Source organism: Miniopterus natalensis, chromosome 15 (genome assembly GCF_054644295.1).
Source record: "Miniopterus natalensis isolate mMinNat1 chromosome 15, mMinNat1.hap1, whole genome shotgun sequence".
NCBI classification, from domain to species: Eukaryota; Metazoa; Chordata; class Mammalia; order Chiroptera; family Miniopteridae; genus Miniopterus; species Miniopterus natalensis.
Genome location: NC_142095.1, coordinates 1,825,692 through 2,107,652, shown reverse-complemented (window position 1 = coordinate 2,107,652; position 281,961 = coordinate 1,825,692). Strand labels below are relative to the sequence as shown.

Here is a 281,961-nt window from a genome sequence, read left to right as displayed (position 1 = left end):
ATTACCACGGTCAAGACCCGATTTCCAAATAAGGTTGCATTTGGAGGTACTGGGCTGTTAGGACTTCAGTGTCTTTTTGTTGGGGGGCGGGGGGCACCGTTCAATCAGAACAAACATCATTCTCACCCCTTCCCCACCCCAACCAGGTAACTGTTCCTGGTCCATCCCATCAGGCCAGCTGACCCTGAACACCCCAGACCACACCCAGCCCTGCCGTCGCCCTAGAGGCTCTGCCTTCACGCTTGCTGTGGGTTCCACGTGTGTGATTATCTGGTGAGCACCCGTGCCCCCCAAGACTGCCTGCATCATGACAGGTGTGTGCACCGCCTTGGTCTCTGCACCTGAGCGAATGAATGAGTGATGCAGACTCAGCTAATCACACAGAGGTGAGTTATACGCAGGAGCCCCTGAGGCTAAGAGGCCGGACTTTCTTCCGGAGAGAAGGAATGTGCCCCAGGGTCCCCCCCAGGGCCACCCCTCCCTCCCCAGCCCTTGACTAATGAATGACCTCTCCCTCCCCCTCACCCATGGCACTGGGAGAATCCGAGTCAGCCCCGCTGTGCAGCCAAGGCCCTGCCAACCTCAGGACAGCGGAGGGGAGTCGGAGGGATGGTAAAGTGAACAGCTCTGAAACCGGACCCCTGGCATCGAGCTGGGGGAGGGGGGTGGGCAGGTTCACCGAAGGTAGCAGCGCCCCAGGGAGCATCGTCTTTCAGGGACGCACTCTGGTTGGTAGGGGGCCAAGTGTGCCCCAAGCTCCAGGCCCCAGGGTGCTGAGCCAGCAGGGCCTGCGAGAGGTCACAGGTGTGCCCGCTGGAGACAGCTCCCCGCCCCGCCCCGCCCCACGGTGGCTGTCCTGGGCCTGCTCGCGGAGAAGATGCAGATTTAAGCTTTGGGGCAGGAAAAGGTTGGGGAGGCCACGTGGACACGTCCGGGGATCTTCTACTTTTTTTCATTCTCACCTGATGATATTTTTTTCCGTTGCCTTTTCAGAGAAAGTGGAAGGGGGAGAGAGAGAGAGAGACATCGATTGGTTGCCTCCTGCACGCACCCCAACCAGCTCCGGGGATTGAGCTTGGAGGTCCACGCCCTTGTCTGGAATCTAACCCAGGACCCTTCAGTCCCAGGGCCAACACTCTAAGCACTGAGCCAAACTGGCCTGGGCCCTTTCCTGACTCAACTGGAGCAACGCAGCCTGCCCCCTCAGGACCCCAGCCCCCATGCTTCCCAGGGTCCCCCGGGAACTCCTCATGGGCAGCGAACCTCAAAGGGCAAAATAAGGGCCGCCCAGCACCCGGCCCGGGGCGAGGGCCAAGCTGGAAAAAGTGACTTGCAGGCCAGTCACCGCGTTTTTTCCCCAGTGAAAGGCTGACTCATCGCAGCAGGCCTGGGCCGGCTGGGACGCGAGCCGGTGGCTTGGAACATGCCTGGACAGTGAGCGCCTTGTCTGAGAGGCTGGTCCCCGAGAAGCCCGGTCAGGGGGCAGAGCCCTGCCGGGGAACCACCCGCGCACAGCCGGGGGAGCCCTGCAGGGAGTGTGGATGTGCTGTGGTGGGGCCCTGTCCTCTGTCCCCTCGGGGCCGGGCACAGCAGGGCTGGGGAAGGTCCAGGCAGGCCTGAGCTAGGTGGGGGGCAAGGGGGAACCAAGCCTGATGACCCGAGGCATGACTGCTCTGGTCTCCAGCCCCCTAGGAAATGCAAAGACACTGAACTTAACATAAATGTGAAGAAACCCAATAAGGCCTTAATCTTCATGAGATGGTCTGAGCGCTTTTCTTTGAACCAAAGTGGAAATTAGTTTCCACTTTGAGGGGGATGGAGGGGAGCAGGGTCTGCTTTCCCAGTGCCCTGGGCACAGTCGGTCTGCCCACTGGGCAATTCAGCACGGGGCACAGAGTGTGGCATTAGTCTCCGAGGGACCCTCTTCCCTCCTTGTGCCATTGTCCTACTTCAAGGACTTTAAGTCACACGTCAGTTTAAGTCCTGGCTGTGCCATCTGCTTGCTGTGTGACCTCAGAAAAGTCCCTGATCTCACGAGTCTCAATGTTTGGACGTGTGAAACGGAGATGACACAAGATAATGCCTGCAGAGTACCTAGGACAGCACGCAGCGGAGTCTGCTACACGTACTAGGTCTCTTCCAGCCTCTTCCTTTATCTGCTACGAAGCCTCGTTTGGGAAAGAATGCAAACCAGTCATTTATACTCTAGTGCAAATCAGCTCCTGTGTCACTCCTTTTCATTCATTTATTCAACAGATGTTTGTGTACCTGCCATCTACCTGATGTGGGCTGGGTGCTACAGACTCTCTACGCAGAGTTTTCTTTTCATACTCAATGACAGTTTCTATAAGATCACTAAATACCCTGTTTGCTGTAAGAGGAAACTGAAACTCTGAGAAGTGAAAGAATGTTGCCAGAGCCTAGATTCACTGGTTCGTTCAGGAAACATTGACTGAATCGCTACTCTGTCTCAGGTCGGGTACTAGGGGCATGGCCGTGGTCGAGTTGGAGCCCCCCCCATCTTCAGACCCTCACGGGCCACCCAACGTCGTTGCACATTTTTGCCGTCACTCTACTTGCTAAAGCCCCTGCTAAAAGCCCGTGCATATGGGCAGGGGGAGGGTCTCCTGGGCCTTCCCCTTGCCTGACGCAGGGAGTTGCCTCCTCCTGGTGGGTAGGGCCGGCCCTGCCCGGGCTCAGCTGGCAAGTCCAAGGAGCCCGCCGCCCTTCCTTCCCACATCTCCCGGGCTCTGCCGGGGATGGAATTCCCTTCTTGTCCTGGTCTTGGCCCTTCTTGATGGAACACGTATCGCAGAAGCAACACATGTTCACTGTGAAAAGAAAAAACACGGAAAAGCAAAGATTCTCAAAGTAACAGTAACTCTAAGTCCTGCTAACATGGGTAAAATCCTGTTGCATTGTCTGTTGGCCAGACCCGTTTCTTATGCAAATATGATTAATAATAAATGATAATAACAATAATACTAATAACGGCAACACAATTCTAGCTCATTCCGCCCCTTCTTCTGTACCAGACACTGGTCTAAGCATCTTGGGCATTTTAACTCATTTAATCCCCGAGACAACTCAATGAGCTGATATTATTGTCCTCATTTCATGGGCGTGGTGGCGACTGAGGCAGAGGACATGTTATTCTTTATTTAAAAATAGAATCATTCCGAACATACTGTTTTGTGACCTACCTTTTCCCCCTTAACAATAAATAAATGATGAATACGTTTCCCCAGCATAACTGGGACTGTTTGGCATTCCGACATTTCCACGTACCATAAATTACTCCACCAGTCTCTTCTAGGCCATTTTTCTGATTTTCAATTTATTTATTATTATTATTATTATTTTTACTAAGAGATGACCATCCCCGTAGCGTAATCTTTGCAAACCCGACCAGTAACCCCCTTAGGATGACTCCTTTGCTCGGAGGTGCACGTGCTCCGAGAAGCCTGACATCTCTCGCAGACGCCTCCAGGCCGGGCAGCTCTCCTGGGCTGCTGAGGGGCTCGGAGCCATCGAGCCCGGGTGGACCACGGTCTGGTGATGGCCGTGGGAGTGACCGGTGTCCGCGCTGCGGGCCCAGCAGCCCCACCTCCGGGCCTCTCCCAGGCCTGGCGCTCGGAGGCCCACGCGCGTGGGGCACACACGGACGCTTTGCTTCTTTGTAGCCTGTCGTCCGTCTAGGCCACACTTCGCGTCCTGGTCACCCACTTGGGCTGTTTTCACCCGTGACCACGGCGCTGTGAGGAGCACGCCTGTCCCCGTGCTTGCCGGAGCCCCCCCACCCCTCCATTCTCAGTCCTTTTGGGCGGGTACCTGGGTCACACGGTGACGCTGCTTAACTTTTCGAGGCAGCTCCAAACTGCTCTCCACGGCGACGGAGCCCCGTCCATTCTGACCAGCGGGTCTGAGGTCCCAGGTCCCAGGGACCCCCGACAGCTTCTTTCACGGTTTGTGTATTTTCTTTACTGCAGCCACCGAGTGGGTGTGAAGTGTCACCTCGCTGCGGTTTTCGTTTGCGTTTCCCCGATGACTAATGAGGCTGAGCGTCTTTTCATGGGCGTCTTGGCCTTTTGTGTGTCTTCTTGAGAGAAATGTTTATTCGAACCCTCTGTCCGTGTTTAAGTTAGGCTGATTTCCTTTTGTTTCTGTCTGCTTTTATACTTTCTAGTTTTGTAGTAAAAAAAGACACAAAAAATTAGATATTTTAATAAAAACTTTACAAAATGCAGGGGTTTGTGTTTTTTTTTTTCTGGAAAGGGAATGCTTTTCCTCCATTTTCCCCACTTGAGTTCCCCGGGACCCTTGCATAGCTTCTGCCCCCATGTACCATCCATAGCGAGGTTTCAAAAAATTCGTTCATTCTTCCAGCAAATAAATAAGCACAAGTTCCTTCCCTTCCCCCCTCTCAAAGGTGGACGGAGGGTGGGGAGCGGGCCAGGGACTTGGGTGTCGCAGAGGCCGGGGGACCCCATCACTGGCCATGCGCGGCCTCAGGTTGACCCCTGCACCCAGCAGCCTGGCGACTCCTCCCCGATGCCCCACCTTGGTGTCTTCGCTGCGAATCCTCCAGGAAGGGAGGGGCCGGTCTATAGTGGAAGGAACCCCTGGGCCCAAATCCAGTCCCATCACAAGACTGGATGGCCGGTGTCAGTGGCTTCCCCAGCCAATGGGAGAGGCTTCACCCAGCTCATGTTCCGCCGCGGCGGTCGGGCCAAACAGATGGCTTGGGATAAACAGGGGGGTGGGGGTGGCTTCGAGTGGCCTCAGCCTCCCCCGGGGCCCTGGAGACAGAGGCCGCGAAGGGGACGGCCGTGCCTGAGGAAGGGGTAGCCGTTTGGTGCCTCCCAAACAGGCCTGTGTCGGTTTTTAGCAGTGGACCTCTTGTCCAAACAAACGCTTATGATGCACAGGACAGAGGGGGGGGCTGCTCCAGCTCAGTGGGTGAGAAGCCCAGGGCCTCCCCCCAACCCCATACCACGTGGCCCCTCGGGGGCCTCTGGGTCTCAGGAGAACACACCGATCCTGTTAACACATAGTGTTTATATGAAACCACTCGGGAACTCAACACACCCGGCCTCTGAGAGCCTCGGTGGGAGCCAGAGGCCCGAGGGGAACTCTGGCCCCGCGTCAAGCTCCGACCTGAGATACTGGCCCCCTCCGCCCCGCCAGGCGGCCTCTGCTTACCCCTCACCAGCCAGGGCTGGGGACGTGGCCAGAGCCGGAGGCTGAGGGAGCCCGGGAGCCACCGGAGCTGCAGGGGCCTGGTCTCCCAGCTTCCAGCAGGACGGCCTGACATTCAGTCTCAGTCCCCCCCCCGCCCCCCTTCCTGCCCGCTCCCCACTCCATCGGAGCTGCCTGGCCCACGGTCCCCGTGTAGCTGCTGTCCCAGGACCCCCTCCGGGCTCCTCCCCTCACCTTAAGAGAGAGACGTGAGAAATGCAGGGCCCCACCCCCACCCCAGACACTGTGATATGGAATTTCCTCACCCCAGATTCTGGTTCCCGGCGCAGTAAACCTATAGCCCCCACCCCCTTCTGCCTGGGATAGGCTTGCGGGGTTCGTTCTTTAGCCAGAGAAAGGGCTCATCTTCGACCCCCGGAGGGTATGTGGGGCCATTTGTAAGGAAGCAAATAAAGAATTGGGCAAAGAATTTCACTGGGAGCGTTAGGGGCCCCTGCTCGCACCGCAGGCCTATTCTGAGGGTGAAATGAGACGGTGCGTGTTAGAGCCGAGCATCGCCACAGCTCACTTCAGAAGCAAGGGCGCGGCCGGCCCTTCACGTGTGTCACCTTGGGCGAGGCCTCTCCCTCTCCCGCCTCCGGCTCCCTCATCCCGGGAACGAGCACATTCGTCTTCACCCTCCGCGGTGGCTATAGGAGGTGGAGGGAGTCGCACAAGGTGCTTAGTGGTGCCCGGTGTAGGGGGAGTATTCGAAACACGCTAGTATCAGCCGCAATTATTACTACTTTTACTATTCTTAGTATTACTATGACTATTATTTAATGAGAAAGGCAGTGTGGTTTTATAGTTAAGCATGTAGACTCTGGAGCCAAATTATCTAGGTTTAAATTCCATTCCATTGCTGGGACTGTGTGACCTTATGCAAGTTACTTAGCCTCTCCGTGCCTACATTTTGTGAACCATGTAAGGGGGATATGAATTCTATCTGCCTCATGGATTTGCTGTGAAAATTAAGTTCCTGTACACGGAATGCTTTGAAGGGTGCTTGGCAAACACTAAGTGCTACCACCGTGTTTGCTGTTAGTAGTATTGGCCGCATCAGTATTATTATTAGTATATTATTATTAGCAACCAGACTCTGAAAGCCTTTGCCTTGAAGGAGAGCTACAGTCCAACACACTCACCATCCCGCCAATGGTTCAGTGAATCAAAACCTGTGTGACCTTGGGTAAACCACCTCCCCTCTCTGAGCCTGCCCGTATTTATCTACAAAATGTGAGTTATAACAGTAAGTGCCCATAATGGTACTTCTAGGTTGTTAGGCTTCGGTAATGAGCGGTGACCGTGGGAAGCTTCTAGCTTCTGGTTAATTAGGCCCCTGTCCCAGGCCCTGCCTCAGTCCAGCGCCCCGCCCCGCCCCCGCGGCCGGGCCAGCGCCCGGGTTCCCTCCGGCTGGGCGCGAGCGGGCGCTGCCAGGCCCTATTCTGGGGGCCCCGCGATCCTGCAGCCGTGCCCAGCTTCCCCAGGGATCAGGTTTCTGCTGACGCGATGCCAGGCACGTCTGCTTCCAGGAACCGGCAGCCGCATTTAGCCGCGGGCCGCACATGAAAGGGCTGCAGTCGGAAACGTGACGTTGTGTCAACAGGCGAGGCGGGTCAGCGCCGGGTGAGACCATCCCGGCAGGCCCGCGGCTCACGCCCTGTCTGAGCGGCCAGGTCCCCGGCCCGCTCCCCGGCCTCCTGCCGCCCCTCCCGGGCCGCAGCAGAGCTTCACCCCCTCGCAGGCACACACCCCTTTTTAGACAGAGGTCCTCTTTGTCCCCGGCTCCCTCCGAGCCACTTGGAACCTGCTGCCACTCGGCCAGAGCGAGGTCAAGGGCGAACCAGAAGCAGCGAGGAGGCAGAGGGACAGCCGCCGCCGCAGGGGTGTCGGACGGGGCAGGCGCCCGGTGGGGGATTCTCGGCTGACTATGTGTTGAACCCTCAAAACTTTTTTAAATACAGGTCGCTCCAACCACTTCCTTCTGTCCCCAGAGCTAGTCCTGAGTCACGGCCCAGGGGAGCAGGGCATGCAAAACCAGTTTGGTCTTGGTTTCCACCCTGAGCTGCATCCCCAGGAGAAACTTGACTTGTTCGGGTTTTTAACCTAAAAAAAGTTCTAGTGACTCACGGAGGAATTCACGGGCCTATCAGACAGGAGACCTGCAAGCCCAGGCCCCCGGGTGCCTGCTGTCCCACACTTGAGAGAGCTCAGGACCCTTACTTCACCCAGTGCAGGAGCAGGATGTCGCCAGGGGAAGTGACAGACACCGGCGGGCGGATGAGCCCACCGGTCCAGGGCTCCTTCAAGGACACCCTGCTGCCTGGGGACCGTTGTGCCTTTCAGACCCTGCCCTCTGCACCTCACAGGAGCCAGGCAATGTTCACTGTCACCTGCTGCCTCACAGGAGACGGGGGAGGTGACATTTGAAGCCAGCAGTCCCGACAGGCAGGTGGTGGTGTCTCTGCCTGGCCCACTGGTGCCCAGGGGCCCGGGGCGGGTTCCCTGCCAGGGATCCAGGAGAACGCCAGCCGGGCAGTGGCATCGGGAAGCACTGGGACGCCCCTGGGAGACTGGTGAGGCGCCCACATTCGGCCGGGCCGCCCCGCCTCTCTTCCCATGGAATTTTTCTCTCTCCTAAGAGCGCCGGGCTGAGGAACACCGACATCCATTCACGCACAAACACACCCATGGAGAGGAAGTCCAGGAAGGAAGCAGAAAATAATTATGGGATGTTGCCTTCAGCAGCGGTGAGACAGGATATGGCAAATCCATCAGCCGCGCTGGGCTCGAAAAAATGTGGGCTGCCCTGGCAGAAAGCTGCTGCGGGCGTCGGTTATCGTCGCATCCAAACCCGCCTCGGGCGCCCGCCTCCGCACGCTCCCCAGGCCCCCCGGCTCCCGGCTTCATTCTTCGATTTGCTGTCAAGTTCTAAGGAAGGAGGGCGGGCGGGCGGGGCGGGGTGAAATGTTCTTTTCGCTGAACTATGGAAGGAGGTATACGGTGACTGTAAACCTCTAGCAAGGGTTTTAAAAAAAAAAAACTTAAGCAAATTATTTACCTACTGCATTGACTGAGCTCATCCTGTCTGACTGAAGACGAGGCCCGGAGAGGCTGAATGACCGGCCCCGGGATGAGCTAGTCACTATCTCCAGCCACGAGGGAAGACCGGACAGGAGACGGGGGACAGCCGGGGGAGGCTCACGGCTGAGTTATTCTAAGAAAAGCAGGAGACCATCTTCCACAGGAAAAGAATAATTTTATTAAGTGCTTTTAAAACAACTACTCAACATTGACGCATAGATAAAAATATTTACAATCTCACACCTCCAGGAAGGCTCCAAAATATAAACACTGTACCTCTCCCGAGAGGAAAAAAGTACTCTTCTCGTCAAAATACAGGAATACATTCAGTTTTCTCACTTTGAAGATCAAGTCGTTATACAAATAAACATCTGGAACAGTTCCCTCTTTAATATACTTATATATTTATAACAGCTTTACAAATAAAGGCAACGACTTAATACCAAAATGAGAATGGGGGGGGGACACGGTGGGCCGTCAAGCGCGGTGCATTCGGGAGAGCCGGTGCGGGGCTGGCTGGACAGGTCGGGGGCGAGGCCTCCGGGCTAAAAATTAAACGTCTCAGGGGGAGACAGAATCCTTTTCAGCAATAAGGACACTCCATCGGCCGCCGGGCGAGAATTAGCCTGCGGCGAGGGTCTTGTTCAAGGGTCGGGTAGGCCTTGAGGAAGCGAAGCCTGGTGAGGAGGAGCTGGAGGAGCGTCTAGCTTTGCTGGTCGAGGGCAGCGATTTGTTACTCAGCTCGATGCACTTTGGGGTGCTGGCAAGTGAGGCGTCCACATCTTTCAGACCCCGGCCTGGTTCCCTGGACAGCAAGGTGTCCGAGGGCCCGGGGGGGGGGAGCTCCGCATCCCCTGGCGGCTGGGCTCCGACGGGGTGGGGGTGGGGGGCGGGCCTTTTCAGTTCCTCAGCAAGCTCCTTACTCCGAAAGCCCGAGGAGGGAAGTACATTCTCTCCGTTCACGGAGGCAGGGGTGGGGGGCAGACCTGCGGGAACCTCCCCAAACCACTGACGTGCGAGGCGGGCGGGCGAGGGCTACCTCGAGGCGTGCAGGAGCCCCGGCCGGCCGCCCTCTCCCCCCGCGGTGAGTCACGGCAGGCAGGGTGCGAGGAAGGGAGGCGTCAGCAGGCCCGGCTGGGAGCTGCACTCTGGAAAGCCCTCTTCTGAAAGTACCTTTTTCTCAAAGCCACAGACCCGGATCCCAGAGCCAAGGCTGACTCACAGGCCAAGACTCTGAAGCTTCTGAAAATCCAGCTGATCTGCCTCTGAGGGGTTATCCTCTGGGTGGGGAAAAGCCCAGAGCTCGGCTGCAATCCCCCGAAGTCTCCTGATGGCGGCCCATCCTTCACGTACATACTCCCTGGGCCAAGAGGAGCTTTATCCTCCTAAACCGACACACGACCCGCACGCACACGCACAACCCCCGGCCCTTTCTCCGGGCCTCAGGGGACCCCGGCGCCCCCAGATCAATCTCGCTGCACTCACTCACTCACACACTTTTTTTTTTTTGGGGGGGGGGGAGAAGGGACAATGGGAAACGAAGCAACAGGATCCCCGAAAGAGTTTAGTCTTTGGTTTCTAGGTTTAAAGGGGGGATCTGCTTCAGGGCCTGGAGGAGGGCGGAGGAGTCGAGGGCCGGGTGGGGCGGCAAGGGGGACGGGAGTCTCTGGGGCATGAGCAGGGGGCCCGAGAGCTTGTCTGGGTTCATGAAGCTGGAGAGGGCGGCCGCGGAGGCGTTGAGGCCGGGGTACAGCAGGGGGACGGAGGTGGGGTACCAGCACTTCTCCAGCATGGGCAGGTAGGCAGTCGCTGAGGGCGGGATCAGATAGAAGGGCAGGCAGAAGGGGGGCTGGTGTGGGTGTGGGCCCAGGAACGGGGAGCTGATCAGGTCGCCGCCGGGGAAGCGGCCGTCGTCGTCTGATGGCTGCACCCTGCTCTTCTTGGCGGGGGGCTCTTCGGATTCCTGCTTGATGGCCCCGACGCGCTGCTCCGCGGCAGCGAGCCTGCACCTCTGGTCGCCTTTGAGGTACAGGTGCTCGCCACGCGGGTCGCCCTTCTCCGACTCCCCCCCGTAGCCGCTGTCTGTGTCGGTGTCGCTGCCGCTCTGCTCCCCGCTCGAGTGAGCGAAAGTCCGCTGGATGACAGGCACGCAGTTCTTCCCGGGGCCCTCGGAGCCTTTGGCCAGGGAGCTGGGCCTCTCCTTGAAGTCCGTGGCTTTGGGAGGCGGGTCCGACGCCTTCCGGGGGGCGCCGCCCTGCAGCAGCTCCGAGACCACGCGGTGCAGGTGGCTCACGAGCTGCGAAGACCTCAGGTCCCGCGCGTTCTCGTGCTTGGCCAGGTATTGCAGCACCTCCCGGGCGCACGTCTGGAAACCTGAGCAGAACATCTCCTGACCGGCCTCCGCGTTTCTCCCCGACAGCTCACCTGGATCAACACGGATGCGAAGGAAGGCGTGTCAGGAGGCCCCCCGAGGCTCACCCGGGCCTCCAAGGCCAGGGGCGCCCCTTTCCGGTTAACAGGTGAGCTCATCTGTGTTCCTAACTCCAAAAGCGATAGAACCAGAGAAAAACGGGGACTGCACTGAAAAGTGTGAGGAATAAAGCAAGAGTCTCCCACGATCCTACCATCCAGAGGAAAAAATGAGTGTAACGGCTGCTTAATATCCCATCAGGCAAACAGGCCGTAATTAACGCAGACCGACTGTTTCCCCTCTTGTTGAATTTGCAGGCTGCTCCTGAGTTTCCATAGTAAGCGACACAGCAGAGGACACCCCAGTATGTCTCTAAGCCAGGGAGTCAACGTCCAGAAAGCACCCATCTCACGGTGGCAACAAGGCCAGAGGCCGGGTGGTAATAAAGCGGGAGAAAGACTGAGGCGACAATGTCACCCAAAGTCATCTGATTGCCAGTGACTTCTACCCAGGACAGTCCTGTTATCATCTTTAAACAGAGAGGCTATTTCTAAGCCTCTCCCCTGTATTCCACCCAGGACCCCCAAGACATTAGGGCCGATCATGTCTCTGTTCTGGGTGCGGAACCTGCCTGGCAGAAGCACGCGCCCGGCTTTTGCGGTTCGCCCCCCGCCGGCCTTGGCGGGAGGGCAGGGAAGGGCGGCCTGAGGGAGTGGGCCGAGCGGTCCTCCCAGCCTCAGGGGCTTATCTGAAGCCCAGAGGAGGTCTGGAGGGGAGTGTGATTCTCTGGAAGTGAGCGGAGAGGGATGATGAAACTCCAGCGGTTTCGTTAGGTTGCGCAACCCACCGAGATACCTAGTGGCTATTCAGGGAACCACATGAAATGCAGGAAAAACTCCTGCTTGTCACCCTGCCAGGATCGTACCACACACCGAGCCGTGAGGAGGCAGAGACTCAGGAAAACACTGGGGCACACCCGTGCTTTCTTTCCCAGTGAAAGAGGGCCACGGGGAGCAACTGTAAAACTCCCACGGTGCCACTTATAGCTGCCTTAGCACTTTAAAAGGGAGGGGGGAGAACTCCCAGAACCAGAAACTCTGAAGCCAGAATGCCACAGAAATCACTGATCACCTGACTGCCAGGTGTGCCTGCCAGGTGGCACCCAGCGGCACTCCGAGGGAAAAGTCCGACCTCGTGGGCACGTTAACGCTCATCCCCCCCGTGAGCGAGCACAAGCCGCCGGCTGTGGGAATGTTCCCAGCAGCAGATGCCGAGCCCACGGGCCCTGTGTTTGTGCTGGAGCTCGCCGGGGACGCGCCAGGCGCAGGCACTCACCGGCTTGCAGGCCGCTCTGCAGGGCCAGGATTTTCTGCTGCTGCTGCTCAATTAGGCTGGTCAGGGCTTTCACGTGCTTCAAGGTGAGCTCAAGAACCACCGCTTTCTCCAGGTGACCCAAAGTCTGGAATCAAAAAAAGCTCCGTCAGCAGCGAGCTCAGACAGGTCCCACCCCTGGGACACTTCTGAGCAATGAGAAATATCTCTAAAGGGGAAAAATATATACGGGATAGCCTTTCCTGGTTGGCTGGGTTTAATTTTAAATGTGTAGATGTAAGAAAATATATACTTGTGATTCAAGAATAAAAAAAAAAAAAGAGTGCCACCTGTCTTTGGAGGCCTTTTGGAAGCAGCCGCGACCTCAGGAAAGAGCTCTGGCAGCTCCATTTCCCCGGCAGCCTCTGCTGACCTTCCTCAGGGGAGCCCGAGGTAACATTTCTCTGCAGTGGTGTCAACCCGAGGAGGGACTTCTGCTGTGTCTGGCAGCCAAGAGGCTTTCCCTGTTTCTTTCCTGACGCCCTTTCCCAACTCCCAGCTCATCCAGGCTTTTTGCTTCCTCACAAAATACCGCCCCCCCCTTTTCCCCAACCAAAGGCTGCCAAGCTAGTAAGGTGTCGGCTATTGCCAAGAAGGGACAGGATTTAAAAATCACATACCAAAACAAGTCCTCTTATTTAGAAAAAGAAAAAAAAAAGAGAGGGAGAGACAAGGGGATAAATAAAATCTGAGTGTGGGTTGGTTTACTTAAGTCAGGAAAACTCGAGAACCCTGAAAATCACCAGAAGGGAAAGTCTAGAACTGGTGAGAAGGGAGGCCAGCTGGCGTCGGAGCCAATTTGGAGAAGCCCAAGCGGTTCTCACCTCGTTTGCATGAGGCTGCCAGAAAATCCCAGCCCTGGGGAAGGGTACCCCCAGACTGAGCCACCCGGCTGGGACCCAGCCCTCTGCTCTGCAGTTCCCGGCGGGGCCTGCAGGCGGCGAGTGACCCCCGGCGCCCTCCCGGCAGGGGAGCCGGCTTGGAGCGCGGCCAGCTTCTCACTTACTGTAAGTTTTAGGTGCTCGGGGAGGAGATCCTTCAGCTGGGCGATGCACTCGTTAATCCGGTCACGTCTCTTTTTCTCGATGAGCCGGTGCGGCAGTTTGTAGGTCTCCTGCAAGGCGCAAGGGGAGGCGGTGGGCGCCGGGGGAAAGGGGGGCGAGGAGCCCCCTCTCCTCCCCACCCCAAGCGGGAGAAAGAGTCGGGGCCGCGCCGCAGGAGTCGCACCCAGAACCACCGACTCCTGCCCCTTCTTTTCCAAGCCCCTGGGCAGAGGCGCCGGGTCCGCACCTTGCATACCCCCGTTCCAGCCACTGAGCGAGAAAACTTTTCTTGGGAACTCAGCGCGTGCTAGGGGCTGGGGTTCCCCGGGGCGCGCGGGGCTCTTACCTTGCTGTCTTCGCTCCGTTTGATTCCGCGCCTCGACTTGTACACTTGGTACATCTGGGCAAAATCCATCCTGCAGGGAGAGGGGCCAGGAAGGGTCGTGAGTGTGCGTGCGCCCCGGCTGCTGAGCCCGGCGGGCAAGAACCCCCCGATGCGCCCGCAGCTGCTCCAAGTCCAGAGCGGCGAGGGACGCAGGGCTGGAGCGGAGGCTCGAGGGGCCAGGTGTGTCCACTTACCCTGGAAGGTCTCCGGGCTCCAGCCCTGGCGCCTTGGGCAGGCAGGAGGGGGGCGGCTGCGCGCTGGGGATCCGCTCCATGGCACGGCGAGCCGGGGCCACTGTGCGCTCCCGTCTGCAGGAGGGCGTCGGGGGAGGACAGTCCTGGAGGGGCCTCGGCGCTCCCTCCGCGGGGCTTCCTCTAAGGCCGAGCTCCCTGAAATCCGCTGGGCTGCCCGGAGCTGCGGGTTCGAGGTGCTGCGGCCGGTGCCTCAGTGGGGGGCGTGCATGGGGTCTGCGCGGCCTCGGCTCCGGCTCCGCGCGCGGCCGGCGGTGTGTGCTCCCAGTGCCTTCTGCGCCGCGCGAGCCAAGTGAATGAGAAGTGGGGCGGGCGGGGAGGCGGGAGGGAGCGCGGGGGGGCGCGAGGGCGGGGGCGGGGGGTGGCGAGCCGCGGAGTAATGGAGAGGCTGCGGGCCGGGTTAAATGGGAGCGAGTGGGTGGGTTGGAGCTACGTGTTCCACCCTGTGACTCCAGGCACGTCTGGCCGCTGCCGGGGAGGGAAGGAGCGACCTGCCCGCCCTCCCCCGGGCTCATCACATGAGCCTCACGTGTCGGACACGCTCTCGCCGCCGCGAGGGGCCCCCGCCCGCCCCGCCCCCGGCGCGGGCCCCCAGGTGTCTGCGGTGCGGCTGCCTTTCCCCGAAGAGGGGGTGGCAGCGCAGCCTGGGTCCTGCCCAGCCCGGTGGGGGGGAGGCGGGGGGGCGCAGAGCCTGGCAGGGGAGCCAGGGGGTGGGTGGCACCGTGGGCGAACCTGCCCCAGGGAAATGAAGTAAGTTCCCGTCTCCTGGGAGGGGACGGGGGAGGACAGATCCGCCGGCGTCTGACTCAAGCCGGGAGAGGAATATCCCCTCGCCCGCGGGCCCAGCCCTCTTCCTCCCCCGCCCGCCGCCCGCCGCCCGCGGGAGCCCGCGCGCAGCCAGGGAGTCGCCGGCCCCCTGCCTTCCCCAGAGGCTGGGGTTTCTTCCCGGCCCGGCTCCCCTGCCCCCACCCGGCCGCCGGGCGTCCAGGAATCGCCGCGCGGGGCGGGGCCGAGGGGCGGGGCGGATGTCACCCCATGGGAGCGGGCGCGCGGCCAGCGCCGGGGCAGCCGAGGCCGCGGGCGAGCACGCCGGGCGCACCTGACCGCGGGCTGTGCGCGCCGCCCGCTCCCCGGGCGCCGCCTGCGGGCCGGGGCGCCCACGTGCGCACCCCGCCCCCATCCCGCTAGTCCAGCGCGCGGGGACGCCGGGCCCCGCGCCCCCTCCCGAGCGGGGCGCCCCGGGCGCCTCCCCTCCCGCGGCCGCGTTACACAACCGCGCGGCGACGCGGCCGGGACCCCTCGGCCGTCCCCGCGAGCTCGGCGGCGCTGGGTGCGGTCTGCGCGCGGAGCCCAGGGCGAGGGGGCCGTGGGGAGCCCGCGCCCGGCGCCGCGCCCCGCAGCTTTCGCTCGGTCCACGCGCGCCCCGGAGCCCCCCTGCCCCGGACCCGGGGTAGCGACCTTGGGGACCTAAGACACAGACGGTGCCCCAAATTTACAGGAGCCTCTGGGAGGAGGGGAGATTGAGCAACGCGGGGAAGGCAGCCTGGGAAAATGATATCGGGCCCTTGGCTGGCAGAGGGGAAAAAAAAATACAAGTTTGTGTGTGTGTGTGTGTGTGTGTGTGTGTGTGTGTGGTTTTGCGGTTTTGTTTTTTCATTTTATTTCCTACGAACCTGGGTAGGAGGTGCCTGGGTAGAGAGGGAGGGGGAGAAGCGCGGGGCAGAAAGGGCCTCGCTCGCCCCGGGGCGCAGCCGGCCCCGCGCCGCCCCCGGAAAAGCCGGGCCGGTGACCTTCCCGCTCCGCCGGGCGCAAGGAAGCGGCGGGAGGCCGCGGATGCGGCCGGAGGAGGGAGCCGGTGGAAATTCGTGACTAAAACGAGGCCCGGCGGGGATTTCACTGACCTCGGCGCTGCCCCGGGGAGTCCAGGGATGACTGTGCGCCTTTCCCAGCCCAGGCTCGGCCACCGCGCCGCCGGCCACCCGCGTGGGAAGGGCTGGAAAAGGGGGCGCTGCCTGGCTGGGTGCAGACGGACCTCGGGGGGGGGGGTGGCTGGGTGGGTGGGGTCACCACAGTCGGCAGTGACCTTGGCCACCTGGAGGCCCGGGCGGCGCGCACCGACCGCGCGGGGAGTGGATTTCCTGCGGGGCGCCCTGGAGAGCTCCCGCTTCCTGTTTGTGTTTCACGCGCAACAAGCTCATTAGCAAGTGTGAGAAATGCCTGCTTTGCTAACTGCTGACTGGCATGACCTCACCGGGGGCGCAGCCGTCCCCCCTTCCTCCCGGAATAGACCTCGGGCTCCGCGCCCCTGCGGGGACCGTCTGCGCCGCGCTTCCTGCCGCGCGGGGGGCTGCGCCCGGATCTAGGGGGCCTGCCCCCCTGGGCGACTCTCACAAGGGTGACGCACGAGCTGTCGCGGCTGTGCCAGGACCACAGTTCCACCGGGAAACAAGCACACGTCCCCTCCCCCAGCTGTCCGCCTGTCGTGGCCGTGTCCCCCCCGCCCCACGCCCAGGCGCGAACCCGGACTTCGCCGCGCCGTGGCTCAGGGCTCAGGCCGAGGTCACCCTTAGAGCTCGTTGACGTTCTCAATGCTTCTTGCCCTTACCCGCCTGCAACTGGACATAACAAAATATAACTGATTTCCTATTTTTCATTCGTGCCCAATGTACTCTCAAGCTTCAAGAATGATCCCCACGCGACCCAAGGTCTAGCGTATCCAGATTGTATTATTTTTATGTTTTCCTTGTCTCAGTAGCTTATGGTTATTTTTTATTATTATTCATTTAAGCAAAATAATTTCTCACCAGCACGCACCTTTCCATCCTGGAGATCCTAATGTTTCATCTTCCCATCGTTCGTAGCTGTGCGCTGGCTGGGAGCCGGCGTGTCAGAACTTTGCACGTGTTCATTCCTTTACTCCTCACGACCACCTCGTCAGGCTCATTTTTACATTTATTTCACACACATTGACTGAGAACCGCTACGTGCCAGGCACTGAGCTACGTCCTAGGGGTATAGACGTGTGTCTGGAGGGGCAGTGGAGGCCCGGGGAGGTGGGCCTGCCCTGGGTGACACACCCTGGCATTAGAATTGCAAAGGGACCCCGGGTTCATTGATCACTCTGCCTACACAGGGCCTGCACCGCCCAACTCCAGGGGGCGCCATTCACACTGCCCATGGTGATCACACCCTCTAGAGTTGTGCGATGTAGCCCTGAGCAGCTGTGCCCGGCCGTCCTGACGTTTCATAGCCCTCCCTCTGTCCGGTCTCTTCTAAGTGTGGAGGGGACATGCTTTGTACCAGGGAAGGACAGTGTTTCCTGTCCTCGCGGGGCTCCGGGCCTGGCGGGGGACCCTGAGTGTGCGGGAAGCCAGGCCTCTCTTGCTCAGAGATCATGGTCATGCAAGCTGCAATTTTTTTTAACCCCTTAATTTCCTAAGGGTTTTGTTAAGGGACTCGGAGGATGCAGCTCCTCCTGTACACCCCGACCTAACATTGCCCTGATAGTTTTTGTAGACACTGTATTCCTCTGCTTAGAGTTTGCTGAAATGGCTTATACTGGTGAAATGAGCAAGAGCCAAGGAAGGTTTACTGATTATAAAACTGGGTTCTTTAGAGGAGTTTGAAGCATTGCAAAATATTTTGGATTTTAAGCTATTGTTAGTAGTGCTCTGGTGTACTTAAAATTTATTTATTTTTATTAAAAAGTAACACTTTGTATTCTCATGCATTAATCCCAGCTATTAGAATTCATGGGTGTGCTTTCTATGTAAGGTTCTGAAATATTTTATGTTGATACAGCTTTAGAGAATTTGATTTCAAAGTCAAGATGAAAGTTCATTTAAAATCCAGCCGGGCCGGCTTTGCTCAGCGGTTGAGCCTCAACCTAGGATCCAGGAGGTCTCGGTTTGATTCAGGGTCAGGGCACGAGCCCGGGTTGCAGCTGGACCCCCAGCAGGGGGCGTGCAGGAGGCAGCCGATCTGAGCCGACTCTCTCATCATTGATGTTTCTGTCCCTCCCTCTCAAATCAATAAAAACATATTTTTAAAAAAAAGTATTAAAAAAAAAATCTTATCTATAGAACAGTTGAATTGGGAAAATCATTTCCCTTTAAAATATGCCTCCAGAAAAGACACATGAATAAACGGAAGTTAATATCGTTAAATATATGATAAAGCCCTCTGAAATCAAATATGAATTTACATTTGTAGGCTGCATCTCCATCCCTAGTAAAATGAAAGAGAGCCTCAAAATTTTTTATCGCAGCTCACAGTGAGAAATACATGTTACTCCTGACCACACACACACACACACAAGGCGTGGTTGAGCCACAGCAGTGAGCGACCCCTGCCCTCTCTTCTGTACTCCCGAGGCACCACCGGCCACTTAAAAAAAGGTGAGGCCACCTCGGAAGAGGCAAACCCACTGCAGTCCCGACAAAAATTTCACCAAACAGTACCTCCCCTTGGAATATGCGTTCTGATGTTTCCTAGTCTAGTCAAATCCATTTTATTTAAAAAACCACAACATTCTGGTCTCGACTTACTAAGTGGATGTCGCCCCCACCAATAAGTCCTGACTGCGATCTGAAGACATGCTGTACCCTAGGGAGCATGTTGTAATTTTGGCTTGACCCCACCAGAGAGACGCCCGTAGCGCCTGCACACGTGAAGGTCTCCCGAGCCACTCACAGAATGACTGCGGGTCCTGGTGGGATTCCGTGGTACAGATGCCTCCCTCAGGGGACAGTGCTCCGTGGTGGGGGCGAATGTTCAGAGTTTCGTCAACACGTACGACGCTCTGTGTTGGTGACGTATCTCCTTCACCCAGTTGAGGACATTTTCTTCCGTGGCTGGTTTGCTGAGATAGTCTATGACCAGGGGGTGTTGAATTTTTCAGGCGCTCTTTCTGCATCCGTGGAGACAACCGTGTGGTTTTCCCCTTCCCTTCTGTTGATAACCATGAATTACAAATTTGAGAGTCAAACCAGCCTTGAATTCCTGAGACAAGCCTGTCTCGATTGTAATGCATTGTCCGTATTTTCACTGCTAGATTTGATTTGCTAATATTTGTTGAGGATTTTTCGGGCCTGTGACTGTGAAAGGTAGACATTGGTATTATTTTTTTTTTCTTGTAATCTTTGTCAGGCTTTAGTATCAGAGTAGTGCTCATAAAACAGCTTGGGAAATATTTCTTCTCCCCCCTTTTTTTTTTTAAATCCTCACTGGAGGATATTTTTTCCATTGCTTTTCAGAGAGAGAGGAAGGGAGAGGGAGAGAGAGACAGACAGACAGTCGATGTGAGAGAGAGACATTGCTTGGTTGCCTCCCCCATGCACCCTGACTGGGGCCCGGGATGGAGCCTGCAACCGAGGCCCACGCGCTTGGCCGGAATCAAACCCTGGACCCTTCAGTCCGCCGGCCGACACTCTAACCGCTAAGACAAACTGGCCAGGGCCTCCTCTTTTTTAGAGGATTTTATGTAGGGTTTGAACTGTTTCTTTCTCAAATGGTAGGAGAACCGACTCAGGCCTGGAGTGTTCTTTGGGGGAGGTTTTGTTTTTGATTTTTTATTTACTATGAATACATTTCCTTTAATAGATATCAAGCTATTTAAATTTTTTATTCTTTTGTGAGTTTTGGTAATTTTTGTTTTTCAAGAAATTTGTCTGTTTCCTTTAGATTTGTCAGTATATTGGTTATAAAGTTTTATCATTTTGGTCTCTCTCTAATCCAGAGTGATGACCCCTTTTTTCACTCTTTTTAACATTTTTGGTTAATTTGTGTTTTGTTTCTTTTCTTGGTCACCTTGCTAAGGGGCTTATCAATTTTATTAATGTTTATAAAGATCCAAATTTTGATTTTGCTGATTTTTCTCTCGTTTGTTCGCCTTACATTTTATCAGTGTTTTCTCTTATTTTTCTTATTTCCTTCCTTCTAGTCATTTTGGATTTAACTTGCTCTACTTTTTCTAGCCTCTTGGGATGCAAGGTAATATTGCTGATTTTAAACATTTCTCCTATTGTAAGTCTTGAGAGCTAACATTTTTTCTCAAAGTACTGCTTTCACAGTATTCCACAATATTTGGTTTTTGTATTTTCCTTAGTATTATTTAGGTCAAAATATATTCTAATAACCTTTGTGATTTTTCTTTGGTTTGATGGTTTTTAAAAGCATGTTATTTAATTCCCAAATATTTGTGCATTTTCCTTAACTTTTTTCTTTTTAAAAAATTATAGAGTCACAGAAAGTTACAAAAATAATACAGAGAGGTTCCGTGTGTCCTTCACCCTGTTTTCCTCCACGGTGACACCGTACGGAGCTAACACACAGTGTTAAAACAGGGCACCGACCGAGGTACCATTCACAGACAGCTTTCAGATTTCACTAGTTTTACAGGAACTCATTTGTGTGTATTGCACAATTCGATGCCATTTTATGACGTGTGTAGATTAATGTAACCACCACAATCAAGATGCAAAACTGTCCTTTCACTGCAAAGTCCCTTCATGCCACCCCTTCACAGTCACACCCACTCCCCTCTCACCCCCGATGCCTGCCAGCCACGCATCTGTTCTCCATTTCTATAATATTATCATTTTAAGAATGTTATATAAGTGGAATCTTAAAGTATGTAACCTTTGAGACTGACTTTTTCCCCCGCTCAGCATAATCTCTTGAGATCCATCCAGGTGGTTGGGCCTTGATAGTAAGTTTCCTTCTTATTATGAGTAATATTCCATGATAGAGACGTGTTACAGTTTCTTTAGCCAATTACCCACCGAAGGACATTGGAGCTGTTCCAATCTTTTGCTAGAAATAACCCTACTATGAATATACGAGTACATTTTTGTGTGTGTGTGGGCATAAGTTTTCTTCTCCAGGATAAATGTCTAGGAGTATAATGCCTGGGTTCTATAATAATGCATGTTTAATTTTTTTAAAAAAAGTGATCAATTATTTGCCAGAGCAGCTGCACCATTTTGTGCTCCCAGTTGCAACATGTGAGAGGCCTAGTTTCTCTGTATCCCTACCAGCCTTTGGTATTGTCACTGTTTTTTATTTTAGCTGTCCAAATAGGTGTGTTGTGCTAGGTATCTTTTTATTATTGATTCCTAATTACTACTATTGGCTCAGAAGATGCACTCTACTTTGTCTGATATTAACATAGCTACGTTTGCTTTTTTATAGTGTTTACATACTAATTTTTTTGCTACTCTTGGGCTTTCGGCCTGTGTCTTTACCATTGGATTGTATATTTGTAAAAAGCATATTGTTGGACCTTGCTTTTTAGGTCACTCTGACAATCTCTGACTTTTTATTGGCAGGTTTAATATATTTATATTTGAGGTGATTATTAATATGACTGGGTTTAAAGCTCTTATCTTGGTATTTATTTTTGACTTATTCCATTTATTCCTTATTTCTGCTCCTACTTTCCTGCCTTCTTTTGGGTATATTGCAATTTTTCATCATTTCACTTTATCTCTTGTTTCAAGCTCTGCTTCTTTGTGGTGTACTCAGGGGTTGGTTCTAGGTCAGTGGCTCTTCAACTTAACATGCATTAAAAACAGCTGGAGGTTCTATTAAAACAGATTTCTGGGCCATCCCCCCGGAGTTTCTAATTCTGTAGGTTTGTGAAAGAAATAAAAAATTGGCATCTCAGATGCTGCTGCTGCTGTGTGTTTGGGGATCACACTTTGGGAATCTCTGCTCTAGAGATTACACTGTGCATCTTTAGGTTATCCCAGCCTACCTTCAGATAGCATCTAAAAAATTCTATGATACAGCTTTACAGACGTGATGGAAACTCACAACAATATAATTCTATTTATTCCCCCCTCAATCTTTGTGCTCTTATCTTACATTTTATTTCTCCATATATATAATATGTGGGGGTGCTTTAAACAGTCAATTGTCTTTTAAAATATTACCCACAAAGAGATATAGATATGGATATATCACTCTGAAAGGTCTTTGACACTGCTACAGCTGCTGTGATCTGCACGTCTTCTGCAGATCTGAGTTTCCTTCTGGGGTCCTTTCTGCTCAGCCTGAAACACTTTCGTTAGCTTTCCTTATAGTGCTGGTCTGCTGGAGGTGAAGCTCCCCAGCTTTTGTCTGCCTGAAAATGTCTTTATTTCATCTTCATTTTGGAAGTATTTTCAGTGGGGATGGAATTCTGGTTGGACAGTGCTTTTGTTGTATCACTTTGAAGAGGTTCTATTGTCTTCTGACCCCCAGTGATTCCAGTGAAAAGTCACCTGTCATTTGTATCATTACTCCCTTATATTTATGTCTCCCGCCCCCCCCCCCCCCCCCCGACTACTTTTCAGATTTAGCTCTCACCCGCTGCCTCTCAGCATTTTGGCTTTGATTTGTTTAGGTGTGGTTTCTTTGTATTTCCTCTGCTTGGGGTGTGCTGAGTTTCTTGGTCCTGTGAGTTGATATTTTTCATCAGTTCTGCTAAGTCTTAGCTGGTAAAGCTGTAACAACTTCTGACGTGTTGTCCCCCTTCTCTTATTTCTGGGACACCATTTACATGTATGTTGGTTTGTTTAAAATTAGCCCAAACCCTGTCAGATGCTCAGTTTCCTCTGCTGTTGAGTCATCTAATGAATTTGTTCTTGATACTGTGTTTTTCCATTTCTAGCATTTCCAAATGGTTCTTTTTTTCTAGTTTCAATTACTCTGTTGAAATCCCCCATCTCTTCATGCCTTTTGCCTTGCTTTCCATGAGACCTTTTAACATGTTTATATCATAAGTATTTTGTATCTCACTCTGACAATTTCAACTTCTACCCTACCTCTGGATCTCCTTCTGCTTTGTTTCTGTATTAACAATGAGACACATTTTCTTGCTTTTCCATAGGTCTTGAATTCTTTTATTGAATGCTGAATATTATGTAGGAAAGAAAAATAGGATACAAGGTAAAAAATGTTTACCTCCCAAAAGAGCAAGCCCCTTCCCCAGTGAGAGGCTGAGTCAGTGGGATTTGTAATTGACCTGACTTTGGGCTCTGCTGGAGCGTTAGTCTCTGATTCCGTTCTCTACGGCTCTCCAATGTTTTGGGGTGCAGTTAGGACTTTCCCTTCAGCAGAGCCTGGGGTCTGAGCATTGCTGAGACTCTTGAGATCTAACTGGACTTCAAAACCCAGCTAACAGGTTGGAGAACTATGGGAAGTCTCTCCCTGCTTTCCACCCAGCTGGTGGCTTTTTCTCATCTCTCTGCCCTCTGATCCAGCTTTCTGCATCCCTGGAGATCTCCTCCAGCCACTTTGCCCCTTGTGGGCCTTAGCAGCTCCCTAGACCCTGTGAAAGCCCAGAATGCCTCGAGGAGTTCTCAGTAGCCCTTCTCCCTGTCTCACCTTTGGTGAACTCTCCCAGCCCCCTGTGAAGACTCCTGGGCAAGTTTGTGTGATACGTGAAGATGCACCGGAAGACCTACATGTGGTGGTGTCTCCTTAGCCCGCAGGCAGCTGTCACAGGTCTGTTCGCGTTTCATCCGAGGTCTCCTGTCCCTACTGACCCTCAATTCTTCCTCCTTCTGCCATTCCCGGAGGTGAAGATGGCTGGGGGGTCTCTTTTCTCCTGTGTAGAGCTGGCCTCTTTCTTGAGTTCGGTCTATTTAGGCTTCTTTAGGCCTCTGATGGGTCTTAGACCTTGGTGATTATTTGGGGCTGAGCCTGGCTTGTTTTGGTTGCTCAGGTGAAAACGACAGTCTCTTGTTACCCTGTGCATCTGACCCATGAGCAGAAACCCCCTAGACGACTGCTTCTTACTAGGGACAAAAAGGTGTGCAGGGATCAGAGCGAACAGCCAGTTGGTGGGAACTGAAAATTTGACAGGTGAAGCCAGTGCAGGGAGCTGACAAAATAGAGGAAGGTCAAAGTTTGCACTGTCGTCTATCAAACAGGGGGAGGGGGAGGGAGGGAAGGGAGATGCTTTGGGCGCCCAGCTAGTGACATCTATTCTCAGAGAAAGGATAGTGCATTGCCTGCTCTGCTTTTTAATTCTCTCATGGACTGGACTGTATTGAATATCATCAATTGCTTGTATTAGTGTCTAATTAGATTAATAACCGAACAAGTGAAGCCTTGTTAATTCTGAATATCTCAGCACACCATCTGAATGGGCATGGCTCCCCTGCCAGTGTGGTATTTAACAGCCATATATTTTACTGCCCTCATCTGGATTGGGTTTGCCCAGAAATTTTTTTACTTAAAAAAAAAAAGGCATAAGCGTTGTTGGAGTGACACTGAACTCAAGAGCTCATTAAGTGCATCCGAGTTTGTGTCACTGTGAACCTTCAAAACGACCGGTTTCATGGATTAAACCAGGGGTGGGGAACAGCCAGCAAAACCCTTTGGCCCAGCCCTGCCAAGGCCTCAGCAAAGAGAAGCAGTTCCGGCCATCACATGAGGGGCGAGTTAATGAAATGTTTGACCAAATAGGGCAGGCTAATTTTTAAGTTGATAATTTTGTATGGCCCAAGAATGACGTTATAAATATCCAAATGGCCCTGGGCAGAAAAAAGGTTCCCCAGCCCTGGATTAAAGGAACAGGAAGGGAGACATGGGGGAGGGGAAGAAGGTGAGTTTGTAGAATGGGCAGGTTTCCTTGGCAAACCAAACCCTTCGTTCTCAGGCTTGGTGCCCCACCCAGACTTAGTCATGAGCTCTGAGATCAAACAGGGCTTGACGTTGGGAGGGACGTTAATGAGGAGACGGTGCACATGGAAACCGGCAAAGGCCCAAGCAGGGCACCTGGCAAAGAGGGGAGACGCGCAAGCGGAGTCGGGCCTCTACCTGAGTCCTCTCTGTTAAGTCTGTCCTTTCCCCGGCTCTCTCCCATTCCCTCCCTCCCATTCCCTCCCTCCCTCCCTCATTCAGTTGATGGAGTGCCAGCCATTGTCCTGGTCGGGAGGAAATCCTTCCCCAGCCTCTGCCGTTTCCAAGGCTGAGAGAAAGGAGCAACCAGTGGCTTCCGGCCTGTGTGACAGACGGGACCATTGGGACGCCCTCTCCCGGCCGGCGCCCAGGGCGGCCTGACCCTGCTCAGAGCCAGGGGCCACACCTCCATGGACGGCTCTGCCTCCAGGGCAGGCCCAGGAAAGGACTGCACAGCGCTCAAGCCGAGGCAGAACCGCTAGAAAACGTGGCCAAGGAGGGCCAGAAATTTTGCTCTCATCTTCAAACAAGGAGCCTCGAGGACTACCGCAAACACTGCCCTGGTCACATCCACGGCAGACGCATCTCATGGCCTGGGGCTGGCGCGGGGCGGGCGGGGCCCTGGGATGCACCCTTGAAGGAGGCGCTTCTGCTCAGCGCTGTGAGGGGGCACGGAGTCACTTTTAAAAAAGAATTGAGTTTAGAGAGAGAGGAAGGGAGAGAGAAAGAAAGAGAGAAACATTAATCAGCTGCCTCCTGCACGACCCCTGCTGGGGATCGGGGATGGAGCCAGCAACTGGGCCACGTGCCCTGAGCAGGAATTGAACCCGTGGCCTCTTGGTTCATGGGCTGCTGCTTAACCACTGAGCCATGCCGGCCGGGCACAGGCATTGTCCCCCCCCCCCCCCCCGCGTCCCCAGGTGTGCAGCAGTTTATCCCCGACTCTGAGAATTCCCGAAGTCACGAAATCCTACAACCTTGTTTCATCCTGCACTCCTGATTCCCCAGACGCATTTCACTGTGGGATTCTTTTTTTTTTAAGAGAAACTTATGAATGTCTCACGGGCCATTCAGGGGAGTTGGTTAGGAACCAACCCAGACGGTTGCGAAAGAACATGCGCATTGGAAACCTGTCTTTGCTGAGTAACACCCTCCGATCCGAGGGCGGGCCCTGCGTTTATCACACCTCCCAGATCCCAGGTGACCAGCCCATTCATTCAGCCAACGCCGGCCAGGCACCCGCCGTGTGCTAGAAACACGGAGGCGAGCGATGGAGTCCCTGCCCCCCCCCACCCGGGCCGAGGAGGAGCCGAGGACCGCACAGAATGTCCAAGTACAAATTGGTGTCGCGGTGAAAGAGCAGGAGTAGGGGGCGCCCACGAAAGCCCTCTTAGGATTCCGCCCCCCAGCCAACCCGCTGCCCTCGGGGGAGGGGGGATCTGGTATTTTCAGTCTTTCCCGTGACACCTGGCAGGACTGCGCACATAAGAGTGGATGATCATGGAGGAAAACCTTGCAGCTAAATTAATGCACGTTAGGTTATAATATCGATGAAGGATGGCCGGCAGACATACTTCCAAAATAAACTCGGACTGAGTGTTGTATTAGCTCCCCCAGGTTTCTGCTTCCCCACCTGCAAGGTAAGGGCAACCGTGCTAATCTGATGGGGTCCTGAGAGGGTTCAGGGAGAAGGTATGAAGGGCGGGGGCTCTGTCCCTGGCTGGTAGCAAGGGGCCGAGAACCTACAGTTATTACGACGACAATACACTGAGCTTTTCATCCCCAGTGTGACCATAAATGGAGCTCTGGCTGGATAAGGTCACTTCGAGCTTTATATGGCTCCCCCAGCATTCTCTCCTTGCTGGGAGCAGAGCTTTGAAAGGTTGGGCTGAACGCACGCAGGCCAAGCCCTGGGTCAGGCTCCACGCGCACACACGCGTCCCACAACACACCTACCAAACATACAACACACCTACCAAACATACCACATACACAACACACCCACACACTACAACACACCTGCCATACACACAACACACATACACACATACACACACAGATACCCCCCAGCGCACCCCCCAACACACCAATCACCGTGCCTGCACCCCAGCTGGGCCTGGACTGAGGCTGCTGGCCCCCGGGGCTCAGGCTAACGCCACCCTGTCCGGGAGCCCAGAGGGGGCGAGCGCCTCTCGCAGCGTCTGCGATGAGTCAGGCCGGGAGCCCGGCTGGCCCAGCTCAGGCCCAGTCCCTCCCCGAGCTCGTCTCTGCGGCCACGAGGCCGGGGCGCGCTGTCCGCCAGTCCTGTGTTACTTGCTCAGCCTTTGGCCAGGGGACAGGTCCCATGACTGGCAACCCCCACGGGAGCAGGTGGAGCGGGAGTTGGTCCCTCCAAGGAACGGCGGCTGCTGCGGGGACTGGAAGAGTTGGCTGCGCAGATGTACCCCTGCGCCCTTGGCCACGACCTTGACCTGCTCTAAGGAACCGCGGCAGCCAGCCAGCCCCAGAGGGACCCATCCTACCCCCGCAAGGCTCCTTAAAGCTCCCCCTTAGAGGACCTTTCACCTCGAAGAAACCGTTAAGACGCCGACTTTTTATTTCCTGGGGCCCAGGGTCATAGTTCAAAGCAGGCCTAGTCGGTCTAAACGTTTTGGGAATCTACTGTTTCACATGGAAAACATTTTGTGAATTTGACGGTATCCATTTGATGTAAAAATAGTGATTTTTTTTCCCTCCCAAACTTTTATTTTGAACCTACAGAAAAGTTGAAGAAATAGTACAATCAACACCCATCTGCCTCCAGAATCAACACGAACATGTGGCCGCGTCCGCGCTGTTCCTCCCTCTCCCCACACATCCCTGTGGCAAGGCAGACGCTCACAGACGTAACTATTTCCTTTTCCCCTAAATCGCTTACGAGTGCGTTTGCTGCCATGATGACACTTTAGTCCTAAATACTTAAGCTCATGTCTCCAGATCTCCAAAGGGCACAGGCGTCCCCAGCATAACCACGGCTCGGTTACTATACTCCAGAAATCTGAGCGAGGCAATACCATTACCTAACACGAGGCCGCATTCAAACCTCCCCACGTGTCCCAGGAATGTCCTTTACCGTGTCTCTCCCCGCCCTGGGGTCCACTCAAGGGCGACACGTGACATCTCGTTGTCTTATTTCTTTAGTTTCCTCTTTTTGTTTTTCAGGCTCTTGATATTTTTGGAGCCCAAGCTCCAGCTGCCAAATGTCCCTTTACTTTGGGACCATGCGGTTCTTCCCTCGTGATGACAAGACTTTTCTGGACGGAGACCGTGTCCTGCGGGGCCTCCGCTCAGGGGCATTTTGATCGCCCGGTTAATATGGCGCCTGCCGAGATCGCCATGTAATTACTTATTGATGACACAGCACACTTCCCCTGTGCCATTAATAAGTAATTCCCACGAGATCGTGTGACTGTCCTGTTTTCCAACAACCTCCCACACTCGTGGAGATTTGTCTGAATCAGTTATAACTACGGCGATCGCAGGGTGGTGATTTTTCTATTTTTTTCCTTTCTTCTGTATTAATTAGACAGCATTTCTATTTTTTTAAAAAGCCTTTCCTCTACCCAACATTAATTTTTTATCTTTAGCAACAGTATGGACTTGCAGATTTAAAAAAGAACCCAGTATGTAATAATCCATTCGTGTTTTATTTTGATGCTGTTATTGTCTGAATTTTGGGCAGCAAAAGTCCCTTCATTTGTCCTTTTGAGATAGTTACGTCCTTTTTTTTATAAAAAATATGTTTTTATTGATTTCAGAGAGAGGACATGTGAGAGGGAGAGAGAGAAACATCGAGAGCAAGCCATTGATCGGCCGCCTCCCGCACGCCCCGGGCCGGGGACGTGGCCTGACTGGGTCGAGCCCCGACCTCCTGCGGATGGGCCGGCGCGACGTCAGATTTTGAAAGTGTCCTGACCGTCTGGTAGAAGTTGTCCCAGACTGACCTGTACTTTCTGGGCCTCAGCCCTGGAATCGGCCTTTTGTCTGAGGAGCCCCAACTCTTTCTGGGGGGACGATATTTAGAAGCCAAGGTACAGTCTCCCCATGTATCTGGTTTCATGTATTTATGCTTTTTCCTTCGTTGTTATCAGGTGAGCTAGTGTCCCCGTCACCCCCAAGGAACCGCCATTTCCATTATGAACAGGTTCTCTTACTATCCTGATCCCCCCTAATTTCCGAGTTAACCTGCCACTTCTTTCCTGCTGTCTTCTGGGTGGACTTCGCTTCTGCCTAACGAGGCTGCGGGTCCCCAGGCCTCAGCCTTGGATTTCACGCGACGTCCGGCTAACGCACACTGAACCCGCTGCATGCCCGGCTCTGCTCCAGGCGCACAGGTGCCTTAGCAGAACGAACAGAAATCCCTGCCTCGGAGAAAATTTTAAATGCACACCCATCAAAATGAATTATTACAGAAGCTAGAAGTTAGTGCTTTAGAAAAAAAAAAAAAAAGCAGCGTGGCAGGTCGGGAGGGTAACGTGGGGGGAGACGGGAAATTAAACAATAAAGAACTTAAGAAATTCATCAGAATGGGCCTGTTTGAGACGACGTTTGAGCAAAGCCTTCAGACAAGGTAAAGGGCCTGACACGTGGGTACCTACACGGTTCAGGCACAGGGAGTGGCCGTGCAAAGGCCCTGAGGCAGGGAGCGCCCGGGCCGGCGTGGACGGGAGGCGAGGAGGGGAGGCTGGAAAAAGAACGGGCTCCGGGTCCTGTAGGGCCTTGGGGGCCATTGTCCGGACTTTGTCTTTTCTCTCTGGGGTGGGGGTGGGGTCTTTGGGGGGTTCTGAGGAGAGGAGTGAAGTCATCAAAAGGAGCGTTTTAGCTGTGAATTGAGAAGAGACTGGGGGTGGCAGGGAGAGAGGCAGACGACGGAGGAGCCAGTGGAAACCAACAGGAGTGACCGTCTCTTCTTGCCCCACCCACTTTTCCTGGACACCCCGAGGTGCTCGTGCGGCCAGGGTTCCAATGACCCCACGTCTCTTTTTTCTGCTCAAATCTCTCCCCCGATTTCCAGGCTCACACGTGCGAAGACCTGCAGGTCGCCCGGCTGTGTTCCCTGGCCCCTCGGTCCCTCTGAAGCCAGGGACCAGCCATGTCCCGAAGGCAATCCCTTTATGAGGCCGCCGCCGACACAGGAGTCCCCGGACAGCCCCTGCCGGCCCACAAACGCTTCGGGCTTCCTTAGCATGTCGTTATGGTTTAGTCGATCAGATTTGCTGCCTGTGACGCTGGCTGGAAGGACCGGACGTGGGACGGTGGGATGGGAGGGTCAGCGGGACAGGTGGGTGGAACGGGGCCTGCACAGACCGTCCAGGGCCTGCCCGTGGGGCTCTGAACACCCCGAGGACAGGGCGGGAGTTTCAGTGCAGTGCTTACATTTTGCAGCTTTCACAGTGGGTAACAAGGAGACGCATAGCTCTGAAATTATCACATTTGTTAGACATAGCAAAGTGATCATGGGGCCAGGATGTAAGAGTTAAGGCTCCATCTACATTGCAGAATTTTAATATGTGAATTCCGTTTTCTTCCATCTCTCTCAGGAAGTTTTTTGTCCACTCCCAGTATAATTTTAGAATTTAGCATTCATTCTTTTGACTTTTAGCAAAGGAACTAGTTTCGCTCTGGAAAATATTTAGTCAGAAGGGTGTGTGATTCCTTTTTCCGTGATCTTTGTTGTTTTTTTTATAATTTGTGTGTCGAGAAGCTTAAGAACTATCTTAACCTTCTGGGTCTAACGCGTATAAGTGGTTTTTAAAAACAATAATTGATACAAGGGAAACAAGTCTCCCTAGATTATATATTTTCCCATATCATACTTCTATGTGGGAAAGAGTCTTGTAAAAATCATTAATGTGAAACTAACCTGGCCAATGAGAGCTATTATTTTTTTTTATTAGAAAACCAACTTCAAAATGAACGTTTAAACTCAAGCTTAACGTAGTTAAAAACGCAATTAAGTCTCATTCCTTGACACTTGAAAGCCCCTTTAATTTATTTATCGTATTTAATAAATGTTTATCAAAGGCTCGCTCTGTGCTGGGCAGGCTGCTTGCACCAGGGAGGAAATACAAACAAGCGGAGATGGAGCTCGCCGCCGTGAGGCTCGACCCGGGGCGAGGCAGACGCCGAGCGGCGAGAGATGTCGCTGCGTGTAGAACGTCCCAGAAGGAAATGCACAGAGCGGACGGGGTGGGCGAGGGACGTGGGGGGCTGCTTAAGGGACGGTCTCTCTGTGAAGGTCAAGTTGAGGTGAGACCTGAAGAGCAGTCCTCCAGGAGAAGCTGGAACCACCTCCCGGACGGGGGACCAGCAGGAGCAAAGGCTCAGTGTTCAAGAAACAGGGAGCCGAGCGGCCGCTGAGAAGTGACCGAGCGTGACAGGGGCACAGACAGGCGGGGGCCAGGCGGTGAGGGACTTTGTGGCCTTGCTCAGAGATTGGGGTTCTACTCTGAGCGGGTGGGAAGGAGGGCTCATGCGAAGGAATGATGGGCCCCGGTGCTGTTCTCTGCTTCAGGTAAATCGTGGTAAAAGACACATAAAATGTACCATTTTAAGCATTTTTGAGTGTACAATTCAGCGCCGCGAAGTGTATCTACGATGTTGCGTAACCATCGCCACTGCCCATTTCCATGCCCATGACGCAGTCGCCACAGGCGCCTTCCTTGGGAGTCATGTTCTGTTCCTTTAAGTTTTGTACCATTTTGGCTTTTCTTAGAAAGTCTCCCTGGATGGCTGTCTTCCCACCCGGGACTCCTGTGCTCCTGTCCCCAGGCCTTCTCCTTCCACCCGTAATCCAGGCTGGAGCCCACGGACGTGCAGGCTGGGGGAGCGTAGGAAGGACGGGTGGGTCCCGAGCCCATGATCTTCCGCATCTCAAACACGAGCCGCATCACTTTGGAAGGGAGTCTGGCAATTTCTCAGAAAGTTACACACAAAACTACCGGATGACCAGCAATTCTGCTCCCAGGCATCCGCCCGAGAGAAATGAGACCGTGTCCGCACAAAGACTGGCGCGCACATGCTCAGAGAAGCCTTATTCCTAGTAGCCCCGAGCTGGAAATCACCGAAACAAATCGATACAATGTGGGGTGTCACCCAACAGAATCCTTTCATCGCTGGAAAAGGAACAAAATGCTGCTACAATGTAGCTGAACCTCAGGAACATGAGAAAAGGAACAAAATGCTGCTACAATGTAGCTGAACCTCAGGAACATGAGAAAAGGAACAAAATGCTGCTACAATGTAGCTGAACCTCAGGAATACGACGCTAAGCGAGAGAAGCTGCGCACTAGGGAGCGCGGTGCCGCTATGTGACAAATCCAGAAAAGGCACATTTAATGGCAGGCGCTGGATTCGTGGCTGCTTGAGGGGAGGGTTGGGGACACAGGTCAGCCTTCCATGGGCAGGAGGGATCTTAATAGGGGAGATGGAATGATCTTAAACTGATTTATGATGATGTTGCTGCACTTGATAAAGTTACAGAGAATCGTTGAATCGTACACGGGACCTGGTGAACTTTACACTATGCAAAATACACCTCGCCAGTGGCCTGGATAAAGTCCGACTCATTGGGCTCCCTGGAAGATAAAAGGCAAACATCTGCTGGACCAACCTGAGACCTTTTTGTTGCTGTTGTTAATCTTCCCCTGAGGATATTTTTTCCCATTGATTTTTAGAGAGAGTGGAAGGGAGGGAGGGAGAGGGGGGAGAGAGAGATCAATGTGAGAGAGACACATCGATTAGTTGCCTCTTTACTGGGGCTGGAGATTGAACCTGAACCCCAGGTACCCTGCCCTTGACAGGGAACCGAACCTGCAACCTTCGGTCCCAGGGCTGACACTAACCACTGAGCCACACCGGCCAGGGCAACATTGAGGCCTTTTAACAGAGGGGAATGGGAGGGAAAACCCGTCCCAACACTGCTAATGGGTCCAGCTTTATCTGTGACAGTTATATTTTGAAAGGGAATGAAAGTATCTAAAGCTATTTTAAAAAGCCCTAATTATTTAAGTTTTTCACAATAACTGCAATTCTTATCTTGTTCAGTTTTTCCAAGTGGGATTTAGGGTCTGAAGTTATTTCTGTGCCCTGAACTGTTATGTCTGTCCCCATGTACAGGGGTGTCCCCCCAAGAGCATGCTGTTCTAGAGTGTGGAGGAACAGGGCGTGGTTATCTTCTTACTCCATGTGACCCTAACTCATGTCACTGCTCTGGGCCCCAGTTTCTTCATCCATGACTGGAGAGGGTCCTTAGAGGCCTCTAACTCTGATAGTCCACGATCCTGCGGTTTCGCTCCATCGCACTCAGTGGACAATATTGGATCACAGTGTGGGAGCTTTTGTTTCTCTCAAAAACCGAAGCACGTGGGGATTCTGGCCCACCCTGTGGTTAGGGGACGCCTGCTCCATGTCGGTGCTCGGCAAGCGTTCTTGTGAACGTGATACTTGTTTTCGATGAGTGGACGTCTATTTTGTTTTTATTATGTTTTATTTTATTTTTGTTTCCTTTTATTTTCCATCACCCAATAAAATTGTTTGGGTACCTAGGTTCCTTTTTTTTCAGTCCTATCCCTCCACAAAATTCACATGTCCAAGTCCTAAGTAGCAGCACCTTGGAATGCGAACGTATTTGGAAATGGGATCATTGCGGATATAATTAATCAAGTTAAACTGAGCTAATCTGGGTGGGTCTGGATTCAATATGACCGGTGTCCTCATAAAAAGGGGGGAATTTGGACACAGAGGCAACCGCACAGGGACAACACCATGTGACGACGAAGGCGGAGATGGGAGGGGTACCTCTAAGCCAAGGAGAGTCAAAGATTGCGGCCAGAAAGCACCAGAAGCCGGGAGAGAGACAGCAGATCCCCCTCCCTCCCAGCCTCAGGAGGGGCCACCCAGGTCCTCGCCTCGCCCTTGGGGTTCTCGCCTCCAGAGCTGGGAGGCGGTTCCCTCCTGTGCTGCACCCCCAGACTGCGGCACCTCGCCCGGCAGCCCTAAGGAGCGGATGCACTGCGTGTCCCTGAGCTGGTCCCTGATTCCTTGAGGAACCTAATAGCCTCTCGGGAAGGTAAAGAGACTGCAGGCTCTCCCTCGCGTTTACGTCAGAACCCTGATCAGATCGGAAAGATCCATTTTTCATTTTTTTGCAAATTCTGCCTGAGGGCCAGCCACGTTTTCAGAGCCATTCCCGGGGCACTTTGCTGCCCTGTGTCTCTAGCAGGCCTGTGCCTGTGGCGTTTTCACCTTTGCAGATGAGCGGAAGTTCACACTTCCCCGAGTGGCTACAGCCAACGCCCCACGAGAACGCGAGCAACACGCCCTACCTGCCGAAAAGAAGCTCATCTGGCGAAAGTAACGATTTACAACAATTCTGTTTTGCAGAAGGTAAAATGAGGAACTCGTGTTCAGGGTCAGATTACGTGGCCAGTCTGGACATCTCGGGGCCACAGCCACTCTCACACCCGTGGTTGCAGTGAGAGGCTTCGCTTGGGCACGGTGTGGAGTGAAAAGCGTCACCCCGGCGTCTGCACAAGGACGCCACGGGGCGGGAAGGGCAGGGGCCGGACTCGCCTCCCAGGGTGCAGAGGCGACCAAAACAGAAATGAGCTCCCGCAAGCCCAAAGGACTTATGCCGAAACCATCAGCCTAAGACAGTGCCCTCGCCTGGCCACACAGACGGTCTCACACCCCGGAGGCGGCATCATCGGGGGAACGTTCATCCCGCAACAGTCGTCTTTCCTTTAGGGACACACGCTCCCGGAGCCATTAGCACTCACCCCACAGACGGTTCTGAAAATGACCCTGCAGTTCACAATTTAAAAGCTCAACTCCAGAAGTTTTTAAAACCCAAAGAAAGACGAGCAGGGCTGTGACTTATGTCACCAACGCAATAATAGCGGGTGACCCAGCGGAATCCCAAGGGCCCCTGTCCACCGCCCCTCAGCGCGGGGCCTGCGGTGAACTTGGCGCGCGTGCTCAGGGAGGTCCGCGTAAGGGCTGAGCCGAGCGTCCAAGGCCGCGGCTCTGACTCCCTGACTCCCTGCCACCCTGCCCGGGTCAGCCGGTTGGAAGAGGGGTGCTCCTCACCCGCACAGGGCTTCCCATTCCTGTCACCCACATATTACAGTCACCTCCGGCCACGCCCCCGGTTCCCTGGGCACCCTCCGGCGGGAAGGGCTGCCTGAGGGGTTGCAACCCCTGGAGGGGGCGGAAGAAACCCAGGCACTCCCAGCGTGGTGAGCCCCGGAGCTGTTGAAAAAAAAATCAAAATCAAAGCCTGTCCAGCCCTCCTACAGCCCTCTCCTTCCTGAGTCCGTCCAAAACTCACTCTGTAGTGGCAGAGGGCTCCATAATCAGTCAGGTCCGGTGCTACGTATCTATCTAATATTTTATAAGTAGTAAAGTACATATAGAGGAATCAAAACCATCGAAATAAAAAAAAAAGTTGGCTCTGCTTTGAGGAAAACAAATCCTTCTGCTGTAGTACATTTAACATTAAAAAAAAGAGAGAGAGAAACCGATTCCCAGAGTCCTGCCAGCAACACTCCAAATGTAAGCGCTAGATTCGCAAGCAGGCTTATATTCCAATTTAGAGAACATGCATATTCAGAGACTTATTATTCGGAAAATATTTGGTTTCATCAGACAAAGTAAAGCTATGGCTAAAAATAAGAGGGGTAGGATACAAACAGTGGGGAAAGTTAGGGAACACGAGCCACCACCACTGCGAGAACGGAAGGGGGGGGCAAGGAGGACCGCGGCCGCCTCTGGGGGGGCCATGTCTTCACCGCTCCCCGGGATTCACTTCGGTTTAACGAAGGTGAACGGGTGCTGGATTCAGAGGGCGGAACGCGGGGTCGCCACCCCCTTAGGAGCTAGTGGACCAATACGATGGGCTCCTGCCCGGCTGGGGTGGCTCAGTGGTTCAGCGTCGACCCTTGAACCGAGAGGTCACCCGTCAAATTCCCGGTCGGGGCACGTGCTGGGGTCACCGGCTCGATCGCCAGTCAGGGGGTGCAGGAGGCAGCCGATCAATGACTCTCATCATTGATATTTCTCTCTCTCTCCCCCTCTCCCTTCCTCTCTCTGAAGTCAATAAAAAATATATTTAAAAAAATGAAATATCAACCTCATACAATACTTAAAAAAAAAGATCGACTCCCCAGCATCCTCTCCTGCAGGGTAGGAAGCCACCTACCGTGTAGTTTGGGGTGTGGGCTTCCAGGGGTGGCCTAAGCGTCTTGGTGGCCCCCCCACCCCACACCCATGCTTGGCTCAGGCGCACCCCGGCCTAAGCCTGAGACTGCGCCCCAGGCCTCAGGGGCTGGTTCAGGAATGAGTGGCTGCCCCAGTTTAGGCCAGTGAGGCACAAACGAGAGTTTTCTGAGGGTTCCAGAGAGAGCTCGCTCCCTGGCTCCTCCAGCGGAGTGGGACACTCCTCCCCCAGGCCCAGCGCCGCGGGTAAAAGCTGTGAACAGAGGTGGGCCGTGTGGACAAAAATCACAGAAATGGAAGGAGAACCTGACAGGCCTCACCTGGAAGGGCTCTGTGACTTAATTCTAGTCCTTACGAGCTGGCAGGTCTTTTTCATTGTTTAAGGTGATGCAAGTTGGCTTTTCTCTTTCTAACTGATACAGGCGATAAGACACTGATAGGCAGACGCTCGTTAGAATGGGATCAATTGTGTTAAGTTTACACGAAGAACAAAGTGGGATTGGTTATCGTAAAGGGCAGCGATAAGACTCTTGCCAGTGAGAAACGAAGCCAGGCTTAGAAGAATAACCCCCCTCCCCCAGGACAAATAGCAAACAGTAAGAGAAACCCAGGCTAGAAATGAATCATAGGATTCGAGAGTCAGACAAGATCGCAAGTTGCAGGTAGGAAACCCCCTAGGTTTCCTGCGCAGAAATGGGCCTGGGAGGGTGAGTGACTCGCTCGAGTTGCTGAGCTGAGCTGAGCTGAGCTGAGCTGAGCAGGGTGGGGACCCAGTTCTCGCGAACCCCAAACCGGGCCCTTTCTGTTGCAGGACAAAATCTCCTCTCTAAAGACCGGAATGAAATGGGAAAACGGTACCGTACTTTAAAATGTCAGCACAGGAAGAGGGAGGAAAACAGTGTTTCCAACTAGCGGGGATTTAGGAAGCTCACAATAGAAATGTTGGGTGTTTTGTTTTTAAAGAAGACCGTGGCCTTTACGAAAAGGTTGAGCATACGCCGCAGTGTCCAACCCCCTGGGCAGCCCTGCTGCTAAGCGCCCACCGAAAGCAAGCCGGGCCCGGCCCAGGCCATTCCCACCCCGCCGGACCCCCAGGGCCGCCCATCGGCCTCTCTGGCCGGACTTAGATGATATATATATATATATATATTTAAAATATATCTTTATTGATTTCAGAGAAAGGAAAGGAGAGGAAGAGAGAGAGAAACATTAATGATGAGAGGCATTGATGGAGCCTGCAACCCGGGCCTGTGCCCTGACCGGGAATCGAACCCCAATCCCCTGGATCCTAGGTCGACGCTCAACCGCTGAGCCACGCCCGGCCGGGCAATGATGATACATGTTTTTTACAAGCTCAAAAATTGGTCCCAAAGGGGTCAGACCGATAGTGTGTTCAGCCCAGTGTCGCCCCAACATTGGCACTGAGGGGTGCTGTTCTCTCTAGCCTTCCACATCCAGGGAGGCAGGAGATGTCTGTAGAAACCCATCAGCTAAAATTTCCATAAGAGGGACTCTGGAGCCAGAGCTGTGTCCCGGTCCCAGGTGTTCTAACTTCATGGCTCTAAGATCCCAAACACAGGCTTCACCCCGAGCCTCGGTTCCTCACCTGTTCAACCGCCCCGCAGGCCTTTTTGGGGTGCTGCGGGGGGCAAAAGAGCGGTTGCCTGTGAAAGCCGAGGGTGCATTAATCCTACGGCCCCATCGTCATGAGCTACGTCTCGCCCCTGGGTTTCAAGACCGGGGGCCAGGAGCAGCTGAGCGATTTCCTCGGGCCTGTCAGGGGCCGGCGGCCAGGTAGCCCGACCCTTCCCGAGAGTCGGCCTCCAGCAGGGAGATTCAGGATCACATTGAAAACAGCCGCCTCATGAAGCTGTGGACGAACGTGGCCGCCTACCGCCCTCCTAAAAACGACGCCCCGAATGGGACGAAACCGTCTAGGAAACGCCAAGGGAGGCCGGTAGGAACAATCTAGCCAAAGGAAGCCGTTTTTAAGAAGCAGTTTCCAGGGGCTGCTTTTTCGCTAAAGAAAAGAAAAATGCTCTAAGAACGACTGCGAAGTTCGAGGAAGGAAAGGGAAGTCACGCCCCGTGGACTTGCGGCCACGGTGTAGCCACCCACGGGCCGCGCCCGGCGCAGAGCGTCCCCGGTCCTCCCTCCCGTGGCTGGAGAGCCCGCGGCCCCAGCGCCAGGCGTTTACTCGGCGTCTCCAGGGTAAACAGCCTGGCCGGTGGCGTCTGCCTCAGCCAAAGGGACTCTGACACCGGGTGACCTCCTGTCTCGAATTCTGTCCACACGTCTGCGCCCGTCCGTCTGCCGCATTCCGCAGAGGGAGCTGAGGCAGTTTCTGCAGACAGGAGCTCTGTCCAAGAAGAAAAGCAAACGTGCAGCGAGTTTGGGGAAAGAAAAAAAAATACATGGCTAAGGAAGGATCATAAACTGCCGGAAAGAGATGCCCAGTAGCCGTCCTTAGTTGCCAGAAGCGAGGGGGAAAAAAAGAAAGAAAAATAAAAAGCCTCCTGGACGCCAGAGCAAAGTCCACCCTGCTCCCCGGTGACTGACTCCTGGCTCGGACCCAGCAGCCGGGGGCCGGGCCGGAGGGCGGGTGGAGCCATCGAGTTGAAAGTGTGAAATCGCACCCTGGACTCTGAATATTCGCTTTTCAAGACACCCGTCTGTCTCCCCACCCGCTGAGCCCCAGGAGCGGCCGCTTAGCTTCCCGGCGAGTCCCAGATCTGCAGTCACCTACCCCAGTGAAGCACGGACACCCCAATTCACGGCCACTGGCCTCCCGGGCCGCTGCTCCCCCGGCTCCCGCTCACTGGTCTGAGTTAACTGGTCTGAGTTAATGCAGCCCATCCCCAGCGCTCGCTCGTTAGCGAGCCCGTCTTCTCATTAATCAACTGCGTTCTTTTGTAAACCAGCTAATCTGGAGGAAGGTGAGTTAGCTGACTTGGCAAAAACGAGCGTTTAAACCATCGCAGTCGAAGGTTCCCATGGAACGCGCTCCTCTGCGTCAGAGTCGAGTTGCACGTGGGATTGACGCAGGCGGTTGGGGCGTTTTAGGAAGGGGCCTCGATCTCCACGTCCCCCCCGGGAGCTTCCCCTCTCGTCAGGTGCCCTTTTGGACAGCTGGGCTCTATAAACCACCTGCTCGCTGTTGATAGACAGACTTGTGAAACAGGCGGACAATAGGCCTGCGTGGGCGTGAGATTAGGACGCGCACAGGATGGGCACGACCGGCCGGACAGCTCGAGTGCGCTCTGTCTGTAAACGCTGCTCTGTGACCCTTTTTCACTTGTCATCTGCCTTAATAATGTTTTTAAAACCGGGACCTTCCTGCAACCCCTACAGATTGTTTTTCAACGATTTGTTCTAACAACTGGTGAGAAATTACCGGGGCCTTTCAAAGAACATTCTTTAATTCACTTACCCAGACTGGAAATCACACGAACATATCATCACTTTTATTTTCGTCACAGTTTTCTTCTCTCGTTTTGATCTGCTGTTTGACTCTTTGCCTCGCCAGCCCAGATCCAACCGTCTTCAAAGCTGTCTTCACGATCGCTCGGAAAATCAACTCTTTTCTCCCCGGGGAGTGTTGCAACCTGGAGAACTGAGACGACGTCGTCTCGCGGTGCTGCTGACTCGCGGGAAGCCTCCAGGAAAGTCGATGATTTTCCCGCGGCCGGTTGGTTCTGCGACCGGGTTCCCAGGGACGCGGGTCTGCGGAGAGCAGCAGTCATTCCGTCGGCTTTTTCTCTCCTGGTCTTTGAAAGGTTGGATGTGGAGGGTGTGCGGGGCCATAAACGACTAAAATCCTATATACCTTTCGAATGAATCTCCTACTCAAAGTGTTTCTGTTATTTTTGTTGAACAACACAGTTTAGGAAAATAAACTGTAAGTCTGTAGAACGGAGCTGTCGGAATGTTTTCTAGGGGACGTTCTGGGCAAAAACTGCCTGATTTCCATGGCCCGCCTCTTACCCGTGACATGTGCCCCGTGGCCAAGCAAAGCCAGGCCAGGACTGCAGCTCATGTTGCTGTCAGGGCCACCCATGGCCACTTGCGTCCCCTGTTCTGCGTTGTTTTTACTAAAAAATGCAACAATCGGATTCGGCTCAGCATCGGCAAGTCCCCCAAATCCGGAATAAGATGATGGACATCGTGACCTGAGAGGTGCAGACGGATGACTGGAGAGAAGTGGTCCGTGAGCTGATTGCAGGCAGCCTTGGGAAGGACGCAGAAAAGCCTTGCCAGTCCGCGATGCGCTCCAGGGCGCCTCTGGTAGAAAGTCCTGTGCTGAGGACGCCCGGGCGTGCGCTGGGAAAACTCCCCGGGCTCCCCGGAAAAGCTCTGGAAAAGCTACAGGGGATGAGACAGGTGCTGAAGGCGGACCAGCGGATGCCTATGAGCCCCGGGTCTAAGGATCTGTTTAAAATTCATATTTTAATGGTGACAAATATAAAAAAAATCCTACGTGTGATATTAAAAAGAGAGAGCAGTTACTGTGAGCAGAGGGAGAGGCGACCGTCTGCGGCTCCCAAGAGGCTGCGCTGCTCTGCACTCGGCTTCGCGGGAGCGCGTCCGAGACCACGGCCATCTCGGCGTCCCTGGGGCAGGTGGTTTCACGTCACATTACAGATAAAGATGCACCTGAGAGCTTAAGTCCGGGTCGCGCGGCTGTGCCTCAAAATAAGATTTTAAAGTTCACATAAACTCGAGGATCGGGGGCGTGGTCACGACTGGCCCACGTCCACGGAGGGCCCCAGGTTTCAACCCCAAGGTGACGCTCCTTTGACATAAGGGTGCCCGGGTCGGCCGGCTACGCTTTTGTCTCCCTCTGGCCTTCCCTCCACGTAACCAAACGCAGCGTGGGCTCAAAATCAAGGTTTCCACTGTCTCGCTCTCCCCAAGTTTTCACCTGTAAAATGAGATTATAATTCTCGCACTCGCTTCAGAGCCGTTTCGAGGAGGAACTGAAGCCCTTAGGATGGACACTGGCGCTTAGTGGGTGTCTCGGCCCGCCCCCGGCCTGGGGTGGGCCGCGAGGATGCTCGTCGTAGGGCGTTGGCTCTGAAAAAGAGACTTTCTACCGATTCTTCCCCAACGCTCGCTGCGGGGATCAAAACTCCCTCCCGGGGACGCGCCGTGCTGGAGCCGGAAATGCTATCACGTGTTATTCATTACCTGTCATTTATTCTTTTTTGTTTTTTTTTTAATCTTCACCTGAGGATATTTTTCCCATTGATTTTTGAGAGAGAGTGGAAGGGAGGGAGGAGGGGGAGAGAGAATCGTCGGCGTGGGAGACACGCAGCAGCTGGACGCCTCCCGCAGCGCCCCGACCGGGGCCGGGACTGAACCCACAACCGAGGTACGTGCCCTTGACCGGGAGTCGAACCCGGGACCCTCCAGTCCACGGGGCCGACTCTCTAACTAGACGCTCTAATTACCGAGCCAAACCGGCCAGGGCCTATTATTTATTTTTATTATCTGTCTGCTTTACGTGATTCATAAACCTATTGCCCTCCCTTACCCAGCTCTGTGGGTTGTGTGTTATCTGCTATGCGCCTATTTCGCAAGAATAAGCTTTCACCCTGTCACTGTCCCATTTAGCCACGGCCAAAAGTCCAGGACAGTATCACGGGGGTGACAAAGGAGGGACAACAGAGTGGGAGCCAGCAGCCCCTTATCTGAAATGGCCCATGTGGGATGGTTTTTGCCTCAACTAAGTGGCGATTCCTTATGATTCCACCCGATAGAACGCGGACGCGTCCAGCGTAAGAACACGAAGCCAAAGCAGACAATAGGTGGGTGTCCCCCCACAACGCGCACACGCTCCGAGTGATGATAGAGGTGGTTTCTGAAAGCCCGCCGCACTTTCAAAGCTGAGCGATCCGCTGCTGCGGCCTGCGTACGGTTTTTGAGACACCCTGTATTTTCTACTGTTTCCTCTCACCCACTTTCAAGACGTAAAACAAACACACGTCACTGTTTGTTCAAACCCAGTTTCAACACCAGGGCTGTTCAGAGTTTAGAGGGAACGAGCACCTCGGTGCAGTTTCAATCTGCTGCATTTTCCGTCTTCGAAAGCCGACCTGGGTATAGGACACGGCGCTTTCTGAATATAAAATCTAAGTAGATGTCAAGCCATGTTTTTAATATTGTGGCTATTTCTAGCACGGAAGCCCCCTGCATTTTTTTCTCAGAATTATTATTTTTTAAAAAGCCCACTGTCTTTTAATGAGACAGACATTTAAAAAGTTTCCTGTAGATCAGATTAGTTATTTTTCCTCGAATTCTCTCCTGAGACCATATATATTCTTATTGTGTATTAAGCAGCTCGAATTCTGCAGAGTGTCCTTGCAGGAAAATTTTACAACTTCCTCCTTGCTGCCTTCTGCCTCCTTGAACGGTCACCTCACTGAATAGGACTTTCTATTGGGAACATGAGGCCTTCCCCGCCCGGAGGGAGGAGCGGACAGGCTGGCACGACCGCTGCCTCGAGGCCCGGGTGGTCACACCCTGCCCGCCGGCCTTTCCTACCAGGGGAGCCCCCGTGCGGCCTGCAGGCCTCTCCCAAGACAGCCGAGCCTCAGCCTGCTGACGGGACCGTGGCCTGCCCCTCGACGCCCGGTTAAATTTCACTGGCGTTCAGAGGTTTCCAGAGGTGACATCGCTAAGATGATTTCATCTGCAGAAGTTTCCTAAACCGGCCCTGGCAAAGCACCAGCAGCCCCGGCCACAGCTCCTCTTGGCCGGATCCTCCGGGAAACAGGCTGGTACTAGCGCGAGGTTTTCTGCAGGGCCCCCCGTGGCTCGTTGCTGAACAGATATCAACCCAAACAGCTGCTGGTGTGGAAACGGGGCGTCTGGAGGGGAGCTCGGTCAGCTGTGCTAACGGGAGGCCGGCGACCCGAGGAAGTGACTAAACACTCGCGTCTATCGCTCCGCATCCCCCGGGCCCGGGGGCGGCCAGCTCAGCCTCGTGTGGGCGCTGGCCGGGCGGCGACCTGGGCCAGGGAGGCCCGAGAGGGCCCGTGGCTGTGTCTTTCTTTCTTTCTTGAGTTTCAGGCATAATAAATATTAACCTGTCCAAGATCCTGCTTCGGAACAAATGAAAGATCTTGCAACACCTTGAGAAAACAATCCTATCAGCGCCGCAGGGCGAGTTTTATGACCCACTTCCTAACGCGCCACGCAGGAGGCGGGCGGGTCCTCCAGGGATGGAATTCGGCCCCCCGTGACGCAGAGGGACACACGCCGGGGCTTTGCAGGTTCCGTCTTTCACGGGTGTCATGCCGGGTTCACCCGCCTCCTAACCGTTTGGATTTTTTTAAATCCTCACGAGAGGATATTTTTTCTGTTGCCTTTTTGAGAGAGAGACATCGATCGATGTGAGAGAGACGCCTCGGTTGGTTGCCTCCCGCCCCAGACCGGGGCCGGGGCTGGAACCTTCAACCCAGGAACGTGCCACCTTGGCCAGAGCTGAACCCTGGAGCCTTCAGTCCCAGGGCCGACGCTCTAACCACTGAGCCAAACTGGCCAGGGCTGTCTGGATTTTTAAAACAAAATAGAAAAAAATAGTGGTTTCCAACACAATTCAAGACCATGGGCGACAATCCAAGAGCTATCCCCTTAGCCCGGGGTCAGGCAGACAGGGGTCTGGGGACCAAATCGAGCCCTCAGCTGACCTGGGAACTAAGGATGGCTCTTTATATTTTTAAAGGGTCAAAAACCAAAGAAATCGAGTAAGAGCCCACGGGGACTGTTCCTGGGTGGCACCTCCAACGCTTACTAGACCGGCCTTTGCACAAAAACTTTGCCCACCCTGCATCTTTCCGCTCGGATCCTGGAAACACGACTAATAGCCTCCCTGCCCGCACGTAGCTGATCCTCTACATGGAGGGGCATCGGCTAGTCAGCTAGACCCGCGGAGGATGGTGTGAGACGAGCCTCGGAGGAAGGGAGCCAGAGAGGTGGGGAAACGGGGGGGGGGGGAGGGCTCATTAGGGGGGCGATTCTCCAGGAACCTCAAAGATAACCAGTGGAGATTGTGAGGGCCAGGGGTGGGTGGAGATTGTGAGGGCCGGGGGTGGGCGGAGGGAACGGGGGTCAGGGAAGGTGCAGGGGTGTGCTCTGGACCCGGTGGGCAGTTCAGTGGCAGATGCCCCCCAGTGGCTGGAGGGGGGCCCCCTGGGTGGACAGAGGTGAGCGCTGTGGGGGGGGGGGGAGGCCAAGGTAGGGAGTTTGTACCCCGGGAGAGGTTCTTCCCTCTTCGAGGCCAAAAAACAACTCCCGCTTTTACCCTGGCGCCTGGTGGGACCGGCCTCTCACAGGTTACAAGGAAGCGTCCGATTATGATCAGTGAAGAATCAAGGAAACAGCTCCTGCCGCTGAGCAACTGGGAGCGACGGCTCCTGGCTGCGAGTCAATGAGTAACGCGAGCGTGTGCCGTCACCAGGTCACCTTTAGCCGGTGAAGCCCTGCAGGGTTTCAGTGTTTTCATGGCAGTTGGGCGAGGGGCGGGGCCGCGGGCCGGCGGCGGGAACAGGGAGTTCTGGCCCTGACCCCGCGGCCGCCCGCCTCCGGGCCGCCCTTCCGCGGGCACTCGACGCCCTGTCCCCCCTCCATCTATCACGGTTTTCCCCTAAGATGTTTTTATTGATTTCTAGAGAGAGGGGAAGGGGGAGGGAGAGAGACATCGATGAGAAACATCAATGTCGATTGGCTGCCTCCTGTGTGCCCCCTGCTGGGGATCGAGCCGTGACCTCCTGGTTCAGGGTTCGGCACTGAACCACTGAGCCACACCAGCCAGGCACTGTCTATCCCTTTCCATCGCTTTTTTCTCAGGGTAAGGAACATGTCCCAGAAAATGCCCCTCTGTGACTCGGCTGGGCACCAAGACCACGCGAGCCCTCCCTACGTTTTAAAGGAAGCGCCAATTTGAATTCAGCTGCTTAAACAATCAGTCTCCAGACAAACAGCTGGGGGCTTCCTGGGAGTAACAGAGTAGGCTCTGGAGAGGAACCCAGCCTGTTGGTAATCGTTGTGATTTTTCAGGTAATTAGTTACTCATCTGGCTCTGTGTGGTCTTTCGAGGATGATATTCTCCTAAATTAATCTCAATGTTCAAGTGAAATGGGAACAAGACCAAATTTCTGTTCAGTGAAGCAATGTACTTTCTGACATCGAATCACTTCCAGACGCATAGTAAAAATCAGGGGTGAATGGGCATCCTTCTGGTTTGGCGGATTTATCTTTAAAACCCACCTCCATGAAAACACAGGTGACATGGAAGGCCTGCAAGGTCTTGAGCTATTTGCAGTAGCAGGATTGTCCAAATACCACACAAAACACTATTTACAGAAAAGCAACCAAAGTGGCAATGGTTTTTACTTATTTTAGAATTTGTGTATTTCTTTTTGGACTAAGTGATACGTATACTCACTGGGTCAAACTCCCAAAGGAAAGGGGATGCGAAGATCTCTCTCCCAGCTGCATCTTTTCTGGCAATCACCCGTGACGGCAGTTTCTTGTTTAACTTTTACTTTGCAACAGATCATGGGAATCATTTCACATCAGTCTGTCAAGAGCATCCTCACCCTTTTTAACAGCTGCATAATATTCCACCATCCAGGGGTAGCACATTTTATTTAACAGATTTCACATTGAGAAGCATTTAGATTGCCGTTTCAGAATATTGTATTAAATAGCTCATTACCCCCGTATTTCGCGCATGTGCTCAGGCACACTTGCAGGATAAACCCTGCGAGTGAAACTGAGGCATCAAAATACACGTCCGCGTATAGCTTGGATGTGTGTTGCAAACAGCTCACGATGGTGGCGGATCGATTTAAGCTTTCTGCGGTAAACCGGAGCGCCTGCTTGGCCATGCTTTCTCCAACAGCGAATCTTATTTGCTATTTCCCAAGCAGATGGGCAAAAATGATATCTTATTATGAGTGAAATGGGGCTTTTCCCCCTTTATTTCTTTTTCTGCAAAAAAGTGGTGTCTGTCTTTCAACTTTGTCAAATTTTACTGTGGCTACTGTTAGTGTTTTGCCATAACAGAAACGTTCAGTTTTCTGTATCAATCAATTTCTTATGGATTCTGGCTCTTATTTTATACTCCCAGGGGCCTACCATGCACCAAGATTATATAAGAATCAGCCAACCATTTATCCTGGCATGCTCAGGGTGTTCAATGGAAGTCTCTTCTTTCTCTAATTCTAAAAATGTTAGTCCACCTGGAACGCATCATGGTGAAAGGTATAAGGTTTGGATCCAACTTGAATTCGCCCCCACCTCCTCCCAGAGGGCACCGTAGCTGCTCGAACACCATTCATTGAGGAGGCATTTCTCTCCACTGAGAAGACACCGTTTGCTCTTGTACTTTCTAATTATTGTAGTTTTATATCTTAACATCTAATACAGCCAGGCAACCCTGGTTTTTCTTTTTCAGGATTTTCCTGCATATTCTTGTTTATTTTTCCATATTAATGTTAGAATCAGCATAAATCATTTTTGAAAACCTGGTTTTATCCATTGAGGTGTGTTTACATTTATAGCTAATTTAGGGAGAATTGACATTTTTATAAAGTTTTTTAAAATCTAAAAACATGGCTATCCTTTAATTTGTTCTTTTTGACCCTCAGCAGCTTGAGAACAGGTTCTCCACCGTCTGCAGTTTACTCCTAGGAATTTCATCTTTTTTGTTGCTAATACGAATGGGGTCCTTTCTTTCATTGTATCTCCTAACTTACTGTTGTCTCAAGGACTTTTAAAAGCCAAAGGGGAAAAAAAAATTATCTCAATGAATAGACTTTTCTAAATTGTAATAAGTAACCATAGCACTGGCAATTTCATTCTGTTCAAAACAGTTCAAAAGAAAAAAATCCCCAAATTCACAAAAGAAAAAGTGTATTAGGAATAAATTGTCTTTTAAAAAATTGTTTCCTGATTGACATTTAACCTTAAAATAGAACTCATGTAATTTCCTTGTTACCACAGATCACACGGCGCTTGCATGTCCCTGGTGGGCACAGGCTTTGTCTCCACGCAGCCGCCCGGGAGGCCCACCTGCGGCTCCCCCCGGGGGCTGGGGGCTCCCCGGCTCTCACCCCATCTCTGCCGGCCGGCGCCGGGAGCGGGAGTCGCGCTCGGACAGAGGAGGTGGCTGTGCCTCCGGCCTCCACCTGCCGGTTCCCCTCCACTCGGCCCCGGAAAGGGACGTGTATCTAGAAAGTTGCAGCTCTCCCAGGACTGGACGGCCCAAGGTCATGTGCAAGGTCGGCTGGAAAGAAGCAAGGGCCAAGTCCTCGTGGAGCACTTGCAGATTTGTAACTAGGGTTCGGGCTGGAGGAGCGGCCCCGGGAGGGGACCCCAGAGCTGAGCCGAGGGTGGGGTTTCCTTCAGTGAGTGGCCGCAGCCGTCTTGGGCCTGGGGGACGGTGGTTGGCTGGCTCGCTGGCCCCCGAAGAACCGCTGGCTGGGCCAGGAGAGGAAAGGGCAGGGCGAGGGACCCCAGGCCTTAGACTCTTCCTGACTCCCGGACAGCCTGGTCCCAGGCGACCCCCACAGGGCACAGCATGGGGTGACGGCGGCCTCTGTGTATGGAAAGGCAGGCGGAGGCCTTCGCGTTGCTACACGCCCAGGAGTGAGGCCGGCCCTGCCCGGCCCTGCCCGGCACTGCCCTCCACGCAGGTTCCCTAGTTCACCCTCTACGGCCCCGCACATTCACTTAGCATCATTCCCAGCTCACAGCTGAGGGCAGCCAGGCCAGGAAAGTGGGCTCACGGCCAAGGGCCTGAGTTGGACCAGCCTGCCCTTGGCCACTGAGCTTGGCTTTTACGAAAATAACAGCAAAAGTTTCAATATTCTGAAATAGGCACGAGCAAGGAGGTTCCTGTTGCTTCTCTGTATTAAATACGTCTCCCTGTAATTTTACACATTGACACACCCATCCTGAAAACGCGGCTTTTGCTTGTATCGACAGGGCCCGTCTGTGAGGGGTGCGGCCAAGTCCCTTCACGGGCATAGTTTGCCTGTAGGTGACAGAGACACAGGCCCTGACGGGCGCAGCTAACGGGCCGCCCGGCGTGTTGGTTCCCCAGCGCTCCGAGGACTGTTCCGCTGTGACTGTCATTCTGTGCTCACAGTTTATAACATTCTTTCTGCGATGTCAGATGTGTGTGCGTGTGCAGGCCGTGTTTATGAATAACACGCTCTCCCCGTGGGTGTGAATGCCATCCTCTCTGATTCCTGTGCCCCAACCATATTGCTAGGCAACACCAAGCAACGCGCCTCCCACGTTCTCCTAATTCCGTTCGTTGTTTCACGAATGGACCCTACTTTTGTATGCAAGCAGCTAACACCAGTGGGCTTGGGATTTGGGCTGCTTAAGTGGGAATCCACGCAGATCGAAGCCAAATGGCCGTAAGTGTCGGAAATGGGCAGGAAAGAGGAAGAGCTGGCATGGGCCAGACGCGCACGTATCTTGAAGACTCTGGCTGAGAATTCATTAGTGAAATCGAAGGTGCTTCCTGCCCTCCTGACTTGGCAAGTGACACTGAGGGGGGAGAGGGTGCTGGCTTCCCCCCAGGGTGGTCCTAGGACTCAGAGTATACGGAATACTCTCCCTGGTACGGATGAGGTCGCACATATACAATCTGCCAGGTGAAAATCGGACGCAGCTTCTATTCCCCGTGGGCAAAGAAACCAGTCTTTTCAGGCCAGAGTTTAGCAGAGCGCCGTGAATGGACCCCGAGCCACAAATGGAAGCCACTTCCAGTCCTCCGGCCCCGTTTCTAGGGAGAGGTCAGGGGAGGTGCCGGTGGGCAAGGAGAATGCCCGAGTGGGGCCCTCAGTGGACCGACGCGTAGCCCTCCATCCCTATAAAAAGACCCCTTGATTTTCCCACCCACTCGAGCTGAACCTCAGGGAACCACAGGCAGCAAGACTTTCAAGTCCTGACACGCTGACGGGCATTAAGCAGCCCCGCCCAGGTGAGAAGGTCCTGAGATGCGCCCTCCACGGACCCTCCTGGGACAGCAAACTGGGCTGGCTCAGCTGCAGGCTTAGGAAGAACTGCAACACTGTTGCCATCGGGAGATCAAAACGTAACGATACGAACTACACTTGCGGGCAATAAGACGGGATTAGTTACCCACAGCTGTGTCACAAGTTCTCCCCAAACTAGCAATTTAAATAAACACTTATTACTTCACACAGTTTCAGGGGCTTAGGAATTGCGTGGCTTAGCGCCTGGGCCCTGTCTCGTGACCTGTTATTCATTCGCCGTTAAGGTGACAATGGAGGCTGGCTGCAGGCAGGATTTAATGACCCCCCACGTGGCTACTCGAGTGGGCAGTCGGAGAGAAAGCGAGGCGAGCCGCAGTCTTTCGTATCTAGTGCTGGAAAACTCGCCTGTTTCCACAACAGCCTATTGTCTGTAAGGTCGTCCCTGTGCAGCGTGGGAGGGGACGGCATGGGGTGTGACCACAGGCGGTGGGAGTCCCTGGGGACCTGGGAGGCTGTCACCACGACGATGGAGACATTCTGTGCACAAAGATAGAGGAGACATTTGCATGTTGGTTGCACCAGGTCAGTGGTCTCAGGGCCAGCTGCCAGCCAGCCTGCCTGAGAACCGCCTGCCGCTCTGAGCGACTCTGGTTTCCCAGGGCCCGCCCCGGATATTATTAAATCCGGGATGAGGCCCAGGCTTGGGAACGACGCGATTCCACGGTCTCTAAGGCCGAGCCCAACCTCAACCCTGCTCCCAGCACGTTCCCGGTCACAGGTGCTACCCGGGGAGTTGGTGAAAAAGACAGCTTTCCAGGCCCCGCCTGCAGCTTCATGAGTCAGACACGCCAGGGAGGGGCCCAAAAACCTGTATTTCTGCTTAATTTTTAAAATTTTTGAGCAGGTCATACATTCAACATGACTGGAAACTCCAAAGGGTTTAAAAGAAAGTCTCTTTCCCGACCTTGTCCTCCCGACGTCCCAACTCACTTTCCTGGGAGAGGGGATGGGTTCCCGGGCTTTCCCTGTGTGGTGTTTGCCCAGGAGCATCGGAATATAAAACATGCAAGTAAACGTATTTATTTTACATACGTATGTGCGTACACACACACACACACATGTATATTTTAAAGCAAATCAAAACCCAAACAAACAGAACAGAAGCAGGCTCAGCCCGGGCCTCAGGACGCGTCCTTTTCCGATTCCACTCCGGTTTCTCGCCCGTTGCAGCTGACCGGCAGTGTTAGCTCAGCCTCAGGGTACAACACAGTGCGCAGACAGACAGGCTTACAGCGACCCCCCGAAACGCCCAGCGCCCACCTGACACTGGTGTGTCTTTCAGAGACGGGACTGTCATTTTAACTAGCGACTCGGGTCATTCTTACCACGTGGTGTGCGTGGGGCCCGCGCCTGTCCTAACAGACTGGGGGCCTGGAGAGCCCCGGGCGCACGAGCCGCAGGAGGGGCAGCGGCCTGGGCCCCCCGGGAACCATGCTTAGGGCCGCTCACCCAGGCGCCTGCCGAGCGAGGACGGGGTGACCGGGACCGCTCCCGCCCCCCGGGAACCATGCTTAGGGCCGCTCACCCAGGCGCCTGCCGAGCGAGGACGGGGTGACCGGAACCGCTCCCGCAGCCCAGGGAGCCTGTGGGAGGAACCGCCCCCAGCCCGGGGGGGGGGGGGGGGGGGCCTGGCACCGCAGGCGAGGGGGCTGGGGGAGGAAGGGGTTTCCACACTGAGGCGCGGGTGCTGACGCGGCAAAGGGAAGGGGAAGGAGAGCGCGCCTGGCAGAGAAAAGGGCAAGCGGGGCCGGGTTTGCAGCAGCCAGCGGCTGCCAGGCACCTGAGCGGCAGGCACTGGTGCTGGGGAGAGGGCCGCGGTGCCACAGGAGGTAAACTGCGGTCAAAATGAGGCGGGGAGAATAGGATGGCCCTGAAAGTCAGGTGTTACGTTTGGCCATGATATAATCAGTGGAAAAATTGGATTTTGCTGTAAAAGAAAGGATTGGAAGGGGGTCACGGTGGAGGAAGGGAGGTCACTTAGGAGGCTGTTGGCAAAACCCAGGGAAGAGACAGGAGCGGCCTGAATTTGACGGCCGGCACAGGGAAAATGGGGAACATTCTGAAGTCATTTAAAAAACAGGTTGTCAGGACTTTGTGATTACTTGAGAGGGGATGTTGCTGGGACCTCCCTCCCGAATTAGTGGCACAGGCGGCCAGGTGCTTTTCACTGCGAGGGGAACGCAGGTGGGGAGGCACTTTGGGAAAAGGCACCTGGGAGAGTGAAGGTCGGGTTTGACGTTCCGAGTTGGAGCAGCTACATTCAAGTGTGGAGTCCCACGGAGAAATCAGGCAGCGGGTGGGGGCCCAGGGAGAAATCAGGCAGCGGGTGGGGGCCCAGGGAGAAATCAGGCAGCGGGTGGGGGCCCAGGGAGAAATCAGGCAGCGGGTGGGGGCCCAGGGAGAAATCAGGCAGCGGGTGGGGGCCCAGGGAGAAATCAGGCAGCGGGTGGGGGCCCACGGAGAAATCAGGCAGTGGGTGGGGTCCATGGAGAAATCAGGCAGCGGGTGGGGGCCCAGGGAGAAATCAGGCAGCGGGTGGGGGCCCAGGGAGAAATCAGGCAGCGGGTGGGGTCCACGGAGAAATCAGGCAGCGGGTGGGGTCCATGGAGAAATCAGGCAGCGGGTGGGGGCCCAGGGAGAAATCAGGCAGCAGGTGGGGGCCCAGGGAGAAATCAGGCAGCGGGTGGGGGCCCAGGGAGAAATCGGGCAGCGGGTGGGGGCCCAGGGAGAAATCGGGCAGCGGGTGGGGGCCCAGGGAGAAATCGGGCAGCGGGTGGGGGTCCGTGGCAGCTCAGGCGGCGCCTAACCTCTCCTTACCCTTGACTGGCTGGCACGTCCGTCCGTCTCCACCCTGCCCTTCCTGCCCACAGCCTCGGCCTCTCCCCGTTGAGTGGAAGGGGCGGCAATGGCCCTGCCCTGGAAGCTGCCGCATTTACAAAACTCAGCTGCTGCCCGCAGTGTGTTAGGTCCTGTAAAGAGGGAATAGTCTTCAGGCGGGAAAGACGATTACCTAACGGGTCCAGGGCACCAGAACAGGGTACGAGACACACGCTACGCTATTTTAGTTTTTAATTTATTCTGGGTACCCGTGAAACCCCTTTAGTACGCCCTGGCCACCAGCTGCACCGGGGACATGTTTGCAATAAGCCCGCGGGCGCGGTTTCCCTTGCCCGTCGGAGTTACTCGCTCCTTTCGCCGGGATTAACCGAGTTCTCAGGGTAGACATCTGAAAACGCTCACCTTGGTTCTGTGCTGTGACCAGCCAAGCAGGGGGAGTTTAAACGGCGAGGTGACCGCGAAAATGCCCCCTTTGCTACTGTGCGGAGAACGCCGAAGCATTTCAGCCATTCCCCGGCTCTTCCTCAGTGGCTCGCTGTGTGCTCTCTGTGGGGCCTAGGACAGATTTCCCCCCGAGCTGCACAGCACGGGGGGAAGAGAGTAACTTGCCTCTCGTTTTCGCTGGAGTCGGTGCCAGTCCATTTATATGGCTGTTCACAGGAGAGCTGACAAGTGTTGAGAGGTTTTTTTCCCCTTTGATAAGCATTTTTTTAAGTAGAAAAAAATTCATAAAAATAGGGACTTGTTAGTCTCCCTGGTTAGTCTTAAGACCGTAACCGAGTCTGTTTCTTACAGAGTTCCACCCCAACAGACTGGCTACCTTCCGTTTTCCAGGCTGTTTGATAGTCACGGTGAAGCTGTACGCTACGCGGCCAGTTTCTAATGACAGGAACGCAGAATCGCATCATTTTCCTGTGGAGCTCGTAAAAGCCGTTCCTTCTAAAACGGGGCCGCTTATGCTAATTGGTTACAACGAGTGAGTTGCAGGCGGCGCTGCACATCTCCTCCCGTTGGCAGCGCTAGGATGCCCTGCCATCCCGCAGCCCGAGAACCGCCTGGTGGTTAGGAAAATCCGGACGCACCAAAGGTACATCTTGTGCGAAACATAAAATAAATACACGGTTACACTGGAAAAAAATCCGTTCTCTTACCAGATTAAGGAAATTGTCTTCCTAACAACCCAAGGAAAATTAAACCATTTTGAACAGAAAATAGACCTTCCATTTGTACCCACTGTCATATTTTTAAAAATGTTTTTATTGACTTTTTAGGGAGAGAAAGGGAGAGGGAGAGGGAGAGAGAGAGAGAAACGTCAATGAGAGAATCATAGATCGGCTGCCTCCCGCACGCCCCCTCCTGGGGGTCGAGCCCATAACCCCCGCATGTGCCCTGACCCGGAACCGGACTCTGACCTCCAGGTTCATGGGTCGACGCTCAGCCCCTGAGCCACGCCGGCCAGCCTGCAGTATTTTTAATATCCGGCGCTGACTTGGTTTTGCTGGTCCTTCTGAAAGCACCGCCCGCAGGGGGGGCACTGTATTCCGCCTCAAACCCGCCTTGAGGGTGCGTAGCACCTCACGGCTCCGGTTGATCTTAGTAAAAAGTGTAAAGACACTGTCAGCATTATTGGTGCAAAACGTATTAGTAAAAGCCAAGGCAGCCAAAGCCCGTTGCTTCGAGGGCGCGCAGTTGCTGGACTTGTGTCAGGGTTGCGGCCGCTCCGTCGGGGCGCGTGACCGTGCGGCCTGGGTGGTGCCCCGCGCCCTTCCTCCCCCGCTCCCCTGCCGCTGGGAGCTTGCCTGTCGCAGGCGGAAAGATGTGGGGAGAAAACGAAGGCAACTCACTCCTTTTATCCCACAAATTATCTGCTGAGAATCTACCGCGCAGGGCGCTTCGTTCCAGTCTCCTGGGGCCTGGGGAGTCGTAGAGTTTTGGTGAAACAACAAATTATACAAAGAATTAATAATTATGAAAAGTGTTTCCAAAGAAACCCACGGGCCGGGTTCAGGGCAGACGGAGTGGGCGGAGGAGCACGCTGTCCTCCGGGGGAGGTTCTTGACGTTTAAGTCGTGTTTGCAATGAGCCGGGATAAAGTCTTCATCGTGCGAAGGTTAAGTAGAAGGGGTCTTGCATTTATTTTATTTTAAATATATCTTTATTGATTTCAGAGAGAGAGAGAAACATCAATGATGAGAGAGTCATTGATCGAGCCCGCAACCCGGGCATGTGCCCTGACCGGGAATCAAACCCCGATCGCCTGGATCCCAGGTCGACGCTCAACCCCTGAGCCACGCCCGGCCAGGCAGAAAAGGCCTTGCATTTAAAGGTCAAGAGCCAGCAGGCCTCCGAGAGAACTGGCGTCGTTAGGTGGGAGTCTCCCAGAGGCAGGAGAGCACCCGCACGGCCGAGGGGGCCATTCTCCACCTCGGAGCCCATTTCTCTGTGGGCGCGAGGGGCGGCTACCTTCCCCAGCCAACCCTCACGCGTGACGCGGCTGCAGGCGAATCAAAGCTGGGGTAAGGAACTTCGGCGATTTAAATGCTGCCCAGAGAAATGTTTTTCTCTGCTCTAAACACAGCGCTTCAGGCCCTGGCCCCGCACCTCAGTTGCTCGGAGCATCCGTCCGCATAACCCAAATGTGTGGGTCCCGTCCCCTGTCAGGGTACAAGACTCCACCAACGGCTGCACAAATAAGTGGAACAAATCGATGTTTCTCCCTCCCTCCCTCCCTTCTCCAAAATCAATAAATTAAAAAACTTTAAAATAGCACTCTGCTGGGAGTGTTACCTTCAGGAGGTAACGTGTGATGATACATAGTAACCACACGGCTGACAGGAAACAAGTGGCTACTTTACTTGCTGTTGCCCGCGAGCAAGGTGCCGGGAGAAGCGGCGATTACTGGTGGCGAAGCCCGAAGCACGGCCTGCGGCCAGTCCCTCTGCACCTCCGCGCCCGCGTGGCTCCGCCCGCGCAGCACAGATCTCCCTGTTCGAGTCCTTTCCAGTGGTTCTTCATTAAAACCACATGTGAGAAGTGAAAATAGGAAAGGCTTTTTTTAAATTAAAAAAAAAAAAAAAGGCTAGTATATCCCAAAGGGCTGCAGAGGCCTCCAGGGAGCCTGCGGAGGTTCCAGGGATGGAAGAGCCTCCGTGACGTCACCGGTACCTGCCCCCGGCTCCAGTCCTATCGGAGGCACCTCTGGTCTCTCCTGAGCTGTGTACCCCCCCTCCCCCCTCTCCCCCCCCCCCCCCCCCCCCCGCTCCCTGCCGCTAATGTCAGCATCACCCAGAGGAGCTGCCACTCTCAACGTGCCCCAAGACGGGAGAGCGGTTTTCCCATGATTAGGTGCAAAGTTCTTGATTCCCGAAAAGGTCCACCCTTTGTTCTTTCCTAAGTGTGAACCTCTGGTTCCGGCCAGTTACAGGCAGCACGTGGTGGCAGAGAAGAGAAGGGACGGTCACCTCTCTCGGGGAACCTGGCCCGGGCCGGCAGTTCTCCTCTTTCTGAGATTTATCTCCTGGACCATCGTAGACGCTTAGACTTAGTCCATGAAAGGCTGTAAACTGTCCCTCAGAGGCAATGTGCTCGAGGGATGGGGCCAAGGCTTACCCTTAAGCCTAGAACGGGCTTCATCACCCCTTAAGAAACACAAACCCTGTCCGGAAAGTCTGAGACATCAGGAAAGGTTTTAAACTTTTAAAAATGATACACGGAGATTCTCACACACACACACAATGCGATTTTAGACAAAAGGCCCACAGCCGGGAAGTTTCAATAATGGTGATATTTCACCTATCATTCTACCGTTTCCTGGCCTGTGTATGGCAGGTGGAGAGCTCAGGGGTAGGGGCCAGGCAGTGCGAGTCCGGCCTCGCTGGGCCGGCAAGGCGTGGACCCGCCCCCCCTCCTCCCCAATTCCCCGGCCTGTTTTTACGGGGATTTGGTGGAATGACGCACGCAGTGAGCTGTGAATCTAGAACCTTCCGTCGCATCCCTTATTTTCTGACGCCCCACCCCCCATACATGTGAAAAAGTAGAGCACGTGGGATTATCTTTTAACCACAAAGAAAATCACGCTCGGAGAGATTAGGGGAGGTGACAAGTGATGCTTTAGTTTTGAAACCCAGCTGCAACTGCAGCCTTAACACCAGGACTGGACAGGGCTATGGGGTGGGGTCACGGGGACCTCTTTCCAGGGTGGAGCTCACACCTGGGAACCTGGACCACCTGCTGAGCCGCCTCCTGGGGCCGAGAAGCCCTGAGCACCTGACCCTGTGGGATATTCTGCGGTCACCGGGCTGATGGCCCCAAGTTCAACATCCACAAGGCAGGCCCAGATCGTCACTCTGGGGCTGGGGGAGGGGAGGGAGATGCGGCACATACATTATATGAATTTCAGTAACTTTCTCACTTCTATATAAAGAGGACTTTTCTGAGAATTTCTGTGAGTGTGTAGTTACTTTCAGAACCCCGCTTCCTGGGTGAATGTGGCTTTGCAAAGGGGAACAGGGGCTGGGGACCACGGGCTGCTGGCTGGCCCTGGCCTTATTTGGCCAGATGTGTCGATCCGGCGGCTTCCTATGACAGGGCATTTCTTTTAAACTACCAGGAAAGTCATGCACCTCGCGGGCATGTGACTAAGATGCTCCCCGAATGCCTCCTTAGCTATTACGTTTCTTTAACTAGGTTAGAGTGACCTCCTCGCAGCACACTTCCCCTGTGCTTTGGCAGGTCACCCGATTTTCCTTTCCCGAGCCAACACTTTTTAAAACAAGTTTATTTTGTTTTACAACTTTTAAATATGTTTTTATTGATTTCGAGAGAGGAAGGAAGGAGGGGGAGAGAGAGAAACGTCAATGATGAGAATCATCGATGGGCTGCCTCCCGCACGCCCCTCCCTGGGGATCGGGCCCACAACCCGGGCCTGTGCCCTGACCGGGGAGTGAACCCTCCACCTCTTGGCGCACCGGACAATGCTCACTCACTGAGCCACACTGGCCAGGCCAAATTTATTTTGTTTTAAAATGCACTGAAATGGTAAAACGTTTTGGCCACGAACAACTTCCTTTCTCATTCCCTCGCTGTGCTTCTTGCAAAAGCCTCCTTGGACTGCTGAGCTTTGACTATAGAAATGAAAAATTCCCCACTGAAGGGTGATGACCCACATGTCAGAACATTCTGTTCACAGGTAGATTCTGTTAGAGAGACACCCAAGTTACAGGGTGAAGTGACAGAGTTAGTTGACCAGCAAAACCTGAAATCAATTAAACATGCAAACATTCGACCCATCCCACTGTTTCTGGTAGTGCAGCTGTGGGGTCGACTTCAAAGCAGAATCTAGAAAGATCGTCTGGGAAGCCGACGTGAAATCTTTATCAAATCATATCTTTGGATCATGCTGAAAGCACAGTTTAGGAAGGTAAGCTGGAAAAACTAGATTTAGAGTCAGACCACGGCTAGTGAAGTATTTAACATAGGCACGAAAAATCTGCAAGGGTTACATGGCTAATTTTTACTGGATGTTTCTTTTTACTTGCAACAGTTTCAAAACAGCGACAGAGCGCCTGGGATGCATCGCGGCGCCTCTAATTGGCACGTGTCCTGGGGCACGTTTCTGCAATCAGCGTTGTTAGCTTTGCCCTTCACACGTGGACTTCAACTTGAATAATTAAGTCTTAGGCACAGTATGATTCCGATCAGAATCAGGGTGAGATTCCGCACTTTCCCTCCTGTCCCGAGCTTTCCAGTGTTGCTAGGCAACAGTTAAGAAGGCACCGTGTACCTTTGGCGTGGCCTTGCCAGGTTTAAAAAAAAAAAAAAAGATGCCACGTAAGCTGGGCTAGGGAGCTGGAAACCCCTGGGAGCGAAGGCCACCGCAGGAGCGCGGCGGGCGGGCGCATTCGGAAGCGTGGGGCGGCAGCAGTCACGCAGAACTTGTCGCAGAGCACACAAAACGCGTCTCCTTTAGGGCGCGTGCTCCCCGGCCAGATCCAATTCAGACCGTCTCCGCCCTGCTATGAATACCCTGCTTGTTTCAACTGTAAGCAGCGAATCTATTTTTCTAAGAGGCGGGGAGGTTTACAAAACAGCAGTAACAGTGGACTATTCATACCCCCTCCCCCCAGTTCACATCCAAACCCCTGGGGGTGGGAGACGAACGATCGCCCCCGAGTCAAGTCATCTGTAAGGGAAAGGGACTTGCGTAGTACTTTGTTTTTTGATATCAAAAACTCCTGGAATTAGTTTCTCAAGATTTTATCCCTAGCGTGAACCTCAGATGCCGAGTTTGGACCCTGGGTGGGGCGTCACCCCAATGTGCCAAGGTTGTGGGTTCAATCCCTGGTCAGGGCCCATACAAGAATCGACCAATGATGCATAAATCAGTGGAACGGCAAACACGTTTCTCTTCCTTCCTCTCTCTCAAATCATTTTTAAAAAGTTTAAAAAGGCTTCTAAAACCTACCCATAGTCTTCTGTCCTTTATTGTGACGGTCAAGTTCATACTAACAGTGAGCAGAGGCGGCAGCGGTCCTCCGGCCGTCGCTTCCCACGGTCCTCTGGGTCGGGGTGTGGGGCACAGCTCGGCCAGGTAGCTCCGCTCCACGTGACGTGACGGGTCAGCTGGGCGCCTGGAAAGCCCGGGGCACCTCTCACGTGTCTGCTGCTCCTCCCCGCGCGTCCCGCGCACTCCGTGGTCTGTCCCAGGCTTCCTTAGAGGGGGGGCTGGCTTCTTCCCAGAGCGCGACCTCTAAAGGACTGAGCTCAGAGCTCCCAAGGTCACTTCCACTGCCTCCCGCTGACCAAAGGAAGTCACACACCAAGTCCAGGGGAGGGAAAGGAGCCTCCGCCTGGTGAGGGTGGCAGGTCGTGTGCACAGAGCGGGAGGAGGCCGGTGTCACTTTGGAGACACATCGGGGAGTAACTGGCCCTACAGAGGGAGAGAGCGGGTCTAGTCCTGGCTGTGTCCCTAACTAGCTGTGTCCTGCTGGCCACGTCACCTGGTGATGCTTAACTGTTTGCTCACATGCAGGTGAGAAGAATGAGCCCGAGCTCCAAGGCCCTGCCCGGTTCCCTGAATCGGCCTCTAATCAAGGCAGAACCCAGTGGGGAGGGGGAATGTAGACAGGAGCGCGATGAATGAATGGCCCGTCTGTGCCCTTGGGGGACGCTGTTGGCTTGGGCTTAACGATTAGCTGTGGCCGGCTGACGCTCTCCCTAATCGGTCATCACAGGAGCTCAGCTCCGGAGGCACATTCTGTCTTCAGGACTTTGGTCTTTCACACTCACTCCTTCGCTACCGTCTTTAACTTCGACGTGGGGTGGGGCGGAGACAGGGAGACAGCGTGCAGGAGACCTACTGGGTCCCCGGTTACCTCCATGGCACGGAACTACCAGCCCCTGCCTGGGTCGTTCCTACGTTATCGCTGGATTTCTCAGGACTCCTCAAGGAGGAAACGGTCGTGTTTTTCGGTCACAATGAGCAACATGCCAAGTCCTCATGCTCAAGATGTAACGTGCCTTTGACTGAACGTCAGCACAGTCCCTGGACCCGCCAGCGCTCTGTTTCACTCCCTCTAAACTCTCGCCCTGATCTCCCCAACGGGCACCTCCTCCCTTTCCTCTCCCGACACCGTCTCCCCCACACCCTACTCCCAGGGCTTCCATTCTGACAAGGTTCCAGCTTAGGACACACGAACCACACGCAGGAACCTGCCGGGCAGACAGCGGCGGGCGGGCACGCCCGCTTCACTGCGCCTGGCTGACTGCTCTCGCAGGTGTTGTGCTTTTCACCAACTGAAGGCACGACCCTCGGCCAGCAATACGATCAGGACGCGCTTTATGGCTATGACCTGGCCCCGAACCAGCAGTGACTCGGGTCCGGCTGTAAACATCTCATCTGTTCCATTCTCAATGCTCCTTAACGTTCGTCTATCGTTCTTCAACCTTCTGACAAGAATCTTCAGTAAAACCGTCCACACCCTCTCCCCCCCATGAGAAGATAGAAGAAAAAACACGTGTAGCAACAATTCTATAGTAACAATTAAATTTGGGGATAGAGTAGCCCTGGGGCCATTTCCCCGTGGTATTTGCACCCAGGTATCAACCTAAAAAACTGTCCACAGCAGCTCAGGACGGAGCACAGCTCCCTGCTGCCCAGTGACGCGAACGCGGGGCACAGGCTCAGCCAGGTCCCGCATCGGGGCGCCCCGTCCACACCTTCCAGGGGATGCTGTGGGCAATGGCAACCAGCTTCCTCCTTGGCACAGACACGCGGCTCCACGGGGGGCTCATGGCACCGGGATATGCACAGCCAGGGCGCAGGTGCGGGGTCTGGGGGAGCAACGGAGCTGGACACGAGGGCGCGGACAAGCGTCCCTGCCGTAGGGTCCCTGGCACGGCCGGGTCGCCGGCCTTTCCAGCTGCCCCGGCCAGGCGCGTGCCCTCAGGTGAGACGGGCCGTGAGCCTGGCACCCCCGCAGGGAGCGGGAGGCCGCCCGCCGCGCAGAGCCGCGGCCACCACCGCACCGCGCAGCCGACCCCACGCTGCCCGCGGGGGCTCAGCTGATGCGCATTTAGCCGTGAAATGGGAAAACCTGGAGCACCTCTTCCTCCCTCCCTCCGACGCCCGGGGAGGGCGGGCCGTGCAGCCCGAGGAACCCGCCCTCCCGCGCGTCTCCACCGCCCTCGCGCGGGAGCCTCGAGCGCGCGTCCATCCCGGCGGGACCCCCACCGCGCGCATGCGCACCCAGCACGCGGCCCGCCCGCCCGGCGCGGGGGCGCATGCGCGAGGCGAAGGTCCTGCGGCCCCTCGAGAGGGCGGGGGCCCGAGGGGGCGTGGCCAGCGCGAGGCCCCGCCCACCCATGCGGAGGCCCACAGGAGCAGCCGGCCCCCGGGCTCCCGGGCCGGGGCGCGCAGGCGCACGGGGGGCCGGGCGAGGGCGGAGGCGGCCGCGGGGCGAGGCGGGGGAGGGAGCGCCTGGGAACGGGCGGCGGAGGCCTGGCCCGGAGCCCTGCAGCTGGCGGCGGGCGGGGCCCCGGGCGGGCCGCCGGGTTCCCCCCGCGACAGGGCCGCTGCCGGGAAAACCTCCCGGGAGGGGCGCGTCCCCGCCCCGGCCCCCTCCCGGGAGGGCTGCGGGCCCGGGGGCCGGGCCAGCCGGGCGGGGGCGCCGCTAGGAGCAGCCCGCCTCCGCCGGCTCTGAGCGCGGGCCTCAGTTTCCCCGCCGTTAGAGGGGCCAGGAGAGTCAGGTCCCAGTCCCTGCGCGCGAGTGGGCACGCAGAGCGCCTCGGCCACGCCCTTGCCTCCAGGGGGCCTGGTGCCCGCGGGGGGGGCACCAAGCGGGACCCCAATCCCACCTTGGTTTGGCCCAGGGCCCCGGCGGCCCCCCTGGAGGGCGAGCCCTCTGCCCGTGCAGCTCGGGCCTCAGTTTACTCCCCGGGGCCGCGCCCCACCTGGCGCGCAGGGGGCCCACCGCGCGGGCCGGGGGCGTCAGGCAGCGCCCCGGGCTCGCAGGTGCAGCCGAGGGCCCCAGGTGGGCGGGGCGGCGCCGCCGGGGCTCAGAGGCCCGTGTCCACCTGCGCCCCGGCCAAGGGCGGGACGGGCGGGGGCCGCCCACGCTGCGCGCTCGCCTCCTGCCAGGGCTGCCAGGGGCCTCCCCGCGCTGACCTTAAGGACACGTCTCACTGCCGTTTCCAAATTCATTCTGACCATCGAGACCTGCATTTGGGGCAGTGAATAGTTTTCTGGAATCCCTGGGGATAAAGTTGTGCCTAAGAGGCGAGCTGACAAAACCAGATGTTCTTCCGCGGTTCCCGTGGCCCCGTGTTGAAAGCTTGACAAATATTCGAGTTCCGTGCTGTGCACCCTTGTGTGTGGGTTTTTTTGGTTTTCTGTCGTTGGTCTCAGCAATGCCCCCACTTCCTCTGTTGCTATGGTGGTCCCTGAAAGGCGCTATTTACTTTTGCAGACATGGGTTTTGACCTTAGTCTCACCTTTTCCTACCAGTAACCACTTTAAGATCCTGTTGCTACAAGAGTTCAGGGAAAATCCATTTGTAACCTTTAGAGGACGACCACGCCCTGGCTTCTGCGGAGTGCTGACTGAATCGCACTACTGTTCATCCTGGCGAAACCCTGCAGCTGGAACCAGGATTAGGGATAAACCCAGCTGGATTTTGCCCGGAGCAGCGGTGATCGTTTCTGTTTATAGTCTGTTTATCGTAGACGCGCTTTGCCAGGATGTGACTGGCTTTCTGTAAACCTACCATGACCACACAGTTGGCATGCCTCGCGTCTCAGACGCGGGCAAACAGCTGGTTGCCACCCGCCCCCCCATGACTGGCAGGTGTTTGTTCCAGTGGTGGGTCCACATGTAGCTCCCTGTGGCCATTGGATTGATGCTTCCTATGAATAATTATTAAAAGGCATGTCGTTGAAAGTGTGAGAGCACTTCCATGGCTTGACTTCCGTTTATTTTCAATTTTTTCACTTCAGTATTTAAAAAAATTGTACAGTGTACCTGCTAATGCTTCAGTTTCTTGATACAGGTATTGCTTAACTGATCTAAGAAATGAAAGGATTTCAGAGGTGAAGGGAGTGCCCCAGGTCTTCTGAGTTCAGTGCCCACACGATAAAAAAAGAGGTGGGCACTGTCTTATTGACCAAGCTCACGGCCAGTGCTGTCCATATGCCTAAATTACACTCCCTCCTCTGCCGCTGGCTCCCTTTTCTCACTTGTACCCGTTTCGGCCACGAAAGCGAGGCCCTGTGAATTCGCAGCAGGCCACGTGGTGAACCAGACGGGAGCCGCCCCGCCGGCCCGGGCCTTGCGGTGCAGAGGGAGAGGCGCAGACGGAAAGGATGTGACGTGCTAAAGGGATGAGGAGCCCATAACCCAGGTCAGGGTGTCTCAGAGCTTCCCAGAGAGAGGGCACCTTCACTGAGACCCGGAGAATGGGCCGACGTCCAGCGAGGCAGGAAGACCGAAGCCAGAGGCCCAAGTGAGTGGAGAGATGCGCCGCGTGCGCGGGTGGGAAGGCGCCGTAGCGTCAGAGTGTCGTCTCTTACCAGGTCAGCGCAGAGGTTCAGTGAAATCAACTTCACAACCTCAGGGGTCTCCTTTGTGGAAACCTACGGGGTAATTCCAAAATTTATATAGAGAAGCAAAGAACTGAGAAAGGCCAAAACAACTTTGAGAAACAAAAACAAACTTGGACGATTCGCACGGCCCGATTTCGAGACTTACTAGGAAGTTCCAGTAATCAAGACAGTGATGTTTAAAAACTACCGTAAAAATACACATAGCCCCTTCATAAACGTGAAGTGTACAGTGCAGTGTGGTTAACTCCTAAGTGCAATTTGTACACCAGACCTCTGGACCTTTTGATGTTACGTGGCTGGAACTTCACACCCACTGAATAACAGCTCCCAGCCCCCGCCCCAGCCCCTGGCAACCGCCATTCCACTTTCTGCTTTGATGACTCCGACCTCTTTAGAGGCCTCATAGGAGTGGAATCGTGCAATATTTAACCTTTGGTGACTGGCAGGTTTCACTTAGCATAATGCCTTCAAGCTTCATCCGTTTTGTATCATAGGACAGGATTCCTTTACTTTTCGTGGCCGAGTAATATTCCGCTGCAGGCACATACCACCTCCGACCACCCACCCACCCATCCTAGACGCGGAGGTTGTGTGGCTTGGCTGCGGTGACTACGCTGTGGTGAACACGGGCGTGCGGCTATCTCACTGAGATCCTGACTTCAGTTCTTTTGGATAAATACCCAGCAATGGGGTCGCTGGGTCACAGGTAGTTTTATTTTTTGAGGAACTTCCATACTCTTCGCTATAGTGGCCGTACCACTTTATATAAGAGTCACCTGGGGAGTAGGTTCAAAATGCAAAATCTTGGGCCTGGCCTTTCTCACTCTCACCAGGTGTGTTTTTTTAATTTTTTATTTTAAGCTAAGTTTACTGAAGGATAATTTACGTCCAGTAAAATTTTCCTTTTGTACGTTACAGTTCCATGAATTTTGAGAACCTGCTATAGTCACGTAACCACCGAAGGTATTTTGGTCACGGATATTTCCCCCGTGTCCCTTCGTGATAAATCCGCTTTCCAGACTCCTTGTCTCTGGCAGCCACCGATCGGGTCTCCGGCCCTAAGGTTCTGCCTTGTCCAGAACGTTATATCCACGGGGTGACGCGTTGTGCAGCCTTTTGGGTCCGACTTCGGTTACGTACGAACATCACGCTTTTGCGAATCGCTCTCGCTTTACCTATGTTCCTACGCGGGGAAGCCATGGTTCTTGACTATCCCAACGGCCGCACTCTCCTTACATTGCCTAAGTCGTGCTCTCGCTCCAGGTTGGGGCTGAGAATGGCCGGGTCCCCCGTGAGCTGGGGAGGGGAGCCCTTCAGCGGGGTAGACGAGGGGTGGGGTGGAGACGGTGTAGGGGCCGAGGCCCCAGCGCCTCACCGGCAGGATGGCACCTGGCGCCGTGACGCGATGGCCCGTGGGAGAAGGGGACCTGTGGTCACGTGGCCTGGCCGCCTTCGCAGCCCAGGTCTGACGTCTGGCTGGGCCACCCCGTGGCCTTTCTAAGCTGAGGCTGTCCTCTGACGGGCAGGGACTGTCAGGAAGAAGGCTAAGCTGCTGGAAAAGCTGGCTGCCCTTGGGGTTGGAAGCTAAGGATGCTGAATTAGTCGTTTGTTTTTTTGTTTGGTCAAGGGAGGGGCTAATCTAGGTGGGAGGGGGTGGGACCCGGGGGGCGGAAATTGCTCTGTAACGAAGACACAGAATTGTTAGTGTTTGCTTGAAGCTGGATGGAAATGTGCTTTGTTTTGCTTTGTCTGGGCGGGTGGGGAGGGGGCCCTGGCGCGGGCTGGAGGGGAGGAGCTGCTGCCCCCGTGCCCAGGAGGGCCGGGCGCTGACCTCCACGTCACACCCGCCTGTGGTGTCGGAATCCTCCCGTGCAGACCTCCCCGCAGCGCCCGTCATGACGCTGACGCGCTTTGGGGACCGGGTAGAGGGCCGTGCCCGCACCCAGGGGAAGGCGGGCGGAGAGGACGGGAGTCAGGATCAGAGGGGCCGAGCCGGCAGCCGCGGGCACCCCCGGGCCCCTGGGGCGGCTGAGGGGCCACAGTTTAGGACCAGCGGCCGCGGCGGGACCGGGCGGGAGGTTTGAACGAGGGCACGCCCGTGACGAAGGAAACTCGTCACCGGCCTAAGAGAAAGCACCTTCCCACGAACGCCTTTAAAGTCACACGTGAATGCAAGCCGGGTCGCAGGTGAGCAGAGTTCCCGGAGCCGCGCTCGGTTTCCTCCGCCGTGGACTCGGTTCAGGTGGACACGCGTGACCCGGCCCCGGCCAACTCGGCTCACCGGGCAGAGCGCCAGCCGGCAGCCGGCAGGGCCCGGGCTCTGCCCCAGTCAGGGGCGCGCCTCGGGCAGGTTTGGCCCCGGCCCCTGTGCAGGAGGCACCCGACCGGTGATGTTTCTCTCTCCCCCGCCCCCTCTCCCTTCCACTCTCTGAAGATCAATGGAAAAAAGTATCCTCAGGTAAGGATTAACCCCCCCCCCCATGATTTGGACGTTAGAGATAGTTTTTAAAAATGCCCCAAACGTGCCATCCTGACACGGGCAGCTAGAATCCCACGGAACCGACACCCGGCCCAGTGGCGGGAGCAGAAAGCAGGGCCGGCCGGGGTGCTCGGCAGACTGGACAGGTGTGAGACAAGGGACAGGGCCGCGGGGCAAGGAACGGGAGGCGGCCTGTGGGGGGGACACCGGGCACGGGACACAGGTCATCCTTCCTCACCATCATTACTACCCAGAGTGAGGGTGGCGTGTGCGCTCTTTGGGGGGTGACAGTTGTGACAGTTGCAGGGGTCATGGCCCTGGTGTGGCAGAGCTGGTGTGACCGACCCATGTCAAGCTGCAGGTTCTGCCCCGGCCGGTGTGGCTCAGCGGTTGAGCGTTGCCCCCGTGCACCGAGGGGTCGCCGGTTCGATTCCGGGTCAGGGCCCAGGCCCGGGTTGCGGGCTCGATCCCCGGGGGGGCCTGCAGGAGGCAGCCAGCGCATGTCTTGCTCTCACTGATGTTTGTCTCCCTTTCCCTTCCTCTAAAAATCAATAAAAACATTTAGGAAAGAAATCAGTCAGGTTCTGCCCATCCTCCGAGCCGCCGCGTGGACCCGCGAGGAAACGGACACTTCGCGCCCGAGCCTCGTTCCAGTCTCGTGAAAGCGTCGTGTTTTCCCCGGGGAGCTTTGCAGAAAGCTCCCCACAGGGCTTCAGGAGGCGCCGAAGGTGCCCGGTGTGCGCGGAAGGGTTGAATTACGGGCTCATGGCCCGGAGCGAGCGGGTTCAATTCCTGGATGGTCGAAAGCATCCTTCTCTGCAGGGGACCCGCTGCCGTCTGTGGGGCGACCTCAGAAACGCTGGCCCCGTGTTTCCGCGCGCGGGGCCCGCACTTGGTGCTGTGGGGCTGTCGTTCAGGGCCCACGCTAGGGGTTTTCTCAGGCCCCCGCGTTCTGACTCTCTAGTGGTTTCCAGCTTGCTTGCTTCTTTCCAGGTGGGGCGGCTGGTGCAGTTTCCCCTCGAGGTGTTAGGATTCGCTCTCACCCCGGCCGCCGTGACCTTAAAGCATTTTCGTTACTGCAGTTTTTCCTTTGGTCATGTTTGTCTCTCTCTTTTTATGTAATACCCAGTAAGCTGGAGATTTGTTTTACCAAATGAGTTTAAAGGGGGAGCAGCTGGTGTCCAGAGTCCGCAGCTTTGTGGGGGTGGACAGAAGGTAAGAGCCCCCCCCCGGGCCTGCCTCTGACGTCCTTCCCTTCGGCAGGCCTGGGCGCAGACCTGGGGGCTGGCCGCGCTCCCCAGGACCCCGCAGGCCACAGGGTTGCTGCGTGTGGCTCGCAGCACCCGGATGGAAAATGTTTGCTAGGACACTTGTAACTGTCTCAACTCGTCACTGTCATCCTAGTGGCCCCTGCAGACAACCCGGGGGCCTGATGGTCCTTCTGAGCGGCAGCCACCCACAAAAACCACACGCAGCATTTTTACTCAACACTTTAACAAGTACTTTGTGATGCAAAAGTGGTGGAATTTTGGGTACTTTCTGTAAAATCGAAATCGCTGTGGGGGTTTCCAGCATCCTAGCCTGTTGTTAACAGATGATCAGCAGAAGGAAGAGCAGAACAGTGGCTCATAAACATCCCGGGGGGCTGTTCGCCCGGAGAAAGCCCCTCCACGGCGAGGGCAGGCTCTCCTCAGAAAAACGCGAAACACAGTTAAATGAGGGGTTTGCACGGGGTTTGTAAAAGAGATTTTAGGAGCTCCTCTGGACAGAGCATCACAGCCAATACTTTCTAACGTGAGTCTGTCTCGCTTGCCTGACTGTGGAAAAGCTCCGAGCGGATGCTGCACCGACGGGGAAAGTCTTCACTTGTTTTTCTAAGTTATCAAATTTATAAAGTCAAAGCATTGGTTAAGAAACCGGTCGCTGAACTGGAATTTCATTTTGACCTAGTTCCCAGTGTAGGGTGGCAATTATTTACCAAAGCCTGGGGAGACCGGGGTGAGAAGAGCCACCCTGGCGAGCGTGGCCTTGAGTGGGAGCAGGTCTCACTACCTTTGATGGAGCGTTAGCTTTGTGACACCTCCCTATACCTTGTGGAAGGACCCTGGTCACCAGTCATGCACAAAAACCACCCCAAGTTCAAGCTCCTGCCGTGGAGGCCCCAGGCCTCACTATGCTGTTGGGTGCCCGAGACGCCTGGTGGCAGTCGCACGTCTGAAGAAGGAAGGACACTGCCCTGAATGCGCCCGGGGATCGTTCACGTGCGCCAGAGTCTGCACTAACCAGGTGAGCGTCTCTGAAGTCACCTGGTCACCAAACCAGCTGTATCGGTAACTGGAGTAGCTGCTGATGCACTGAGCCACCCGCCCGAACAGAAGCCACCAGCCGGCCACTCTGTAGGTTCTGCATCGTTTATTAAATATTTATCCTTACATACGCATTTACAAACTTCACTCGCTTGGAATGCTGCTCTCAACACATTTTTTAGCTTTTTTTTTTTTTTTTTTTTTTTGCAGAGAGATTCTCTTGTAAAATGAGATCCGGGTACAAAACTGAGCAACAGATACAAGTTTCCTTTCACACTCTTCATCCATCAACAGAAGAAATCATGTGACAAAGAAATAAAACCAAAACGTGGCTCTTTCACAAGAATAACATGTCAGTGTTCAACTCTGAGCTCTAATGGGGATCGGTCCCGTTTCGTCTTTTTATGGATTATACTATGCTAATACCTCGTAGCTACCATAGCATGTTGGTTCAGATGAAGAGAAAAAGAATCTACTGTTTGGACTAGATAATCTAGAGACCATCAATTATTTATTCTTTACAGCGTGACACCAAAATTCACCTAGGAGATGACACTGATTGGCCAGCAGTCTGCATTCACCCAGATGCTGCCTAAAAAGTTCCCTTTAAAAAAAACCCATTAACTTCTCAAGCTAAAGTCTGAGCCTCTAATCTAGCTCTTGCTCAAAGACATAGTTTAAACAATCAATTCAGAAGCTTAAAAGTATCTCTGGAGCTAAAGTTGCTTTTCTTAAAATGAATGTGGACTTGCTACTTTGTAGCCTTGGCCTTGGAGCAGACGCCACTAGCAGCGGGAAACAGTATCAGCACAGAGAATCACGGTATAAAGTGCCCAAGGGCCTGAAACTCACTAGTAACATGATTTTGGCAGCAGCATCATTTGATATTTATAACATAGTATTGACACACCAGCTCCAAAGATGTGCGCTCCCTCTAGGACACCCGGGAGTTACAAATCCGTTGTGATCGCATAATCCGTATTGCACAGTTTTATAAAAAACATAAATACTGGCTAGGCTAGTTTTAAATACAAAATACATGTCATATAGTTTTAAATCTATACTCTGGTTCAAGTGCAAATCAGGTGCTTTCTTTAGTCCTTCCAAAAAAGGCATTTTTAATATTTTCTGGCACAAATAGAAATTCCATCATGCCAACAGTCTAATTACAATACATATATCCAGACCTTGAGAGTAGCGATCATATACATACAGTATAAAACTGGGTATTTACAGATGTGCTCAGCGCAACCAGCGCCCCCGGGGGCATCAGAGCCAAGGAGCCACGCCCACTGGTGATCTTAGAGGTAAACCCCACGCCCGGCTCCTCGCTCACGCGGGCTGCTGGGGGTTGACGTTCATGTGCGGAGGATGTCCTAGAAGGCCGATTCTCTGCTTCTGCTTCCTTTGTTCTGTCATCTGGAAAGTTAAAAAGTTTCATCATTAGCCCCAGACGCTTCCTGCACGTCAGATCGCACACCGACCCGTAGGTTTACCTCTGTGGTTATGGTTTGTACTGAAACCCACTTTCTACAAACAGTGCACCGGCCCCGGATCAGCCGCTGCCGCGAGGGCGTCCTGTGCAGCGGGCGGGGAATTCTGCGGCCTGCTCAGCGGCGCCACACTCAGAAGTACCGCCTGCTGGTGTTTCACAGAGAGCGTGACGACGCAAACGCACAGGAGTCTTGGCGGTTTCCCAAATCCATTTCCAAATGAGGGCAGGATTCACTGGGATAATAGTGGGTCTTGCCACCCCGAGCTCCCTAGGATAGTAACAGTGCCGCGAACTAGCACAGCGGAGCAGTGTGCACAGCCCGGGCCCCGGGACGGGCGAGCCCCCATCTGCGGGGTCCTGGGTGCTCGCTGCAGGGCTCTTGGGAAGTTCGGTTCGAGGGAAAACTACTAAGCATACTCGGGAAGGTGATGGGTGTCCTCACTTGTCACTGAGAATCCAGTGATAAGTCACATCACAGCCTGGCCACCACAGACGCCGAGGACGGCTGGGACTGGGACAGAACGCTGCCCGACAGGCCCAGGGAGCGCGCCGTCCGTCGCAGGACGGGAGGCTGGCCCTACTGGTTGCCTGAAGACAGCACCACTCTTGTGTGGATGGGTGTCTAGGTCTGTCCTGGGTGTCTGGGGCACACTCACTTCTCTGCACTAACATCATCTTAATCCAGCTGGTCCCAGCCCTGGATTTCACGCTGGCCATTTAAGACAGTTAAGATGAAAAGGCTATGAAATATACAGCAATAAAAGTGCTGTTTTGGTTTCCTAAAATGAGAGGAATCGGGGGGGGGCAGTAAAAAGAACGTGGGCTTCAGAATCGGGCAGACCCGTTTCCTGATGGTCTGATGTTAACTTTCCAAAGCCTGTCCTCACAGGTGACAAGGAGAGGGTGTGTGTCAGCTTCTTAGGACAGTGTCTGTCTGTCACATGGTCCATGCTTAGGCCTTCGCTTTAGCTTGGACTAATTTTTAGTACAAAATATCCTGAGAAAACATAAAACAAGACTAACTCACCTACATTCAACTTCAAAGTGGGCATTTTTCTCATAGAAAACAGCAGTTTTCCTTTCAAATCAAAATACAATTTTTAGGCTCCTGCGAAATGCCTTTGGTTATATTTTAGGAGAGGTTCCCCCAAGGAGCCAGTGTTTCCAAGAGGCAGCTGTTTATAATGCTTTTTATGAAGAACTGAGTCGGGACGCCCCAGCTGGGCTCCAGTTCCCTCGGCTGAGTGACGGGTCTTTAGCGCCCGCCCGACAGCGCGCCTCCCGGGTTCGCGGGGCGAGCCTAGCGTGGCAGGTGGGGTAACTCTCAGCGAGACCACGGGTGCCGCTTTATCGCTCACAGATGTTGCGATTTTTACAAACCGAGGGAAAGATCCTCCACCAGCAGAAGGGCTGGGGCTCGTTTTCCCGCGGTGTCTGGAGCCCGGAACGAACTGGCACCGTCTCCGAGGCCCGTGTGTTACAATCAGTAATGCACCCTCCTGCCTGACACTTTGGGTCCTTAGCTCAGACTGCACTCCCCCACGGCCCTGGGCAGGTGACCTGGAGGGAATCCAGGAGAACTGAACTAAATTAAACACCTCGAGCACTCGAACGGATTGAGAAATCTCGGGGGGCCTCACCCCCGTCGGAGGTGCTGGACTCCGAGCTCCCACCTGAGGCTGGGGAGCTCTCAGCTGGCAGTGGCCACGCGCCGTAACACGCTAACGTGGCCTGAGCTTTCAAGCCCTTCTTGTGTTCCTACGAGCAAGGGCCACTGTCCTGTAGGGAGCCGGTCACAGCTTCAAGAAAGCGAACCCCCTTCTCAGCATCTGCTCTTTTGCACAGTGAGGAAAACACACCGACAAACTGCAGTTCTCAGGTCAGCCGCCGCCTCGGGGCACGAGCAGGGGAGCCGCATCGGTTTCCCGGTCTCCTGGGTGGGGGGGGGGGGGACGACTCCGAAATGAGAGCGAGGCACCGCTGGGCGACACCCGGAATGGCAGTTCTAACCCGCGGTTCTTGGCGGTAACAAACCGGGGGCACCGATAACCAGGTTTTTACTAACAGCCCCCTCCTCACACTGGCGTGTGAAGGAAACCAGCCCCGGAGCCGGCAACAGTAACGACGAAAACCAAGACGTTCACTCCCAGCTGCCACGGTCCCGTCGCGCTCGTGTTTGGACCAGAAGATCTGAGAACATATCTAAGCGATGAAGCAATTTTCTTATCTCCCAGCACTTTCTCCAGTGAATGGCATTCTTTCATAGCTGTTTAAAAATACCCATCAGAGTTCCTCCCTCGGTAATCACTTGCGGGGCTTTGTTTTTCAACTGAGACTTTTCCCCATCGGGGGAGGGGCAGGGCTCTCGCGGCGGCTGTGAGGAACCAGCAGCTACTGTAGCACGCGCGGCTCCGTATGCGGAACAACGTAACACAGCCGAGCGTCACACACCAAAGTCAATAAACTCAAGCCTTTTCAACAAGTTGATTCTCAAGTAAATGCATTAAAAGCTGTTACATAATCGAAAGAAAATGTCTGATTCCTGCTAGAGCCATTTCTCCAATAGACGCAGCTCTGCTGAACATTTCCTGCAATCCCGGGCACTTCAGAACCCGAGCCGATCGAGCCTGGCAAAGCCCCTTGAAGAGATACCACTGGTTTCCTCACAGTTCTCTGTGGCCTGAATATCTTCCGAGAAAAACACAGTCCAATTTCAATTTTATTCACGGGGGAGAGGTTTCCTGAAGAGCGGTTCCAACCGCCAGCTTTAAAACAAAAACGCAGGAAGGGCCGGGACCAAGCAGTTTAAACCACACCGGCTCTGCTGTCGCTTAATGAGCCTGAGGCCGTATGTCATCAAGTTCTACATGTTTTGTTTAGGCCCGGATTTTGGCTTAAAAGGAACCACTCTACCTTGGGTTTTACAGACGCCAACTGCACTGTGCTCAGCTGTGTCAAGAGGCGACGAGTTCCCCTCCCCAGTGTCTGGGTGCCTGGCGGGAGTTCTGAACCCTTGAGGCTCTTTTTAAAAAAATGAACAAGAATTTGAACAGTAAACCACGGAAACAAACAGGGTGCCACCCTTGTCCTTCAACCATGAAAGACAAAAACGTGTGAAAACAAAAATGCACATGATGCAAAAGATCAAACAGAGGCTGGAGGCCCCGGGGTCCCAGCCCTGCAGTCACCTGAAGCCTCCGGTGCACCGCGGCATCCTCACAGGTAGGACGGGGGGCTTAGGGGAGACACACCTGCGGTCCCGAGCACCCTTCCACACCCACGAGCCTCTCTGGGAGTCCCCAGCTGAGCTCGCACCCTCACCCGGGCTCTTGGGATTGCCAAGTGCCCATGAAGCAGCCTCAGAATCACCCTCAGCGAGCGATCCCACACAGCAGGTTCTAGCGCGGAGCGGGCCAGGGGCCTGCAGAGGCTCGCGAGGTGTCGCCACCGAGTGCCCAGCGGACGCTCGGTTCAGACACAACTAGAAATGGCAGCGCTTCGTGGAGCGTGGCTGGCTCCTCGGCTTAGGTCTGTGTCACATAAATTTCTGCAAATTCTTTAGCATCTAACGTAAAACATGCGATTAGACTGCGATTCCTGGAACCACAGTGTCCAAGGGGCGTGGATGGCAACGCAAGCGTGGGGAGATGCGCTGAGGGGCTCGCCCTGCTCTCCGGGGCAAGCGGAGGCGGCGGGGCAGAGAGGGTGCCCGGGAAGCAGCTCAGCTCAGTCTGCGAGCGTTCGTCCCAGGTCTCATGGGGGCAGAAAGTTAGCGAGATCATGAGCAGGGGAACCTAGTCAGATCCCCCCTGGGATTACTCATTTAGGCCATTGCAGGTGGCGGCCACGCTCAGCGCGGTGGGGCCTCCGTAGCAAGGCCTCTGTTCTCACTGGTTTTTATTCCTGTCAATCTGTGTGAAAGAAAACAACTCGAGGCCCAGGCATCTGGGGGCACAGCCTGGAATAAGTTAGTGGGAGAAGAAACAGAATTCCCGGGAAGGCTGTTAAAGTGCCCTGTGCACCGTCCCCAGGACGACCTTGTTCTGGATGGGCCTTCGCTCGCCTTATGCCCCTAAGCGCAGTGAGCCACCCGTGGGCGAGCCTCGCACCTACCTGCAGGGCAGCCCTGCCCGGTAACCGCGTCTACGGAGCTGATTAAAGTCTCAGAACCCGCACGGAGCGCTGAGCTGTCGCCGTGTCTGCCCGGGGTTTCCTGGGCAGCCATGGCCAGGCACCGTTCACCACCCAGGGCGTGAGTCCCTGACACGCAGGTGGTGGGAAAACCTGCCCCTACCCCACTTCCAGGGGCAACGCGTGGACCTCGGGGACAGGGAGCAGCTGGGCGTCCACCTGCAGACCCTGAGCTCTGGGACGGGGGACAGGCCTGGTTGACCCGAGGTCCCGGCACATGATGGACCATGGCAGCCGCTCAGTGAGGATGCGGCCAGTGAGGGAGCCGTGACTGTGGTTCATCCCCGAGGCTGAGTTTAAGTATCTGAGGAGCTGATAGATCCGAGACCAGGACGGAGAACCAGACGCAGCCTGGATCCGCTGCGAGTGGACCGAAGAGGGTCATACGCGTGTTCCCCACGACAGCAGGAGCCCCAGGCTCCACTCGGGGGTCTGTTTTCCATGAGAGCCCTGACCTTAGGGGCAATGAACAGTGTCATGGGCTTGTCCCATTAAGGGCAGTGCAGGGGACACTGGTGGACAAACACAGTCCTGTGTGGCTCGGCTCCTTTTCTATCCAGGGGACAGAAATGCCAGCCTTTTACCATGAGCAGGATTCACTTTCTCATCACATTTGGGGGGTGTGTGGTGTGTGTGTGTGGTGTATGTGGTGCACACACAGCAGACGGGCCCTCTCTCCGTACCTGGTCCTTCAGCTCGGACAGCTGGCCAGAGAGGTTGGTGACCAGCTTCATGGTGGACTCGAGCTTCTCCTGCAGGTTCCTCAGCTCGTTCTGCTCGCCCTCCGAGTCGCTGCTGACCAAGGACATGGCTCTCATCCGGGGGAACCAGTCGAGGTTCCTTTCCTAGAATCACGGGGGACAGAGTGGGGGTCACGTCTGGGAGCTGAGACAAAGGCCAGGCTACCACGTCATGTGGTCTTGGTGACATCTTAACTGAATATAACCGAACTCTCTCAATTCTTAGAAGTCACGTTAAAATTAAATGTAGGGGAAAAGCAGGCTTTCAAGCAGGGTTCCCAGTCACCAACGTGAACACTGCCCCGCGAACCTGAGCTTCACAACCACAAGGCTCACGTGTGCCGAGTTTAGAGCTGTGGCGAAAGACACGTAACAGAGCCACGTCCACCACCCGCAGGTGCTCGGCTCCGTGGCGCCTCCACCTCCCACCCCGCAATCCTCGTCTCCCTCACCGGAGGCTCGAGCCGTGAAACACGGCCCCTGCCCCGCAGCGCCTGCGGCTTCTGCTCGCCCTGGACTACTCTGGACGCCTCGCTCTGCGGGCGTATTTTTAAAAGCATTACACTTGGAGAGTCATCTGCAAACAGTCTGGAGGTGGAATGAATGTTAAGATCCCAAGTGCCTGGGTTTACCAGGTGTGCGTGAGGGTGTGTGCGTGTGTATGTTGTTGTGTGTGTCTGAAGGCGCAGCTGTGAGGAGGACGGTGGTGCCCGGGCTCCCTGCTCAGTCCCCGAGGCTGTGAGGAGGCCGACGGTGGTGCCCGGGCTCCCTGCTCGGCCTCCCTGTCTGTGCGTCTGTGGAAAGCTGTCCTCCCCTTGCTCCCGCCTTCCTGCCTGGATGGCGGCCGGGTGCCGCCAGGGGTAAGAAAGGCCCAGGCAGGGCCCTCCCCGAATCCCGGCCTCGACCCCTGCAGCTTACACCTGCAGGCACCAGGCCGCTCCTCCCCACCCGCCCGTCTGCATGGCGGGCCCCACACCTGTTCTATCCAGAGAGGCAGGAACGACCCATAAGGGAAGCTCGGCCATCAGGAGACGGGGACACCTGACTCTCCACATCTGTCACTGTCACCTCTCACCCACGCGGCCGACCGGGCCTCACCAGGACTGATTCCAAGAGACGGTCTAATACAACCGTGCCCCCCTCTCGCCACCAGCACACGCACGAGGTTGGTCACTGCCGCTGTGTACACCGGGGGTCCGGGGAGTTTTCTGTTAGTAAATATTTCCTGATAGCGTCTCTGGCTGCGTGGACCTCAGGGTGCCCTTCGCACGGCTCTGCTACTGTAGCCCAAGACCAGCCATGGCTGACATCAGTGGACAGTGTGGCTGGGCTCCCGTAAAACCATCTTCGCTGGTTGAATGCTCACTCTCGGGGCTCACGGGCCATGGAGGGAGCACAGGTGGTGCAGGTGGTCGGTGAAACCACAACCCCCAGCACAGGCCGGCCCAGCTGTCAGAGGCCCTGGTACCCGCAGAGACTGCGACACATCCTCGCAGACTCACCCCCGAGGGGACAAGCTGAAGAGGAGAGGTCCACGGTCTCACTGGGCTGAGGGGTATGTGGGTGCAGGGACTGGGAGGGGACAGATGTCATCCCAGCAGGGAGTCCAGAGTCCTGACCCCCAAAAGGGACAGTAACTTGTGGGGGGGGCATCTTTCAAAGGGGACCCTGAGAATGGCCTGGTGGTTACAAATTGTAAATGGCTATTACTGAATATATATATATGGGAAATATTTGATAGTTCTTTAGATTCAAATCAAAAGTGTAAGCCCCATGAGCTCTCCTGGAAGAAAATATATAAAAATATAACCCACACACAGCCGCAGACAGAAAGAACCTGCCTTTTAACGCATGCATTAGTCAGTGCTGAGCGAGAGAAAGTGTTTTTACATTGAACCAAGATGATATCCTGGAGCAGAATACAAAATTGAATCAAAACTTAAAGATAAAACCTGAGATTTTGAAGAAATGTCACTTGCTGCCGGCCACCTGCCCCGATCCTAGACAGACAAACCGTCAACAATTCCTTCAATGCAGAAGTCCATGTGACCGGTGACGACCACATAGGTTCCCCACCTCGCCTTCCTCCAACCTTAATACATAATGAAGAGCTGGGGGGGGGGGGTACTAACCCCAACCACAGATCAGCCCAACGCAGGGGGCACTGCCAGCTTCACCCTGAGAGGGTGGGTCCCAAACCCAGGCCCTGGGTGTTGCCAGGATGTTAATTGGCCACGCTGGGCTCTTAAGTCAGATCTCGAATTCCCAAGGAGCATCCTGGAGGTAAAACTAATGAGCCACTCTGGCCAAACTGCCCTCTCGATTTCCCTGTGGCTCTGCACCCCCAGGGCCCCCGTCTGCAACCACAGGAGCCTGAGTCTCCAGATGACCTCGCAGAGACCACCCAGCATGAGCACGGCAGAGAGACGCCCGCCTGCCCGCTGCCGGTCCAGCCGGCCCACAGGAAGGCCCGGCCTGTTTCAGGCTCGACGGCCCAGGGCCGCCTGCCGCCCAGGGCTCCCCGCCGGCAGAGCCTGGGGTCTGCATGTTCGCAGATCCTGCCTTCATGTCTCTTCAAGATCAAAACCGTCTGTGTCTCGGCTTCTGCTGCATTTCTGAGAAAGTCAAGTTCTGCCGAGACACTGTTTATACGTGACCTCGTCCTGGGGAATGTGTGTGGTCGAGGGGTGGGGCCCGTGGTTGCTGGGCTCACTGAGCATCTGTCGGCCGCCTGTCGCTCGGGCCTGGGCCGCCCCCTGCGTCCCGGCTCTCCGGCTGCTGGCATGGCGCATACCGATGGCATTAGGCACCGTCTGCCCGGGCAGCCCCGCCAGCGCGGTCCCGGCCGGGCGGCTTCCTGTCCTGTCAGCGGAAGCAGCTGCCCGCGAGCCCGGCCCGGCTGGTTTGTGGGTGACGCTGGAAAAGCCCCTGCAGAGGCAAATGGCTGGGCGGGGCGGCGCTGACCTCTGGAGGTGTCCTTGACTGGAAAGAGGGAGGGTGTGCGTGTGGGGGGACAGAGACGGGAGGGGGAGAGACAGACACAGAGGAGGAGAGGAAGCTGGAGCAAGGTGCAAGCGCTAATGGCTCTGAGAGGCTGCTCTAAGAGCGGGCACGGGAATCGGTCCCTGCTCAGAGCTGAGCCCCGGGCAGGGAGTTCTGTTCCCTGCAAACGGCGAGCGCACTGCTGAGTCTGCTCGTCCACAGCCGCACTAGAGGGCGGAGGGTCTTTTCCGGGCGGGGAGGGGAGAGGAGGGGAAAAAGAAAGTGTCATGGAGAGAAGAGGGGCCTGGGAAAATGGACCTGTTGCTTCCCTGCCCTCCAGAGTCCCCTCTGGGGAGACGCCGGCTGCCCTTCCAGGTCTCATCTTACCAGGCGCGATGACACAGTGGGTCTTTCTGGGACGCCTGGGGATGCTGAGGTGCCAGGAATGACGAGAGGGCTGGGGGTGACCTGGAAGCAGATGCTTGGCCTCCCCGTGTGTCCCAACCCTTAGAAAATGCCTGGAAGAGGCAGGGGGAGGGTCGAAGGTCACCCTTAACTTTCAAAGGCAGGGACAGGAGACAAACTTGAAATCATTTGCCTCTTTGGCAACTTAGGGTGACGATTTCCATCAAAGAGGAAGAATAGCCTTCAGAGCCCCCTTTCTATGATCACAGCAAAGAGCAAAACCCAACCTGGCCCCTACTGCTCTGGGTGAGAAACCGTGATGACGATCACTGACCACGCTCAGTGGCTCTGCCGTTGCCATTTACAGTCTCTCTCATGCGTTTTAAAGAAAGCCAAACTGCAGAAACAGACTATGGACACGGTGAAAAGATCAGAGGTTGGGGGAGGGGGGGGGATGAGGCCGGGCACAGAGGGCACAGAGGGCACCCAGGCCACGTGGAGGGACTGTTCCACTTGAGGCTGCAATGCTGATCCATGTTATTATGATCCCAAGTGAACCCAGGGGTAAACTGTGGTCTTCAGCTAGTAACAGTGTATCCAGCTGATGAGAGATCCATGTTGCCTCATCAATTGTAACAAATACAGCGCAGTAACAAAATGTTAATAATAGGGAAACGGGGGGGGGGGGGGGGGGCGGGGAGTATGGGAACTCCACACTTTCTGCTCAGTGTGTGTGGAAACCTAAAACTGCTGTAAAATAGTCTAGCAATTAAAGAAAAAAAGGCCAACCCCTGTTCCTTCTGTCTCCAAGTCCCACATGATGTCCCCACAGCTGGCAGGTGCATTTCTACAGGATACGTGAGGACAGTGTCAGGAGGAGAGACAACGGCCTGGAGTCAGGAGCTGAGGATTCAAGTCTTGCCGCCCATCAGGTTCCCCGGCCGGTGAGCGAGTGGATGAGACATCAACCAGCCTAGGTCTCTGCGTCCTTCGGGATCAAAGGCTGAGATGAGAAGGTCCCCGAACCCAGAAGTATGCAGAGCTGGCCTGGAGTCAGCCTGCAGCCGGCACCGAGCCCCATGTGGCCGGCTCCTGCCTTCCCTTGGGTACAGCTCTAGGCCACGCTTTCTCCAGCGCGGCCACTCCCAGGTCTAGTGTCCGGGTGGCTCTTTGTGAGCTCAGAGTGACATTCCTCTGACAGGCCGAGTTATATAATCTCCAGCTGCGCTTGGGAGGGCGGCCTGTCCTCCCTAGACCCAGTTCTTGGACGATACAGTGCCGCAGTGACGCCCGTGCCAGCAGGGAGGGCCGCACCCAGCTCTGACGAAATCCTGGGAGAAGCCAGCTGCAGAACCACAGCTGAAGTCATTTGGGGCCTCAGGTGGCAGGTTCCTGGCCTCCCAGGGCCGTGAGAAGGCAGCATTTACCACTCAGCCACGTGGCTGGGTCCTGGGCACCTGGGCCACCAGAGGCAGGAGCAGGAGGTCACGGAGGAGAGGAAGGTGGGGCCGGTGGCCTTAGCCAGACGCGGGCAGGCCCGGGCCGCTGGAGATCCCTGATCAAGACCAGTCAGACCAGTCGGGCCCGGCAGGTGTGGCTCAGCGGTTGAGTGTCAACCTAGGATCCAGGTGATCAGGGTTCGATTCCCGGTCAGGGCACATGCCCGGGTTGCAGGCTCAATCCCCAGTCGGGGGCGTGCAGGAGGCAGCCGATCAATGACTCTCATCATTGATGTTTCTCTCTCTCTCTCTCCCTTCCTCTCTCTGAAATCAATAAAGATATATTAAAAAAAAAAAAAAGGACCAGTCGGCCCAGCCTGCCCTCTCGCAGCTGGCTCAGGACCATAGTGAGGCAACTTTCCCTGCGCCGTCTCTTAGCTAAGAAACCTACCAGAACGTTCCCAGAGCCTGTGTGTGGCATTTCAGCCACTGTCACTGGGTTTCCCCTATGCTTTTCCTGATCCCAGGAGTTTTAAACTTTGATCTTACTCCCTTCCTAGAATAATGGGCTTCCTGTTGGTTGATTTAAGTCTCCTTAAGCTTCCAAAGCTCTTCGCTGTTGTTTCAGGGAGGTCCTCGGCGGTCACCTTTGCACACACGTGCACACACGCACACCACCTGCCTCCCTGCTGAAGTGCTCTGCGCACAGGGCCGGTCAAATGGTATTTACTGTCCACGGGCTTGCATGTGGGCTCCTTCCGGGCAGACTGTGGCTCTGCTCCATTCGCTGTGACCAGCTGGGCCCGGTCATTCTCCACGAAGGTCAGAGTGGGGATGGTTCACAGGGGGGAGCAGGGAGGCGAGGGCAGCCGGGGGCCACGCAGGAGGGTGCCCGTGAGGTGTGCAGCAGAGGGTGACTTCATGCCCACAGGGCAGCATGTGCAGGGGGCTGGGCGGGGGACTCGGGCTTGGCAACCTCTCTGTGCAGCTGCCACGGACACGGACCCAGCGCAGTGCTCAGGGCGGGGCGAGAGCGGCCTGCCAGCGGGGAGGTTCGTCCAGCAATGCTGACACTCTGTTTCCAGCCACCGGGGCACTGTGCCCAGTCCCTCCCCGCTCTTCCTGGCACCCGTGCTCTTGAACTCTGCCCCGGTGTCGGCCACCGTCAGAGGGCATTCTGGGAGTCCTGTCGGAGGGCAGCGCGGGCGGTGTCCTCACCCACGGCGAAGGGCTTTCGGGGCCCTGGGGACATCGTGACCACGGCAGACACCCAGGGACGGCAGGAGAGCCGAGAAAAGCCCTACCAACGTGGACGCCTCTCCTTCCCGGGACGCAGCAAGGTGTCCCCACCAGAATCCAGAGTAACGCCCCACCCACCACCGCACATCTGCCCAGAGCAGACGGTTCCCGCGTCTCCACATCACCGCATCACAGCCAGGCCCCGCCTGCCGGGTGCAGAATGAAGCAGACGGGTGACAGGTGACAGAGGAGAGGTGAGGGAGAGCCAGGTGCGTGCCCTGCTGACTCTCCCCTGCGCTATGAAGTCCTGTCTGCCAGGGCCTCCCAGTGTCCCATGTCCTTGAACTGCGACCCCATGGTGGCTGTGCGAATGTTCACTCTACTCAAGCCGCCTCCGCCCCTCCCGCCTGCACATGCCCAGGGCCTTGCCTTGATCTATGACCCGCAGGAGCTCTGGGTCTCGTGTGGGTCCCGAGACACTCCTCTGGCCCTCACTGGTGTCCCTCAGGCGGAAAGCTTGTCCTCACTTTGGAAAGTGCTGCCTGCAGACCTGACAGTGCCAGGCTCTCGCTGGGGTCAGGGAAGGTGCAGGGCCCAGCTGGCTCCCCTGTAAACAGAGTTCATGACCCAGGCCGGCTCCCCCGGTAAACAGAGGTCGTGGCACATAGGTTTTTGGTCCCCATGCTGACCTCTGCCCTTGCTAACACAGGGCTTCCTGACTGTGCTTCCATCTCATCAAACACAGATAAGGGCGGTGGGGCCCCGCCCTGATGTCACAGCCCCTCACAGGCGCTGAAGCAGTGTTTAATCTGCTAATGGAGTTTATTTGCCTGGGGAGTTTACCCGGGAGGTGTTTTCAGGCAAAAAGGCGTTTTGGACGTGAACTGACAAGGGCTCTCAGCAAAGTACTTTCCAGGCGTGTGGGCTCCTGAACCCCCCCATGGGAAAGCAAGCACCCCACCATCTCGAGAGCACCCGAGTTGCCGCCGGGACCACGTGATCTGGGAAACTGCTGCTTTGCTTTCAGATTCCTGGACAACTGGTTTCTGAAGACAGCGAGTGAACTACTGTAACATGGAACAAACTGGAAAATCTGGACTGGAATCTGCGCGCGCGCGCGCGCGCGTGTGTGTGTGTGTGTGTGTGTGGAGGGGGAGAGAGGAAGGGAGGGAGGGTCTACTGTAGCTGTGAGAAAGTCAGCAGCAGGCTTAGAGGGTGATGGATGGAGCTCTGGTGCTAATCATCAGGGCGTTACACCCATTCCGATGAGTCACCTGGGTGTGGACGCCCAAGTCTGGCTGTGGTTCTAGTGAACTGTCTTTCCCCTTTAACTTGCACACCCCACTTTCCCCTGAAGTGGCCACCAAGGACCTGTCACCCCCGTGCCAAGCTCGGGTGAGGGCAGTGGATGGATCGGATTCCAGAGCCGGCATCCCCAGGTGTCTCAGACCCTCCTGTGCTCGAGCCGGGCTCTCCTTCCCTGAACTAGGCCATTTCCACAGCTGCAGCACTCAGGGTGGGGGATGCACCCCACTGAACCCACAAACCCGAAGGGCTCCCGTCTTGCTGATGTTTGTGCCAGCCGGGCAGCATCGCCGAGGGAATCCTCCCCACGCTTCTCCCGCCCCTGGAGGCACCTCACCTCTTCTGAAGGTGGACACCTCCGCACCATGGGGGGGTGGGGGAGCCACAGCAGTCGGGACAACCAGGTGGGCCACACCACACGCGGTGTAGGGACAGCTCGGTGGGCTCGGCCTCTAGGCCTGGGTTTCATTGAAGCTCAGCTCCAGCATCTCCCAGGAGTGACCCTGGGGGAGCTTCTCAGCCTGCCCGGGCTGTGGGGTCCCATCTGTTAGATGGTAACAGTGCTCTGACGGGGATGAAGGGGGGTCACGGCCGCCCGGCGTCTAGGTCAGTGCATAGTAATTAAACACCACCTACGATCAGAGTTACTCCCCAGACCCCCCACCCCCCCAGGCAGCGCCTCTTCCAGGACACTTGCCATCCGGGGGGCAGGTTCTCCCGTCAGCTCACTGACCAGGGTGGTTGTCGGTTAACCTGCCACCTGGAGAGGAGCCGCCACAGCACCCAAGACATCAGGCAACATCCCATCTGGTCACCCAAAACACCCAAGCAAGTCACTCAAAACACCTCCGAACTAAAGGACGTATATGCATACGCCTAACCCGTGGACACGAACAACAGCGTGGAGAAGGCCTGGGGGGCGGGGGCAGGGTGGACGGAGGCAATGGGGGAAAGATGGGGGGGCATCTGTAATACTCGCAACAATAAGGGTTTTAAAAAAAATTCATCACATTATTTAGAAACAACAACAATAAAAACCACAGCACAGGGTCCCCAGGAAGGCCAGGCAGGGTCCAAACGAGAAAACCAATCAGCTGAACTAGGCCAGGCAATTGTTTTCTAAAGACTCCGCCCTGAGACCAGGTCTTATTTAGGGCAAAAAAACAAAATACAGACAGACAGAAACAAAACACCCATGATCAGGAAGAGGGGCTGAGCGCAGAGGTGGAAGTGGGGCTAAAACCCCAGCCCTAGTGACTTGGCCACGCGCTCCTCTCTCTGAGCCTGTTTCCTCCTTTAAAATGGGGATGTATCGCCTGCCTGCTGCTTCCGAAGGTCACTGGGGATGACACACAAAGGCCCAGGGTCCACTGCCTCGTCCACGACGGGGGCTCAGCTGACGGCCGAGGTTCCCCGCCTTCCGCGGACCTGCCCTGCGCCCGGGCCCTGCTCACCTTGATCATTTCTGCCACGTAGCTCTCGGGCCCCGTGTACTCCGTGGAGTCCTTGACCTTGACCAGCACGATGAAACACAGGTAGTGCCACATGTTGTGCTCTTCCTTGATGTGCTCCTCAAAGGTGACCGTCTTGTTGTCGAATTTGTCTCTTTCCAAGCCTGGAAAGAGCCAGAGGGGGGCCCAGGTGAGCAGCCCTGGGCGGAACCCTCGCCGCAGACCCGGCGCAGAGGGCTGTCTCCGCGCCCGCCTTCAGAGTGGGCGCCGGGGCCCTGCACCTCACGGCGGAGCACCGGCCCAGGCGGGCCACGGAGCCGGAGTTCTCGCGGCCGGGGAGGAACATGAGTATGTGAGGGGAGGGGGCAGAATAAATGCTGCGATGCTGACCCGGAAGGAGAAGTACCAGTGTGAGCCCCCCGCTTTTCATACAGGTAAAGAAACGGATACAGAGATGTGTGCGGATGCATACGTGTGTGTGTGTGCATACATGTATATTCACACACACACACACACACACACACTCATATAAGCTGGAAGGAATGAGCACACCGACTCCCCAGATCTTGGCTTCTAAAGGCCATTCTCTACCAAAAAGAACCAGGGTTCCTTGGTTCTCCCGTCTGACAGCAGGCTGGGTCCGGGAAGGCCCAGGCAAGCTGCAGCCTGGATTATCTCGTGGTGTTAAAAAAAACAAAAACACACTAAGGAAGCCCATTAAGAATGACGGTGACATGACAAACACAGCACCAGCTCACAGGGACTCTCAGTGGGCAAATCCGTGGCCATTTAAACATCAAGATAAATGACTAAGAAATTATAATCCGCTAAACGGAATGAAAACCTATGAACCCACCCTGTCACAAATACAAACATGCAAATATACATACGTAGGGAGACGAGAAAGCTATACTTTAAAATAAAAAGCCAAGAAACGCACGAGAGTAATAAAATAAGAAACCGCCCTTCGGCAGCCTCCTAACAGCCTTCGGACAGGGATCAGCAGTGGGCTTCAGAGAGCAAGCGCAGGGATGTTTACTTTGAGGAACAAAGTAGTTACATTGTTTCAACATTGTATCCAAGCACCTCCCCACACAATGGCTCCTCCTTGCAGAGAAGAAGTAACTTCATGGTGGGGTAGAAGCCTCGTTACCCCCAGCCAAGGGAGCAGAGCTACCGTGACCAGGGACGGGTGCACCGGCCTCCTGGGCCCCGTGGCGACGCCGAGGGACGCTCGGGCACCCGGTCACAGCGAGACCCCGAGACGCACTCATTTCAGGTCCTGCGGGATCCCACATCTGCTCCCCGGAGCCCCGCTCCGGCCGCAACCGCGCTCACCGCAGATGAAGCACGTGGTCTTGAGGATCTCCTCCTTCTTCTGCTTCTCGCTCCTCAGGTCGGCGAAGGTGTCGATGATCACCCCAAAGATGAGGTTCAGCACGATGATGATGACCATGAAGAAGAACAGGAGGTCGTAGATGACTCTGGCGGCGAACAGGGGCTCCTGGGGGAGGCGGCCCGGTCAGCTGCCCCACCCTGGTCCGCCGGAGGGACTCGCACACCCACGCAGACACCCCGTTCTGACTCCTGGGGAGCCCCCCGAGCCCCCACACCACCCATCGGCCTTTCCTGGTAAAACCCGAACAGGGTGTCGCTCGTTAAAGGCCCCGCCACGCACTGCGCCTCACTCCTGCGTTTCAACTGAGCCCTCCGAGTGCCGTGGGACCCGTGGGGCCAGGGCCTGCCTGGGAGCTCGGGGTCGTGGGCGCGCGTCCGGGTGGGCAGACCCAGCCCGAGGAACTGGTCACTCGCGTGTGACTGGGGGACCAGTCCCCCCGGGCGGCTCCTGTCGGCGCCCCAGCCCGCCCACCGCCCAGTGTCCTCCCCGGGACGCAGCCACCTCTTTGGACGGCTTCCTGAGCACGTCGCCCACGCCGCCCCCGCTCCGCAGCCCGTGGCTCAGCACGGTGACGATGCACATCAGCAGGGTCTCGCAGGTGTGCTCCTGGTCCTGCTCTGTCTCCTCGGCGGCGGGGAGCAGCTCTGCGGGCACAGACGGGAGCAGGAGGAATACAGTGAAGCCCCCGCGCGGCGCAGACCCCTTCCGAGAAGCTGAGGTCATCTGGTCAGCTCTGCGTGCGTCACGACCTCCGCTCGTTTCTCCAGCGGGTCAGAACTGCCCGCCCACCGTCGCGTCTGAAACGCCCCTTCTTTCACGTTTCAGACTCCAGGCCCAGCTCTTGGCAGGCGTTTGACCCGAGAAGCCGCAAATACTGAGCGGCAGCCTCTTCCCTCAGCTGAGGGTAAGGCCACGGGACCCGGGCTCCTCACCGCGGGTGCCGAAGGGGCGAAACCCAGCAGGTCCTCCGGCTGAACCGCTTCATGCTGGAGGCCGCCCGTTCTCACTGGTTTGGGAGGAAGGCCCAGGCCCGGCTGCCTCTGCTCTTCTCCAGCTACAGTGAGGACGTCTTGCTAATCTCATCACATCCCTCCCTTCAACAATGTCCAGTCATCCTTCCGATGAAATTTAACCTCCTTAGTCTGACATGTAAGACCCTTCGTGATCTGGCCCTTTGTCAGCCTCTCCGGCTTCATTTCTTGCTGTTCTCCTTCCTCGTAGCTGGTATCTCCCTAAACCTGCCGGAGTCGACCCCCCAGCCTTCAGAGAGGCTGGTCCCTCCGACCGAACGCCTGCCCCTCCGCCTCCGCCTGAGAGTCTCCCCTCCTTGGTGATACGCGTACTGCACTGCCAGGCTGGGCGCCTACCTTCCGTATCCCATCCTCACGCTCAGCGTTTAGCAGCCCTCAGGGGATCCCAGGCTGCCCGCCTGCCTCCCCCACTATGTCGCTGTATCTTAGATTACAACCCGGTCCCTGGCAGACGGCGGGCGCTCAGGAGGTACTGGCCAATTCAACGAAGCTGGTCTGTCTTCCCGTGGAGCCTCCTGTCTCCCTCTGCTCCCCTAGCCTGTCCCCTCTGCCACTGGCCTTGCTTCTGGTTTCACCTGATGCCCACATGATGGGCACCACCTACGCCCGTGGAGGGGCCCGGCACCCACGGGGGGCCTCAGGCAGTGAGGTCCTACCTTCCTCGGGTTCAGGAGAGGAGCAGTTCTCTCCGGTGCCCACCCTGCACACGCCCGAGTACAGCAACTCGCTGGCCAAGCTCTCGCCGGCTTCTGGGAGAGAGAAGGACATTCTGTGACACACAGTCTCACGGCAGGTGGCTCCCCGGCTCCCGCACACGCATCCACAGCGGGGGCGCAATTCACAGTCCCGCCGGGTGATCTGGGTGGGAGAGGAGCCAGAGACGCCAGCCACCTGGGAGGGCGGTGTCGTTGGGCAGCCGGTCCACCTCCAGGATGAAGTCGTCTTTGAAGAACAGGTAGCCCACGATGGAGAAGAGGTAGACCAGGATGAGCGCCAGCACCGCCGTCAGGATGATGGAGCGCCCGTTGCGGGTCACGCTCTTGATGACGTTGAGCAGGGTCTCCTCGCGGTACACCAAGTCGAAGAGCTTCACACACAGGAAAGGGAGGCGATGGGACGGCGTTAGACGCCCCTGCGCTAGATGCGCACCGAAGCCCAGAGCGAGCACCTGCCTCACGGGGAGCTCGCGCTTCTGGAAGCTCAGGGGCGTCCCGCGCTCACTCGCCCGCTTCACCCGCGCCCCGCTTCACGGGGGAAGACGAGACGGGGGGGGAAATAAACGGGGGGTGGTGGGGGACGAGCGCTGCGGGCGGGGCGGTTGCCTCGCTAGACCCGCTCAGCGGTCGCCGCCGAAAGCAGGGTCTGCGACGAGGGGGACACGGGACACGCTCCCGGCTTTCCACGTGTGACACCGCGCAGTGGGCACTCACCAGCAGGCTGTAGAAGAACTCGTGGACGAAGAGCCCCATGGCGCAGATCAGCAGGTACAGCAGGTGGTAGAGGAACTCGACGTCCAGGACCATGGCGCGGTAGCCCCGGGTGAAGGTGCCGCAGTTGCCCACGAAGCTCATCAGAAAGATGATCTTATTGCAGACCTGGGAGCAACCACAGGGTCGGCCACATGAGCGCGGGCGTGGTCACGCGGACGCAGGTCAGCGGCTGCGTCCAACCCGAAGCTTCCTTTGCACCGAGGGCCCAGCAAACCCACCCAGAGCCGCCCTGCGGACCCACGTCACCCGCGGCTGCTTTTCAGGCACATCCCGGGGGACGCACCCAACGGCCTCAGGGCCACGGGAGCCAAGTGGCGCTCGTATGTGACAAAACAAACGCACACTGAAATCATGCTCAAAACGAGACGTGAGTCATTTCCGACATCCTCACGGTCGGTCGGACACGGGCGCCACCCGACCCACCGGCCCCGCGAGCGGCAGATGGAAGCGTTTCCCGAATGTTACGTCCGGGGCAGGGCGGGGCGCGTGTAACAAGCAGCCGGCAGCTCCTGTCCCCGCTGCTCCCACTTCCACAGGGAAAGTGGGAGTTTTCTTGGGGAAAGAAAAGCAGGGCGAGTTTTCTTTCCTGCCTCCTCGGGGGACGCAGCCCTGTCCCTGCGGCCGGGGGAGGGGCGGCTCCATCCTGGCTGGTCCGAGTATTACCCCTGCCACCCCCGGCAGTAACGACTGGCCCAGGGACAGGCACAGGGCCGAATGGAGCCGGTGACCCTCCTGGGGTCCGTCCTGGGACTGCAGCAAGGGACAGTTGTGCTCCTTCCGCGACCTTGAACCTGAGCGGCCGTGAGCTCGGAGCGGCCGCACCCTGGAGCCCCCAGCGCCAGCCCCTGGGCCCTGCCACTCCTGCCCCCTCGGTCGGCGGCAACACCCAAAGCCAGGCTTTCGAGCCTCGGCCTCCTGAACCAGTATTTTCTCCGCTGCTTACACGGTGGATTGGGTTCTGACACCTGCTCTGAAGGCTGACCTACTGTGTGACAGTCCCGCCTTGGGTGGAAACCACCCAGAAGCCTGCCTCTAGCAGCTGACAGACACACCTGGCTCGGGGAGGCTGGGGGGAAAGCTTTCAGGTCCCGCCCGCAGACGGGTGAACGCCCGGCCCGCCCGCGGGTGCGTCTAGTACCCTGACCTTCACCGGTGCGGGAGCCGCCGCAGCCGAGGCTGTCGCCCATCCGACGAACTGTGTTGATTCGGTTTCAGCAAAGAGAAGGCCACGGTCTGGCTGACCTCCCGGGACCCCGACGCGCCAGGCTCCTGCCACCTCCCTCCCACCCGCGCCCCAGCGTTCTCTGCTTCTCCCGGCAGCTCTGTCCTGGCCGCGGGCCCCATCTGTCCCCACTTCCTAGTGCTCCTGGTCTGACACCTGCCTCTCAGCCCCGTGTCTCTGGAGGGCGCCCCAAGGACCCCGCTCCGAGCACCCATCCCAGCTCCGCAGCGCCCGGGCCCTCCGCTCCCATCCCCCGCCCCGCGCTCCCGCTCAGCTGCGGCCTCAGGACCGGACGCTCTGTTCATATTTGATCCCTGGATTTATTGGCGAGAATCTGTGACCAGCACACCTGTGACCGGCTGGGCAAAGCTAAGTTAGATCTCAGCTGCTCTGCCCTCCCTGCTGAACGCCTGAGGATCGCTCCCTAAGGCAGAGCTCGGCTGTGCCAACGGGCCGTGCGAGGGGTCTGCCTCGGCCCCGCGGTTTTAACAGTGGACCCAAACGATACTTTTCTGCGCCAAAACCACAGGCCAAGGGTCGGGGGCCGGTGAGGAAGGTGTCCCCAGTCCCACATCAACAGGGAAGCGGCTCTGAAGGTGTCTGCACTCACGTTGAAGGCTCCCAGGAGAAAGAGCGTGGGCTGCAGCCCCACGGAGAAGATCAGCCGCAGGATCGTGGAGGCGATCAGGGCGCGGACGCCGTGGGGCTTGGGGAGCGCGATGACGATGGCCAGCGAGACGAGCATTGCCGTCCACAGCAGCCCTGACCAGTGCGGCTCCAGCGTCCCTGCAAGGACAGGGCGAGTGTCACGGGCCAGCGCCTCCCACAGGCGACCGGGCACGGCTCGGCCGGGTTTCCTTCCATCGCCTCTCTGCCCGGACGTGGCCCGTCACACCCACGTTTTCACCTCTAAACCTTCACGTGTTCCTTCTACCTGCGACAGTCTCTCTCTTTCCTGGCCAGCTGAGGTCTTAGCTGTCACCTCCTCTGCGAAGCTTCCCCCCCGTCCCCTCATGTGCCCGGCGCCCCTTTTTCTCTCGGTTCTCCGTGTCCCCTGGTTATCCACGCAGGACACTGTTTTTTTTAGTGCTCGCCTGGCACCCAACAGACAGGCACCCATCACTTGCTTGTTCAAGAAATAAAACCCAGGCTGTGCCACGCTTCGCTCTCGGGGAAGGCGAGGGGAACCCTAAACGTCTGACCTCTGTGGAGTGTGGGGGGGAAGGTGCAGCCCCCCCGGGCCGGGCTCCTCAGGGAAGGGCGGCAGTGCCCTCCGCGCCAGCACCTCCCTCATCGGACTCTCCTTGCGGGCAGAGAGCTGACACCAGCTTCTGTCGCCTCCTGCTACCGCAAGTTCTATTTGGAGTGTCCCACGAGACGGCCTGTTATATAACACGAGCCGACGTGGCTAAAAATACAGTTCTGTAAAACGTTCATTAAAAACACCCGTTTCAAATGCTGTCGCATTTCGCGTCTCCTTCGGGTATAAACAAGCGCCCGGGGATTAAGGCCGCTTACATAAAGGATGTCTCCCTCCCCATCGCCCGGGGAGAGCCACCCCACGGTGTCCCCCCCACCCCCCGAGACTCACTTTCGCCCTGAAAACTGCTCCCCAGCCCCAGCCGCTCCCCCTTCCCCGCCCGACAAACTTCCAGGGGAAGCTGATTAGAAATGGGCACCAAGAGGCAGGGGCGCTTCGGGAATCGGGAGGACCGGAGGCTGAGGGTCACCTGAGCAGGGAACACCGGCCAGGTGTCCTGGACGCCTTCGGGCTGGTGGTCACGTCTGGCCCTCTCCACCCCTCCCCGCGGTCGGTGCCACTTTCTCCAGTTTAGGCCAGAGGACACTGAGTCTTGGGTTACAGATCTCACCTCAGGGGATACAGCCCCTGAAGTCCACGGCCCTTCACCACCATTTAAGGGGAAAAAACAGAAGCAAAACCCCTCCCGTTTTAAGTGTGCAATTAGGGGGATGTGGGCACTTTAGACACAGAACCACCTTGGCGCTGGCTCCTGGTTTTTGTCAGCCACTGAGTCTCGGCAGCCAGGGCACCTGATTCCAGACACGGCACCGAAAGCAAAGTCCCCGGGACTGTGTTTACACAGTGCTTTCTGGGGGGAAAATAATCCCTCGAATGGAGCTTTCAATGTAACTTAAGGCCGACAGAAAAGTCAGCTCCTCAAGAGGGAAAGCTGCAGACAGCATCAGGGGACACGCAGCCACTCGCAAGTCGGCCTCGCCGACGGCGGCCAACACAGGCTTTACTGCGTGTCCACCCTGCGCCCTCAGGCCGAGGCTCGGCCTGGAGCCTCCCGCACCGTGAGCGTCTTACTCTGGGCCCTCTGTCCCACACGTTTTGCACAGGTGGCTCCTGGCGGTTTTCACGTGTGCATGTGAGCTGATCTGCCGGGAAGCTCTGATGAGAGACTGAGCTGAGGACTCGGTTTCCCCGTCTCCAGAGGCGGCCGTGGGCGTCGGAAAGCGGACCATGGACCATACCCGAGGCGGCACTTCCTCCAGAACCCACAGCCCGTGTCCCTCCTGCACTGCTCACCTGTCCTCAGCAAAACGTGGACAGTGGGCACACAGGTGGCCGGAGGAGGGGTGGGGTAGGGGGAGAGGTCCAGGAAGGTCACACCACGTGCGACTGTATGAGTAACGGGCAAGTAGCTCTGAAGACCGATCGTCCAAGGATGCAGCCTGGGGTCATTCAAGCCCCGATTCCCCCCATAAAAAAATTCCAGAGATTTCTTACGAATTCCTTGGTCTGAAATCAACTCCAGAAGCACAGTGTGGGGAAAAAAATCTACTGGGCTGAGCATTAAATTATGTATATTCTTGGCTCTGCACCCCACGAGCTGTGTGACTCTGGCTAAGTGTCTCACCTTCTCTGAGACAGTTTCCCAACTTACACAGGGAGGAGACTCACTAAGATTCCTTACAGAGTTCACCGTGTGCAGCTTCTTTCTTTCTCAGCAATTAATATGAACAGAAAATGTATTATTTTAAGTTCGATTTACAGCTAAACCTGTGGGGAAAGGGACAACCTCGTCTTGTATGAAATGGGTCCCTGGGATCTTGTGGGCTGCAAGGACACTTCCAGGGGTCACAGCCAAGGTGCAGGTCCCGGCCTCCCTGCCGCTTATCATCGATCCCTTGAACGTGAAGACAGGTACCTCCGCGGGCGCCTCTGAAGGGGTAGAAGAAGGCGACAAGCAGGTTCATGAGCACGGCCAGGTTGAAGGAGATGCTGCTCCAGAAGGACATGTTGCGGGCACACCAGTACAGCACGGGCTGGGCTGGAAGAGAGGAGCACGTGAGGGTGAGGGTGAGGGTGAGGGTGAGGGTGAGGGTGAGGGTGAGGGTGAGGGTGAGGGCGGGCGGCCAGCAGGGCCCAGCCCTCCCACCCCTGCTCAGCCCGACAGGGCACCCTTGTTCCCAGTTCCCACCAAAACAGTGAAAACAATCATGTGTTTTGAAGGTGACTCACAGGCTCATAGGACCTCGGATTGGCTGATTTCTGCTGGGAGCACTTACTGGAACAGAGGATGTATTTGGGGACAAGGGAGAGGGGAAGGGGAGGGAAGCTGGAGCATGGAGAACCCTGCATGTCCCGGTCAACACCCTCGGCTATGGAATCGGGGGGTATCCAGAGTTCACACTGAGTCCTTAGTTCCCCCAGGGCTCTGGGACCAGCTGAGATGCCCAGAGTGACCCAAGAGTTCAATGACCCTTTGAGAAGTGTGGGGCACGGGTGGGGGACAGTCGGCACTCAGAGTTGGCCCAGCTGGCCCCAGACAGGAACCGTTGCCATTTCTACAAACCTCCCCTCCTCAAAATGTGGAAACTCCAGAGGAGAGAAGAGATGGATGGCAGGAGTGGCAAAGGGTTGGTCATCACTGAAGCAGAGTGGTGGCTGCATGGGGTTTACAATCTCCTTTCCACACTGGCCCATGTGTGAAAAGCTCACGAGAAGAAGCGAAAAGAGAAAAAGAAAGGAAATGGCCAAGCTCGGACATGGTCTGTGTGAGCCAGCACTGTCTTTGGAGGGAGGGCTCCACCGCAAATGAGACGCCACCACTGGCGTCTAGTAACTGGCCTTCCTCTACGGCAGAAAAGCCGAAAACCTTAAATCGTAGTGTTACTTTCACTATGAACAAACATTCGATCCTTCAAATCCGCTGGGCATCCATCCAGGTGCAAGGAGACACTTGGAGACCAGCGTGGGTGGGACTGTCTTCTATCTCCTGTGGCACGTGGGACCATGTCCTCACCTATCAGACCCGCCCCCTACGTCCCTTCCCCACGTACCCTGCCTGGCACCCTGGCCTAGTGCTGGTTCCCTGAACAGCCTCTTCCTCAGTCATTTCCTCTGAGGAAGCCAACCGCCATGTCGTGAGGATGCTCAAGTAGCCCCGTGGAGGCCCACGTGCCACCAGCCATGTGAGGGAGCAAAGAAGTGGGTCCTCACGAAAAGGTAGAGAAAGCGCCTCTGAGACCAACTACAGGAGAGGGAGGCTACTCGGGGAAAACGAATCTCATCTCAGTCACTCTTCTAATGAGCACATTTCTCCCTCTGCGCAACATGCAAATCATGTTTAACTCCGTTACTCTCTTCTCTTCCCAGCAGACAGCTTTGAAGCCAATTAAAATCTTTCCGTTGACAACTCTGGCTGCATTTAAGCTTCACTGAAACGAAAGCTGTTTTTGAAACAAAGACTCAGTAAGGCGTTAGCTACATGGGCTACCCATCTTGGAATGACAAGGCCAGTCTGCAATCAATAATCAATCAATATCAATCAATCAGGTGGTCTTCACCTCCCTCTGCAGGGGAGGGTCTGAAAGCAGTTAAGTCACCTGTCTGGGGCCACACAGCCAGTGGGTGGCAGGTGGAGAATGGAAATCAGACCCCACCTCAGGGCTGAGGCTCCTGCTACGTCAGGGTGAAGACTGCACCTCAGAGAGAAGGTGATGAGAGAGGGGAACAAACACCCTTCTGCCAGTTCACCAGCCTCTTGGCGAGCCCACAATACACATAATTTGATAACAATTCTGAGAGAGCGGACCCTCCCCTGATAAGGGTGAAACCAGTTTCAATGGCTCCTGCGCAGGTCTGGTCCCTCGGATTCAGGGTCATCTCCTAAAGCCGGACTCATGAGACAGCCGGCAAGGACAGAAGCCGGTGACGGCGCTGCCCGCAGAGCGACACTGGCGTCTAAAACCCAAGCTGCCCTGCGAGCGGGAAGAGCAGCGTCCTCCGGGCAGGTGTGCTGGCCCACGGCAGGCAGGGCACTGTCCCGGGAGCTGGAGGCCCGGTTCCAGCCAGGTACCAACGGCCTCCCGAAAGCGCCCCGTGGAGCCCTCCTGTCAGCTCGGCGCAACGCCGCAGGCGGGGAGCCCGCTCGAGGTGCGGCCCTCAGGCCACCGCCTGCTCACCAGCACAAATGGGGCGGTGGGCCTGCTTGGCGCCCGGAGGTGGGAAGCGTCACGAACCACAGCGGCTCTGCTCCCGCGTGGAGACGCACGCTGCCCAGGCCTAGGAGCCCCCACGCTCCCTCCCGGGAGCTCGTGCGGGCACTGCGCACCCACCTCGGAGCTTCTTCTGCCAGTTCATCTCGTTGAAGAGGTCCTCGGAGCGCAGGAAGAAGTCGTTGATCTTGCTTCCCTGCTCGTCCCGCTCTGTGGTGTAGTAGATGCGCAGCTTGGACTCCTTGGTCAGGAACTCGCATATGCTGGGCACGGGGAAGACGATCTGCTCCATGGTCCGGTCCAGCCTGACAATCTAGGGTGAGAGCGGATGAGCGTCAGCAGTCGCCTTCAGGAACCTTCCCGGAGGACCCCGGCCACGGAGTGTCGCACGGATCTTTCCCCGGCGTCGCTGGCCGTGTGACCTCCAGACGGGGTTCTGTCTCGCGGACTCACATCCACCAGCCTGGGAGAGTCTGTGCAAGTACTTCTCTGACCTCAGGCCACATTTTACTAACTTATCGGAGCAACTTAAACGGTCTTTGTGCACACAGCCAGATGCGGCCCAGGCAGGGACTGTCCACGAGAACGTCCTGCAATGGTGGCCTTGTTCCGTGTCGGCATGCCTGCCCCATCCACAAGCAGGGCCACGAGTCCCCGCGGCCACCGAGCACCAGCACACGTGGCTAGTGCAACTGCAGGACTGAGCAGTTTTACTGCACCTGGATGTGAGCAGCCACACCTGGCCAGTGACTATCATGAACGGCCCGGCCTGGCCCGTGGTGCCCACCCCACCTATCGTCCTCAGGTAGCAAATGTGGAGTATTTCCCTAGAGAGGAACTTGAAAGAGCAATCTCGGTTTCTTGGGTTGCAGTGACGCCCTACCTCTTGTCACAGCATCTGAAATGTATGAGGCAGGAACTGGTGGGCCTGGTTAGCGCTGGGGTGGCCTGGTTAATGCTGGGGCGGCCCGGTTAGCGCTGCGGCGGCCTGGTTAGCGCTGCGGCGGCCTGGTTAGCGCTGCGGCGGCCTGGTTAATGCTGGGGCGGCCTGGTTAGCGCTGCGGCGGCCTGGTTAGCGCTGCGGCGGCCTGGTTAGCGCTGCGGCGGCCTGGTTAATGCTGGGGCGGCCTGGTTAGCGCTGCGGCGGCCTGGTTAATGCTGGGGCGGCCTGGTTAAAGCTGGGGCAGCACTCGCTGTGCCTCTGACTCGCTTTGCTCGGCCTCAGGGTGGACACCTCGAGCCTAGACTGGCTCAACCCCAGAGAGGAGGTAGTATGGTCGGGACTGTTCAAACTCTAAGACCGTGTGTTGAGTCACAGTCCTGGGGGGACAGATTTCACAAGGGACCCGAGGTGCGGTACGATAGGGGTGTGGCCTAGCTACTGATCCTCTCCAGAGCCTGGACGCGTCAGGTGACTCCCGGGCCACACCCTCTACAGGAAGGCCTGGTTCTCTCGCTCCCTAATGTGGCCGGGTCACATTGATGGTCCCGTTGTCATGGGAAACGTTTGAGGTCAGGCAGGTTCCCTGGCTCCGCAGGTTCTGGGAGACATGGTCCTCCGACCACTGGTTCCCAAATCCGGGTGGAGATCAGGTTCCAGAAGCTTCGCTATCACACTGCTTGGTCTCTAAGCTGACCTCACTGAACTGGAGTTGTAGTGTGGGGTTGGTGGCTAGAGCCTGCCCTTGAGCCAGCTCCCCAGGTGATGCTGGAGTCACAGGGCTCAGGGACCAAGTCTGCAGCCTCCTGCTGCAGTTTGGTGGGTGCTGGACTCGCCCCTCTTCACACCAAAAGACTATGGTCTCAGAGGTGCATCTGGGCTCAGGAGGTGATGGTGGAGGAGACAGGAGGCCACCCGGCAGGAATTGAGTCCTAGTCTCCAGGGCTCCCCGGCCCCAGGGCCTGCGGGGAAAACCCCCGTGGTGTGTCTCTGGCTGTGCAGAGATTATACCCTTGGGAAACAGAGAGATGGGTGGCTGGCCAAAGGCAGGACTGGAGAGCTAGGGACACCAGGCCCAGCCATTTCCCTTTAGCATTTAAGACCTAGCCACACCTCTTTTCTGGCAGTCTTACAATGGGGAGCCAGGAGAACACATCCCAGTCCTTTGCCCACCCCTCATGGCTGGGCCACCCTGTCCACACCTCTTACCCTGACCCAGCCTCGGTGTCTGCCCAGTGGGCCCAGGCTCTCAGGGACTTGGTCCCGCTCTCCCCTGGCACATGACCCTGCAAACACTTCCAGCCTGCACTGTGAGGGCTCAGAGGGCAGAGCTGGCCCTCCTGGTGAGCTCCTAGTCACTAACAATAAGTTAAGGGCATTGCTCGCATCACTGTCACGGTCACTGAGTGAGCCACATGATGCATTTTCTTAGGACAAAGACTTGAGATATGGGTAAGAATATATTCTTAAAAGTCTGCATCCTGAATATTTTATGTGGCTCAAAGGAGCCATCAGCCCTTCAACATCTGCTCCAACGGTGACACGGAATTAGCGCAATCCCTCCTCAGCTGTCTCCCCTCACTGCCTGGAGCTCGACGAGTCTGCTCTCCCAGCTCTGAGACTAAAGTGCACGGAGGTCCTGGGGTTGGCAGGGCCTGGTTACAGTTCCAGCCCTGACCATGGGGACCTGACAGGCGACGCGACCTCTCTGCGGAGTGGAGATGAGCCCATCTGGCTCCGGGAGCATGGGGCGGTCCGTTGAGTGTGCCTGTCTAACGCAGGTGTGGTCATCACTCCTCTGTGCAAAACCATCCAGAGATCCCCACTGTTCTCGGGGTACAGTCCACACCTCCTGGGGATGCTGACAGGACTTCGGGAGCTGGACTCCTGTCCTTCCCTCTGACCGGTGGCCCCCTCCCTCCGGCTCACTGAGCTCCAGTCCTCACCCTCGCCTAGCATGTCCCAGTGGGCACTGCCCTGGCCACCACGCCCCGTCCAAAACCCTCTTTCTTCTGGTCTCTGCCTGTGTCAGCCTCATTTCCCTTAGGGTCTGGGCTGGGGTGTTATTTCTTCGGAAGGAGCCTCCCGACTGCAGTGTACAGGGGTCCCCTCTGCTGGACCTGCTTATAATACCTCCTGCTCGTCCCCTGGCCTGGCTGGAACTTGCAGTGACTGCCACACCCTCCTGTGGGTCTGCTCAGTGTGTCCCCCCCCCAGGACCCCAGCAGGGATCAGGACGCCTAGGCCCTAAGCCAGGCCTTCAGCCCTGAGTGTGGGGCCCGGCGCTCAGCGGGGGCTGGGACCCCTGGCCCCTGCTTTACCTCGATCTGGGCCGTGTGCTTGGCGTAGAACTCCAGCGCTTCGTCTCCATCCACCTGGCCCCCCGGCTTCAGCATGCTCTGCAGCTCCTTGTTGTGCCGAGCCAGCTGGAACACAGGACAGAGGACGGGCGATGTCCTCATGCGATGGGACACACGCTCCCTCCCAACTTTGGGTGTGAAGAGTGCACTGTGACCGGGACGGCTGTGGGGCGGAGGCCAGCCGCCTCCTCCAAGGTGTGCTCTGCTCGGCGGCTATTTTGGGAGCTGGCAGAACAGCACGGAAAGCGTGTGCCCACGCGAGGCCCCGCTTCCCAGGCCTCTTCATCCAGGCAGCGGGGAGATGGGGATTCTGCACAGCCCTGGGGCCTCCCCCAGGTTCAGACGCCCCCTCGGTGGCTTCAGCCACAGATGGAGGCGCTAAGGGCAGGAGACCGCGTTTCTGCTGCCGGCCTGCAGTGCGAGGGCCTGGCCACCTCCGGCCCTACGCCGTCACCTTTATATCTAATTCCTGCACCTACGGGGGGGAAGGGGACAGGAAACACAGGCCCTTGGCACAGCCACAGGCTGCCACACACACCTGCAGAGAAGGCACCGGCCCTTCTAGAAAGAGGGGGTGTCTCCAAAGCTCAGCCGCTCGGGAAGAGTATTAGGAAACAGGGCGCTCGGGTGCCAGGGTGTGAGGGTTTCCACATCCCCAAAAGGCAAAGAGAAGACCTAGGGCCAGGCTTGTGCCCAGAGGTTCCCGGATGCAACCGGCAAGGCAGCCGAGGCTGGTTTTGTCAGATGGGCCAGAGGCTCATCAACATCGATAAAAAGCCTGCGACGCCTCTCAACTGCCTCCAGGCACCATCATCAACCGCTTCCATGCCCCTGTCCAGTGTCCGTTCTCAGAATCGGGGGTTTCTGGCGACGTGGCCCCAGCACGTGGGCAAACGGGAGGGTCCTGGGGCTCAGCACAAGGCCCAGGCTGCCCTTAGCGCCCGGGGCCCCGTCACGGACACGCGCAGCCGGGTTAGAGCGGAGAGAAGCCGTCGGGAGGGACACGGGCGGGACCGGCAGGGACGGCGGGCGTGCCCGGGCCTACCTGGTGCGCCAGGATGTAGATGTTGTGGCCCACGTTCCGGGGCGAGGCGCCGTCCTCGCCGCCCTCGCCGCCCTCCTCGTCCTCGCCGTCCTCGCCGCCCTCGCCCTCCGCCTCCCCCTGCATGTAGGCCTTCTTGATCACCTCCACCTGCGGGACAGGGCGGACGGCGGGCGCGGACCCGAGTCAGGTAGCCCGCGGGGCGCGGCCCCGGCCCCTTCCTGCTCGGGCTCAGCACCACCCACCCGCCCCACCGACTGGGCAAGGCGGGCGCCTGCTCTGCGGGGCCAGGAGACGCCCGGGGCTGGCGCACGCCCTCGACTAGAAGGGGACCACAGCTGCCAAAGTGACTCCGAACGAGAAAATGGGACACAAACGGGGCCAGAAGGCAGGCGTCTCCCACCTCCACACTCCCTCGGGTGGCTCTGCACCCCCACCTGCGCCGTCTCAGAAAGGACGAACGGGGCGGCCAATGTCCGCCAAGCGAGCCTGTCACTCCCGAAGCCGCCATTCAGAGTAAGGACCCGCCCTCACCCCCTACACTGTCCCGAAAACGGACCATTTTCTTTGATGACTCAGAAGGCCTGGAGCCTCCTGCATGGACACAGGACATTAAACGTTTCTCAGGGTCCACAGCCAAGCCCGTGGACACACCTCTGCCGACACCCGCTCAGTGGACGCCAAACTGAACAAACGAGCTGCACAGGACGTGGAGGCCAGATGCATACACACATGTGCACACATCCACATACACACACACATGCACACACGTGTACACATGTGTTCTGGATATCAGAGCTCCCCTGTGATGTAGGGTCTCAGAACTGGGTTTGTTCCCGAAAGCCTGTGACTCTCCCCCAGCCGGGAACGGGGCCATTTACCCACAAGGGGGCGACCCAGGTGCCCACGGCACCCACAGCCCCGGGCTGTGAAGTCTCCCCCCAGATGGGGGTTTGCTCTAGAGTCACAGGAGCTGGAATGGGATCTCTTTGAAGTCACTGGTCCCTGCTCGAGAGTGACAAGCCCTAGCCTGGCCCCGCCCCCCGCAGTTACATAAGCTGTTATGTAAGCCCAAGGACATCCCTTCGGGTGACCCCGAGATCAATGAGCCCCCAGAGCGGGGCTCGCTGGGAGCCTGATTTAAAGGAGGGCACGAAGGGACTTCGGCCTCGCCCCGAGGGCACTCCAGGGCACGGCGGCAGGAGGGGCTCAGTGCCCTTGTTCAGTCTGTCGGTTACACTTTATCTGTGTGGGAAAAGTCCAAACGGAGTCTCGTCCTCAGCTCGCGACACCGTCTGAGAGCTACAGGTGTCACCGGCGGCAGCGCCAGCTCCTGCCCCGAGTCGCAGCCCACCGTGGACATTACCCCTTGGAAATAATGAGGCTTGTGTTTTCTTTTAAAAAACACACAAAATACTAGCACCCCAAGAACACCTTTCTGTTCCCCGGACCACTGGCAGCAAGAAGAGCGCCTCGGGCTCTGAGCTCAGGGCCGAGACAGGACAGGGAGGGTGGCAGCCGAGGAGGAAGGGGAACAGGAGCGGCGCCCGCTGGTAAGGGCGGCCGGTGTCCTGGGCACGGTCCCGTCCAGTCCCCAGAACAGCCGGCCCACTAGGTGACACTACCCTGTCCCCCGTCGGGATGGGGGAAGCGCGGCCCTGAGGGCCGAGGGCCCACCTGAGGGAGCCCAGCACCGGCAGAGGCCCCGGACCAGCCTGCAGTCTCCCGAGGGTGGGGCAGGGCGCTCTCGCCACCCCGAGGGGAGGGCCCGAATCCCCTCCCCGGCGGCGCTTTGCCTCCACCAGCGGAGGCCTGAACCCGCTCTCTTCCTACTCCTGGCCCGGGCACCCCGCGGAGGCTCCGGAGGCCCCCCGCTGCCACGGCCGGGCCACTCACCAGCTCCTTGGGCCGCATGTTGTAGAGGATGCGCTCGGCGTTCTCGCTGTCGTGCCTGCTCTCCATGATGGCCAGCAGCAGCTTCGAGGCGTTGTTCTAGAGGGAAAACAGGCGGGAGGGCGTGGAGAGGGCCAGCCAGGGGCCCAGCACGTGAAAGGCACCTGGGCCGGATGGACGGACGAGGGGCTCTCCCCCCCTCCCCCCCGAACACACCCGCAGAGCCCGCCTGGGTCAGGGGCCCGCATTTGTTAGCAGGCGCAAGTCCAGCGGGAAGTGGACATTTACACGTGGGGCTGCAGGGCCCGCACGGCAACCGTGGCCAGGGAGGGCCCGCCGTCGGGCCCCCCACGCCTCGGGGCAGGTGTGGTTACAAACGGCTCTCGGTCAGCCTTGCGGGCCAGAGAAGGTGGGCACTGCGGGTAATTCCCCGTCTTCCAACGGTGCCATCTGCTCTCTGACCCCAGTGTAATGGGGGCGGCCGACGGAAGGGTGGCTTTCCACAGGGCAGGAATTTCTATATAACCCACAGGTTTCTGGATTGAAAAGCCCCCGAAATACCAACCGGAGCCCAGGAAGCCCTCGGTTTAGCTCAGGCTCCCCCCGTCTACACTCTGGCAGATGGTGGGCAGGCAATGAGCCTGCCCGATGCTCAAGGCGAGTCCACAACACAGGCTGTCTGAGGAGTTAACAGCAAAGAAATAAAAATCCCCCTAATCCATACGCCCTAATCAGCGATTCATCTGGACTCTCAGTTCTGAATTCTAAAGGAAAAATAAAAATAACTGTGCCACTGCCACAGGCATCTGCGTGAACGCCTCCCTTCTTCCCGGTGACACCTGGCGCAGCGAGCGCAGGTCAGCGATCAGGCTCGCGGCCGAGGACGGGTGGGCGACAGAGCATGGAGCCCAACACACTCCAACACAGTGACAGTGAGGCCCACACACCCCAAAATCTCTTTCACAGCCAGGACGGCTCGAAAGCCCAGTTCTCGGGACCAAGTGTCTGAATCTCGGGGAATCCCTAGCCCCCTAAGGAGGAGCGGGGGATTGTCTGCATGCACTTAGGAGCTCAAGCTCAGGAATGGTGTGTCAGCTTCTCAAATATCCCAGAGGCCAGCCTGCAAACCGGAGCTTCAGCACCTGGAAGTCGCCACGTCCGGTCCCCGAAACTCTCTCGGTGTAATGCGAGTCAGTGTGCCCGTGGCCCCCACGCCCCGTCTGTGGCCCAGAACTTGGATACGATTCAGAAGGACATGTCGGCCTGGGGGGCACAGGACTGGCCAGGGTCACTTTCCTGACGTTAAACCAATGTGATGAGCCACCTCCTGCTAAATCAGCAACAGAGCAGAGACGGGGGCTTCCTGCGGCGAGACAGCGGGTGGTCACACAGGGAGCGCACTGCCCCTCAGCGGCCCGCCTCCCGCGCCGGGGGTGGGTCAGGAGCCACGATGGGTGTGTCCCCACGGCGCCTTGGCCTGTGGCCTTCGGAATCGCGGGTCTGGTTCTGGGGCCGAGTCCGTGTCCCAGTAACGAACGAGTGAGAGTCGAGCGCTCGTTCCCGGGACCGGAGCGGCACGTGCGCTCCCCTCGCGAGGCCCTTACTGGGAAGCGAGAGACTGAGTTCTGCATCTGAGCCAGAACTCACTGCGTGGGTAGTTCACTTGGTTTAAAAGAACTGCCTTTTATGTTTTTCGTTTCCCAACACTGACCGTGCCACACACGGAGGCATGACCCGAGGGCGACAGTTTCCAAACGCTACCGGCTTTTGCTTTCAACTCCCACTTGCCTTCAGCTCCAGCACGAGGTCCATTCTCTTCTTCCCCAGGGGGTTGATGTCGTTCAGGATCAGGGCCGTGATGATGTCAATGCCGTTGGACTCGTGGGTGGCGATGCAGTTCTGTGGAAACACACACACGCACAGGCTGGTCACCAACCAGCCCCCCAGGCCGGCAGCCTGAGCTGCTGTTGCGACACACGGCTCGCCACTCCCAGCGATCTCTCGGGGAAGCTGCAAATTTTCCGTGAGAAAGTGGTAAAAATAAAAGGCAGATGGAAATCTCTGGTTTCAGAATGAACAGTAAACAGTAGGAAAGTCCCCGTACGCTGGAACCGATATGCGGGTCACGTGTGATCCAAACAGTGCCGGGCCGGCTTCTGTGCTGAAGGGAAAGGTTGGTGTGGGGCTGCTCTGGGTCCTGCGCCCCACGCTCCCCGGCTCCCTGTTCGAGGGCTGTTCCCTTCTCTCTACACCGCTCGGTCTTTAAACTCTACTTTTACTTAAGGCTGATGCTTGGGAAGCAAGTTTGCATTTCATTCGCAGAGATAAAAATCAGTATCTTCCCCCCTCCCAGGTACGATCCCCGTTGGCAGCAGACTCCAGGCCGCAGGTCCCTTCGACAGACCGGCCAGACAGAAAAGCCACCTGAGGTGGCCGGGACACTCACTCAGATGTCAGAGAGCCTCTGCCCACAGCTGCTGAAACTCTTGGTTCCTTTTTATTGTCGCTAGGACCACACCCTCCGCCTTCTCAGGGAACCGGGGGAGGAAAGTGGATCTAACCAAATCCTAGCCTCACAGTCAACGACGACCAGGTTTTTAGACACAGTGAGGGCTCCCTCTTCTGAGCCCCTTCTCCTCTGGGCGAAGGTCCCCCAGGTAGCCCGGCGCATCCGCCTCCCTGGCCACTGGGTTTAAAACCGGCCGTTGAAGCCTTGGCCGCACCCCAGCACCCCCGCCCGCCGGGGTAGAGCTGTAATTGAGTTAAAAATCCTCCTCACCCCAGCACCAGTGCAGAAAGTCACAAACTCTACACGACGCCACAGAGGCGATGGCTCCACTCGGGGCGTACAGGTAGGTTCCAGTCCAAAAATACACTTCTGGAGAGGCCAACGTCCAAACTAGCGGGTCTCTCTCTCCTCTGAGTGTCTGGGGGGTGAAAATCTGAGCCACACACTTTCTCACGTGACGTTCAAGCTTTCCCTCCAGCTGGGTGGGAACCTCCTGCCCCTGAGGGGCGCCTCTTAGGGTCTTTCATAGCATTTAAAATAGAGCCCAGACTTCTGGTCTTAATTTACTCCAACTTTAATACCTGCCAGCAGCCAAATTAGAGTTGAACATTCAAACCAAACTGAGCTGAGCCGGGCGAGGACGACCCCAACACCTGCATCCAGGTGAAGCCCTGAGCGCGAAGCTCAGAGCACCGCCCTGACCACTGGGAAAAAGGCTCCAGTTCGGCCGCCTCCCTAGGCCGCCGGGCAGGCGCCGCGTGACTCCCGAGCGAGTCCCCGGCCACAGCGCTGCCTCCGGCCCCCTCCCCGGACAGATGGAGTACCTGGTTCTCGTGGCAGGGCCCCTGGCAGTACTCGGTGAGGCTCTCCAGGGTCTGGTTGATGAGGGCCACGTTCTTCTCGTTGATGTAGAGCCCCAGCAGCCCCAGGCCGCCCGTGGTGCTGCCGCAGATGCAGTCCAGGAACTGCAGCGTCTCACACACCAGGTTGTAGTTGGTCTTGTTGTTTTGGCAACGGAGGAAGTTCTGTGATGGCGCAGTCGGTCCCCAGGCGGGGGCGCGGGGCAGAGGAGAGAGGGAAAGGTCACTCGCCCGCTGTTTTGGGGTGCCCTGGGTTGAGGAGCGGCTGTGCTTCGGGGAGCACAGGCGGGCGAGCCCCGGGGTGGTCAGCCGTGGATGTGCTCTGTGGCAATGCCATCAGCACTGGCCGGTTCCCCAGGGTGATTCTATACGGGACGCAGCGGAGGAGGGCTCGTCCCTGACAACCCGCTTCAGACTCCTGCGCCTTTCCCAGGTCCCGTCCTTCTCTGTCCCACCCCAGCTCGCCCGCCCTCCCGCCAGGCGTTAAGCTCACGGGCACCTGGCATTTTACAGAAAGGGCGATGCTGTGATCTGGATGCCGAGTGCCCACGGCCTAGCTCTACAAGCCGGGCGAGGCTGGCCTCAGGCCAGGCCGTGGCGGGAACCCAGCGGTCCGTGTGGCCATGCCCGCTGTTAAAGGGGGAGGGGCATGGTGCGGGTGTGCAGGCGCCCGAGCACGTGCCCTGCAGGTAACCTAGTAGCGCCAACGAGACGCGAGCAGGGGCTTCCTCAACACGACAGAGCCACCTTCAACCACCTGCTAAGGCAGAGTCTGTTCTGATGAAGAGGTTTTGTGACGGACTCCATTCACCTCTTCTAAGGGAGAAGCAAAACTTAACCACACGTATTCTTTTGCGCACAGCTATAAAAGTTTCGTGTGTTTACTGTAGGAAATTGGTGCTACAAAAAGATAAAACTAAAAGATAAAATGAAGGTAACCTCTGACCTGGTGACCTACAGTCACTAGGGCTCTGTAACAGCGAAGAACTGGAAACAACCTAAATGCCAGTCAAGTGGGGAGTAGTTACAATGTATCAACACCACCTAATGATAAGTTAGAAACACCAACGGGGTCCCCGTGGGCCAGAATGGGACGATCTCTGGGCTAGGCCGTTAAGTTAAAACCAGAGGGCAAAGATGACCGTGTAGCCAGCGCTCCCGCCAAACACGCACGGAGGACTGGAGAGCACCGTCCAGACCAAGGACAGAGTTCTCTGGGCGGAGGGGGAGGAACGGGGAGAGGAACGTTTTTTCTAACTAAACACTTACTTTCATTTGCACCTTTATAACTAGAACATATTCATGCATTCCTTGTATAATTAAAACGTTGGTAAATGCACACACGAAAAGCTGGCAGCCAAGTTTAATGCTTGACTCATCAACAAACTCCCCACCTCCCCCAAGCCCCGTGAACCTCAGCTCCCCAACCGCTCCAAAAACTGAGCCACCATCAGATCTGGTGGGAGGTGGGGGAGGACACAGCCGGTCCCTAGAGGAGCTGTCCAGGCACCTGCCCAGGTTCACCCCCGTCCCTTCTGGGCGGACGGGGCTGTTTTCCGAAAGCCAGCAGTGCACGGGGCTCAGCCGAGGCCTGGCACTGCGCCACGCTTCTTCCCCGCAGGTCTGTGCCCGTCAGCAGAAAGCAGTGGCGCTGCAGGGTCCACCGCGGCCCTTCCTAAGAGCGTTTGCCGGTGGGGACGCCTTGAGGGAGACCTCGAGCTCTGCCATCAGACTGCCTGGGTCCAGGCCCTGCTCTGCAGGCCTGGCCGTGTCCCCTGCACCTCAGGACGCCCTCTTCTACGAGACGAGTGTCACAGCAGAGGCGACACTCAGAACCCACACCTCGAGGTGCCCCTTGGCCGCTGTTACCATTCTAACAACAGGAAAAAAGGGAACCAAGGATTGCTAGAATAACCGCTTCCACAAGTACTTTTGTGCAAAAATACCTCTTTGTGTAAAATTCCAGAAGGCCACTCATCCATCCGCCCAAAAACTAGTTAAACTTTCTAAGCAGCAGACTTGGAAAGCCTGCTGTGTTACCCACCCACCCGCCACCTTCCACCTGGGCACCCGCGGCGCGGAGCAGAGGCAGGTGAGCCGACGCGCGCACTAAACACACGCGGAGCAGCGGCCACGCCGTGAGCGAGAGCCGGCGACAGCTCCCCGGCCCCGCGGGGACGGCGGGGAGGACCGACGGAACCGTGCCCTCACCGACACCGAGAACCGTCCTGGGCCCGGACGCGAGGAGCCTGGCTGGGGACAGGGGCCCGGGGACGGGCCCAGCGTCGGGGCGGCCGCCCGCCCGCCCGCCCGCCTCACCTGCAGGTCGCGGTTGTGGTTCTCGCACAGGAGCTGCAGGAAGCGCAGGATGGGCTGCATGATGCTGATCACCGGGCTCATCTCCAGCTCGTCCTTGGCCTTGTCCGCCGCGGCCGGCGTGCCCTCCCCAGGCGGGTAGTGGTCGTCGGGGTCGGCCTCCCTCCGGAAGGTGGTGAAGGCCTTCCTGGTGGCGGCCGAGGCCTCCAGGAGCTGGTCGCGCGCCTCCTCCGTTATCTGCGTCGGGGGCTCTTTGGCTGGAACGGGAGCGAAACCCTCGGTGCTGCGACTCCCCAGGAGGGCCCCGCGCTGGAAGCGCAGCCCTCGCGTCCCCGGGACCTCCCGGCCGGCGGGCGCTCCGAGGAGCCCCCCTCCCCCAGTCCTTAGGTGGGCGAGACCGAGCCGCCCGCCAGCCTGCTCGGGGCGACGCCTCATCTGCGCCGGCTGCGGGTGAGGTGAAAGCCTTAGCACAGGCTCTGTCAAGCCCACAGACCTACGGCTCTGGGCCTCAGCTTCCCCATCTGTAAAACGGGGAGGGCACCGGCGGACCTCACCCGGAGGAGGTTCCTAAGAAGGTCAAACGGGATGCTAATCCCTGCAGTGACAACTGACCGAGCCGTCTGCTCTGCGACAGAGCACGAGGCGTGTCACCCTCCCGGTCCTCAGAGGACCCTGCGAGGCGACAGGCCTTCCAGGCGGGAGCAGAGCCGCTGCAGCCAGGCTGCCCGGGTTCAAATCCTGGCCCTGCTGCCTGCCAGCTGCATGCCTCTCACAGGAGCAAGTTCATTACCATCTCGGTGCCTCTGTCCCCTCGTCTGTAACATGGGGACAACTGTATCTGCCTCACAGGGCTGGCCGGAGTTCTGAATGAAGTGGCCCGTGTAAAGGGCTTGGAGCGGTGCCCGGCCCCCGGGGTGCGTAGTGAACGGGTCCCCTTCCTCCCTGTCCCAGACCAGTGGGCGCCAACCTCGGTGATTCTGCACTCGTCCCACCCAGGGGACAGTCTGCGATATCTGGAGGCACTGGGCGTGAGGGTGGGCACCGGCATCTGCTGCGTGGAGGCCACGCCTGCTGCTAAGTACCCTACAACGCACGGCTTGGCCCCAACGGCACCACGTTCTCCAGATGTCGGATGTGCTGCGGCTGAGAAACCCAGCTGTCACCTTAAAAAGCAATGCTCTGGGTGGTTCGCGAACCTGCTGCAGGCCCCTGACTCAACACCCTGGGTCTACCCACTCTCAAGTACGGCTTCTCCCCAATGAGGCGACGGACCAAGAGCTTCACAAACACGCAAGCAGTTTAGAAAATGAGGGAGAGCCAGCCCGCGGAAGATGGGCACCCACGGAAGACGGGCACCCCCGTTCTGAAGCATGTACCATCCTCAACGTCCTCTAACATTAAATGGAAAATCACAGAAAAGGGTTATTAATGGATGTCCTGCCAATGAAACCTGGAGTTTGACCAGGAGGAAAGGGGGTTAGTTTATTAAACAAGAACCTCCAAAGCAGCAGGAATCCCGCTTGGGTTCTGCAGGAAGAAGCGGACCATTCGTGGGTTCACCTCCTACTTGTGAGAGCCCAATGTGCACACAGCGTGGAGCCCGGAAGTGACGGGAGCGCTGACGGGAGCAAGGGCGCCCCCCGGCTGCGCAGACCGGCTGACGGGAAGGCTGCCCGGGGCACCTACCTTTTTTCCGGGACGGGGCGTCCCTGTCCAGCTCGTCGTCTCTCTTTTTGTTCCCCAGGTCACTGGTGTTCACTGTCACAGTTGCCTTGATCTCCTGCTGGGCCACCTTCATTCGGTCGTAGAAGACCTTAAAGAACCGCTCCGACTTCTTATCTTCCGTCAGCCGGCAGAAGAAGGAATGCTGCCGAGGGAAACCCACAGGCTCTCAGCACCGGGCCGGGCCAGTGAGCGAGTCCCACTCGTGACACCAAAACCTCTCGGGATCCGAGCCAGCCCCGCGAGCTCACAGGCGGCCCGAGTTGGACCAGGGCTGAACGCTGCTCTGTGCTCCAAACGTCTCGGGATCCTGCGGCGTGAGGTTGTCCGCAGAGCCTTTAAAGCTACCGGCTGTGGGACGTCCTCGCTGGGGCAGTCACACAGGCTTGGGAAGCACAAGGGGTGGTGGCTGGATTTTAGCCAACCAAGAACAGCCCCCTACACACCACACACACATGAAACGATGCCACTAGCAGTGGCGACCAAATGTATTTTTGGTGATTATTGCAGGGCCAGTCCCTTGTTTAAGGGCTTCTATAACCAGCCCCTCCTCTTTGCACAGCCCTGTGACCATATGCAGATGAGTAAGAGGGGCTACCTGTCCCCGTGGGCTCCCTCCGTACCAGGTGAGCACGACATGTCCACAGTAAGACTAAAAGGTGTAAGTAAAAACGCCCCAGGAGCTACACAGACAATTCTAGGAGTTCAGTGCTGGCAAGGATGGTGCTGGGCTGGCGTGAGCCCAAAATCCTCACGGAAGAGGTGATTTTCCAGTCAGGCCTTGAAGGACAGGTGAGTGTGTTTAGGCAAAGACGCTCGGGCCTCAACAGGTAGTTCGTCTCTGGGATACACGTTTGTTTTTGGACCCGCTGCGAGCAACGGCAGAGCTGTTGATATAAAAACGCAATATGGCGCCTCAACTCCATTTACGACCGTTTGTTTTTCACCCCTTTGCAGACACCGCACTGTTGTGAGTTATTTACATAAAAATACAACACGGCCATTTCCAGGAGAACAAGGCAAAGCTCCAAACAAGACACTGGCTTCTCCTGGTTGGATCTCTCTGCCGATTTCGTGTCCTTCCCGTTCGGAAGGAAGGCCCTTCCCCGCAGAAGGCAGCCCTCAGCTTGCAATCCCAGGAGACACTGAGATCCCACCGGCTTCCGGAAGCCCCCTAACTCTCCCAGGTCCTCCCCGCCCCCGGGGCAGGACTCCGCAGCCACCACGGTTCCATCGGCCACTGTACAGCTCCGCCCTCCGACCTCCTGGCCACCAGCCCGCGCGCTCCGCTGGCAAACAACTGTGCCACCCGCCCACAGAGCACCTCCCGGTCTCCGCTCCCTCTCCGTCCCTCCGCACTTCCGGCTGTTTCCAACACAACACGGGATCCGCCCCTCCCTGGGCTCCCTGGTTCTGTCTCTTCCCCTCCAACGGCTCCCACACGCCAGTGGGCAAGTCCTGCGCTAGGGCGGCCAGAGAAAACAAACTGGACCGGCACAAACATTCGTCCAATCAGATCAAACTGTGCACTTAAAATCTAGGGATAGTATTGTATGCAGATGATGTCGCGATGAAACGGGAGAGACGAAAAAGCTCTGCTTCGTGCCCGGAGAGCTGGAGCGCTGCAGCCCAGGCCCCCTGAGCCCGCCGGCCGGCACCCGTCCTGGCTGCCGGAGCGGAGGGGCTGTGTCCAGGGTGCAGCCCAGCAGGAGCGGGGATCTCGGGGGGGAGCAGGCTGGGGCGCCACCAGGACAACTTTGAGACTTTGGTCACCCTCCCCAAGGGAAGCATCCCCACCCTGGGCTGGGGAAACTGTGGTGACCCTCACAGGCGGGTGGAACAAGTGTGGCGTGACTGCCCCAGGTCCGATGCACGAATTGAAGATCTAGACAAAGGGCAGAAGCACCTGCTGCCGTCTGTCGGCGAGGTTTCACCGTACGGACACCCTCGGGGGCTTCACGGACCCTCAAGAAGCCAAACACACTCAGGAGGGAGAGTCCTGGGGTTCTTTTTCTAGGGATGTAATACATACGTGCAAATAAAATGCCTTAGTGGAAAAAACAAACCAAACCAAACAAACCGAGCTGTGGCCAATCCACTCAACCATAAAATCCAAAGAAAAATAAATACGCCCTGGCCGGCAGGGGGCAAGGACACCGCTAACAAACAGCTAACAGTCCAGCCCAGCGACGGGTGGAGGCCCCAGCCACCCTCAGGCCTCTGCTCAGCCCGACCGACTGTCCAGTCACAGCCCGTCCGATGAAAGTGTAAACCCAGACATGAGAGACGGGTGGAAACCTCGAGAGCCCTGGACACGCCCACACGGGAACACGGAGGGCCGTGGGAAACGTGGGCGTGGGTGTCTCTCTGAAGAGGCGGCTCGTGGCTGAAGCGTCCACACGGCTGTGCCCACCGATCAGGGTCTCGGAGGTGGGGCTCGAGCTGGTGTGCGGGTGCCCTCGGCGCCCCCAGGGCACCGCGTGAGCTGGCAGTTTCTACTGAGAACAGTGTTTCCACCTTGAGGCCGACTCCCTGGAAACACTCCAGAGGGAAAGTCCCTCCGGTTACTCAGAGGAAAAGAAATTACGGCCTCGTCTGGAATCCGGGGATATCTCATGCAGACGCCTAACCGTTACTAAGGGGAAGTCAGTGAGCCCTCGACGGTCCGAACAGGCTCCTGCTAAGGATTGCACAATTCTGGGCAAGGCAGGGTGGGTTCTGGGATTTTTGTTCTTTTTTTAAAGCCTGTCCTCACACGAATGACTTTTACTTTTCTAAGAACATGTCACTGTCGCCTCCCAGCTCACGTCTTTAAAAACCTATGCTCGAGGGCTGGGCCCAGCAGCCCAGCCAGGGCGCAGGTGGCCCTCCCAGGGCGCCACGGGCGATTCTCAGAACAGCAGTTCCGGTTCCCTACTGGGAACTGGACGGAGCAGCCACGTCCTTAAAAAAAACAGTCCAGGCTGAGTAATTTCCACGTACAGCCTTCAGGTGACAGGCGCTGCCCAAGCTCCGGGAACTCCGGCTGTGGGACACACACCTTCTCTAGCCGGCGTGGGGCCCAGTGCACCAGGGGCTGGACAGGCCCCCCGCCCCGGCCCAGGCACCAAGGGGGATGCAGGGGGACACAGCAGCGCTTTTTTGGGGCGCAGCCCATCGGCCCCACCGGCTGTGGGATCCACCGGGTGTGGGGCAATGCAACAGTGAGGAGTCAGCGTTTCCCAGGTAAGATTAAGGACTTCTAGGAAGGTCCCCGTGACGGAGGGGCTGGAAGGGGAGGCTGGGGAGATGCACCTCCACCCACAGCCTTCCGGCGTGTGGGAGCCACACGGGGGGCTGTCTGCGGGGAAGGAAGGAGTCCAGCTTCCGGTGACAGGTCCGAGGATCATGAGTAGGTGAGAGAAACAAGGACAACCACAGATTCAAAAAGGAAGGAGAGGAGCCAAGAGAGGGGGAGGGAAGGAGCCAGGGAAGGGGGAGCGAGATCTCGGGAAGGCACCATGGCAACCAGCCCGTCCACCTACCCCGGCCGCCCACCCACAGCCAGATCCCTTGCTGACGTGTTTGAGAACAGGCTGGTTCCTACCAGCTCAGGAAGGTGAGCAACGCCAGCGAGCTCATTAAATCCCTCCTCGGCGACTCCTGTCTGCCTGCAGACACCGAGCACGGGGGATATAAATAGAAGTTATGTAACAGCTCTTTGTTGATTCCTGTGCTTACCCCCAAAAATGCCGCATGACCTTGTTTTTCTCTGCGGCGTTTTCCCCGGCTGGCTGGCAGTGGACTCTAATCTTTTGGGGATCATCTTTAAACAGCAGGCTAGGTTTCCGAGCGAAGGGCACCCAGTATTTGGGGTGATGGCCCAAGTTGGGAACCCTCAGGGTCAAGTCCTCAGGTGTAAAAAGTACCTCCTCTCTCGCTGTCAAACAGAAGCTCAGGGAATCCTGTGGCTTGTTTGGAACATTCCCCGATGGTGCCAGGATTAATATTAACCCCCAAGAGCAAGAACCATTCATAAAGTGGCTTCTTGGGTTTTCTAAGGGAAGTCCGAGCTCTTAAAGCATATGTGCAAAGCTAACGGACGGTTTCCAAACACCTCCCGGCCTCACTGGTTCTTTTTCCTATTTTAACAAGTGAGAGCCCAGTGGGTTGCCGAGGCCTCCTTGGAGGCAGGACGGCCCCCGGACGCCGTGCAGAGGGAAAGGCAGACACGGCCCGGCTCGACCCTGACCCCAGGGGCCTCTGCACAGAGCCTCGTGGGGGCATCTTCCCCGGAAGGTTCGGAGGAGAGCGAGCTTATGGGCTCTGCTGCTGCACCCGGGCCCCTGTTATCTTGTCTGACACACTGATGCCACAACAGTCTCTGAGAAACTGTTGCCATGGGAACTGTCCCTCTCCCGCATCCCTCCAGAAATGTTACAGGTGCCGGAGAACCCGATGCCCTTGGTCTCGGTAAGGTCCTTTTTTAATTTTTTCATTTCAGAATGTGTGGCTTCGACTGGGAGGACTTTCAAGCCCATGATGTAAGGGTTTTGAGCGCAAACGTCTTCAACGGACAGGGTTCGTCCCACAGGCCCCGAGGGCCGTGCTGGGCTGGCCCGAGAGGACCTGCAGCCCCACCCAGCATTCCCGGCTACCGCAGTGGTTTCAGTGCGTCACAGGGGTGACACCACAGCCCCTGCTCGGAGGGGATCCCGGCGAGACGCTGTGACTGTCATCCCCACTGTGGGACCTCCTTTCTCACCAGGTGGACCGTCAACAACACAGGGATGCGTAGATCCAGGCAGGACCCCAGTCCCCACGGAGCCCCGTCTCAGGTGAGTCGGCCGCCTCTCCCATCAGCATCTCCCAGCTGAGGCCCAGGAGCTATGCCGTCTGCCTCTCCAGCAGGACCGTGGGGACCCGGCGGAGCCATTGCATCACCGTGACCCCTGGCTGCCATGCTGCCAGGTAACGAGCGTGGAAATCTACCCCGAAAGCTGTCTGTGACAGTGTACAACCTCCGCTCCACAGCTGACAACCGAGGGGGTGTTAAAACACCATGTTCTCAACGCCCGGGCTTCGGGTGTGAAAATAAAATTAAACGGGATACTTCCTCTTGTAAATATAAGGCAGGCGCACAACTCACACGCGCACCGCTCGTTGGAAACGGCACAGGAGTTTGCATCGTGACCTCCAGAAAACTCGGAGACGCGGAACTCAGCTCCTTAAGGGACAAGTTCACCCCCGACCCGAGAACACCACTCATGAAAGGGACCCCAGCGTAAACTAAAGGAAAACTCACTGTCACATAAAACTGCCTTTGCGTCCACTGTGTGGCTCATACGTCCGCTTTTAAGATTCACGGGGTCCCCAAGCAGCAAGCTCTTGCTTCCTGGGTCAAATGGCGAGAGAGACGCTGTCAGCGGGCACAGCGTGGGGGCGATGGGCACGCACAGCTCCCCGACGTGGCCTGTGAACTGCCAGGCTGACAGCCTGGCACACAGCCCCGAGATTTCTGAGGCAGGCAGATCCGGGTTCCAGTCTCAGCTCTGCTAACCGGTGACTTCGGCGCGGACCCCTGGCTCCCGAGACTCGGTTTCCTCATCTGTAACCGGGCTATCCCACCTCGTCCAGACAGCGCAGCCTAGCACCCAGCACCCTGCCTGCCCTAGAAAGCGCCCTTTATAAGGGTAACAAGTCCCTCTCTCTGCCTTCCCCAAAACATCAGGTTCTTTGGCTAAAGACTTGAATGTGGGGAGGATCCGGCACCTTGAGCTCCTTGGTGGAAAATGGGCAAAAGCTGAGACCTGAGCGCCTGGCATCGTGTCCAAGGGCACCTGCTTCTTTAGACAGAGGAAGAAACGCAACCGTCAGGAACGTCGTCGCATTTTCCTGAGAGCCCTAATTCAACAAGCCGCCCCGTCCCACGGAGAGGACGCTGCAGAGTCTCCCTGTCCGTCCGTCCAGCCTGGGAACCGGGAGTGGCCGGAGGTGAGGCGGCAGGCAGGTGAGGAGGAGTCTTTCACGATTTCCTCCTGTCGCTCACAGGCCGATATCATAACCAAAGCAAAGACCAGCGCACCAGCTGCCTCAGCCGCGTCCCGAAGGCAGAGCGCCCTCCGCTGGGCAGCCAGCAGCAAGCACACCCAAGAGCACAGGCACGGACTCTGATTTGCCCGACAGCCAGAAGCCAGGCCCTGGAGGGGGGAGCGTGTTGGTGCCAGGGGCCTTGGTGGGGGCTTCTCGTACGGGAGGCAGGCAGCTCTGTGGACCAGCCAAGAGCTCAGGCTGGGGCAGGAAACAAACCTGACGCCACGACCCCACTACCGGCTAGCTCCGTGGCCCCGAGCAAGTAACCTGACCTCTCAGATCCTGTGTCCCTCTCAGCAGGAAGGTCATGGCAGGACCTACCCAGGAAGGAAAGAAAAGGCAGAGACCCCCCTTTCTCCGAGTTCCCATTCGTTAGCTGAGTAAGTGGCCCCAGGGTGCTAGTCCCCTGGGGACGTTCACCTGGACCTGTCATTGCTAACCCTGGGGGTGGGGAACACAGGACGGCGGGGAAAGTCCTGGTTCCCTTCCTTAAGCAGCTTAACACCTGGGAGCAAAGATCCAGCAAACAGGGGCTGGCAAAGAAGTTCTGCAAAGGGCCAGACAGTAAATAAAATTTTAGGCTTCGGGGAGCTATTCGGTCTTTGCCGCGGCTACTACTCTGCCCTCGTAGCCCAAGAGCAGCAGGACGACCTGAAGGCCTCGGCGTGGCTGTTCCAATGGCACTTCAGCTTCAAAAGCAGGCGGCGGCCGATGGGAAAGGCCAGCCGGAGCGAGCTGAGCCCCGACTGACCGCCGCTCCCCGGCGAGGAGAAGCCCTGTGGGCCGGGAGGCCACAGGAGGCTCTCCACACCCGGAGCCATCGGGAAAGTGAGGCAGACCCAGGCCTCGCGCTGGGCCCGCGGAGCAGCAACAGGAGCACGGCCCGGACTCGTGGAGGCCTCAGGGCAAAATGAGCCGCAGGCTCTGCTCACGGCTTCTCTGTGTTTCCAGCTCTTTAGGGAGCTGGGAGACCGTGGAAACCCGAGAGTCCCTTTGAAGAATCTGCTCTTGGCAACTAATTCCTGCTCGTGGGTCTGCAGGAAGGAAGGAGATGAACATTCTCCCAAGACCTGCCCTGGACCAGCCACGCTCCTCCCACGGGGACCTGGGCACAGCACGTGCTCTGCCTGGCCGGTGGGCCTGCTGCTCAGGCAAGAAGGAGCATTAGACCAGCTCTCCAGCCCTCCCCGCCTGGCCCGGGTCCCACGGGCCCCTTGGCCACCTCAGCTGGACCCTGCCTCTCGGAACCCACCTGAGGAGGAACCACAGTGAACACACTGATGTCCTTGCAGTAATTTCTTTGTTAGCGTTGTTAATCCACACTGGAGAGTATTTTTTTCCATTGATTTTTAGAGAGAGTAGAAAGGAGGGGTAGAGAGAGGGAGAGAGAAACATCGATGTGAGACACACATCGACTCGTTGCCACCTATATGCACCCCAACCAGGCCGGGGATCAAACCTAGAACCGAGGTACATGCCCTTGAATGGAATCGAACCGTGACCCTTCGGTCTGCGGGCCGATGCTCTAACCACTGAGCCACACTGGCCAGGGTGAATGAAGCCCTTTCTTAAATAATAAACCTTTTATTAATAAAAGTAACCACCCCACTTTAAGGTCTTTCTGTGACCCTGACACTGCACGAGGCGGGGCTGTGAGCCACTGTGTCTACATCGCAGGACCCACGAGGGGGGCACCTCAGGCAGGAGCCAGCCTGGGTGGTCAAAGACTGCCTGAGTGGGGGTGCGCTTTGCCCACGTTACTGTTTCACGCCCTGGACCACCGCACGAGGGAGGGACTCATTTCCTAACCCTCGTTTCACAAAGGACAAGACCGAGTTGCACGCTGTCCCGAGGAAGCCCAAGGTCACCCAGCTGGCGGGGCGGAGCTGGGATCCGAGGCAGGTGTTTCCACTTTGGAGGCCACGTTCCTACCCAGGGAAACAGCGCCCCTCCTGGCTCTCCCCCCCCCCCCGAGGGCCTGACCCTCCGCCACCACCTCTCAGCTGCAGCTAGCTGCTGGGACCCCTCGGGCCTCGGCTGAAGGGCACAGTCCCCGGGGGCCCTGCTGGGGCCGGGCCACCTGCCTCCCTCTTATGTTCCTGCCAGCGGCTCCCAACCCCCCCAGGCCATTCTGACTCCACCGCTGGCTACACTCGTTCCCACACGGAGAAGACCCGGGGTCAGAAAACACCACGCAGGACTGACTCATTGCAGACAGGCCTGCCAAGAACACCACCCTTTTACGTAACTCCTCACACACCAGCCTTTCCTCCCCCTCGTCCTGGGGGTGACTGCCTGTCAGAGGCTGATCTTCCCCACAGCTGGCCCTCGCTTCCAGAAAAGGGAAGCCGAGCGGCCTTTCCGCCCACCGGGTCACAGGCGGGCGAGCCAGGGTGCTCCCCTCCCCCGCTGGGGTGACTTCTCTAAGGGGCGGGAGATGTCATGTCTGACGCCGGCCCTTGGGCTGAGCTCTCAGCCAGCCTACAGACGGAGCATGCGGGGAGGGCAGGGCCGCGGACAGGGACTGCTCTCGGGCCGAGCCGCGGGCCAGTTTCCTGACGGCGCTGCGCACCTGTGCCAAGGCGGGCTGCGTACGTGCAGAGAAGGCGGCCCCCGCCGGGTGTGTCTGGAGGCCAGACTTGGCGCGGGAAAGGCCGTGGGCAGCCATCTGACACGGAACATGCTCTGCACTCCTGCCGCTAGAAGCAGTCAGTCCAAAACCAGTTTGTGTCTAGTCCCCTGAATTCGCTGGGAGGTTCTCTGTGGTCATCTCAGCACATACCTCCCCAAACATCTGCATTTGTTAAAGACGCCCAAACGCTAAACGTGTTCAAACGTACACCCGACTCCTCCTGTTCCCAGGCAGGGACAGCTCCAGCCCCTCGCAGGGAAGGGGAAACGGGGACCTTCCTGCAGGTGTCGGGGGAGCGTCTCAGGAGGAAGGAACACAGAAGCTGGCAAGGGCTCGGGACGGATATGCTAGCGCCGCGAGGCTTGCCGAGCCCCGTGTGTGCCAGAAATTAATGCAGAAGCAAATGCTTATTTCGTAGCTTCCCACTTGCTGCAAAACATCGAGCAGAAAGGGAAGATATCCTCTGGGGTCTGGCAGGAAGGGGATGGCACAGGAGTGGGGAGAGACACAGCAGGGGTGGCCCTTAAAGAGAGGCTTGATCCCATGTCACCCATTCCGGGGGAGCCCGAGGGTGGTGGGACCATCGTCTCCCTTGGTTCCAGAAGCAGAGGGTTCGCCATGGAGTCTGAGCTGCTCTGGGGGCCCCCAGGTAGGAGGAATTTTGGAGGCAACATCCATCCTCACATGTTACCACCCTCAGAGAAGCCAGGGTGGGGACAGAAGATGCTGGAAGATTTGGGGACACTGTCCCCAGGAGTCCACTATGCCAGGCTGGGAAGTATCCTCAATTCGGCATCTAGGCATTTCTGGGCTTCAGGTGATGGTGTGACCACAGGTGACAAGGTTTCAGGAGAAGGTGTCCAGCAAGGCCGTACGTCTTAGCTTTGGATTCCCACCAACTGCACCCTCCGAGGTCTGGGCAGTGAGGTTCAGAACTAAAGAGCAATGACCCTGGTGACCTCGCCCTTGGGACAGGGCTGAATTTTCACACACCATCCAAAAGGGGAGGGACTTGAGCCGACGCTTCTGCCAAAATGGGGCTGGACTTCCAGGGAGGACCATGCCTCCTCTGCGGAGATGTCTCTCTTTCCCGCGTCTGTAGCACCCGACTTGGGGCTTGACTGAACCACGGTAGGTGCTCAGTCAATTCTAATGGGGGTGTGGGGGAGCAAGTCTCCAAAGGTGGCCCCAGGATCCCCTCCTCGCAACAAGGGGCAGCTTTCCTCCCCTCCCTCTGGAGCTGCGCTGGCCTCAGGACTGGCTTTGACCAACAGAGTGTGGCAGAAGGATCGTGCTAAGAACTGCAAGCCCAGGACTTAAAAGGACTGGTAGCTTCCACTCCCTGCTTCTCGAACCACTGCTTCTTGGATTCCAGCCACCACGCTCTAGGAAGCCCAAACCACAGGGAGAGGCCACACGGAGAACCAAGGTGACCACCCAGCTCAGCTCTCGTCTGAGAGCCAGCGCCGAGAGCCGAAGCCACGCAAATGGCCACCTTGGCTGTTCGGGCTCAGCCAAGCCCCCGATGACGGCAGCCCCAGCCAAGATCACACGGAGCAGAAGAACCGCTCGGCTGAGCCCACTCCCACAGAAATGTGGCAGGTATCAGAAGAGCCAGTGCTTTAAGCCGTTGCGTTTTGAGGTGGTCAGTTCCTCTGCAACAGCTACAGTGGAGCGTGGAGGAGGGGACAAGAGGGATGCGATGCGGAGCCCGGGCTTACCGCCCTCACTGAGCTCTGCTTCCTCGGCTCTGTGATGGGAGCACACACTTCACGTAACTGGGAGACCCAGTGAGACAGCTCGAGTGAAAGGCCGCCCTAGACAGAGCTCAGGGAAATGTCTCGTCTACTGAGCTCTGGGGCCAGGAGCCCGTCCCTGACCCGCCCCCGCCTGTGTCTCTGGAGCTAACAGAGTTGCTGTGCAACGAGAAAGTTGCTTTCCTCAGACCCTTACCATCACCCTGACGAATGAAGTCACTACATCGAGGAGCCCGCGGAGCCAGCTGCCTCGGTTCAAACCCTGGCTCTGCTACGTGTCACTTGTATGCTTTGGGGCAAGTTCCTTAATGATCGTGTGTTTCAGCTTCGTTGTCTGCGGAAGGGAGCAGCCACGGCACTGGCCTCGCAGGGAGGTCGTGGGGGTGAGATGGGAAGACTGTGAGCAGCACCTTCCACGTAGTTCCTGGCCCATGGGAACCACTTAATGAATGTTAGTTACCATCATCATCACTGTGGTTTTTACTTTAATTTTTCAAACGATCATGCAGTAAAATGGACTTTTTTGGTGTACAATTCTATAAATGTTCACACAGGTATAGACTTGTGTGGCTAAAAGCAGGACACACTGCAGTGTCATCACCCAAAACCATTGTGTGTGCTATTTCTTTCGCGTCAAATCCTCGCCCCACCTCCACTCTGGCAAATGCTAACCTGTGCTCTGCCTGCAGCCTTGTTGTTCTGAGAATGACATAAAAACAGGACCACACAGCGTGCAGCCTTTGACACTGGCTTCTGTCACTCTGCATGAGGCCTCTGAGACGCCCCCAGATTATGGCATTTATCAAGAGTTCACTCCTTTTCACTGCTGAGTAGTATTCCACTGAATGGATGTACCGTCACTTGTCCAATCACCATATTTTCAATAATGATTTTCACAAACTACAGAAGACTTCGTAAATGGAACCAGCCAGCAAATGATACTGGGTTCTAAGAATTCATGTGAAAATATCCAATATTTGTTAAAAAAAAAAAAAAAGAAAAAAAAAAAAAAAAGTCCTGATTCAAAGCTGCTGTGAATGCCCCCCCGAGAGCTGCCCTGTTCGCAACAGACAGCATGGGGTCCAGCACTGAGCACCCCTGAAGCTCCCCAGGGACGGCCCTTCCTGCCACCTGTCCCTGTGAAACATGGAAGTCGGGAGGCCCACCTGACCACAAACCAAGTTCCCTTCCTGCGACGTCGCCTGTCACGGGAACAGGAAGTGATGCGGGTGAGACACAACTGGCACCTGTCCACCGGGGGTGGGTGGGCCTGTCTGTGATCACTGATGGCCACACGCAGCCTCAGCCTGACTCTCACTACCTTCCCAGTTGGTCATTGACTACCGTGAACCGGCTTCTCTAAAGCAAGACAAGCGAGACGCAGCTTTGAATCACCCCCCTGGGGCTCAGGGAGTCTGTCCTCAACTGGCCTTGGACAAGCCAAGCTCGACGTCATTTTCTCCAGAGAAAGACACATTCGGAGCCAAGGGGATCTCAGTCAGCTCGAGGCTGAAATACATTTTCCTGGAACCACAGGTCTCTAACGAAGTGACGGGTTAGGGTCAGCTTCTCCCCTCCAACCCCCCCCAGATCACAGAAGGGGGGAGACGGGGAGAAGGGCGGGGGGGGGGGAGAGAGGCCCTCAGCCCCGTGTCCCCCTCCGGGCAGGGTGCACAGGCCCCCCAGCCGGGCCCACCCACTGATGAGCGCACGGCTCCCTGGAGAGGAGGCAGCTCCCCCCCGGAGGCTGGAGCTCCGCCGTGGCATTTCATCTGGAGCCTGAGCATATGAGTAATAAATGTGTGAAAACATGAAACTAATATTCATAATTACTTTACAAGATAAAGAACTGGAAGGAAAAACAGCTTCTGCGAGCCTGCCGTCAGCAGCAGGGTACACGGTGAGAACCGCGGCGCCTCGCCAGCCCGCCCCCGCCGCCCTCTCCGCGCTTCCTGGTTAACCCGCGGCGTCTTCACGCGGAGGCTCGTCGGGCTCGAGGCCTCGAGCGCCCACAGGCCCTCGGGCCGCCTCGTCCCCGCCCCGGGCATCCGACCGGGCGCCATCCCCCCGCCCTTCCTGCCCACCGGTGGCCCAGGCCCGGCCTCGAGCAGGGAGCGCTGGGGCCTTCACCAGGAGATCCTGCCCCTCACCCCGACCCCACTGGGTTCCGGGCTCTTCTGCGCCCCCATTTTTTTCCACTGAGGTATAATGTGGGTGCAGTAAAGCACACCAGGGTTAACCACACGTCTCCCCGAGTCTGAAACAGGCACGTACCGACCAAGATGCAGACTGCCGCCTGCGCCCAAAGGCTCCCTGTGCCCCTCCGCAAACACCCAAGCGACGGCGGATTCCCTCGTGGACCTGGCCGGAGGCCAGGCTCTCTCTCTCACTAGTCCGCCTCTGAATTGTTGTCAACTTAACAACTGACCTCTCCTTCTGGAGCCTGCTTTCCTCCACGGACCTGCCCTACACGGACTGACTTTCAGTCCTTACCTTACAGCCCGAGGCCCCCGGAGGGCTGCCCTGCCCCACATACAAACCCCAGGCCACCTCCCGTCCCTCCCACCCCTCGGCCGCTCTGCTCACCGAATTTAAACTCAGGACCGAGAATATCATGTCCACTCACACATACACTAAGGGTGAGCTGAGGCGACCTCAGTAAGGCTGTGGGCACAGCGTGTGGCTGTGGGCACAGCGCGTGTCTGTGGGCACAGCGCGTGTCTGTGGGCACACGCAGCCAAGCGAGCGCTTCTCCAGAGCCAGCGAAGGCAGGAGAGGCTCAAGGGGGGGCAGGAAGACACTTACGGGAATAATTTTAATTACCACTTTTATATCAAAATGATCTCATCTCTACATTATTAAAATTCACCAAAACTGCTCCTTTAAGGACTTCTACTAAGAATTCCAGTTTTTACTATTTTTTAAATATGTACCGTGCCCGGCGAACACAAGACCATCCCCTCGTCTCCGACGAACCAGCCCGGCCTTTTCCTATTTGTCCAAAGCGGGCGGTTTGCTTTTCGCGGGCGTCTCAGGCGGAGGGCAGAGGAACGCACAGGCGGAGTAGCCGCCGTGCCGACAGGTACAGAAAGGAAACCCACGCAGCGTGCGCCGTCCGAGCTCCTCTGGGTCACCTTCGCGGGGACCTTCTACGATCGCGGATAAAACCACCCCGCCTCTGCTTTACCCGGGCGCTCCCTGAGCACCGGCCATGCCCGGGTCCCGGGCCGATGTCCTTTGCACACTCTCAGCATTTCATCCATTTGTAAACGTAACTCATGCTTTAGAGCCAAGTCTGAATTCTGACTGAACGACCGCCGCAAGGTATCAACAGTTCACTTTTCAGGACAAGGGAACGTCGTGCTCTAAGAACGAGCCGTTGCCCACGCGAGAGTCTCGGCGCCTCGCGGGCGCAGACGCCCCGGGCCCGGCCGTGCCGCGTCTCTGCCACGCCGCCTCCCTACCTGTATGGTGGTGTTGCCTCCTTCCAGGAGGGCGATGGCCAGGAGGATGCTCTCGTGGAACACTCGGTCGCTGGACGCGTTCATGATGAGGTCGATGACCAGGTTGGAGGCGCCCTCCTTGTCCAGGTGGCACTGCACCTCAGCCAGGCTCATCTCGCCCCTGCTCACGGAGCCGGACCCGGAGCCTCCCCCTGGGGAGACGGAGCGTTGTTCGTATTAGCCACAGTCAGCGGCCGGCAGTGGTCACACGTCGCTCTGTACCAGCGCTTCACGCACTCAACATTTCAAAGGTTTTGTCTCTTTTCATTCTTAGCAGTTCTAATAACCAGGTACTGACTCAGCACAGGGAGGAAGTCCCTGGTCCGAGGACACCCACTTGTAAGTTGCGGAGATGGTATTTGAACGCAGGCAGGTAAGACGGAAAAACAGTGCTTTTCCAGCCAGGACTCTCCCTTACGTTAACATACAATGACTTGGGGCTGAATTATTAGCTGCTTTGACTTTAAGAGACAAACCAAACTTAAACACTTCTTAGAACACTCCCAAGAAAAAACAGCCCCTAACCACTTCAGCCCTCCTTCTGGCAAATTCATCCTGGCCCCAAACTCACTCTCACAAAATTTGTCTGTTCATTCATTCATTCATTCATTCATTCATCCGTCCATCCATCCATCCATCCATCCATCCATCCATCCATCCATCCGTTCATTAACTATCTACTGAGTGCCCGCTGTGGAGCCAGGAGCTGGGGAGGGGGCATGCACAAAACCAACGAAGTTCCCATTCTTGGGGACCTTCAGGGGAGATGAACACATGTAAGAAGAGAGGCTACACCCTTTAGGGAACAGATGCTGTGTTTGGAAAGTCTGTCTGTTATTGGCAAGAACACTGTATGTGGGGAGCGGGGCCGATCGATGGTAGAAGACTGAAAACCATCTCAGTGCTTCCCTGTGAGCCCGGTTCCAATGCCGCCACCTCCTGCCCTTGACTATCCAGACCAGGGGTGGGGAACCAGCCTGCAGGCCGTGTACGGCCTGTGAAATCGTTTGGTCTGGCCCTGCCAAGGCAACCGCAGGCAGGACTCGAAATTCAGTACATCTAGGAGCTTTTTTTATAGCTAATTTTTAAGTTGGTAATTTTGTGTGGCCCTCGAATGGTGTTATAAATATCCAAATGGCCCTTGGCAAAAAATAAAATAAAAAATTCCCCACCCCTGACCCAGACCCACGGTCTCCAGGGCACGGTGGGCTGAGCGTCTCCCTGCAGCGTCTCCTGATGGCGGAGTCTGTCTCTGCCACACTGCCCACTGCCTCGGGGGCCTCCCCTATTTGTTGAAAGACCTCACCACAGAGGGTAACGGGAAATCGTTTTGAGAGGTGTGAGGAAACTGTGCTTGAGAACTGCTGGGAACTTTGGGGTGAAAAGCTAAGGGCCTGTCTGGGGAGGACGGGAGAGCCCTGGACCGAGGCAGGTCTACAAGGGCTACGTGCTCCCTGAGCCGGGCAGACCTGCTGCGAGGTCGCCTCTGCTGGGAAGCCCAAGGTCCCTCCAGCAGTTGCTGGGGGAGCAGTCGAGTGTCTCTGTGCTCCCCGGAGAGCCCGCCAGGAGTCATCACAGGACAAGGGCTGGGGCGACACATCTGAGCTCGAGCACTGAGCTCCTTGCCCCCTTAAAGCCAGAACCAACGCCCATGGCTGGGTTCAGGTCCCTGCCACTTTCTCTCCTGGCATGGGAACCCTTTTAAGGATCTCTGTTGAAGATTTCCATGTAGGGATTTTTGGGGTAAACTCCCATAAGAGTTTGGGGAGGCACATGGACGGGTGTTAGAATTAGATAAATTGGGTTCAAACTACAGGCCCGTCACTGACCACCTCCCTTTCCCCTGTTCAACGGGATGACGACAGTCCTGCCACACAGGGTCACCTGAAGGAGACAACCACGGAAAGGATGCAAAATGCCAGGTGAGCCCTTGGCACTAAGCCTCCATGTGGGAAATGGTACCTTTGCCGTCCTCATTGCAAACTGTCCTTTTAGGGGAAACTTGCGTCCGCATGGCCATAAGAAAACACGCAATAAAACCAAGTTCCCCGAGTCATTCAAACGTCACCGAGAGGGTCCCTCCGTGGGAAAGAGGGCTGCGAGGCTCAGCCAGTGTCTAACTGCAGGCAAATGTTTTGAGACATCAATTTGATGACAGACCAGAGGCAAAACACGTCGCTCAAAAACACACTCGCACCCCGAAGTCATCGACCAGGGCGGGTCGGGTGACCCGCCGTGGCACACTCAGCTCCCACGGGCAGCCCATCCGCGCCACGCGGCCTACCTCCGCCCCCGGGCTTGCTGGGTCCTCCCGGCGACAGCGGGCCGTTGCCGAAGCTAGTGAGGCTCTCTCTTCTTCCGGACGGTCTGACGTTTCCATAGTAACGGTTGACCAAAATCTGCCTGAGCGCCTCGCCCTTAATTCAAACAGGACAGTGACATCAGGTTCTGAATTTCATGCATAACCGAGCGACCGACAGTCAAGACGCACAGGGGGACTGGGCATGACTGGCACAGTTTCACTCGGGCAAAAACCCAACGATTGATAGAAGCATCTGGAAACTCTATGGTGAACTCCTTCGCTAGTCTCTCAGGAAACCAGATTGTAAACAAGGGAGCGTCTAGAATATTAAGCATCGGAGGACTCTCTCCCACAGTGATCAAGTCCGAACATTAACTCTGAAGGGCGACTAACAGTAACAAAAACCACCCAGAAGTCCCTTCAGGGTAAGCCGGTAATTGAAAATGTACAGGTTCCCCTTCTGCAGAGTGATCTGAACACGTCACTGAAGCCCAGGGTTTATTCCCAGGACCCTGGGAAAACAGGGCGACATCCGAGTAAGGGCGTGTGATGAAGTGATGAGCGGAAAGGAAGCCTTCGCACAGAAACAGGCGACGACCAAGCGGTGGGGGGAAACTGTGCTACAGAAAATGAATGCGTGGCGGGCGGCCGACGTCAATGGGAAAGCCCGCCTCGCGGGAGAGACGGCATCTCACGGGCACCATCGGGGCGGAGCAGGGGGCAGGGAGGGTGTGACTGAGGCGAGAGCGGGCAAGTGCTGACGGTGGGCGCAGCTGTTTTGAAAGAGGCTTCTTGAATCTCTTCTGACGCCTTTTGCATGCGTTTGGACGTTTCCAGAATGAAAAGCGCTAAGAATATGAACATCGAAGGACTTCTGGACGGGGGCCATTGTAACGGTGCCCAACTCCCGCCGGAAAACAGACCTTACAGACCTTGGATGTTTTCTCTACTCCTGGGGCGCTCGCTGCCGAGCAGCAGTCACGGAGGGACCCAGGTCGCCTCCCGGCCTGCAAGCTTCTAAAAGCCGAGGGTGCGCGGCGCCCGACTCCCTCCCAAGGACAGAGCTCGTGCGTCAGCGGGAGGCGGGCGAGAAGTCTGGCAGGGAGAGGTGCTGACACACAGCAGGTCTCAGAGAGACCCGGGGCTCTGAGGGACCTGCGGCTTCAACGTGAGTCAGGAGAATTCAAAGGGATTTGCTAACAAGCTCCGAGAATAGGTCTGGAGGCTTCAAGCGGGGAGTTTGCAAAACGAGCCGGGAGGGAGCGGACGGGAGGGGGACGGGTGCCCGAGGGAGGTGGGGAGGCCGGGGGTGCCCGGGGAAGGTCTCAGGGCCACACAGGTTTTCTCCTTTGTTGGTGCCTAATGCTGGCCACAGGCTCTGGGACAAACAGACGGGAGCACAGGAGAGAAAGAAGCAGGGGAGAGACACTGCTTTTTAAATGAAGTTTCAGGGAATAAACTCATCTCCACTCTGCCCACAAACGGCTCCCATCGCAGCGGCTTCCATTAGCTCACGGAACTCATTTCCTGCCCCGACCGGCGGCAAGCTCAAAACTCCGAGTGCTTCCGAGGGGGGAGTTCTCTGGGAGGTTTTCAAGTGCTTTTAAAATAAGTTGCTTTTAGTGCAATATTTCTGAACGGCTCAGAAAATCACACGTTGGTCTAGCGATCAAGCTTGCTGGTGCTCGGGTCTCTGGCACCGGCACGAACCCGTCCACGCTCCCGTCACCGAGAGCACGCGGACTCAAGGGGATGGCGTCGTAAGAGCAACAGAGATTTCAAAAGAACGGCCAAGACGGCCCACTGAGGCAGAAAAAGGTCACCTCCGCGATGGCCCCGACTTAAGGAGGTTAAATGCCACCTCCTGCTTCCCACCTGGCGACGCCTCTAGGCGACGGTCTTTCTAAGATACTGACTTTGCGCTCCCACGACAGGGAGCTGGGCAGCAGAGCCGCCGGCTCCGCACCGGGACCCCTCTGGCCCGGGAGGGCCCGTCGGGGGGCGGGCGGGCTGGGCTGGGGCCCGGAGGCTGTGGCCGGAGCAGGCGGCCAGCACAGCCCTTGTGTCAAGGGTCTCGAAGGTCACAGGGCTGAACGGTCACAGGCAGGGTGGCTGCCAGGCCCCACACACAGCCTGTGGGGACCCCCCCCCCAGGCCCTCAGCACCACAGCTCCCCAGGGGGTGGAGCCGCAGGTGTCGAGGGTCCCTGGCAAGACCGGGGTCACTTTGCCAATGGAAGCAGGCGGGAGAGAAGGAACACGCGACCTCGGGAACACCCCGACTCCGGGAGCAGCGACCTCCCATGCGCACAGCCTGGGGACCAGACCCGAGCTACAGGGGGCTCTCCGCGCTCGCCGCCTCTCCTTCCGCAGAGCAGCCTCGCGGTTACCACAGCAACTGACGGCCACGGCCGCTCGGCCCCCTGGGGGGATACGATGAACCGTGCTCTTCACGGGGGAAACGCCACGTGCACGTCCCACCCCACACACCTTTACTTTCCCCTCTTAATGACAAGGTCTTGGGACGTATTTATCTCACCTTCTCTCCACAACCAAACAAGTAAATAAACAAACAGCAACAACAACAGAAAAAAACAGAACGTGGGGATTTTTTAAAAACAGTGAAGTGAGATGTGTTCCTTTCCTGAAAGGGACAGACCGAGACGTTTAGGGAAAGGCGACAGGACTGTGGGCGCGCGATCAGAAGCTGCGCGAGGGACAGGTTCCCAGGGAGGCCGCCTTCCTGGGCCGGGGAGGAACTCGGGGAGCGGAGACCCGCGGAGGGAGCCTCCCGAGCCGCCTCAGTGCCCACGGCTCAGCCGCAGGACGCTGCCCTCCCGGGAACCTGCGGGAGAAGGGACCCGACTCCCCGCTGACGTCCCCCCCCCCAAGGGCGCGTTTCCCCCGTTTACACCTCGGTGGGCACACGAGCACCAGGAGTGGGGCTCCGGTAAGAAACCCCGCACATTACTACGTGAGACAGAGGAGGGGAGAGGGCCCTCGCACCAAGTGTCCCGTGAGCTCGGTGACCTGGAGCCAGGAGGCCGAGCCCCTGCCTGCAGCTGGGCTCAGGCGAGTTTCGCTTCTGTCAATGGAGCTGGCGGCCGAGGAGCTGTGCGGGGAACGGGCCCCGCGGTGCTAGTACAGCCTCACGCAAAGAGGCGAAAGTGGCCTTTGGCTCCCAGGTGCCAGCCACGTAAAACCCTGGGCCTCGGGAAAGACCGGTGTCCGCGTGAGCTTCCACACCTCCGTCGGCACCGCTGAGAATCGCCCTCCTCTTCCTACGCCTGTCACCTACCACGAAACCGAACGCCTGTCTGCAAGGCGACGATAGCTGACGCTAGTTAACATCCCTTATCGTGGTCCTGCCGCTGTGCTGGGCCCTTCGTGGGCACAGTCCCCGGACAGTCCTGAGAGATGGACACGGCTACCACCCCCATTTTACGGGGGAAGAAACTGAGACCCAGGGCGCTGAAAAAGCTCGCCCCAAATCACGCAGGGGGGGCTTGGCAAGGGGAGACCAAACCTGCTCTCAGGCCACAGCTCACGCGCTCGGGCGGCACTCAAGGCTGCGTGTTCTGGGAACCTGGGGCACCAGAGACCAGCTACTTCCAAGACCCAGGACAGGCAGGGACGGAAAATACTTGAACGCCGGGCGTCCTGGGTCCCTGAACCGCAGGACGCGCAGGATGCTGGAGGGAAGGGCTCACTGCCCAGCCTCTTCAAGTCTCGGTTTCCTTATCTGTGACATGGGGACGAAGGCTGTGTCGCCGGCGAGCGCTCAGAAAACCGGGACATCTGGGTATCTCCTGAAAACGGGAGCTGAGTGGGCAGCTTGCTGGGGGCACAGCCAGCCTCCTAGAAATCGGCTAGAGGGGCGCAGTCGACACCTGGAGGGAGTGTCTACCCCCTGGCCTAGCGATTCCACCCCCAGGAATCTATCCACAGACACACCCCCTCGTTCATTTCCCGTCGAAAGGGAAAATTACAAACCACGCGTGAAATTTGGGACTTTAGGCCGCTGCTGACTTTCAAAGAAAACACTCCAAGGTACTCTGACGTGAACAAACCCAGGGACCGAAAGTTGTGCATGAACAGTGACAGTGACAGGTGACCTTGTGTGAGCTGGGAGACACCCTCACCTGTGCAAGGAGAAAACAGCCAATCGCAGGCCGCTTCCGCAGCGGGGTGGCGCCATCAGGAACATTTCTGTCTTTATACTTTATTATCAATTACCCATAATGATCATGTTACCCACAGAGAAAATCATTTTAACACCTGCACCTAAGTAGAAATCCAGCGGAGGAAGAAGAGGGGACCTGGACAGCTGACACGGTCACTGTCTCGGGAGGGGCTCAGTGCTGGGAGCAGCGGGGAGCAGGGGGAACAGGTGAGTCTGACAGGTAAGTGGCCGGGGACTGTCCTGGCCGAGTCACGTTTTAACAGCAGCCACCAGAAACGAGGTCTTTAAGTCACAGGGCTTGGCCGAGGGAGCCCCCACGCTGGAGACTACGTACCCTTTTATGGTCTTCCAGTTGCCTCAGGGGTGGGCTGGGTTCGGCCTCCTGCTAAACACGCAGAAATTCCGTGTTAAGTGCACAGCAGGGAGCCACTACCGTCCTTAGCATCAGCCGCGAACGCACACGGAGAGCTCACAGCCAGCCAAGACTCGCACGCAGGAGGACAGGGCTGTCCCTGCTCCCCCCCAGGGGACAATGCTTACCGCCCACCCCCCCCCACCCCAGGGTGCTGTGAAAACGAGCAGACACGTGAATGTTCCGCCAACATTCTTTTTTGCAAAGATGATGAACGTTCTGTATTATGCACTTTTGCATAATGCAGCTCAACCGAGCAGGTCCTCGCAGCGCAGACAGGCACCCCCGCACGGCGCATGCGTGCGAACGTCCACGAGCCACGCCGAGCGGACACGGACACGGACACGGACACGGAGCATGGCTGTTCCCAGCCCACCAGCTGCTCCCAGCCGAGAGCTCCGATGAGGACACGGGGCCCCGCTGGTCAGGGAGCCGCCTGCGGCAGCCGGGCCCTGCGGGCGTTTCATCAGGAGCCTCGGACCCCTCCCCTGGGCGCCCTCCACACGGGGCTCTCAGGGCAGTTTCTGGTAGAGGTTGATCCTCGATCACATGCCTCCCAAAACAGCTCCCCTGTGGCTCTGCCGCCCTCGCTAATCCAGCCCCTCACGGAGCGAGGGTGGGTGCACCGAGAGCACAGCGCCCGGGAGACCGAGTCTGTGAGCAGCTCCCTCCAAACCTACACCTTCAGACCCAGACCGAGACCCGCAAGGTCTCTGCACGGGACCCCGAGTGTGTTTCAAGGACAGACGGGGCTGCACCCCCCAGTCTCCCCCGAACACTCAGGGCTGGGACGGCGGTGCTGTGGGACAGCCTCCGGAGCCACCGCCGTCACCTGCAGGGGCCTTGGTTTACCCCCAGCTCCTCGGGACTGATCTTCTATCCCAAGAGCCACCTCGGTTCCCGGCCAGGCCGCAGGCTGCCTCCCTCCCCTCGCTCCTGCTGCTGGACAGACACGTCTCCACGACAACCAGACACTCAGCCAGGACGGCTGAGAGACATCCGTGTTTGCTGGCACCCCAGACACGGGGGGGGGGGGCACCCACCTCCGTGGAGTTCTCGGCATCCGGGGCTTGAGGCAGCTGGGTGGGAGCAAGAGAGAGCAGGTTAGTAGCGGTGGTGCGTGCGACGGGCCGGAGACGCCCAGAGACGGACACCGAGGGACATACGCGGAGGCACAGCGAGGGCCTGGTGCCCACCAAGGAGGGGCTTCAGCATCCAGGGGAGACACTTTCTCTGTTAAATGGACCTGAAAGTGTCTGTCCTGGGAGAGACCATGGCCTGAGACGGGGAAACATTTAAAACAAAGAAACAAAGCAGACTCCCCACAACCAAGACGCAAGTGTCTTTAAGGAAGGAGGTCCATCCACAGAGCTAGCAGCACACAGCCAGGGAGGCGCCGGCGGGAGCCAGGGTGGTGCCGGCAAGAGGGGCCTCGGGGCGGCCACCCCGGGGGCCTAGGGCCGTGACCCCTCCCCCTCCCCCTCCCCTTCCCCCTCCCCCTCCCACACAGCCTCTCCGGGTGCATGCACGTCCCGGTCTCCCAGTCCCGCACCCTGTGCCTGTTCTCGAGGTGAGGCCTCAGCTGCGCCGCCTCTGGGAGGAGAAAAGCAGGCTCCTGAGCGCAGGGCTACCCGCCCGGCACCTCCCTCAGGAGCTCCGTGGACTTGGGTCCCTGGCCCTACTCCTGCCAGGCCACGACACCCCCTCGATTTCATTGTTTCCAAACCATTCACGAGACCAGAAGGGGCCCCGAGGGAGACCAAGGGCAGGGGTGAGGGGGTGCGCGGGGCTGGAGAAAGGCCCGCGGCTCCGTGTGAGGACGGCGGTCCTAATCTGTCCCCCGGAGGGTGTGCCCGGAGCAGGAAACTGTCAGGTACAACCGCAGGTCCCACCCGGGCCTCGCTGGACCGAGGTCGTGCACCGGGCATGCCTGGCTGGTTCAAGGTGTAGTCTGGGCCCTGGAAAGAGGCCAAGGCTCCCGGCTCAACAGAGCGACCTTGGCCTCCTTCTGAGGAGCTCCGGCGACAGGCCACGCCCTGAGGCCAGGGTGCTGCGGGTGGCGAGCAGGGCCGGGCTGGCAGCCTGGGGACAGGGCTGTGAGAGAGACGAGGTGCCATTGGCGCAGCTCAACCAACTGGTCCAGTGGTCTGGCCCCCAAGGTGGGAAAAAATGCTCTCGCCTAGTGACTTTTTTTTTCTATTCCAAACAGGTAACAGAAAATGAAGTGAAGATACAGGGGATGCTTTAAGCACAAGATTCAACCGGTTTACCAAGGACAACGATCTGCGGACGGAGCGCCGCTCGCCCACTGTGGACAGAAGGGCCCTCAGACGGGACAGCCACCCCACCAGCCTCGGGACAACGTTCCCCTCCGAGCCTTGGCTTCCGGGGGGGGGGGGCGCAGAGTGCAGCAAGGACGGGGGGCTGTGACGTGAGTATCACCACCATCCGAGGATGCGCCCGAGCCCCACCCTCACGCTCGGCGCGCTTTGGCCAGAGAGCTAAAACTGAGCAAACATTTGTGCTATTTGCCCTCAGGGCAGAAACAACACAGAATCGGGGCACCTGCCTGTGCCTTTCAGAGAGAGATGGAAAAGTGTCTCCGACTATTGGCGTTGGCTGCGGGCCTACACCGGTCCTCACACGGGCGCTGGCTGATCAGGACAAAGGGTTCCAGGCTCAGGTTTGCTGCAGGAGCCCCCAGAGCTGCCCCCGGTCCCTGCCGGTCAGCACGGAGGCTCCGGGAGGCGGAGAAGACGGGCCGAGAACTGGTGTCTTTCTTTCCTCTCGTCTGAGGTGTCTCTGTCCGAAGAGGCATCCTGACGTCCTCTAGAGGGGTCCCAGTTCCTCAGTCACTCAGAGACCGGGCGTTTCCGGCACGTTTTAGGATGGGCACGGATACCCCAACGCCTCCCAAACCGCTGTCAGGCTTGTTTCTAAGCTCAGCAAATTTTTAAAACAAAAACGAAACGTAAACAGATTATCTTCCTTCCTTGAACATTTCACGAAGGGTGGAGACGACAGGCCGACCAATCTGCCCCTTCAGGGATCACTCTCGAAACGGAAGGACCACGTTCAATGCCGCCCACTCGCGGAGCAGGACGCAAACACCGGGAGGCCTGGACCCGCCGTGGGAGCAGGGCTGGCGCGGGCCCGGGCTCTCCGTGCCACCCGAGCCGGCCAGGGCCCTGGGCTCCCGCCTCCTGACCGGAGTTCCAGGAGACGCGCGGGCAGCCATCAGGACCCCTGCCCGCTCACACGTCACGTGAGGCTTGGCCCACTGTGGGCAAACTCCATTTTGCGACACCCAGCGGGCCAGCTCCAGCTATGACCGCGAGGACACACCACGCCGGTGGCGCGGGCCACACGCGCCTGGCATGTAACTTGGTAAAAACACACACACAACACACACAACCCAACGGCCTTTTTACTTGCGCTTCCTCCTGTGAGGACTTCTGCCGTTTCCCTGAGGATAAGCTGATTTTACAGCAGCAAGTTGCAGTTTTGAGAAACATAAACACACTCGTAAGCTGTGTTCACATCAGGCCATAGCTGTATAACTACAACGCGCAGCACCCAAAGCAAATGGTCACGTTTAGTAAATGAACCGAGTGATTTTCTCAGCACGTTTTTATTATTGATGTTTGTTTTTTTTTTTACAAAAAAGGTCATTCCCGATGACCACACACTAACGCGGACGTTCTTGAGACAACGGGCGCGTCTGAATGTCTCTCACCTCGGGCCACCCCAGGTGCTGACCCCTCCACTGGGGCAACCGGCAACGACCGAATGTTGCCTGGCTCTGACCCCGGCAACCACTCCTGCCCCTAATGCCTCCTCGAAGGCCGCCTGTGACCCATGCTTTTGGACAAGGCGGGCAAAATCAAACTTAACAGAAAAAAGATTTCAAATGACTGGCTTCAAAGTAGAAATGAAAGTGAATCTCAAGTCACAAGATCCCACGGTCCTCCTGGTGAGGCCACGGGGGTGTCACGACTGTGGCACCTGAGCAGTAACTGGATATGTGCCCACGAGACCCCAAAGCACTCACTTCCAACACGTAAAGTGCTTAACGTTTACCACGGGGTGAATTTCTACTGTGAGATAAATTACACTTCGTCGACCTCAGATAAAAAGAAGGCCAGAGACTTCCTGGGGTTACTATTTCTGGTGTATGACATCTGCACCCACTCATACCCACCCCCCCTCCCTCGAACGCCCATCCATCCGTTCATCCATCCGTCCATCCCTCCCTCCCTCCCACGTGTGCCGCCACAGGCCAGCAGACATGGAAATACCCTTAGTTTTCTACTGTCTTCAATGTGATTTCCTCTGCGACCTCTGGGCTTCTAGAATTTTCCTTTAAAATAAGCTCTCTCCCACCCGGGCCACCCCAGCAGAAGTGGAATGCAGCTCAGGAAATGTCTTCAAGATCAGTTATCAGCCCGGCAAAGGGAACCTCTAACCCCCTGAATCAGTCGCCGACTCATGACCTCAGGGGAGGGAGCCGAGGAACACTGACGGGGCTGGCGAGAGTGTCGCTGGGCCCTGGAAACCCCACACGGAGCGCACAGGGCACTTTTAAGAAAACGGAGCGAGAACAGAAGCCACCCGGCACTTTCGCAGAGCAGCGGTACATCCGCGTCCGCTAACACGATGCCCTTTACTCCTGACGTTTGCTCTTAGGAACAAAACAAGCAGCCAAAGTGACTCAGCTTCACCTGGATCTCGCAGGGCGAGCCCAGCAGAACTCAACGGCGGAGTTCATTTTTAAATAAAAACGCATTCTCACTGACTCAGTTACATAACTTCAGCCACTGTGGACCGACCCGGCACTAAGGGGGGGCGAGGGGCCGCGTCCCGGGCCCTGCCCAGCCCAGCGTGCCCGAGTGGAGCCGCCGGTCCCCGCTGCCAGTGTGTGACAGTAAACAGCCCCTGCGTTTATTGGCAGTTGCGGCTGAAGGTCACACATCAGCAGGAAGCCTAAATTCCAGGAAAAAGATGCTCTTATGTAACTGCCGCCGAGCGCTGGCAGGTGCCCAAGCCAGCCGTTCGCAGCAGTGTGAAAGTAGGACACGGCCGCCGGGCTTGGGCGGCGCGGGGGCGCCCCCTGACGGCGACACGGAGCAGCTCCCCGCTCCTCTCCTCTCCCCGCATCGCTGCTCAGGCGGGCGGGGGCCGGGGCCGCGGCCAGTGCGACGTCCCCGGCTGCTTCGGGCCGAGCGAGAAGCAGAGGCTGCCAGCTGGACCCAGGGGCTCTGGGGCGGTCATGGTCCCAGGTGACGGTGACGAAACGCGATCTCGCCTCCAACACGTACAAAGGCAGCCTGGCCACGGAGCCACGGAGCCACGGCACACACGCGGTGACACCCGGCCCTCTCCAAAGGCACCCGCGTGAAACGGAGCGGCTCCTGTCACGAGGCTGGCGTCGGAATCGGAGTCCTCTCCTGGGTTAGCACAGTGCGGTTTAGAAACGTGGCTCAATGTTCACGTGGCCTCCCTGCTCAGAAGTCCCCCGGTGACACATTCTCGTGACCCCGTGTACTTCTCCTTTCTACACTCCTCGTGGTGGATGCCCCTCATGTGACACTAATTTGTATCCTGTCCCTCTCCCCATAAAACCACGAGCCCCAGAAGGGCAGACGCTGGGTTGGGCACCACTCCGTCCAAGTCTCCCAGCACCGTGTCTGGAGTGGAGTGGAGCAGACACTCAAGTATCAGCCACGTCAATGCCTGTCTTCAGCATCCACCGAGGTCCATTCAAAGCCACGAGTGGGAAAACGAGGGGCCTTTCCCGGCTGGTGCAAACGCTCTGTGTCTTGATTTGTGGGGCTACACTGGTCACGACGCGCCAAGCTGTCCACTCCGCGTGAGCAGCGACATTAATGCCAGTGGCTTCCTCTCCTCCTCCCTCGTCCGGACCCCTCCCCAGCCCCCCGAGAAGGCAAAACCAGGGTGTGAGGATGGATGGATGCCCCACCCCTCTATTTGCCAAAGACAGGACGACCGCCCCTTCCCGGCTGCTGGTGAGGTTTTGCTCCAGAAGACAGCTGAGAAGGCCCTGCCCACACGCCCTCCTCGCAAGGACCCTGGGACCTGCCTGGCGTCTCCCCGAGTGCTTGGTGCACGGCCGAGGTTCAGGGTGCTGGGCTTTCTCCAGCCCTTCGCAGGCCACGAGGTGCGCCTCCCACTGTCCAGGGGCTGTCCCCCAGCACGTGTAGAGTCTGGAACACTGGTCTGCAGCTCCGGTGCCAGGCCCTGCCCATCCCTGCGCCCGCGTGATCGCTCGTCAGGCTCCTGCAGGGCTGCGGCCGTGGGTGGCAGGCCCCCCGGACACGCTGCCAGAGGCCTGGTGGGGGAAGAAGCCACAGGAGCTGCGGGAGTTTCCAGAACGGCCCTCGATGATGTAAAGGCCAATCTGTCGGCCTGGAGACAGCGCTGGTGTCCCGGGGCTCGGATGGTTGCCGGGGGTACCGAGGGAGACGGATCTGCAGTTGCTTCCTCAGGGAATTTTTCAAAGAATCCGCGTCGCTGCCAGGACATCACAGACAGACGGGATTCTGTTTCCCAGGAGAGTTATAAACACACCGGCTCCGACTGGGGATCTTCCGTAAGCGCAGCCACGAGACCCACGTTCCATCTCGAGCGAGCGAACCCATCAGCCGACGGCGATGATGCCACGCAGCGTGTTGGCGACCCCACGGGCTCCATCGCGGAAGGCCTGCCGGTCCCGACTTCATCTGTACTTAAGCAAAAAGAATCGCAACCCCGATTTTCAGGGGGGAAATTCAAAGCCGAGAGGCACTTACAGCCGGAGGCAGAGACGAGAGTCGAAGGGGCCGGCAAGTAAATCCAGCACGAGACGCTTTCCTGGCTGACAGCCCACGACGGACAATAATCAGGAGGCGGCAGAGAGCGCCGTCCCCGCCGCGGCCGGAGGAGCCGCGCCACCGTTGGCTTTTCTCCGCTTCGATCCGCCCCGGAGGGTGTGGCCGCCCACCTCCGGGTGCTGGTACCCTAGGGAAGCGTGTACCCCTAGAAGCGGCCGGGTGCGGGTCTCGTTTAGCTGCCACCCAGCCGTGTGAGCTAAGACCGGCCACTTCCCAAGGGACCTGGACAGGCTCATGACCACTCACGTCGCTTCAGGGTTCGGTCTGGGACGCACACTCCCCTTAGGTGGGCATGAACCGTCCCCTCGTATTTCTGAAATGACGGTGGCGACACTAGAATGGGCAACGCTCTCTCCGGCAGCTCTGTCCCACCCACAGCAAGGTCTTCCTTGTCTGCCCAAAGCAGGAACGGACATCTAAAGAAGTCGTCCAAAACGTGATTTTCCGAAAGTCAAGATTTTCTTCCAGCGTGCTCGATGTGCCAAGCGATTAGACTCCCCAATTATATACATGAATTTCCCACATTAATCTCCAGTGCCACACACCAGGCACGTATCGCACCCTAAACATGTGGTGAGAAGCCCTGAAACATGTTCACAAAACAGAAAATATTTAAGAGGCCCTCAAATGCCAAACAAAACGACTTCTCGTCCGTTGGTCCCCAGGGTGATCCCAGCGCGGGAGGCTAACGTGGTAGCTCAGGGAGAGGCCACCGGGTGGCGCGTCCCTTCCCGGCCTCGCCCGGAGGCCGCTTTCCTAGAGAAGCCGTGGGTGCCACGCGCTCCGGACCCACCACAAGCCCGTAGCTGGAGAGACTCAATGGGCGCCTGGAATTCGTTCTCGGGCAAAATTAACCGTGACCCCCGACCTCTCCCCTCCCCTCCCTCGCACTCAGCACTTTCCAACGCGGAGATCAAGAGACTATGGTTTTCAAAAATACTCTCACGCTGGACCAATGCAGTCGCTTCCTGTCATGTCTGATGTTCTACACCAGGGGTGGGGAACCTTTTTCCTGCCAAGGCCCATTTGGAGATTTATAACCATCACTCGAGGGTCATAGAAAATTATCAGCTTAAACGTTAGCTATGAAAAAAGCTCCTAGATTTATTGAATTTTGAGTCCCACCTGCGGTTGCCTTGGCAGGGCCAGAGCAGATGATTTTGAGGTCCACATACGGCCCGCGGGCCAGACGTTCCCCACCCGCTTTACACGGAGAAATGCTCTCAACAACATCAACGTTGCGTTTGGGACAGGCGGATGGCCAGCGCCAACCACAAGCTCAGTTCAGACTGTAGACAGTGAGTGAAATCTTATCTCGGTTTAGAAAATCTTCATCTAGACTCAGGTGGGACCCCCAAGGACAGATGGCAAACGAACTCATGGGAACACAGGTCGTCTGCTAACAACACGGACACGAAGGATGTGGCCCCTCCCCACGCGGCACACAACAGAGTCAGACACTGGATGCGACAGAGACCAAGACAGACCAGTGTACGGGAAACGTGTCATGGAAACACCACCACGGACATTGAAAAGAATTGAAATTAGGACCTCGGCATTATCCAGTTCATCAATGGAAATAGGCTGGAAAAGAAGGAGAGAGAGAGGGGAGACGTTCGTTAGGCAAGGACCAACAGCGGGCTGCACGACAGGCCGCGGTCAACGCGCTCTGCCGCGGACGCGTTCGGGTGGAGCCTCGTCAGGTGGCACCGTGGACACCACCGCACCTCCCAGCGGCCTGTTCCCGGAAATGTTCTGCTCGGGACAAGCGGGCGGGCGGGCGGGAGGCCGCCACAGGCTTTCCCGTGGGAGGTCTCAGACCTCACAGGTCGCCTGACCAGGAGCCCAGCGCCCGCCTTCGGGGGCAAGGGCACTGTCGCCATCGAGAACCACCAGCCTTTCAGGGGAGGGCGGGAAAGAGCAGTGTGAACAGCCAGGGCCAGGTCCCCTCAGCTCCGAAAAGTCTCCTTCGACTCAATTTACCCTTCAGGGGGGCCTGGGGTCCCGACTGCAGTTGGGTTAAGTCAGGATCAGCTCCAGCTCCGTCAAGCGACAGGCCGACCCGGCCGAGCCTCGGACAAGGCGGGTTCGAGCAGCCCAGATCCACGGGGCTGAGCGGGTCAGTGGAGAGAATCTGCACGCACACGGGCCTCACAGCTCGAACCCGCGTTGTTCAAGGGCCAACCGTACATCTCACAGCCGGGCTTCAAACCCAGGTGCTGCTGCTGGTTAAAGGAAACGCTTGCCCTGCAGACAGTTCCGCCAACTCAAGCGACATGAGCGGCAACCCGCCCAGCAGCGAGCTCACGGGAAACTGAGCGTGCTGGTCACCATGACGATGGCTTAAGGCCGGATGGAGGATCCTGACTGTTATCAAGCTTTGTTAATATTTACGACATTCAGCAAATTTAAGTTGCTGCCAGGAACACGGGTGCCCGGGAAAGCTAACACCGCTTTCTTCAGAGAGAGAGAGGGTGACGCTAGTATCACCAGGGGCCGACAATCCACAACAGGAAAACCCCGGCGCTGCTGAGGTCAGCGCTCGGCAGAAATAAAATAGCTAATCCTGCTCAGAAGGGGACGTGGGGCCTATATAAATCCTGAGATATCCTTTTACATCAACTCCTGGCCTCTGAGTTTCTTTCCAGAACTTTCTGACTAACAGCAGCAGCTTAGTGAAAAACCCACAGGAAACTGCCGAGTGGCCAATGCACAGAGTAGCCGCGTCCCCTTTTCCCACGGGGCCGGGGGTCTTGGAGATCTTCTGAGTCAGAGACAGAGTCGGACTTGATTTAGAGATATGTAGCTGTGAAAGTTTTTTGTGTTTTTTTTTTTTTTTTTTAAACTTGGACATGGTTTAACCTGTAGATTAAAAGTGGCCTAGTAGGCAGGGCACACAGAGTGGGTGTAAATGTCGTAATTACGTTTTAAGGTTTACTGACATTGAATGTGCAAGATACAAAGATGCTCTACGTATCCTATGGGAACGCATTTCACTGTTATTTGGGGGGTGATTTTCGACGTGTCTTTGTATTTCCTGCTCTCTGACAGGAGTGCGCATGGCTGGTCCTTTGCATTTTAGAGACGTAACAGTTAAAGATGAGTTTTTCACTCTTCAGTGATCATGACTACATTTTTGTGACCATCTAGCTGGCCACTGTATGTGACAGGTGTTGGATGAGCACTTCCCGGGGTGGGGGTGGGGGGTGGCCCAAGACAGGTGGACGCACTGCTGGCCACTCACTGACCCTATTCTTTCATATGGGATCCGACCGAAACCACTGCTTTGGGTGATCTTGGGACGATCAATTTGTAAAGACACCTGGCATCCCCTGGAGACTGTTTTCAAGGGGGTGAGAAATCAGGAGCGAGCCAAGGCTGATGTTTAAGTTCTGCTATGCTCAGGGCCCTTTGGTCGTTTACATAATCGAGTCACAGAATCAGAACTTCAATGCTAAACTTGGGGGGGGGGGCTTCAAAACATCCACACGGCACCCATCTATTCCCCGACTGCGTGGTGGTGAGGAGCTGGGACTCTGGAACCAGACTGTCAGTCCGCGTTTGAATTCCTGGCTTCTCGTTATTAGCTGTGTATCCCCAGGCAAGTGTCTGAGCCTCTCTGAGCCTATGTTTTCTCTCCCCACCCCAACCATGTAAATATAATAATAGTGATATCTATCTCTGCGGATAGCCTGGCCTAAGGTAGATGCTCTCCCATATTGCACCAATGGGCGTGCAAGGCAGTGAGGAGGCCAACTTTCCACACGGCCCCAGAGACCCAGATGCTCCCCACGCGTCTACCTTCCATGGACTGAGAAGAAAACCTAAGAGAAATGAAAGTACAGTCCCACTTGTAACAGTCCCTGGAGTTGACACCCGGCTTACGTTAGGGACCTCGGCTATAAAATGAACATTCTAGAGAAGAGAAAACTGTGGTTGCCACATTTTAAAATCCAGTTTTATGCCCCAAAGGTGCAAATACATTCACAGCTCGTTTAGGCCCCTTTGGTAAAGCCCTTGTGGAATAAATGGCTATTATTCACCTGTCAGGTGTCCTCTGCCATTAGCCCTTCCTTCTGCAGGTGTCTGTAAGGAACGGGCTGTCTGGTCACTTCTGCCGGGTACCTGGGCTCTTTGCTTTTACTATTTACACTTATTCACTCTTTTCTGGCAGGTTTCTCCACAAAATTTCTACCGAGTTAGTTACTTCTTTCCTAGTCAGTCAGCACTTATTCACTTGTTAACGCACATACTTTGAGAGTGCAGAGCGACATTTAAGAGCCCTGTGGTCTGGGGACAGCGGAGGAATGTAGCTGCTAAAAGGAGCGTGTGCTTGTCTGTTTCATTTATTTCCTATGTGAAGGCTGACACCGAATGGCTCTGATATGCCGGGAGACTCCTGCAGACTTTTCTACATGCAGCAGTCTGGCTGCCGCCGTGTGTCCTGACCGGGATGCTGTGATCTGATTATCAAGCCTTAGCCAGGGAGTAAAGGAGCCCCCGGGCATTTGGATACGTCGATGGTATCAGTGCATTTACCTCCCGAGAAAATGCTGTTCGTGGCGAGGAGACACTTGGTGAACATTATCGCGTTTGAAGGAAAACTGGTGAGATTTCATCTCGGGCCCAGACGTGTGGGGAGGGAGGGGCTGTGGGAATGTCCCCTGCACACCCCTGCTCATGGCACACGCCAGGGAGGGTCACGTGCCAGGACTGCCCGCCGCACAGCCTCACGCAGAAAGGGGGACACGTTCGCCTGCCTGATCTGCAGCTGGAACAGGAGGGTGCTGCTCCGCCCGCGGGAAGGGCCGCGCAACACCGCGGCGGAAAGGAGCAGGTGCGCCCGCGGGTTCGCGGACAGCGGAGGCCCAGCCGCCGCTCGCGTCCCGGCGAGGAGAGACACGGCGTTCCCACTGGGAACTTCCACAGGCGGGAAGTCCCGTTATCACCGTTTCTCTGACCACAGGCTGTGTGGCGAGCAGCCTCCAAGAGACAGGGAAACGCACCCGACCTCTACGGAGACAGTCTCATGCCTCAGCCACCCTCAGGGGCAGGAAAGTAGGTTAAAAAGTCCCCAAGTGCTGGCCTCTGGGCCGCAGGCCTGAACCGGGGGGCCGGGACCTGCACCCCAGCGAACGGCGCAGCCTGGAGGGGACCGGAGACGCGGTACCTTCTCTCCGTAGCCGCGGTCCTTCGTCATCATCTCCCTGAGCGTCTGCAGGACCTTGATGCAGAGCTTCTCCTCGTTCTCCTCCAGCAGCTGCTTGGTGTGCTTGATCAGCCTGGGGGGACACGGGCACCCCACGACCTTCAGCCGACCCGCCCCAGCAGCTGAGACCCCGGCCCTGAGCTGTTAGGATGGTCTCAGCGGCGACACCTGCTGGCTGGTGACAGTAAATGCTCCCGGGGGGGGGGGAGAGGCAGGCCCTTTGAGGGGCCCAGAAAGGTAAACTCAGGGGCACAGCCCGCTCTCAAGTTCAGTAAGCGGCCAGCTTCAGGGTGAACGTCAGGGGGGTGTCTGGGCTCGGGCGGCTCTTTTTCTTCGATTATGCCCCAAGGCGTAAACAAAGAAACTGCGAAGTTTCAGGGAGACTGAGGGCCCGACAGGCCTGGGAGTTTTGAGGGCACAAGGGTCGGGATTTTCTCAGGTCGGTGAAGACGACTGAACAGGTGTGGTTAGGGGGAGACACTCTCCCCGAAACCGCAGTGAACCTACACGCGTGGGAAGGCAGGACATGGCCTTGTCTCATCAAAGTCGAAAACCAGGCCAGCGTTCCCGCCTTCAGGACCCACGGCTGTGCCTGGTCCCCAGGGCGCAGCGACTGACCCCTCCCGTCCCTCGAGAGAGGGGCCACTTACTTGCAGATGAAGCCCCCGCTTTCGCACTTCCTCCTGGCGTCGGTGTTCTCCGGGAAGAGCAGCTCGGGCCTGTGCAGCACGTCCACCAGCACCGACAGCTCCGCCTGGACCAGGGGCCGCAGCCGGTCCTCCAGCGCCGAGACGATGTCCTGGGGGGAAGCACAGCCTGGGTGAGCCGGGGCCGGGAGGGTGACAACACCCATTTCTCACCTGAACACAACCACCGCTGGGCGAGGTTAGCGGAGCTCAGCACGGATTAGATGCTGCCCAGCGGGTACCTGAAGCATCAGCCCTGGTGCAGAAAACAAAGTCGGCGTTCCCGCCAGCCCTCCTCGTGAGACGGTCTTTGGGCTACTCGAGGGAACATTCCATATATTTTAAAATACGATGCAAAAGACACATTCAGCCACATGGAAGGACGTCTACGAAATGAGCGCAGAAATGGTCAAAGGACAGCATGGGCTCCATGACCCCACTTCTGCATCACCAACATCTAAAGGCCACGCAGCGCCCGTCATAAAACATCGCCGGCGGGCGGGTGGCGGGGTTTCGGGGGACGCTGATCTATACACACTGGTACTTGTGAGCACCGTCCAATGACTGTCAATGAGCACAAATTATTCACATAACACAAAGTGATGCAAAGATGGAAACACAAATGAACAAACATGCTTATCAACATGCCGAGTACATGTACCCTGAGAGCATGGTGGTCTTCAAATGCACACACACAGCTGCGGGAAAGGAAAACAGAGAGAAGGTGAAATAGCAGCAGAACCAACACAACACACACCAGATACAGGCAAACGGCAGGAAACAGATGAGACATTATCTCGAGAAGATGCGACCGCTGGCTGGCTGGCTGGCTGGCTCGGTCACAGGGCCTCGTGAGGGGCATCCTGGCCCAGGCGGGCAGGGCGGGGCATGCGGGGTAACACGGGAGGAACCCGCGAACCCAGGAGGCTCGCACGGAAAAGGCCACTGAAGTTGTGTTCACCCGATTGGGGACCCAAATTTCACAGGCCACAGTCAATGAAGCGTTGATGGGCCTTTGCCCAGAAACTAAAGTGTGTGAATATAATTTTACTTTATCTTATGCTTAACAAAACGTATAATCACAAAAATACTCAGAACGTCGGATGAATCAAACTACCGGGGGCATTTTCCCAGAGAGATTGCAACACCCCTCAATTCCTAGTGACTTCCACAGCACAGTCAAAGGAGGGCTGTTGTTGCAAAATTCTCTGAGGGTTTCATCAGGGTCCCCAGCAGGTTCCTCTCTGAAAGCACCCGATTTTCTCTTCTTCGACAGTGGCTGGTCCTGACATGCAAATCTTTGTCTACAGCATTGATGGGACTGAAGCCGTCCGTCAACATCACGCGCATGAAATCCTGCATCTTTTGCAAGGTCTGAACCTCACATGGCAGTCGGCCTGCACCGTGTCGCCAAATGCATAACATCCGACAATTGGAGAGACCAACAGACAAAGATGGCAAAGCGATGGGCGGGGAGAGGTGCCGGTGTCAAGTGAGGGGCATCTGAATGGGGTTAATCCACAGCATTCAGTCTGCGAGCGAATGTTCTTACATCTGACACCTTCTGACCCGGGCAATCTCGCAGCTCCAGGGACTCAGACAATAACTCGTTAGGTAACGAGGACCCATTAGCCACGGGCCAGGTGTTTATAACAAGCAATCTCTGTACTTACTTTATTTTTCTCTCCAAGACTATGCCTAATAACCCTAAGAAGAGCACCAGGAAACAGTGTGTTTGCTGCAGATAATGTATTTGGTTGGAGCAGGCGAGGAAGTACTGAGCATTTGCAGGGTGAGGGCAAGAGGCCCTCCATGGGGAACACCCCCCCTTTAAGGCCCAGGGGGGCTGAGTCTCCCCCTGGCCCGCGAAGCTCCCCAGCTCCATGCCTCCAGCCACACCAGCCTCCTCTGGCCTCGGGGTGCACCCTACTCTCTCCTGTATGTTGGTCTTCACGTTTCTGTTTCTCTCCCTTCGATTTTTTTCTGTAAACAAGTCCTGCATCTCCCTGATCTTGGCTCAAATGTAACTTCCTCAATCACCATCCCCGCCCCAGGGGACTAGGCTCCTCGCCAGGGTCTTGTGACCCTACTCAGGCCTCTGCAGCATTTGTCCCTTGTCACTTACTGTTACCTGTGTGCTTAGCTGACACCTGTCTGTCTCCTCTGCAAAACCTGAGACTCCACGAACACAAAGATTTTGGCTTTATGCTCCCCCCTCTCCCCAGGGCCCAGCGAGGGGCTGATGAACGGATCTCCGGATCTCCGAGCTCTTTGTCTTTGGTAAGTTAAGTAACCTCAAGGAGATTCGCTTTATCTCATCGAATGATAATACTTATTAGGGTCACAGCAACGACAATACTGACAGTGACAATAATGCCGCTGGCAGCTCTCGCTCAGCACCTGCAGGCACCGTTCTCTGTGCCTTATGTGTACCCTGCTTTCCAAAGGCCACCACGAATGTCCTACGCCGCGTTCTTCCAACGTGGTGGTAGGAGATGGACTCTGATGCCCACATTCGAAACTTCCTCTTGTGACCCTCCAATACTCCTGCCTGACAGGAGCGGTCCCCACGCTTCACAAAGGAAACGGCAAGTCTACGAATGACCTTTAACGACCTTCACTCTGTCAGCTTTCCTCTCACCAGGCAGCTCCGCCCTCCCGGCCTCCATCCTCTAAGGCATTTGCCTGTCCGCTCCCACTGGCCTCTCCCTCGGCCAGTCTTGGGTGTTCTATGGCTCGGGGCGCACTGCTGCGTGTGGGCCCGACCCGCCAGCGAGGCGCCCCCCTCTGGGCGCCCGGCCTACCTGCAGCCTCTCGATGATGTTCCGGTAGTCCCTGGAAGCCGCCAGCACCGAGTCCCGGCGAGCCGCGTTGCGGGCCGACAGCCGCCAGTTCAAGGCTGTCTTCTGCACGATGTTGTGGGACTTGAGGAAGAGGTTGTTGACCTGGCTGTCCAGGTCCACAGGGATGGCGATGGCCCGGCTCTTGGCTGCACAGAGGAGGTGACTCGTGAGCCCGCAGCTTACACGGGAGACGTTACAGACTAACCGCCCCTCGCCCACCAGGTGCTCTGTGTCCTCACGCATCAGCTCGTGTAACACCGAGTGTGAGCACTGGGGACAAGGTTTCCCAAGGCGAGTTCTGGGGAGGGGGCAGCTCTGAAGGGTGTTCAAGTGCTCTGAGGTCACACAGCTCAAGTTCAATGGGTTTCATCACCAAACAGCTTCTATGTTGTAAAAAATTATCAAGACAGGGCACGTGTTTGGCCAGTGAACTGTTTTCCCAAAGTTTCTCTTTCAGGTTTGGTCTACAAAATGCTGATTTAAACCGAACACCATGCCGGCCGGTGTGGGTCAGTGGATGAGCGTCCGCCCTGCGCCAGGTGGTCTCTGGTCTGATCCCTGGTCAGGGCCCAGGTTGCAGGCTCCACCCCCAGCAGGGGGCGTGCAGGAGGCAGCCAATCGATAGTGATGTTTGTTTCTCACCAATGTTTCTCTCTCTCCCTCTCCCTTCCCTCTCTCTAAAAAAATCAGTAAAAACTTATTTAAAAATAATAAATGAACCAAACAACATCACACAAAGGAATGTTTATAATGATGTCATTAAGCTATTTTTTTTTTCCAGAAAGGATGCTCCTCGGACAGGACGTGTGCCTCACGGGACATGTTTCCACGTGGCTACATACGTGCACCGGACGACACCTATGACTTCCTGGTGAGCGACCGCCAGGCCTTGAACCAGCTCACGGGCACGAGGACTTGCCAGGAGCTGCCACTGTTTAACCCTGGAAGCTCATTTTCCAAAGCCCGTCCTTCCCCGGGACTGACTGGCTTCCAACTTTGGGGGCTGTGGCTGAGGGCGGCGGGTCAGGGATGGAGACCTCGGCGCAGGTCTGGCTCTGTGGAGCCGTGACACGGACGCCTTACCCGGGTCCCGCCGCTTACCCACGTCGGAGAGCACGCGGATGCAGCCCTCCACCGAGGCCTTCTGGCCGGGCGCCAGCCAGTTGCAGTGATACACGCGGAACACGCCCTGCAGCAGCTGCACGAACACGGGCTGGCGGGTCTGAAAGAGGCGCGGGAGGGCGTGGGGCTCATCGCTGGTGGCCGACGCGCCATCAGCAGCAGACACGGCCTGACCCCCCAGCTAACGGCCCGCCTGCAAGGGTGGGGGGGGGTGCTGGCGAGGGGAGGATTCCAGCAGCCGCCTGGCTGAGGGAGGAAAAGCCAGAGGCAGTTTCGGGCACAAACTTGAGGCTGTCTGACCAAGTCTGACCACGGCCCGCGCCCCCACCTGCAGCCTGGTGCTCTGGTCCGCGCCCCCACCTGCAGCCTGGTGCTCTGGTCCGCGCCCCCACCTGCAGCCTGGTGCTCTGGTCCGCGCCCCCACCTGCAGCCTGGTGCTCTGGTCCGCGCCCCCACCTGCAGCCTGGTGCTCTGGTCCGCGCCCCCACCTGCAGCCTGGTGCTCTGGTCTGCGCCCCACACCCATCTGCGCCCCCACCTGCAGCCTGGCGCTCTGGTCCGCGCCCCCACCTGCAGCGTGGTGCTCTGGTCCGAGAAGGGCGAGCTGAAGAAGGTCGTCACGATGCTCATGACGATCTCGGTCACGTACTTCTCCAGGATGGAGTCCGCGTGCTTCCGGTCGCTCGTGTTATTGCAGGCCTGCGGGCACCAAACACAGGCCGTGGTTAGAGGGGAAAGTAAGTGCCTCCAGGCTCCTGTCTTGCACTGATAAATTTAAAGTCAGGAAGAAAATACATTCTAGGACTCTACAAACACCTTTTTTCTGGTTTTTAACATCACGACATTCCTAAGATTGGGATTCATCCACAATTACTCTCTGAAGAGCCTTGTTACCCCTCCCCACCCAGCTCCACCACCGGGAAAGGCACATTAAATGCACACAGTGTCCCGTGAGTCAGCAGCCTTGGACATTAAATGTAGAGGGTACATTAAATTCGGTGCAAAACCCAACCAGGAGAACTGACGCCCACCCGGCCGTTGGTCAGGAAAGCCACCGACGGAAAGTGAGGCTTTGCACACCCTCGACAGAAACGCTCGAGCTCAGGAAGGGGCTCGTTGAGGAGAGAGGTGTTGTCGAGGGCAAGGAAGCCTTATCAGTTGGGTTTAATGCCCCAGGTTATCGCTCATAAATCAGTCTACAGAGGAAGGAATAAAACCCAGAAAAGGCCGGTGGGTCTTCCCTGAGGCCCGACAAACAAGCCCGATCCTCAGCTAAGAGGTAAGGAGAGATGAGACGCAGGAAGTCAGAGCCACGCCTGCCTCCTTGTGCCACGAATTGGTGGGTGGAAATGAGGCGGCCGCCCCCTGACGCCTGCACAGGGCTGCCCCACACGGACGCAGACAGACACACACACACAGGGACGCGTGCGCCCACTCCGCCTCCTCCGCTCCAGGAAGCCTCACCCTGCAGATGTCCACAAGGAAATTCTCGAACAGCTTCCACATGTGGTTGCTGGTGTAAATCTCCTTCATCTCCACCTCGGTGTCCACGTAGCAGTGGTTCAGGAAGTTGATGTAGGCGATTTTCACCTGGAAGGTAGGCGCAGGCTTCTGTGAGCAGCCCGCTCGGCGCACGGGGACAGTGGGGACGGCCCGCGGTGGCCCCTCCGCGTTCCCCGGCTGGCTTCCACTTCCTTGGCTTTTTGGTATTAAAGATTCACATTTATGAAAGTGAAAGACATAGAGCTTTGGGAAGAGAATAATTCCGTTAACCTTCACCTGAGAGTATTTTTTCCCACTGATTTGCAAAGGGGGGGGGTGGGGAGAAAAACATCGGCTGTCCACCTCCTACACACGCCCCAGCCAGGGCCGGGGATCAAACCTGCAACCCAGGTATGTGCCCTTGACTGGGAATCGGACACATGACCCCTCGCTGTGCGGGCGACGCTCTAACCACTGAGCCACACCGGCCAGGGTGATTCCTGAGTATTTCATAACCTGTTGTTCGTTATTTCTGCAATACGAGTGCTCGTTCCAGAAAATAAGTTCACAGGAAGGGGCCACGCCCACAGGCACCCTGGCTTAACCCGCTGTGAGCGCATCTCAGCGAAGTTCTTCAGACCAAACCCGCTGCGCTCAACAGGCTGGGCTACTAGTCCCTTAGCACCCCAGGGACACAGAAGGAAGAACAGGCACCCCCCACACCCCTTTTCCACAAAAACCCACACTCGAGGTCTCACAGGGAAAGGAGCTGCAGGTCCCCGAGCTGAGCGGTCCCGTCGGGCGGCCCCCGGCGCCCCCGCGAGGCCGCTCACCTCGGGGATGCAGTCCTCGTGGGTGACCACGCGGACGATGTCGTCCAGCGGGAGCAGCGAGTTGCACTTGATCTCGGTGTAGACGTTCTTGCCCTCGGTGCACACGGCCAGCAGCTCCACCAGGTGGATGTGGTACATGAGCGGGCTGCTCTCGTCCATGCGGTCCCGCTCCGACCGCATCATCTGGATCAGCGTCTGGAAGGACGCCCTGTCGTTGTAGAAGACGAGGACGTCCTCCCCGGAGTTCACCAGCTGCGGGGAGCACAGGGGCTGCGTCAGGGCCTGCGTCAGGGCCGCGGGGGCTGCCTTCCCCCCCACCGCTCGCCCGCGCCAAGCCCACCTCGCCGTCACCCCTTCACACACGGAAGGGCTGAGAACCAGCAGCAGCGTTTCACCCACAGGACCCTAAACGTCACCGGGACACCGTCGGGGACGGGGCGTCTGGGTGCCCGCGGCGCACCTCACGGCGGAAGCAGATCGAGACCTTGCGTTTGTATTTCCAGGCCGAGTGGTCAGGCTGCGATTTTTTTTCCTTTTAAAATGTTCCCATTTTCTTTTTATACTTTAAAAGCCTCCCTCTTACGACTCTCACACACTGCGACATCGCTTCATAAATTACCCACTTCTAACTAAGACTCGCCTGCCTCCAACACTCCTCAAGGCGCTCACCTTCGGAACTAGTCCCCTGGCACCGCAGCTCCTTACGGACAAACCAACCTCAGCCCGCGTGAAACACCACGGCCCCAGAGGGAGGCACAGGGACCACAGGCATGGTCGAAGCTGCTCACACGGTAACAACCCACCCTCACGAGCGGCAATTACATGCCAGATACCGTGACAAACACCGCAGACGGGTCCCCAGCCTCCCTGTGCCTCAGTTCTGCCTGCAGGACGCAGGACGGTCCTGGTCCCTAACCCACAGTGCGCGTGACACTGACGCTCGCGTGGACACTGCCTGGGACGGAAACCAGAGTGGGGCAGGCCTCCGGGAAATGCCACCGACTGTCTCCGTTCACCTGCCTGTTAGCTCCTCAGGCGACAGCTCCTGTACCTTTTGTTTTACAGAAACGCCTGCTGAGGGTCTGAGAGGTCAGGGGGCACATCCCCGGTCACACAGCCAGAAGCCGTCCGGCTGATGGGTCAGGTGCAGCCGACTCTTAGTTACACCACATACCCTCTGCTGAAATCACACACAGGACATCCCCCCAAAATGCACACACACTTTAACAGCTGGGAGCTCACTTAATTTTCACTCCTTTCCAGGTTTAACTGATTTGAAATGAGGGGTGAAGCCAGACTAAACTCTGAACAAAGACAATTCATCCTAAAGTGCCACTCGACTGTTTTTTATGGGGACACAGAAGAGAGAAAGTTTACTGTACAAAACCAGCAACAGTCGACAAACTGAGGCCACACGAACACCAAACAAAACGACTGGCGAGTCCATTGCTTCGTGTTATCAGCAGGGCCTGGGCCAGATGGTCATCAGTTTGAAAACAAGAGTTGACCAAAAAAATTACCCGTTTCTGTAGATTCTTTTAAGTTTTGAAGATGAACTGTGTGTTAATCAACACCGACCTTAAAATCATGCAAAGTGTGTACACATTTTGGGGGAACACCCTGTATATAGATGGGATCATAAAGCCAAACGGGAGGTAGATATACTTAAGTTTTCATTTTTAAAAAGGTGGAAAGATTACACGGAGCGTGTGTGAAAGCCCAAGTTGCGGGTGTGGCCGGGGCACCGCCTTCCCACAGAGAACCGGTGGGACTCGCCCCGACTCCCCCGACCCGCCTCTTCTCCGGGATCATCTGGCAACACATTGTCTACACATAAGCCATCAGGTCACTAGCTAAAGAAAACGCTGAACACGCCACGGAAGGGAGTCTGTCCTGGCTCGCGGGGCCCTGTCCACATTTAATATCCACCCGCTGTGTTTTACTTCATCGCTCCGGGAGGGCTGTCAGAGACCCCGGGCCAAGCTTCCTTAAAATGAACAGACTGAGCGCGGGAAAAAATCAGGTGGGACTCCTGCCTGTGTCTGCAGTTTAAATTCCCAACATGAGACCACACACACACACACACGCACGCACACACATGCACTCGCTCACACACTCACACACACGCACACTCACACGCTCACACACATGCTCACACTCTCGCACACACACGCTCACACACACACTCGCACACACACTCGCTCACACATACACTCTCTCGCGCACGCACACACACACACACTATTCCTCTTGTCCCTCACAGGCTCAGGAGGGGCGCCCGTTCCCAGCACAGGGTTAATAACTGTAAACTTTCTGCGGAGCAGGGGTGAGGCCTAGAGAAACCGCTGTCACCTCCGCCATGACCATGTCCTGGCACTTCTTGATGAACTTCCCCTCGGCCTTGACAATGGTCTGCAGGAACTTGATGTACTGCACGTTGCGGCCGTGCGTCTCGATGCAGTGCACGAAGTGCTGGACCACCCGCTCGTTGATCTCGCTGCACAGCTGGAAGTTGTTCATGAAGATGTGCTGCATCGTCACCGCCTCCAGGATCTGGCAGGGGACAGGGAGGGGTCAGCGGCAGAACAGGGCACACCGCGAGAGAAAGCAGAGCCCGCCCCAAACTCTGCTCTCCGCCCTCGCCTCCCGCGCTGCCTCCGCCGCAAACTTCCCATCACGTCCAGCGCACGCCCGGCGCTGAGCAAGTCGCGCTCGGCCACGTGGTTAGCAAGGGGGCACCGGCGCCCGGACGAGAAAGGAACCAGCCGTAAGGGAGGCCCGCCCCCCAACTTCGCCCCCATTCTGACTTCCACGACCGGCTCGTCTGGCCTGTTCCTGGCCCTCACGGGTCCCTTTCCACCCGGCGTCTTTGGATCCAAATCACACTTGTGACGCTGTCGTCCATGCTGCTGCGTGTCGGCAGCTTGTCCCTCGTCACTGCTGTGGCCGTTTCACTGAACAAACCCCAATGTACGTCTCTCTCCACTGTAACGGGCACCTGGGGAAGCGTCCAGGCCCAGCGACGAGTCGCAACACTCGTCCCATCCAGACGCGAACAGCGCTGCTCCGGATGTTCCTGCGCGTCCCGGGAAACTGAACGCACTCGCTTCCGCTGGGTTATGCCCGACCGAGAGCGGAAGTGCCGGGGCGCGGAGTTGAAATGTTTGGCGTCAGAAGACACGTCCAAGCAGCTTTCAAGAGACGCCAGTGCTCAGGCTCCACCATGGCCGTTCCAGGTCCGTCCACACCGAGCGCCGTCCGTCCTTTCCATTTCAGTCGTTCTTCGTCTGCACCTGGTCAGTCGCCCGCCACGAGGACATCCTCCGTTACGGACGGTCTCATTTTACAGGCTCTAACCCACCGTGAAAAGGGGGTTGTCCGATTTTTCCTCATTGACTTTTCCGAGCTTGTTACATATTCTGGACACAAATTCTTCACTGGACGGACGCACTGCCAATGCCGCCTCCCCTCCCGGCCGTCCCGCGGACGCCTTGTCATTTAACAAACAGGCATTTTTAAAGCAGTCCAACTTACCTACATTTTTTTTTTTCTGATTAGAACTTTTAGCAGACTGTGTAAAAAAGGTCCCTTTCCACAAGGTCACAAAGACATTTCATCTTCTCTTCCAGAAGCTTTATTTTCTACTTTTTACCCAGTGTTACTGAGTAACAGTAACTGAGTGCTTTGTTACTGTTTCGTTGGGTAACTGAGTGCTTTGTTACTATTTCGTTGGGTTACTGAGTGCTTTGTTACTGTTTCGTTGGGTAACAGTGCTTTGTTACTATTTTGTTGGGTTACTGAGTGCTTTGTTACTGTTTCGTTGGGTAACTGAGTGCTTTGTTACTGTTTCGTTGGGTAACTGAGTGCTTTGTTACTGTTTCGTTGGGTTACTGAGTGCTTTGTTACTGTTTCGTTGGGTTACTGAGTGTTTTGTTAGGGGTGGGGTGGGGGGCTTTAAACTGTTTACCTTTTGCCTTTTCTGTCTCTTAACACGACAAAGATGGAAAATCACCCTTCATCCAGCAGCCCTCTTCCTGCAAAGCTCTGGCAGTGCTAAGGGTGCACGTGTGCATGCGTGTGCGCCGTTCACAAAATCAAAAACTAGACATTGCCTAACTGTCCCCTAATCCGAGAGTGGCTTCTACAAAAACTTGCCGCCACCTCTGGGGTGCCACGTAGCCATCCACTCGAACGAGAGACACTCACGTATTTCCCACCTGTGAAGACGGCCACATTGTGTCACGTGGGAAAGCGAGGTGCAAAACATGTACCGTGTCCCCGTTTTTCTTTAAAAACTGCAACATACGTACTTAACATATTTTAAAAACAGATACTTAGCAAACTACACTGTTACGTAGTTACGCTGCAGATGAATTATTCTGCGTTTCTATAAACACAGAGAACCTGTGCCTCACTCGGGATGGTGGAGAGAGGATCCGCACCTCCCTGTTGCTGAGGGGTGATGTAACGAGGGTTATTATTAAAAAACATACAAATGTACCTCACCTTGGCCTTATCAACCTGCCCTCCTTCCCCTTCCCGCTCCCCGCAAAAGATGGGGAGCTTGTGCCAGTGAGAGTGGTCCCAGCGGCCAACAGCAAAGCACCAGCCGTCCCCGCCCGCCCCCCGCCCCTGCCCGCTCCGGCCGTCTCACCCCAGGGTTGAGAAACAGGTTGATGTGCTTGTGCAGCAGGGCCTGGTTCTGCTGGTTGCCCGCGCAGAAGTTCTGTAGAAACTCGTGCGCCAGCCGCATTATCTCCTGCATCTTGGTGTCCTCTGCCTGTGTGGGGCGGGACAGGAGGAAACATCAGGCTGCCCGGTGGACAAGGGAGGTCACCAGGAGAGAGCGCTCGTCTCGGGCCACGGGGGCAGGGCCCAGGCCGCGCCCAACACCCGCTCTCCAGGGCTCTAGACGTCGCTGGGACCCACTGCATGAGAGCCCTGACCGCTGCCCTGCCCACCCCGGGAGGCAGCCAGCCACTGCCATCCTCTCCCACGAGCCTCGGGCAGAAGCAAAAGGTTTTACTGGGGAAAAAGCCAGTCCTGTGTGGACCCTGGGAGAAGGCCTCTGGGGTCCATTTCCAGCTGTTGCCGGACCCTTGGAAAGACGGGTGGGGTCTGGGCCACGCGGGGTCTGGGGCATGGTCGGGGCCGGGGCCTGACCTTCTCGTAGGGGATCTGCAGCAGCTCCAGCACCACAGCGTGCGCGCTCATGTTCCTGAGCAGCCGCTGCTGCTGCTTGCGGCTCTTGCGCAGGGACGCGCTCTCCTGCACGCACAGCTTGCTGAGCCGGATCAAGATCTGCAGAAAGGGTCGGCCAGCGTCTCAGTTCTGAGGGCCTGCGCGGTGGCCGTGCTGATAACACCACGCTGCGCACCTGCGACTGGCTAGGACAGAGACCTTACGCACCCTCACCCCCCACCCCCCCCAAAAAGCTGTGAGCGACATGGGCATCATTTCACAGTGTCTGTCTATCAAATCATCACCTTATCTATCAAATCATCACATTGCAGATGTTAGGGACATTATAATTGTGTCAGTTCTGCCTCAATAAAGCTGGAAACAATTTTTTTTAAAGAAATTAACCTCAGAAAACTAGGAAACCTCAGAAGACTAGACTGCAGGGGGTGGAGAGCAGGGAAGCCAAAGGGATCACAAAACATTAAAAACCTAAAACAGGGGAAACTCTTCCACCATGAAGTACCCCTGCTGATGGCATCAAACAATCGACGTGGCCGCCCAAGTCCTTCCAGAATAACTAGGGGACAGCGGCTTCAGCAGCAGGTGGATGGCTTCAGAGAGCTCTGTCCAAATGCAGACATGTGGCATCACTGCCCACGGACGTGGGAAGACCTTGGTCTGGGGTACTGACCACAGAGCTCCAACCGCCTGACTCCGACCCACCCCACACGCAGATTTCTAGAGCTACGCTCTGGTGGACACTGCGCACCGGGCGCCGAGATAAACCCGTGAGTTACAGCATCCGACCCTCATTCCACCGCAACCCGGCAAAGGAGCACCTGGGACAGGTACGGAAACTGAACCCGTGCAAAGAGCAAGTGGAGGAGCTGGATTCAAACCCAGGTCTGACCCTACAACCCACGCACTGGACTTCGAGGTCTCTGTTCCCGGTTCAACTTCACATGGATAGAAAGTGACCTGCACCTTCACCGTGACCGCCGCACGCGCCGCTGCTCAGAGGACCGGGGGAGAGGGGCGCGGGCACTCACCTCCTTGACCACCCTGTAGTTGTAGCTGCTGGTGCTCTCGTGCTTCTGGGACTTGTTGTTCCCCTCCTAGGACCAAAGCGAGCGTGAGTGAGCTCTGCACCCCTCTGGGCACCTGTGCGTTGGCAGGTCCAGCACCCCCTTACAAGAGCAGGAGGGCCGTGGGGTCTCCCCAGTCTCGCTGGGCTCCTGCCCATCACTTCCGGGCCCACACGCGCTCCTCTCTGATCCAGGCCGCTTTGCTGACGTGGGAGAGGGTGGTGGGCCAGGCAGGGCTGGAGGGCGGGCTCTGCCCCGTGAGTTTTTGAGGGAAACCTGGTCTACTGCACACGGCCCAAGGAGACCCGGGAGAAGGAGCTCAACTGCCGCTTATTTCCCAGGACAAGGGCTGTGCCCCTGGCTACTTAACAAGCTGATTCCAACGAGAACAAAGCCCATCCCATAATCTGCATTTGTATCTAAACCAGAGCAGGAGGTGGACTTGTTCTGAGGAGCCCACCCACCTCCTCTGGGCGCTACCCGAGTGGCACCTACCTCCGCCTTCTTATGTTCGTTTTCTCCAGACACACCGTCCATGGTCTCGTCAGGGCCCTGCCCCTTGTATACCCAGAGCTCGGACTTCTCCACGATGGACCTCAGCTGGTCCAAGTCCTGCTTGATTTGCTTGTAGTTGTCGACGTCTTGGCTGGTAACGAGCAGTTGAACCTAAACGAGTGCAACCCATTAGTGGCAACGATGGACCACACACATGCACCCATACACACGCACATGTGCACACACAGGACATGCACATGCACACACATGCACACAACAGACCACACACAGAGACATACATGCATGCACACACGCACCCACGTGTGCAGGGTGCCCCACACTACCTGTTTGAAGGCCTGCAGGACCTCCTGTCTCTGGCTGAAGTGTCGGAAGAGCAGCTGCAGGGCCCCCGACACCAGGGGTGGGTAGTCGTGCATCGTCAGGTGCAGCAGGACCCGGAGGAAGGTCCTGCCACCGTGGTCGTCCAGGTCCAGCGGGGTGTTCTCCTCACTGCAGGAGCCCGAGGGAAACGGCCCGGTGAACCACAAACGCCCTCCTCGCCCTTGGGCACCTGGGCCCGGACACCTCCCCTGCTTGGGTTTCCAGCACTGCAGTCCACCCCAGGGGATCTGATTTTTAATTAGCTCCTTTAACAAAATAGCTGTGTTTCACCTTCAGCTGTACTGTGAGTGTGAGGAAAAGCCATCACGATGGTCAAATTTCAAACCAAGTCCCCGCCTTCCCACGGTGACGGGACTGGCTGTGCCACCAGGTTCCCGGCTCCCCAGCGAGGGGCCCCTGCCTCGTTCGCGGTGTGAGGACGGCACACAGCTGGGTCTCTCCTACGCTGCTAGGTCGTTTATTTAAGGTGCAGTAACTCAGTGCCTACCCAGCTACCCATGGTGAGTTCAAGTTTGTGGCCACTGACATCTCGGTCCCACCAACCCACTGACCAGGAACCTGGATGTCAAGGCAACGTTGTTGCCATGAAAGAGCCAAATGCCTCTCCTGTGCTCTGCACTCATCTCGGCACAAACCGGCGGCGAGCCGGTCAGCCCTGCAAACCCCACTGTGAGGAAGGGGCACTGCCCTCCACCATTCCAGTGCACTGCTCTTCAAACCGGGGTTAATCGGCACAGTGTCGGGCGTTATCACTATCTGTGTTATTTGAATAAACTATGAATAAGCGTGGCCTGGGTCACACGGCAGCCACCACACCACTGGGCACCGCCACTCGGTGACTATGCCAGCACCCGCCCACGCTTACACCCAATGACAGCCGAGTGGCGAGACTGCCGTGGCTGCAGCAGCGAGAGCAGCTCAGGACTAATCACGTGACTATTTGTGCCACATGCTCCAGAAAGGTGAGAGGACGGATTCCCTGCTAGTCGGTTTCAGAAAAGTGACAGGAGAGCTGACACCACAGGGCACACACGTGTCATCATGCCAAACCCAGAACACTCTGCGTGGCAGATAAACATCATCATCCATGTAGTAATATCACTAATTCAAGTTTCATTATATTTAGCATTAGAGACTCTGGCCCAACATATTCATGGAGATGGGGGGGGGGGGAGGTCCCAGCCTTACAGCTGGAAATGTGAGTAAAGCAAGTTGGAAGCGCCAGCCCCCATCACCAGCTCACCAGTCACACAACAGACCCAACAGTGACCAGCAAGAACCACCCGGCTTAGTCCAGCCAACCCACAGAACCGTGAGAGGCCGCAAAAATGACAGCTCTTCCAGCCCATTACACGTCTGGGGTGGTTGTCACGCAGCAGAGCGTAACGACGCCAAGCGTCTACACTGCAGGAACTACGTGCAGGGGGTCTCCGTTCCAGGTCTGTGGGTATCTGAGTCGTAAAAGTAAGTACTTGGGTCTCAATCGTGTTTTAAGTCAACTCTGAGCAACCTGATCTTTAAAAAGGGTTCACACCTCAGTTCTGGACGGCGACAGGACAGTGTGCTTTTGTTGCAGCTGCCGGGGCCATGAAGGGCTCGGGGATACACTGTAGCCCAGCGGCCCACAAGCGCACAATGTTGCTAACCCCACTCTGGGTTCAGCCCGTTTTCTTTCAACCCTATTTCTCACCATTCAAAAAACCTTGTAATGTGTGTATTTGGGGCAACCTCCTTAAATCCTTTCTGTTGTAGGCAGGAAACACACACACACACACACGCCCCCCAAGCCAACTAAGATCGTCTGACCTGAGCACGAAGCATTAGAAAGGCAGCAGCCAAGCAGCCTAAACCCAGCACAGTGGCGGAAGAGCAGCTGAGAGCCAGGAGAGAGGAGCCCCAGTCTCAGACCCACTTACGAAGCCGGAACTGGAAATATACTTTCCTTCCTCCGAAGATGCCCTCCGCCTGCTCCTCGATGTGTTCAAAGTCCAGAGCACCTGCAAGTCAGGGAATGAGCTTCACACGTGGACGGTCCGAACTCAAGCTGCTGGCAAACCTCCCCCTGTAGCCCTGCCCCTCCCTGCCCACGGTCAACCTCGAGTCTTCCAGGGTCTTCCACGGTGAGAATGAGCCAGGTCAGCCCTGTCTCACTGCCCCTGGCTGGAGGGCAGGGCCCCACACCTCTGTCGGTTTTCTACACACACCAAGACCCCCTGTGACAGCGCAGGGTGACCCTCCTGCCAGGGGAGCTGAGGCCTTGGTGGGGGGAGTATTTCTGCTCCCCACCCTGCCCCCCATCTTTCACCATTAGCTCCTGGGCAGGGAGTAAAAGTGGCTAGTGGGCAGTAAGTCTTCTTGGAGAGTTTTGTTTTGGGTTTGCTTTTTTGGCATTTCACGTAACCGCACACTAGAACCCTCAGTCATTGTAGGGCCAAGACTCCAGGATGTAAGGAAACAAGCCCCATCCCTGGAGGCTCTGGGCTCTGTCAATCATTCCCCTGCCCCCAAAGAGGAACCCCTAGGACCTCGTTCCAAAATACAATCATCCCCCAAACATGCCCACCTTACCCTCTTTCTCAAGTGCACTGTTTGGATCCTGCTCTCACCAGCCCAGGTGCCACCTGGACGCACTCACCCGGCACGTTGCTGGGCCCCTCCTGGCTGCTGCTCCCGGAGGACGTTTCCGAAGTCTGGGAATTGCTTTCGTCGAACTCCCGCTTGAATATACACAGGAGGCAGGAGATCCTGTAGTCCAACCTCACGTTCAAGATAAACTACAGATTCAAGTGGAAACGGAGACAGAGCGGTTACAGGAGCATGCCACCCGCGACCCGCCGCCGAGCCACTGCGAGCTGGGCCTGCTGTCCTCGGCATTGGCCACCCTGAGCACCAAGAGAGCCAAATACCTGGCTTCGATTTCAGGTCACTGTGACCACCGACTTCCGTGGGGCAGGTCAAGTCTGCCCACAGCCCCTCAGCGTCCGGCGTGGACTTCAGCATCCCGGCAATTAATTTAGCAACTAGAGTCACTCACCCTCCTCTGCACCCTCTACCAAACACCACGTTTCAGCGAGTGCTGAATGCTGACCCTGGGCCTTGAGAATGGGGAACGTGGCTGCTTTTCATTTAAGAGAATTAACAGGGGAAATACGTTCTTACTGCTGAAAGTGGGCTTGGTTTGTGCTTATTTTCGATTGCCTCAGGCCCCCTCTGCGTTCACCTCCTGGATCCCCTGCCCTCTGCTCCAACAAAGCCATTCTTTCCATGACTGTTAAAGGAGCCAAGAAGGAAGGTGGCCACCTGGCCTTAGGTGAGGCCCTTACCAACACCCTCCCTCCCCTTATCTCCTGGCCCCGGTCCCCAGCGGCTTCCAAACCATCCTGACCCTCCTTGTATATTGGCAGCCTCAGCACTCATCACTATCTAACAGTAATGTCAGAACATAGACTCTTTAGAAGCAGGAATATAACCCATTTTACTCAGGCTGGGTGGCTAAGGCTTAGAAATACTTGGCTCAGGATCGGTTTCAATATAGCTGCTGAGCGAGCGAAGGAACATGGGAGGCGGGGGCAGGCAGGCCCTGCAAAGCTGAGGGAGCCTTGAACCGAATTCAGGACCCTTGGCAGGGAGTCAGCTACACAGAAGCGCCAGTGGGTGCACTCGAAGCAAAGGGAGCGGCAAAGGTGCGCATGGAGGCGACTGCGGAAAGCTAAGGGGACCTCAGGAAGCTCGGGCGAGGCTGGGGGGACAAGGGCAGGTTGGGGAGGGAGGAGACGATAGGGGAGGGGTGGAGAGGAGACGGCAGGGGAGGGATGGAGAGGAGACGGCAGGGGAGGGATGGAGAGGGTTGGGTCCTAGTGGCACTCGGGGCTGAGCCGAGCGTTTCCCTCCATTCCCGTCCCAGAAAGCCAGGGCCCATCAGAGCAGGAGCGGCCTACACACGGCCCCTGCGGGGCACTCTCCCCCCACCTCCTCCGGCTGAGGGTTACCTGGAGGATCTCGATGATCTTCAGCTTGGTGTCCATGACCATGATGTCCTCCTTCTCCGGCTCTGCCTGCTTCACGTTGCCTTCGGGGGCGGCGGCCATGGGGGTCACGGGCAGAAAGCCCCCTCCCCGGAGCACCACCTGGGTCATCAGCTCCCCGACCCCATGGATGGACCGCATCACGTTACTGCCTAAAGGGCCAGGACAGACCTTGGTCATGAGCGTACCCTGGGTCCTCAGCTCCCCAACCCCATGGATGGACAGACCTGGGTCCTGACCACACCCCTACAGAGCGCTCTGAGGGGCCTGGCACGGACCACGAGCTCTGAGACACGCTATTTAACTGTCTCTGTTCTGACAGATTCTCAGGACCCTAGGGACCTGAAAAGATTAATAATACCATCAAAAAACTAGGGGCTTCGAGGAAGACTGGAAACAATGTGAGTGTTGAACTCCCCAAAGGAGAATTTCTGTGTATTAATTCACCTGCCAAACGTTACTGGCCACCTACTATGTGCCCGTTGCTGTGCGCAGACCAGGGACACAGAAGTTAATGAGGCACAGACCTGGTGCCGCCCGACAGCTGCCCGGACCGAGCACACAGCTTACCCGAGGCCCAGTGTCCTCACCCATAATGAGAATGACAGAGCCCGACGGGTAAATGTGCGCAAACGGCTGCGCACAGGCCCGGACAGAGCGGGAGGTGCGCAGCTCTCGGCGCTGTGAGACCAGCCAGAGGCCCACGCGCACCCGCTCTGGCCTGTAACAGAGGAAAACTAAACACAGAAAGGCAGCTTTTCCTATTCACAGGCTGGACACAGGACACCAGCACAAGCCTGGGTTTTACGTCACGTGCACTAATGTCATCATCGGGGACCCTGTGGCACACCGAGGTCAAGGACAGGACACGCCCACCTTTGCTCTCCTCTCCTTTCGCCATCGGGCTGACGGGGAAGACTGTGGTCACGTGCACGCAGTCCAGGATGGCCAGGAGGATCTTGGTCAATCGCAGAAGGTCGGAGAAGTTGTAGAAACCAAAGTATATGAGATTCCTCGCTAAATTTACAACCTATTGTTTAAAAAGAAAGAGAGAAAGATGGAATTAAATAAACTGCATCCTTCGGGGCCACTTTATATCAACTAGTTCGTAAATGACCAATTCCGACCTCCCTTATAAGAGATGTACATTTTGCCTACGATTTCTGATCAAATTTCATTTTGTAAGAAAGTAACAAGAAACGAAAACCTGCAAAGCTGATCTGCTTTGATGACTAGTTAATAAAAGGTTGACCGAATCGGTCGGTCTGAACAGCTTTCCCAGCATAACCCCAGCCAGGTCCTCGACAGGTCCAGACTGCAACATTGTAACCCTCGTGGACACAAGTCCTCAAAAGGAAAAGCGCCTCGAAGAGAAACACTCTGACTCCAAGGTAATAGGACGTGTCCTCAGGTGGTTACTCTGTGACAGACCCGAGCACAGTCTGTTCCTGTCTTGTCATTTTTAACACGGTAATAAACAGAGTATACAAATCTCCTGTCATTTTACACGGCGCAGGTCGCCCTGAGCATTTCTCCTGCGTGTGACTCCCACTCTGCCGGTGGCTGGGATCTCCGTTTTATTCTGCAATAAAGCTTGAGCTGAATCCCTTTTATGACAAAACCAGCGTACCGTGATAAAAATCTGAACTATTTTCTCTTTTCCCCAGAGAAAGACGACCAGTGGGAAGCAGGGGACACACAGACCTCCCCGTGAGTTACCTCAAACGTGAGCTTGTTCTTTTCCTTGTCAGAGAAGGGAAACCTCTGACAAACCACGTCTCTTAAATACTCCTCCACGAACTCCATGGTCTGCGCAAACCTCTCCTTAATTTCATCTTTGGAGGTCCCGCTGCTGTCATAGCTGGAAAGAGAAAAGAGGCAAAGATGCCAGATTTCAGCTTCTCCCAGGGAGGCCTCCCCAGCCACTTGGCCTCAAAAGCCAGCAAACGCCCCTCCCCACACGCCCCACCCCCATCCCGGCTTTATTTCCCCCCCTTATCCCATATCACCCAGGTCTAAATCTTAGCCATTTGTACTATTCAGCATCTGTCTTCCCCCACTAGCGTGCTTTTTAGAGAGAGTGGAAGGAGGGAGAGAGGAGGAAAGAGAGAGAAATATTGATGTGAAAGAGACACATCGATTGGTTGCTTCCCACACCAGCCCCAACACGGGCCGGGGACTGAACCTGCAACCCAGGTGCAGGCCCTTGACCTGTAATCGAACCCGCAACCCTTTGGTGCCTGGCAGATGCTCCAACCACTGAGCCACATAGGTCAGGGCTCTTTGCCATCCATTTTATATTAATCTTAGAAAAAATAACTTCACATCTGTTGTCTGTGGTTGACTAGACTTAGCTGGACCACATGTGGTTTGTCCCACAGAACAGCATAAACATGGTTTAAGAGGCCACGCGTCTTGACAGGGACACGGCGCGGAGGGGCGGCTCACTCGTCGATGGCGATCTCGGACGGGATCTCCGACCAGAGGCGGGCGTATTTGACAGGCGTGACCTGCTCCTGGGGGTCCCGGTCCACGTGCATGTGCAGCATGAGCCGGCAGAAGGAGGCCCGCAGGTCGTAGGGCAGGTTCTCGTCCGACATGCAGCGCAGGATCAGGTCCACGTCCAGCTGGCCCGATATCTCGTTGATGGCCAGGTACTGGCGGTCGAGACACATCCTGGCAAAGAGGTTCAGCTGGTACCTGGAAGGAAGGAAATGACACAGATCTCATGCTCCGGAATCATTGTGGATGAGCAGAACCCACGCAGGATGGGCCGGCTGGCCCCGGGTATCACAGGAGCAACAGGTGGTCACCTGGACTTACAGGACAACACCCCCTAAACTGCTACTACAAAAGGCACGTGCAGGCTGGTCATGAGGACCTGCACCTGGTGACTCCAGTTCCCGCCGTTCTTCTGACCTGGCCACACCCAGATACCAATGTACAGCCTGAGTCGGTGAAATAGTCCCAGTAAACGTTCCCACTAAACATCTCAGGTACACATCCGTCTTTTTGCTGGACAACCCGAGGACACCTTGTGATTGCTTGGCGTCATCACAAGCCGGGCACAAACGCCCCGGCGCCGCCCTTTGGGCCCGGCCGCGCCCTCACCGGTAGTAGCTGAGCACGTCGCGGTCCTCCTTCTGCCCTTCCTTCGCGTCCTGCGCCAGCTCCCGCACGCTCTTGCTGCGGATCTCCTTGCCGCTGTCTCTCCAGAACAACCACACCTCCTCCTCGTCTTCGCCGGCCTCCAGGGCATTCTCCCCGGAGGAGACCCCCTCGAACTCGAACCGAGACAGAACCAGCCTGGGAAGCGAAACGGGCGGGGAAACGCGTTGTTTCGGAATCCTTGCTGATCTGACCAACCACAGCAAGGCCCGGATCCCGCCAACGTCCCGCAGTGCACAGGACCGTCCCGTAATCATTCCGCCTCGGACCTGAAAATGCCAAGGTTGACAAACCCCGCCGCAGCCCAAACCCAAATTAAGTTATGCGTGAGAAACAAAAAACATCACTAGTTTAAGGCATCATTTAGTTTTTGGATTTTTTTTTTAAAAAACATTGTCCGTATTACTGGCCCTATGCTTCTTGGGAAAGCCGTTCCCTTCCTAAAATTAAATCGCTGCTATTAACCAAAACTGCAATGGACCAGTAAACACTTTTTGAACAGTGATCACTTAAAAACTTTTTTCCAACACTGAATTAATACTGCCTTTAACATTCAAAATAAATGATTTTACTTAGAGAACTTTCAACTCTTAAAATTAAACCAGGTGCGTGTCAAATGCTCCCAGGTGAGCTCGAGTTACTTTGAAACCAGCACGTAAAGAGGCGCCTCGTGCACAGGTGGCCACACCGAAGCTCACTGAAGGCCCCGACCAAGGCCTCCGCAAAGGGACGCTCGGGCACCGGCTGGCCTGACTCCAGGCCAAGTCTATAGAAGCTGTGGGTTCGGTTTTCTCACTCACAAGTGCAGACACCCATCGAACCACACACCTGCCCTCACCATCCCTTCCTCCCCTCTGCCTGGAGCCCGGCCCCACTCACTTGGTCTCGATGAGGATGTCGCCGTTGGCTGGGTTCAGCACAGCTTTGCATATCAGCTCCTGGGTCACCGGGATGGACTTGTTCATGGACACGCAGAGGTCGGACAGGTAATCTAGGAACCTACCGGAGAGAGAAACCGAACAAGGCGTGACCTGTACACAGAGCCAGGTGTGGCGCTCAGAGCCTGACCCTCTGTAAAAGGTGACATTTCAGGTCTGGGTACCAGTGTCCACTGTGCCACCAGAGAAGGAAGGAAGGAAGGAGCGGTACCCGGAGTGGGGGAGGCTCCGAGGCCCGACTGCTGAGCGGCAGCCCCAGCGTGACCCTCACCAGCCACGCCCTCGTTTGTGCTGTCACCAAGGGAATTGCTCAGCCTCTCTGAGCCTCGGTTCCCATCCGCAGGGAAGCGTAACCTCCGAGGGCTGTTCCGAGGAGTCAATGAGGTAATTCGTGTGGGACGCTCACTTGGCTCTCTCCCTGCCAGGTGAGAATGCTCCATAAAATGTCATTTTTATGGGTGGGAGGAGTCGTTTTTCCAAAAACACAATCAGGTGTGCAGGCTGACTGTGTGTGACGCCCACGCTGTGCACTCTTCCACGCTCGCTGGTGGTGTGGGTCTCAACCAGGAGAGGGAGGAGCGTGGGGAGGGCGGTCGGTGTGAGGGAGGCTGTGCGGGTTCTACACAAGCAACAGTTCATACTAGAGACACTCAAGGGACAACCAAGCTGGCAAAAGACTCGCGAATGCGACTTGGGGCGGGTGCTCTGACCGATAATCGGGTGCTGAAGAGTAAGTGACAGGCCACAGCTATGGCCATTACTGAGCACCTGCTCAGGGCCAGGTGCTTCACGTGTTATGCTCATTGAATTTTCAGTTACCCAGTTAGCAGGGGAGGAAATTCAAACTCAGAGGGAAAGCCAGGGTCACCCAGCTTGCCGGAGTCAGAGCTCAGATCCGCCCCAGGTCTCGCCCCAGGACCATGCTCTCAGCACGGCTCATCCAGGTCCCTCTGAACACCTGCCGGGTCACACGGGCGGGCCCCTGACAAAGGAACTCCGGGAAACGCACTGCGACCCCGCAGGAGCCCTCACCTGGGCTCCCGGTTCTTCCGCACCAGGCTGACGAAGGTGTCGATCTCGGCCGCCGTGATGTGCTTCTCCAGCAGCTTCCGGTTGTTGTGCAGCAGGGCGGTGATGGTGTCCTCGGCCAGCACGTCGTAGCCGATCTGCTTCTGCATGAAGCCGAACTGCTTGGCGATGTACTCCTGGGGGGGGGGGAGGCCCAGGTGAGCTGAAGGTCGGGAGCTCGCGGCATCCCAGCAGAACGTCTGCCCCTGGGGACGTCCCCAGGGACCCCTCCCCACAGCTGCACCCAGGGCAACTCACCCCTCAGCCCAGCTCCACTCAACCTGCCCCATCAAAGTAATTCAGCAAAATACCCCGTGTCTGCAACGGGCCTTTTATCACATGTGCAGCATACACTTTACTGTTGTGAATTTTCTAAAAGGTCAAAAGCTGTTTTCAGCTCTGGTTTTACTCCTAATTCAAGAAGAGTCAGCTGTGCCTCACTGCTCTATACCAGAGAAGACACGTTTTTAGAACAATGGTACCCACTCTTATCTTTATCTGGGGTGCAAACACATGTTTAAAGTCAGTAAGGACATCTCTCTTTGGGGCTCAGACGTCACATTCCATGAAATACTTGCAAACCCATAGAGACCTCTGACAAACATTAGTTTCTATTCAAACCTATCTCCCTGCTCCAGACAAACGACGTGTCACCTCCAAGCTCTAGTGGCCCCCTCTTTTTTTAAAATTAATTTCAAAATCCTGGAAAGTGTGCAGGACAAACAAGGTGGACAGGGGCCACTTTTCCACCCACATGCAATCAGGATGCGGGTTGGGAGCTGACCGGCCTTAAGGACAAATTACCACCATATCCCGCACGCGACCACCAGGCCAAGGGCTCCATGCACGGGCGGGGTCAGTCCGTCTCCTCTGAGCGGGCATGATGCCCTGGGACTCACAGGAGCAGGGCAGACGGAGCGGAATAAACCCTCTGGCACACCCTGGAGCAGCGGTAAAGCTGGGGGGACAGCCTGGAGCACTCCCAGGACCCAGCGGTCACCTGTCTGGCCGATGCACACAGCACCCACGGAACACGGGGCTTCACATTTAGACAACAGCAAAGTCAGCGGTTTAGAAACACTTGCTAACGAGGTTTATCTAACACTTTGGATCTTCACTTAAGATCCACACCGTCTTTATGACGACAAAAAAAAAAAAATTAAACTACAGAGAGGAGTTCGAACTCAAAAGCCAGACAGAGGGCAGTTGGAGCTTAAGAACTAAAGCCTTTCAGAGTCAAAGTGGTAAAAGCATTGTTCTGCGGTGCAGTGTCCCCCCCGTATCCAAGACTCCACTTTCCCAAGTTTCAGTTGCCCAGGGCCAACCACAGTCCAAATATATTAAATGAAAGTTTCAGAAATAAACAGTTGGTAGGTTTTAAGTTGTGCGTCATTCCGAGCAGCGGGCTGAAACCTCGGCTCCGTCCACCCAGACGTGAAGCATCCCTTTGTCCGGCACCTTCAGTACAAACACAGAATCATGTCCCCAAGCCTTAAGGCAACGCTCCGTAAAAACTAAAGATGTGCCACCAACGTGAAAAAAGAAAACCTCACGGCAAGGTGGCCGCGAGGGGAAGCCTCAGGCTTCCTGCTGAAGGACTCAGTGCTACACCTTCCGCAGCTGCTAAACTCCACTTCCTCCCTAGGAGCAAACCTAACAGTGAGCTGTGCTCCGCCCTTCCCGGCCCCCGGAACCCGCAGGCCGTCTCCGAGCGCGGCGAGGACCCGCCGGCAGGCACCTGGTTCTTCCGGTAGTCCTGCTGGGAGTGCCTGAGCACCCGGTAGCAGAGCCGGCAGATGTGCCTGAACGGGGCGTGCCGCTGGTCCCCCAGCTCCTCCAGCCGCAGCATCGGGCCGTCGCCGCAGTCCGTGAACGGGGCCTGCAGCAGCTTGAAGATCTGTTTGCAAAAAAAGAGAGGAGAACTGTCACCGCCCAGTGTCTCACGGCGGACCCTCCGTCTGCAGCTAATAAAACCTCAAGGTTGGCTGGACGGCCCAGGAAAGTCTCTGTCCAAACACAGCAACCCTCTGACGCCGCATCGCTCCGCCCACGGGGACTGGGCACCTGTTGATTCCGACTTCTCGCGACGCCAGCCCCACCTGCCACTGCTCACCCACCTGCTTGAGGATATTCTGCTCCCGCATCAGCTTCTGCCGCTCGCGGTTGGGCTTGGAGAAGACCACTTCGAGCACATCCTGACCGGAGTTGGTCCCACCGGTGACAAAGTAAACCAAGTCCTCGAGCAGCTTGGTGACCGACCTTGGGGGCAAAGAGGCTGTTACACACTGGAGGGGCTCAGTGTCCAACAGGTAGGACGCTGCCCGCGGGGTCTCAGGCCCAAGGCACCAGTTCCACAAAAGGAGACCCATTCACCCAAGACCTCAGAACTGACAACGAGCCAATTACCAATCAGAGTGACACAGGCAGGGTGTCCCCCAAATGTATACACATCTTGACAGCTGATCACTCACTTAATTCTGACTCCTTTTCAGGTTTAACTGATTTGAAATAATCGGTGAAACCAGACTAAGCTTTGAACAAAGAAAATTCATCCTTAAAGTGTCACTGGACTTGTTTTATAGGGACACAGAAAAGATAAAATTTACTGTGCAAAATGGGCAACAGCCGATGAATCGAGGGCACAGACACCGAACGAAATGATTCCTGACGCTGGCGATTCCACTGCTGCTCGTTACCAGCAGGGCTTGGGCCACAACGGGCATCAGTCTGAAAACAGGCGTCGACAAAAAATTATTCATTCCTGCAGGTTCTTTTAAACGTTGAAAATGAGCTGTGTGTTGATCACCACTGAGTTCACAATCATTCAAAGTGTGTGCATGTATTTGGGGGACACCCTGTAGATGACACATCAGGGTCCCCGGAAGGATCACCACCTTCGCAAACTATCAGTCATCACATTTTATCTCAGAAGAGCCTCCACCCCCAACGTTTCATAAGCTCGTCCCAGAGACGAAGCGATAGGATCTTTACAATTTCAGAGACTTTCAAAAAAGTGAAAGCGAACGACACGATTGCTTGAAAACCACAGTTGATTCGCCCACAAATGCTGAGACCTGTGCTCTCCCGCACGGCTGTTCTCCCCGCCCCCCGCCAGGGGTCCGGAGGGTCCGCAGCGGCCGGGGAGCACGTCTGGTCCCCGCGGGGCCCCTACCTCCTTTCGTTCTGCGTGATGGTGCCCTTCTCCAGCTTCCCGGCTATGGAGCCCAGCACCTTGCTGGCATCGTTGGCGAAGTCCAGGTCCCGGACCTCGGCGGGGGAGACGGGCACGATAGCAAACGCCTCCTTGTCTTCCTTGACGGGCGAGGTGCCGATCTGAAACACGGGGCGGTGTCTGTGGGCAGCCTGGCGGCCGAGGGCCGACGTCAACACTGCGCTTAGGGGACACTGGGCAATGCACAGAGCTGGGAGCTACGCTGCAGACAAAGCCAACTAGACACGGAAACATCCGGAAGAAAGCGCCCGTTGTTACGTCGCTGCCTCCAGAGACCGGTGGTGTCCGGACAGGGCGGCAGGAAGTGGGGCTCCCCCGTCACCGACAGTCCCGCCCGTTACGGGGAGCACGGCCGACTCGCGACCCATTTACAAATACATGGGGAAAGCAAATGTCCAAGGCGGCAACTCCTGACTCTAAGTCACAGTGGTACAGGGCTGGCATGGCACCAGGCCCTCAACTTTTCTATGTACCTGAAAACGTTCGTAATAGAAGAAGGAACCCCAATAACCTCCCCATCACTAAATAAACCTGGTGAAGTCCACACAAGAGAAAATAAAGGTTGGGGAAAATCAACCGGTATCTGACGCACCCGAGGGCACAAGCAACCACCCCCCAGCCCAGAACATCGCTCAGGCTCACATGAAACCCGGACAATTGCTCGACCTCTCGGGCAGAGGCCACGGGAAAAAACAAAAGGCGCCGGCTATTTCAGAAGCCCGGGCTCGCTCTACTGGGTCCCTGGGCAGAGGGCTGGCATCGCACTCAGGGGTGTCGGGGACTCCAGAAGGGCCCTGTGTCAGGGGGGGGGCCGAGGGGCGCCGGCCCCGGCCCCGGCCCCGGCCTCACCTTCAGCATCACAGGCTTCTCCTCCTCCTTGTCGATGGGGATGTTGGTGCTGTGCACCCAGGTGTTGGTGCAAAGGTGTCGGAGCCGGACGTAGGAGTTCCTACGGGGGAAGAGGGGTTCGGGTGGGAATCCTTAGGTTCTCCACAGCCGCCGGCCTAGGACACATTCTATCCAACAACGAAACCACCAAAGCAGCCGATGCTGGGGAGAGTCAGAGACGCCCCAGCAACCCTGTTGGGCTTAAACATTTAAGATTTGGGACTTGCTGCCTGTGAGTGGCTTAAACTCTCCGAGCCTCAGTTTCTCCATCTGTGGGAAGGGGCGATAGGAACACCTATCTCACGGGGCGTTTGTGAAGATGAAATGAGAGAACACACGTGTGGCACTGGGCACGGCGTGCGGTCAATGCTCGGGAATGGCAGCCGCTACTCGGGAGACGGCTGCTGACTTTATTAGGGGTGAGCTTTGTCCCGTTTTATAGGCCAGTTATCCCCCCAGAAATTCTTTCTTCTGCAACAGAACCAAGAGTTAAATGCAATAAAGTAACCAAAGACTGGTCTGATTTCTGAATACTTATAATAAAATTCACTTTGTACTCCATGAATTTCAAATATTCCCTTCTCTAGAATTTCTCTTCAACTGTTCACTCAGTTCACCAGGAGACCCCTCCGCTGGGAAGGACGAGAGGAACGCAATGGGAACACCGAGCTACGCGACCTTCAGGTCTGGCTTGGGGACCTACACGTGGCACTTCTACCCAACCACTGAGGACTCACCATTGATGAGCCAAAAAAAAATTTTTTTAAATCAGACACCATTCCAGTGGGCAGTCAGAACAAGGCCTTTACCACCCCCCACCCCCCGTGGAAAACCTTCAAGAAAGACTCCAGGACACCGGCCAGGCCACAGCCACCGGCCTGACTCGCGGGGGATAAGCCACGTTAGAGTCGCACCTGGGGACAAGGCTGTCGCCTCCGCGGAGAGTGGTGGGGTCTAGCTCAAAAATGGAGGAGATGTCGTTGCCTTCGGGCACGGAGACCAGCGAGTACACCATCTTCTCCTGGGCGTTTCGCAGCCTGCTCCGAGAGGCGTCCTGGTCGGGGTCCACCTGAGGAGCCAAGGCCAGAGTCGGGTGCTGTGGGCCGCGCCCATCGCCGGCACCAGCAGGGCGCGGGCCCCAGGAGGGGAGGAGACACGGCGTGAGCAATGGCAGGAAAGCTCCGGCGCCTCAGAGCAGCCACACGAGACGGGCGTGGCCTCCACGAGGGAACAGCCACGCGCTCCCTCCTTGGGTTGCAACAGAAATATTTAGAAAAGGGGGTTATGACTGTCGCCGTCCGAAGGCGGCGTGCAGCAGGGGACCCGCCGAGCCACATCCAGCTGGGCAGAGGGGCAGCAGCTGGAGAAAGGCGTCCAGGGGACTCGGTGAAGGGCCGTGGCATGAGCCACGGTGACACTGCCTCGCGGTAATCGGATGCAGCCTCTTCCCAGGAGGAGAAATACAACAAAGAGATCTGGCCCCAAGTGTCAGTAAGCAATGATCCCAGGGTGGCCAAGAAAATACCCGAGAGGTCAGGCCAGCCCTGAAAAAAAAGTTCGTCGTTAATCGCGAGGGCCGCCCACAACAGGGCGGGGAGGGGCCCGGCTACGTGAGCGTCTGGCCGGGACTGACGATCTCGAGTGAGGCCGGATGAGCGACGACGAAAGTGTCCCCGAGAACCTAGACACCAGAGGCCGCCTGCCTGGGAAGGCGGGAGCAGGTGCCCAGCCCAGCCCCCGCTGCTGGAGGCTTCGCGAGGCCGCTCTCAGCGTGGCGACGCTAAGGGGCTTGTTGGCAACGATTAGTGTCGTCCTTGCAGGATGACAACCACCTGCGTCTACTCGGGGACATTTTTTTTGGTCCTTAGTGTGCTTTGCTCAGGCGGATGCCCTGCCTCCTCCCTGAGGGGCGCGGAGAGGGAGGCGAAGTCTTAGGGGCAGAGGGGAGGAGCCTGGAGACGGCACCCGTGGGCCCCACCCGAGGGCTGCAGGCCGTGGGCAGCCTGATCAGCTCGCCTGCAGCCCCAACTCCTGTCTGCAGAAAAGAGAAAAAGAAAAAATGCTGCTTTTATACCCCAAACCTGCCTCCTCCCTCTCCCGAGCTCCCGCCTCTAACACCACGTGGACCTTCCGGATGATCCCACACCTCGCGGTTCCGTCCACAGCAGCGTGAGAACCCTCCCGGGAGCCCCACGCCTCTCCGAGCTCCACTCGGGACAGGGAGCTTTGCGTGGACCGTCCTCTCCCAGCCACTGCGACCTGCAAGCCGTCCCCACGCCACGTCCACGGTAACCCCACCTGGTTCTGGTTTACGACCGCGGGCCGGCAGCGAGATCTCAGACACCTGCCGAGCCAGAGGAAAACCAGCACTGCGTTCAGGCCGCGTCCGGCGCCAAGAGCAGCCGCTCACCCTCTGCGCAGCTCTGGGTGCCCACGGCCTCCCTGATGGCGGGCGAGCGCCACCTAGTGGGAGCCCAGGCACAGTGCAGAGGCCCTCGGGCCGGAGCCGCCCCGGAGTCGCCCTCACAGCCCCTAGGCACTGGGTCCCGCGGTCCAAAGGCCATCGCCCCCACCTCCCCCGCCCGGCTTCCCGCCACATCCCCGCTCCCTGCAGGAGGCCACAGTCTCCTCCAAAGTAACCTCGGGGGACACGTACTGTCCCCCAGACGGCAGCAGGGGGACCAAGGAGGCAAGTCCCACGAGGGCAGACCTTCCTCTCAACATAAAGTCGTCTCGGGGACAAGAAGTGTCAGGAGAAGGGACACCCCTGCCTCCCCGTCTCCGAGCGCCCTCCACAGTGAACGCCACGCCGGGACGGGGGGGCGCAGGTCGCCGCGCACGCTGGCAGAACTCGGAGGAAGTGTCTCTACCTTCCGTTAACGGTGGGAAGAAAGCTTTCACACCGGGCTCTGGAAGTGGGGAGAAGAGGGCCCCGGGGAGAACAGAGGACAGGAGGGGAAGCCCCCCAGCAAGTCCCAGTCCAGGACATGCCCTCGGCAGAGCCCCTCTGCGTCTTCTCCAGAGCGAATGTCCTACCCAGATGCAACGAGAAGGTTCACTTTCCAAAAATGACGATGTTCTCTTATCTCCACCCAATTCCCGTCACTCATGGGCCTACTGTAAAGTCCCTCCAATTCCTTAGGGAAAAAATAGCCCCAGTAACACCTAACCCATGCACCAGAGACCATCACGTGGACGTGCTACGTCCAACAGAGCAGCAACCGTGTGGATTTCTGTTACCCCTGCACCAGAAGGAAGCCGGGACGAGGAAACGGCCTCATCCACACAACTCCTGCCCTCCTCAGCCCACCGCTGTGGACGCCTGCGCCCCAGGAGCCTGCGCATCAGCACCGACTGGCAGCGTGGCCTCCAGAGAAAGGCCCAGCTGGCACTGAAATCCCTCCCGCGTTACAAAGGCCATGGCTGACTCTGCGGAAGCAAGAACACACGGTTAGACAGCAGTGTGTCTAACAGACGGCAGGTGCACCGAGCCACCTGTCACCTCCACCGGCTAACGGGCACCGCCCACCTTGCACACGCATTCCTTGAAAATTCTGAATGAGTGACAGATTGGGGTCAACAGCAAAAGAACATTTGTTTGTAAAACGCCGTCTCCAACCCTGGAGTCTTCCGAGAGATACCACGAACTTCTGCAACTTAGAGACGGAGACCCCTTGAGCGAGCACACACACAGCATCGTGACGGACAGGCCCTTGAACCAATCAGGACACAGGACATAGGACTGCCCGCAAGAAAGGCCCAGACGAGACCGTCTCTGAAGGCGGCCGATGGCGTCCCGTCCCCAGCACTCAGCGACCGCGGCGGGCTGGCGGAACAGCTGGCCTCGCCCTACCAGACAAAGACGAGAAGGCTCTGGCCCATACTTACTGAGGGCTGAAACTCCAGGCACTCTTCCTCAAAGTCAGGGTCTACCTGATGGGAAAGAATCGTTGGAAATTAAAACATCCACCCACTGCTCAAGGACTCGGCCCCACTTGCAGGAGGCGCCCAGGCCTGCGAGCACCTCCGAGCGGCTGAGAACATGTCCCTTCCCTCTGCTCACGACACCAGCATGCCACAACACGTCACAGGACCACAGCACGCACGGACCTCCCGCCCCCGACGGGCGGCACACAGCAGTGAAAAAAGCCTGCGGTAACAGAAGACCAGTCTCCAGTCTGACATCCTCCCGCTCACTTCAGTGAGAAATAAAAAGTCTGCGGCCTCAGGAGCTACACTCGCTGTGGAACAGAGAGACCACCATGGATCTTGGTTGAGCCGTGGAATCGACATTTCCCACAGCTGGAGTGGGGTCCCCGATGCCCTGGGCTCCGTATTAAACTTAACTTAGTGTGACCTTTAGTTCTTAAATAGTTCCAAGCCACCAGTTCATACCAATGTCAGGCATCCTGGGGGGCTGGTACATGAGACTTGGGCTTCCCTGGGGTCAGGGAGGGGCTGCCAGCCGGGCTTCACCCTAAGAATCTCTGCGCAGCCCCAAATGCTGTCCCCAGACCATGGGGGGTCATCTGATGCACGACTAGAATCTGGTGGGAACGTGCATCGTGCATCGCCCAGCAGATCGTAGTAAAACTCAGCACCTGTCACACAGGAGGGTAGCTCCTTAACTTGGCACAAAAATTAAGAGGTAAATTCCTCCTGTCCTTCGGCAATAAGTCTTGTCTTTCTTCAGAAACCCTTATCAGATGTTTAAGGTGAAGTTCATTTCTTTGACGCTGACATTCCTCTAAGTCAGGGGTGGGGAACGTTCGGCCCGAGGGCCGTATATGGCCCGAGAAATCCTTTGGTCTGGCCCTGCCAAGGCCTCCCCTAAGAGAAGCAGTTCCAGCCATCATATTAGGGGTGAGTTAATTAAATGTTTGTCCAAATACGGCAGGCTAATTTTTTAAGTTGATAATTTTGTATGGCCCTCGAATGATGTTTTAAACATCCACATGGCCCTTGGCAGAAAAAAGGTTCCCCACCCCCGCCTGAGTACAAGATAAGCCCTGTCTGTTTGTCCCACTGATGCTCTGAGAACTAGACGCCCCATGAAACTAAGTCTTTATGCGCCTCAGTGCTGCCGGCATCGCAAGCCACGCGTCTCGACAGCCGTGTCTCAGGCGTTCCCGTCAGGAGCAGGGTGGGCAGGTAAGATGTGGGGAGAGCAGAGCTAATGAGCAAACAGAACCGCAGTCCTAGCCCCAGGTTAGCCTCCTTTTAAAAGATATATATACTCTGGCAGCAGCTTTCAAATGCACGACACAATGTTAATTGACTGCGGTCACCTTGCTGTCCATCACGTGCCCAGGACAGCATCTCCTCTCCCCACATCTTGATGGAAACCCGCGGGAGGGACTAGGTGTGTCAACCAGTTACCTTTCCTTGTCTGTACGCAGGGAAAGGAGGCACAAGGGAACAGAAAGGCAGGACAGGAGCAAGTGCCTGGGCGTCACCCAAGCCCCTCGCTGCCCAAGGCCTGCGGGAAGGGAGGGAGGGAGGAAGGGAGGGAGGAAGGGAGGGAATGGGGCCGCGCCAGCCTCAAGGACGAACCCGGGGCTGCACTTACCTCTGCCGCTAGGTAGTGCCCTGTGGCCAGGTGCTTGAACCGGAAGAGGCTGTTCCAGTACCCCGCTCCGCCGCGGCAGGGGTCGTGTTGCACCACCTGTGAGAGGCGGAGGGAACCGTCAGGGCGGAGGAAGTGTCAGCCCCGGCCGGGGACCGAATCCCGGCCATCGCACACACATCAGGGTCCGGCAGCGACGTTTACCAGCTGAAAAAAATCAGTATCTCCCAGCGAACCCATTGTGTCGTATGTGATGCCAGAGCCCAGGCACAGGAAGCGCTAGCAACACGTCTCCCAGGAAATCGAGTCTCCCGGTTAACGTGAGTTGCGACAGAGAAACGGCGAGAGAGAGAAAACCAGGCGGAAGAGAGGATTCGACAGCCGGGGGAAGGAATTCCCGGTGTCGGTGTGTTTGCCTCCAAAGTAGACGCTGTTTCTGCCCCAGGCGCACCAGCAGCGTCGGACGTGGCGGGATGGGGGTTCCTCTAGGAGCCCCAGGAAACAGGGTGGGCATCCCGCCTCGGGCCCCCTTACCTCCACCTCCCACAGGGCCTTGGAGCTGGTGGCGGAGGTGGCCGACTGCCGGCCCGTGGTGCGCAGGAACACGTGCTGCTTCTTCCGATGCTCGTCGCAGGTGAGGAACTTCTCCTGCTCGGCGTGGAACAGCCTCACCACGTCCCCCTGCGTGCCACACCGAGGGATGAAGGAACGTGGACTTCAATCGGGACACCGCCGCCGCCCGGGGAGAGGCCCGCGGCCCAGCCACGGCGCCCACGCTCACCCCCTTCAGTATGTCCTCCTTATTGTCGCTCCACTTCATGAAAAGCACGATCTTCCAGCTGGTGTTGCAGTTGACGGAATTGACCTGGGAGAGAATCGGGGCTCACTTCACGCTCCCCTCAGGGCAACTCTGACTTCCAGCCCCAGACCCGAAGGCCGGCACCCTTGCGGTTGAGGCGGTGCAGGCGCCGGCCCATTCGGAGCGAAGGGCCCGCCTGAACCAGCCACGGTGTGCGCTCCCCGACTACACCGCCAGGTCCCGCCCTTCTGGAGCGACATAGTCCCTCTTCTCTAAGTCTCTTCTGCAGCCAGAAAGTAAAGGCCCAGGGAAAACAAATCCTTATAAAAGGGGACGCACTGCAAAGGTGAGAAAGCGTCCAGTGTCTACGTTCTGAAACGTTCGTGACACTGAACTCTTAGTGACAGTCCATCCAGTCCTCAGCCACACCCTGAAAACAGGAGTGACCATCGCCCATTCCACAGACAGGAAGACTGATGCCCAGGGAGCCTGGGGGACTAACCTACAGCCCTAGAGCTGGGGTGGGGGCAGATTTGGGATTTGAACCCACACCTACTGACTCCAGAGCTGTGTCCTCAAACATTAGACAACTATTCACGTCCCCACTGTCCCTGTCCTGTGTCCTGTAACTGTCAGTTTAGAGGCTAAGGGGGGGAACTGCCAGAAGCAAGTGTCACTCAACAGGGCTGCTGGTGGCCGCAGTGGATCCTCCTGAGAAATTAGCAAAAAGCACTCTCTCTAAAAGGACAAATTAGACAAGAGTGCCCTTTGGCCAGAAAAACCTGGTAAGAGGGTCCCTTCTATGGCTTAATCAACTGGAAACCAATCCTCCCATGACTTAAGGCTCCAAAAACTGCACCCTCGGGGGACAATCAGCCCCACCCACCACATAGCCCAGCACAGCCTCCTGAGGTGGCCCTGACCGGGCCTCGGTTTCCACGCATGACCCATGTCGCTGCCGGAGTCACTGTCCACAAACACGCTATGGCCCCGGGGCCTGCTCCTGCAGTGCCCCCCCCCAGGCTGTGCCTCGGTTTCCCTTCCTTACCTCGTTGCAGCCTGGGTTGTCCACCAGCTGGTGGCTGCTGGCGTGTAGGGGCTGGCCAGCATTGACGGGGTTCAGGACGACCTTGTCACCTATGACCACCTGGAAAGAAGGGGCCGTGACAGCCTGTCACAAAGCAGGTCAGGAGTCGCCGGAGGCTCTGATTTAAAATTCTCCTAGCCGACGGGTACAGTGCGGCCTCAGCCTGGGGGACCTGACTCACACTGTCCCCGATGGACCGCAGCTTGTAGAAGGGCTGGATGTAGAACCAGGAGCCCTCGTTGCCCGCCTCGTCCAGCGTCACCCTCATGGCATTCTTCTCCAGCAGGGCGGGCAGCCTCTTGTTCACGGTCAGGTACTTGTTACTCTTCAGGTGCAGCAGCTGAAACCCGGGGAACAGGAGGGTGTCGGCGAGGCTCTGACCCTCTGCGGCTCCTCCCAGCAGGTAAAGTGGGGGCCCAGCTCACCGGGAAGCTGGGGAGCCACAGAGGTGCCCCAGGCCGGGGATGGGAGGGCAGAGGGGCGGGAGTGGGGGGCAGGAGGAGCGCAGGAGGGGGGCAGGAGGAGCACTAGGCCTCCCGGGCATGGCTGTCCCGAGTCCCCGGAAACGCGGCCCGGCCCGGTCCACGCGTGGCTTTCGGTTCTGCTCTCAGTAGGGCTCCGGCCGGGAAGAGGAGGACGTCCCACCCACCTGGGCCCCGTCGCCTCACCCACCTGGGCCCCGTCGCCTCACCCACCTGGGCCCCGTCGCCCCCTATCTGAACCCCGTCACCCCACCCACATGGACCACATCGCCCCCTATCTGAACCCCGTCGCCCCCTATCTGGACGCCATAGCCTCGCCCACCTGGACACGTCGCCTCCTATCTGGACGCCGTCGCCCCGCCTACCTGGGCCACATCGCCCCCTACCTGAACCCCGTCGCCCCGCCCACCTGGATCACATCGCCCGCCCACCTGGATCACGTTGCCCCGCCCACCTGGGCCCGTCGCCCGCCCACCTGGATCACGTCGCCCGCCCACCTGGACCCGTCGCCCCGCCCACCTGGGCCCGTCGCCCGCCCACCTGGATCACGTTGCCGTACTGGATCACGGTCCCCAGCAGCTTCCTGTTCTCCGTCTCGTTCTGCTTCTTCTCCAGGTCGGCCGCGTGCTGCGCGTGGAGACGGGAGATGGTCACGGTCACGGTCCCTGCGCGCCGTGGTCCGAGCCAGGCCGCGGCCGACCGAGCCCAGAAGCGCGCAGGCCCCGCCCCCGCCTCTGCCCCTCGGGTCCGCGCGTGGGCTCAGGGCGAGGCCCCGTCCCGGCGACGCGTTCTCATTCTCGTTCCCCTGAGCCCACGTGCTTTCGAGGGCGGCGGGGTGGGCGGAGGGGGCCTGTGACCCCTTAGGGCGCGTAGAAGCCCCGCCTGGAGCTCCGCGTGGACGAAGGCCGACTCGAAACGCTGGTGGGGCCGCTGCCGGCCCGGGGCCTGGCTACCCCTGGACAGGCGCGAGCCTGTTTCCCGTCTGCAAAATGCGGACCGCGGGGCCCGCACGCAGGCCCCGCAGCGTGTCCCGCGGCGCTCGGCGTTCTTACTGGACGGTAGTTGCCATTCATCTCACGCTTGCCGTGCTCCCTCGAGGGGAGGACCCTTACCCCGTTCTCAGAAAGAAACCGGCTCCGAGAGACCAGGCGGTTGTGTAGGCAGGTGGATGCTGGGTACAACCGGGCTTTGTTATACTATTTTCTCTTCTTCTGTGTATATTTGAAATTCCGCTTACAAAGCTCTTTTTATTCAAAGTGGCTTGTCCATTGAGTAGCAGAAATAATCCTCGAAGCCACATCTGGGTTAACTCCAGATTTACACTGTTCCGCGGGAGGCTGGGAGCGATTACTGGTACACATTCCGCAGGCTGGGAAAATGATGAAGTTGAATAGAGCCCCCCGATTCGCCTCCCAGCACCGCCAACCTGAATGGCCATTTCTCCTTCGGCACTGAAAGTCCTGTTAGCACCTCAGAACAATGCTACCAGAGAACGGGTCTCATCCCAGGCCATAGAGGAAACCGTCCTTCCAGCCCCTGTCTCACAAACTGAAACTAAGACACAGGTAAAATCACAGACTAAATTGAGCAGCTCATCTGGTGGGTGGGACACCCGGGCGCCCACTCATGTACTCTGGGCCGGTTTCCAGCATGTCTTCCTCGAGGTCCCCTTTCCACGAGGTGAGACACCCCAGGTGCCAGTGGATAATGGGCCTCTTCCCAGGTAATGTGCCTGCATTTCCACTGGCCCCTCTGGACTTGCTCTCAAGAACTGCCAGTGGCCTCAGATAAGAAACACTGACCTAAAATATTAATTCCTACCTACGTTCAGACTAAGTATAAAAGTGTCAACTCCACAGTCACTGCCATATCTAAAATGTCAAATTAGTCATCACGAAGGCATAGCCTCTACATTCAAGATTAAACACAGCATCACAAAGTCCAGGGCATCTGTCCAAAAACACACCAAAGGTAAAATCAGAATAGAAAATGCAACAAATTGTAGGATAAATATCCACAAAGTTTTCTTAAGAGGTTTGGCGACACCCAAGCCTCCACTGGGGGCGCGAAGCCTGCAGCTCACTCTGAGAGCTCACTTCCCCCGTAAGCTCTGTCCGAGGAGAAAGCGCTCTATGCATTTCACCTTTTCCATAAACACTGAATGTGTCCATCTGCACTCACACCCCAATCCTTGGAAAACTCCCTCTGCAAAACCAAATCCGGTCTTTCCCCCCGTTTTAGGAGGTCTAGTTGACAGCCAGCACTGTCAAATTCGGCTCTCCAACGGAAACATCTGGATTTTTAGGTCCAACAGGTGAGGCAAAGAGTCGGTCAAGAGGAGATAAGGTTCGAACGACACCTGGGCCCTCCGACCAAGGCTGCCTCTGCCCTCGAGGCTCAGATCTGGCTCATTAAACCCCACGCTGTAAGGCCAGACCCAGTACAACCTTCCCGAAGGACAATTTGGCCAAGCCCATCGAAATTTTTTCAATGGGCGGGACTTTGATTTATCAATTCCACTTTCAGGAGTTTCTCCTAAAATAATCTGGCAGGTGCACAAGGCCAGACAACACCTTCCCCCCCAGAACTGCCAAAATTGTCAGGATCCCAAATACTCCCCACCGCCCTAGGGCCTGGCTAATTAAAATTACATCAGGTAGCCCTGGCCGGTGTAGCTCAGTGGTTAGAGCATCAGCCTGTCCACCAAAGGGTCTTGGTTTCGATTCCCGGTCAAGGGGATGTACCTGGGTTGCAGGTTCGATCCCCACCCCCTTCCACTCTCTCTAAAGAAATCAATGGAAAAAATTTCGTCCGGTAAAGATAAATAACCAAAAAAATCACATGCATGTCGATCTATTGGTCTTTTCCCTTGCACAAGGGGTTGAGGGCTGTTTTGGATTTCTAAGGAAGAAATCACACTCTACACTGTGGCCTTCACCACCATCATTCACCGCGAACGTTACCATGTTCCCTGAGCAACGTCAAGGTCAACCCCACACAGTCACCTGTTGTTTTATCTCAGAAATAGAGAAGCCATTATTAAATTACTGCAGAAAGGTCACTGTTCCGGGGACCTGAATCAAAGGCCAACAAGCTCTGCATTATGTAACGTGATACTGAGCTAAGGCCTCTGCAAACAAGCGATGCAGGCGGGACCCAGGCTCGGGAGACGGGAGAGACCGGAGGGAGCCGGCCACTAGATGTCATCCTCCAGACGGCTGCTTAGTGTTGCTAACCCCAGTCAGCAAAGGAAGTCAAGTGGTCTAGACAAATAATTCCTTAAATGGCATTAATTTAAAATAATCTGACCTTTGATTGGGGTCCTGCACAGTTAGCTGACAAAAATAAAAATGAAAACCCACTGGAGACCGGCCATCAGCCCCCAGTGGCAAGTCGCTGCCTAAAATACAACATTTTAATGACTGTGCTGAGCCCGACACCAGAGGGAAAAGGTCCCAATAAGCCAGAAACGGGACCCGCAGAGTCAGCACCCGGGGCCCGAAAGTCACGGCAGCAATCCTAAATCAGGGCTGCCTCCCTCTAAACTTCTCTTAATGCACAAACAGCATAAAAGAGCTGCCTTGTTTTGTTTTATTCTGTTTTTATGAGGAGTTCGAAGTTCCTGATCACCTTTAGGATTGCATTTTACCGACTGTGCAGTTTTGTCACAATCCACTCGTGGGGAGGGGCCCGGGAGGAACCGCTGATGAAGCAGCACAGATCTCGGGGCAAACGGGCGGCTGAAGGACCCTGGCCTGAGCCATTGCTGGGCTGGTGTTGGGTGTGTGCTTTAAACGTTTAATTGCACTAGTTGCCAACATTTTATTCCTCCTTGATAATTCATTTTCTAACATGTGGAATCTTGAGGGTACATTATGAATTTTGTTATTTGTACAGTTACGAGTCTGCTACGGTCGGTGGGGGCTGAGACGCTCTGCTCTGAACTGTTCAAATAATGATGCGATTCCCTGTCTTCAAGGCGCTGTTTCCACTGTCTCTTCTCTGACCCTCTGACTCCCACAGATGCCTCAGGCAGAGGCTGGTCCCTTCCGCTTCCTCCAGGAAGCACTCCCTGACCACATGTCGCCACCCTAATTCACAAAGATGGATTTGGGTGCCCCTCCGGTGCTCCCCAGCCTCGGTGGCCGCCCTGTAACAGGCCTGCACATGCTCCCCCGTCCCCTATGTTCGTTACCAGCTGTACTGAGCTCCTGGAGGGTTAAGACGCCGTCTCAGTTTCATCAGCGCCCAGCATAGTGCTCGTGCATTCAACAAATATTTCTTGAGCACCTACTGTGTGCCTGACACTATTACAGACTGTTCCTGCTCTATGGAGCCGTCATTCTGATGCGTGACAGATGACAAGGGAACTGCTAAGTGTAACTTGGACCATGATCAGTGCTGACAGAGACACACATGGGGTGCTGTGGGGGAAGGAGGCACACAGGCATCACTGGGCTAGGAGGCGGGAAAGTCCTCGCTGAGACGAGACCTTGACTGAGATTCCAGGGAGGCAAAGCTCTGAGCTTAGGAAGAGCAGGAGAAGCAAGTTCGAGGCAGAACTGAAAACTGCAAAAGTCGTGGGGCTGCTAAGAATCTGTGGGGCTCAGACACCTGAAGAGGAAGGCGGGAGCCCAGGGCGGCCGGCACCGAGGCCATGCAGGGCCCCGGGCACGAGGTGAGGACGGCACGCGAGGTGCGGCGGGGAGACTGCATGCTCACGCCTGACGGACGCTCCCCGGGGCGGCGGCCCGGACCCCTCTCCCCAGGGCTGGCTCCTCTGCCCCTTTAGCAGAGTGCGGGAAGCCAGGCCGAGCCGGCGGCCGCCCGCAGCCCCCCGGGCCCCGGTACCTACGTGCAGTTTGTTGAGCAGCACGGCGTCCGTGGTGCTGTTGGCGCCCGGCTTGGCCGCCTTCCAGAACTGCTTCTGCGCGGAGTAGCGGTTCATGGGGCAGAGCTTGAAGAGGCAGTCTAGGGGCAAGGCAGAGAGGCGGTCACGAGAGGGAGGTGCTCCGGCCGGGAACCCTCCCCCCGAGGCACAGGTGTCAGGGACTCCGTGTGGGTATCAACAACAGGCCCAGGCAACTCTCAGCACCGTAAGGTGAGGCTACAGAGGGGGAAACTGAGGCCGGGGAGGAGCAGGGCTGGGGCTCAGCGTCCAACCCAGGCTCTCGCTGCTGCCCACAGCTTCTCCTCTCCTTTTAACGGGCGAGTCAGAGGACCGACACCCCCGCTGCACATCAGCACACAGCAGGAAACCTACTAAAAACAGGCTGTTCTCCCCACCTCGTGTGGAAGCCACAGGCCATTGTCATTTACGGTATTAGTGGCAACTTAGTGCTGACACCGAGAGACACATTTTCCCACCGTTTGATGTAAGTGAACTCTCCACCACCCTGAGAACAAGCACACACAACCCTGAGATGACTGTTCAGCGTCAAATGTCGTGTCTTAGACACGAAGCCAAGGGGGGCACCTGGGCTGGGCAAGGGGGCTTCCTCGACAATCACGACTTTAAAAAGCATTCAGAACACTTCAGTCACCAGTATTAGCATCGGACACAGGACCTCCTGTACGGACCACGTGAAATAACAACTTTGAATCTGGTCAATAACAAGACACTGAGTGAGAGACGGCCTAGTCCTTCCCTCCCCCGCGCGTCATGTGCTGACCGCCGCAGGGTACACAGTCCAAAACCAAACTGGGTTTAAGCTGATTTTGGGAACCTCCAGGCTGGATCCACGATGCCAAGGGACTCGCATGCCACGGAAAGTTCCACTCTGATGGCTCACGGTGGAGTCAAGCACCCACCTAACACATCGATGGGCCACAACACGAGCTGCAAACTTCAGATGGCCTGACGATCACCCAGGGGAAGAGCTGAATTTAAGCACCGTGGGCGCAGCCACAGCCTTGCTGCCACTCCCACGCCCGCTGCGTTCCTGGGGCAACAGTTACACTGGACTAAGCGCGGGTACAACCAAGCGTCTGTGTACACACAAGGGATGCCGAGGCGCTCGTGCCAGGCCCGCGTCAGCCTTGCTGATTTCGCCCTGGCTTCCCAGTTGCTTAGCAACTGATGCAAAGTGAAAAAATTAAATCAAGCAACTCAAACGCGATGGTAAAGCCACCTTCCGAAACCCGGCAGCTCCGAGCCGCCCTTTGCCCCTCGGTGGGCACAGCCGGGCGAGAGGGAGGTTCTGCTGGAGCCCCTCCCGTGCTCGGTGCAGAAGTGGGCAGCTCAGGGCCGGCGGAGCGCGTGCAGGCCGCCCGCCGGGAGGGGTGTGCGAGCACGGAGTGCGTGTCAGCGCGCACACGCACGCACATGCACACACACGCACACGCACGCACACGCACGCACATGCACACGCACGCACATGCACACACACACGCGCGCACACAGTTTATCTCCCTCCGAAGAAACGCCACGAAGCCCGCTCCGCGGCCAGCGCTGCTCCAGGCCTTGCAGAGCGCGCTGGGCTGAGCTGGGCTGGGCTGAGCTTTCAAAAAACTACCCGGCGGTTCCTGAGCCGCCGCAGAGCCACGCCGGCCGCGCGGGAGTCGGCGGAGCACAGGGTTCGGGGCGGCCGCCCAGGGGCTGTGGACCGTGACGGTCCGTGGCTCAAACGCCGGCCCGGGGGGTGGCTGCCGGGAGGACGCCGAGCGCGTAGTAGGCGCGTTAGCTACGGAAGGGGCTCGGTTCTGCGCAGGTCAGCGAGCCCGGCGGTGGGAGGGGCCGCCAGGGTGGGAGGAGCCATCAAAGTGGGAGGGGCGCCGAGGTGGGAGGGGCCATCAAAGTGGGAGGGGCGCCGAGGTGGGGGGGCCATCAGGGTGGGAGGAGCCGTCAAAGTGGGAGGGGCGCCAAGGTGGGAGGAGCCATCACAGTAGGAGGGACCATCACAGGAAGTCACCAAGGTGGGCGGGGCCATCACTGTAGGAGGGGCCACCGGGTAGGAGGAGCCATCACAGTAGGAGGGGCCATTGAGGTGGGCGGGGCCGAAGGGGTGCGTGGAGCCTCTGCGGGGGCCCCGAGCCGGATCATAAAGGCTGCCAAAGAAGAGCTGAAAGACCACAGGCCTCCACAGGCCTCCACAGGCCTCCACAGGCCTCCCCAGGCCTGGGAGGGGGACCCCGAGGGCGGGGACCTCCTCTGCTCTGTCGGCCCGGTAACCCCCGAATCAATCATTCACGGCTGTCATCCCCGGGGCTCCAGGAGGGACGCGGGTAGGTCCTCCGGAGTCATTTCCAGCCCTGAGCCCCCAGGAGCCTATTCGTACATCCCACCACTATTTATTAAAGGGCCCACTGTGTGCTGGGGACAGTAGTGGGTCCTGAAAATAGGACAACCATGAACCAGGCGTGCAAGTTTCCTAAGACAACCCCAGCGACAGCGGGCGACCTGTCAAGGACACAAGTGGATTACAGCAAGTGAAAGCGCTTGGGGGCAAGAGCGCCCCAAGGTCACAGTGGGGCTGGTGCGGAGCGGGGGCGTCAGGGAAGGAGAGCTGGGGGGGGAGGGGCCGGCCTGGTCAAGCACCTGGACACCCAGCCTGGAGATGGGCCTGAGGGTCCCGGCAGAGCTGGGGCTGGGAGGCTGGAGCAGCCGGGGGCTCGCCTCCTGCAGGGTGAGCGGGGCAGGGTGCAGCTGCCAGGAGCCCCCACCGGGCTTCCACCCTGCCTGGCGCGGCTCAGGTTCCCAAGGGAGCTTTATTTTGGTGATGGTGCCTCTAAGAAAGGGAAGGCTGGGCGGGCCAGTTTGAGGGACAGGAGTGAGAATGGAGAATTTCATTTTGGCGATGTGCACTTTCAAACGCCTGTGGAACCAACACCGCAGCTGACACGAGAGTAGGCCGTCCACCGAGGAGCAGGGTGAGACTACAGAGCTGTCAGTTATTTCAGGAGGTGAGGGGGAGACAGGGCAGGGGAAGGATGGGGCTGCTGGGGCGGCGAGGAGCGTGGAGGAAGTCAGAATCACAAACACAGCGCAGCTCCCATCTGCCACCGGGGAGATCGATCCAAATCCGGAGAACATGCTCCTGGAGGCTGACGAAAGCTAGAACTGGATTCGGTTTCCGTAGGGCGGAATAAAGGCCCTTTCTCTTCTTCTCCACCCCCCAGACCTCCCAAAAAAAACAACACAAAGAAAATTAAAACCCAAAAACCCAACTCCATCTTCTGTGAAACTCAACTCCACGGTCCCGAGGTGCCATAAATGAAGACGGGAAGAGTGGAGGTGGGCCTTGCAGATGGAGGGGAGCAAACCTCCATGTCTACTGGCCCTGTGGAAGCCAGGATGGCACCGTGCAGGGCATTTCACTGCCCACGCGGAGCAGGGACAGCGGGCTCTGGGGGCTGAGGACGGTGGCGAGGACCGGGAGTGGCAGATCGCCCTGTCCGCCCCCCACGTGGAAACACACGGAGGCTTTCGGAGGGAGAGAGGACTCAGCAAATGCTACAGAAGAGCCAAGCAAATAAAGAGAAGTAGGATCTGACTAACTCTAGGGGAAAGATGCATATTAAAATCAGGTGTATGTCTTCAGCTCAGCAGTGACCAGTATTTACATAGTCATAAGAGCCTGAGACTGAATATTACTTCAGCCAAGAAAAAAGTGACGTAACTCCAATGGGAGGCTGCAGGAGGAGCGGGGAAGCGTCGGAAAGCCAAGCTCGTCCACAACAACAGGAAGGCCAAGGGTGATGCTGAAAGTAGGTTAATCCTCAGGCATCGAGAGGCTCCCGCCATCGGGAAACGGCGGTAAATACCAGAACAGAAGGTTGAAACATTTTAAATTCTTGCCGCTGGAAGTGGGAAGGCATGAGGCTCACACACGGGACTGTTGGTTTTATCCTGCATTTTATCAATATTTGACCTTTGTTACTGAGGTGAAAGTCACATCATAAAATCAACCACTGTAAAGTGAGCGACGCCGCAGAACTTAGTCCATTCACGGTGTTGTGCAAACCCACCTGTGTGTGTCCAAAACATCTTCATCGCCCCTGAAGGCAGCTCTGTGCCTGGGAAGTTCACCCCCACAGCCCCCAGTATTTCACCTTTAAAGGATGTGCACGTACCAGTGAACATACTGCCTTTTTTAAAGGACCTTTTCGTATTCAGTTGCTGTTCAGTTTTTACTGAGCTGTCACTTATCAACAGAGTGACAGCAGCCCTGGGCTGAGTAAGGCTCAGGATCAGGAGGGCCACGGAGACCTTTCCACACAGTGGGCGCCACACGGACGGGGTGGCTGCTCTGGACAGCACCCGGGCATGACTCCAGTTAGGTAAATTCACATAACCTATAACGTACCCCCGCCCCCTTCCGCTAGTGGGCGTGTGTCGCAGCGAAACCCCGCCCAGGCCCTCGGGTCTCGCAGCCACAGGTGGGAGCAGGTGCGGGGAGGAGAGCATTTCTCAAGAAGGCGCCTGTTCCCAGCAGGGCTGGAGCGACCACCAGTCCCACACCCGCCACACGCCACGGAGCTGGGAGGGAAGTAAGCCGAGCGCCCAGGCAGGAGAAGTGGGGCTGCCGGTACCTGGCCCAGTCCCGCTGAGTCTGCCCTCGGGGCCACGTGCCCACTTCACGGTCCCGCGCCCCCACCTCCGGCGAGCGGCAGCAGTTAACTAGACACACACGGTCCCTGCACTCAGAACCTGAGCTCTTCAAACCCGCCCAGTGACCAAAAAGGTAATCCGCAGGCTGTCATTTTTTTTTAAAGTGCTTTCATTGATTTTAGAGAGAGGCAGGGAGTGGGAGAGAGAGAAACACCAATGATGAGAGAGAATCACTGATCGGCTGCCTCCCGCATGCCCCCTACTCGGGCCCGAGCCCCAAACCCGGGCATGTGCCCTGACTGGGAATCGAACCAGTGACCTCTTGGTACCTGGGACGATGCTCGACCACTGAGTCACACAGGCCGGGCTGTCTTCTCTTTCTTTTTTAATTCTTCAGTGGTATATATAAAATGCAACTTTCTATAGAGATAACTCAAGGGGAGACTGACATTAGCTACAATTCTGAAAAGTTTGTGTTAACTGTTCTTATCTTGCCTTTTTAAAAGAATAAGAGGCAAAAGAATAACAATTTCAGAAAGGACAATAGAATTAAAAAAGAGAAGGGGGACTATTAATTCCCCACCGAGGAAGCTAAGATTTAAAAGAAGTCATGAAACGGGATAAAACAGTCTGTTTTCAGGACTCGCCCAGCTCAAACCTACTGCGCTGGAAGTTCCCTGAGAGCTGGCCTTCCCTGCCCCACGCATCATCATCCTGGGCCCGTGGCATTCAGCGAAGATCAGGCCAGTGAGGACATGGGTGGGTACGCGGGACGGGAGGGGGCACTGAAAAGGCAGCTCAGGAAAGGAAAACCTGCTCCACCCCAACAAAAGCCTTCCGCAAACAACACAGCTCCACGTGGCTGGGTCGGTGGCACGTTAATCACCTTTCCCAGGCCGTGACAGGAGCCCTTTGGGGTTAAGTGGCATTTTCCAATCGGGATACAGATAAACCTTCCATTACCTGTCTGCAAAAATACATTGTTATTAAGAGACAAAGGTTTTAAGCTTGATGAAGTCCAATTTATCAAGAAACTACGGCCTGACCCAAGGTTGTGAAAAATTTTTACACCTGTGGTTTCTTCTAAGAGGTTTATAGTTTTAGCTCCTATATTCAGATCTTTCATCCATTTTGCATCAACTTCTATATACTGTGTAAGGTAGGGGTCCAACTTCATTCTTTTGTGTGTGGAAATCCAGGTGTCCCAGACCACGTGTTAAAAAGACTACTTTTCCCCGGCCGGGCGTGGCTCTGGTTGAGCATCGACCTAGGATCCAGGCGATCGGGGTTCGATTCCCAGTCAGGGCCCAGGCTCAGGTTTCGGGCTCAATTCCCAGTCAGGGGCGTGCAGGAGGCAGCCGATCAATGACTCTCTCATCACTGATGTTTCTCTCTCTCTCTCCATCTCTTTTCCTCTCTCTTAAATCAATAAAGATTTATATATATATATATAAAAGACTACTTTTCGTTTTTATTTGCCTTGCTACCCATGTTAAAAATCCATGAACTCTCAATTATGGGTCTCCTTCTCCTCTTAACAGGGGATCAATGTCCATCCAGCCCTCCTTATCAATAAAAGAAAAAAAGAACTCAATTATTTTAAAATGATGTTCTAGAAACTCACCAAGAAAGAACACAAATATAAGGATATTTGAAATGTAAAATTATCATAACTTCTCCAGAAGTTAAACAAATACAGCCTACAAGAACACAAACAGCATCTAGAGCGCACGTGGGTCTGAAAGCCCAACTTTTCAAATATGGGAAGAGGCATGAAGGTCTTCAACACAGATCTTGTTGGCACAGGAAGGCACTGTGAGGTGACATTCCCAGGCCGCGTTCCTTTGCGGTCAATGACTTTGAAACAATGGATGTGACACCATATTTGGTGAATGCAGCTCTGACCAAGTTCTTTTCCAGGAATAAATGCAACTTGTAACACCGAATGAATTCCCCTGAAGACCACAAAATTATGATGTGGTTTCGTGAGCTGTTCCACCCAACCAAGAAACTGGGCGAGGCTCACACTCTGTATTTCTCCACTCCTGTGCTAGGACGGCTGGCGTCACTGTGGAACTCGCCGCTGGGGAGCACATCAGTCTTAGAGGGACGGCCACGGAAATCAGCTCAAGCGCCACAACCCTGACCTTCTCCCAAGGAATGTGTCTACCTCCATCGCCTCTAAATTCCCGGAACACCACCCTTCACACCATCCCCCCCACGTTACCATTTCTAAACAGCCCACAGACGATCATCTTACGTAGAAAACACAAACACCCACATACATATAGCTGACGTGGGTCAGGAAAGGGTTCTCGATTTAGAAGCTAAAAATTAAAGTTATTTAAACTCTTCTCAAAAAGCACAGAACGGGGAAGGTCCACAGAGATGGAGCCCTTGCTGAGCCCCAGTCCCTGGACCCTCGAGGAGCCCATCTGCACATCGCCAGCAAGGCCACCCACACCACCCCCCAGGGTTGGTATAACCTTAGAATCACGCGGTTGTTTACGGCCTTAGGAATCCTGGACGCCCAGGCTATCGGTAGAACCGGCAACATGAACGAGTCTTGGCCTGGGTCTGCTGTGTGAACCAGGTCCGACAGGAGGGTGTGTCCAAACCATACGAGTCCATCTCAAACAAAACTCTAGGAGATGCAGACTTACCCACGGCGATGAAGCCCAAACGGGGTCCCTGGGGTGGGGGGTGGGGTAAGGAGAAGGGAAGTCCCAAGCGGCAGGATGAGACTTTTGGGGGTGGTGGAAGCTTATGTTAACCTGACCTTCTTAGAAGGTCATTTATCTTAAGACCATCATCTTTTGGTGGTGGGTCCCCGGTGTATACACATCAAAACTTACCAAATTGTACCTTTTGAAAATGTGGAGTTTACTGTGCCAATTAGACCTCAACACAGCTGTTTGCCACCACCACCAACACTGTGTCCGCTCCATACACACGCGTGATGTGCCAACGGGACAGTGTCTGGTCCAAGGCCTTCCGGCACAGGGCAGCTCTGACGGTGCCGGCGCAGGGAAGTCAAAGCCAAGACCCCAGGGCAGGTGACATCTGCCCCTTGGCCCAGGACCATGTGGACCAGGGTCAGGTCATTCTCTGCCCCATCCCCACCCTAAAACCCCTCCTTCTCCGAACCATCTGTCCCAATGAGTGGAAAATCAGGAAAAAATGGTTCATTTCCCTTCCACTTCTCCCCCCACCCCATCTCCCAAAGCCCATGAGCAGGTCCCAGCGAGTCGACCACCTTCCTGTGGCCACGGCCCTCACACTGCCTCTGCCTGGGGGTTCAACCCCTCGGCTCCCACGGGGACGCTCCCAGGAGCCTCTCGGGCTGCAGCCTCCCGCCTCTGGCCAGGGCCGGCCCTGGAACCCGGTGACCACGCCCTTCCCTACCCAGGAACCTTCGGACTCCCGCTGCCAAACAGAGGCCCGGGCCTGGGACCTGCGCCCACGGTGAGGGACCTAAACCCGCAGCTGCAGCTTCTCCTCCCCGCGCCTCATCTTCACCACCACGGCGCACACCGCCTGCCGCTCCGGGCTCCCCGGGTACATCCCACAGTCCCCTCGGTGTTTATTTTCTCCTGCCTCACAACAGGCCTGTAACAGGAGCCGCCCTCCCGCCTCCGCCCGGGGAAGCCAGGCCGGCATCCCCTTGTATGCATCTTCCCGAGGAGCCAGCGCCAGAGCTTCACGCGTAATTATTCCAGCTCCACGCCGAATCGAACCCAAGGCTCTCCGCTTCTTTCTAAGCTCAGCTCTCGGACAAACGCTAACTGCAGCCCCGACTCTACCACTGGCTCCGGCGGGTCCCTCACCTGATGGGAGCGGCACATGCCTCCTGCGGAGATGGAGGAAGTGGCCTAACTGGCACCGCAAAGTTAGAGCCTAAAGAGGCCTTGTCTAGGCCTCCCGTTTCCAAAGACTTACAACAGTGACTCAGAGACGGGAAACGGTGTGCGTGAGTTCACAAAGCCCGCAAAGCAATACCACGCGTGGAGGCTGGCGGGGACGCGTGGACATTGTGAGGCACAGTCCCAGGTGCCAGGGCAGGGCAAAGAGCAGAGGCCCCCTGACCTTGAGCCAATTCTTGTCCCAGCACGTGGTGTGGCCTAGGTCACCAGACCACGGGTCACTCTGCAATGATTCCACCAAGAAGCCAGCTGTTCTCAGAACGTGCAGGGAAGACTCATCCCCGCCCTTCCAACGACACACTCACACCTGCCCAGGGAACCAGCCCCCACCCACTCTGGGGTCCGGGGACTGGGTACAGCTCACTCAACCTCCCTGTTCCAAAGGCAGCTTTGGGATCTCACCGCAGGGGAGGCCGGGCCTTGAACTCAGCTGTGATGAACGACAGATGGAGGGGAGTCAGATAGCATCAGGTGGGGCCCGAGCACTAGGAGTCACCACACACTGAGACCACCGGGCCGGGCGGACCAGGGACGGGGCAGGTCTGGGGCTGCAAGAACCTGCTGCTGAGACAGGTGCGAAGTTCCTGGTGCCTCTGAGATCCGTTCCACGGAAAACTCGCTGAGAAAGTTGGATGTGTGTGTGTTTAGCTCTGCGAGGCTGACAGGAGCTGGAGACACGTTCATTTGCCATCAGCACCTTCAACCGCGCAGGCCCCAGTGAGGTCACCCAGACAGCGAACACGGACAGAGACAGGCGAGGGCCGAGGACCGAGCCCCGGACCAGACCGAGGGTCAGAGGTGACAGAGAGGAAGGGACAGTCAGGGAGACCCGGAGGAGCCGCCACAGAGAACCAGCAGAGTCAGCTGTCTACAGAGCCAGCTAACAAGGGGACGTCATCGCGGCTCTGAATGCAGGTGTTAGAACCTGCTGGAACCTTCACGGACACCCTCAGGTAAGTGCGTGTGACCGCAGAGAAAACGCGTCCGGGAGGTCACACGGCAATCTGGCAATGGGGCTGAGGAGGGTCAGGGAGGGAACAACAGAAGGCAGGCCTCCACCTCACAATCTTTTTTTTTTTTTTTTTTTTAATGTTTTTATTGACTTTAGAGAGAGGGGAAGGGAAAGAAGGAGAGAGAGAAACATCAATGATGAGAAACATCGATCGGCTGCCTCCTGCACGGCCCCTGCGGGGGATGGAGCCCGAAACCCCGGCCTGCGCCCTGACCGGGCATCGAACCCTGACCTCCTGGTGCACAGATGAGGCTCAACTAACTGAGCCGCACTGGCTGGGCACACACCCATATCTTGTTGTTTTATGATGAGACTACATTTATCTACTTCTTATATAACGGGGAAACCTATTTTTTCAGCTCCTACATGATTCTGAGCTGCAGCCAAGTCCCGGGATCAGCGGTCGGGGTGCTCGAGGGCACATTCCAGCACCGAATACTAGATTGAACCGAATGTCTCGGGGGGGGGGGGGGGGGGGATTTTATGTGCCTGGTTTTATACCAAGGGAAAAAAACCACCCATACAGCCTCAACCTGGCATGTTGGCTGCTGAGCCAGGCAGGCAGGGCCTCCCTACACGGCTTCTATTTTGACTCCGGCCGACGGGAGGTGTGAGCCACCTCTGCACCACGCCGCCTTCGGGGGACACAGGCAGCTTGTGGCGGGCCTCAGAGCCTCAGCCACAGCGCCGACGCCAAGCTGCTCACCAGGAGGGCCTGCCCTTCGAACGAGCCCTTTCCGAACCGAGACCCCGTCTCTCCCCGCTTCCTGCCCCTCCTTTCTGTCACTCGGCCCGGAGGCAATGACCTCCACCAGGTCGCTGGAAGCCACAGACGGCAGCCGCAAGGGGACGCGCTCACTGAACTGACCTGGGAAGGAGGGGAGCACAGTCCGGGCACCAGCTCCTCCAGACCAAGGCTGTGAACTGTGCTTTGGTGTCACTCGGGGGCCTGGGACCACGGCAGGACCCTGGGCAGGCAGAGAGCAATCAGACTCTGCCTCCTAACGTGATCACACCTCACGTCCCACCCCAGCATCATCGTCTCCAGAGAGATGTAAGAATATCTATTCCCACACCCCCTCCCGCGCAGGGGTGGGCCGCACTCTCATTTTTTAAATTTCCCAGGTGTTTCTGAGAGCCTTGGCGGTGGGATCCACAGGCCCGGGAGGTACCTGGGAAACAACGGAGCCGAGTCAGAGGACAGTCCAGGAAGGTAACGGGCGCGCACAGCAACAGAGCTTATCCAGGACCTGCAATCACAGCAAACAGCGCGCGCCCACCTAATCCAGGCGGCCCCCGCGCCACCACCCAGCTACCGGGCACAGGGCCAGCAGGAAGCACCCCAGGGGCTGGGGGGCAGGGCGGGCTCCAGCCGCGGGCGGCCCAGAGCAGCGAGGACGGTGTCCGGAGGCAGCACAGCGGAGCCGTCGGCCAGGCCGCCTTTTCCTAACCGCGCTGCTCTGTTAATTCTTTCAGCCTCAGTCTCCCCAACAGTAAGACAAAGCTGTAACCAGCACAGCCCTACAGCGAGGAAGAAACGGGAGACCGTGCCCTGTAGGCGTTTCCGAGAGGTCAGCAGGGCCCGTCGCCGTCGGTGGGGTGGGTGAGGGCCCCAGGAGGGAGCTCGAGCGAGAAGCAGGGTTGGGAATTAACTCCAGCCACGCGGACCACCCTCCGGCGCAGGACTCACGGAGGTTAAATCAGAATATGCCCGTGGGTCCCGCACCGACACATAATCGGTTGGGTTTGCGCTCTTAACCCAGCACTGGGCCCGCTGGTTCGGAACAGACTCAGCATATTGCGCTGGATCTTCTCAAACCCGCTCGCTATTTTCTAAAGAGGAAGCAGGACACCCGAACCTGACGGGACTGAGCACCCAGGTGCCCTAACAGCGGGCACCAGGGAGTGTCCCAGGGGGACCCGGTGCCCGAGGGGGACCCAGTGTGCTCGCACTGGTCTGGGTGGGCGAGCACTGGGGTGGTTCGCATCCAGGGGTGGCCCTTCTGCTCCAGGCCCAGGGCCCAGTCGCTTCCTAATGTCACACTCAGGCTCCTCGCTGGCCTCCGGGACGCCCCTGGAGCAGGCACCCCGAACTTCGCGTGCCGAACACAAACGGCCAGGTGAGCGAGCAGGAGCCTCTGTGACAGGCAGGGCCCAGGAGAGAAAAGCAGTGGAAATGGCAAAACATCCCCCGCGGGTCCTGAGGGGTGAAAGCGAGTCAGGGAGCCTCGGGGACCCCCCCCTCCGCTGAGGGGCAGCCTCCTCAGCCCCGCTTTCTGAGAGGCAGAAACCAATTCCTAGGGCCCCCTCCCTCTGAGCCCTTAATGAATTCAACTTCCTTCTACTTAAAGAAAACAAAAACCAAAAACCAAAAAAAAAAAAAAAAGTTTCTTTTGGCAGAGTGAGGGATTGGCTTCCCTCAGCCTCACTTCCTCTCCCCCCCCTTCTCCATCCCCAGCTCTTATCAGAAAGAATAAAACTCTCCTCCTGGGAACTGGGGGTCTACAAGCTTCCTTTTTAGGCTAAAACACAAAACAAGCAGAAACTCCGAGAGACGAGCCACCCCTCGTCTAGGCCTAGGCCGCACTGATGATCCGTAAGACAAGGGGGGCAGAGGCGGGGCAGGCTGTGCCGTTAGGACGCGGGGTTCCACCTGGACAGGCGGGGTGCTAAGGGCGTGGCTCCCTCTACCGTGAGCGGGACACGTGTTCCTACAGACACCGTCGGAGAGGCACTAAGAGGCTAACGGCGCACGAGCCCTCTCTTTACACCCGCGACGCGGGCTCTCCTGTGAGCAGAACGACCTACTCCTTAAAAAGGACAGGAAGAAGCCCCTAAAGAGGCAGAGAGAAAGCAGGACTGGAAATCGTAACTGGGGGACAGGCAATCTGGATGGCGGGGTGCCGGGCAAAGTGAGAAGGGCGGGCCCGTCCCCGGACTGGGCGTGCGGGACAGCCCGCGTCAGCCAGCGAGGTCGCCCGCGGTTCACGCCTCCCTGGGGGCAGAAGCAAGTTTCCTCTGCGCTCCACAGGCCCCAGGTAGACCCCTCGGAGGGAGGGACACGTCGCCACCAGTCCTGGACGCACTGAGGGTTCTTAAGGACACTGCGGCCCTGTCATCGGCCCAGTTCAAACGGAGGCCACGGGGCTGCAAAGCAAGCGCCCGGTTCCAGCCCAGAACTCTCCGGAAAGTGGGAGAGCGTCCCGAAAACTGGCGAAGCTGCCTTTCCAGGAACCGCGGAGCCCGTGGCTTCACCAAATAAGGCAAGTGAAAGCTGGAGCCCGGGAGGAGCCGGGAGGAGCCAAGGAACAGCAGCTCCCGGCATCTTTCCTAAAACCAGCCAGCTGGGCGACAGAAGTGTCCAGAACGCGCCTGGATGGGCTGCGAATGGGAAGGGAAGCCTTCGTCGGGAGAGGAGAGGCCGGAGGGCGGGGTCCGGGTCCCTGAACTCTCAGGGCCCCCAGACCCAACCAGCCACAATCCAAACCCTCATTTTTTTCAACACCATCATCTGTCTACGTATGGTTTTCTCGGGTAAAGTTCAGATACAACACAGACGTAGTTACAGATGAGGTTACCCCATAAATTTTCATCTCCTACAAATTGAAAATACTCATTAGACTACTTGGGTTTAAACATTTGACTTTTTTTTGCTTCCAAAGAGGCTCCCAACCCAGCTTCCTGTTTTAACAAATCTCCCGTACAGGAGACATGGCTTGGATTTTTTTAAAAAATCTCTTCCTCCCCCGCTTATGCCATGAGTCTTTTATATGCCAAAGAAGAATTTTAAAAAATATTGCTAAAATCAAGGCTGGGTAAAAAGAAAACTTCTCTGTAAGGCCTGACCTAGACCGTGCCACGGACAGGCCACCAGCCCGTGGCTCTTAGCAGGGACGTGGCTCTTAGCAGGGACGTGGCTGGGAGGACGGCACGTCCCATAAATGTTTCCTGGAAGTCTGGGCCTGCTTTCGCTTTCCTCCAGTCACCTGGGTTTCCGAAAGCCCGTCACCTCGCAGCAAAACCGAACAGATGGTGAGACACCCACGCAGCCACGGAGGGACGCCCGCGAAGGGTTAGGCCTCCGAGAACACGCTTCGTCCGCTCCCTGTAAACCCAGGATGTGCTTCCTCTCCGGCCCTTTCCTTCTAATGCCACAGGGTCAGTCACTGACCACCTCGGACTCTCGATGCCCCTTGAAGTCTGGAGACGGTAACACAAATGGTAGAGAGAGGCAGACAAGCCCAGTCCCTCCCCAACACACTTTGGGGGCGGCGAGGAGTCAGCGCCCCAGGAGGGGCTCATCCAGGGTACAGCAAGATGGGGGTTTCCACAGACACAGCAGGAAGGCAGCCTCCAGGCATCAGAATGACCAGCTGCTCCTCTGGCTCCAGGGTTTCTGACCTGAAGCCTGTTCATGTGCTGGGGGGAAGGGGTCTCCTTGATGATAAAAGTGAAGGGCTCACCTGACTTGAGCTTGATTTCATTTTTTCTTGTTGTTGTTTTTTGCTAATCCTTTGAGGATTAAAGCTCTGAAGTGGGGGTTGGTTTTCCATTGAATTCTTTTTTTTAGAGGGGGGGAGGGAGGAGGGGAAGAGAGAGAGAGGAACATTGACATGAGACACACATGGACTGGCTGCCTCCTGCACGGCCCAGACCGGGCCAGAGATCAAACCCGCAACCCTCTGGTGTGTGAACTGATGCTCTAACCACGGCTCAGTGGCCACCGGCCAGGGCAGCTCTTGGTTTCTGAGGCCGGTTTGACAACACTGGCAATTCTGTCTCTTGGTAAGAGGACAGTCAGTCGGACGGAGCACTCGGGCTGCACGCACAGCAGAGCTTAAGAAACGACGTCACCCTTAGAAAACACGAAGATTCAACGGCAGGACAGCCCTGTCCTCTGGTGACTGACCTGCGGTCTGTTTCTTTCCATTCCTCTCTCATTTTTTAAAGTTGTAAAAACACTCACAAAGTCTTCAAGACCCAAATAGACCGTTTCTTTAAGGCAATTAAAAAAGAAAGAAAAAGTCTGTCTACATTATTTTGAGTTTAACAGTTTGTGTGGGCGAGATGACATTTCCAGCCCCAGGGAGAACGCGGCCCGGCACCACCAGCGCCTCGGGGAAGGAGCACCGTCCGGGCGCCCCTCTGGCCTGTGCTGTTTAGTCCCACCTGGGGCGGAATCCGGTCCCCCCCTCCGGTCATCTTTGCATCTCAACCGGCTTCTGAGCATTGGGTTATTTTTAGCGCTTCACCCAGTGGAGTCTGCACAAAGCAAAAATAGATGTTTGCTTCATATGAAGCTCGTAAGGGGGTGGGCGGCGCTTGCTGTCCAGACGCCTCTGATGCTGGGAGGCATGGCTCCCGGCACGGACGAGCGCGGCCAAGTGTCCCCAAAGGAACCGTACACGGACCGCGGCGAGCAGCCCGAAAGGATGTCCAAGCGACCGAGGCATCCGCGCCCGTCCGGAAGCGGAGAGCCGTTCCTGGGAATCCTGACCCTCCCACGGAGCAAACCCCGGCGGGAGCCACGGCGTCCCGGGAGGGGCGTCCCGTCCACACCGCAGCCCCCCTGGACGGGGAGCTCACGGACCTCTCGGGGCGCAGGCGGACGGATGGGCAGCCACCTGACGGTCCCCTTCCCTCGCGCTGGCTCCCTCGGCAAAACTCTCCACGACTGGGCCCTCGGGACAGGCCGGCGTTGCTTCAAAGGGGCACTTGGGGAAGCTCCCTCCAAGCAGGTCGTATGTACGTTTCTGCCGCGTCTGAGTTCGGTGGCGGGAAGTGGGGGTTGGTTGGTGTCCTGCGGGCCACACAGCTGAGCGCTAAGGGTTCGGAGTCCAGGGGTCCAGAGCGGAGTTCGCTGCTCCGGCACCTAACTTACTCCTTGGTATTTACAGAAGCAATAAATATTTGCTGGGGCAAGGTGGGAACCTTATTCTCTGGCCGGACGTCTGCCCTGGCAGGGGGCTCTGCCCAGGGTGACACTCCCAGCCTCTCTCCAGCCCTCAGGCCCTCCGGTCCCACTCGGCGGCTGGCGGGCTCTAGGGGGCTCGGCCTGCTCAGTTCGCCCCTGGGGCCTCCCCGCGGACAGCGTCTGCCCCGACCAGCTCAGCCAAGGAAAGCTGTCTCCAAGGGGCTGGGGACAAGGACAGTTGTGAGGGACCAGTGACGAGCAGGGTTAAGGCCTCATCGTTCTGTGCTTTAACCGTAGCTGGAGAGCAAAGGCCCAGCAAGCTCTCCGTGGCTCACCTGGGCCCTCTCGATGGCACCGCCAAGCTCGCTCGCTGTTCTGAATTTCACTGCACAGAGAACATGTAAAAACCCACAGTAAGGAAAACTGCCTGAGGCTGGGACACAGCTGTTTCCTAGCTTCACTATGGCCATCGGGAGGGCCCTCCACAGGCGCCGGGTGGGATATTAGAGAACACGGGCCCTGAGGGAGGGAGGGAGAGACCCAGGTAACTCAGGCCGGGCCCAGGGCGGGAGGAGTGCCAAGGCCCCTAATCCCTCCACAGAGCGCAAGCCCCACAGTCCTACGGGCCAGACAAGCCCGGAAAGCAACTGGATGAGCGCCCCGTTGTCAGTCATGGAAATTTCCGATTGGAACATGGAAGTCAGCGGACAATGGAAGGAAATAAGTCAAGAACATCGAACTGAACTCGCCCCTCCGAGGATTTTTTTGTATTCTCTGATACCGCCACCCCAAAGACGGAAGAAAATCACTCTTAAAGAAGTGACAGAGAACATCTGTTCGCTATAAAATCTTACGTAATTAAGTTTTTAACATCACATCAACTTAAAAAAAGAATCACGCCCACGCAAAAGCTCGATGTAGTCACTTAGGACCTTTAAGAAGCCCGAGTGTCAGGCTCGATAGAAAGAGGAAAGTAATCACTTTTCTCATGCTAATTGTAAACAAACTATGTAAACAAACTATGAGCCGGAAGTGAAGGGCTAACATCTCAAGGCCCGTGTGGAATGCGGCGAGTTCCCCGCGCTGGCTGTTGGGCGAGTCGCTGCAGGTGACAATGCCCTCGCCCTGAGAGTCTGTGCCGGGATATGCTGACTTGGGCACTAATCTAAGCGGGGGGTGGGGAGGGGACAGAAACCGCGCCGGCTCCTGCGCAGGGGCCGCAGGGAGAACACCCACTGCGGCAGGCACCCTGCTGTCCCTCCCACCCCTTCACCACCTGTCGCACTGGAGTTCATGAGCTCAAGAAACCCTGTGGTGCCCAAAATGGTAATATTTTCTGGTTTTTTAAATTATTTGCTGCTAGAAACATCAATGATGAGAGAGTCGCTGATCGGCTGCCTCCCGCACGCCCCCCACTGGGTATTGAGCCCGAAACCTGGGCATGTGCCCTGACTGGGAATCGAACCGTGACCTCCTGGTTCATGGGTTGACGCTCAATCAGTGAGCCAGCCGGGCAGGCCACGTTATAATATTTTCAATGAGGTGAAGAAGGGTCAGAGAGGAGAGGACTTACAACCATGAACTTGTTTTTCTGGACGAATTTCAACAGCAAAGGTATTTTTGTAGTTATCGTGCACCTGTTATTACAAGACAGAAAAAAAAACACCCCACACGCTAATTATGGAGGAGATCCTCAGTGACGCAGGACCCTCGCACGTCTCCAGGCTGCCAGACTTGCTCCACGGTGTGGTCCACCTCAGGCAGCTCAGCACCCCTGGGAGTCTGTTGAACGTGCAGGATCGGGGCCCTCACTCTGCACCCACAGGATCTGCATTTTAACAAGATGCCTGGGTGACAGGCTTGCACGGGCCAAGTTCAAGAAGCACAACTGCTTTATCCCAATAAATCACAGCAGCTTGAGTTACATGTAGGGGCCGAGGGCCACGCAGCACCCGCCACTCAAACAGTGAGGGGTGGGGAGAGCTGCGGGGCTCACACATGCCCGGGGCCCCATGCCCATCACATGTCATCGGCGGGGATCCGTGCAATAGGAGCTTGTTTTCTGATAAAGCAACCTTGCTGCATTTACCCGGGAAACGAAGCTCACGGTAGAAGACATTCCCTTGCACCTTCTACACCTGACACCTACGTTCGACCGTAAACTCCATGAAGACAGGACTGTATCTTTGTTGTTTTCTTTAACAGCAGAATCTCTGGGCCCTAGAAAAACATGGAGTCCAGGCCCCAGCATTCTCAGGAGAGCAGGTTCCACTGCTGTTATCGGATCCATCGGCCCCTCCAATGCTGGAGACCGCCTGCCACCCGGCTCCTGATAGATGTTCTGCTTCTATCTTGGGCGTGAGCGGGGTGTGAGCTGGCTCCTGCCTGAATGGCATCGCTCTTTACCCCCAAGCATCTGCCTCCCACCACCCCTCCTCTCCCAGCACCATCACTTCCAGCCGTCGCTCACGGCGCCTCCGTGACTCGCCTACACTCGCCCGATGCTGGCTTCCCCCGGACCCACGGAACTGGGGGCAGGACCCAGGAAGCTGCATTTTAAACCTGTTACCAAGGTATTTCTCAGGCACCCGCAAGTCTGGAACCCACTCTCTGAAACCCATTTGGGTGCTGCGTACCCTGGGGTAAGGGACGTCTGGCCCGCGGGCCGTATACAGCCCTCAAAATCGTTTGGTCCGGCCCTGCCAAGGCCTCAGCAAAGAGAAGCAGTTTCAGCCACCGCATTAGGGGCGAGTTAATTAAATGTTTGACCAGATAGAGCAGGCCAATTTTTAAGTTGATAACGTTGGATAGCCCGAGAATGATGTTATAAATACCCGAACGGCCCTTGGCAGAAAAAAGGTTTCCCAGCCGACTCAAGAGGCGTTTGCTGCCTTTTACTTGTGTCCCTCCCTCTAAGGTGCTTCCCTTCATCCCAGCACTAATCTGAGACTATCTTCTGCTGGGACATGCCCACCGGGGGAGACCCTGCAGGGAGGAATTATTCCTTACGAAGACCCGTTCACTGAGGTCTCATGCACCCAAAAAAGCACACGAATCCTGAGCAGAGAGGCCGAATCTCCACAAGGTGAGCACGCCCGCGTACGCAGCGCCCGGACCGAGACGCACACACTGGGCCGCCGTCATCTCTGAATCTCTCGTCATCGATACACCTGGTTACCTGTCCAAAGCCCCCAGGTGTCTACAGGCCTGTTTTAAACATCACTGCTTGCACCGCACCAGCAAGGCTGGAGCGGACGTCTCAGGGCCGCGAGGAGGCGTGAGGAGGCCAGGGCGACGTCCCAGTCCCGTGACGTTACTGCCGTTTCTGCGGCAGGGGCGCCCATGTAAGGCAGGAGCTCTGCCCAGCAAGCATGTGCAGATCCCTCGGATGCCACACTTTCCATCAGAATAACTTCACCGCCAGCGGGGCTGGGGAGACAAAGCCCTTACACACCACTCTAATCCCAGGCCCGCAGGGCACAGGCCAGCAGGTGGGCAAGTGCCAGGAACGTCCCAAACGAACCGAACCGGGAAGAAAAGCCCATTGTTTGGGGCATTTTGGTATTTTTTACGAGGAGGGTCAGCGGAGACTCCATTGTGTAACCCGCGGCCTTCTGAGGCCACCCTCCCCCCGCAGGAGGAACTCCTCTGGCTTCACGTTGGGCTCCAAAGCCCATTCCCAGGCCCTGCCCGCCCAGTGCAACCGGAAATGCGACTGCAGGTGAGAAAGGCGCCGGGACTCATCTAGAAGGGTGACCGGCCTAGAGGACAGAGGCGGGCCGTTCCCATCCGTCCCTGAGGTTTCCTTCGCTCAGAGGCTGGAGGAGGCAGCGAGACTTCCCCACTCGGGCCTCGGACCACGGCCCGCAGGTGAACCGAGCAGGGAAGTCGGCCGGAGGAGGGAGACGCGCCGCAGGCGGCTTGCTCTGAGGTCACCCCCACCCTGGATGGCGGCGTACACCAGGCACCTCCCTCACCTCGGCCAAGCTGCTTAGGCACACGGGTACAAGGCAATCTTTTTCTCTTTTCTTTAAATATATCTTTATTGATTTCAGAGAGAGGACGGGAGAGGGGGAGAGAGAGAAACATCAAGGATGAGAGTCATGGATCGGCTGCCTCCTGCACACCCCTGCTGGGGATCGAGCCCCCAACCCGGGCATGTGCCCCGACCGGGAATTGAACCCCGATCTCCTAGATCGACGCTCAACCGCAGAGCCACGCCGGCCAGGCGACAACGTATTCTTTAATTCATTCGTCCAACACATACTTACTGAGCCTCAGCCCTGGAGACTCAAAGAGCAGATGCAGGAAGAGCCAAGCCCTGAGCTGGGATTCTGGGACGTGAACTTGGGGCGGGCAGATCCAGGCGGCGAGAATGGCGGGTGCTTGAGCTGAAGGCTGCACGGATTCGGGACTGAGGTGCCACGTCGGGTCATGAGCAAGAGAAATGGAGGAACAGCAATGAGGGCAGACACCTGGCCAGTGCTGCTCAGCGGTTAGAGCGTCGGCCCCTGGCCCAAGGGTCATGGGTTCAATTCCCGGTCAAGGGCAGGTACCTGGGTTGCAGGTTCGATCCTGAGCCCTGGTCAGGGCCCATGTGGGAGGCAACCAATCGATGTGTCTCTCACATTGATGTTTCTCTCTCTGTGTGTCTCTCCCCCTCCCTCCCTTCCACTCTAATAAAAAAATTAAAAAATTAAAAAATGGAAAAAATATCCTCAGGTGAGTATTAACAACAACAAAAACAATGAGAGAGGACACGTGGACTCTCAGAGACAAGAGGATGCCTCCGGGGTCTCAGCCCCGTGGTCACAGCAAGACCTGCCTGCCCTGGGATTTCTGCGTCTATGTGCCTGTGAGCGCCCAGTGTCCACAGGAGCCGGCGAGCCACCCTGGGCAGGCTCTGTCCCCTCCTAGCAGACAGTCCCCGGTGGACCCTAGAACGGGGGTCAGCGTGCGTGCTGGGGACGGAGCGAAATCCGCCGTGCCCGCTGAGTCCTCAGCCTACACAGCGGGTTGCGACACCTGGCCCAGCCTCCCCCGCCCCGCAGCCGTGCCCTTTGCCACGCAACTCGGCAGTGCCGACCGACCGAGGGCGGGTGGCCTGTCCCGCCTCTTGACCTTGGGCTCAGTGTGACGCGCTGGTCAGCAGACGCGATGCAGGCAGAGCTGGCCCAGTGCACACACCCAGGACGGCTCGCCGGGGCCGGGGCCGCTGTGCCTGCTGGACAGCCAGGGACACTCGGAGCCAGCTCGCCCCGTCCAACAGCCGCCAGCCCCAGACGCGGGGCAAGCTCACCCACAATCAGCAGACCTCAGCGACCCCGGGCACGTGAGCAAGAAACTCGGACTGTCGTTGTGATCTGAGGTTTTGCAACTTCATGCAGCGAAAGATGAGGGCACATCAGATATAAAAACCCTGACTGGGTTTGATGAATATATTTCCTACTCACAGTTATCGCCACTGAAGAGTGAGGGCAAACGTGGATCCCCAAAGTGGGCCAACAGAACAAAAAGTAAATGACAGGACAGAAGCAAAAGAGGGAATGTCAGAAACATCTAGATAAACTTAGTAAGTTTTATGATGTCTAATCACTGGGTGTACACATGAAACTAATAATAATGTATGTCAACTGTAATTGAAAAAATAAAAAGTGATTGAAAATATATCTAGATAATACAGGGCCTGGCTAACCCAGCTACTGTAGAATTAGCTATAATTATAAAGTGTTATAAAACAAATAAATAGAATAAATAAAATATGGGAGACTATCGGACGTTCAGACTCTTCCAGGCGTGACGTGCCATATGGGTAGTGAAAACTCCTGCTCTTTAAGAAACACCCCTCTACTCTTATTTTATTTTTATTTTTTTTATATATCTTTATTGATTTCAGAGAGAGGAAAGGAGAGGGGGAGAGAGAGAGAGAAACATCAGTGATGAGAGAGTCATTGATCGGCTGCCTCCTGCACGCCCCCCACTGGGGATCGAGCCCACAACCCGGGCACGTACCCTGACCGGGAATCGAACCCCGATCGCCTAGATCCTAGGTCAACACTCAACCGCTGAGCCACGCCCGGCCGGGCAGCCCTCTACTCTTTTAGCACAACACCATTCACCTCACCAGCTGTGGCACCGGGGGCGGGTCCGCCAGGTCAGGCGCACGCGCATTCCCCACGCGGGGCCTGGTGAATGATCCTGCATGAGCTCGGGTCAGCACAGCCCTCACGAGGCTCCTCACAGACGCTAAGAAACTGCGGACAGAGCTATTCTACTCCAGCTGCGAAAGTTCTGGAAACACTGAAATCAACCTCTCAATCGTCTGTACATTTTATTTAATATCACGAGGCTCAGGGAAGTAGCCCGCTAACAACGCCACACCTGCCTCGGTCAGGTCTGAAATCCTGTCACTCTCTCAGCAGCTGTATTTGCACCGCACGTGGGGACCGTGAGCCCGAGGCGGAGGAAGCTCCACCTGCGGTTCACCTGCACAGCGGGAGGCGGGGAAATGAAAGGAAACCACCCTCAGCCGCTGTGCTGGGGGCTCCGAGGCTGGGACATCAGTGCGTTCCAGTCCTCGGTCAGCCAAGAGCTTAAAAATATTTCACTCCCACGGAAGTGCTTTCCCGGGACCCGAATAGAACTGTCTTCGGGGCCTTGATGGCCGTTCAGCAGCAACTGAACAGAATATGCTTGAATGTATTTATTCAATGGCTGGTCCTCGGGAACTGCAGCGATTCCAGAGTTCAGTGAGGACAGAGTTTAAGTTCAACACCGGTTTCCAGAGCTACGCAACTCCCGGGACGCTCAAAGACTTAGATACCCAATAGACGAGCCCCTTCTCAGCACTTTTATAAGCTGCTGGGTCACCTGTGCCAGCCGCACACGGAATCGCAGGTGCCCAGTGTGGGGGTCATGGATCCCAGGATCTCCACGACCCCCACAAAAAAATTAACCACTTTCTTACAGGCACACGGCTCTGAGTTTAAGATCCTTTAGCTTAAAAATAGGTTTCTCATAGGTATTATTAATATACCCATTTCACTGATCAGAAAACTGAGGCAGAGAGACTAAATAAGTTCCCCTAGTCATACAGGTTGTACGTGGCAGAGCCAGCATCTGAGGCGAGGCAGCCCTGACCTACACTACGCCGCCTCTCAAGCTGACGTCTAGGAGGTGGACGGCCAACGGGAAGGTTCCCTAACCCGGGGCTCGGGAAAGGCCGAGGGAAGGAGGGGAGCCTGATGTCCCCCCAGCTGTCCTGAGAAGAAACTAAGAGAAGGAAAACTGGTTGAGGCTGCTCTTGGTGCCAGAAAAACGCCGAGTTATGGCCAAGACCCAGGGCAGGTTGGTTACTGTCCAGTCGCACGGGTCAGGCAGGTGGAACAAGGTGGGGGAGGCAGGGGCACTGGGCCCAGGAGGGCAAGAGCTTGGGAAACCTCTCCTTCTGCAGTGAGAGAGTGTGTGTGTGTGTGTGTCCGTCTGTCTCCGGGCCAAAGGCTGCTGGCCACTTCTCGCCGCTCCCGGCTCTGACCCGGCTGACCCGAGCTCACCTGGCTGACCTGCTCCTTCCCTCACCTATTTATTCAGCACCCAGGTCCTGGCCGAAGCCAGCAGGCAGAGGCCGGCAGGCTCGTGGGGGGCTGGAGCAAAGGTCAGTATTCCGGGAAACTGACGCCTGCACCCCAAACTATCGCTCACACACAAGTCAGGGGTCACTAAGGCCAACATCTTTGGGAAAAGCCGTTGCTGAACTTGTGAGCTGAGGGCAGTGCTCGGAAGATCCAGCCAACAGGAGCAGGAAAAACAGTCTTTTCAAAGCCCAAGATTCATTCTTCAGTTCGGCTCCTGCTTTGGCTTCTGGATTCCTACAGTCACGACCCTTTTATCTGTCCCGTGAGTTTATCGCCCCCATTTCCAACGCCCTCTTAGGAGCTCACCTGAGGACTGTCACGGGGATCTGGCCACCAGAGGGGTGATGGCAAAGGCGGGGCCAACGTCAGGCCGCTCAGACCCCCGACGAGGGGGACCAGGAGGACCTGCCCCCCACTCCGCAACGTCGGCGTTGATGCCCTGAGCCGAACACCAGACGGCTTTTCAAAGACTCGCACCTTCATCTCCAAATTTCTGAGGTTGCGCTCAACTGAATCCCCTGGGCGTTAAGAGGTAAAAGCTGTTTCAATACCAGTCTCATTCCTGCTCAGCAGAGTCCGCTGTTCGACAGTCAGCAGAAGCCAGTGGGGGTTGAGAGAGGCTGGGGACCACATGGGCCCCCCGTGGGGGAGGGAATCACGGCGGCCGCTCCCCGGGAGGACGGCCCTCCCGCATCCAAGCAGGAGAGAGAACTTGTTTACTCCTTGGCAGCAGGAGACAAAATTTAATTTGACTTCATGCTCATGAGCTTTTTCATCTTCAAAGTGCTTCCCAAATATTAACTAATGTTCCCAGGACTGCTCTGCAAGGACTCAGTCGTTTAAGGACACAGACCAGGGGAGGCCCTGACCGGCCAGGGGGCACAACCTGGGACGTAAGAAGCAACCCCAGCAATGAGAGGCCCCTTCCACCCGGAGGCGCTGTGCGTGGCAGGGCAGGCTCCTGAACACCAAGGCCAGCGGTTTAAATCCAGGTGAAAATAGTGTGGAAACGAGAAGCTGATGTGGGACAAGGCCACGGGCTCCTGGCGGAACGAGGCCTCAGCCCCCCGGGCCTGAGTCAGGTGGGTTACCGAACCGAGCCCAGAGGCACACGGGTGGTCGGCAAGGGGACACCTGTCGAGAGTTCAGCCCAGGCCCGGCCGGTAGCTCAGTCGGTCAGAGCGCCACCCCGATATCCAAGGCTGTGGGCTCAGTCTCTGGTCGGGGCACATACAAGCAGCAACCGATTAAAGCATAAATACGTGGAACAAACTGGTCTCTCTCCCTCCTTAGTAGTGGCCACCCCGCCCCCCCCCACGCTGCGTCCTGTCTCACGCCCACTCGTTACGGCGTCTCTCCGACGCCCTCGCCTAGGATCTGCTGTGACCGCCCGGGGTCTGCCGTGCCCACCAGGGCGCGGCTCTGAGGGCAGGCTCCCCGTCTCGCCCCGGGCGCCTCGCTTTGAGGGAACGAAGCCGCGCGGTTCCAGCCGGGCGCCAAGCGCCGGCCTACTCGGGAGAGCCGCTCGCGGGCACCGTTACGAAGCCCCGGCAAGTCCTCACACACGGAGCTGGCGAACGGAGCCCAGGGTACCGGCGACGCCCGTCCAACGATCCCCAGAGACAACTGCCCGGTGCGATGCAAACGCGTCCGACGGCCTCTCCCAGGCGACCTCACTGAAACAAGCGGCCCCGTGCTCGGCCGCCGCCCGGCTGGGTTTCCCCCACACCATCAGTTTAAAGTGAAAGTCTCCGCTCACCACGCGACAAGCTTCTCATAACCGGGGACGGCTACAGCCCTGAATGCAAAGCTACTTGTTGCAACTGGACACTTAGGTCTAACAATTTTTGTTATTTACAAAAAAAGAAATTGAGAATTTTTTACAATATCTAGATATTTTGATCACACGGATGTAAATTTCAACCTTTTACGTGTCTGAAAAGTAAACAAGCATTAAAAACAGAACAGTAATGCGATGGCTTAGGGGCTGCTCAGTTCAGCGTTTCTAAACCACCCCTCTAGGAAGCACAGCCGCCCCAGAGCCACAGGCTCGGGATCCCGAGTGTGACCTTGAGAGCAAAACAAACAGTTGTCTGTTTATATTTCATAACAGTTATGGGCAGGTCTATTACTCATGTTCTTTTATCTCACATTAAAAAACACACACACACACACAAAAAAAACAGCCCTTAAGTCACTCGGGTTAAACCACAGCTATTACCGGCCAACACCGCGAATGAAAAACACGCACAGAAGTCCCGAGGCAACTGCAACGCCGTCCGACACCCGCCGCGGACCGGAAAGCGGAGACGGGGTGAGGAGCGGACGCTGTCTCGCTTTCTCCTCCTGGCTCCTCCGGGTCAGCAGCACGTCCCACCGGGCTCAAAAGACTCGGTAAGTCTGAACCTGGAAACAGACCTTAACGGGTCTGGGTTCCTCCTGCACAAATTCTCACCCGTTTTGCGTCCGCAAAGCTCAAAGTGATTGAAACAATCCAGCCAGCCCTGGCCAGTTCAGCTCAGTGGTCAGAGCGTCGGCCTGCAGACTGAAGGGTCCTGGGTTCGATTCTGGCCAAGGGCACGGACCTGGGTTGCAGGCTCGATGCCCGGCCCTGGTTGGGGCGCGTGTGGGAGGAAACCAATCGGTGTGTCTCTCTCGCATCCGTGTTTCTCCCCCCCCCCTTCACTCTCTCTGAAAAGCAATGGAAAAAACATCCTCGGGTGAGGACCCTGCTGGACGGCTGCGTTCACATCCCCGCTCCAGGCACCGGGCATTCAGCAAATTTCCTGTCTGTTTCCTCGTCAGAGACGAGCCTCTTTGGCAGTGATAAGGGTTACACCAGTTAGCATGCGAATAGCATCTAGCACAAGGTGGGGGCTGTCTGAGCTTTTGATAAATAAACTGCAGTATTGTTCACAACGGTTTAAAAAAAATAAACGATGTTATGTTTATCGTTCAAAGAGCACCTACGTAGGCCCTGGCATATCCATACCGTGGAATAATCCTCAACAGCTGGAAAGAACTAGAGACCGACTTTCATAAAAAATGGCTTAAATAAGTACAGCCGGGCGGAAAAACGCAAGTTGCAGAAAAACAACTGGCTTAAGGAAACTCATAGGAACGTACATTTTTATATACATCTTATACGCCTTCCTGCGAACAGGAAACATTCTGGGAAGACACACACCCACGAGCTAAAAGCGATCGGTCGCCTCTGAAGACCCCGATCCAGGTCTCTCTCTGCAGTGACCAGCTGCACAACCTTGGCGAGGTCGCCAAACTCGGGAACCACGCCAGGGTGGCGCCCTCATCTTAAAAGACGGGGAGTCCGGCCGGCGTGGCTCAGTGGTTGAGCATCGACCCATGAGCCAGGAGATCGCGGTTCGATTCTCAGTTGGGCACGTGCCCCGGTTAGGGGCTCGATCCCAGTGGGGGGCCTGCAGGAGGCAGCCGATCGATCAGTGACTCTCATCACTGACGTTTCCATCTCTCTCTCCCTCCCTGAAGTCAATTAAAAAAACATTAAAAAAAAAGATGGGGGAGTCGGGGGTGAGTGGATTTGGTAATCCATCCGATTTACTCTGCCCCCCAAACACCCTGGTTTGATTACGGGATGCGGGCACTTTCTATAAACAAACACCCTGCCCTCCCAGCGCAGCACCCGCTCGGCAGTTATGAGAAACCCCGAGGAACAGGGTGCGCTGTCTGAAAAGCGCAGCCGGTGCCAGATGGCGACACTGCGCGTGGGCTTGGTTCCCGCCCCGATCACGCTCCCGGCCCCCGCGCGGCCTGCGTGGTTCTCACAGGGCCTCGCTCCTCGGCTGGGGTAGAGCAACAGCCTCCCTTTGCCACGTCTGCCTTTTCGGGGATCGTCGTCAGAGACGTGCTTATGCCACCCGTCGCAGGCACGCACACCCCGGTTCATCCACCCACGGACAGCAAGGCGAGAAACGGCGGTTCTAGGACTGGGGTCGTGTTCCCATCTTCTGCCCAGTGACCCCTGGGAGAGACGCCTCTGTCACTGACACCCACTGCGACTCCCGGTCGCGGCCCAGGGACCCGGCACCCGGGTGTTCAAGCTCCTCTCCCCTCCCCGCCCGTGATGAGCCCTGCCGCCTCGCCCTCGCCCCTTCCCGCCTCTCCGCGGCCTCGCCCTCGAGCCCCACCCAACATCGAGCTGCGCGCTGGGTCCCAGCACCTGTGGCGGGGCTGGCCCACGGCAAGCACGAAATATCAGTTCAATAAACTCGTGCCACAAAAAATGCCACGCGCCTTCAGGAGCCGTGCAGAGCAGCGCGCCCGGCCTGTGGCCTGCGCCCAGCGCCGTGCGCACGCGGGTAAACGGCCAGAATCGGGGAACCATGCACTGAATGAGGGCCGCTGGCTGACCCGCCTCGCGAGCAGTGACCGGCATCCACCCCGAAACATCTCCTCAACCCCGTGTAATTAAGACTCGGGACAAACTCGAGATAAGAGCATCGGCATTTCCTGGCGGTGCTGAGGGAGCCGGGAGGCGCCTCCAGAAGCTGTCCCCTGGCCTAGCGGCTGCGGGGCTATTGGGGGACGGCATTTTCCAAGGGAACGTTTCTGAGTCGTCGGGCGAGTTCACGTCTCGATCTTGGCACCAAACGCGGGGGCAGATGAGGGAGCTCACCCGCAAAAACATGTGCCGGGGGAGTAACGCTCTCCCCCTTCCCATCACTGCTTCCTTCCAGGCTCCAGACGCTCCCTTTTTACTTTTCATTTCTTTTGTTTTTGTTTTGTTTTGTGGTGGTTGTTACGCAGAGGCTGAGGCCAGAACAAAACCTACACACACGTCGTGGGAGAGGGGTCCCTGGGTCCACGGACTCCCAACCCCGGGTGAGCAGCCACCGCTGGGATCCCGTCCTCCCAGTCGCACGCCCGGCTCTCGGGCACAGGCGCTTGGGCCCGCGCGCTCCACGCGCTCCACGCCGTGGCCGTCAGCGCGGCTCGGTCCCTGCCCGTCCCTTCTCCTGGCGGAGCACCCTCCCCCCACGCCAGCGCTCCCTTCCACCGCTAAAGCCCGTCAGGAAGCGTGTCACTCGTCTCTCGGGCGAGACATCACTTAAAGAACACGGTCTAACTATGCACCCGGAGAATGTTTTTTCCTTTTACCAGCTTAGGGACGTGTGCTAAACGCCAGGCACTGGGGTCTTGGGGGATTTTTAGTAGCAAGGAATCGACCCCCGAGGGCGGCTTTCTTCCTGGCGCGGCCCAGGTGTCAGGGGACTCAGAGGCGGGCGAACGCGAGACCACGGAGAGATGGAGCACAGGAAACGCCGCAGACACCGACTTCGTCGGCGACAACAGCCCCAAAGAAAACGGCCCCGGGAGGGCTGTCCCGAGGAGGAAGCCTTGTCCTGCTTTCTCGGGCGCAGGGAAAGGAAGACACCGTCCTCGGCTCTTCGGTCAGCAGGAGAACCCACGTCCCTTCCTTCTCCCCTTCCCAGTGCTCACGGGGGCAGGACACAGGCCAGACTCGGCCCGCGGAGCGGCCAAGAGGAAGAAGGGAGGCTCAGCGGCGAGTCTGCTGCTTCTCAGCAACCCACGTTTTGGGGGGGGGGGGGGGGGAGTCAGAGGCTGCTGATGACACACGAGATTGGGGGTCACAGGAGGCCTGCAGGTCCCTGACCGTGCCCAGAGAGCTCCCTGCTCCCCACCAGGCCAGTGCGGCGTCCACACGCTTCCAGGGAGGACGCGTGGAATACACGGGGGGGGGGGGGGTGTCCAATGACATCCAAATGCCCCGTGTTAAAAAACAAACAAAACCAAAGCACCTCAAGCTCCAGACACACTTCTGAGAAATGAGCAAAGCGCTTTACCGCTTCCTTCTGGGTGAAGGCGGCAGGGTTTTAGAAGCCTGGACGTCCTCTGTGTTTTATTTTTCGCAACAGAAAACTGATTTCAAGCCCCCCTGCTTTAAGCAGCCCTGGGGAGTCCTGAGGCTCCCGAGGATTTCGATTTAAATGTCTTGGGACGCGACGGGAAGGGGAGGACTGATCACCAAACGGCCCCTGGCCGCGTCTATTAGGAAGCAGAGCCGTGTCCCGTTTACGTCAATTAATTACTGCGGAGTCGACTCAGACTCGGAGGCTTTTCATTTGCGTGTTATAATTCCGTCGTTCACCAATAATTTCTAAAGATGAGAAAACCCAGAGGGCTGACCTGACGACCCAGAGGGCCCCGGGGTCACCCGCCCCCCGAGACCAGGACAGAAACCAGCTGCGCTCTCCTGCACAGCGAGTCCAGCGTAACCCGAGAACACACATCTGCGCCGCCGCCGAGAAGGGGGAGCTCAGGGCCCAGATTCTCTCCCCAGGGTTTGGATTCCCCGAGAACTGGAACAGCCTCGCTCCGAGCGTCGGGCGCAAACCCGCGCACGCAGCCCGTTTCTGCGACGTTCGGAGACCTGGGGCCCGAGCGGCTTTTCCATTAAAAGATCACTTAGCCTCAGCCCCAGAATTCACCCCGAAGTGAAACGGGTGACGCGAGAGGCTCCCTGCCCCTCCCCACCCCGCCCCCGAGCAAAACGTCTTTCTAGTCACCTTGAAAGGACCGAGGTGGCCAGAGAAAGGGTCACTGGCAGGGCTCCAGTCTCGGGGACAAAGGGTTCATTCTCAGCCACCTGGCCGCTTCCTGAGGGGCATGCGGGCTTCGGGGCGGAGCCGAGATTTATTTTCTACAAACAGCTGCTGAGCCGGAGGAACAATATTAAATTAAAGCCGCTGGGAAGTGAGGAATAAAGGGCCGAGTGCTTGCTAGAAAGACAAGACCCTCCCGGGTCCACACACGTGGGTGCCCCCTTCTTCCTTCGCGAGTTCTCGATGACGCGGCTGGGAGACGCCGCGGGAAGGGAGGCCCAGCGCGGAGCCAGCCCCACGCGGGCGTGAAGCCCCGCAGACGGGCGCTGGCCGAGGAGTAGTTCTCAATTAATTAACCCAATTGGATCGCGCCGGTTTCAGGTCCACTGCAGTTTAATCGTGGCGAGGTCTTTCCATCGGCCGCCTGATTGAGGTTTTATTAACTTTACCCGCCACCGAAAGCAGCCCCGAGCAGCTCCCGGGGCGGACGCCACGCAGAGGAATGAAACGGGGGTGTTCTCCAGCAGCGCTGGGCCGGCGCTTTCTCGGGGACCCCCACGGCCCTGGCGGCGCCCGAGGCTGCGCACGCCTGGTTACAGGCCCAACCGAGGAGCTCGAGGCAGGGTGGCTGGTGGGGGCAGGTGCGGGACTGAGCCGCGCGGTGGGGCCGGAGGAAAACGTGTATTTCAGCGAGTGAATAGAAAGACCTAAATGAAACAAACCTAAGACCCTTCTGCAAAGAAATGGCTGGTCTCCTGTGTCATCGGGTGCCCTTGAGGCTGAACCCCTTGGCCTTGGGCAACTGAGTCACACACCCCCCAGGGTCACCGGACGGGAAGGGGCCCAGAATGAGCGTTTACAGACCGTCTTTTTCGGCAGAGACTGTTCTGCAGCTTAAGTAACGGAGCTTCCCAGATATTCGTGTGGAGTACCCGGCAAAGCTAACGTCCGAACCCGAGCCAGAGCCTTTGACGTCCCCACCACACCGCCCTGTCCCCAACACGCAAACGCCGCCCGGAGGCACCGTCGAGAGAGACAGTCTGTGTCACCGGCGGGGACGGAGGCAGGGACTCCAGAAGCAATCGGACAAGCAGCAGCTGAAGATCCGTCTTCTCTCGGCTGTATCGCAGAGCTTCGGTCAGGGAGAAGTTTAGCTACTGTGGTCACTTCTTAGCCAAATGGGTTTTTTGGTTATTTCTTCCACTGATTTTTAGAGAGAGTGGAAAGGAGGGGAGGGAGAGAGACATCACGTGAGAGACACATCGATCGGCTGCCCCCCGCATGCGCCCCGACCGGGCCCAGGATCAGTCTGCGGGCTGACGCTCTAACCACTGAGCCACCGGCCGGGCCCTAGCCAACGGCTGATGTTAACGCACAGAGGGCGCTTCTTCACGTGAGCAAGTGCGGGAGATACATACGAGGGGTCGGTATGTTTCTGACAACCGGGGGGCAAGGACAAAATGTCAGACCCGAGCTTTCCTCAAACAAATCAAAAGTCAGCAGAGACCCAGAGGGACCCGGGACGCTATAAATACAACTGTGATACCATCAGCGCCGCGCCCGGACCTTGCCCGGGACGGGCCCTCGGCAGAAGCTCTGCCGCGTCTCGTTTTCCAATCAGCATACATCACAGGGGAAGAAGAGAGGCCCCGACACGTTCGGGGCGTCGCCCGAGGTCACACGGCTCGTCAGGGACGAAGCAGAGGCCGGGCCTCGGGTCTCGCGGCCCCTAAACCTGGGCCGCGCTGGAGCCCCGAGCGCAGGCTTCTGTCCCCCCCACCCCCACCTCGCCGGCCCCACTCCTTCACGAGGCCGTCAGGACTGGCCACAGCTCTCATTGCCGCCTCAGTCCGTAAGGTCACCCTAATCCTCCGCGTTCAATTACCTGCCCGCGCCTCGGACACACACACAACCCTTTCAAGCAGATGACATTTAGGAAGAAACAACAAAGGAGGATCCAGCTGTCGGGGCGCGTGGGCCCTGACGCCCCCGTGAGGGCGCACGTGCCGGGCCGAGCTCCGGGCACGGGAGGAAGGGTCGGGCGCTGACCCCTGGCTTCAAGCCGTGGCTCTGCCATGGGCCAGAATTCTCAGTCTGGGCAGGTCTCATAACCGCCAAGGTCACCTCGCCTCAACCCGAAAACGGCCATAACCCACCAACCGCAGGGTGGGGATGAGGGCCGAGCGACCTGACGCAAGGCAAGGCCCGCGTGGACGCGTCCTCCTGCGGTGACTCAAGACAGCTGTGCTCGACAGTCGGCCCTTCCAGGGAAGGTGGGTTTTCTCCGCCCCTAAGAGGCAGAAGTCAAGAGGGGAAACGTCTGCGTCGCCACCACAACAGCAATTACGTTGGGCGCCGACCACGTGCTTACGGCGCGTTGGCCCTGACCCTCTAGGAGCGTCTCTTACGCCCCTCACTCCGCCAAACCCTCTGACGTTGCTGCCCTTCTTTTATTCGTGAGCAAAGCAAGACCCAGAAAAGTTAAATACTTTTCCCGGCCTCGCTCACCAGCCAGGGTTTGAACCCCATAAAGACGCCCCCGGAGCCAAATTCTTAACTGTCCCGTACGCAGCCTCCATCCCCAAGCGCTGGGAACGAGAAACGGTTTCCCTACCACTTTCCAGGAAAAACTGCTTCCAACCTCATTTATTTCGTGTTTTTTCTCTCTCTCCAGCTTGATCTTTTTTGGGTATGAAAGTTCTTTTACCAAACTGCTTTGAAAACGGCAAGTGAGCTTTTTGGTCCTAAGAAGCTGTTCCAAGGAAAGCAAACCCCAGGGCAAGCTCGCGGAACGACCCTCCCGCGTCGCCGTCGCAGAGGAGGGGCGACAGATAGAACAAAATCAAGAACTATCCACTTCCCTCTGCAAACGGACAGTGTCGTCCCGAAGGGACTGGGGTGGATGGTCCCCACCGGCCGACAGAAACCCAGCCGGGCAGGAAACGCTCGTCTCCCCCCGGCCCCACTTATCCAGCCAGACTAAGGCATTAGAACAAAAAGGGGCAACGGGCTGGGGGCAGGCTTGTCCCACGCGAGCCAACAAACCAACCCAGTGGCCACCACTCAGGACACCATCTGCTCTCCCTAATTAACACTATTAATGGTGGATACAGCTTCTGGTGCCTTGTATCCACTGGAGACGCCTTTGCACTAACACGGTGAACACCAAGAGCATATACTGAGAGGTGACCGGGGTTAAGACGTCCTCAGGTCCTTGTATTAAAACAGAGAATGAGGGTTGCTGGCGTTAGGCTGAGTTCAGTGCACACAGGGAAACATGCTGGGTAACTGCTACAATAAAGTGTGACCCTCGAGCTGAAGAAAGGAGGGCGGAATGGAGGGTAATGGCAGCGAACCTTCACTGAAACGTAAAGAAGTTAAAGGGAAAAAGGCAAAAAAATGAGGTAAAAGAGAAAAGCAAACTAAGACTTTACGTCCAAAACCATCACTAATTACAACAAACGTACATGGACTAAAAACATTGCAACTGACAGGCAGAGATGGTCGGAACAGTTTTAAAAATCTGGTTGTGTGCAGTTCGTGCGTCATCGCTAACACGTCGTGAAGGTAGTTTGAAAAAAGAAGTTTTATCAAATAAATACTGATAAAACGTTTCGTTCACCAGGAGGTTAACACGGTTTTACAAGTGTTGGCCCTTAACTCCAGCAAACCGAAAACAAACAATGAAACATGAGAAAACCTTATAAACTGCAAGGCAGAACTGAAAATCCACAGTCGTAGCGGGGAAATTTTAAACCTGTAAGAAATTTTTATGTACAGTACAGGTCACACTGTTCTTTGGAATAGATCCTATGAGACTTTTGTGTAAATTACCACCACCGTCATCAGGACATAGAACAGTTTAACGACTCCAAAAACTGCCCTTCAACCACTGACAAGTCAAACAGACCGAAAAAACAAAACCAACCCACGCCCACCGCACTCACACGCAGGACCGCGCCAGGCCGGACGGGCACATTCTCTCAGACCCAGCAGGACGCGTGTAAACCTGGTCACGTGCGAGGCCACAAAACAGGACTTTCCAGTTTTAAAGGACCTGATACGATACAGATCATGATATCCGACCAGCACACAACTAAGCCATCAAGCTTCTTTTAAAAACTAGAAATCCCCCGTACAGCTGAAAACAGAGAACACTTCTACGCAACTCACAGGCACCGGGAATGATCCGGGATGTAAGAAAACATTGAGAGCTGTCGGGGGACGGAGGCTGCGTAGGGGCGTCTCGGGAGCGAGACCCCCAGCGTGAGCAAGGCCGGCGGGGCCGACGTCGAGAGAGCGACTCCTCCCTTCATTGCCGCAGCGCCGGTTATATAGCCCACGGCCAGCAGGGCGCTAACCCGCAGGCGCAGCTGCATTCGGCTGGGTGGTCATTACGTAAGGCCCTCTTCAGGGGCACGTGCGGCACAATCAGGGTCCCGGACGGGACACCCAGCCCTATCAGCCCTTACCCGACACACCTGACACGAGCTCGGAAAGAAGGGAAAACACGGGTCTCCGAGCACGTGGGATACTCGGAAGCAGCAGTGAGAGGGCGCGGGCAGGGTCGGGCGCGGGCAGGGCCGGGCGCCTGCGCCACAGCTAGAGGAGGGCTCACACTGATTCCCCGACTTAAGGGCGTCGTAAAGGAAAACAGAACAGATCCAGGCAGAAGGAAGAAAATAACAAAAGGCAGAAGTTAATGAACTTCTAACCCAACCTGCGAGAGAACCAATAAAGCCAGAACTTGCTCCTCTGAAGACCAGTAACACAGAAAAACGTGTCCAGTAGCTATTATCTATTTAACGCTCAAGTAAATAATTTTAGGGTTGTTATTACGTAGCCCTGTTGATGCTATAACAAAGCACCAAATACCTAGGGGCTTAAAGCAACACAAATCTCCCCCCCTCACGCCAGGAGGTCTAAAACCAAGGCAGGGCCGCATTCCTTCCGGACCCTTCCGGGCGCTGCAGGGCCTCGCCTTCCCCGGCCCTCTGCCCTCCCGGGCGCAGGGCAGTGTCCCCCCACCTGTGTCCATCTCTGCGTCGTCGGGCTCACCCGGGAATCCGAGGAACGCTTCCCATCTCGAGGGCCTTAACTCAGCCACACCTGTGAAGTCCTTTTCACCAAATGAGGGAACCTAGTCACAGGTCTGGGGAATCAGAAAGTGAACACGGTGGGGGAGGCGGGTGCGTTCTTAAGCCAAAGGCAGGGGCCAAACCAGACGCTTCAGGGACTAACAAAATAATCGGAGGATATTATAAGTCTGAAAACTTAGATGACACAAGTAAACACCTAGAAAAATGCACCTTGCAAAACTGACCCGAGAAGACAGACCCGGGAAAGGTGAATCCGTGGTGAATCTGACCATAAAGAAAACAAATCAGACGGCTTTACTCACTGGGTCAGCCGAACCGTCAAGGAACAGATGAAACCAACAGCTAAAATACAAATACAACCTCCCCCAACCCCACCCACCCACCCGCCTGCTCGTCCGAGGGCAGAAAAGCAGGGATCAGCGCAGGGCTCAGCAGAACCTTGGCACCGAGAGAGCAGGACAAGGGCACAAAGCGGCCGAGGGTGCCCGGGGCCTGCGCCCGCCACGGCGGCCCTGCCTGCAGTTCAGCCCTTCAGCCGGACTCGCGGTGGAAGCTCAAGCAGGCCGCCGCCGGAATCGACCTCCCCAGCCAACCCCGCGTGTCCGGCCCCTTCAGCGACACCTGCTAACTACCCCCAACTCGATGACCCGCACGGATGCCAGGGCCTAAAGGACGCGCAGGTGATGGAAGCCGCCACTCAAGGTACTAACTGTGTGTTTCTTAAGCGACTATTGAGATGAATTCAAATTACTTGGGCACAGGCCTGAGGAAGAGACGGCAGCAACGACCATCAGAGAAGAGCATGTCTAGGGCCCGATATTCTCCGAGAATAATCCATCCTCCAGGTGGTTCTCACTCATCCGGCCTCCTAAGACCGCAAGTCCCTCACGGCCGCATCTTCTCTCCGTCCAGGCAGCTGACCTTGAGAACGGTCAAGCCGCCTCGCCGTGACCTCGGGGACTGAGCCTCGCCAAAGACACGCGTTCCCCCGAACGGCCCAGAGGCCGACGCAGAAGCGTGCAACGTGGCGAGAGGGAGAAAGGCAGAGGGAAAGCTCACATCCCACGTTCCAACTCGTATCGAGGAATTGTTTTCAAGGTGGTAAAAGAAAAAAAAAGCTGAAATCGTAAGCATGCCGCTGAGAGAGACGACGTATCGAGCGGTGACGGGCACGGACGTTCGGGCGCCTCGGCCACGCTCCCAGTCGGTCACCAACCCGCTGCCCGCAGCCCCCCCCGGCACATCCGCGGCAGGTGACAAGGGCAGACAGGGACCTCACCGGGGCCGCGAACGCGTGTCCTGGAACCGCAAAACCTGAAACCCACCCCACTCTAGAAACGGCACCACGGCTCCCGGGGGCACAGCGGGGCAACATCCCAGCCATCGCCCGGCTGACGGGCTGCCGCAGAGGCCTTCGCGGGCACCACGGGAGATGCGGGCTCTACATCACCAACGGGCAGGCCACTGCGCGCCCGGTCGGCGCTCGGTGACAGGACGGGGGTGAGGGAAGGAGCTCACAGCTGGGCTCGGAAGTGGGGCGGGGGGCCAGGGAGGGGGTGTCACCCCTCAATCACACCTTCAGCTTTCAGGGGAGCAAGAGCCTAGAACCTAGCTGCCCAAGCGCCCAGATTCCAGAGCAGAAAGCAGCTTTCCACAGGCCCCTCCCTGCCCCCAGGCCGACCCGCGGCCACGAGCAGGCGCCTCGTCCTAACCGGCCCTGCTTCCTCCCCGCGCCTCGCCGGGTGGTCTGCGCCCCGCGCGGACGGCGGAAGGAAAGCCAACCGTCCTGCTCGCGCTCTCAACAAGTCCCCTACACTCGGTCCTCACAACTGAGAGCACAGCCAACGCTAACGTTCGCCCTAAGGAAAGAAAAGTTCCTCTGACAGACGCCCAGCTCGGAAACCGCGACCGGGCGACGCGGGTCCTCCCTCCCCGACGCAGGCCCAGGGGCTGCGCTCCCTGGGGCTCCCTTTATCCTTGTACAATATTTAATTAAATGCCCTGTCCCTGCCGGTTCATGCACTAGCAAACGCTAATTTTAGAAAACCGATTAGCTGGTTCTTTCTAACTGTATGTTATTGTAGCTAAGGTCAAATTTTTCACGGAAACTATGGCAACAAAACCCCACTATTCTGTCGACGAGACCGAAGCGACGTTCCTGAGAGAGACGAGGGAGCGGCTGCTGGACCGCGAACCCTAGGCGGGGTCCATGTCTCCCGCCTTCACCTGCGACGTCCTGCTCCTGGGAATGTTTATGGGGGGAGGGGACCCCAGCACAGATGTGCGCCAGCGGGAGTCCAAGAGAGCTCACGGGCTGTCATCACTGATAACATTTTTAGACACATATAATTTTAGCACAAAACACCCAGGTATTTCAGCAGCACTCAAACTGGATCTCACATGTACCCAGAAAAATGCCAGGTGGGAAAAGGAACGTTTAACTCTCACTGAGGGGAATAATTGCCTGACTTAATTTTTCCCAATTACTGCAGCTGCTCAAATGGGAGTTTTTCTGCACTGACCTCCAGCTACTGCTTTGCAAAGGGAAAAAGGTAGATTCTCTGAAAGGACATCGCCTCCCCACGCCTGCGGCCACTCGGCACCCCCCTCCCCAAACCAGGGCCAGTGAGCACAAGCACAACTTCCCGGAGCCCTGCTGGCCTCTCGCCTTGGAGGATGTGCCTCCCCGTTGGCCACGGCTCCCGAGGACGGAGCCAGCCCTTCTCCTAGGGGCTCGACGACCCTCAAGGCCAGGTAGCGAGGGTCCCTCTTCAGGCCACCCGGCAGGAACCCCTCAGATCTCACCACCCACGCAGCCGGGGGAGGGGGGCCCGGAAAGCGGCACACGGGCAATGTCTTCCCCTGCCTGTCAAGGGAGGCTGGGGCGCCTGCTGCCGGGTGAAGATAACACAGCTTCCTCTCTCGTGGGGCCTGTAATTCTCCATGTGCGGTGGGACCACCATCTGAGCAAATGCCCGGAGCTGATCAGAGCTCCTGCGAGTGGAGAGGCCTGGGCGCTTCTCTTCAAAGGGCCCAGGACCCAGGGCTCCCTCCTGACTGCGAGGCGCACCCAATAAACTCCACGAAATTCGGGAAGATGAAAGCGTGTCTGGACACCTCTGGGTACTGACGCACGGAAACTTCAAAACAGACACATCGGTGTTCTACAAGACAGCGGGGGGCCGTTTGATCTTCCTAAGAGACGTCCTGAGAGGTGCTCGTGGCTAATTTAGTTGCCACCACGGATGGAGCGCTGGGCGTGTCGCTAACGGCGTTACCTCGTGCCGCCTCACCCGAAAACAATCACGCAACCCATGTTATCAATCACTAGTACCAGGAGGGGAAACGAACGTTTAGAGCAGTTAGGTAAGTTGGTCCCACAGCTAACAAGAGGCGGGGCGGGGTCCTGAAGCTGTCTGACCCGAGCCCTGCGTCCCACGGCCTCCCCGGCACCTCCAACCAACTGAAGCCAGACTCGGCGAGGGGCCGCTGCAGCCGCTGAGCAGAGAGTGTTGCTTGAACGTGTCTAACCCGTGCCCAGTTCTCTCAGTGACCCATCGCTCAGCACGAACGAAACCGTTCTTAGGCCCGTCCACCTAGGGGCCCCTCCTCTTGCTCTACTCCCCCGGGCAGCGTGCCTCTGAAACGTGGGCGTGCGACTCGGGGCCCCAGGCGGTTCCTGAGCAGCGGACCGCGTCCGCTCACTGCGTGGGGGGAACAGGCTGTGTGGCCCTCCGGAGGTGGGTTCAAATCCCAGGCCCGGCCTGGTTGCTGACCTTCCCCGGGATCAGGATCCCTGACCATAAAACTGGGTGACAGCACCACCCACAGCACAGAGGTCGCCCGGGGGTCAAGGGCAAAAGCAGGCTCTGACCCCACCTGAAGGCCAGGCACCGAGGAGAACAGCGCTTAATAATTATTTGTTTTTCATGATCGAAGCCGAGGAATCTCAACTCTATAGGCACAGAGAGAAAAAAGAGCCAGCGCTGGGGGCCAAGGAGAAGACACCCTCGGAGGGGGAGGCCAGTCCGCTCTCCAGGGAGAAGACAGGTCAACCGCAAGAAATCTTTCCAGGAATACGACACGGGTACTGTGAGAGAGATCGGAGGGCAGTGTAAGGCATACGTGTAAAAAAACCAGCTGCCAGTTGTCCAGCCAGTGTGGCTCAGTGGTTGAGCGTCAACCTATGAACCAAAAGGTCACCAGTTCGACTCCCGGTCAGGGCACAGGCCAGGGTTGTGGGCTCGAATCCCCAGTAGGGGGCGTGCAAGAGGCAGCCGACCAATGACTCTCATCATTGATGTTTCTCTCTCTCTCCCTCTGCCTTCCCCTCTCTCTAAAATCAACTTTTTTAAAAATGTTTTTTTAAAAAATCAGCCACCAGTTGACCTAAATTGTCATTAGGGGAAAAACACAGCTAGGACTGGAAACAGCGAAAACCATTTCAAAAAACGCTAATCCCTTTAGACGAGCTTCTGCCCCAGGCAGCATTATGCCAGCACCAGGCCGGGGTGCAGACTGAGATCTGGTCCCTCGGGATGCTCCGAACTCCGGCCGGGAAGACAGAACAGAAGAGGGCGTGATAAACACCGGACTGGACGTCGCTACGTGGGTAGCCAGGGCGCATCTCCAGCACATTACAGACACTTGCCCGTGTCAGGGGCCTCAGAACGAAGCTGACAAGAAGCCCAGGAACTCAGTAAAGGGACACTCTACATCCAGTCCCCTCCCCGGGCAGTTTAGAGCAGGTCGCAGGTCTGAAAAGGAAGGTTTCCGACGTCAGGCTGTCTGGGTTCGAGTCCTGGCTCTGTCACCTCTGTGTAACCTTGGACCCAACACTCAGCATCCTGTGGTCTGTTTCCCCACCTGTAAGAGGGGGGTAAGCTTTTATAACACTGCAGCTGCCTTGCGGGGCGGTTATGAGATGAAAAATTAAGGTGCATGAAGGAAACAATGCAAATTAAATAGAATAAATTATTAACGTATGTAAGCACCATACAAAGTAATCACTATCGTTTGCACTTATAGATTATGATTAACTGCATAGGGGGATGGGACAAAAGTAATTTTTAAATCTGTGGCCCAAACGCAGCAGCCTGAAAGTCTGGGGGGGGGCACTGGGGTGTGTTCCAGCCCCAATTTAACTCTGAACTGCTCTTGGACCCCAGGAGACTTCCTACACCTGCCTAATTTCTTCGTCTGTCGAGAAGGAAGGGAAAGAGTCGTCCAAGCTCCAGTGACGCAGCAAGTCCCCATCAGAGCCCCGGAGACGGATCAGAGAAGCCTCTGCTCTCAGGAGACAAATGACCCCGGGACCTGCTCCGGGTCCCCATCCACCCCGCCCTCCGTGGAGGAAGCCACAGGGCAACACTGAGGTCCAATTCGATGACAAAGTACAAATCGTCGTTGCACTAAAACCACTTTATGCACCTAGAGCTGAAATTTGCTCTCCATCAGCAAATGAGCTGTCACGAGTCCAAGCACAAGAAACCGGGGCCTGGGGTCTGCATTCCACGGGGACTGACTCGGTCGTTCAAAAAGGAAGCCGTCCGCACATCGAAGGGGCATCGGCCGCCCGTGCCCGGCGCCCGCCGACAGGCGTCTCGAAGCCTGAGCGGTGCGCAGAGATCCAGCGCGGGGCGTGCGGGGCGTGCGGGGCTCGGGCGCAGTCAGGCAGGGGCACGGTCCCCGCCGCCGTGTGACCCGCGGGAGCCCTCTAGGCTGCCCGGGGCACTGATTTAAATTACAGGGCTGTTCCCTTCAAACAGGGTCTGCCGGTGGGAGACCGAGATAAGCCGGCAAGTCTGAAATGAGGATTATTCTAAAGCCTCCTAATCTTTTTAATTCAATGTGAATTGATTTTGTGAACACGGGACAAGCGGCAAGAGGCTTCCCCACGAGACCTTCCGTGCCCTTGGGCACACGCCCGACAGGCGCCTGAAACACCCTTTCTGCCTGTTTCTCAAGACAGTTGGAAGCCGAGCCCCGTCCCCTCACCCCAAAAGGCCCGTCGCGGCTTAGAATCTAACGCACAAGCAAAATGTAAAGTCAGCACCCCCCCCTTTGCAAGGGGGTGTTTAACACTAAACGAGACATGAGTTCATTCCTTACATGCTTTTCCTAAAGACACACAGAAAAGAACGAATGTTGCTTAGCAACAATTAAGACACCGCGTGGTGAAGGAGGGGGGCTGGAAGAGAGCGGGCCGGGGAGCCGGTCGCCACTCGTCCAGCGACCTTTGCCACCCATATCCCAGCTGTGTCCCCATGTGGCCCCTGAGCAAGGCCTGGCGGTTTCCACCCCTTCGTCTTATCTTGACGGAGTCCGGCGGCCCCAGGGAAACGGGAGCCTGCTCCGAGGCCCGGCGCCCCCACCCGCCGAGGCTTCCCTGTGGAGGGGTGACCGGCCCGCTTCCGGCACAGGCCCCAGTTTCGAGCTGGAAGGGATCTCGGAAGTCATTTCACCCCAAGTCCATTTATCAGACGGGGAAACTGAGTCCTGGAGAGGTGACTGAACCCCTGACCCCTGAGGTATCAGAGCAGCCGACTGCAGACACGGGCTGGACATGAGCTCTCGGTCGGACGGTGGCTTTACCCAGCCTCGGTTTCCCTGAATCTGTGAGAGCCGGGCCCCGCCTCAGCCTGACTCGCAGGCGGCTGGCACTCGAACACGTCTCATCGCTCGGTCAGAAAAAGTCCCATTCCTGTTCGAGGCCCCCACCAAAGCTGCCGGGAGGTATGAGGCCGATTCACAAGGAGCTCGCGTGGGATGTGAAACCCTGGTTCTCTCTCCAACAAGCCGCCCTACTAAGTCCATAAGCCCCCTAGTGGGTGCGGCAGAGAGCAAGCACCGGGGACTGAGGGAAGGGCCCCGTAAAGCAGAGGCCTCGGGCCCGATCCTCAAATTCATGGTCATGCTTTGGACCAGAGTGGCTTGTCCCGGCCAAGCAACACCGTCTTCACCAGGGTCACCCCAAGACCACCACTCCAGGCTGTCACTGTCTGAAGCAGGACACACGCCGAGGGACCGGGCGTCCAGCCAGTGGTTTGCTCTAGAGCTGCCCCGTGTCCGGCTGCACTGCCCAGACCAGACCCTTGTCCGCACCACACACACAGCTCACAACGTGTTGCAGGAACAAGCTGTGTGTCCCGTGGCTCGTCCTACACAGACACTGAGCGAGAGGGCCCGGGGCTCCTGTCTGCCCACTGGCTTTCTCCCTTGTTTATTTCATTTTACTTTTTTTTAATATATCTTTATTGATTTCAGAGAGAGGAAGGGGGAGGGAGAAGGAGAGAGAGAGAGAAACATCAGTGATGGGAGAGTCATTGACTGGTTGCGAGCCCGCAACTTGGGCATGTGCCCTGACCGGGAATCGAACCCTGATCGCCTGGATCCTAGGTCGACGTTCAACCGCTGACATGCCCGGCCGGGCTCTCCCTCGTTTAAATGGAACCCAGTCAGAGCTAGAGCGAGAGTGGCAGACAGGACCAACGGGGCCCAATCTCGTGCAGACACCGGAGGTGACAAGGGCCACAGCTTGACGGGACCCCTGCACTTTGCGTGGAGGGGGCCCAAGGGGCAGGGCCCGGGCCTTTAGAGGGGGTTCTGGTCTGATCTGACCGCGACACTCACAAGTCACGCAGCTCGGGCCAAGTGCTCCACCCTCGTCAGCCAAAATGGACTGAGCCTAAAACAGACGCCCCTGGGCTGGGGGTGAAGGGAGCCAAGGGGAGGCTGCAGGTGAAGTGTCATCTGCTTCGCCCTGGGAAACTTCTAGACGGTGGGGAACTTGTACGCCGGGTGAAGGCATTTCAGCCGCGTCTCTCCTGCTTGTACATCAACAGCCTCTGTGTGGATGACAAATTTCTCCAGACGAGTCACTAAAGACCTCGCTGGGCCCGGGTGGTGACTTTCTGGAGCTCACTGTCCCAGGAGCACAGCGGCCAGTGCACAGGTGTCTGTGGAGCGAACGCTGATCCTTCTAAGGCGGGACATTCACCTGCACCGTGGGGACGCGGGGCCTCCACAGCGCAGGCAGGCCACACGATCAGGAGAGTCCCCAAGCGCTTCGCGCACAGTAAACGCTCTATTAACGTTGGCTGCTGTTACTTATAACGGGGGTCTGTGTCTCCGTGAAACCCCGAGACTCCGGAAAGCATGGGGGACCGCGTTCAGTGCCTCTGGCCTCCCCACCCCCATCGCCAAGGCCGAGGCCAGGGGACGAGCAGGAAGGACCCTGAGGCTTCTTCAGCTGAACGTTCGTTTTCACATCAGCTAGTGAGGGTCGTGCCTGACACCACCTGATGGGGGGGAAAGAAGAAACACGGGGACAAGGTAGGGGCTCACCTAGAACACTCTCAGCCTGGCCTCCGCCTCTTTTCCGAGTCACGTCGCCAGTGGCTCACATCACAGGGCCTCCCTCCTCCTCGCCTTCCCATCCTAACTCTGTTTCCCCTCACACAGCGGTTCTCTGAATCCAAGAAGTTCCCACAAGGTGAAAGGCCTCCCAGACTCGGGTGACACCGGTAGGGTGGCCCCTGGGCAGGATCGAGACTCGGGGCCCAAGGCGAGCCTCCCGAACCGAATGGAGACGACCCCACCTGGAAGAGGGAATTCACTACACGTACGCGGCGTGACCCACACGAGGCCTATCGCACTCCCCTGAAAGCCAGGAGGCCACTGTCCCTGTGGCTACTCCGCCGGCCCTGGAGGTCAGGATGAAAACAGCAGGGGCTCTGGGGCCAGGACGGAGACCGGCAGCCAGTCTCCACCTTCCCTCCCTGAGGATGTCCCCGCAGGGGGCGGGGCCGCGGGCCTGGCCGAGGAAAGATCCCGCAGGGAAAGGAATTCACTAACCACAACGCTTCTATTCCCGGTTTCCACCAGATGTCTGCCTTCCCTGTTCTTTCAAGACTTGGGCCAAGACAACGCAAGTCAGGGAGGAAAAGACCCCGCCTCCCCTTCCCCAGACGGGTGCTCCAGAAGGTGCTCAGCACGAGGCCTCATGCTACGGCCCAGGGCCCCGCCACCCAGCGGACACACGCACTGTGCAAAGCTCATCGGACCAGGCCGGCGACGTGGCGGATGTGAACCAGGCGCGCGGCCAATCCTTCCCCCGACAGATGAAGTTGGGGGCAGGAGACACAGCCAAGGGAATTGCAAAAAAAAAAAAAAAATTCAATTCACTTGGAAATGTGATTTTTATCCATCAGAAAGAAGCCACTGCGTCTATTCTGAAAACCGCAGCTACTCTCACTGCGCGAGTCTGTGTACCAAGCGCACCGGCTCGTTACCTGTATCATCTTAACCCCGTTTCCTTTATGGGGAGGGGACTGTCTTCCCCCATTTACAGGTGGGGAAATAACCTCAGAAAAACTAGCCCATCGAGTCACTCAGCCTGTCTCTGGAAACGGGGGGTCTCCAACCGGGGCCCACGGGGCCCACGGGCGCACCCCTACCCACGAAAGCATCTCAGGTCAAAAAGAGAGAGAATGTGTCCTCCTCACGCTGTTAAAGGGGCCACAGGCGGGTCCTGCCCCTGCGAGAGCCGGGCCCCCCACGAGGTGCTGGAAACGGAAAGACCGGCAGGGCACAGCCGGCCCTTCAGCAAGCGCCAGATACTCAGCTCAGATCACACTCGGTCTCCGCAGTAACTGTAGGGAGCACAGCTTCTGCCCTCGCCCATTTCACAGACGAGAAAAGCCAAGGTTCACGAGGCTAAGCCGTAGGTCACGCGTCACATAGCTCAGGATTCGTGGAACTTGGCTTGTTTTTTTAATCGTCACTGAGGATATGTTTTTTTAGAGAGAGGAAGGGGGACCCAGGGAGGGAGGGAGAGGGAAAGAGAGAGGGGGGAACAGACTGACAGACATCGATTGGCACGTGCCCTGACCCCGGAGAGAAGCCCACAACCCTGGACTGGAACCCCGGGAGCCTCATCCTGGGGCCTGCGTGACTGACCACGAGGGGGCGGGTTCTAGGAGGCGCCCACCCCAGGTCAGAGCCGCGGGGAGTGTTGCATAAACAGGCCTCTGGTCGCCGTTTACTCAAGAGCGGGTTGTGACGTTCTCGGTGCAGTTTAGGAAATAACCCGGCAGGAAACCAGCGGACGGGACAGCAGGCCCGAGCGGCGCAGGCAGCCCTGCAGACGGCTCAGAGGAAGACGCGCCGTCCGGGCGGCTGTCCCGCGCCTGCTTCCGTGCTCGCCGCGCTGCAGGGTCTCCAGCGCCAGGGCGGGGAGCTGGGCCAGGAACGCCTCCGGCCCGCCCAGCCACCCTGGCACCGTTTCCAACCACCGAGACGGCGTCAACTTCAAACTACACTTGCATTTGGAAAGGCGGTGATCCCTTCCAACAGAGAGGTCTTTTTCTTCATTTTAGGGAAATAAAAATGTGTAAAGTGTGCCGCACCAGGATGGAAGGGACGCTTTGGAAAATGTCTGAATCCTCACTGCCCAGGTGCCAAGGGGGCCAGGACCTCACAGGCCGGGGCAGGAGCTGGCAGAGAGAGGGAGGCGCCGGGGCCTCGCCTGTGTGCGGGACCTCGGCTGAGCACAGGGATGGAGGCTGCCCTGACCTCCATCCACAAGCCTGCAGGAAAGCTGGTGTTGGACCAGATTTCCCCACCAGCTCTAAGCACCGTCCGACCTAAGGAGCCTTTGTTGTTAGTTCACGGAGAAAGGCCATCAACAACCAAGTCCCTGTCGCGTGACCACCTGCAGACCCAGCCGGGCCATAAACGGAGTTCGGTTCTTTCCTAACGACCTCCCAACAGACTGTTGCTTTTATCTCCAAACAGTTCCTCCCAATCAGCCACCAGACTCACATCTGAGCACCCAGTACCTGCACCCCAGAGCCGGGGAAACAGCCCCTGACGGCCCCCGGCGATGACCCTATTTAAGGCTCCACCTTGGCACAGTGCGTGGACAGCTTTCCCAGGCTCCTCCCCGGACTCCGGAGGCCCGTGTGGAGAGTGACGCCAGGGCTCACCCTGGACCCAAGCGCCAAGCTCACAACTCACGGGCCACCTCGGCGTCTCGGCTGCAAAAGCCTCGCCTGGACCCGCTCACCTGTCACAGAGCCGGAGGGGACGGCCCAGGCGCCATCCACAGTGGTTCTGGACCCTGGTTGCAAGAGAATTGCCTGGGGCGGGGGGGGCGTTTAAAAATCCCTGTGCCCACCTACATCTCACTCCCTGGGGGTGAAACTCAGACTCCGACAGTTCTGCAAGTCCCAGGTGATTCCTCTCACCCGCCACCAGCTGGGACCCCTGCCTTGGAGGGTTGCTGTCCCCTCATAGGGTGGACACCGGCTCCGTGAGCTAAAAAGGCCCACACCACCCTTAGCACACCCCTGGCGCCGAGGCCACCGGTCTTGGCCTGTGGAAAGGTAAACTGAGGCCCACCCTGTTACTCAGAGAGGGGAATTAGTTCTGCGACTGACGACACGATCGTCGGCTCAAATCCTCCACGTCTGCCGCCTTCAGGACTGTGAGCTGGGAGGAGATATGGAGGCGGCGGGACCACCGCTGCCTCGAGGGTCCTGTCTCCCGGGCTTGCTGCCAGCCTTCCCTCTGACCAGCCCCCCAGGCGGAACGTTCCTCTGACGGCCTCGGGCCCACTGGATGCAGCCAACGCCAACCTCTTCCCGGTGGCCTCTCTCCACCAAATGTCTGCTTTCTATTTTACCCAAATTTCTTCAGCTTTGATCCAAAAACATCAGTTTCTAAGTCAGCTGACAATAAGAGCTTCTCACTCAAATGATATAATTTGCGAATGGCAAGGTTCAAGCCCTTTGGGACCGAGGCCGTCAGTCCGACACCGAGCCCAGTCACATCCCTCAGCCCCGGCTCCCGTGAGCCACTTGGGGAGCCTTGAAAATGCCGGTGTTCTGGCAGCAACCCCCCGAGATTCACGGCTTGGTCTGGGGCGGGGCCCTGAGCGTCTTCAAAATCGCTCCCCGATTAAACTCTGCAGCTAGAGCCGAGCCTCCCCAACCACCACCACGAAAGGCAAAACGATTTCTACCATCTTAAGGTACCAACTGTCATTTAAACACCTCCTGGGACACACTGAGCTACCTCCCGAGGAAGACACCAGATGCAGGAGGCCCGAGGGAAGGCCAGCAGGAGGCTGCCCCGCCTGTCCCTCCGGAGCCTCGTGCCCAGGGTGGTGTCCTAAGCACCGGAGCCCCCAGGGGCACAATGTCCGCAGAAACGACACACGCTCCCTGGACCCGGCCTGTGAGCAACCACCTGGAGAGACAGAGCCGCACACGTCAGGATTCAGACTGAGCTGGCCTTTCCCGCACACGCAACAGACAAGTGATGGCCCCGGTTAAGGTCATCCCGATCCCGACACAGAACTCACTCACGCGTGTTCAAGAGGTCACAGAGCTCCGAATGCAAACCACACTTTTTAAAAAAATACGTAAAGAAACATTCGACGGCTTTAGAAAACAAAACCACACACAGCAACGCGCTTCATACATTTCCCAGCGAGGCAAGCCGCCCTCTCAAGGTCACCGCCATACCTCGGAACTTCTTGGGTGGATTGTTCAGGTCCCCCGTTTCCGGCTGCACAACACAGCGATCGTCGACCAGCCTGCAGAGAAGACAAAGGTGAATGCTACATCAAGCCTAAGAAAATAAAACCCTACGCACTACGCAGAAATCAAACGGCCAGGGCTGTTCCCGGGCCCAGCGCGGACTGCGTGTTCTCCCACCGCCTTCTCCTGCCGGGGGCTGTTGACCCCCGAGGTTCCCCGGCAGGTGTGGAAACCTAACCCAGACACCCAAGCGTCTGCCTCGGCCAAGGCCACCTGTGCCACTGTTCTCTGTGGCTCCTTCCTCCTAACCACATCCACGATGGACCCGTGCCCAACACGCAGTAAGGCCCAAGCTGGGAGGCCCAAGCAAGGGGCCGGTGCACTCAGCCGTGCGTAGCGGAGGGGCCCACTTCGTGCTCGGCTGTGTGCGAGGCCCCTGCCCGTAGGGAGCTCAAGGTCAGCGTAGGAGCCTCAAAAGCAAACTGAGGGGGAGAATATAACCTCAGGGCTGTAAGGGAAGAAAGAACAGGGCGCCCCCAGGAACGAGCTGTGCCTGAGGCTGTCGGAGCAGCTGGGCGGAGGCCAGGGGAACCGCTGAGCTGGGAGACGAGAGAGAGAGAAAGGTGGGAGGAGGGAGGCGGGGGCGCCGTGGGAGCAGGGGGCCGCAACGCGTGGAAATAAAAGGGACTGTGGAGCCTCAGAAATGACCAGCGGGGCCTCAGAAATGACCAGCGGGGCACGTGGAAAAATTAGAAGTAATCAGCCCGAAATGAAGTGAAGCCCCGTGGCTGACGTCCTGAGCCGTCAAACACACTCAGCTCTTCCGGAGGAGCCAGTTACAGGCTCTGTCCTGAGCAGGCGGAGTAGCGAGGCCGCGAGGCGTGGGGACTCCTGCACGTCCCCAAGGGGCCGTGGCGGGACCGGCTGAAACCTAACCCTCCAAAGCCACTCTTACCCAGTTATCCTCAAACTTCATGTCCAGGGAACCAAGGGAGAAAAGACGCCTCTGGGGGAACATCAGAGCCCAAAAGTCAAAGCGGAGCCACCCTCGGGGCACAGAAGGAAAAGGAACCTTCCGGGTCACGTGTTCGGAACATTTGCGGAAAACTCCGATGAAGTGAAGAGCCGGGGCCGCCTCGCAACTAAGAACAGAGGCTCTGGAGGAAGGGGCTGTGGGGAAAGGGGGCCCCGAGATTTCAGGGCTGGCAGGGGCTCGGCCACTGACTAGAACTGAACCCGGGCAGCTGGAAGGGGGGGGGGGGGCGGCACCATTAAAAGAACTTGGGGCCACGGAGAAAAGATGGGCATCCAGATTAAAGGGGCATCCAGATCAGCACGGTGGGCAGGGAGGGGCGGTCAGCCCTGCCAAGGGCACCGTTAGGGCCGTGGTCCCACTGTCCTGAGTCTCCGGGATCCTGGCACCCGGGGCAGATGCCCAACCTCTCTGATCCTGAGGTGTCGCCTCCGTGAACGGCGACATGGGACGGTGCTGTCAGAGCTGGGCGGGGGCTGAGGGCTGATGTAGGTGCAACGCCGCAGGCACAGGGCTGGGAACACCCACGGGACTCACGGAATTAGCACTGTTGCTGTTACTGCTAAAAGGTAGGGAACCAGGAATGGAAGGACGGACGGACTCGGCCAAAATAAAGGGACAGAAGGGCTCTTTGCCAAAAGCCAGGGATGACATTGTACCAAGTGAGTTCTGAAAATGAAATGTTCACACAGTGGGGTCCCACAGAGCTATAATTCCACATCTGAGCAACTTGCTCCTTGAGGCCAGGGCGACCCGAGCGCGAGCCCAGGGCCCTCGCTGCACAGTCCAGAGAACGCGCAGGCTCTAAGCCACGGCTGTGATGGAAAGGGGGGCTCCGGCTGCTATGGGGGGGGCTGCTGGCCTTCCTTCCCCCCATCTCCTTGAGAGGAGCTCCTGCCAAGTCCAGCAGTGCCGCCCGGGCCTCGCGGCTCCTCCACGAGACAGCGTGGACCCCTCCTGCGGCTCCGGAGCCGACCACCCCGACTCCGTCCCGCGTCCGCCGCGGGGGCCACATCCCTGCTCGCTGCCTCCTCGAGACGATAGAGGCGGGGAGGCTGTGGAGTCAGCGGAGTCTGTCTGCACTGTCACAAGCTGGGTAAGAACTGAAGGAAGCTCAAAAGAGCAAAAACATGATTTACAAGACGCTGTGGGACTCGCTGTGGGATTTGCTGTGTGACCTGCAGCATTTGTGACTCTCAAAAGCACGTCTTTGGGTCTGTAAACATCAACCTTAAGCTTTACCCCACATCCTCAGCACGTCCCCCGTCTAGAGGAAGGAAGGGGAAACCAGTAAACTCTGAACTGACGCAGGATTTGGTTTCATGATTCTCACCACCCCTGGAAAAGCCAAGCACAATGGGACCATTCTTATCTTAGAAAAACCAGTTTTTAAGTTGATGTTACGATGCCTTAAACAAATCCCGCCACAGAAGAAGTCAGGTGCTCTTACCCCAAGGTGCTGATAAATCCATTTGTCGACCCCTCGGCGTACAGGGAACAAATGTCTCCGATATGCAGGAAACTCGACATTTTGTCAGACATGTCTTGCTCGAAGATCCTAGACAAAGTAAAACAGGCAACGTTTTCAGAAGGAAAGAAATGTTCAGGGGAGGGGAAAAAGCGTCCCCGAGCGTCAGCTTTGCTTAGCTCCATTTTCCAAAGCGCCCTACTTACAAGTCAAATAGAAACAAGAGTGTGACAGGCAGGCAATTACGTGCGCCAGGCGAGGGCATGTGCCACCACATTTCCCCCGTATATCATCGAGTCTCAGGATGTTCCGGGCACAGCAACGCACGGTCCTAACATGACGGATCTGCTCCCGCCCGCAGGGGACCCTGGATATGAAATGGTGACTATGCCACGGTGGGGACGCCGGCCGAGAACACTGCAGCGGCAGGGGCCGGGCGTCTCCCTGTGAAACACTCACTCGCTCGCTCGGCCTCGGGCGTGAGGCCCAAGGGAACGCTGGTGTAGAACGTGGCCTGGAGGTGCCCGGGCCAGGGACTGAGCAACGGGGTGAACCTCAGGAAGGGAGCCCTGGGGACAGGCCCCGCGCAGCTCCGGCAGCCTCAGAACTCCAGACCGGACGCCCCTCCCGGCTGCCACTTCAGTCTTCCCTTCCCATCCCTCGCCCGAAACACCTGTGGGGGAGCAAGGGCCTCAGCCCCCCCAAGCCCTTCCCCCAACATAGGTGAGAAGAACTGAGGCTCCGGTCGGTCAGGAGCCGGGGTCAGGAGTGCACACAGCTAGTTGGGGGCAGTCCCAGAAATGGCTCCTAAGTTCCAGGAAATCTCCACAGCCCCAAATCCATCTCACACACACACACGCTCGTCCTGACTCCTGGGAACAGCCTTCGTCAGGGCCATAAATATTGAGGAGTGGGAGCCGGTTATAAAAAGCTACGCTGACGCTGAAAACACGAGGTCATTTTCCGTGGGAAGACCTTGCTGGTGTGGACTGCGGGTGGCGCCCGACCGTTCCCGCAGGCACCTGCTGTGTAGACACGCGGCGGATCGGGTCACCCCCAGACTTTCCTGTAAACGCAGACCCCCAGAGCCTCGCTTCCCGTGTCTCCCCTCCGGTTTCCCCGCCACGGGAGCTGGGAGGCAGGGGAGCCACTCGCTCCTGGAATTGCCTTCTGGGGGCCCAGTTGCCTTCCTGGAAGAACTATGCAGCCAGGACCCACAGGAAGGCCCGGGAAGCGCCTCTCCCACCCTGGCAGGAGTGCTGGTCCTGGACACCAGCCCGCAGACAACCCCAGTTCAGCCCTGGCCAGTGTTGCTAAATCGTTAGAGCACTGGCCTGAGCACAAACGGTCGAGGGTTTGATCCCCAGTCAAGGGCATGCACCTGGGCTGCAGGCTCAATCCCCAGCCCCTGTGCGGGAGACAACCAATTAATGTCTGTCTCCCCCCCCTCATTCTCTCTCTCTAAAAAAAATAATAAAATAAAATCAATGGAAAAAATGTCCTCGGGTGAAGATTAACAAAAAAACCCCACAAAAACCCTGGGCTGAGGGCTTCACAAAATCTCTCGCTGACCCCTCACGACCACAGCTTGCGGCAGGCACTGCCATGACTCCCCTTTCGTTGGGGAAACCGAGGCACAGAGAGGGTCTGGTGCCCAAGTTGGACCTGATCAGCAAGCAGGAAGGCCAGGGCAGTAACCGGCCCACGTGACTTGTCAATGACAGTCCCCGGGGTGGAAATGTCCCCCGTTCTTACTCGGGGGGGGGGAACACGGAGAACTGCCCTGAGGGCAGGGGGCCCAATCCTCTGCTGCACCCCAGCCCCCCATCCAGGGGCCAGGACAGTCACATTCGGGTTCAATGCAACTACAGCGTCACCCCGTCTGCCGCCCAAGTGATCTCGAACTGTTTTTTAGGTGATTGTTTTCCTAAAATGAATTAAAGCCAAGCTTATTCTGTTGGATCAAGGGTGGAGAACAGGGGCCTGCTGGCCCCTTTCAACCGATTTCTATGAGAAACTTGGGATCCAGAAACAAAATTTCTGACTTATATCCCTGGGAAGACGTAGCCGCAGCCCCCCCCCCCCCCACCCCCGAGTCTATGAGGCGAGAAGCAGACTCAGGACACCTGGGTTCACCTTCCTGCCTCACCATCACCACCTGTGCACACACCCTCCCCGACCTTCCTTCAGCTCCCTTGGGGGGGGCGCGGAGGACAAGGGGGAACCCTGCCTGCCTCTCAGGGTCACTGTGAGGGCTGAGCTAACAGTCCACGCAGGGGGCTCAGCACAGTATCGGGCCTTACGAAGTGCTCGTGTTTGTCTTTGCAAATGGAAGCGACGCTTCGCTCTCCCTGCCCGTAACTGGGATCCTTCCACATGATGCAGGCTTCTTACTCTGCCAAGTCTGTGGGTGACACACCCCGATAAACGAGGCCCCAGGGACGTGTAAATCCTTCTGTAAGCCCATGAGTGGCCCAGGCTTACTGCTGTTCGGCTCCCAGATTCACAGGACCTGGAAGCCAGGGCCAGCTCCCCCTTCCCCCTTCTAACATCAAACAGGCCGCTGCTGGGCGGGGGAGCCTCTTCAAGGGAAGATCTTCCACTGTGGGGTTGAGACGGCTGAAGCAGAGCCTCACGGAGAAAGAAGCATGTTCGCCTTTCAAGCGGCTCAAGATAAGTTTTGGACTTTTTTTTTTTGGTTAAAAGCTTTGACTGTGGCAGAAACTTCACTTATAATTTTCCCCACCTATTTCTCCTGCATACACTTAACTAATTGCATTATATTCATTTTTCTAAAAAAAAATAATAATCTCCACTATCGCCTACACACAATTCAGAATGTAAAAGTTAGCAGCTCCTGAAAGGAGACGAAATTAGAAGGCCTTCCTCAGCCAGGAAGTCACCTCAGGTTCCACCTGTCCCCAGGGCGGGCGGCCACCGGGGAGATTAGAGGTCTGACTCGACGCTGTGCCCACCGATGGACCTGAAACCACAGGCGGGCAGGTTTTTACTGACTCGCAGAAGCCAAGCCCCCTCTGTTTCATCAAAAGGAAGCCACCTGGCCCAGCTGGCGTGGCTCAGCGGCTGAGCATCGACCTAGGATCCAGGAGATCGAGGTTCGACTCCCAGTCAGGGCACATGCCCGGGTTTCAGGCTCGATCCCCAGCAGGGGGGGCAGGAGGCAGCCGACCAGTGACTCTCATCATTGATGTTTCTGTCTCTCTCTCGCCCCCTCTCTCCCTTCCTCTCTCTGAAATCAATAAAAAATATATTTAAAAAATAAACTAAAATGAAGCCACCGGCTCTGGGGTGCTAGAGTCTGACTTTCAGTAATGGGGGAGGGGTACCAACGCTGCCCTTAAATTAGGCCCCGCCGAGCACTGGCATCAGAAACCAAGGGCCCAGCCCCACCCGCCCCTGTGCACCACTTGGGTGCTGTCCGAGCCCCCGCTGGTTTCAGCGCCCAGTTACCTTACCTTCGACCATTTTATATAGATCACCCAAGACACACAAAATACCCAGGAGGCCTGGATCAGTAACCATTTACGTTTCTTAAACAGTTCAGGAGACTAACTTGGACTCATCTATTTTTTTAAAAATAATTTTTAAAGATGTTTTTATTACTTTTTAGAGAGAGAGAAAGGATGAGGGAGAGAAACGTTGACTGGCTGCCCCCATACGATCCCCCCGCCTGGGCCCTGACCGGGAATTGAACCGCGACCTCCTGGTTCGTGGGCCGACGCTCGACCCCCGAGCCACACCAAGCGGCTGGAGTCATCAACGTTCAACAGCTTCTGCCTGGCTGCCTTCAACGCCCGTTGTTAGAGCCTGAGAGCCACAGGCTCAAGACCACCCATTTCTATGACGGGACAAATTCACCTGAGGCCAGAAGCTACAAGGGGCACGGAGCAAGGCTGCAGAGCTAAAGCGCTGAAGGAACCTGTGCTGGAGGCTGCTATTCTCAGACGCAGCGAGGAGCCCACGCTCTCTAACTTTTAACGGTCGTCCTCCCGGAGCAGAGCTCCTGGCTGCTTGGTGCAACCCTGCTCGTCTGGGAAAGGATCTGGAGAAGCAGCCCCGGCTCCCAGCGCTCGCTGTTCCTCTGCAATTCAGGGGGAGCCGTAGCCGGGAGCAATTGTTTTGTAAAAACGGCATAAACGAAACCCCATGCAGATATCTCTGAGCAGAAAGGTCCGACATGGCACCCAGACTCGGGGATCCCGACTGCATTCTGCCATCTAGGCCTCCGACTCCTCGCTCTCCCAAATGCCCCCCCCCCCCGCCACACCACCTTTCCAACGACCTCCCTCCCTTCCTGGAAGCCAGGGGCCCTCCCTGGTGCCCCTTTCAGAGGATCGGCCAAGTCAAAGCTCTTCTCACAGGGACACCGAGGCACCCCTGGCCTCACTCGGTCTCGCACACGCGGGCAATGGAGCTTTCCGGGGGCCACAAGAAACGATGTCATGAGAGACCGAAGGCAGCAGCAGATACGTGACACATGGCTCCGCTACGTTCTATTAAGCCAGATGTGAACGTAATTTGCAAAAATGTAAAATATAGTTATCTCATACATAGATGTGCCTAACCCACGGACACCGATGACTGTGTGATGAAGGCCTGGGGCAGGCAGGGGATGGAGGGGGGTCAATGGGAAAAAAGGGGGGGACATACGTAATGCTTTTAACAATGAAGATAAACTAAAATAAATATATGTTGTTCATAAAAAAATGTCACTGTGTTAATTTGTGACTTTTTAAAAATGTTTTCTGTTTATTTTCTCAGTGTTAATTTCTCATACGACAAGCACAGGTTGTTATGACTCACATCAAGAGAAGTTCTCTGGGGCCCTCAATGACGGGTAAGCATGGAAAGAGCTCCCGAGACCCAAAGGCTTGGAAAAGGCTGCTGTGACTTTCCTTTAAGATCAGCACTGGCCCTGGCTGTGCACTTAGGTCTCACACTTATAAATATGAGAAACTGGAAAGAACAGAATTAAAACGCAAGACATATGACTGAACAGCCGGGGCCTTCAAGGGGACCCCTTGATTTGAACCCTAAACCCTCCTCTTTAGTCAACACGTTTATTGAGCACCTACTATGCGCACCCCCTACTCCGGGTGGGGGGATGTCAGTCAACAGAAGACGGTCAAGGTTCTCAGGGCACCTGTGTTCCAGTGACGGCAGAGAGACAGTAAACACACAGACGGAACAGGCCAGACGTGCCAGACAGCGAGAAACACCACGAAGGGAGTCAGGACTGGGTGACGTGCTTGGTGACAACTCAACTCGGGGTGGTCAGAGAGGTCGAGACGTCCAAGCTGACACCTGAAAGCTGAGACCGAGGCAGTCGTGCAAAAAAGGAGTCAGGCGGGAGAGCACTGGGGCCGAGCACCTGCTGGTACAAGGGCCCTGCGGCTGGCAGAGGGAGCGGCGAGTTCAGGAAACACAGCGGCCTGGGCCGGAGACTAATGGGAGAGGAAGGGCGAGCGGGGTGAGGTCCGAGGCAAGAGAAGCCGGGGGCCTGGGGCACTTCACGAGGGGGGTGGCGGGCGGGTCTGCCTTTCTCCCGAGTGCGACGGGACGTTAGGAACCTCGACCGAGACACTTGCTCTTTCTGGGCCTCGGTTTCCTCACCTGCAGAATGGGGATTGTGAGGGCTGGCCTCGCGAAACTGTGTCGGGAATTAAAGGAGAAAGAAAATAAGGGGCCTACTTGGCAAATAGGAAGCAGACGCAGGAACGCCCGTCTGCTGTTGCTCGGATCTGCTGTATTTTCTACGCCCGTGAACGACTCCTACTAAACCCCTCCCAGCCCCGAGATCAGCCTGCGGGCCAGGGAGCCCACACGCTCGGCGCGTGGAGACCAGGTCGGGCAACTCCGGCGGAGCCTGCTCTCGCTGTTCCCAGTAAAACCCGAAGCATCGCCGGTGAAGGGCCGACCACACCGCCCCGCGCCTCAGCCCGCGTCACCCAGCCCTGCCCCTGGGCCCGGAGCACCGGGGGTGGGGGGTCATTCTCCTGCTGAAAGACGCAGCCAGTGGAGACCCGCCGGCCTCCCACCTCCATCTCCTACCAAAACAAAGGGCCTCTGCCAAAGTCTTTTAGCGCTGGCTTTCTTGCTGCTTGCTTTAAAAGTGATTGTTAAAAGGGTAAAATCAAAAGGCTTCCTTTAAAGTGAGGCAGCCGAGAGAAGGGCTTATGCTCGGAGACTTAAAAGCGGCTGGAGAGCAGAGAAGCCACAGGCGGCCGGTCCCCAGCAACCAGGCAAGGCCTCAGGGGCCACAGCCGTCACCAACACAAACGGCACCGCGTGGCTCTGAGGTCAGGCAGCCCCCCCTCCGCAAGCCCCGGGCGGCCCAGGCTGACCGCAAGGCCTCGCGGAGGGAAAGCCAGAGTGTGCCCAGGAAAAGGAAGGGCCGCTGGCACTGGATCGATCTCCTGGCCGGGGGCCAAGGCCACTCCCTCCGGAGGAGCACCAGCCTCCCCAGGACGCCCCGGCCAGATACATATATGGTAACGCGGCTGGAGAGCCGGAGAGAAAGCCCACTGCCTCCTCGGGGACCCTCCCAAGGGGAGAGGCTCCCTCGGTGGCCGCTGCCGTCACCGGGCACTCACATGGTTAACTCTGAACTTCTTTTGCGCAAAGACTCATCTTTACTGTGAAAGGAGCATGCGCAGCTCCCTTCCGAGGTGGACGCCCGGCCGGCCGGCCCCCACGGCCCCCACGAGCCTTCTTGCCCCTTTAGCGGCCAATCAGACTGTCCTCAGAATCGCAGCCTGTCCCACCCGGAGATAATTTATTCTACTGCAAAAAGCACTTCCCTCGGAGCCTAGAAAGTCACTTTCTGCTTTCGTTTTCAGCCAGTCCCAAAGGATGTCACCAGAGCAGAAGTCTCCGTGCTCAGCAGGGCCTCCGGGACAACCTCAGAACAGGCAGGGACAGAACACGCTTCAGAGCCGTCTCTGGCTCAACTGTTGCTCGTTACAGACACAGAGACCAACACACAAAAAGATAAAACCCACCGGCCTTGTCACAAGCATGTCCGCAGGTGCATTATCTACACATTATTTCTCAGAAAAGCTGTCAGTGCTGCCATGTGCTCCTGTGTCCCGTGCTCAAGGCCCATGGAAGAGCCACCAGCCCAGAGCTCGGGGCTGGTGGTCAGAAACGTGACATTTCGTGGGTAGAGTCACTTAGCCAAGTTCCTCATTTTATAGTTAGAAAAAGCAAAAAAACAAGACACAAAACTCCGAGTGATTTCTTGGAGTACACACAGCCAATTAGTGGCCGGAGTTCGACCGCAGGGCTTCAGAAAGCAAGGCCAGTGCCCAGGGCCGGGAGGCAGGGAGGGTGTTTGTTAAAAAGTTCGAGTCGGCCCCAGCCTGAGGAGATGCCCCTCTGCCCACAGCCTGAACCACAAAAGCCAAACAAAATACGACAAAGAAACCAGCAAAGCAGTTAGGTTAATGTCCTGGGGGAGAGAGAAAAGTCTCACTAGGTCCAGGGAAATCGCTCTAGGGCAGGGAGTCTCAACCTCAGGGTGGGTAACATTTGGGGGCACATTGTTCCTTGTTGTGGGGACACATCCTGTGTGGCAGGAGGTTCAGCAGCACCCCTGGCCTCTACCCACCGGACGCCACCTCTCCCCTCAGCTGTGACTACAGAAACATCTCCAGACTTGGCCAGACGTCCCCACTGGTGAGAACCACTGTCCTAGGACATAGGTTTGCTTGGTTTTCACCTCCGAGACCTCTGCGAGCACTGGTTAGCCTCCAACGCGGCGGCAGGGACCCCGAGCCGGTGTTCTCGCGCCTACTCTACAGGAGAGGGCACAGATGTCACAGGTTTCGCCTGCACCCAAGAGGCAGACAACGCTCTGCTCGGGAGCCCCCCCTCTGCGGTCAGGCCGGGTGACACAATGACAGCCGAGCGCAACGTTGTTTCACTACCCAATTCTTACCTCCACTCCCCTTCGTTAACACTCAACAATCTCCCAAGCCCAACACCCCCCCCCCCCCCCCCCCCGAGAGCTACATCTCAAAAGCTATCAAAACGGACCGTTTCGTACATTTCTACACGGTCCCCACTTGGCTGTCCACAGCAGAAGGGGTGTTTCAAAGAAATACGTCAATTCAATAAATATTTAATCAGGAGGATACAAAAGATTAGATGATTCGGAGAAGCAGCCTACAGCCTTTGAAGGCAGATGAAACATGCAGATAAATAACTTCAGTCCAAAACATTCTGGGAGAATTTACAATGTGCCAGGCACCTTGCAGGTTAAAAATTGAAAAGGCCCATGAGGAAAATAGATACAAAGGGACACAAAGTTTCAAATGACAAAAGATTTTCAAGTACCAGGAGAGGCTGCGCAGAAGAGGAAGCCTTTGGGCTGGGGAGGTAAGGATTTGGCAAGGTGGGCCGAGGGGGCGGGGAAGGGCGCAGCAGGCGGAAAGGCGGAGGCAGGGCGCGGGCGCACACAGGGCGCAGGGCCGGGGTGCCTAAGTGAACGTCCCCGAGTCTCGGGGTATGTCAGCCTTTTCTGCTCAGAAACGTGCGCGCGGGATGCTTTTACGCTGTTTTTGCAAAAACAAAAATCACTTCCCAGATAAAGCTCCTCCCGAAATGCAAATAAACGCAGAGGAGGAACTTGGCCACTCGCGATATTTTTTTTCTTACGTTCATCGCTTTGTGAAGTGGAACAAGACAGTCCAGACGTTCTGCTGACTCGATGGGTCATTAAACATCATAAAACATAACTTCCTCAAAGCGCCCAGCAGCGGGTCTATTTCTGTGACTTCGCAACCCCACGGAGTCCCCACGTGGAGCTTTCTGCCTCTATCTGAACAGCCAAGACCAACATCCCCAGAGGTCAGCACCGCAGAGAGACCTGCCGGCCCCAGGCCCAGGCGCGGGACTGAACCTCCCTTTCCGCTGAGCTGCAAATGAGGGTGCAGCCAGGGGAAGCGCAAAGGTCAGTTTCCACAGGTGAGGGCCGGCCGCAAAAACATGAAGTAACCGTGGCAGTAAAGGAGCCGCGAAAAGGCCCAGGGCCAGCACCTCCCCGCCGCAGGCCTCACGCTCCCACAGGGCGCGAGTCCCCCGGGGCCTTGCTGAAAACGCAGGCTCTGACGCAGCTGAAGCCCAGGATGCTGGTCTGCTGACCGGGGATGGAGTGACCAAGATGTAGGACACTGCTTCTTGAACTCTGGACTGCGACCCACCGCCAGAAACTGACAACCCCCCGCTCCCTGTGCGCACGCGAGGCGCTGGGAGAGACGGTGCGAGGACGCTTGTTGCAACGTACACAGTTCTTTTTAAGTACCCGAGCACTAGACTTTGATATTTTCTATTCTAGTCTACCTCATTGAAAAACTCCACAGACCAAGGGCCACTTAACTGCTGTCATAGGCCCCCAGAGGGATGCCACGCAGCTTGAAAACCCCGGGTGTAGAGCAAGGGGTACCTTCCCGCTGGCCGGGGCCGAGCTCGGTGCCTTAGCCCCAGCGAACTAGCGCTAAGACTGCAGCCAAACTGAACAGCTGAAGCGCATGTTTGGAAATCCTTTTAAAAAGGCAAGGATGTGTTGACTGCCTTTGGGAAAAGCTTTCATTAAAAATGTTCAGGTTGTAAGTTTTCTTCCCTTTAATTTCTGTTTTCTGACCTCTATGACAATGACAAGAATACCTGTCCGGCCCTGAGCGGAGGTCGCTAACTAACAGCTCCCCCGCAAAAGAACTGGGGGGCCCTGGAGAAGAGGCTGGTTACAGGTCTGGGAACAAGAAAGACAGATGAACCTGGAACATTTTGTCAAACCAAAAGCGAGAAAGCTACTGAAGACAACTAGGGTGTGTCTTTTGAACCCACTTAAATAGCCTCTCTCTTTGAGCAAAGATGGACACTTTGAACATTAATAGGGAAAATTACACAGAGAGAAACATAAAATACGTTTAAATCCATGAGTCCACAATGATACTAACAATAAAACATACCCGCTGGTCATCTTGGAGGGTTTCCCAACAATGGCCCTGATGGTATTTATTCGGGGGGGGGGGGGGGGATGCAGTGAAATGCAGGCTATTTAGCAGCTGACCTGGCCTCTAACCACTGGATGCCATTACCACCGTCTCCAGATGTGACAACCAAGTGTCCCCAGATGTTGTCTAATATCCCCCAGTTGAGAACCATTTCCAGGGATCATGCTAGAGAATCAACTCCTTATTTTTGAAAACTAGTAAAATACAGAGAGAGAGAGATTCAAGTACGAATCCTGTCTTTCTCGTTATGAACTACATCCCACTGAACCAAAACCTAAGTGGAGAAAGTTTCTTCTTATATAATATTCCAGACAAGAAATGAAGAAGGGAAAATAGAATTAGGAGTTTTGTAACCACGAGGGAACTAGCGGGCTGAGGCGATGAGCACCTATGGTTGCTCGTATCACAAGATGACACACCCAGACGTCGCAGGTGTCACACGCTCCCCCGAGGGACGTCCACAGGACAGACCTGGCCGAAAGAAGAGCCTCTGCCTCTACATCTGATGACCGAATTATGCTACATACAGGGACAAAGGAACACGTTCACCGACGCCACACTGGTGCAGTCAGCAAGGTCCAAACCCTGGGAAAATACATCACCGCATTCCTTCAACAAGAACCAAAAAAAAAAAAAAGAAAGCAAGCAGCATGGAAAAAAAAGAGGTGGAATAGGAAACAGTCATTAAAAGACTCGCCAATCATCTGTAACGTATCAGCCTTATTTGAGCCCTAAGCCGAACTGTTACATACACATACATGTTAGGTGTGTTTTTAAATACATGTATCGAGGAAGTGAGAGCACAGACTTGAGTCCTTTCCCACTGAAGTTCTGCTTTTTCTTGATGTAACAGTTCCGCGACTGTGTATTTTAGAAAAGCACCCAGGACCGCAGGTGCGCACTACGGTACAGATGAACTGGCGTGTCGGGGGTTTGCTTCGAAGGTGCCCGGGGGGGAGGGCGGTGGGCGCAGGTGAAACAAGGCGGGTCATGAGCTGCTGGCCGTGGGGGGCAGGGGTCGGTAGAGGGGCTTCGTTATATATACTAGGATCCCGTGTCACAGATGTTATAAATTTTCTATAGTAGAGTTTTTTTAAAAAAAACTTAAAAATATATATGTTATTAAATTTTAGAGAGACAGAGGAAGGGAGAGGGAGAGAGAGAGAAACATCAATGAGAACCACCCATCAGCTGCGTCCTGCACGCCCCCGGCTGTGACTGACCCGCAGCCTGGGCACGCGCCCTGGCAGGGAAGGGGACCGGGGAGACGCTCCACCAGCTGAGCTGCACCAGCCAGGGCGTCAAGTTTTTCTTTTAAATGCAGACAGAAAAGTGCACCTGGCCCTACCTACCTCACGGCATTGGGTTACTTTGAAGAACAAATGAGAAATTCTATATTTAAAGGAATGATTACGAGGCTTTATCCCCGTAATAAGATAGCTAACACTTGAATGGTGCTCTATCGTGCACTTATTTAAAAAAAACAAAACAGAACAGCGTAAACTGAAAGAGGAAGCCTGGACTCCGTGACGGTGACGGCACCTGAATGACACGCTCACTGTGCCCTAGTGGTTCCACGCATGTCATCACGCAAGTGAAATCCCATCAAAGGTAGAGCCACCTTTGGAAAAACGAAGACACAGATGTCGACCTACTAACAAGAAAAATGCTCCAGATACAGAGTCAAAGGCAAGGTCCCGAACAGGAAGCACTGTTGGAGTCTCTCTTCGTGACACATAAATACACGCGCAACTTCTGTGTATGTGAACACGGAGAAAGTCTGACCCCCGCCTCGGAAGGTGGGGCTGGGGGTGACCGGCTTTACTTTGTTGCTGATCTTTACTTCCTGACGTTTCACTGTAACCGGTATGTACATTTTACACACTAAGTAACAAAACGCGTGTTTGTTATAAGTGCGTACAGGTGAAGGGATCGCTTCAGTTCCGGGGCAGGACCGCGTATCCGAAGCCTCACGCCCCTCAAGGGTAACGCTACGGCCCAGTCGGAGTCCTCCTCGCGCGGCTCCTCAAGGTCAGACTGGCCGGGCGCCGGGCGCAGGAGGTTGCCTTGAAGACAAACCCATGGGAATATCATCAGGTCCCTCGAAGGTGTTGTCCAAACCCCCTGTAGGTTCGCCCATTCCTCAAAGAGGACTCCTTTCCCCCTGCCCCGAATGACAATCCCAGGTAAGCCGTGTGTTTAACCAGACCGTCCAGAAATGAGTTTCACCCTCCATCGAGTTCTGACCTGGAACGTGACCCTGACACCCTCACCCGTCTCTTCAGAGAGGACGGTGTCGGGCGGTGATGTCGGGAACCCCACTGAGAATCGTGAGCCTTTAGAAATCCTGAGGCATAAACCACTGCTCCCCTGCACCACCTGACCTTGACTCCGCCCCCGTGTGAACACCTAACGCTCGCCCTCGGCCCGGGTCACCCTGACCCCCTGACCTTCCCCAGTGAGGCACACGTGCTCCCATCTCGGGCCCTTCGTACTTGCTGCCCAGCCCTTCGGAAGGTCCTTCGGCCCAGGTAGCTACATGGCCAACCACTCGCTCCCTCAGCTCTCTGCTCAAATGTACTAAACGTATATGTGTATGGCTAATCCTCACCTGAGGATGTTTTTTCCACTGATTTTTCAAAGAGCGGAGGGGGAGAGAGAAACATGGATGTGAGAGAGACACATCGACTGGCTGCCCCCCGAACGCACCCCGACCAGGGCTGGGGATTGACCCTGCAACCCAGGTACGCGCCCTCGGCCGGAGCTCAGCCTGGGACCCTTCAGTCCTCAGGCCGATGCCCTAACCACTGAGCCCAAGCGGGCAGAGCTGAAACGCACCATGTTAAAGAGCCTTCCCTGGCGCCCAGCCCCACCGAGCACTCCGCCAGCCCCTGCCCTGCTCTTATTGTTTGCTTAGTGGTAACATACACACACATAAAATAAAACTGACCATTTTAACCACTTTCAAGCGTACAGTTCAGTGGCATCAGGGACACTCACTATTGGACAACGCATCCATCTCCAGAACGGTTTCCGCTTCCCAAAGTGAAAGTCTATACCCATGAAACAAAGTCCCCGTTCCCCCCACCACCCAGCAAACACTATTTTACTGTCTCTACGGATTCCAGTGCTCTAGGTACCTCACGCAACTGCGATTATAAATACTTGTCCTGATTGTCTTTAGCCCAGTGTCCTCCAGATGCACCCATGCTGCTCCTTCCCAAGGCCGAGCGACGGTCCACCGCGTGTCTAGGCCCCACTGAGCTCACCCATTCACCTGCCAGGCGCACGGGGTTGTTTCGGGCTTGCTATCGTGAGCGCCGCGGCTGTGAATCTGGGGGTACAAGTCCCTGCTCAAGTCCCCGCCTCCCATTCTCTCAGGAACACACCTAGGGGTACACTGCTGGTCACCCGCTAATTCCACACTGCCTTTCCGAGGAGCCCGCTCTCTGCTGCCCACCGACAGTGCACAGGGATCGGGCTTCGCCCCTCGGCACCCACGCTTACCCCCGTGCCCCTGACCCTGCTTTACCCTCCCCACAGCGCTCGCTGCCGGTTATCCTATAAGACTGGCTTATTCATACTGGGTGCTCCCCCATATGGAGCAAAGCCCCTGGGGAACGGGCTTTCACTGCTGGATCCCCAGCTTTTAAAACACACCCTGCCACCGAGAGACCAGAGGAGAAATGAAGGAATAAACGTCTGCGCTGTAAGCGCTTGAACAGGTGTTAGAGCTTCTCGAACAGTTACCTCACCCAACGAACGGCTCACACTACGTCCAGCTCAGGCAGGAGCCTGGACGGCCGGCACCTAGTTCGCTCTGAGCCGCGGCCCAACAGGCGCCGCATTCAGGGTTTTCTCAGCTCAGCCTCGCTACCCTCAGAACCACCGGCACTATGACAACTGGCAGGAGTAACAGAAATGACGTCAGTCATGTCGCTGACGTCGGGCCTTCGCCGTCTTCATCGAAAGAGCTGTGCGAAAACTTAAAACAGCAAACGCGAACTAAAAAAATGGCATGCGCTCCCAGTTACTACCCAGCCTGCGAGGCAGTTATGTTTCATTTTAAAAGAGCAAACCAGCAGCACCCAAGATGGGACGCTGGCCTAGTGTCGATCCCCTAACGGGATGGGCCCAAGGACAGCCTGACCTAGAAACCTAGCTCCAGGCCTGCTTTTGTGTTAGGTGTTTGTTGTTTCACTTTGGTTTGTTTCTTAAGAACTGCCTGTAAAGAAATCAGTTTCCATGAGATCATTATACAGGAGCAAAGAGCCGTGAGATTTTTTTGTCTCTGGAACTCAGCTGGTTATACACCAGCGGATTAGAAGCTTCCTTCGTCTGTCTCCCACTTTAATACCCAGGTCTTCCTCAGCTGAAATATTTTGAGGGAAAAAGGCAACAGATGTGTCCTGTTGAGCTCATCTACTTCGCTAAGCAACCACCCCGTCTCCTCAGAAGGGCCCACCCCCGCCAGAGGGGCCCACTTGGTCGGAATGGGAGACACCCTGTTGACTCCAGCAAGTTCCACGGGGCTCCAGGTGGAGCCAGGAGTAATACATTCAGAGCGTGACGAACTTTCCCTGCCCGATAAGGCCACCTTGATAGATCTTCTGTTCTGATTTAAATAATTCAAAGAGCAGACTGTACTTTCAACACACACGCAGGAGAAAGAGCAAAAGGTTCTGCCCAACTGGCCACAAAGCGAAACGTCTGAGGCGAGGTTTCCACATTTCACAGCTCAAACTCCCTGGGATCTCAACTTCCAAGTTGTTCAGGTGGGGAAATGCCTGATCCCTTTAACCTGCTCAGAGGCCTGGATGGAGACTGGGGTGGTGGGGGACCTTTTTTCTGCCGAGGACCACCTGGATATTTATAACACCATTTGTGGGCCACACAAAATTGTCAACTTAAAAATTAGCTATGAAAAAAGCTCCTAGATTTACTGAATTTCGAGTCCCGCCTGCGGTCCCTTGGCAGGGCCAGACCAGATGATTTTGGGGGCCGTACACAGCTGGACCCTCCCCACTCCCGATGGAGATGACCAGGATGGGATAGGAAGTGCATCTGAGGCTCAACTCGGGCAAGACTCCTCATGGTTTGGCTTCTGTTCCCCACATTCAGGCTTTCAGCGTGCAGCCTTCCAAAGCGCCCAGGCCCTCCTCAATTATCCACCCTCTGTTACCCCTGCATCTGCGGCCCCATCAGGGGGAGTAGGGTTCACTCCCTATTGGTGGGACACAAGCAAGACTTATTTCATCAACAGCAGTGAGTCTATCCTATTTCCTCGCTTCTCCCTCACCACCCCCCAACTTCGGTGCATTTGTGGGCGCAGGACAGCCCCAGCCTGCGGTTATACCTGGCCTCCACCCTGGGTGAGCCACTGGGCACGTGATTTCACCCTCCGCACCTGTTTCTCCACCTGCGCCTGACCCTGGGGGTTTCTGTGATGATGGCCTGGCCCCGGCTCACCAGTACTTAATGTGTCGGCATTACTGTCAGCAACCAGTGGGAGAAGGCTCTTGGGCCGGTTTTTCCTGGCCTGTAGCTGGCTCAGGAGAGGGGAGCTGAACCCGGCCCTTGGCCTTCTGAGTGCCCACGCAGCCACACGAGTCCCCAGAGCCCCCAGAAGGAACTGGACCTCACACGTCCTAATGCTTCCCAACCCGCCCGCACTCCCCAGGATCTTATCAACAGGAAACAAGAGCACTAGGCTACTATAATGAAGTGTCTGGCTTTTCTTTTCTAATTAGAAAAGCCCAAAGATTGTAGCCCAGGGAACAGCTAAATATTTAGAATGTTAAAGAAGTTACTAAGACCCGGCCCCCTCCCCCGTTACCCTGTTGTTTACCCCGCCCCCGACCATTGCAGACGAAAAAACTTTGGACGGCTGGATCTGCAGCAACGGGGACCGACGTGCCCCCACTAAAACCTTCCTTCCTTGAAATGCAGTCTGACCATTTCGGGCGGGGGAAAAACAGGAGCTGCTTGTGTTTACAGATAAACGTCGCCCTCAGCTCACAGCCCACAAGGGCCCCTAAGGACGGGGACCCATCCGATCCCTGGGCATCCAGATGGACGGCTCGAGTCAAGGGCTGGACGCCGTACCTTCTGCTCCAAGAACTCCCCTTTTTAAAGTCTAACTCTTTCCATTTGGCAGCAGCCACGTTCATTTCTCGCGGTACAACCTGCCCTGATGAAACGCATGCTCACAGCGAGAAAAAAGAAAGTGACTATTTTAGAGAGAGAGGGAGAGAAGTTCGCTTCTGCTTCCCCATCTTGGCAGGCGAAACCCACTGCATCCTTCAGAATTTAAGTCATCAGCTGGCTGCCGGGGGAGGCTGGGTTCTCAGGCCACCGGCGGGCACCCCTCCCGCTGCCCACTTCATGGCCTTGCCCTCTCCTCTCCTAAACCTTCAGTCGCTCCCACTCTGCGCGGGGCCCAAGGAGCTGGGCACACTTGCCCCTGGGTGTCACCGGCTCCCTAAGGCCCTCCCCGAGGCAGCGCCAGGTTCTGGGGCCCGGGCCTCGCAGTTTCCCTTCTCTCCCCTCCCCAGCTCCGTGGATGCGCGGGACACACGCTCCCAGGGCCGCAGCTTTCGCCACAGGCTCCCACTCACCTGACCCCGGGTCAGGCACCCTGTCGCCAAAGCGCGTCCGTCCAGCCAGGGGCGCGGATCCGGCTCCTCTGCGGTCAGCTCCTGAGGATTCAGAGAGAAGACGGCGCGTGAGACCAGGAGGCGGGTCCCCGAAAGAAACGCTGGGGATCCCCACCTCCTTTCATCTCCGTCCTGGAGAGACCGCCCCCCCCCCCCGCGCGCCCCCGGGGGACGGGCAGGTGGGTGGGACCACGCGGGCGAGGAGTCCAGGTAACTTCGCGTCCTGCGCACGGGACGCGCGCGGCCCACGACGGGGCCAAGTTCTCGGCGGACCCCGAGCGCGCGTCCCCGGGGCGCAGGCCGCGCGTCGGGGGCCCGCATCCCCCGGGGCTGCTCCCCGCTCCGTTCCTCCCGCGCCCCGGGCGTCCTTCCGTTTTTCAGAGCCCTCCCCCCGGGGCCCCCGCACCCGCAAGACTCCCCCGGCCCCGCAGCTCCGGCGACCGCTACGTTTTGAGAAAGACGGTTTCCTCGAGCGGACTCGCGTAGGACACCCCCGCAACCGCCCCCCCCCCCCCAAAAAAACACCACCACCTATTTCCTGCAGCTGCTGCAACAGTTCCCAGCTCGGGGGATGCGGGTCCGGTGCAGACCGGGTCGCCCTCGACGCCGGTCACCGGCGTCGAGAATGTTTTCTTTCTGTTTTTTAACCTCACATGCACCCACCCCACCCCCCAAAAAATGCCCGCAGTAAAAGAACCCACAGATGCCTGCAAGTGCTCGCAAATCCACCAACAAGTCCCAGACAACGGGGGAAAAAAAAAAAAAAAAAACACAAAAACTTGTGCGTCCTGAGGACGGTGCAACTCCCCGCGCCCTCGGCCCGGCCCCACCGCTACCTGGGTGCCCGGGGCGCCGCGCCGGTCTGGGGGAGCAGGGCGAGGACAGGGGTCAGCGGCAGCCGGGCGACCCCATGCCCGCGCAGAGGAGCTCGTCCGCGAGGATGGCAGCGCGGCGCCCGCACCCGGCGCGCTCTCGCCTCCGCCCGCGCCGCCTCCGCCTCTCCCGCCTCCCCGCCTCCCGCGCCTCCCGCCGGCGAGCCCGCGGACGCGCTCAGCAGCACAGCCACATGGTTACTGCACTTCGAGGCGAGCCCCGGAGCCTTATATAGGCCGGGGAGCTCCCTGGGCAATGTAGTCCGCCGCCCGGGTCGCGGAGGCCCGGGGCGGCGGGGCGGACTACAACTCCCAGAATCCCCCGCGCGGGGGCGGGGCTCTGCCAGACCCGCGGGCGGGGAGAGGCGTCCTGCGGGGTGTCCCGGGTCTGCACCCTGGTCCTGCACCCCCGCCCCCCCCGGGAGCTGGCTGGGTTTGCGGGCCGGCACCCAAAGCCACCCCTGGAGGGCGCCCCCGACCTCTGGGGACCTCCCTCCTCCCGCGGCCGGCCCCCTGCCCCAGAGTCCAGGTACCCGCCGGGGGCCGGGGGCCGCGGCAGCTCGGGTTTCTGCGCTGGGAAGTTTTCACCAGCGGGACCCGCCCTCCCCGGCCGCGTCCGAGCCAAGAATTTCAGAAATCCAGGCCGTAGGAGCGCCGCGCTCGCGGCCGGGGACCCAGGGCGCGAGGTGGTCTCTGTGGGGGCAGCTCGCGTTTGCACGGAAAACTCAGCCTGGGAGCCACGGTCCCCGCAGCGGGGGGACACTGGCAAGTGGCGCGGGGGCCCCGAACTGCGTGCGCCCCCCCTCGCCCCGCGGGACGTTGGGGCGCCGGCCTCTCCCTCCCGGGCTCGTGTGTGTGTGTGTGTGTGTGTCTGTGGGGGGGGCGGGGAGAAAACATTCAGACTGCGACCCCGGCCTGACCTGCTGCAGCAGCCCCTCTGAGCGGGGAGCTGTAAATTCTTAAATAAATAAACCGCCAACCAGAAAAAAAGGGGCATCGGAGAGCGCGGCTGGCACAGAGGCGCGCGTCCCGGCGATGCGCCCTCGCGCGGCTCCGGGGGCGTCAGGGACGAGGTGGGTTTGTGGCCGCTGCCCAGGAGGGCGGGCTGAGCTCCAGGCCGCCGGCCGCTGCCCTTCCTTCCCCCGACGATGTGCATTCGTTCCACAAACGTTTCCAAATGTCTCCTGGGTGCCAGCGCTGGCGCAGGATGGGGAGCCACGACGTCCAGTGTCCCAGAGAGGCCCTGGCTGTGCCACACAGGACCTGCCGTTAACAACAGTGGGCATAATACCCGGGGCGACTGATTTGACTGAGCCCAGACCCCAGGCACGTTTCATGCACCCGTGTTAATGCGTTTTAACAACCCTTAGGCATTTTCTTTACTCCCGTGGGACAGGTGCACACCTGAGGGCTCAGAGAGATCAGGCGCTTTCCCAAGATGACTCCTGAACTGAGCAGCGAAGCCGGTACTGAGCCCTAGCCTTTGGGGAGATCCCCCCGCACTGCCTCCCCTTTCAGGAGCAGCCTCTGAGCCCTGGGGCAACTCATTTTCATCTCTTTGCCCCAGTTTTGCCATTATAGGAGAAAACCCATTAGAACTTGCCTACTTTCTATCAGGACTGCTTGGTGTAGAGCTGACAGTCTTGGGAAACTTCAGGAATAAATTAGGGGAGCACTGTAGCTGATAACTATTACCGACATGATGCCCAATGAATAACAGCTGACATGTATCAGCTACAAGCCACATGCGGGGCGTTATTCCGAGCTCCTTACCTATGTCATCTCATCAAATCCTATGGACGAATCATGTTTCACTTAGGGGGAAACTGAGGCACACGGACATTAAGTAACTTCCCCCAAGTGACACAGGTGGTGGGCTCTCTGACTCCTGAACCCTGGACCTTAACTTCTACCCTCCACAGCCTCCCCAATGTCAGCATTTGCGCTGTAGGTGTTTGCTCTGTATCTGCTCCTATAAGAATTTAATACCAGCCCAGGGATGGGCACAGCTCTGAAGTAGACCAAATTTGCACCTATTATATTCGCTCCACCCCTCCTCTCTTTCAGCGCTGTCCCTGGTCAGGGGGCACTACGGCCTCTGCCCGATGCCTTAAACTACTACTCCCAGCGATCAAGAAACTCCCCCATCTTGTCACAACAAAGGGGTCTACACCTCCATCTGTCTCCTCTCTCCCCCATGAAAACCAAAGGGGGTTTTGGCTCTACTTTTTAAAAAATTATTATTGATATTAAAAAGAGGATGGGAGAGGGAAAGAGATAGAAATACCAATGATGAGAGAGAATCATCAATCGGCTGCCTCCTGCACGCCCCCTACTGGGGATGGAGCCTGCAACCCAGGCATGTGTCCTGACCGAGAATGGAACCAGCAACCTCTTGGCGCATAGTAGCTACAAGGAAAGAATGCAAAAATGAAACAGTGACAACCACTTTATGCCATATGGGAGTGATGGCTACACCATAGCAGACAAAGCACTCTTGTTACTTTCTTACACATTTTCCTGTGAGCTAGAGGTTTACTATCATCTCAGACATTCCCCCATCGCCCGCCTCACATCTCCCAGACGACTACCCGAAATTGCTCCAGCAGCTGGGCGAGATCTGGGGACTTGAAGAAATCCTGGGAAAGCCCTATTATCTTATCCCAGTGGATGAATGGAAAGGAAATGTCTGTCAAAAGGAAAACAGAAAGTTCTTCTTTACAGAAGAGTTCAGCTCATATAAGTAGAAAGAATAGTAAAGTTAGAAAAATCACCATTTTGCAGCTTCCCATGTAATTATTTAGACAAAGATATCAATAGATGCCCAACTCCTCGGATGAAAGGTGGATGAGAACAGGATACTCATATGATCCTAAAAATCACCCCGCGCATGACCCATGAATTGTGAAGTGGGAAACGGACCTTTATGATGAAGAAATACAGCAGTCTCCCCCATTAACCAAGGGGCCAAACTTACCGTCGATGATATTGGAGCAATCAGACATTATTGCATCCTGGTCCGATTCTTTTTTTTTTTTTTAATGCTTTTATTGATTTCAGAAGAGGAAGGGAGAGGGAGATAGAGAAACGTCAATGATGAGAGAGAATCATCGATCGGCTGCCTCCTGCACGCCCCCTACTGGGGATCGAGCCCGCAACCCCGGTATGTGCCCTGACCGGGAATTGAACTCGTTCACAGGTCGATGCTCAACCGCTGAGCCACACCAGATGGTCTAAATTTAACTTTCTAGGGAAAATGCAAAGCCAGCTAGTTACTATAACTGGGCAACGTTTGTGTCAAGAATCTCCAGGTTATGAGTAGTTCTAACTGCTGCAATATAATAGTCCTGAGGGTCTTTTCAGGTCAACCAGAGAAGCAGAGGGAATTACGCCTGAGAAAGGGGAAGTGGGAAACTCGAGAATTTTTACAGGCTTCGTGTTAACTTCTCCTGGGAAAGTTATCTAGAGATCGATAGACCTCGTAGGGAAAGGAGTTGCCGGTTAAGTGGGCCACGCGGCTTTCTCACTTCCCCGGCTCTATCAGTGCATCCAGATTCGGGCAACGTAACTGCTTCCTCTGTTCCCACATCATTTTGTGCCCAGACTTAAAGCAGTATTTCCCTAACTGTAGTTTTAGGCTGTGGGTCACCTGAATCATGAGCTCCCTCCTTCCCAAAGCAGATGGGTTTCGGGGTCAGCCCGGGGGGGGGGGTAGAGGGCTCTGTGCAGGAGCCGTTCGTGGGTCCTAAGCGCTTGCTGTTTGCATCGGTAGCTAACGGGCGCTGAGCCGGGCGCTGGGCAATGGCGGGCGCCGTGCAGAATGCGGCACGCTTCTGGCGTCTGCCTTTCCTTCATCGTCACCTCCGGCAGGGGGATGTCAGACGTGGTGTTTGGAGGGTCACAGAGGCCGCTTTGTGATCACAGGCTGTAGTCCTCAGCTGGTTTTCCACCCCACCTCGCTCACTGTTTCTTCTCTCCAGTAATAGTTTGCAGGCCCCGCAGCTGTGGCCTCGGCCATGGCCCAGGTGCTGCCCAGGCCCCCCGGCCGTTTTCCATTCCTTGCCCAGCACCCAGCACCTGCCGCTTCACCCTGGACTATGTCTCGGCCGAAGGCTCCCACCAGCGGGACGCTCCTTGGTCACTGAAACGCGTACACGGTAAAGCGCGTGAGGAGGGGAATCACTTCTGAGTAGCTTCGTCCTTGACTGTCCCTCAAACAAGCCCTTTTATTTTCCTCGGTACCTGTGTGACCTCTTAGGAGGAGAAGGGCAGGAAGCAGAAAGGTTTCTAGTATTTTCTAGGCAGGCTCGCCTCCCTCCACCCCGAAAGCCTTGAGGGGACAGACGGAATTGGCTCCCCCTGGAGCAAATGAGCCCTTCTGTGAAAATCGGCTTCCTCGGGGGACCAGTTAAACAGGCAGACAGTACTCTTACCATATAAAACGGTGTGTAAGGCTACTTAAAAGGGAAATTTTATTTCCACAAGAATCCCACTCCTAGGAAAAGCAGGTTTCCAGGTTCCTGAAGATACTGTTTTGTACCTGAGTGATGAGAAAATGTTGCAACAAGGCTCCGCACAAAGATGCCCGTGTAGTAACAAGTGCCTAGGTGTGGCCTTTCAAAGACTGGGTCAGGCACTATGGGCTCATTATTGGTCACCTGTTCGTTACTGAATAACCACTTGGCCATCGGAACAAGTAAAATGTTTACCTGGTTTTGGGGAAGTTCACTTGTGAACATCTGACCCCAAACCAGTAAGAGAAAGTAGGTCCTCAGATTAAATTAGCCTTCGTTTCTCTTCCACTTACCTTATTTTCAGAGCACGATCACAAGGGAAGAGACACCAATATTAAAAATAAAAGGAAAGGCGGCCTTGCAGTGCTGGACTGAACAATGTTCTGAAGCCACAGCGTGGCGCTTGGCGACGTGTGAGTCCCTACTCCAGACGACAGGAGGGAGAAAACCACCGTCCTGTGTTTCATGGAGTAACCCAACCAGCAAGCAATTACTTGTTGATTAATTGCAGCCATTAAATTATGAGTCTTATTTTGGAGTCGCTATTTCATTCAAAATGTAGTAGAAGCAGAACAATCTTGGGGAAACAAGGAAACAGTAAAGTTTGCCTCTCAGAGTCTAGCTTTGAGGAAAAGCATGGATTTCTATCACTCCCATGGATGTCCACCACCCCCATGGATGTCCACCACCCCCACGGATGTCCATCACCCCCATGGATGTCCACCACCCCCATGGATGTCCACCACCCCCATGGATGTCCATCACCCCCACGGATGTCCACCCCCCCATGGATGTCCATCACCCCCATGGATGTCCACCCCCCCCACGGATGTCCATCACCCCCATGGATGTCCACCACCCCCACGGATGTCCACCACCCCCACGGATGTCCACCACCCCCATGGATTTCTATCACCCCCCACAGAGAAGAAGTCTATTCAGGAAGCACAGGGAACTTTGCTCACAGAAAGGTACATTCTGCTAAAGACACATCCTCGACAACCCTTGGCACCATAAAGCACAGGATAGCAGAGAGCTGGCAGGTGTTGGTAGAGCTTAGAGTGCATGGGAGGTTTTCAGAGTAATTTCCAGTGCTATGTGCTTTGATTCCATGGGTTCCCCAGCTCCTCCCACAGTGCCTGGCACACGGTGGACACAATATATATTATATGGACCCCCATGCAGTCAATATATTCCTGAGCATCTTTATATGCCTGGGGTATCTGGGTCGCTAAGGGTCAAAGTGATCATGGAGATCCCTGAAGTACTATAAACAAGCTAACTGGCCTCACTGTTTATTACCGAACTATATACAGTAAGAGAAATTTATTCATTAAAGTTTTTTATTAAATTAAGATATCGCCAGTACTACCTAGTAAGTTATCTCTGTCCTAGACAGGCCAGTCTTCAGAAGCCCACCAGGCCTGCAAATGGCCTGGAGTCAGGCGCCTGCCTTTTCCACTCCCCGGAATCTGTCTGCCCAAGAGAAGTAAAGATAGCAGCTAGTCAGTACCCGGTGAACGAGAGGTGCTTAGTTAACGCTATAGCCTTTCATGATTCGTGTAACTTCCCTACTTGCAAGCAGGAGCCCTGCGGCAGCTGGTTGCAGGAAGTTATTTATGACACGCGGCCCTTCCGTTGAAAGGGAAATTGTGAAAAAGTGTACTCGGGGGGGAGCACTTCAGTAGCAAGGGATCTCCTCCGTGCCGCCTTTTGCTGGTGGAGGAGCAGACACCTAGAGATTCACGGCTCTTCCAGACCACACGGCCCGCGGAGGCTCTGCGGAGCGGGACCAGCCTTCCCGCCCCCCAGGCTGGCGCTCGGTCGGGGACCCTCAGGTCTCCCACCCGGACACCACTAAACTAACCCAGCAGCCTCTCCTCTGTTCTCTCAACCAGCCCTTCGTTACTGTGACTTTTTAAACAGGAGGCACAATTAAAGTCCTTTATTACATATTTTTATTATATACGTGTTACTACATAACTGATACCAAATCCACCGCTGATGACGGTGGGTTAGCCCCCTGGGCTATCGGCTAGTCCATCCACATGGCCAGGCTCACCCGACGCTTTCTCGTGGGGCACCACGGAACGGCCAGCTTCCCAGCGGCCTAAGCTGCTCGTCTGTGACCCCGAGAAAGAACTCCTTGTCCAGGACAATGGGGCCACTCCAGGGCGACTTACATTTTTTTTCACATGATTGTAATACCAATTATCCCAGACCCGGGAGGGAAAAACCCCTCCGACTCTTACTTTTGTCAGATTTCCCAGAGGGCTCAGCGTGGCACAGCTCCGTTTCCTTTTCTGAAATTATTTTCCAATTAATCTGCTCCTGGCCCAGTTTGCTTTTTACTCATTTCTGGAGCCATTGCCTCGCACCCAAATGAGTTTCCTCTTTCTATTGTTAGCTGAATTTTCTCAGAAGGTTTTAAGACTTTCTGCTTCCTCTTTACTCTGTTCGGTGGGTGAAGCATTTATTCAGACTCTCGCCTCAAGGAGGCCTCGGGAGTGGCAGAGCTGAGTGCTACCCGGTGGGCGGGAGACTTGCAGGAGTTGGACAGTCCGGGGACACAGTTTCCCAGGCGATACTGATGTCTGCCCTCAGCTTGTCTGTGGATGAGCCTCTGGGGTCCTACATGTTACACTTGCTAACGTTCCCTTACTATGGTAAACACATTAGACCCGAAACTGTTTATTGAGGTCTTACTATGTGCTAAGTGCTTTACACAGATCACTCTATTGAATCCTTGTAAGAGAGGGTTTGATGAACCCTAATTGAGAGATGAAGAAAGTAAAGAATTCCAAAATTTAAGTTAGTTGCCCAAGATCATTCAACGTGGGAGCAGGGAAGACTGCCTGAGTCTCCAGCTCTCACACACTGCGGCTAATGCTTCCCAAACTGTGGGCCTCGGACCGGCAACATCGGCATCCTTTGGGAAATTGTCAGAAAGGAAAAATCTTGGGCTGCACCCGGGTGTACCGGATCCGTTCAGGGAGCAGGGCCCGGGGATCTGTGTTTGAATCAGCCCTCTGGGGGATTCTGACGGGTGCTGAGCTAGAGCAGCAGGTCTGTGGCACGAAGGCATCATGGCTGTGCTCAGGGAACAGGGAAGTCTGGCTGGGAAATGACTCCAGGAACATTGGGCTGCCTGGCTGGGTCCTGTGGCCTCTGTCTCTCAGAGAAGGGCTGAGGCTTCCCATGGTTCCAGAGCCCTCAGGTCCTCCAGGGGCTGGGCGTTGGCCTTTCTGTGAATTCCCCTAAACAGCTAGCATCTGAGCTCACCCTCCAGATTTCAGAAACAACACAGTGGGATGGAAATGTGTCTCAGAATCGAAGTGTTACATAATAATACAAGTTAGCGTTTCTTTCCCTACTCATACCTACCTAATTGATCTCCATAGAGTGCTGTTATGAAGTAGCAAGATACGAAACTCAGGCTCTTAGAACATAGTGACTAGACCTCCCGTCTCCCATATAGATGCAGGGACCCAAAGCCCCGCCTTTCACTCTGACCCCAGACACTAGGCCGCCCAAGAAGGGGTGATAGCTGTAGTCTTCCCAGAAAGAAGTTACTTCCTCTGCGATTGCGAGGCCTTGGGCCGCGGACTCCTGGGGAACCAGAGTGATGACAAGGACTGGGAGCTCATTTATATGTTAAGCACTATTTGAAGCCTGAAAATGTAATATATATTTGTACCTTTCAAATATACACAGGTGCTGATGTGTTTAATAGGCAGTTTCCGTTGCTAATGCACTGCCTTATGGCGGCATCTGCCATTTCATTTTCAAAAATAAATGGATACTAAAAGTAAAACTGCTACTGTGTGAGCGCCTGAAATGTAAATATACAGGCTGTTCCTCCCAAGATGTATTACACCCTTGAACAGCTGATGGCTCGATTTTGACAATAAAACGTATTTTAATAAACACTGCCTTTCTAACGATTCAGAGTGTGCGTAAACATTTTGGGGGACACCCTGGATCTACTACGTGTGTGTGATATACTTCCCCTTCACAACGGAGCTCTCCTTGGAAAAGCTGGGATTCACCGCCCCTCCTTTTACTGGACCTCAAGCACCGAGGCAGCGAGGAGCTAGAAGCGCACCCCGACTGCGCCTTCTCCTGGCGCTCCTCCCGCTCGGGCCCGGAGGCGCATCTTCCGCCGGCTCTGAATTTCCGTCGGTGCCCGGGGGCATCAGGGAGCCGGCTGGGCGCGCAGCTGGGAGACGGAAGGGCAAGGCTGCGCCGGCGAGGTCAGCCGCGGCGCCGGTCCGGCCCCGGCACTGCACGGGTACCGGGAACGGCGACAGCATCGCTCGGGCCGGAGGAGCCGAGTCAGCCGCCGTCTGTGAACTTGAGAGCGAGGCAGCTCCTCGGCCCGCCCCGGGCGGCTGAGTGGCAGCTGGGCCCGCCCATCACCGCCGGAGCCGGCACTTCTCCTTGCAGCTGATTGGACCAGGGGACGGCGGGCCCGGCCCCCCCCTCGGCGACGCCTGGGAGGGGGCCCGCGGTGTCCCGAGCGTCAGCGGCAGGGGTCCTGGGCCGTCTGGAAACGGGGCCTGTGTCGTAGCGGAGCCGAAGCTGCGCCGGGAGATGAAACGAGACCTCGAGGGGAGAGCGAGGGAGGCGAAAGAGTGGGCGGGGCCGGCCCACGTGCGCGGGGCCGCGCGGGGCGGGGCGGCGCGCCCCGGGGAGGTGGCCGTGACCGCGGAGCCCTCCGGCTGCAGGCCCTCCGGTCCTGGCTCTGGCCTCGGCAGCGCCCCATCCCTTCTGACATAGGGCTCTCCCGCTGTCTGCAGCCCCCGTGCCGCCCGCGCGTCCTTAAAACGTGCCCCTCCTCTGCGTTTTCTTGAAGGAACCTCCGGCCCTTCCTCTTGGCACTTGGCAGGAGGGCGAGGAGACAGAGCCGTCGTAACAGGAGCAGAAGAGAAAAGCCCCCAACAGAAATGAAATGGAGAGCTCGCTCTGTAAGCCTCCCCCACCGGCCGCAGCGCCCATTAGCAAGACGGAGGGGCCTGAACGCGCGGCCTGCCACCCAGCCTGCTTCACCACGCGGGGGCTCGGACCCGCGGCCAAGGAGAGCCACGTGGCAGGCTGCTTCTGCCTCCTGGGACTGCTCACTTTTCCTAAATACACCGTGGAAAGCGTCCTGTTATCTTAAAAATGACCTTGGAACGCCCACCTTATCTATTACTTTGATCACTGTAATAATCACAACTAATCATTTTAAGCCATTCCTATGTACCAAGCAATGTTCAGAGTATTTTCTTTCGCATTTTTAGAAGTTATTTAATATCATTTCCGCAAGGGCCGGAATTTTCATGTGTTTCGCTCCGTGCGCTGTCCTCAAGCGCCTGGAGTGGCGCTCGGCAGCCACAGGCCCGCAGCCTGGGTTTCTCCAGCTGATCCCTCGGCGACAAGGCCTCGCACTCGTGCGGCTTCACCGCCCCCAGCACGGGGTCGGAGGCAACGCCCGGGCTTCGGGCGCCAGGTCCGAGGCACCGAGACCCAGCGCGGCGGGGCTGAAGCCTCCTTTTCGAGTCTGCCCTGCGACCTTGGGCACGTCACTTAGTTGCTCTATGTACCCAATACTGCAGGGTCGTTGCGAGGATTCAATGAGATTTCACAGAGCCAAGGGCTTGCTTAGCATGGTGCCTGGCGCATAGCAAATGCTAAATAAATTTGGTCACGGTGTTTTCAACCAAGAAATAACAAGGGGGCACGTAGCCTGTGGGAGGCCAGGATGAGTTTTGCAGGGTTTTGTCACGTTCTTACATCCGCGGCGCTGAGGAGGGACGCGGGCAAGAAGAGGTAACTGGAGAGAGGGTAGGAAAGCCACGTTCGCGGCCCGACGGCGCGCGGTGCGGCTCCTTTAAGGGGGGCGGGGCCACGTGACCCGCGCGGTCACGTGGCTCAGGGACAACATGGCTGCGCCCGCGCCGGGGTCGGCCGGTGGGCGCCGCGCCGCGCTCGGGCTGCTGGCCCTGCTGCCGCTGCTCGTGCTGCCGGGCGCGGCGGCGGCGGGAGAGGAGGCCGGGCCGGGCGCGGGGTCCCTCGCGGGCTCGTGCGGCTGCGGCGCCCCCCAGCGGCCCGGCGCCCCCGGCCGAGCGGCGGCCGCGCACCGGTACTCGCGGGAGGCGAACGCCCCGGGCCCGGGCCTGGGCCCTGCGCCGCGGCCGCCGGCTCCCTCCAAGGTGCGCGCTCGGGCCCGGCGGGCGGGTGGGCGCCGCGGGCGGGCGGGGGACGCGAGGGCGGGGGCGGGGGCGGGCAGGGCGCGCGCACGTCGGCGCCGGGGGCCGGGTCCCGACGGGGCGGCTCCCTGCTGGGCCCGCGCGGGGCCTCCTTCCGAGCGCCGGGGGCTGGCCTCGGGGACGCCGTCCGCCACCCTCACCCCGCCCGCCGGCCCCGTCGCCCGTCTTGTTTAAGTTCACCTTCACTGTGAAGGGGTTGCGGGCGGCGCCCTTTCCCCCGGACCCCCGCGCTCGGCCCGCCCCCGCCTTCGCTCGCCGCCAGCGGCCGCGCAGGTGCGCAGACTCCGCGGTCAGCCCTGCGCCCTGCGCCCTGCGCCCTGCGCCCTGCGCCCTGCGCCCTGCGCCCTGCGCCCTGCGCCCTGCGCCCTGCGCCCTGCGCCCTGCGCCCTGCGCCCTGCGCCCTGCGCCCTGCGCCCTGCGCCCTGCAGGCGGCAGCGGGTGCGGCTGGGCCGGGCCTGCGGCCGAGGCTTCCCCTCGGCGCCCTTCCCGGAGTCTCCCGTGAGGCCGTTTTCATAACCGCTTTAGAAGCTCCCGTCTGCAGCCTTCTAGTTTTGCTTCTTGGCAGATTGTTAGGATCCACAGAGGTATTTTTACCAGAGGAACCCAAAGGAGGGGCCTAGGTGCGGGCCACGGGAGGGAGGTGCAGGCAGGGAAGGCTTCCTGGAGGAGGTGGCATTTGGACACGCGAGGCCACCAGCAAGATGGTGAGAAGTCGGGCTCTGATGTTCGGCTTTTTAATCTTACACTGAAAGGCGACGGGGATCCCTGGAGAATTTAACTGGGAAGGTAGCGTGCTCATGATGACACTCTATTGTTTATTTTTTACTATTCAGTACGCTGACATGGTTTAAAAAGAAAAACTAATGCTGTGGAAGGGTGCCCGGTGTAACATTTCCCGCTGACCTAATACCTGCCCCCTCAAACCACCACTCCCTGAGTTTGTTGTGTATCTTCCCAGGGCCCTGTCTTCAAATATAAGAAAATAGGAAAACAGGGGACTCTGTTCTCCCTCACCCCCTTTTCTCACGAGTGACTCCATGCTCATTGCGGCGCCCTGCCTTATTCCCTCAGTGCCTTATCTTGGGGAGATCGCTCCAGGTCAACATGTTAAAAGTGCCATCGTTTTTTTCTCGTTTTCTTACGGCTGCGTAGTTTTCCATTTTCTGGCTGGCCCACGATTTACTTAACTTGTCCACCATTGGTGAACATGCAGGTTGTTCCTGATCTTTATTTTTGTGTTACAAACAGCTGTCATAAATCGCATCGGGCACGGGAGACGGGCATTTCAGGAGGCTCAGTAGGGTGTGTGGAATGGATGAGTGAGTGGAGGGTCCAGGCTTAGGAGCAAGGAGTGTGAGGAAGGGTGGGACGGACAGGGAGGCCAGTGGTGAGGCGGCTGCAGTGTCAGGATGATAGAAGAGGAAGAGGCTGGAGGGATGGGTGTTGGGGAGATCCAGCAGGACTGGGTGACCCCTGTCATGCTGGGGATCAGGGGACGGCAGAGTCAAGCCTGACTTCTTAGGACAAGTGAGGACAGTTACTACGCACGTGTCATAGATGAACAAAGCTCCACATTCATTGGGAAATACAGGCACAGGATTGAAAGCCACCACTAGCCAAGACGGTCAGTAGAAATACAAAGGAGGAACCCGTGGACTAAGGAATTGCAATTAGAGTCTCGTTAAGGAATTAATTTAGGACAAAGACATAAGGATGAGACGCGGTCCCTTAGTAAACTTTAGATTTTCCACTCATGGGAGGCCCATGTTCCCTCAGTGGGCTTTCCAAGGCACCACGTGGCGTTTTTACATTTGCTTTTAACAATAATTAAAAGAAGCTGAGCGTGTTCCAGGATAAAGGGCGCACACGTGCGTGAAGAGGAGTAATCTCCAGGCCTCTGACCCCCATCATTAGCGGGGTGGGGCTGTAGCCAGGCCCTAGTTTGTACCCTGTAGAGTTTTGACTAAAGAAACCCCTTTTCTGAAGTGTTTGCGCTTCTCCTTGTGACTGGTCCCTTGGTTTCTTTGCCGTGTGGGATGGTCTGACTGGTTGGACAGTGATTTCCGCTGTGGGGTTTGCTAACTCCAGGTGCTTACTGTGTGCTGGGTGTTCCCTCCTTCACTGCAGATGGTCCCCATCCCTGCCGGCGTGTTTACAATGGGCACGGATGACCCTCAGATCAAGCAGGACGGGGAGGCGCCTGCCAGGAGGGTCACCTTGGATGCCTTTTACATGGACGCCTATGAAGTCAGTAACTCGGACTTTGAGAGGTTCGTGAACGCCACCGGCTACGTGACCGAGGTAATGGGGCAGGGGGCAGGCCAGCTGCTTTTCCACCACATTCCCTGTGCACCAGCATGTGCTACATGCTTTGCATATTAGCATCTCATTTAGTTTTAGCATCTCCCTGCGGCAGGTTACTCTTTAGGTGGCAAACTGAGGCTTGGAGAAAAGGGTCTGGCGTTGAGTCGCAGGGCTGGTTGGTGGGGAGCTGGGATGCCAGCCTGACCAGTGTGACCCAGGGCCTGTGCCCTTCGCCTGTATTCTGCTGTATCGTGTTAGTGCCTCAGTACGTCCGGCAGTGCCACTGCCCACTGGGATTTTGGGATAATAGGTAGCACATAAAGTGAGGCCGCTTTTCTGCTCAAAGAATTGCAGTGTGCTTGTTCCAGAAGTATTACGTTTCCCAAGAGACAGGTGCAGAACTGCAGCTTTGCATTTTCCTGGTTGTAGTCCAGCGCCCAACTCACAGGCGACCCCGTGGCAGGCAGGGCTGGACCTCGTGCAGACACCCGTCATACCAGGGCCTGTAATTCTGTCACCTGCAGAAACAAGCCAGACACTTTCTGTCTCATTGTTGCTGTTGACATGACATTTCTTTAGGATGATGATGATGATGATGATGGTGAGACCTGCCGCTAGGTCTTGTTTAACACGTTAATACAGAGCAGGTGTGTATTACCTCAGCACAAACTTGTTCGATGGCTATTCTGATATGAGTAGTTTTCTTGATAATCGTATTGACTTTATTTTATGCACTCAAACATTTCACTCTGAGAAGGAGGCCCTTTAAGCTTCATACTGCAAAGGGGTCCAGGACGCAGGAAGGGTTAAGAACCCCTGTTCTGGATAAAATGCTCCCTGTTTCTGCCGCTTCACGGTTTTCTGACCTTCCACTTCGCTTTCCATCACTCGCCTCTCGCTCGCCATGCCTCAGCCCCGCTGCTCTCGCTTCTTTCTCTGGACAACTCGGCATCTCTCACCCCAGGGGCCCCTGTGTCCCCCTCCCTGGAGCGTCCTGCCCCCGCCTGCCCCCGCTGTGCATGGCTGGCTGCCTGTCATCCGTGAGTCGACTTGGCTCACACGTCCCTCTCAGAGGCTGCTCTGCTCGCTCCGCCACAGGGAGCCTTTTGTCGTATTCTTTGCCTTACAAGGTCAAGTGAAGTTGTGGTTATTTTCTTGCTGTCTTTGTTTAGCTGGATTTTTGTCTGTTTCCCCTCCCCCCATGTAAGCCCTATGAGGACAGGGACCACGCCTCTCTAAAACTGACCTGTAGCTCCATTTACCCCAAAGCCCACACAAGGTAGGCGTTCGGTAGGTGTTGGATGAAGGGTTAGGTACCAGGCTAGGTGTGGCCACGGGGAGCCCTGGAGGAAGAGCGGGGATAAAGCAAAGGCCAGAAGGTGAGCTCCACTCAGGAGGAGTTTGAGGCACTTGCAGGGCCTGAAACACAGGGACCAGCAGGCAGGTGATGTCTAGTGAGGACAGGGCTGGCGGGGGGGGGGGAGTCATGTACATGCTGGTGTTTGTTACAGCTGTGACACTGGGAGGTTGTCCCACGGTGCGAGGTGTGTCCCACAGTGTGGTCTCTTGGACTGAGAGTTGGCAGCTGAGCCTTTCTCATGTGCAGGTTCCTGGCCTCACCCCAAACCTCCAGAGTCCATCTCTAACAAGCTGGCCAGGCCCCCTTGACTGCACGAAGCCCAAGAGGCTATGGGGACAATAGGAAGAGCAGGGCTGGGGCAGAGCTAGGGAACAGCAGTGCGTGGGGGCTGGAGGAAAAGCCTGTGTGTTTCAGGTGAGCAGGAAGAGTGGAAACGGAGGGAAACCGGGATTGTAGCATCAGGAGAGGGAGGAAACCGGGATTGTAGCATCAGGAGAGCCAGGGCAGGTGGGTGTCTGCGGAATGGGCCACCTGCAGCAGAGGGAGCCAGTGGGTGGGGCTGACAGCAGTGGTAAGTAGAGGAAATGAAGTACAGATTCCGCCTGTGCCTGACATTTCCAAGCGCAGACCTTCGAGGGGCAGGATGTATGAGCGTCAGCAACAAGGTGGAATAGTTCTCTCAGTGGGTCGAGTGTGGCGTCTCATGTGCAGATACTGTTCTTCTGCAGAGTCATCCGTGATGCTTAGGGGACGTCTTTCCCTCAGCACCTTCTCCAAAGCTAGCCTCTTCCTGCGGGCGGCGTTCACATCAGCCACACGAGCCCTGAGTGGGAATGGTCTCTAAGTGACAGTCACCCTGAGCCCTGAGTGGAAGTGGTCTCTAAGTGACAGTCACCCTGAGCCCGAGTGGGAATGGTCTCTAAGTGACGGTCACCCTGAGCCCTGAATGGAAGTGGTCTCTAAGTGACAGTCACCCTGAGCCCTGAGTGGAAGTGGTCTCTAAGTGACAGTCACCCTGAGCCCGAGTGGGAATGGTCTCTAAGTGACAGTCACCCTGAGCCCTGAATGGAAGTGGTCTCTAAGTGACAGTCACCCGCTCTGGTAGGGAGTCAGATGCTTTTAGGTCCTTTCTGAATCCCCAGGAAGTCACAGGAGACCCTCAGTTTACTTGGACCAGGAGCATCACTTGAACCGCGCAGAGAGCTGGCCCGTGTGACGCGCATCAAGACAGCCCTTCCTGGTTCTGTCCCTTTCCCTGCAGGCTGAGAAGTTCGGTGACTCCTTTGTCTTTGAGGGCATGCTGAGTGAGCAGGTGAAGGCCGGCATCCAGCAGGCAGTGAGTAACTCACAGGGCCCTCGCAGTTCTCTGCTGCGCGTGGAGAAAGCCACGTGCCAGTGCCCCTCCTCCCCCAGGCAGAGTGGGCGGGCTGGTCTGGGAAGGGACAGTGGGTGGGTTGGTCAGGGGAGGGGGAATGGGCCGGTTGGCCCGGGGTGAGGAGGAGGCATGGGAGGGAAGCCTGTGGACAAAGAGGAGCTCGTGCTGGGATCACCTGAGGCCGAGCACCTGGCAGAGGGCCTACCTGTCCCTGAGCTTGGACCAGCACCTTCTGCGGTATGTGGTCAGCTCGGCTCACTCTGGGACGCCCGTTTGAAATGCCCTCTGTTGTCCCACACCCCAGACTTAGATGATTCATCTGCTTGTTCTGATGGCTTCTGTGCCTGCCTTTTGTGAGTTTATCTCACCTACAGTGACTTGTGCAGGTGTGTCCATTGCCTCTCCTTTACCAGATCTGCTCCTCGATGGGGGGGAGGGGGCGGAATGTGTGTGTCACTCATCACTGGGTTCCAACAGAGCAGTTGTCACTCATGATCACTTAGTAAACATTTGTCAGAAATGGAAGGATGCTGGTGGGTGTCCCCTGTAGGAGCACTTCATGTTTGAAAGCTGCTGGGCTCAGACCTGGCGTGACCCATCCCGTGTTGGAGTGTCACTCTCTTCTTGGCAGGAGAATGCTGGCCTGGTCGTTGGGTTGAGGCAGGTTCACAGGGGGTGAGCTATTCAGGAGAGCGGTCTGGGGCTGGCTGATCAGATAAGATAAGAAGGGAACACGGTCCCACCTCGGTATTTTGTGTCTGCTTTTGAAAAGAGCAGTTGTGCACCTGACTTGGGAATCGAGGAAGCAGGAAGCAAGATAGCCGTGGAGGGTGAGAGCTGATAGGATCAGGTATCGGTGCAGTTTTCCCCCTGCTCATGGGGGTCAGAGTGCGGGGATCCTGGGGCTCGGAGCGGGAATATCTGCACTGTCCTCCAGCCCTTCAGGTCCTGGTCTTTTGAGGTCTGACTTGGATTAAGAAGTAACAGCGGTCCTGACATCCCGCCCTCCCCACGTTGGCGTTCGCATCTCGAACCTCTGCAGTGCGGATAGACCCCGAGCAGGGGGTCATGCCCCGGGGCCGGCAGTTCTAAGAAAAACTTAGTTTAGAGTGGACGGGACTTTTCATCTGGCAAAGCCGCTTCTTGAAACAATTGCAGATTAGAAGGACACGTGGTCAGTGCTTGATTATACTGACTGGTGCCCAGGAATGCGCTGTATTCTTACGTGGGAATTTCACTGAGAACCGAGCAAGAAGTATTGACAAATTTCACTTTGCCTTAATGTTATAAATAAATATTTGTACTGTGTTTGAAAAGGCATGCGTTTCTCTCAGGCATTCTGTTAAGTAGCCCAGGCACCTGGCTTAGGATTAATGAAATAAGCTGTCAGACTTGACTGTATTCTAAGGATGAATTTGTTCTTACCTTTTTTTAAGCCCAATTGTCTACTTTCCATATTTGTATTGGGTGCTGAACAAAGCATTTTACTGCCTGCCTTCCATTCCGCTTGGTTCCTTCGGTTGCTAGATTCTCCTGTTTTATTTATAAGTCACGGATTGGAGCAGACCTGCAGTTTCTCCTGTTCACTGGTGCTATACGGAAATCCTCCCAGGCTGTTTTATAGGGGTGACAGCCGCATTTATACTGCGTCTCAGGAAACGTCCGTCTTTCTGTGTTTTTTATTATTTTTAAAAATATATATTGATTTCAGAGAGAGGAAAGGAGAGGGAGAGAGAGAGAGAGAAACATCAACGATGAGGGAGTCATTGATCGAGCCCACAACCCGGGCATGTGCCCCCACCGGGAATCGAACCCCGATCGCCCAGATCCCAGGTTGACGCTCAACCGCTGAGCCACGCCCGGCCGGGCACGTCCGTCTTTCTAATTTGCTTGTCTACGCGCGTTTGATTCTTAAGAGGGGTTGTCAAGTCGTCAGCGTGCTGTCTGCGCTTGGGCGTGCTAGCTCCCTCTGTCCGTCCCGGCACCGCTTTACCCTGACCGCGTGAGAAGCACCGTTACTGCTCTGGCTCCGATCGCGGCACCTTGCTCCTTCCCCTCGTCTCGAAGCTGCTACTCCATGTCTGGTTACGTCCCCAGGGAGAGGCGGGAATTGTGGCCTTTGCTTCCCGACGTCCGTTTCTCAGGGGATCTCAGTGTCCACCAGATCCTAGTTACATCGTAATTGGCTCCTGGCTGCCTGGTGCAACTGTTTCAACTTAAACCCAAGACAGTTGCTAGGAGATGTTGACTAGAAGTAGGTCAGCAAAGTCCCTGCCCTGTATATGAGGGAATTTCCCAGATTCTGGAAGTGCCTCAGTGGAACAGGAAACGTGGTGAGCAACACACCTCACCCCAAGTTTCTCTTTTCAGGATGAGGGTTGCCATGGAGGGCAGGCCGCTCACATGCTGCTGGTCCCTGCACACTGCACACCTGGGCCTCTTCCTGAGAAAGAAGGGACTGGGAGAGGCCAGGATCGCAGCACGACCTTGAGTAATTGGCTCGTGGATGACTCTCAAAGTTGTTTATCAGTTCCTAAGCGTGGTGGGCTGGCATTAATTTCAAGACACAAGCAGGAGTTCAAGTTTTTAAAAACATGGAGTTAGCCCTGGCCAGTGTGGCTCGGTTGGTTGGGCGTTGTCCTGTGCACCCAGCAGTGCACCTTCTAAGGAGCCTGGGAATACACGCCTTCTCAGTGCATATTTACCTGGCCACGGTAGTGCTCTGTGATATGCAGTACTACTCTTTGTTAAAGACTTATTTACATGTAAGTCCTTATTTTTGGTGTTCTAGGAAAGGTATTGTGTGGATGGAGACCGTGGTGAGTTTTGCTGCGCCGCTTTCCTGCAGCCATCGCAGCTAACTAACCTGGCTCGTTCTGTTTCCTTTGAGGTCGCGGCTGCTCCCTGGTGGTTACCTGTGAAAGGCGCCAACTGGAGACACCCGGAGGGGCCCGACTCCACCGTCCTGCACAGGTGAGGCTGCCAGTTCTTCCCCAGGTGACATGTTTCAGTCCAAACAGATGTGCTGCTGCGAGGAACCCAGTGCTGTCATCGTCTGCGAAAGGGTGAGAGTGGTAAACGAACTGGTTCATCGGAAAGTAAAGTGGCAGGAAATAACGTATTTACATGAAGGCCTGATACTGCGCCAGCTCACAGGAGGCTCTTATAAGTGGCCTCTTTCTTTCTTCATCCATCCTGTCAAAAAGGGCTCATGTAGGTTTTTCCCCCTTTGATGGGCCAGTTACCCATCTCGTGACACATTTGCTCTTTGCCTCCTGTCCGCTGCTCCTCTCCGAGTGGGTCAGTAGGAGGACTCTCTGGATACGCAGTGTGTCTGCCAGGTGGCCGCTGTGGAAGCTCAGGCCTTGGCTCAGGGTTCCTCTTACCCCAATCCTGGGCTGACACACTTTTAAGCTACCATCTGACTATAGATCCACCAAGCAGCAAGTCGGTCAGCAAGTCTCCAAGGGCAGGGAAGTAATTATCTCCACAGAAATAGAGCAGCACTCAGCCCTGAGGTGGGACGTCTGGGCCAGGACTCAGTGTCTCAGTCCCCAGGAAAGCTTCCTCCTGATCTACTTTCAGGCAGCACCCAAGCCCCTGTTTTGACCACGTTCCTGGTTATTGCCCTCATCAAGGGGCCAGGTGTGCCGGGAGCTAGAGCAGGTGTTGCTGTCATAGTGAGTGGAGGGTGACTGGCGCTTTGCTGAAGCTGGTTCCCGAGCCCTCCCTCTTCCCTCCTGTGTCCCCAGGCCTGACCACCCGGTTTTGCACGTCTCCTGGAACGATGCCGCGGCCTACTGTGCATGGGCGGGGAAGCGCCTGCCCACGGAAGCTGAGTGGGAGTACAGCTGCCGGGGGGGCCTGCGTGACAGGTACGGGGCCATCCCGTCTGAGCCTGTGCCAACCTCCTGGGTAGAAAGTCGACCTGACAGCCACAGCTCTTTGTCCTAGGCTTTCCTCATGGTCACGAAGTTGCTGCAACACAATCAGTGGGTCACTAGGTGTCAGGCGGCGGGCTCTCTGCAGACCCATGGCCCCCACAGGACAGGCCCTGGTGGAACAGGCCTCCTTTGGGCTCTTGGTGGGGCCTGGCTTCTGGCATTTTTTTAGTTCAGGTGTCTCCCGAAGCCCGGCATTTCTCCACCTCTAGAGCTGCAGGACAGGAAATTCACATTGGGGCCATGTCTTATAGGAGAAGCTCCTAAAACAGTGAAGCCTTTATAAAAGTGTGTGACAGTGCTGTCAGGCTGCGTGGAATTCCAGACCAGGGTTGTCTTCTCAGCCTCTGGACGTCCCCTTAGTTCCGGGACTTCCTCCAGGCCTCCTGAGTACCCCAGAGGTTGGGGTGGTGGGGAACTTGATGTGAGCTGGCTGTGCAGAAGTTTTAAAAAATCCCAATTAAAAGCTTTATTTTCTTTTACACATTTAAGATTTAAAATCATGTAGCTCAGAGCAAGTGAGTGGTATTCCCTCCTTCATTGCATCCCTGCCCATGACTTCAGGCCAGGAACCCGCTCATGCCCATGTGTCTCCTGGCAGACTCTTCCCCTGGGGCAACAAACTGCAGCCGAAGGGCCAGCACTACGCCAACATCTGGCAGGGCGAGTTTCCTGTGGCCAACACCGCGGAGGACGGCTTCCGAGGCACCGCACCCGTGAGTCCAGGGCTGTGGATGGAGGTGGTGGCTCCGGGAACCAGAGGTGGGAGGGACGGGTGCCCGCCTCGCTCCTCTGTGACTCGCGTCCTGTCCCACGTCCATCCACTGCGCACACAGTGGATCCTAGTAATTAACAGGCAGTCTTTTCATAACACATTTGACTGTGGGATGAAGATTAATATTCAGGCTTTGAAGTCACAGTGCTTACTGCATTTCTGCACCAGAGCGGTTTTCTGACTGAGAGGAGTAGTGGGACCGTATTGTACCTTCCTTGTCCCCAGGTCGATGCTTTTCCTCCCAATGGTTACGGTCTGTACAACATAGTGGGGAACGCCTGGGAGTGGACGTCGGACTGGTGGACCGTCCACCATTCTGCGGAGGAAGCACTTAACCCTGTGAGTAGCTCCCGGTGCATTCTGTCCCCTGGGGGGACTTCCTGTGTTTCTGAGGGGTGTACACACGCTCGTGAGTTAACCTCGGAGTTTCCCCAGAGGGATGGATATCTGTTTCTTATTTCAGCCTGGCAGCATTGTGTGTCACTGCAGATGACGGTGGTGATACTTGAGGGACTCTGCCTGTGAGAATTTCTATTCAGTCTCCTAAGTTGATTAGAGTGAGATAAGTAACTGAAAAATCACTGACATCTTATTAATCGCTGGTGCGGTCTGCTAGATGGTATTTGTCATGTATAAGCTGCCTGACTTCCGATTGGTTGAAGTACCGATTGATTCAGGAGCATTCTTTGGAGAGAACAAGAAAGGTTACTTACTGGTTGGGTGTGGAGTCAGGGAAGTTGGCATTTAGTGGCTGTTTCCTGAACTCTGCAGTGTCAGTCTCAGGTGCCTGGGGGACCCGAGGCAGCCCTGCTTGTGTAAGTCTTCCCTGTTCTATGGGAGAGTGTTGACAGCAGCTGGTCCACTGTCTGCTTCTAAAGCCAAGGCCTCCCAGCAGAGTCTACAAAACTGAGACACTGCGTGCGGGGGGAGGGCGTGGAAAGCACTGCCTTCAAGAAAAATATCTGGATATTTTTTGCTGTGTGAACAGATTGGGATTGGGGAAAAAAACTGTAAAAATCCCATCTCTAGCAAACTAGAATTCGTCAGTCAGGTGGAGGCCAGTGGCAGTGGGCTGTCCTTTTTTAATTTTTTTAATCCTCACTTGAGGATATGCTTGTGGATTTTAGAGAGAGGAAAGGAGAGTAGGGGGCAGGAGAGAGAAACATCGATGTGAGAGAGAACATTGATTGGTTCCCTTCTGTATGTGCCCTGACCCGGGAATCAAACCCGCAACCTTTCAGTGTCCAGGACGACGCTCCAGCCGGCTGAGCCACACTGGCAGGGCTGGGCTGTCCTTTCTGTCGCTTTCTCCCACCGGTTCCCGCAGCGTCATCCGTCGGGAGTGAGCCGCCGGGGTCCAGCCGAGCTGGGTCTGCCTGCTGCCCCTGTGGCTGTGGCTCACCAGGTGGGGCCTTGTGCGGGTCACTTAGCTCCTCAGAGCCGTGTGAGGAGCTGCGCGCTTGCCCTGGGCTGCTGGGTCTGGCTCCAGGCTCATTACAGCCGTGGCCGTGGTTCCTCAAACCGCGGCCACCTCCTGGGGCCGGCTGCCTGGGGATCCCCGTCAGCCTCTTACTTCACCTGCCCCAGAAGTTGTCATGGAGATGACACAAGTTAGTATTTGCACAGGACTGAACTGTGTCGCCTCATAGGAGGCGCCAGATGGAGGCTACTTGCCCTTACATTAGTCGAAGTTCATCAGAAGTTGCATGTAACAGGGCTAAAAAGTTTTCTGCATGTAAATTATACCTCAGTAAACCCGAGCTAAAATTGTTTTAAATGTAAACAGCAAATCCCTTTCTTCAGTCGGCAAAGGGTTTATTAGGCGTCCGGTGGGAGGGCAGGCGAACCTCACTCGGAGGCCGGCCCGGCCGGCGAGCAGGCAGTTAGGAAGCAGGGAACCCCGTTCAGCACGAGCAGGTGATGCGAGGGCGCCGCCCAGCATCTCAGCCACGAGGCGAGAGGCACTGAGGGCTGGGGGCTGGACCTTGGAGCACGCGGGGCATTAGAGGGGGGGGGGCGCAGGTGCGGGCCGTGGTGGCAGTGTGTGTGGAGCTCGGGCAACCACAAGGCGCTGGTCGGACTGAGTGACCTCATCCGACTGCGAAGGGCAGCTCGCTCTAGACTCAGGAGCTCTCTTCCCTCCCCCACAGAAAGGGCCCCCGTCTGGGAATGACCGGGTGAAGAAAGGAGGTTCCTACATGTGCCACAAGGTGAGTGGAGTCACCGAGCTGTGCGGTGTCTCACAGCGGGTTTACGGATCCATTGTGAATCTCAGCCCATAATGTCCTGCCGTGTCTGCTAATACAGACCTGACCCCATCGGAGCCAACAGAGTCGGTTAATCATCTCCACCTTGGGGCAGGTGTGGGGAGAGGGGCCCCAGAGCGGAGGTTGTGAGTGACCTGTTGTCAACCAGATTCCATGTCCAGTCTTGACCCTGTGAGAGACCCTGTGGTCCCGTGACCCGGGGTGGGTGTGGACCTCCTCCAGCACGTCAGTCGAGGCACAGCCCTAATTGACTTGAGACTCTGCACATGTCTGGACTCTGTTGAGAGTAGGTGAGATTGTAAAGGGTGGACTTGGTGCACTGGATGGGAGCGTCCCAGGTGTGCTCTGGGAAGAAGCGTCAACCTCAGAGGGTTGCTTTTTGGGTAGCATCTGGGTCAGAGTTGGCTGTTCTTGGTGAGTCAGAGTGACGCTGGGTTTTATGAGGAACCATTTTCAGGACTTTGGATATCAACTACCATTTCTCTCGCTTCTTCTTTATATATTTTAGCGTCTCCAGCACTTCAGCATCTGTCTTTCTGCCCCTGTGAAAAGATGGCATTTTGCACATGGTTATTACAGGAAGCTTCCCAATGGTCACTCAGTCCAGATGGTAATATTACAGGGTAGGGCAAAAGTAGGTTTACAGTTGAGTATGGAAAATAATACAATAATTGATAAATAATAATACAAGAATAAACTCTGTTTTTTTCATACTCACAACTGTAAACCTACTTTTGCCCCACCCTGTATTTGATAGAATTCCCCACGGGAAATGTTTTGGGCCTAGAGTTGTAACTATAAATTTAATTTAGTTAATAGCTTCAGGGTTATACAGATTATCTGTTTCTTTTTGAGTACTATCTGGCAGTTTGTGTCTTTCAAGGAATTTGTTCATTTCATCTGAGTTATTGAATATATTGGCATAATCTTTGCCTTTTCATTGGCTATTTAGACCATTTACATTTAATGTGATAATTGATATGGTTGGGTGTAAATTTGCCATCTTGAAATTTGTTTTTGTTTCCTCTGTTCTTTGTTCCCTTTTCTCTTCCTCACTCTCATTTTTTTTTTTTTTTTAACTTCTTTGGGATTGAGGTTTTTGGTTTTTTTTTCACTGTATTTTTCTCCTTTGGCTTATTGGCTATAACTCATTGTTTTAAAATTTTAGTGATTGACTTAGAGTTTCTATTGTGCATATTTAATTTTCTTAGTCTACCTGAAGGAAAGTTGTGGTTTAGTCAAGCTCAGAGGGGTAGAGAGAACATTCCAGAAGAGAGAATACCAGGAGAACATCCCAGTGTTGGTTGTGAATTACTTCCAGGGTGCTCATACTTTCCACTGAATTAAAGTAGCAGCTGTCACTGAATTAGTAAGACCTGGACTCTGGCATTAAGTCTGGGCGGGAGCTCTGTACCTGCCCCTTGCTGCTCAGTGACCCTGGGACTTAACCTTTGTAAGCCTCACTATTCACATTTGTGAAATGTGGGTCATGGAGGCACCTACCTTAAGGCCCTCATGTGGAACGAATGCACCCACGTGTGTGAGCACAGGGGCAGGGCCTGGCTCGTCGTGAAGACTCAGTGAACACCACCATCCTTAGCCTGTTTCCTCTTCCTCCGAGTGTGGATCCAACTCATGAACTCCTAATTAGGGAGGCAGGGTTCTGGAAGTGACTTAAAGGCAGAGGTGGAAATCAATAGAGGAAAGAAAGTTTAAAGAAGAATGAAATTCATTTAGAAAACAATCACCTTGCTCAGACGGTGACCTACTTCTGACTGAGGGCCAGGGCCAATTTGCGCAGCTAAAGTATCTCTGATTATTCGTCACAACTTTTTTAAAAAAAATGTGTCTTATTGATTTCAGAGAGAGGAAGGGAGAAAGAGAGAGAGAGAAACATCAATGATGAGAGAGAGTCATGGATCACCTGCCTCCTGCACGCCCCGTGTTGGGGATCAAGCCTGCAACCAGGCACATGTCTTGACTGGGAATCAAACCTCGATCTTCTGGATCCTAGGCTCAACCCCTGAGCCACTCTAGTGGGGCTATTTGCAACCTTTGAAAGTCCATCCACAGTACAACTTCATGAGGAAGAGGGCACAGGCCACATGGCGTCCAGTGAAGAGCACAGACTCTGGGATGGACTGAAAAGGCTGTAGTTATGGGCCCACCTCTTACCAGCCATGGGACCTGGGCACCCTGCCAGCATCCCTGTGCCTCAGTTTTCCTTCAGGTATACAAGCCAGACATAATACACCCACCCCTAGGACTATTGGGAGGATGCGTGAATTAACACATGTGAAGTTCTTAGGACAGTTCTCGTAGTAACCACTCAGGAAACATTAGCTGCTGTTCCTGAATGTTGTTAAATTCATCCCTGCTGGGTCTTCTGCTCAACCCACAGCATGGCGGGAACCCTCCCCCTCCCAACATTTTACTCCAGGGTTATTCACAACAGGCTCTGGTGCCAGTGGGAAGAGCAACGGATGGGACTCCGAGAGATCTGGGCTGTGCTTGCGATTTTCTGTGATGATTTTGTTTATAATGAGCTTTCCCTTTTCCCTGAAAGTCTTCCTTTCTCAGGAACCACACTTGACCTCTGAGCCCCACAGTGGGTACGTCATTGTCTTAAATGGGTTGTTCCCTTGTCCAGGATCCCATTCTTAGCACAGTTGTGGGGATCAATTTCACACAGTAATTAGCCACTTTGATGAAGTAGGGTGAAAACAGGTCCTTCCCACTCCCTCTGCTCTTAATTAATAAAATGACCCATATTTCAGCCACTCAAAGAGCTAACATCATTAATAGCCAGCTTTGGTGCTTTTTAAAAGGCTTGGAACAAAAGAGCAGCGAGGACATGTAGAATCAGGCCGCTTTCTCCCCCAGTTGCGTGTTCATCAGTGGCCGTCACTGGGATTGTTAGTAAACGTTGGCGAGCGAGTGGGTGCATCCGAAGTGGACCAGCGATGCCAGTCGCCTCCATCTCCCGTGACGCCCGGCCACTCAGTGCCGACTTGTGCTGAGAGTTGGTCTTTCCCACTCATTCAGGTTCAGGGAAGACTCTTGGGCCAGCTGTCATCTAATAAAGGTCTAACCCTTTTTGTCATCATGGCTTTTAGCTTTTTTATACAAATAAAACATTCCCATTCCTGCACCAGTGATGCCTGCATACAGTCTGGACCTCCAGGTGACCCTGGCAGGACTCACCCCTGCAGGACTCACAGATACCTCCTCCTGCAGTCCATTATCCAAGCCCCGGGGCTGCCCAGACCACCTGGCTGTCACTGACCGCCTGGCCATGACTGACCGCCTGGCTGTGTGACCCATCACCATCCTGGACCAGTCCCCGGCTAAGAGTGTGCTTCTTACTCTAAGAACTTTCTTCTCTTCTTTGGAGCACGCTGTGGACCCAGTTTGCAGACTCCAGGACCCTTGGCTATATCTCTGCCACTTATTTCTGGCAAAGCTGTAGACTCTGAGCTCATCGGACACACAGTGTAGGGACCTTGAGACTCTGCAGCCAAGGGTCCCCACTGTCAGGCTGTGGAGCATTTGGAATCTCCAGTCTTTTTACTCCGGCTACCTGCTTACCTAGAGGGAGACCCTGCCACATGCGCAGTTTCCGACTTTATCATTTGACATTGTATCACGACGCTTTCCTGTGTCGTTAAGTATTACTAAAGACATCGTAATAGTGGCTGCCCGCCAGTCTAAAAGATGGACACCCTGTAAGTTTATTTTTGATGATCTGAGTGGTGCGTACCTGATACCTTTGTGTTGTTTCTGTGCTGTGTGTGTGAGGTGAAGGGCACTGGAGAGCGTGTGATCTCTCTGCTGCCCTCCTCCGAGCACGTGGGCCGTGTGTGCAGCGGGGTTAGTGTCTGCAGGTGTTGGGTGCTACCTGAACCTGCCCAGTGAGCCACTGGCTGCGGCTCGAGAGCACTCACCTCTCCCCTCTCTGCAGTCCTACTGCTATAGGTACCGATGTGCGGCCAGGAGCCAGAACACCCCCGACAGCTCCGCCTCCAACCTGGGGTTCCGCTGCGCTGCCGACCGCCTGCCCGTTGTCAGCTGAGCCCGAGCAGAGCCTTCCCGAGGCCCAGAAGTCGTGTCTTACCAGCACTCGGCTTCCCTTGGCCCAGTGGGCTGCCCGTGTACAGATGCCCAAGGGGGGTCGTACCTGCCCAACCACCAAAGGAACTGCCTTGCAAGGCCAGATCACTGACCTGCATCCCTCATGTGCTCCGTGGGGTGCAGCGTGTCCAGGGACCATTGCCATGTTTCATTTTGGGGGTCTTTGAAGGAACGGGGTGGAGGGAGCCCAGAGCCAGGCTTTGGGGCTGTGTTCTCTGGGGCTCTGTGCTGGGTTAGACCCTGAGACTGTCCCCAGTTCTCTGAGTCTGTTGGGAGTCTGTTGACTTCACGGGGAGTTTATGACAGGCTATTTTGAGCTATTTTTTCCATGTGTGACCCTTGCGTAATTCTAATCATGTAAATAAGAGTTCTCTCTCCTAGGGGCTGCTTTCAGGAAGGATGGGGGGCCGTGATGAGTCTATAGTCACTCGCACTTTGTTTTCCAAGGAAATGCGTGTCTTTCACGCTGTTACCATGACTCCCACAGGGTGACGGTGGGCTGAGTTCAGCTTTCTGAACGCGCAGGATGTCGGGGGGCTCTACCGAGCTTTATCTTCTAATGTTAAGTGCCTTGGTTCCGGGGGCAGTCGCAAGCTGTTAAATCTCAGATGGAGGGGAGGAGGAGCGGGAGCTGGGCGACTGCGTTCAGGGGCCCGCTTCTGTGAAGGGAAGCGAGGATCCACCGGCTGAGGGTCAGGTGCCTGAGCCAGCGCGACGTGGAATAAACTACCTGCCTTCCGCCTTCACTCTCTCCGGCTCCTTTCTCTTCCCTTTAGTGTGTTTTCTTTTATCAAAGTGACTGGTGTGGATGGGTTTTGTTTGCTATAAAACTTTCCTGACCCTTAGCTACTTGGTAACTGACATGCGAGCCACCTGTGGGAATTGCTCCAGAGAGCGAGGCTGTCCCACCAGGAGCCTCACTGTGATCTGCGTCTTGGTGCCCAGGAGGGGAGGTGGTGTCCAGGGGCTGCTGCGTTGGTGGCCCCGCGAAACCCTCACGTCAGGAGACCCCGTGCAGTAGAGTGATGCTGTCAAGCAAGGGTCACTGTCATCAGAAGACCCTGGGGACATTTCTACCTGTCATTTGAAAGAAATGGCTGGTCTTTATGTTAGTTGCTCAGAAAGTCAGTGAACACTCAGCAGGTGTCCGGTCAGGCGCGCGATTGCTACTTTGTGTCCAGCCTCTCCCTTCAGGTGCGCGATTGCTACTTTATGTCCAGCCTCTCCCGTCAGACACTTGTCTCCGCCTGGGTGTCTCCACATTTATTAATCTGTCAGTTTGTGGATGTAGAATGTTTCCTGACAGACTTTCACCAATTGATGGTTAATTCCAAGCAAAACAAACAGACAAAAGGCATTTGCTTAATTGGAAAAAGGAATGTGAGGAAAAAGGAATTTTATTCTTCAAGCCCCACTTGTCAAGTCGCGTCTTTGTTTTTACTGGTTACGTCCCACCTGCTTACATTTTCGCTGTGTCTATTTTGGAACCTTCTGTTAGTTAATGCTCTATAGCATAAATATTTTGGCGTGTGTTTTGGCTTAGTCTTTAGAATTGCATTTTTAGCCACAGCGTAAATATTAGAAAGGATTTAAGACAAATTCCTAGCAAGCCCTTCATCTAAGAACCACATTTCCAGGCTCCCAGCTAAAGCGCACACCCGGCTGCAGACGCGGTTGCCAGCACACCACGACATGCATATTGACAATGAACAGACTGAGGTGGCATTGTGCTGACTTCAGCTTGAATGCCACATGCACATTCCCAGAAAGCCTCACCTCCTGCAAAACCACGTGAAAAAGAGGGGGCATGGGGGAAAGCAGGGCTGGAGGGACACCCAGAGGACAGGCCGGGGGGGACACTCAGAACAGGATGGGGCGGACACCCAGAGAACAGGGCTGGCAGGGCTGGGAGAACACTCAGAACAGGGCTGGGGTGTGGGGAGGTGGTCGCTCCAGACCACAGGATGGTGACTTCTGTTTTGCACGGACGGCCTTCACTGAGAATCCTGTTGTCCACGTAAACCACGGCGGTGGGCCTCCCTCCACGAGGACCTTGGGGCTCTGGTCCCCTGGGCGATCACCTCTGAAAACAGATCACATTCCCAGGCTACTCATAGGGTTGATGCCTGTGGGAAAATCCATGGCTGACTTCGGAGAGTATTTTGAAAATAGAAAATAAAAAGCAACGTAGAGACAGGTGTTTTCTGTCCCAAGACTCAGGAAGCTGAGGCAAGAGGCTAGTGTGGGACTGATTTTCTCTGGTATTTTGTGCCTGTTTCTCCCTCCTTCTAGCAAATGTGAACCTTGCCAATGGCAGTATTTCTCCGACGAGAGCTCCCCTCCCCTGCAAGCTGCTATCAGGAGGAGAAGGGAGGTTGCGGGCCTGGCACTCGGGGAAGTGGGTTGGGGGGCGGCAAGTGTGTGGATGCTGCTCCGCCCTGGCCCGTGGCCGCCACGCAGCAATGGCCTGGGGCTGCTGGCTCGTGCGGCTCCCCGGGTAGCCGCCTGCCTGCCTGTTCATGGGAAGTCTTCGGAGTCGGTGCCGGCAGCTGATGCCGACCCACACACAGGTCTGTGAAGACCTGATGAGATGGCCTGGGCATGTGGGCCACCTCCAGCCTGGACTTGAAGAGGCGGCTCATTCCTGCAGCCCCAAATCTCACCTGTTTTCTATCGGAAAAAATGACCTGTGGAGGAAGTAAAGTACCAATTAGGAATGTCCAATGTGAGGAAGGGACGGGCCTGCCCAGGGGCCTCACCTCACCTGCAAGTGCCCTCCAACCTCGCCTCGGCCCTGCCCTCCACCTCAGGCCCTCACAGGCCCAGGGCTCTGCATTGCCCCCGACAGTCCCTTTTCATCAACGTCAGCGCTTACTATATTATTTCCAGCTGGGCAGGTTACTACCAGACAGCACGAATGGCAGTGGCTTTTTTTTTTTTTTTTTAATATGTTTTTAATGATTTTAGAGAGGAAGAGAGAAGGAGAGAGAGAGAAATATCAATGATGAGAGTCATGGATCGGCTGCCTCCTGCACACCCCTTGCTGGGGATCGAGCCAGCAACCCAGGCATGTGCCCTGAGCAGGAATCAAACCTCGACCTCCTGGATCCTAGGTTGGCACTCAACCACTGAACCACACTGGCTGGACAGAAATGTCCGTTTCTGACTGCTGGTTCCTTCTATTAAAAATCCATTCTCTGCAATGAAAACAAGCCCGGGGCAGGCCTTGTGGGTCTAGCCTGGCAGAGTCCCTCCTGCTGTTAGGGAAAGTCAGCCTTTGTTGTTTCAGATCCTGAAACCCAGTGGAAATGATTAACCCCGAGGGAGCCTGAGCTGGGCAGCTGGCCGGAGCACCTTCCTTCCTCTCACTCTCAGGTTGAGACCATTAGAGCAGGAGCTTAATTACTTTTTGATTAAGCAAAACCATCACCAATAATCAAGGGAGGCCTCCTGGCTTGCAAGCCAGGCTCCTTTCCCAAACCACCTATTTAGGGTCAGAAAGTTCAGGGGCTTAGCACTGGGGGAGGGGTTTTTCAGCCTCAGGTCAGATTCTCATCTGTCCTCACGTGGTGATTGACCCGAGTAGTCCTGCTGAGAAGACTGGACACCCCCTGTCCCGTCCCGTTCCCCACCCCCCCCCCCCCCCCGGTCTCCCCCCCCCCGCCCTGCAATCAGTCCCAGTGTCGGCAGGAAGGGGCTCCGTGCCGCTGTGACTGGAGGCCATGTGGAACTGCTCCCGCCCTGGGCCTGGGCCACGTTTGACAAGCTCCCTGTGGAGGGGGAAATGGAAGACTGATCAGAGCAACTTTCCAGCAGGTCAGCCTGGCACTGCCTCAGGGTAACACGAACTGCGCCAATCACGGTGTAGGGGGAAAGCGAAACCAGGTGGCCTCAGGGAAGAGATAAGCTGTCCTGCCCCCGTCAGGTGGCACTGATAAGAGGGTCACCTGTGTTCACCTCCACACCTGTGAGGAAGAGCCCTTCGGGTTGCTTTATTGAAGCTCACAATTTTCTGCCGCTCCACTTGCCAAATAAAATTGCATTTGCTTTTGAATGACACAGAGGAAGGCCCTGTGACCCCCGCAGCTGCCGGAACGGGAGGACTCTGCCCACGGGCCCCTCAGCGGGCGGTATTTGAAGTGTGAGGTCCCCTGCTGCGTTCAGGTGGACCCCGTGTGTCATCACGTCTGCCCCCTTGGACAGTGGTTGTACTTTAAAGCCAGTGAGAGAAGCCAAGGTGTTGCCTGTATGAAGCAGCTTTCTCCTGGGGGTGGTTGGCTTCATTTTGCTGTTACTCGTGACTGTTCAGCCTCTTAGGAAACTGGGACTCAGAGGGTTTGCACAGCGCCCAGGGGACCCGGCTGAGTGAGGCGGGACCAGGACTCGCCACCTTGGTGACTTCTGTTCTCCCCACTTACCGTCCAATCCGCAGTTTTACTGTGAGCGTGGGGTGGGGGTAGTGGGTAGATGAGGGGAGGGGACTGGGGGACGCCTCCAGGGAGAAGCGGCAGAGCCGGAGGTGGGTCGGGTTAGAGGTTAGCGCCAGGCGGGCCAGGTCTTGGTTCTTGTCCTACCTACCCTGGCTAATACTGTGACTTAGGGCGAGTTACTGGACCTATTTGCTCTTCAGATTTTGAAAATTAAGTGGAAATACTTCTAGAAAAGGCAGAAACTTGGACCTGCCTTGTGTCCACTCCTAACTTGGAGGGTCAGCGCAGTCAGCAGTTCCTCTGAGGTAATGAGCTCGTGTCGTGACCTTTTCACAGGGCGGCTTTCATCCCTGCCCCCCCCCACCCCGACCATGCCCCTCCTTCTTGTAAAACGACCGTCTTCATAAAGAAGGGATGTTTAGGGGCGCAGTGGGGAAGGCTGGGTAGGAGGGAAGCACTGGTCCTCCGGGAAGAGTGGGGCTCAGAGGTGCCCCATCAGCTCACGGTGCCAGGCTCACCCCCTCGGCAAGAGCGCTGGGAAGGACTGGGGGCCCTGAGGACTGGGACAAGTGTCCGGACGCGCGCTTGTTGGATGGAGTCTGCCGGCCAAACCCTCCAGTCCTGGTGAAACTGGGCCACAGGTCCCCACTCTGCACCTAACGCTGCTGCCAGGCTGGACACCGGGCATTGCCGCTGGAGACACAGGTTAGGGCAGCTTCCAAGTCAGCTTTGTCTCAGTTCCAGGAGGAAACCACCACATTCCCACTTGTAATTTCATCTTTATTCCTGAAACCTTTTGCTTCGGGACACAGGAGGCAAGCCAAGGGCTGAATCACACGCTGGTCGCTGTGGGCTGTAGCTGGGGACAGTCTCCTGTGGAGCCAGCCCTGCATCTCAGCCTCCGGGGGCTGGGAACCTTGGGGGTCGCCCCCCCCCCCCAGTGGCAACTGAAACGGTTCTGTGTGTAACGCCTCCCTCTAGTGGCCACATAGTTTTTGGCAGTTTTTGTACCAATGCTGTCCCGTAGAAGAACCTTTCATAAGGGGTTCTGGGGATGTGGGGAATCTAGGGGGGGGTGTAGAAAGGGGGTGCAAAACTTCATACCATAGGAAGTAATTGTCCTACCATATTTGTCAGTTCCAGCCTCTAGATTTTTAAGAAGGTGGAGACGGAGAACGGGACCTGCAGAGGGGAGGCGAGGCTCAGGAATGGTCTTGTCCTCTTACTGATGATTTTCTGAATTTCTACTGCCTTTATTAATAGTAATTATTAACAGCTACCCACCCAGCATCACTACAAAAACCTTCATTGTTATTTTGAAATTGTAAGAACAATAAAATGCATAAGGTAAAAATAGAAACTCTAAAAAATATACAAAGTATCCTTAGCAGCCCTGACTCTGTGACTCTGGTCTTCTCCGCGTTTCTGCCGCAGGTAACTGCTGTCAACCGCCAGTGTGTCTTCCCAGGCTTTTTTCTAAGCATTTACAAACACACACGTGTGTATAGTGATATATGTTAAATAGATTCTGTATGACATACACACAGGAATCACATGCTAGGACTTAACCGTAGCTTCCAAAATATCTAACAAACCCTCATAAGTAACTTGTTTTTGCGACGTCCTTGCTTTAACAAAGGAACTTGATGTTTGCCTTCCCAGAAGTTATTCATTTGTAAAGACCAGTTTATTGACTTTTAGACAGAAGGGAGGGGGAGAGAGAAACGCCGTGGACGTGAGAGCACAGCACTGACACCCACGGGCTGCCTCGCACCCCCCACCAGGGTTTGCGCCCACAACCGGGCACGTGCCCTGACGGGGAATCAAACCGGTGACCTTCCGGTGCTCGGGATGGTGGTCAACCACTGAGCCACACGGACCAGGGCATATGTGCCCAGCGCTTAGCTGGGCAGCCCCGTGTCAGCTGAGACCCAGAGTGCCACCCTCGACGGCGAAAGGTGTCGCTGGCCCGCCTGTAGCCGCCGCCCCATTCCCGAGTTAGTCTCACCACCTGCCGCCGGGGGCGCGGGCGACCTGCTGGCCCGAGCAGAGCTTTTCTCCGGGGGCCCCGGGCGGGCCTCGCCGTCCCGCGCGGAGGCCGGGTGCCTCCTACACGCCCCCCGGGGCGGCGGCGGGCGTTTCCGGGGCGCGGTACAGGGAGCCGTCGTAGGGCAGGACGCCCGCGCACGACGCGGCCCCGCAGTAACAGGGCTTCCCCCGCTTCCCGTCGCCGGGCCCCCCGCCGTCCTCCGCGCCCGCGGGGTTCAGGAACCTCCCCGAGTAGTCGTAGGAGAGCTCTTCCCCGGCCGCAATGTCTCTGGCGGCGAACAGCGCCAGCCGGGGCACCATCGAGTCCACGCGCACGGGGACCATGAGCAGGTTGGGCTCGCAGGAGTGGTTGAGGAACCTTCCCACGTTGCCGACGCGCGTGGGGTCCACGAACGTCTCCATCAGCTGCCCGCGCGCCGCGTGCTCCCGCACGGCGATGATGTAATTGGCGTCCCGCGCCGCCTGCCGCCGGACCCTGGCGCGGGCCTCGCGGGGCCCCAGCACCTCGCCCGCGTACTCGCAGACGAAGCGGCCGCGGGGCACGGGCTGCAGGGCGCGCAGGCCCCAGCCCTTGGCGCGCGTGCGGAACACCTGCAGCCGCAGCCGCAGGCCCCGCTGCACCACGCGGTTCCCGCAGCGCCCCGCGCACCGGCACAGCGCGTTGCACTCGAAGACGGGCCTGCACCGCGCGGCCGCGCCCAGGCCCCTGAGCCGCGCGTCCCCGTCGTAGTGCTCGCCGCGGACGCAGGGGCACGTGCCTGCGGCGCACGGCCGGTGGAGGCAGGCGCAGCCGGGAAAGGTCACCTCCGCGGGGTCGGCCTCGGCCCCGGGCCCGGCCACGGGGTCCGGCGTGTACTGCAAAACCGGAAAC

At 56.7% G+C, this 281,961-nt stretch overlaps 4 protein-coding genes across 6 annotated transcripts in view; 1 reads left to right on the top strand and 3 right to left on the bottom strand.

Moving 5' to 3' along the window:
* Positions 1 to 9,827: 9,827 nt before the first annotated feature.
* On the bottom strand, positions 9,828 to 13,864 carry BHLHE40 (basic helix-loop-helix family member e40). The gene is made up of 5 exons (XM_016202451.2): positions 13,726 to 13,864; positions 13,493 to 13,562; positions 13,110 to 13,217; positions 12,068 to 12,191; positions 9,828 to 10,746 (listed from the first exon to the last, which is right to left on the bottom strand). Exons 1-5 carry the CDS (start codon positions 13,803 to 13,805, stop codon positions 9,887 to 9,889), a joined length of 1,242 nt encoding a protein of 413 aa, XP_016057937.1. The 5' UTR covers positions 13,806 to 13,864; the 3' UTR covers positions 9,828 to 9,886.
* A 53,833-nt stretch (positions 13,865 to 67,697) lies between these two features.
* On the bottom strand, positions 67,698 to 247,783 carry ITPR1 (inositol 1,4,5-trisphosphate receptor type 1). Its single transcript, XM_087824685.1, has 59 exons — positions 247,658 to 247,783; positions 246,783 to 246,863; positions 230,111 to 230,218; positions 227,613 to 227,683; positions 180,204 to 180,319; positions 175,889 to 175,975; positions 175,048 to 175,206; positions 174,828 to 174,926; positions 173,762 to 173,845; positions 173,515 to 173,661; positions 172,984 to 173,079; positions 171,303 to 171,347; positions 168,329 to 168,483; positions 167,376 to 167,475; positions 166,467 to 166,627; positions 165,412 to 165,553; positions 165,033 to 165,191; positions 163,259 to 163,431; positions 162,168 to 162,287; positions 161,232 to 161,426; positions 160,569 to 160,820; positions 159,840 to 159,981; positions 158,997 to 159,150; positions 158,085 to 158,272; positions 156,731 to 156,869; positions 156,034 to 156,092; positions 154,038 to 154,199; positions 153,694 to 153,864; positions 153,163 to 153,228; positions 152,096 to 152,233; positions 151,587 to 151,712; positions 149,285 to 149,485; positions 146,933 to 147,184; positions 146,082 to 146,207; positions 145,188 to 145,316; positions 144,598 to 144,718; positions 143,458 to 143,642; positions 140,618 to 140,766; positions 139,929 to 140,040; positions 123,257 to 123,389; positions 120,934 to 121,124; positions 106,973 to 107,153; positions 105,290 to 105,543; positions 102,935 to 103,135; positions 101,390 to 101,500; positions 99,605 to 99,700; positions 97,712 to 97,858; positions 96,628 to 96,732; positions 93,487 to 93,679; positions 91,074 to 91,196; positions 88,508 to 88,683; positions 86,616 to 86,780; positions 86,077 to 86,272; positions 85,842 to 85,934; positions 84,656 to 84,798; positions 84,094 to 84,259; positions 82,759 to 82,919; positions 73,878 to 74,039; positions 67,698 to 68,927 (listed from the first exon to the last, which is right to left on the bottom strand). The coding sequence occupies exons 3-59, from the start codon at positions 230,200 to 230,202 to the stop codon at positions 68,841 to 68,843; spliced, it is 8,157 nt and encodes a 2,718-aa protein (XP_087680811.1). The 5' UTR covers positions 230,203 to 230,218; positions 246,783 to 246,863; positions 247,658 to 247,783; the 3' UTR covers positions 67,698 to 68,840.
* A 10,348-nt stretch (positions 247,784 to 258,131) lies between these two features.
* On the top strand, positions 258,132 to 275,357 carry SUMF1 (sulfatase modifying factor 1). Of its 3 annotated transcripts, XM_087824682.1 has the most exons (9): positions 258,132 to 258,401; positions 260,586 to 260,759; positions 263,384 to 263,458; positions 266,388 to 266,470; positions 267,250 to 267,372; positions 268,040 to 268,154; positions 268,439 to 268,552; positions 270,364 to 270,423; positions 274,442 to 275,357. In XM_087824682.1, exons 1-9 carry the CDS (start codon positions 258,132 to 258,134, stop codon positions 274,550 to 274,552), a joined length of 1,125 nt encoding a protein of 374 aa, XP_087680808.1. In that variant the 3' UTR covers positions 274,553 to 275,357. The 3 variants fall into 3 exon arrangements, with proteins under 3 accessions (XP_087680808.1, XP_087680810.1, XP_087680809.1); XM_087824684.1 differs by lacking the exon at positions 263,384 to 263,458; XM_087824683.1 differs by lacking the exon at positions 270,364 to 270,423.
* A 5,793-nt stretch (positions 275,358 to 281,150) lies between these two features.
* Positions 281,151 to 281,961, bottom strand: part of LOC107529141 (histone-lysine N-methyltransferase SETMAR) — a 4,679-nt gene continuing 3,868 nt past the window's right edge. Inside the window, exon 2 of the mRNA XM_087825071.1 lies at positions 281,151 to 281,945. Coding sequence (XP_087681197.1) covers positions 281,151 to 281,945 — 795 coding nt within the window. The remainder of the gene's footprint in view (positions 281,946 to 281,961) is intronic.

What these genes read in the sequence shown, in the direction of transcription:
- BHLHE40 (XM_016202451.2), bottom strand. Translation starts at nt 13,805, where the DNA reads ATGGAGCGGATCCCCAGCGCGCAGCCGCCCCCCTCCTGCCTGCCCAAG. An exon ending in GAGCCCGGAGACCTTCCAGG is followed by an intron (nt 13,563 to 13,725) that starts GTAAGTGGACAC and finishes CTCTCCCTGCAG; the next exon opens with GATGGATTTTGCCCAGATGT. An exon ending in AACGGAGCGAAGACAGCAAG is followed by an intron (nt 13,218 to 13,492) that starts GTAAGAGCCCCG and finishes TGCGCCTTGCAG; the next exon opens with GAGACCTACAAACTGCCGCA.
- ITPR1 (XM_087824685.1), bottom strand. Translation starts at nt 230,202, where the DNA reads ATGTCTGACAAAATGTCGAGTTTCCTGCATATCGGAGACATTTGTTCC. An exon ending in AGGAGGACATACTGAAGGGG is followed by an intron (nt 173,662 to 173,761) that starts GTGAGCGTGGGC and finishes TGTGGCACGCAG; the next exon opens with GGGGACGTGGTGAGGCTGTT. An exon ending in GGCACTACCTAGCGGCAGAG is followed by an intron (nt 171,348 to 172,983) that starts GTAAGTGCAGCC and finishes CTTTCCCATCAG; the next exon opens with GTAGACCCTGACTTTGAGGA.
- SUMF1 (XM_087824682.1), top strand. Translation starts at nt 258,132, where the DNA reads ATGGCTGCGCCCGCGCCGGGGTCGGCCGGTGGGCGCCGCGCCGCGCTC. An exon ending in CCACCGGCTACGTGACCGAG is followed by an intron (nt 260,760 to 263,383) that starts GTAATGGGGCAG and finishes CTTTCCCTGCAG; the next exon opens with GCTGAGAAGTTCGGTGACTC. An exon ending in CGGAGGAAGCACTTAACCCT is followed by an intron (nt 268,553 to 270,363) that starts GTGAGTAGCTCC and finishes CCTCCCCCACAG; the next exon opens with AAAGGGCCCCCGTCTGGGAA.